Raw genomic sequence first — 243,511 nt, forward strand, 5'->3', positions numbered from 1 at the left:
CAAGGAGGAAAAAGAGCAGAGAGACAGGAGGAAAGCCAGAAAATGGTACCATCCAAGGAGGAAAAGTTCAAGAAAAAAGAACTGTTAACATACCTGAGGGAATTCCCTGGCAGTCCAGTGGTTAGGACTCTGCACTCTCACTGCCGAGGACTCGGGTTCAATTCCTGGTCCGGAAACTAAGATCCCACAAGTAAGACGGCACGGCCAAAATAACCCAAAAACCAAACAAACAAAAACATACGTGAACTGAAGAGAGGCCCAGGGTAAAAAAGATAAAGCAAGCCCACTGGGATTTTGCAGGAGAAAGAATATGAGCTGCTTGAGAGAAGTTTCCAGAGAGTTCTGTTGAAATAAGCTGGATCCCAGGGGATTAGGAGGGACTGACCAGTGAGGAAGAAGCGGTACTCTGAGAGGATGGCCGTTTCCACGTTGGCACTGAGCTGGCCCTTTGAGAATATTAATATATGATACACTGGTACCACTATGGACACTTCACCATGGTGGCATATAGACTCAGCACAAATGGGTGTAAAATACAACAGCTCAGAGGCAAGTGAACAAATAATCAGGATTAGACTGAGCTCCCTCCCAGGGCAGAAACCCCAGGGGAAAGCTCACTCTTCTCTCCCAGGTGGCTGGTCGGTGCCTTTTGTGAGTTGTGCTTTTGCACAATCAACCCCCAGGTGAGATCAGGAGACTTACATGTTATTTGAGGCAATGCCCCTTATCACCAAATATTTGTACAAACTTCTGTTTGTTAATAGTATTCCAGGGACAAGGCAGTCTGGGCTCCTGCCTAACCACATTTACGGGCCACAGAATGGTACCTTGTCACTGCACTGGGGGAGGGGCAAGGATAACAACCAGCGATGGTGGAACTCAGTGAACTCCGAGGTTATGTAGACAGCTGAGTTCTTTTTTTTTTTTTGACAGCTGAGTTCTAATCCAGGTTGTGCGGGAATTCCCTGGTGGTCCAGTGGTTAGGACTCAGCACTTTCACTGCTGTGGACCCAGGTTCAATCCCTGCTCGGGGAACTAAGATCCCATGTGATGTGAGGTACAGCCAAAAAAAAAAAAAAATCCATGTTGTGCTGCTTACTAGCTGTGTGTTACCCACATGGCCGTTAATCTTTTAAGATTCCAATGTATCATCTGTAAAATGGGGCTGAGAACACTATCTCATAGAACTGCTGTGCAGATGGCATGAGCTGGTCCCATAAAACACGTGTTTGCGCATTTCCAAACAATAGCCCACGGCCAACCAATGTTAACTGTGATAAGAATCATCTTTGCGGTAGCAAAAAAGTGTACAGTAGATTGGATTCTGTGGTAAAGAGAAGTTCTCCGGAGTGAGTGGCACAATCTCTTCAAATCCAGTCTCCTGGAACAGGAAGAACCAAGGTTCTATTTACCTAAGAACCAAACTGCTCACAGTGACAGTGGCTTTTAAAGAATTTCCCTTAAAAAATTAGGACATGAAGGAGATAAACATTTAGCTTGCTACCAGAAACTCTTGCTTCATCGTTTTATTTATCCCTTAACTACCCCTCAACATGTGCTGTAAGTTCAGGTCTGTTTGGGAGCAGCGGCAGCGCGGAGATCACTCAAAATAGTCAAAGTGGATTTAGCCTGGTAAAGACACTGTTCCTTTGAGATGGTACTGAAGCTTTCAACCATGACCTCCCTTTCTGGTTTTACCAGCTTTTCCTTTCAAGTCTCCTTCAAAGGAAACTACTCTCTCGCTAAATAGCTATCTGCAAACCAACTTCATAATCATTTTTAAGTGAAATTTTGAAGGGTTTTCAAACAGAATTGAGACAGGCACAAACATTTGAAGGCTGGATCATAACTTCCACTAGAGGGCGACATTTGCTAAAATAAAGAAAAGGGATTAATGGCCCCAGGGATTAACACTGGACATTATGAGTGAGCCGGATTCCAGGACCTTGGCTGCCCCTATCACCTGCGGGAACTGGAAAACACACAGTCTCCACCCCCAGGAGATTCAGAATCAGTAGGGGGAAGAGGGCAGAAAAAGGTGTTGGGAATCTATTTAAAAAAAAAAAAACTCTTCAAGTTTGGGAGCCACTGATTTAGAGAGAAGTGAAAATAAGATTTTAGCTCATTTTCTCCCACCACTCCTTCCCCTCTACTGACATAGTCAGGTCCTGCCTGCTCCAGTCTTTGCTGAACATATATTTTAACCTTGGTGGAAAAAGAGGGCTTATCTTTACACTAAAACCATGGCCTTTGCCTTGTTTAGTGGATGTTATTTAAAACAACTTCCAGAAAGGTCATTTTCAGGCCTTTTCTATGGGCAGGTCCTCTTCAAAGGCACCCGGCAAAAATATTTCCATTTCTGTCTGTATTTATCAGCAATGCCAGCTTTTGCTTTATCAAAAGCAAAAAGCTGTCTAAAACAATACTTGACTATGGAACAAGATTGTGGGCAATGCTGCCGTAAATAAAACCAGAACTTATCAGTGTGAGTTGCCAATCAAATGGAGACAGGCACAAGACATGTGCCTGTCTGATTAAGCATAAGAGTAACCTAACTGGTGCATAAGAAATTCTGAGAACCTATAACAGTGCAGTTATGGCCTGGAGATTTGGTCCAGATGAGTACAAGATAAATATACCTACCTGGTCCAGTCCCCTTGGAACGGATTTTTTTTTCTTTATTGGATCTTTAAAACTGATTTATGAGTCAGATTGAGGTAAGCATTCCCCTTTGTGTTTTATCTGCTGTGCTTACAGGGTCACAGTGACATTTTGAATTGTAAAAGGGCCGCCAGAGTTCCAGCACAGAAAGTTCCCCTCCTAGAGTCACTCTGTCGGAGAAAAAGCACCAGAGAAGGCATGTGAAAGCATTTTCTGATCAGGCTTCTCTTTTAACTCAACCCTGTGGTCTTACAGATCCTGTTGTCAGCTTGCATGCTGGACAGATAATCATTAAAGAGCTCCTCCCACTTTCTGTGGGCGCCTCCCTGGACACCTGGCCACACTGGTCAGGAGTGATGGAGCTTGTGTTTCTGCACATCCCTCGCCAATCTCAAACCTCTCCGTTTGCATTTATACATGCAGATAACACTTTTCAAAATGTGTCTACTGCTTTCACAGTTACCAAGATTTGTCCTACTCTTAAACTGGTGTGTTGGATTCTCCAGCAAGGGTTTAGTCCCTTGACTGTGATTCAGGCATATGAAGTTGGGAATGGGGAACTTTGTTGATGGGATTTGGTTTACCATGAGCATTTCTGTCTGCTCTAGTGGGATAGGATTGACTCACATGCACCCAGGTCAGACATCTGGTCAGTCCCCCACTACTTTTTTTTTTTATTATATTATTTTTTTATTGAAGTATAGTTGATTTTACAATGTTGTGTTAGTTTCAGGTGTACAGAAAATTATTCATATATATATATATATATTCTTTTTCAGATTCTTTTCCCTTATAGGTGATTACAAGATATTGAATACAGTCCCTACTTCTTTATTTCTCTAGCATTGCTTACTCCTTTCCCCCAAACCCTGAAAAATCTTAGGCTGTCATACGAGCAAGTCAAGAAAAATTAGAGGGCTTCCCTGGTGGTGCAGTGGTTAAGAATCCGCCTGTCAATGCAGGGCACCCGGGTTGGAGCCCTGGGCCAGGAAGATCCTACATGCCGCGGAGCAACTAAGCCCGTGGGCCACAACCACTGAGCCTGTGCTCTAGAGCCTGCGAGCCACAACTACTAAAGCCCATGCGCCTAGAGTCCGTGCTCCCGCAGCAAGAGAAGCCACTGCAATGAGAAGCCTGCGCACTGCAACGAAGAGTAGCCCCTGCTCGCCACAACTAGAGAAAGCAGGCGGGCAGTGACAAAGACCCAAGGCAGCCAAAAATAAAATTAATTAATTTTAAAAAAATTAGAGAAGCTGCCATCCTTTTTTTCCTTTTCTCCTAGAATATGGAAATGTTGTGCTCTGAACCTTAGTTTATTCTGTCTTGTTACAAATGTCCTCTGGAGAGAGGCTTCCATCAAAGTGGAGGGCAGCATGGGACAGTGACCAAACAGCTGCGGGGCTCTTTACATCAGGTTAATAGCCCACAACCTTCAAAAGGACCTTGTTTGAGTCCTCAACAAACCCACTCCCTCCGGTGAGTTGGGACACATGTCAAGCTTCACGAGGTCACATCTACAAATGCCACATAAACACACATGACACCAGCAGCTGAAATGGTTTCCTTCTTTGCTTGTAATTTTTGGCGAATGATTTGGCCGTGGTTATTCCAAAGGGAACTGTTGGCTGTGGACATGATTTGAGGGGAATTCCTGAGGACAAAGAAAGGGACGTTTGGACTAACTGAGGCGCAGCTGGAGGACCCCAGGGCTGCGAACTCGGCAATAGCCGCGCGCAGGGCAGAAGCGCCGGGTTGCAGGAATCCCCTGCCAGCTGCCGACCCTCACTCCAGAGGTCGCTGACGATCCCACTACGGCGGGAAGATGGAGCGGGGACTCTGGACACTCGGCACCGGCTGTCTCCTGGCCTTTCCTGATCAAGTCTGACGCTGCGGATCTCTCAGCGGGATCACTGGGACCGCCTGGGGCAGGGAATGCGCCCGTGTGGCGGGGTTGCCGGTCTCCCCTTGCCCTCAGGCAAGCTCTTTGCCTCGATCACTCAGCGTCCCTAGATGCCCGACGCAGAAGCCTGGTGCTCTTCTCCTGCCGCCGCGGCCGGGGCACTCAAGGCCAGCCGGAGGCCCAAGCTGCCTTTGGCACCGCCTACAACCCCGCCCCTCCAGCGACAGCCCCGCCCAGGCCAACCCCAGCCCGCCCCCAAGCCTGAGCCCCGCCCAATCCCAGACCCGCCCCTAGGCCGGCCCCGCCTCCTGCCCCGCCCCGACCGGAAGAAGCGCCGGCGCCCGGCACTTATAGGGCCGGGAATGGGGGTGCCACCACCGCCTAGATAGCTCTGCGTCTGCGGAGTCCCGGCCGTCGCCGCACTGTTGTCGCGGCGCCCACGCCCCGTCCTCTGCACGCCCGCACCGCCCCCCTGGAGCCGGCCGGACCGGTCAGGAGTCAGGGCCGAGTCCTCGCCATGCCTGCCCGACTGCAGCTGCTGCTGCTGGCGTTGCTGCTGGCCAGCCTCCGGGTGAGTGACCGGGAAGGTTGGAGTGGGGAACGGCGCGGGACGGGCCGGGGTCTGAGCCGGGAGCGCGGCGGCGGCGGCCCCAGGCTCCGTGCGCCCGGGCGGAGACGGCGCCTGGCGGGGAGTGGCGGCTTCCTGACCGGCCGGAGTGGCGGCCGCGGCCGGCCCCGCCGAGGCGTCCGCCACCCAGGGGCCTCGCGGGCCAGCGCGGCTGTCACGAGCAGCGCCTACCCGGCCGTGTGCTCTCCGGCGCAACTTTGTGTCGTCCTAGCGGCACCTTGGGGTCTCCAGAAGGCCCCGGGCCCTTGGGAGGCCGCCCCACCTGCCGGACCCTTCCCGCCGGTGGGCGCCAACTCGGCCTGGCGGTGGCCGCGGAGGAAGGGCAGAAAGGGCCCTGTAACCAAGGAGAAGGGAATGTCTTGCGTTTGTAATCTTAGCTTGAACTTTTCAAAATGCGAGAACTTTGGGAAACGAATGCCACTGGAAGTGGGTAAGCGTTCTTACCCTAGAGCTTGATTCCGCTTACCTGCCTTGCAGGTCTCTTGGCATTGGAGACAGCGGGCTTCCTTTCGGGCAACAAGACATCGTTAAGCAGGTTAAGCGGTGGGAATGGTACTCTTGTTTTCAAGACCCCATATGGGACAGCAGTGAAGCCGCTTCGAAACTTTAAACGAAAGACTGTCTCCTCACGGGAGAGCACCGTGGGGCTGTCCAAAAAGTCTTTTCATCTTTTTCTGGAGAGAAGAGCCTGGTTTACATTTATTTAACTTTCAGGCCTTCACTCAGGCTGTGGATTCGGGCACCGTGGCTGGGAGGACATTTTGTGGACAGACATGGCTTTTTTTCCCCTTCTGGTTGGAAGAACCTAAATTAGTGAGTGTTGTTTTTAAAAAAAAAAAAAAAGAAAGAAAACGTATTGTTCAGGATGTGGGTATGGTGCATTGGAGCAGGTTCTGTTTAATGACCTCCACTGTGTACTTTTTAATACGGTGTATCAGGTACCAGGTGTCCAGGTGGAGAATTGACATGTGTATACCTGAGTGCCACAGCATGAACTCTTTGGAGGTTATGCATTTTAGGTAAATAATAGTCCGTGCTCTTGGGGTAACAAGAATTTGGAAACAGCTGAAGTAATACGAGGCCACCTTTTTCAAATTCAGAGTTATTTATTTAAATTAATTTATTAATTTATTTTTGGCTGCTTTGGGTCTTTGCTCCTGCACCCAGGCTCTCTCTAGTTGCAGCGAGCGGGGGCTACTCCTTGTTGCAGTGCACAGGCTTCTCATTGGGGTGGCTTCTCTTTATTGCAGAGCACGGGCTCTAGGCGCCTGGGCTTCAGTAGTTGTGGCACGTGGGCTCAGTGGTTTTGGCTCGTGGGCTCTAGAGTGCAAGCTCAGTAGTTGTGGCGCATGGGCTTAGTTACTCCGCGGCATGTGGGATTTTCCTGGACCAGGGCTCGAACCCGTGTCCCCTCCATTGGCAGGCGGATTCTTAACCACTGTGCCACCAGGGAAATCCTGGGGTTTTTTTTAAAGGAAAATTTGTGCACACTTCACAATAAAACTCATGTCAGTTAAGTTTTCCTTCTGATTGAATTTTTTAAAAATACACTTTCAAAACTGGGGTCAGGTTTTGAACTTGAACATTTCATCTTGGATTGGTTAACTGCTGCCTGGCATCTGTCCACAAATAAGAGTGTAAAGAGAGTGACCAAAATGTATGAAATGGAAATCAGTCATTTCATATCATCAGAGCCTTGTGCATATTGTTTTCTTTGCCACATCTTTTCGTGTGCTATTCTGTCACTGGAGTCTAGTGTTTTAGTTATTGAACAACTTTGGCTAAAGAACCAAAAATAACTATTTAGCCTTAGTTGGGACTATAGTTTCGCTTCATGTAAATATTTCCAAATTGTATTTAGAAATCCAAACTTTTCAGAGTTCATGGTAAAAGAGTCCAACCCTTATCAAAAGGTTATGTTTTAGTGTAACTGCTTTTAAGGGCAAAGGTCAGAATTTCATTCCCAGAATTACCTACCAGTAGAAACTTCGATCCCCAAACATAGTGGGAAGTATTATTTTAAAATTCTAAATGAAATGCATTGCCGAGTTTGCAGTTAAATTAGGCAGCAGTGATGTTGTGCAGAATGTACTGGCTGTAAAATCAGACAAACCTGAGTTCTTTCTGGTCCCTTGGTAGCTGTGTCCTCAGAGTCTTAGAGACTCTGTTTCCTGATCTGTGAAATGGGGACAGCTAACACACTAAGAGGTGTGAAGGGATCTGGCTCATCATAGGTAATGTAAATTCTCCTTGCCACCCCCCAAAGGTGTTTTTTACTCTAAGTCATCATTTTTCAATGTTATACTATGCCTGAGCAAGGAATATTTTTTGATGCTGTTTCTTTTTGATTGATGAAGTAACTAGTGCAGAGGAGGCAGTATTGTGATTTTCCTTCAGTGTGTGTCTGAGCCAGACCTTGACTCACCTGCAAGCTGAGACTCCAGGCTACCGGATCCAAAATGCAGTTATATCGGTGTTACTAAGCACTCAGGGCTGTGTCTTTTTTTAATCCAGAAGGTGCTTATTCAGTCAGTGAGTTTTTCGCCTCCTTCCTGGACCTGGATCTTGTGCCTAATGTTGGTTTGTGTTGCATCATTGCTGCCCTGTGGTCCTCATTGTACAGTGTTTGGGTGTCACTTCTCTCAAGTACCAAAGAGATCTGTGGCACGTGAGGCAGGGTACTTTCTTCAGGGAGAGGATATGCAATTTCTTTTATTCAGCCGATGTTTTGGTTTTAGAGGGGGATAAACAACTTCACGGAGAATTGCAGATCACGTGTGCACAAAAACACACGGAGACATGAGTCTTAACTAGAAATGGCCTTGCTTATCATTTATTCTGATAGTTATCACCTGCATGAATTATCCTCATAGGAGGCATCGAGTATTAATACTGCTGCCACGAGGAGAGTGAGGAGGGTGTTTCATGAAGCTCATGTTCTCAGGACTGCTGATCCTGAAATTAGACTGTAGTTGTGCACGTGCGTTTGTTTTGTTTCATTAACTTGCCTGTCCAGGAGGCTCTCCGCAGTCATGTGGCTTCTAAGAGCACAAGAGAAAATGTGTATGAGAGTGATTCTTGAGAACGTTCGACGGTAGACCATATTCCCGAATATAAAACCAGTGAGCTATGTAAAGGTTTCTTCATGTCTGAGCAGAACAGTGCCATCTGCATGGGCCTGGGGGTTATAGTTATTTGCATGCCTCCGATGGCGTCTCCATTCTTCAGGTTGAAGAATCATTGGATAACTATTTCATTTTCATTGGAAACCTCTTTGGTTTGGGGAATCCACAGTAATCCTTAGGCTTAATATTGTGGATGTTTTATAATGATCAGATGTTCTCCCTAAAGAGATGATATAGGGGAGAAAAGCCTAATGTATCATTTTGATGGATTCTGTTTTTATTATGCACGCATAACTCGGGGCCTGTAACCTAGCAATATGATTAGAGTATGAGGCTGGCTTAAAAAATAGGGACAGTGAATCATAGTCTGTGAATAATAAACATGCTGGTTGGCTATATTTCCCAGGGGCTGGGGATTTTTTTTTTCCTATCTTTACCTATATCCCATGTTTGGTTTCAGACTTTGCTGCCTCAGAGCAACACATGCTCAGAGATATTTAAATGAGTGAGTGCACCAGACCACATACAGACTGGGAAAAGTAGAACTTAAAGTGTGCCCCCCCCCCGCTACTAGATACCATACAAAAACAAACAAAAAATCCCAAGGTCCTTGCTTACTTGACTTTTAAAAATTTTAAGTTCCTTTTACACAGTCTCTGCATCACTTCTGATTATCTTATGATCTTCATGTACAAAGACACAGCAAGTCGAACAGTGTAAAAATGTGTTCTGTATATATTTTATTTATTTAATTATTTATTTAAAAAAATTTTTTGTCTGTGTTGGGTCTTCGTTGCTGTGTGCGGGCTTTCTCTAGTTGCGGGGAGTGGGGGCTACTCTTTGTTGCTGCACGCAGGCTTCTCACTGCGGTGGCTTCTCTTATTGTGGAGCACAGGCTCTAGGCGCGGTGGGCTTCAGTAGTTGTGGCACGTGGGCTCAGTAGCTGTGGCTCGCGGGCTCAGTAGCTGTGGCTCACGGGCTCTAGAGCACAGGCTCAGTAGTTGTGGCGCACGGGGGCTTAGTTGCTGCGCGGCACATGGGATCTTCCCGGACAAGGGCTCGAACCCATGTCCCCTGCATTGGCAGGCGGATTCTTAACCACTGCGCCACTAGGGAAGTCCCTGTGTTCTGTATTTTTGTTCAGTTTTTTTTTTTTTCCACAGAATGTCTCCTGTGACCTGTTAGGAAATGTTCTGAGTGCACCATTGCATTTGTCACTTTCAGTAGCACCTTAGTAAACCGTCATCCACTCAGAAAGCATTTGAGCCTTCTGTGCCCAGAACCAGGTTAGGGACTGGGGTCCTAGCTGAGCAGGGTTGATGTGGTAATAAGCCATGCTTTGCCTGGTGATCACCCTACTGGGGTCATATGGGTTCTTTCCAATTTTTCCACTATTATAAGAAAGGTGATTTCCTTTTCTTCAAATCTTTTGTGTGTTTGGTGTTTTCTGTATGATAACATGGGAAGATTTGAAAATAAATCTCTCAGAGTATTATCATATTTGTCGTAATAAAGAAAAAAGAAAGCATAGATAGTCTAAATTTTTTTAAAACGCACAACATATCTATAATTCTATTACCCAAACATTACCTCTATTAACATTTTAACAGCTTTATTGAGCTATAATTCACATAGCATACAATTCACCCATTTAAAATATACAGTTCAATGACTTTTAGTATATTCACAGAATTGTGCAACCACCACCACTATCAATTTTATGATATTTTCGTCATCCCCAAAAGAAGCTCCATACCCATTAGCTGTCACTCCCCATTTCCCACAAACCTCCCAGCCCCTGGTAACCACTGATCTACATTTGTCTCTGTAGATTTGCCTGTTCTGGACATTACATATAAATGGAATCATGCTACATGTGGTCTTTCGTGTCTGGCTTCTTTCACTTAGCGTAATGTTTTCAAGGTTCATCCATGTTGTAGCCTGTATCGGTGCTTTGTTCCTTTTTATTGATGAATAAATATTCCATCATGTGGATATACCACATTTTGTTCATCCGTTCTTCATTTGATGGACATTAGAGTTTCCCCTTTTTGGCTGTTATGAATAATGCTGCTGTGAACATTTGGGTACAGATTTTTGAATGGCCATGGATTTTCATTTTTCTTGGGTATATACCCAAGAGTGGGATTTCTGGGTCATGCGGTAACCCTCTGTCTAACCTTTTGAGGAACTAGCAAACTGTTTTCCAAAGCAGCTGCACTATTTTACATTCCCACCCGCAGTGTAGGAGGGTTCCAATTTCTCTACATCCTCCCCAACACTTGATATATATATATTTTTAAAGTCAAGTTAGTTTTATTGTCTTGTAACAGTCTAACATATAAATCTTAGCTCTGACATAAAGATGCCCAACACTTGATATTATCTGTCTTTTTTATTATAGTTATCCTAGTGGTGGTGAAGTTGTAACTCCTTAGTTTTGGTTTGCATTTCTCTGATGACTAGTCTACTCATATCTTTTTTTTTTTTTAATTCTTGGCTGCGTTGGGTCTTCGTTGCTGCGCGCGGGCTTTCTCTAGTTGTGGCGAGGGGGGGCTACTCTTCATTGCGGTGAGCGGGCTTCTTATTGCGGTGGCTTCTCTTGTTGCAGAACACGGGCGCTAGAGCACAGGCTCAGTAGTTGTGGCACAAGGGCTTAGTTGCTCCGCAGCATGTGGGATCTTCCTCGACCAGGGCTCGAACCCATGTCCCCTGCATTGGCAGGCGGATTCTTAACCGCTGAGCCACCAGGGAAGCCCTCATATCTTGATATATGTCCTTCTAGACAATTTTTATGTGCACATATTTGCAGAGATAATGTTTTTCTTCCCCAAACTGGAATATAACATGGATCTTTCTGTGTCAGTAAATTTAATTCTACAACATTATTCTCACTGGCTGTGTGATACTTCTGTGAAAGAGTATACTGTAATTTGACCATTCAACCATTTAAATATTGAGGCTGTTTTTAATTTTCATTACTATAAACAATTGTGATAAACCTTACTGCTAAACTCTTGAGCCCTTCTTAACTGCTTAATTATTTCCTTGGGATAAATTCCTAGAACTGGAATTTGCTTGTCATATGTACTCTTTTACAGTCCCCTCCTCCAGCCCCCAAGCAATATTAGATGTTTTAAAAAGCACAGAACTAACCTTAAATTGGTTTCATGATAGCCACTTTAAAGTAAGCTGTTTTCTTTTAGCAGGGTGGATTTTAAGTCTGAAAATGGAATGTTTAGGTTTTATTTTGCTTATATTTTGAAGACCTGAATAACCACAACAGTTTCTTTATGACACCCTATGTACCTAAAAGCTATTGAGAAAATGTTTTATTCTGATTTGTTAATAGCTTGTTTGCATGCAGGGTCCTTTGGTCTGCAGTGGTTTCAGATCAGCTTTCTAGCAGATGTGGCTCCCATGAGCACTCTGAAATACCTTGGGATAATTCTGTGTTTGGTTTTGAGGGTAGCCCACCCCCTGCAGAAAAGATTATTATTATTTTGGCCGTGCCACGCAGGTTGCAGGATCTTAGTTCCCTGACCAGGGGCTGAACCTGGACCACGGCAGTGAAAGCACTGAGTCCTGACCACTGGACTGCCAGGGAATTCCCAAGATTCTTTTGATAGTTGGTTATGAGGCCATTTAAAATTTTGACTCAAGACTGTTCATAAATCAAAAGTTGATGCATTGTTTGTCTCTTTCGGAAGCCATAGTTCTTAAAACATATAGCTTGTCCATACAGCTGATTTTCCTAGCAAAATGAACATACCACTTGACAATAAAGTAAAATATTTGTTGGCGTCTTGTTTTGTTTTTCCCACAAACGTACCTGGACTTACTCATCCAAAAGAATGTTGTCTCTTTCAAAATAATAACCCCTTCAGGGTCAATGTTCATGTCAAACAAATTAGTCTTTTTTTTTTAACTTTTTTTTAAACTTCATTTAATAATTCAACGTTAAAATGAATAAAAGAGCCCTAAAAAGGCAAATATTTATTATTAAGCCTATTATCCTTACACAATTCCTTCTGGTCTCTGCTTGAATATAACTTTGACGTGGTCCACACTGAAGTTTTGACCAACACTGTTATTACCCAGCTTGACTGCACAATTTATCGAGGCCACTTGGATTCTTGGTTGTTTCTAAAAACCAGTGAGAGACTTTCTACCACTTAGCGGATTCAAAAGTATGTTCTTTGAAGGTAATTTCCAAAACATTCCAGATGTATTGTGAGCAGTGGGAACATGTATGGATAAATGTTTAGCTTCCCGTCAGAGTACGTTAGACTCCTAGAAGGGATCTTGCTGGTTTAGACCAATAAGTCTTAATATTTTCCCCACCCCACCCCCACATAAGGAATGGGATGCATGACCACAGTGCGAGCAGGTTAGAACCTTCAAAGGTGGTATTTTGGGGCACGTACCACCCTCACTCAGGCATCACCCTGCCCTCGCAAGTTGAACAGTCACTGCTCTGCTGTGTTCCCAGAGCACAGAGATGAGGAAGCTGAGACCAGACAGTGCCGGTGACCTGTCCATGGTCATGCACCAGTGGCAGAACTGAGCCCTGAATCTGATCCTTCCGCTTCCCTTTGAAGAGCAGCCCCTGCAGTGCTTATGTCCTGGTACATCTGTTAGAACAAATAAGTCCAGATACCCCAGTCACACCTGAGGAGGTGGCCAAGCCATGTTACAGGGAGAGATGGGATCTAGGGAAGGACCAGAAGAGAAGAAAGTAGGCGTTCCTGTAAGCTTGGGGAAATGCTCAGACGAGCATTGTTCCTTCCAGGAGAGTCGCAGCCTCTTACCCTTTGTTTCAGTCAGAGAAAGATGCAGATTTGGGATGGAAATACTGCTTTACCCTGAGCATCTCCATCAGGGATATCAACCGAATCCGGCAGTCACGGGGAGAATGCAGGTTAAGAGGCCCTTACACCAAGTTCTCAGTTTAAGCTCTTTTCTTTGCTTGAGGTCTAATAATATCCAAGCAGGTGCATGTTTTTCAGTAAGATCTTGCTCCGAAATGTTTCTGGAATAGTAAAACCGAAAGTTCATGTCTTCGAAGCCTTTAACCAAAGTTTCTTTTCCATACTGCAGTCACAGCCTTCGACAAGGGATCCTGAAAAGAGAACTCTTTAATGATCAGGCCGGGTCTGGGGTGTTCGCCTTTGCAGAGGCCCCACCTCCCACCAAGTGCTGGCACCAGGAAGTGGGTATATGATGACAGGAGAGAGAGTAGCCTTGGCCCTTGGGCCACAATAGAGGGACCTCAGTTAGCTCAGGTGGGTCTCAGGAGAGGGTAGTGAGGGAGAGAGAAGGAGGCCAGGAAAGTGCCCTGCATGGGGATGGTGCACTTCTCTTGCTGGTTTGTCCTAGAGGGCAGGGACTGTGTTTTGCTTACCTTTGCATCCTCTCTGGCATTTAGCACGGTGAGTCGGTCCTCGTACCCCCTGTAGTACTCAGCAAGTATTGATTGAATTTCTCTTTGAGGCTCTTGAAGACCAATAAGACAAGGAGCTCTTTTATCATCAGGCGACGTGGGCTGTGGATTTGCCGGGGGATAAGGAAAATGTTGCTTTAGCTGTAATCTGTATTCTTTAGTGAGATCTTATCAACAGCGTTTCTTTCTACACAATGAGAGGGTTTCCAGGATACTTGCTTGGGTGGACATGACCCCCAGTGTGTGGTGCTCTCTTGATAGGCTCCTCATATCAGTCATGAGATTAATTTTCCCACCGCCAGACCCCAGGAGATAAATGGTCTGTGATTATTCCAAGGCAGCTTCATTTTTTACTCAGCATGATGTTTCACTATTAAAAAATGAACCTTGATCCAGGGTTGTCCTCTTCTGTATTAAACATGATTTCCCTAGTTAGTAGGCTAATTTATAATTATCATTCAAAACCACCCCTTCCCTCAGTGGATTATTTTCCCTGTCTATTTCAGATGAGGGAATCATTGTTTGTCCAGGCTGCGGGAATGTGTGTCATGGAAACCGGATTTTTTTTGTACATTATCTGAACAAATAGTGCCGTCAGATCCCTCGAACCTGACATTGTCATTGATCTCCGGTTGGGTCAGAGGACTTTGTTGACCAAACTAAGTCAGATCTCCTTCCTCTTAAAGCAAATGACCCGTGATTCCTGAGGGGCCTCCAGGAGAGAGAGAAACACCTGTCTGGGAGGCCACAGCTGCAACCGGGAATGTGTTACTTGAGGCGGTGCTTCTCCACCCCGGCTGACTGAGTCACCTGGGGACCTTTTAAAATACCCTATGCCAAGGTCCCACCTCAGCTGAATGAAATCAGAATCTCTAGGAGTGGAGGTCGGCATCCTTTCTTTAAAAAAGAAAAAAAATTTTTTAAACCCCAGATGATTCTAACATGCAGCCAGGTTGAAGCCATCAAGTAAGTCCTATTCCTTTGTCCTGGACACAGCCATTGTGTCCACCTGTGCCCTGTGATGTCACAGAGCCCTGGACGAAACCAGAGCCAGCCTTTGGCTTTTTTTCCGGAGAAGTTAGGACGGATACATTCTTCTAGTTAGTGGCAGAACTAGAAATAGAGAACCTAGCATTATGTGTCTTCTAGTATACTATGTTGCCCAACTTTTAAAGAACAAGTAATTCCAGACAGATGGATATGTATGTGTTTTTGAGTACTAACTACTGAATTTGCTTTTTTAAAAAATCAGCTTTAACTGATAACTGACCTTAAACTCAAATACGCTTAGTTACTGAATTATAAGATGTTTGGAATTATTTAAAGTTCCACTTATGCTTATTTATTATTTTTGCCTTCTCCATGCATTAGGAGGCCTAAGGAATCCAAACAATACTTTTCCAGGTTCCTTCACATACCCTGGTGGGTCAAATCATCCTTCAAGTTTGAAAAGAGCCTTCTCTAGCCAGAGTGAAGTAGCTAAGGGGAGTGGGTATGGGAGAAATTTGTGGAAGGAGTAAGTTGGACAGTTAAAGTACAAGAACGAAGCATATAAACAAAAAGGGGATTTCTTATCAGGATGAGAATATGTACGTTGGAAGCAGGTCGCCGGAGGGTCCAGCTTGTGATGCTCTCCTTCCCCTTTCTGTGTGAGACCTGGGTATCTGGACGGTCACCGGCCTCGCAGCCTGCAGGGTTTTTACTGCAGGTGCACCGTTGGAAGGCCGCACTGCAGAAGGCCCTGCAGGAGACGGCCGGTCCCCGTTTCAGCCGCTGCACCTCGGTTATGACTCAAAGAATCCTAAGAGCTGGTTTAGAAAAAAGAGGAAACTCACTTCTAAAACTCACATGGACTGGGCTGGACCAGATCTAAACTCTGCTGGAACCATGTTGACAAAGGTTCGTAGAACTGGAAGGTCACCCTTTGAAGTCAGCCTCTTTCCTTGGCCGCCCCACACGGCTTGTGGGATCTTAATTCCCCGACCAGGGATCAAACCCGCATCCCCTGTATTGCAAGGCAGATTCTTAACCACTGGACTACCAGGGAAGTACATATATATATATATATATATATATATATATATATATATATATATAACTTTTACAAACAAAATTAAATAGTTTTTTTCTATTGTGGAAGTATTTATAAGATCTCCAGATAAATTCAAGTACTGCAAGAAAGGCATAAAGCCAGGTTTAGGGCATCTGCCCTCGAAGGCACCGCCTCCCTCTGAACAATCCAGTGACCTCATCCAGTCATTCTGTTAGAGTTCATTTTCCACTTGCTGTGGTCTGGTTTTGCAAAGAAGAAAACGGTTTTCTTTACACAGAGAGATTAAGAACAAGTTTATCTGTAGTTTTGGTACTCGAACAGGGGACCAAACCACAGCTGCTTCTAAAACCAACCCTATGTCATCCTTATCTGATGGTTCAGTATTTGGAAGTCTCTGGGGCTTTTGGTGAGGGGGGCGGGGTGGGGGGAGTTTAATCACTTACCCGATTTGTGGTTTGGAGAAGAACAGAGATCTCCCTTTTGGTTTAGGAGGTGGTTGGCTTTAGAGTCTATGGCAAGTACATGTACTTGAGAGTCACCCACGTCCTCCTGAATAACATTAGTCGATTTCTATGGTGTTTCTTTTCCCCCACCCTGAACCTTAAAGTGAATCAGATTATGACTAATTTCCAGTGTTGCAATAGTTAAAGATGAGTGGGGACACTGGGATGTTGAAAGACCAGGATCAGGCATGACTGTGTTCAAAGGCATCAAGACTTCTAAACTCTCATTCTCATGTGGGTTTTGAGCACGTTTTGATTGGTTGGAGGCCAGAAGAATCTACAGTAAAGCGTGAGGAGAGGTGAGGGCCTGCTAAGCCATGGATCGTCATGCTTCTGAGCTACAGGGCACATCCAACCCAGTCTTCTTTTTTTTTTTTAATAAATTTATTTATTTATTTATTTTTGGCTGCATTGGGTCTTCGTTGCTACGCGCCAGCGTTCTCTAGTTGCGGCGAGCATGGGCTACTCTTCGTTGCGGTGTGCAGGCTTCTCATCGCAGTGGCTTCTCTTGTTGTAGAGCACGGGCTTCTAGGCGCACGGGCTTCAGTAGTTGTGGCACATGGGCTCAGTAGTTGTGGCTCACGGGCTCTAGAGCGCAGGCTCAGTAGTTGTGGCGCACAGGCTTAGTTGCTCTGCGGCATGTGGGATCTTCCCGGACCAGGGCTCAAACCCGTGTCCCCTGCATTGGCAGGCGGATTCTTAACCACTGTGCCACCAGGGAAGTCCCTAACCCAGTCTTCTTACTTTATAGAATCAGAAACTGATGCCCAGAGAAGTTTAATGACTTGCTCAGAGCCCAAACCAGGACACATATTCCTGTGGCCTGTCTCATTGTCTTTCAGCTTCCCTGGTCCAAAAAACATCTGTTGAGCATGTGCCAGGCTTGTGGGGATACCTTGGGGTTTTTTTACTTGGAGTTTAAGTTTTTTTGTTTTTTTTTTTGGCTGTGCCACGCAGCATGTGGGATTTTTAGTTCACCAACCAGGGAACAAACCCGCGCCCTCAACGGTGAAAGCGCAGAGTCCTAACCACTGGACCTCCAGAGAATTCCCTTAACTTGGAGTTTAAAGGATGATTAGCAGGTTTTGGGGTTGCATGAGCATAGGATAGGCCAAGGAGTGAGCAAAAGGCCTGAGCAGGGAAGTGTGGGCTCAGAATCTTAAGGAACTGCTCTGGGCACGGCCCGGGCTTGCTGCCAGGTCAGCTTCTGGAAGGCAGAGTCATGGAACCTGCCGTCTTTCCCCCGGTATTACACTGTTTCTCTGCTAGATGGTAAACTCCTTGAAGGCAGGAGTCTTATAGGCCTTGAGGCTCCAGCACCTCATGCAAAACAGGACCCTTCTTTCTGTGTATCTGTAGGAGAAAAGAGTCCAGTGTGGGGTGGGGTTGAAATAGGTGAACCAGCAAGTTAGTTGGATGTAGAAGAGTCAGTCAACAGGAAGAAGTGTGAACCAGGGAGTGCCTGGAAGAGACTGATGAATACTGCACGTGCTTGCCAAGCTGCCTGAGGAACGTGAGCCTGTGATCCGGGACTAAACGTTGATCCCTGAGGTTAGTGCCCACTGGATTTCTGCCGCCTGCAGCAAAACTAGCCCTGGAAGTGACTGCAGGTACTGCAGAGAGGGAGCCCCCCGGAAAGGAAAAAGAGAGGAGGGGGCCTGCTTCACTCCTTCCGAGGGGACTTTGTGATCCCGTGCGTGGTGTCTGGACCGAGAAGTCGCTCAGAGGAGGGGTCTCGAAAGCAAGAGACCTTGCGTTGGAGGTTGTTCTATAGGCCACATTTCACCACAAAACCAGCATTGTTGGGCCTCCCTGGTGGCACAGTGGTTGAGATGCAGGGGACACGGGTTCGTGCCCCGGTCCGGGAAGATCCCACATGCCGTGGAGCGGTTAGGCCCGTGAGCCATGGCCGCTGAGCCTGCGCGTCCAGAGCCTGTGCTCCGCAACGGGACAGACCACAACAGTGAGAGGCCTGCGTATCGCAAAAAAAAAAAAAAAAAAGAAGCCAGCATTGTTAAACTCCCCCACGAAGTTTCAGCGTGTTATGCTCCTGTTCAGCTGTAAACCGGCTAAGCAACACTAGTCTGACGTTAGTATCAATGAAAACACCAGAAAAGACTCACCTGGGGTGTGAACACAGGCTGGTATATCTAACGCTTCGGCTTCGAGGAGCGTTTTTCCCTCCGATCTGCTTTCACACCTGTGTGAACAGCGTGCCCTCCTGCTTTCTGTGAGCTGCATAGGAAACAAATAAAACATGGATTTTGTGGCTCACTCCGTACAAGTACACACTCGGCCTTCTTTTATTTTTTGCCACATAGCACGGCTTTCAGTATCTTAGATCCCTGACCGGGGAGCGAACCTGTGTCCCCTGTAGTGGAAGCGCGAAGTCCTAACCACTGGACCGCCAGGGAATTCCACACACACTCGGCCTTCTGTCTGCTTCCCCAGCCCCTCCTTGTCCCATTCCCCGCTCTGCTTTCTCTCTCCAGCAGCACTGGTCTGATAGGTCCTCGAACACAGCAAATTATTTTTAGTCTCAGGGCTTTCACATAGGCTGTTTCCTCTGCCCAGGAAATTCTTCCCTTCCTTCTCCCGTTCCTGTAGATCTTAACTCAGATGTTACTCCTTCAGAAAAACCATTGACGCTGTGATCCACACCCCCTCACATGAGACCAGATTGGCTTCTCCTTTTATTCTCTTATGGTCTCTTTCATAGCACTTACTGCAATTTGCTATTCTGTTTGTGTGACATTTTTACTGCTGTGATCCCTTATTAGAGTATAAGCTCCATGAGGGCAAGAATCAGATCACTGTTGTGATTAGATCCTAGGGTCTTACACAACTCTTGATTAATCAGCATCACAAGAACTGACACTTATGTGATGCTCACTGTACACTAAGAGCTTTACATATATTAACTCATTACGCATATTAACTCAACACTCCTTTGAAGTCGGTATTATTGTTGTCCCCCATTTTACAGGTGAGAAAACCAAGGCACAGGGAGGTAAGTGACTGCCCTTCTAGCAGCCACATTATATTGCCCAGGCACTAAAAATGAAACTTAACAAATATATGTTGAATTGTTCAGCATCTTCAGAAAATGAGGGCGACTACGTAAGTGAGTTTCCAGATAATTCAAATACAGTCCTAGAACTTGTAACGTAGTACCATTTGGTGAAAACCTTTTCAGCAGTTATACTCTTCTTCCTTCTTAAACACCACAAGCCAAACCTATTTTAACCTTGTCTTAATTATTCTAGATTGTCAGCACCAGCTCTTACACTATCGCTGTCTGCCCACCAGAGTAAGAGATGGGGAACAATTGAGGTCTGGGGCAGAGTGGATAATCAGGTTTTGAGTTTTGTTTACTTTCTGATGGTATCTTTGGCCAGCACCAATTTTTTTTAATAAAATGATCTTCCCTAATATTTACATGACTCTTGTCTTTGACATTCTTAATATTTATTTTTCTTTGCAAGCATTCAAAGGGATATTGCTGTTCCTTAGTTTTCAAAAAAAAAAAAAAGATTTGGAAGCTTAGCCACCTTGCCCCACAGTTCAGATACCCACGGAAGCCAGTCTTCTGACCTGGAGAAGTTGGCATTGAGATTGGGTGACCTCCAGATGAGGCAGAAGACTGACAGGGACGGCAACTTTACGAAGAGAGGTCCCTGGGAGAATGGAGCCTGTTGGTGGTAGGGCATGTCCTGTTGAAGCCTGTCCCCTCCCCTCTCTTGGCCCTGGACAGCCGTTTTTCCTTTCTCCAGAGGGAGTTCTGTCCTTCTTGGTGTCTGGAAGGGATTCCTCCTTGAACCCAAAGGCGTGGTATCTCCTTGCTGGTAATTCTTTCCTGCTCCTGTTTCCCTCCTACCCTTGATGAGCTGAAGGAAGCAGCATCCTTCCATCTCAGCCAGTTTCTCAGTCCTCAGTTTTCACACCACAACTCCATAGGTTTGGTTGTGCCAACAGTCTTCCAACCAGTTTCTGACGCTTTCCTGTCTCTGTCCAAGTGTGTGAAAGTTGCATTGAGATGTTTACATTTGTCTCTCAGAGGAGCCTGGAAAATAGAAACCTATGCTGAGGGACTTCCCTGGTGGTGCAGTGGTTAAGAATCCGCCTGCCAATGCGGGGGACACGGGTTCGAGCCCTGGTCCGGGAAGATCCCACATGCCGCAGAGCAACTAAGCACGTGCATCACAACTGCTGAAGCCCGCGTGGCTAGAGCCCGTGCTCTGCAACGAGAGAAGCCACCGCAATGAGAAGACCGCGCACCGCAGCAAAGAGTAGACCCCGCTCGCTGCAACTAGAGAAAGCCTGTGCGCAGCAGTGAAGACCCAATGCAGCCAAAAATAAATAAATTTATTTAAAAAAATAAGGAAACCTATGCTGAGATTATGGAAATCCTGTGGCATGAGATTTTATTTTTTCTTATTTATTTATTCAAAATTTGTTTTATTGAAGTATAGTTGATTTACGATGTTATGTTAGTTTCTACTGTACAGAAGAGTGATTCAGTTATATATATACTTTTTTCATATTCTTTTCCATTATGGTTTATCACAGGATATTGAATATAGTTCCCTGTGCTATACAGTAGGATCTTGTTGTTTATAAGATTTTCTTTCCCATGAAAAAGTCAATATTCAGACCCATATTTCCTTCTTTTTTTTGAGCATCTTATTCCTGCTAAGTGAAGCAGTCACAGCTCACTGCGTGAGGCTCATTGGTGTATGTATGTCATTAAAATGGTCCTTGCTGTTCAAAGCTAGACCTTGTTGTCCCTTGCTAATCAGTAATGTGCGTTTCCTTGGCACTGGCATGAAAAGAATGACTCGCTTCATCAAAGGAATGGGCAGTGGCCACTGTATCATCATCATCATCAAAGAGCACTGTTTTTAAGCCTTTAGAACTGGGCTGGATAAATGTATTGCAGGAATTTTTTTTTATGGTGGCTAAGTCTGTGACCTTTGACTTTCTGTGATGTTATCCCCGCCCACTTAGATCTACAGTGAGATCTCAGGAATTTTTATCCAGAGCATTTTTTTAAAGACCCCACCCTGTATAATTCGCAGTGCCTTTTGGCATATTGGGTGTCTGTGTAGAATCTACAAATTACCAATTTGGTGTCTCATCCAAAAGATCCTACCCCCATATCAGAGGAGAGTGCAGATCTCCATCTGCCCCAGCAGGACAGCTCAGCAGGGTTGAGCCCCAGGCCCCAAGTAATTGAAGCTTATGTTTCTCAGAGAGCCATGATTTAAAGCAGTGAAATTACAGTGTGGTGTAGTGGGCAGAGGTCCAGAAGGGGAAGCAGAGACCGTGGCTCCAGTCCTGTGTCTACAGTTAAGTGTCCGTGGCGCCTTGGGATAGTCACTTCACCTCTCTGGACCTTGACTTCCTTCTCTGTGAACTGAGAGGTTTGGGTAAGGTGATCTTCAGTTATTTTCATCTCTGAAGTTACGTATCCCAGAAGCTGTAAACAGCCCTTCCTGTTTGCTCTGGGGCAGGTGGCGTGGTGGACTGGGCCAGCAGGGCAGTGGGTAATCTTCAGATGTACTTCAGACAGTGGGGATTCTGGCTAGGGCGAGTCAGTCTGGCCAGGTAGCTCAACTTCAGCCATATTTCATAGTGTTTGACTCCCATTATAAAGCTCGGCAACATCTGGCAAGCATAGGTGGCAATTATGTCACAAATGCAGTTGTTTGTAGATAATTTTTATTTAACTAGAGCATTTATCCACTTTCTACTCAACCCCTTCCATTCCCCATCCCCCCAAAAGAAATCTCTCACCAAGTGTAAAGAGCAAAATTGACAGTTTCAGATTAGTTGCTATTATCAGGACTGAAAAATTTGGTATCTAATTGAGTCTTTTCTTCTTCCCCTTGGGGTTTTTGTATGAAGACTTCCTAATAATAGGTTTAACTGCAGTTGAATAAACATGCTCAAATGGATCAAATCTGGCTTTTTGTAAGGCAGGTAGTCCCTTTATGAATTTACGGTCTAAGTTAGACCTTTACTAGTGTAGTTTGTTTACGATGCTACTCCATTAAGGTAAGTGAGCCTAATAGGTTTCTCAGTTTTTACAAGGCCTGAATTGCTGCTGTTTCCCTGCAATGAAGACAACAAAATAATAGTGGCAAGACGCGCATTCTAAATTGCAACCTCAGGGCTTCCCTGGTGGTCCAGTGGTTAAGACTCCATGCCTCCACTGCAGGGGTCACAGGTTCAATCCCTGGTCAGGGAACTAAGATCCCACTTGCTTCATGGTATGGCCAAAAAAAAAAAAAAAACTCAACCACTAAATGATGGTGAAACCTTGGGTTTTAGTTTTTTTTAATTATTATTAATTAATTTATTTATTTATTTTATTTTTGGCTGTGTTGGATCTTCATTGCTGCACACAGGCTTTCTCTAGTTGTGGTGAGCAGGGGCTACCCCTCGTTGCTGTGCACAGGCTTCTTATTGTGGTGGCTTCTCTTGTTGTGGAGCACGGGCTCTAGACCCGTGGGCTTCAGTAGTTGTGACATACAGGCTCAGTAGTTGTGGCTCATGGGTTCTAGAGTGCAGGCTCAGTAGTTGTGACTCATGGGCTTAGCTGCTCCGCAGCATGTGGGATCTTCCCGGACCAGGGCTCGAACCCGTGTCCCATGCATTGGCAGGCGGAGTCTTAACCACTGTGCCACCAGGGAAGTCCCTGGGTTTTAGTTTTAATATTATAAAATGCTTGAGGGGGCTTCCCTGGTGGCGCAGTGGTTGAGAGTCTGCCTCCAATGCAGGGGACACGGGTTCGAGCCCTGGTCCGGGAAGATCCCACATGCCACGGAGCAACTAGGCCCGTGAGCCATGATTACTGAGCCTGCACGTCTGGAGCCTGTGCTCCGCGACAAGAGAGGCCGCGATAGTGAGAGGCCCGCGCACCGCAATGAAGAGTGGCCCCCACTTGCCGCAAATGGAGAAAGCCCTCGCGCAGAAACGAAGACCCAACACAGCCATAAATAAATAAATAAATAATTTTAAAAATTAAAAAAATAATAATAATAAATAAAATAAAATGCTTGAGGACCTTAGGGATGTGATGCCACCCTAAGAACGAGGGCTTGGTTCCTTGTGGTGAAAGGTCTCCTGTAGCGCCTTTCATGCCCAAGTGTATTTCCTCCTCCCTTGGTGTCGATATAAGTTGATGGCAGAGAGACCGTGAAGACAAATGGAACTGCCAGCTGCTTGAACTTAGACTCTTAGCCTGGGGCCCCAGAACCAGTTGGGGAAGTATCTTCACCTGTTGTGAAATTAGCATACCTTTGCTCTCAGGAATAAAGTGGACTGTTTGAGGAACCTTTTATCAGACCCATTAAAGGAGTAGCCTGAACCACTGAAGAATTGTTAGCTGTCTTGGGTGGTGGTGGATTACACCACATGCAAGAATTGCCACAAATACTAGTTTAACTCTCTCAGTTGCTTAGTTTGGAAACCACACAGTGCTGTTCAGTTAGGCTCTGACCTTTACTGCATCCCAACCAGATACCTGACTCCCATCCAAAGCAAATGTCATGGTTACCTTTATTGACCTAGTATCAGGAAACACAGCAGCCGATGGGCTGATTAAAAGGAACTATATGGTTGATAGATTATTGCTGACCTACACACAGGTAAACAAAGTGTAACAGGGTTTGGAATGATTTTGTAATAGATTGAAATCGTTAAGACGTAGACACAATTAAGTCTCTTAGTATCAGCAGTGTTTTAATTCCGTTCTTAATCTTTAGTCTACTGAACTAGGATAAACCCAATGAGGTTTCTGTGTCACTCTGTACAGATGACTGTACAGAAGTCTCCACGTTTGGAGCGGAGTGCTTTACTCTTGGGTCAGGTGTGTAAATGAGACGGGGAGTGGGGAGCAGGGTTTGATTAGAATAAAAATCTTCGTCGTATCTGTCTAATCAGGCCTTTACCTAAGATACCTTCAAAGGAAGGCCTTTGGGAGCTGCTAGTTTAGCCTGCTGTCCTGGTCATTATGAGGCGTACACTCATGTAGGCTGTATTTCTCAACAAGGGACCATTATGTAATGGGTGTGTGCTAGCATTTACTGGGTACGGATTTCAATCTTATGCTGCTTTGGTGAATTCTTGGTAGTTTTTTGGCCATCATTGAGCACAGTCTTCTGCCATGTGGCCAGATGGCATTAGAATGCTTGGTAGTTGTGTGATGCAACCAGAATTGCAAATGGCCAGGTTTTGCTGGAGTTTATAGGCTGAAGTAGATGATATGGCTGCAAACAGAATTGTAGATACAGATGTCCTTTTTCTGAATGTCGTTTAGTGCCTACCGAGGGACTGTGTTACATAATACTATTTTGAGGAACTTCGTGCTGAATTGCACAGGTTTCCTTTTTTTTATTTTTGGAGAGAAGCCCTTTAGGACTGGCATCCGTTATGGCACGCCAGGAAGTGTCTTACCCATACCTCTCAAAATCAGCTCACCCATCCTGCAGCTTTCAGCTGATTATAGCCAGCAGAAGGATCCAGTCTATTTGCCATTAGCCCTCACCTCTGCTTTTGTATCCATCAGAAACCTCCCTCACCACGTGCACACACGCACACGTGCAGTCTTACTTTCTCTCCCCTTTAAGGTCCTTTGCCATTGGTACGTCCCCCGGCAGAGAATGCCCTTCTCACCTCTGAGCATTATTGCTAAGGTTAATAATTATAAGCTCTGATTCCCTAGCACATTCTAATCCATTTGCAATTTATTACTCTACATTTCGTGACATGCAATTTTAATTGTTTTCAAGATTTTGCGTGTCCTAAGTAGCAAAACAAAATAGCTTGGAAATCTCTCTTATGTAATCCTTCCCTCACTTGCGTACCTGTTTTAAGTCTTACCTGTGATACCATCATGTGTATTCATCAACCAACCAGAAGTCCCCTTACTTTCGCTTTACCTCTGTAGCCTGCTGTCCAGTGGCTTTGAGCTGTGGCAGGGAGCCCCGCACTGTACGAGGCAGCCTGGTTGTTGGTGGCAGGTTGTAGGTTCCAGGGGTTTAGGTGCACACTACGTTGTGTAAGGATATTCTATTGGAAACATGCTAATATCCATGCTAGACTTAACACAAGTATGGTATTTATAGTTTGGAGGAATGGTTTTCTTAACCTTAAGTAAATAAAACTAAAGTGAGGCTTATACAATATAACATTGCATAATCCAATGAACACTGAAGAAAGATTAGTTAAAAAAAATAAAACAAAACACCAACAACCCCCAAAACCCCAGCCTCTCAGCTAATTCTGGAAATCAGTGTGGTACTCCTAAAAGAAAAAATATATATGTCATTTTGTTATTAGCCGGATTATTGTATTCTAATATTATTATAAATGTTTTGGTCTGTTGGAATGGAGGTGAGAAGAGGAGAAGTTTCTCAGGAAAGATTTTTATTCTAATCATTTTTACTGTTTTTACTTCTACTATGCTAATGCTGCCATATAAATTCAGCTTTTGGAGATGGACACTTGGGTTAGACCCGATCAGTTTGCACACCACCTGAGAAGTGCATGGCTCTCTTGTTCACAGTGTGGGTCTTCTCTGTGTGTGCACAACTTTTGTGTGGGGGTAGAACACACTAGTTTGGGAAATAGAAACGATACTGCGGTACTCTTCAAGTGTAGATCACTTTGGAAAGCTGGATATGAGACATGTGTGTGCGTGGCCCACTTTTTCCCCTGACTTTGAGATGAAAGGTCTGTGCAAAGTTTATTAATCTTATTTCTGACCCTTGTTGTTAGGTAGTCAGTTAACCTGTGGGCTGGTTCTTGAAATACCTATCTGAAATTTAAGAATTCCAATGTTTCTTTGGAAAATGCAGCCTTTTGGGAAACCTTGATGGGGAGGACAGGGCTGCCCTGTGTTCTGACTCAGAGCAGCATGCAGCCTGCTTCCTGCTGTTCTTCCTCAGGTGCCAGAGGGTGGGTGCAAGGGAGCAGCCACTCCAGTGATAGCCTGGCAGCTGGAACCGAGCCCCGGCCTTGCTGACTCTTCTCCTCCAGCTGCTGGTGGTGAGCCACCTCTGGCCTAACCCACCCCAAGTACTAGTTCAGAAATTGGTGGGTTTGTGTTAGAGGCTTGTTTCATTTGTTTTTGTGCTACCTAAACACATATCTCTCCCTTGTGTCCATAGTGCTCTTTACTGAAGACTTTTTTCTAAACAAAGTTATCTCAGAACTTGTTTTAGAAGACTTTTTTTCTTACCTGAAGTACAAGCAGTTGAGGTCATTAATGCAGGAGCAACTGACAATTAGCTGAGTTTAGAATATTAGAGAATGAAATCGTCGGCGACTACTACCTTTTAATCATCTCTGTATGAGCAGTTGGTAGCTGCTTTCATGTCTTTGTGGGAAATGCAAAGCAAGTGGTGCATTTTATGCCGTGGTGTATCTGCTGGAGTTTGGGAAATCTTGCTTTATAATCAGAACATTGAACATGAGGATCCAGCCCCGGAATTATGTTTTCACGGGAGGGAGTTCTGGCTGAGCAGGGCGGCAGTGAGGACTGTTTTTACCACGGAATCAACATAAGTGAAATAAGCTGGTTTTACAGACACCCACTTCCCTAGCATCATCTGGTCCGAATTGCCAGGCTCCATGGTCCTCAGACGGGGCATTTCCAGAATTGTTATGTCAGGGTCACCTCGTGTGAGAGGACGTATGTGGCCAGACTTCCATGAGGACCAATTGGCTAATGGATGTCTCATTTTAGGCTGGACTAGATTCCCTGCCACTTACCTCTACAATGTCACTGCAATTACTTTTTTAGAAGTCACTGCCGAAGCCAGGAGTGTATAACCCACTTGTTTGAAAAATGAGTCAGATTCCAGGTAATCAACTTGAAACAGATCTGCAGGATCAGCCTTTTCTCTCTGCTTTCAGGCTCTCTGGAAACTAGTTTGCATAACTCTAGGGCCTGCTGCTAATTCATCCATTGCAGGGAAAAGGGAGCACCGACAGGGTGAAGGTGATATGCAAGGTCATTATTGTGAAGCAGTGTTTTTAGATGTTTGGGTACAAATAGTTCTCAGCTGTGCTCCATATCGCACATTGCATCTAGAAGCTTATTTAAGTCACGTGAGTTATAGCAACTATATCTGAAAGCAAACATTTTCATGCTTTAAAAAACGCTGGGGGAAAAGGCAGAAATCTTGTAATATTAATTTGCCTGGTGAGAGAATAACGCTGTTCAGAATGGCTCGTTCTAATTTGAAAATGTCAAGACCTTCAAAGAAGAGAAAAATCTGTCGGGTTGATAGGGGTTTGTGACGTGACTGCGGACATTGTGATTCATTCAGCGCTCTCAGTTGCTAAATTCAACTCCTAGCCAACCTGGTCTTTTTGAGATTTTTTAGAAGACTGTATTAGTTATGTGATTAGTGTTTTATTTCGAGTCACCAACCAACCATAGACAATTGCTCTTCCTGTGGTTTCCAAGGTGCTCAAACAAGGCAGGTGGCTTCTGTTTCCACGCTGGTCGTGGAGCAGCACTGATATGTTTTAGTAACTATTGGCCCCTTTTAATAATATCAGTACTGTGATAAGATGTATTGGAGGCATTTAGTTAATTATAGTTGTACTGTAGGCTTTAATAACAGCAAAACTTTTCTATTCTGGACACACACTCTCTGACTGGGAGACCTCTGTGTTTCTAAACTTTTGTCCCTTGTTTGGTGGATATCAGTGATCAAAGGTGATCAGGTTGCCTAATATCCTGAGGCGGAAAGTGCTTCTGGAACTTAGGGGCTCGCTGAAGCTCCTTTAAATCCCAGCTTGTCTTCCACCTGCTAACTTGTCCATCTCCTTTATATTTTATGGAAACTTCATTGCATATTACGTGATCATATTATAGAAAATTTAGAAAATAGAGGAGAAAAACTATGGCTTTAATTTTACAATATTTTCTTCATCTTTTTTTTTCTATAGATATATTAAAAAATAGCTGTGTGTGTGTGTGGTGGTGGGGGTGGTTAGGACTGTTTCAGTCTCAAGGGACAGAAACCTAGTTCCAATGAGTTTAAGAGGGGAATTGACTGCAAGGATTAGGTGTCCATGGGCCCAAGGACAGGAGCTTGGCCAGGCCTGAGGAGCAGTGGAGGCCAGGGCCCCTCTCCCAGCCTTTCAGCCATGTTTCTTCTCAGGCCTCTTCCTTTCTTCCTCCCTCCCTCCCTCTCTCTCTCTCTTTCGTTCTTCCTTCCTTCCTTTCTTTCTCTCTCTTTCTTCCCGCCCTCCCCCCCTTTCTTTCTTTCCCTTCCTTCCTCCCTTCCTCCCTCTCATCCAGCTTTTTCCACATGGCGGAAAACGTAGCCGCAGAAATCTCCCAAGTTTAATTGCTTAGTACTTCAGCCACCCAGATTGTTCAACCCAATTCTGGTGTGATTCCCAAGACCTTACAAATGGTTGTTCCTAGGGTAACTACGTGACAGGTGGAGGGGATTTCCGCCTGTTGGCACCCAGATATGCATCCGTCTTCCCTTTTCATGTACTCAGTCTTCCACTGCCCCCGCCTGACTTCATGTGGCACCCCACATCAAGCTGCAGACCATTCCGCTTTCTCCGTGAGAGGCAGCCTGCCCACCCCTCCAAGTCCTAATGGCTCCAGTCCTCAGTGATCGTCAGAGGGTCACTGTTCTCCAGGCCTGGTGCTCCGGGTGATGTGTGTTCCTCTGGTTCAGGTATGAGCAGGTCCAGATGAGGCTTGTCACCATCAGTACCCTGTGAACTAAAATAATTTTAAAACCCCCGAAATAGTTGGTGTACAAGACCTTTGGATTCTGCCTAGGGCAGATGCTACCCTTGGGGCTTCTGTTTTCCTAGCCAGGCTGTACTGAGACTGATTTCCTCGTTGCAAAGGTGGTGTTAAAAGCAGACTCTTCTTCTTCATCCTTAAGTCTTTACATGGAGAGTAGACTCAGCGGGTAGGGGTAAGGCTTGCTGTTGTTTCCCTCATTCCAGGTGAGGAGCCCTGGTCCTGGGCAAAGTGGAGGGCGGAACTTCTTCCCCTCTAGGCCAGACACATGCAAGAGGTGAGAGGAAGTTCTGGCAGCCGCTTCGCCCCCTTGTCAGGGGGTTTCCACCTTGGAAAAGGAATGCAAGGACTGGAGTGTTTGTCCTGCCACCTCAGGCTGCCCTGGAGAGAGCCATTAATTGAACTTTCCCTTTTGAAGGATTAACTAGTGTCATCCTGGCTTTTACCAAGAGTGACCAGGTATTCTGGGATCAGGCTTCCATGCACAAGTAACCCTCCAGTCTCTATGTTCTGTGCTAAAAGCCAGCCATACTCCTATATTTTAAAAATAGCATTTGTACCAAAATACAAACTGTCGCAGTGTAAGCAAGTTGCATTGACCTATTATTATTATTATTATTTTTTGCAATATGTGGGCCTCTCACTGTTGTGGCCTCTCCCGTTGCAGAGCACGGGCTCCGGACGCTCAGGCTCAGCGGCCATGGCTCACGGGCCCAGCCGCTCCGCGGCATGTGGGATCTTCCCGGACCGGGGCACGAACCTGTGTCCCTTGCATGGGCAGGCGGACTCTCAACCACTGCGCCACCAGGGAAGCCCCACCTTGACCTATTTTTAATTCAAGACCTACAGGAACCAGCTGATTGGTGGGACAGTACAGTGACAAAGAAAGAGAAAATCTCATTACAAGGTGGCATTGCTGAGTGGGCCCAGACCTCAAAAGGGTGTTGTCCTAGGAAACCGTACCAGCTATCACCTGCTCATGTGTGTGTACACGCACACACACACACACACACACAGCTGCTCCCATGGAAACCATGTGGATGAGTGTACTGTTCCTAGCAAAGCTAGAGGACGGGCAGGCCAAAAAAAAAAAGATCTGTCCAGTATAATTATAACCACAGTGCACATTAAATTTTGGATTCTATATTTTTCACATGATAACATATGCAAGCATTTTTCTATATTGTAGATTCTTTCAAGTGCTATTTTAATAATTACATAATATTCCATTGACTTTGTCATAATTTGTTTCAACTATTTAGAAGTTAAGGTCTTAAAAAAAAAAAATTGAGGTCTTTCCTGTTTTTTGTGTTTGTAAATGGGCTGTAATGAGTAACGTTGTGCAAAGAGCTTTTTCCATATCCAGAGTTATTTCTTTAGGATGTAGAAGTGGAACTACAGGATCAGAAATATGAGTACTTTTATGCTTTCCAGAAAGGTTGCGCTAACTTATCATTTTCATTGCCAGTCAACGATGGATGAGAAAGTGAATCTCACTACCTTTGGCTATTTTCTGTAAAATATTTTTTTTAATTCATTAAGCATAAGAAGTACATTTTGATTTAAATTATATTTTGCTTATAAGTAAAGAATCATTTGGATCATGTTTTTTATACATTTTCTTTTATAACATGTCTCTCTCAAAATCTTGGTGTTTTATTATTATATAAACTCTTTATGAGTTTATGAGAACTGTTTTTCCTATTTTGCTTTAAATATTTCCCCCCAATTCCCTGCCTTTTAAAATTTTGTTAAGTGCGTGTGGGTGTGTGTAGGTGTGCTGGCGTTCTTGCAAGATGGAGTCTTGCAAGATAACCAGGTTTTAGAAGGTAAGATATAACCAAGAGAAGGAAGTCAGTTTGAAAGCTGAGCATACTTTCTCTGTTTCAGTGGAGGCTGGCCTTGGATTATTTCAGAATCCCCATCCCTGGCGTGTTAGGTCATAAGCCCGTGTGCAGGAAGGATTGCTGCTCAGATAGAATAAGGCAACCTGGTTCTAGTCCTGACCCAGCTGTTGTCCAAGATGTTGTCCGTCTTGTCAGTTCAGCAGCAAACCTTGATGGGAACTTAGGCTCGGCAGCCTCGGTTTCTTCATCTGTAAGGTGGTGGATTTTAGAAGGATACCTTTTGGGGTGAGGGAGGGGCCTGTCTGTGATTGTACATGCCCAAGGTGAGGACTCATATTGACCACGTAGATTCTTCTGCCTCTCATTGCAGATTTTTGGAAGTCCCAGCACTGTGACACTTCCTGAAACCTTGTTGTTTGTATCAACCCTGGACGGAAGTTTGCATGCCGTCAGCAAGAGGACAGGCTCAATCAAATGGACTTTGAAAGAAGGTAATTTAGATTTAGTCCTTGGGTAACATGGACATTTGCTCAGCTGCTTCCAAGGAAACATTCCAGAAAAAGAGAAAAACAGTTATACATTATTTAATAAAATTAAAAAGGATAATGGAGTCAAGGAGAAGAGAGGGGTTGCACTCAAAGGATATGTTTACAGCTTGAGTTGTGATTATCCGCTAAGTGTATCAGTTGAGACAAGCTATATCTTTCTTCTTCTTATTATTATTTTGCTTCTGTCTGGATTTCATGTCTAAATGGCTCTAGGCTTTTCTGTTACTAGTTCTGGCTGGTTGGTCTTTAGGAAGACATGCTGCTTTAAATTTTTTTTTGAGTTCTAATGATTAGAATCTTGTAATCATAATTACAAGAAGGTATCTTCTCTAACCTCAAATTACTGATTTGTTTTTATAGAGGCTGAAATAACTGAGGGCTGTAAGATTTGACATTCATCCAAGTTAGTCACTTTATTGGCTCTTTACATCAAGGGAAGTAGAGGACTAAGCTTGTCTCTCATTTAATCTACTGTGCTTCCATTTTATGATCTTGTCTTCCTGGTGATGGTTGGCAGCCTGGAGTCCCAAGAGCTGGGAAATTGTATTCAATTCCCAAACTACTCTTCCCTGATAAAAGCCAGGCAAATCCCAGGATTGGGGGCTTCAGAGTCATCTCTATTATTCAGTCCTGTCATAATTCTCCTTTGTCCCTAAATTCAGGTCTGACCGGTATGTTCTCTTTCGTCACTAATCTGTGACTCATTATTCTCATGAGCACAACAAGTGTTTTCCCTTCATTAATAAAATGTTCCAAAACAGTATTTTACATGGAAAAATATTGGTGTATATCAGAAGGTCACACATCATCTTGTCAATTCAGCAGCAAACGTTACCATCCATAGATGCTGGCAGCTGGGGTACCACAGACTGCCCTCCCTCACCTGCTGGGCCTGCTTGGATCAGCAAGGACTTTAAGTGACGAAAAGGACCAGGTCTCTCAGAAGTGAGGGGCCACAAGAAGATGGGAGAGCCCAGTTTGGGCAGTGCCTTACAGTCTCCCAGAATATTATCTGTGCTCTTTCTCCTCATGTTTATGCAGAGTTCTTTATATTTCAGAATTTCTGATGTTGTCCAGAGATGAAAATCAACAAGTCACAAAAGGATTGAGATAAACATTTTCACTGTTAAATGGTAGGGCTGTTCCCTCAGTTTCAGTATTCCCAGGCAGGGCATTTTTGCCCCCAAGCCACTTCATTCTTCTGCTTTGCTTTCCCCTACATGTATTGTTTTGAATTGATCTCCAAGTCTTAATTTCTGCAAGTAGCCTCGGCTCTATCCAACAAAACTGTGTCCTGCCTCGTTTGTTACTTAGCCAAACATAAGAATTAATCTGGGGACTTCCCTGGTGGCGCAGTGGTTAAGACTCCTCGCTCCCAATGCAGGGAGCCCGGGTTCGATTCCTGGTCTGGGAACTAGATCCCACATGCATGCTGCAACTAAGAGTTCGCCTGCCACAACTAAGGAGCCCTCCTGCCTCAGCTAAGACCTAATGCAACCAAATAAATTAAAAAAATTGTTTTTAAAAATCAATCTGTTCTGTTCTGTAACTTAGAGCTTAAAGAATTTTCCTCCTTTTAAATTTAACACATGTTTAGAGAACTTAGTCTGTGAAAGATACTGTATGGGGCACAAAAAAGAAAAAGACAGCCCCTGCCCTCAGGGAGCCCACAGTCGGGAGGGAGAAATGACAAGTACATAGAACTTCAACTGGGAGCAGTCTTGTAACCGCCAAAGAGAGTGCTAGGAACTGCTGTGAGCCCGTGTCCAGCTGCGGGGGCAGGAAAGCCTCCATGCATTGGAGCTGAGCCTTGGTGGATACACTGACTTTCAGTCGGGAGTGAGGCCTGGCAAGGAGCAAAGGAGGCACCAGGTCTGGGGTGTGGGCACTGGTCCGGTTTGGGAGGAGCTGGGGGATGGAGGTGGAGGGAGGGAGGCAGGGGGTTATTGAGCCCTGTGGTAGCTCTGAGCCATTTGTACTTGAGTGAACAGGAAGTTGGGAGCCATTGACGCGGCTGAGCAGGTGAGTGACTCAGCAGGTGCTCAGCTTCCAGGTTAATCCAGCAGCAGTGCATGGGGTGACTAGAGACATGAGACAGACCTGAGAAAGAGGGGCAGCGGGAAGGGAAGAGGTGGGGAGGATGAGAGGCGTGCCAGCAATAGGATCAGGAGAATCCAGCAACTGGTTAGGTAGGCAGAGCAAGGAGGAGATAAAGGACACTTAAAGGCAGAATTAGAGAAAGCCGATTAAGGCCTAGTAATTTCAAGTAATGAAATTCAATTCAGTGAAATTTCAATATGTTCTAAGTCTCATTGTTTTTCTGAGAATAAATTGGCTTATTTTAGCTAAATTCAGCCCCGGGTAGCCTCTCTGTCTCTATTTCTATACAAAGATTAAAGATGGTAACATATATAGAGACCCTGAGTTTTCAATTTAATTTTAATCTTGCAGTTATCACTGAAGATTTCAAAATTGGTATTTCTAAACCATTAATACGTAAGTAGATTATAAAGGTATCCAGATACTGTTCTAGACCCTGAGGATACAGCAAAATACTTGCCCTCATAGAGCCTTCATTCTATGGGGCGAACAGATACAGAGATAAAGTACATAGTGGTAACTGACAAAGGATTAATCTCCAAAATATACAAGAAGCTCATGCAGCTCAACATAAAGAAAACAAACGACCCAATCCAAAAATGGGCAGAAGACCTAAATAGACATTTCTCCAAAGAAGATATACAGACTGCCAACAAACACATGAAAGGATGCTCAACATCACTAATTATTAGAGAAATGCAAATCAAAACTACAATGAGGTATATCTCCTCACACCAGTCAGAATGGCCACCATCAAAAAATCTACAAACAATAAATGCTGGAGAGGGTGTGGAAAAAAGGGAACCCTCTTGCACTGTTGGTGGGAATGTAAATTGATGCAGCCACTATGGAGAAGAGTATGGAGGTTCCTTACAAAACTAAATATAGAACTACCATATGACCCAGCAATCCCACTACTGGGCATATACCCCGAGAAAATCATAATTCAAAAAGAGTCATGTACCACAATGTTCATTGCAGCACTATTTACAATAGCCAGGACATGGAAGCAACCTAAGTGTCCATGGACAGATGAATGGATAAAGAAGATGTGGCCCATATATACAATGGAATATTACTCAGCTGTAAGAAGGAACGAAATTGAGTTATTTGTAGTGTGGTGGTTGGACCTAGAGTCTGTCATACAGAGTGAATTAAGTCAGAAAGAGAAAAATAAATACTGTACGCTAACACATATATATGGAATCTTAAAAAAAAGGTTCTGAAGAACCTAGGGGCAGGACAGGAATAAAGACGCAGAGAATGGACTTGAGGACAAGGGGAGGGGGAAGGGTAAGCTGGGACGAAGTGAGAGAGTGGCATGGACATCTATACACTACCAAATGTCAGATAGCTAGTGGGAAGCAGCCGCATAGCATAGGGAGATCAGCTCGGTGCTTTGTGACCACCTAGAGGGGTGGGATAGGGAGGGTGGGAGGGAGACGCAAGAGGGAGGGGATATGGGGATATATGTATATGTATAGCTGATTCACTTTGTTATGCAGCAGAAGCTAACACACCATTGTAAAGCAATTATACTCCAATAAAGATGTTTTAAAACAAAAGTACATAGTGGTGATAAGAGCTGTGGAGGAAAGGAAAACAGGGAAGTGGAACAGGGAGTGCCAGGTAGCTGGGCTGAGGTGGGGTGGGCAGGGATGCAGTTTAAAACTGGGACCCCCACTGAGAAGGTGCCATTGAGCAAGAACCCTAGGGGGCAGGGGAGTCTTTAGGCAGAAGGCATGGGTTTCGGGGGGCAAAGGTGGGTGCGGTTGGCAGGGAGAAGGGCAGAGAAGTAGGAGTGGCTGGGGTACAGTGAGGAGAGGAAGGAGAGAAGTAAGAGAGGAACTGGGAGGCCAGTCATGTTAGGGGTGCAGTGCTCCCTTAATGTGTGTGTGTGTGTGTGTGTGTGTGTATGAAGTACAGTTGACTTACAGTGTTGTGTTAGTTTCAGGTGTACAACATAGTGATTCAGTTTTTTTTGCAGATTATATTCCACTATAGGTTATTATAAGATACTGGGTAAAATTCCCTGTGCTATACAGTATATCCTTGTTGCTTATCTATTTTATGTATAGTAGTTTGTATCTATTAATCCCATACTCCTAATTTGTCCCTCCCCCAGCCTACCTGTCCCCTCAGAATATTTATTGTCCCCACCACTGCCTGGAACACAATTTATAGACAATAACCTACATATGCACATAGTTTTAAAAAGAAATATATTATCCAACTGGTAATCTGAAATAATAAGAAAGTTTTTAATTACATGTATGTAATTTAACATGTAAAGGCTCAGACACATACTGATACATACCAACACTCCACCTGTGATTGAATGCTGTGCCTGTTAACACCGACTAAGAAAAATGCAGACTAGGATGGTGGCAGGATTTCCAAGATGGTGTACAATTCTCATAATATTCCAAACAAAAGAAGTACATCCCTACTTGATTTATACAGTAGTCACATTTTGAGAAGATTCATTGTGTAAACTTGTGCAAAAAGTGCTTTTGTGCTCCTATATAAAGCAGTGTAGGTTGTACACCCAGATAATTAAAGGTTTTTGGCCCACGTGAGTGTCTGGCAGGACGTAAGAACAGCCTGCAGATATGGGGCAGTTTTCAGCTCTGCAGGGCTACCTAGGATTCCTGGTCCCCACCAGGAGGGCCCAGTCTCTGAGACCACCAAGAAATGCCCTCACAGATTTCCTGAGCACTGCCTGTCGAGCAGTGCCCTCCCCAAGGAGACCACAGGTATAGGGCCTGGTAGCTGGTGTTAAGGATGTTGTTTTTTTCAAAGCCATCGGAGGAATCTGAGCAGAAGAGTGATATACCCTGGTGTTATGGACTGAATGTTTGTGTCCTCCCCACATTCATATGTTGAAGCCTTAACCCCCCTCAATGTGATGGTATTTGGAGGTGGAGCCTTTGGGAGGTGACTGGGTTTAGATGAGGTCATGAGGGTGGTGCCCCCATAATGAGATCACTGCCCTTATAAGAAGAAGAAGAGACCAGAGCTCACTCTCCCTCCACCACATGAGGACACAGTGAGAAGACAGCTGTCTGCAAGCCAGGAAGAGGGCTCTCACCATAACTCAGCCATGCCGACACCCTGGTCTTGGACTTGTAGCCTCCAGAGCTGTGAGAAATAAATGTCTGTTGTTGAAGCCACCCAGGCCATGGTATTTTGTTATGGCAGCCTGGGCTAAGACACCTGGCCTCTACTTTACAGGATCAGCAGGTGCTGTGTTGAGGCTGAACTGACAGGGCCAGGTGGAGGCTACTGCACTGGTCCAGGCAAGGGAGGACGTGGGCTTGGCCCTGAGTGGCAGTGGGGAGTCAAACTCAAATGGAAGAAACTTGCCGATGCTAACAGACCCCTTTAAGTCATCAAACTGGGGTTCTGTAGAATATATACCTGTTATTCCACTTCATGGTTTCCTAACTGTTTACTTTTTTCAGGGGTCAACAGACTGGGAGTGTTTTTTTTTCTTTCTACAGAGTGGTTTTGGCAGGTGCTTTTGTTCCTCAACCAAACATGTGTCGCTGTTCCCAGAAATGGAGATTTCTCACACCACAGCAGCAGACTACACTTAGTACAGAAAACGAGTTTTATTTGTTTTCAGAAACTAATTTGAGTCCTGGCATTTTACCTTAGGTGTGATCTTTCTAAGCTGTGACTTTGTAACTGTAGCAGCACCACTGTCTGTCTCTGAAATGTCACCAGTGAACATGGCTGAGTGTGTTTCATTGCTGCACTCCCAGCCCAAATACAAACTGAGAATGTTGCTGTCATGTTTTGTGTTAGATTCATTTTACAAAGCTTGCCTTGGCTTGGTGGAGTTAAAGGACTTTTTTCGGTATTGCCACGGCCGGTTTAGGGCTTCTTACACGCCCCTTGGAATACTAGTTAATGCTAAGTTTGACTCTCAAATCTTCATCAAATTGCGGCTTATTCTGTAGCAACCCCACTCCCATTTCCTTCAATCTCCTTTCCAGTAATAGTAGGTATGGAGGACTGGGCCTACTTTATTTAGTTAGTTATTTACTTACTTATTTTTTTGGCTGCGTCCCGTGGCATGTGGGATCTTAGTTCCCCGACCAGGGATCAAACCTGCGACCCCTGCATTGGAAATGCGGAATCTTAACCACTGGACGACCAGGGAAGTTCTGGACTGGATCTAATTTAGAACCATTCTTTACTAACTATAAAAATATGCTGCTCTCCCAGCCAGACAGGTCTAGACTCCTGAGATGTCCCCTGAATGGTTAATATTGGAGATTTCTTATGAGGGAAGGATTAAAACAAAATTAGTTATTTGAAACTTGAAGAAAATCTTCCCACATGACTTTCTAAAACCATGTGCCTCTTTTCACAATTCCTACTTGTGCTGACAGTCATGGTGCACCCAGGCTAGAAAAGAGTGACGCTCTGCCCCTTGGTCACCGCGTCCTGTCCCCTGGACTCGTGAAGGGTCTCCCAGATCTGACTACTTCTCCCTGTCCCCCTTGCCAGTGTCTCAGCCCCGCTCTCGACATCCACCTCCTGGATCCACGTAACAGTTTCCTGACCGCCATCCCTGCTGCCTGCCTTATGCTCCCACTCACCCAGCATGCAGCCCTTGGACATACCCTCTAGAAAGATTACCTGGACCGTGCTGCACCCCCTGCTGAAATGCACTTGGTGTTGTCTGGAGCGGTGCTACTCCGTGTGTGGTCTTCCCACCCCTGTTCCTTGTCCACGAGAAGTACAAAAAGGGAGCGTTAGCCTCGTCCATGGTGGGTTGGAATTTTCAACAGCTGGCCCTTCACCACAGTTAGTTTGCGAAGCACTGGACCCCGGGGTGGAGTCTGAGCTCCTTAGCACACATGCAAGGCCCTTCCCAGTCGGGCTCTCACCCCCCTCTCCAGCCTCAGCTGCTTGTTGCCGCCACGATATCCTCTCCAGGTCTTGGAGACATCGGGCCTTTGCTTATGTCCCTTCCCTGCCAGCAGCCTGCAGTGTTGGGCAGGCCCCTGTTTATCCATTAAGACCCCCTTCACATCTTACCTCCTGGACTCCTGCGGGGTGAGAGCCTCCCTCATCGAGCTCCGGGGGCATTTCATTGAAGCCTCTCTTACGACACTTCCTGTTTGCTGTGAATTTTTTTTACATTTGTCTTCCTACTGGACTTCTAATTCCTTGAGGGTGGGGTCTCTGGACAGCGAGGGATGCTCTAGTAAACTTCTGAGACACCCAGCACTGACTCAGGCCCCAGGTAACCCGGAGAAACAGGTGAAGCTGGGCTTTGCCTCCTCAGGATGTACTGTCATGGAAGGTTCCAGTTCCTGATCTTGAGTTGCACATGGCTTGTTGTGACTTTCTGCAGTTGGTTTTCCGTCCTGTCCTTCAGGCGGTGCGCACGTTCCCCTGAAGAGTCCAAGATTTGCCCTCAGAGGTGTGAGGGAAACATGAGAAGGGGAGGTTGTGAAAGGGATGACTTTTCATTAGTAGTTCTAATCTGTTTTCTCTTAAGGAATTTTCTAGGCTTAAGATATGCATCACTACCTTTCTCCCTCATTGCTTAAGCACAAAAAAGGCGTTTATTTGTTCTCCATTGTTTCAGAGGACTGAAAATTAAGTTTTTGAGAGGGGCTGTGAGGGAGGCCTGTTTCTGCGTTTGAGTCTCTTGAAAAAGTATTTTCTCTCTTTCTCTTTTTTGTGTTTCATGTTTTATCACGAACGATTCTAAACATATACAAACATCGAGATAATTATATAATGAAGCCTCTTGTACCCATTACTCAGCTTCAGTAAGCACCAGCTGGTACCCAGTCTCGTTTCTCTGTACCCCCATTCACGTCCCTCCCACACACCTGGGATTTGCTTCAGAATAATACGTCTCACCGTCCGGAGGACCTTATGAATAGCAGTCATCACACGCAGTAGCATAGGTTTCAGCTCCAGCGGGGGTTCTCTGCAGCATTGCTTGCAATGTATCGGAAGACAGTTGTGAACGTTGAAGCACACAGTAAAAGGCCAGTTTGGGCTGTGACTTAGTTACTGTTCTCTTGCTCATCCTCATGGCTCAATTCATGGCTCAAGAATGAATTCTGTGAAGTCAGTGACATCCTGAGAGGCACTGGGGCCTAGTCCCAAGCATTAAGTTGTCTTATCCTCCTTCACGCTTGGTTATAGTTTTAATTCCTTCACAGCTGGTTATAGCACGCCGTGTGCTTTTTCAGGTCTGAGTTACTTCTGCTGAGGTGAGGATGAGTAAGACCATAGAGTTCGACAGCCTTTGGTATGGGTGGTTTTTCAGATGACGTTGGTATTTCTACAGGATCGTCTTTATCACACATGACATTTGGGGACTTACAGAGATTACCCTGCAAGAAAACTCATAGCATCTTCCCCCAGTTCTGATGAGATTTGGAATTTCACTGTGGATTTTAGGAGCTTCTGATTAGATGTCCATTTTATTTTATTTATTTTTGTTACATAAATTAACCTATGCATCATAGGCTAGCAACATTTCAAATGGTGGTGCTTCTACTGGTCCTTCAATTCCTTCGGTCTTCTGATGACAGACCTTACTGTGATGGCAGGTGGTATTGTAGGTCCAGGCACCGCCAGCTACCGTTTTCATGCAGGAACCACAGTGCCAAATGCCCACAGCTCGTCTCTTCATCTTGGTTTTGCCACGGAAGGAACAAGTGTACTTGGCGTGCTGGCTGATTTCAATTTTCTTCACCGTTTTCCTGGGGGAGGCACCGTAAGGGGTCCCATATTTACCCACGATTCCGACCTTCTTGGTGCATTTAACTATGTCGCCGTAACCTAGGTCCAAGCCCAGAGAGCTAGATGTCTATTTTAAAATGCTGTCCTCAAGAAAGCTGAACTTCGAGGAACATTTGAGACTTGCCACCTTACAACTTGGACCTAACAACTTTACGGGGAGTTCAAGGCGCAGGTAACCAAAGTTCCTTCCCTCTGGAGGGAGGAAATGAGGATTCCCTGATTGGTTCACTTGAGTGCATGAACCATATTGGGGAGAGTTAAGTTTTGAGTTAATGTGTGTGTGTGTGTGTGTGTGTGTGTGTGTGTGTGTGTGTGTGTGTGTGTGTGTGTGTGTGTGTGTGTGTGTGTGTGTGTGTGTGTGTGTGTGTGTGTGTGTGTGTGTGTGTGTGTGTGTGTGAATGGCCTTGTTTCTACCAATAAATTTTATAAGAAAACAGTATTCGACCCTTAAGCATTTTCTTGAGGAAGTGGCAGCTTTTGCCTTCAGACTAACCGATCTAGTTTCACCATCAGCTAGGGTCAAAATCTCCATGTCCTCTTTAACTCATTCCTTTCCTGCACTTCATTTTTCTGATCAGGACAAAGTCCTGTTGACGTTCTTCTTCCCCTCCTGTGTGGTTCCTGCCCACCACTCTCCCTGCCCACCCCCCCTGCCCCCACTGGCTCAGACCTTCTTACTGGGGTTATGGCATTGCTTTCCTCAGTACCCTTTTGATTGCTGCTTCTCCTCTGTCTCATCTACTGTGTCCCCTGGTGCCTGCCTGTCTCACCTTCCTTCAGAGACTTGTACCACGTTTCTCTTCTTCTCAGAAGCCTCCAGCTGCTCCCTCCTTAGTGCCCACCACACCACCTCCCAAAGTTTCCACCCCTTTCTTCTCCAAGGTCTCACCCCTACCACGCAACCACCTTTCTTGTTTTGCTCGCAGAAGGAACGAGGCTCTGAAATATTTGGCGTACGGGGATGCTTAAAGGGAGCATAAAAGCAGTTGGGACTTCATTTGTGGTCTTTTGGTCCTTAAATACCTTTCAGGAGGGCCAACCCAAAACATTTCTGGTCGCTGCTGGAGGTGCACTTAGAAGGGTCTGGTTTGCAGAGTTTCTAGCTGTGTCACGACATCTTACTCGTACCTGGAGAGGCCTCCCAGTCAGAGAGGGAGCTGGTTTTAAATGCCAGGTGTGTCGGGGCCAGCTGGGCGGTTGTGCTTTAGAAAGAAGAGGTTAGGAGGAGCAGGGCAGTAAAGCCAGTGCCCATCTAGATTCCTCCGGAGAAGCAGTGTGTTCCAGAAATATCGATGCTCATCTAGGGAAGGGAAGAGAATGATCTCGTAGGGCTCCTTGAGCTCCAGTCAGATGGGCAGCCTGTTCTGGCAGCTTCTGTAATCAAAACGATCTTATCCCTTCCTACGTGAAAGTAAGTCTGCCCAGAGTCTCCTCCAGAGAGGGGCTGTCGGTCCCAAACTGCTCTTTGAGACAATTATTTAAATTGTGGTTGACTTCATCAGAGGCATTTTTCTGTGTTTAGGGAAGCCTGAAATAGTGCTGACCGGGTCCATCTTGCTCGTCCCCTGGGTTTCTCTTCTCTCTTCCAGCCCTGTGACATTGTAGGATCAGGCTGTCAAGATTTATACTACAGCTGAGGGTGGGCAGGAAGAACAGGCCTTTCTTTTCAACCCCCTGGAAAGGTATTCCTTAAATAGCTTCTTTTTTTTTTTTAGCTTCTCTTCTTAAAATTTTTTTTTCATTTTAGAAAAACTTCAACACACAAAAGTAAAGAGAATAGTAAGAAAGCCACATGCACCCAGCCACCCAGCTTCAGTGGTGGTCCACACATGACGTCCCCCTCCCCCTCCTCCATCATTTTGAAGCAAATGCCGTATCATTTTTTCCCATAAATTTAAGTAATTTTTAAATGTGAGTGAACAAGCAGAGCTACACCTGGGCAGTTCTTTTTGGCTTTTATCATGTAGATTTCTGTGTGGAAAAGTCCTTCTCCTTAGGATAAACTTATCAGAATGATTATATCCCACATGCAGTATTGGATATCTTAAGTTATCGACTTCCTTTCATTCTGCAGACAGGATTACCTGCTAAGTATGAGGGGAGCAAAGACCCGGGCAGCACTTACACAGGAGTTCACGCTCTGATTATTCATTGAACCGTCATAAGCCCCAGGCACTTGCCTGTGTGTATTTCACAAGAAACAAAATAGATAGTCCCTGCCCTACACAGTGCTTAAAATTCAATCCAGCCCCCAGATTTTTGAGAACCAGAGAGGCCACATGCAATTAAGTGCCTGTCACCTGAGAAATGTGGTAAGTGCATCATAAGAACTTACCAAGGGAATTAATTCCCTGGCGGTCCAGTAGTTAGGACTCCACACTTCCCCTGCAGGAGGCCCAGGTTTGATCCCTGGTCGGGGAACTGAGATCCCACAAAGCGGCGTGGCAGCCGAAAGAAAAAAAGAACATACCAAGTGCAGTAGGCGTTCAGTTTCTGATTTCCTGGAGAGAGGGGCATTTGAAGGACAAGCAGAGGTGGATGGACGGAGTTGCGGCAGGTCATGGTGAGCGCAGAGACTGACATGACAGCATGGGCTGAGTCTGGGGAGGAGATGTGACGAAGAAGAATTGGGCCCAGGTGTTACAGAGCCTTGAATGCTTAAGGCCTGTGGTTCCTTTGTGTGCGGAGGGGCCCTGGGAGCCCCGGCAAGCTCTCGAGGCACTGCAGGTAGTTTTAAACTTTGAAGAGAAATGCAGCAGCGCTGCACAGTGTCAAACACCACGCCTGAGGCAGTCAGTGCTTTCCAGCATTATATCGCGCTACTTGCCTTTCAAGGATGTGTCTTTGCACAGCTGAGTTTTGGGCTGTGATACAATTCAAATACCCCCTGGAAATCAACATGGCATGGTAATGAGAGTGGCTGTGTCTAACAAGAGTCTAAGATTTGGAATATGTGCAGCGCCCGACAGGTACACACATCCCACTAGTGAGTAATTATGGTTAAGAATGAAATAAACGTTTCTCTTTCAGTTGACGTGTAGTATTATTTTTTTCCACGTGGCCTCTAAGTTGCGAGGCCCTAAATACTCAAGTCGTTTGGACCTAACCACTGAATAAATGGAACCATTAGGTATTTCTTTTGGCCTCGGGCCTTGTGAAGAAATTACCAAGACACTAAGGGTGCTGTGAACCCAGAAAGTTTGGGAACCTCTGACCTGAGCCATAGAGATGGAAGGTATTCAGTCGGCAGAGGGGAGCCGTTGTAGGATTTTACGTGGAGGAAAGACAAGAACAGATTTGCCTTTGTCGGCCCTCGGGCGGTGGGTGGAGTGCACGTCTGAAGGGCAGAGATCCGAGACAGGGAGCTTGGTTAGGAGGCTGCCTAGAGCCCGTGGGAAGTGGTGACTGCCACATTTTGGTGAAGGAGAGGAAAAGGAGGACATAGATTTTTGAGAAACGTTTAGTAGGTCTAATCTGATAAAACTCAGGATCTAATTGAATGGGAGGGGGTTAGAATTAAGAGAAGGTGGGGGGAGTCAGGAGAACTCGGAGGTTCCAGATTGTGTGACCGGGTGGAAGTGGGGTCAATGAACCGATCTGGGGGATGCAAAAGGAGGAGCAGGTTCAGGATGGATGACGGGTTCTGGGGCTGAGAGACTCCATAAGCAGTTGGAAGTGGGACTGGGTCAGGGGCTCTCCTGGAGAACGTTGCCAGATGTCACGTGGGAGAAGGATTTGTCAGTGTTTATTAGACTCGGCCACTGGAACTTGACACTGGCAGTTGTGACCTTATCCTGAGGGTAGGGGCCAGAGAGCAGCGCCTTGAGAAAGGTATGGAAAGTGAGAGGGTGAAACAGAGGATCTGAGCGTTGGTTTCCCAGTATGGCTCAGCGTCAGAATCACCTCACATGTGTTAAAAATTCAAATTCCCTGGCTCTACCTACAGAATCAACTTCCTGGGGGAAAGACCTAGGAATCAACATTTTAAAAACTATAGGCAAAAAAAAAAAGTGCTTTTGAAGAACCTAGGGGCAGGGCGGAAATAAAGACGCAGATGTAGAGAATGGACTTGAGGACACGGGGACTGGAAAGGGTAAGCTGGGATGGACGAAGAGAGTGTCATGGACATATACACGACCAAATGTAAAACAGATAGCTAGTGGGAAGCAGCGCACAGCACAGGGAGATCAGCTCGGTGCTTTGTGACCACCTAGAGGGGTGGGTTAGGGAGGGTAAGAGGGAGGAGATACGGGGATATATGTATATGTATAGCTGATTCACTTCGTTATACAGCAGAAACTAATACACCATTGTAAAGCAATCATACTCCAATAAAGATGTTTTAAAAAAAATCTTTCTGGAATTTTGGTAGGAATTGCATTATACTTGTATATCAGTTTGGAAAGAATTGGTATCTTTTCTATGTTGAATCTTCTATACTATGAACATGGTATGTCTCTGCATTTTAGATCTTTTATTTCTCTTATCAGCATTTTGAAGTTTTCAACATATAAGTCTTGTCTCTCTTTTGTTTGATTTACATCTAAGTATTTTTTTAAGAACTGTATATGATATTGTGTTTTTAATTTTGATATCAACGTGTTTATCAATTGATTTTTGTGTGTTAAAAAAATTTTTTTAAAGATAAAAAACTCTAGACAACGTACACATTGCTGGCGGGAAGGCACGGCCCCTTTGGAGGACTGTGGCAGTTTCTTGTCAAGTCAGACGTAAACAGTATGGCTCAGTCATTCTACTCCCAGGTATTTTCCCAAGAGAGATGAAAATATAGGTCCAAAGACGTGTACGCAAATGTTCCTAGCAGCTTTATTCATGTTTTTCCAGCCCAAAATTGGAAATAACCCAAACATCCATCCACAGATGAACAATTGATGGTATGCCCATACAGTGGAGCACTATTCAGCACCAAAAAAGAACGGATACACTTAACATTATGGGTGAATTTCAGAAACATGATGCAGAGAGAAAGAAGCCAGACAGAAAAGAGAACCTCCTGTATGAATTCCATTTGTGAAATTTTAGAACAAACATAACAGATCTGTCAGTGGTGTCTGGGGTGGGGGTTAGGTTATTGAATCTAAGGGGATATGGGAAGATGTTTCAGGGTGATGGAAATATCCTGTATCTTGATCGTGAGGGTAGCTACGTGGATATGCATGTTTTTCAAGACTCATCGAGGGAATTCCCTGGTGGTCCAGTAGTTAGGACTCTGTGCCCTCACTGCCGAGAGCCCAGGTTCGATTACTGGTCGGGGAACTAAAATCCCACAAGCCATGCAGCATGACTCATCAAACTGTACACTTAAAGTGGATGCATTTAGGAGAGAACGGGGAGCATGTACAAAGGAGGCAAGGGGACCCCAGAGGTTTGGCGTGTTTATAGGCAGAGGGGAAGGAGTTAGCCAGAAGGATTTGAAGATCCTTGGAGACAGGATACCGTCTGGGGGCTTTAGATGTGTGAGTGTGAAATATCTGTGAACATGAAGGTGAAAATGTCCTTTTATAGAGATGTGAAGGGAAGGGTGGGGTTGGGCAAACCTGGAGGGTGAGGGGTAGGAAGTTTCTGAGAGCCCGGTCTGCCCCCCTCACTTCCCCTGTGCCACAGAGGGGAGTCATGTGCGGAGAGGAAAGAGCCTTGAGGCAAGGGGTGAAGGTCTGAAACACCAGCTGTGAGGAACGGGGAACAGAGGCCAACCAGTAGGTAGATAAACATATCTCCTATGACATGGGGCCCAGCTGGCCATACATGTATTTTGGTATCACACACGTGATTATAGTGTTTTCTTCGGCAGTGCTCAGAAGCCTGGGCAGAGGAAAGGGGATTGCCAGGTGGATTCTGGTTGAGGGTTGATAGAGCAGAGCTGCTGGATTGTAGAAGTGATCAGCAATGGATATCCAGGCAGGGCAGGAGTGGAAGTGGGAAGGAAACTAACATTTATCGATTGCCCCATTCAGTAAATATACTGAGCAGCTCCTGTGCGCCAGGCACTGTTTTAGATGTTGGGGGTATAGCAGGCAGCGAAAGATAAATCCCAGCCCCCTTGGATCTTCCAGTGGCCCAAGTCAGACGTTTAAAAACATAAGCAAAATACACAGTACTTTGGAGGTGGTCAGTGTCATGGAGAAAAATTAAGCAGGGAAGAGGGGTAGGGAATCCTGGGGGGTAGGGGATGGTCGTGGAAGACCCCTCTGAGATGGTGACATCTGATCGAAGACCTCGGCACAGGGAACAGTAAATGCAAAGGCCCCGAGGCAGGGGCAGGCTTGGCAGTACTCAGGAATACCCTGTATTCCAGCATGGCATTCCAGCATTCCTCGTCACCAGAATAGAGTGAGGAGGAGATAATCGGAGAGTGCCAGGGTGGGTGTGGGAGGGTGGGGTTGTGTGGGATTTGTGTGAACATCGGCCTCCACTGAGTGAGATGGGACCCATCAGAGGATTGTGAGTGGCAGGGAAGCATAATCTGATTGACGTCTTTAGAAGGATCACTCTTCTCTATCAAGGCACTGACTTACAGTCTTAACACACATTTAACCTTCTTTAATCCACACGGAGATGCTGCATGAGTTTGGTGTTATTATCTCTATTTCTTTTTTTCTCTTCACTGATGAGGAAGTTGAGGCTCAGAGAGATTTGGCGGAGTAGGATTTAAGCATAGGTCTTTCTGATCCCAAAGGGCACACAGACTAGGAGAAAAGGGAGCACCCGAAAGACAAGGGGTTCCAATGATGTTGAAGGGATGCTGTGAGTAGGAAACAGGATGATGCATCAACAGAACGGTTTGAGGCTTGCCCGCCTTCTAGGAGAATGGCATTAACAAAATCGGGTAGTCAGACCAGTCTGGAGAGAAAGATGGAGGGTGTGATTTGGACAAGTGGCGGTCAAGGTGCTGGCAGGAGATAGTGGAAATGTCCAGTCAGTCCAGAAAGAAGAGCTCGAGAGATGGGGACCTAGAATTTCCCCACTGTGATTATGGTTGAAGCTACAGAGGTGGATGTGCTCTCGGAGAGAACTGAGGGGAGAACCTGGAAAAGTTCCTCCCTGTTGGAGTAGGGAGTGGGGAGGAGAGGGGAGAGGAGTGGGTGGGAGAGAGAGAGAGGGAGAGGTGAGTGAAAAATCAGTGCAGTGCAAGGGCCACAGAGGCCGGGAGGTGGAGAGTCTCAAGGAGGGGAGGGATGAAGCCCGTGGGCTGGGGCAGCAGGCACGTGGGATAGCCCGCGGGGTGAAGGGTAGAGCTGTTGTTGCTGATGGACTGAGAGCTCAAGAAGGGAGCAGAGTGAAGAGTGCGGTTGGGGTCCAGCGCAGAGGGAGAAGGTGTGAGGTTTGAGAGAGGATGGGATCGAGGATGAAGGCGAGAAAGGTATTCTTGGAAAGACGAAAACTCACTTCTTTTGTAGATACAGGATGTTTACATTTATTTTAAGTCATTTCTGCCTCAGATTGAAAAGGAGGATTCGATCCGCACAAAACAGGAGCCCTGAGTGTCACCTGACCTCACCCAGGTTTCTCCAAGAGTAAAGGTTGTGCCGTTTCAGGTCTGAGCTGGATGGACCCTGGAGGGGAACCGAGTACAGTGGCTGCTCCCAGGGGAGCAGTGGGCAGATCTGTTTCTGTCTTAATCTTGGAGACCAAACACTGATTTCAGCTTTATTTTCCTCTTCTGATATCTTTACCTTTACCTTGAATAACACCCATTTTTATACTTGTAAAGTAACCCTTTTTTTTTTTTTTTTTCCTTCTGAAAGTAAAGCAGCTTTGTGAGATGGCTTTTATCCTTATCAGTCCCCTATAGGTAGAGAGGCTTATTTTGTACCAGTGTTTGTTTATAGCCTTAGGGTTAGGCCACTGTTCCTTTTCACATGGGTGATTTTTTTTTTTTTTTTTTTTTAAGAGCAAGAATCTTGCCTGATACCAGTTCTCATTATTAAATCCAAAACAACTCTTTTTTCGTGTTAGGCTTTCAGTGCACGTTTTCAGATGGTGCCTTTTGCTGGCTTTTCAAATATTTTTATCTTTTAACCTTCTCTGAATGGAAAATTTCAAGCATATGTAGAGAGAAGAGTAAAATGACAGGCCAGTGTTGTCAATTCTATCTTTGAACATTTGTCAACAGGCTGCCGTTCTTTGTCTTATCTGCCCCCTTCCCATATGATTTTTTTTTTTTCCCTGTAGTATTTTAAAGCAAAGCGCAGGTTCAGATGATTCTTTAAGGGAAAAACATGAGTGGAATAGGTCACGGTTACGCATTTGCTTGCCTGTATCGGAGCTGTGTTAACAGTCATGCTGTGACGTGGCCTGCAGCTCTGCAGATGTTTATTCCAGGGGCCCTATATTATGAATGGATGAGAAGGTACCCCTGCTGGAGTTCATGTCCCCTTAAGCCTAGGAGGAAGCATGGCTCTTCAACACCCATGTAGGTGTCTACCCATCCTTCTCTGGCTTCTGCTGGTGGCCTGTGTCTTAACTGGAACCTTTCTGGTGCAGGGCACACTTTGGGACCTGAGGCCTCCGTGTCAGGTGAGCAGTGAATAAGCTCTAGAAAACCAGGAAAGTCTGCGCCAGAGGACGAGACCCTGAGCGTGAGCAAACACTGTCCAGCAAAGATAAGCTCAGGAACAGGAGTCGAGATCCCGTTGGTCTCCACGGCTTGTTTCTGGCGAATGGCTGGGATTCGGTAGTGTCCTCCTCATCTGGGTTGATCTGCGATACCTTTAAGTGGCTGAAGTGAGCAAAACCGACGCCCTCTTGCCTGCTGTGTTTGCTCTGGAATATGCCTTCTTGCTGTCCCTGGCGTGCACGGCTTCTGGGCTGCGCTGGAGGAGCGGGATTATAATTGCTCCCTGACTGTTTCAGTAGGGTGAGTGCTGTGTGCCCTCGTTTCCTGTCTCTTGCATCAGTCTGTTTGTGAGAGTATACCGAGAGGCGATTAGTGGGAACAATAAACATGTGCTTTCTGACTGAAAGTTCCTCCTGTTTCCTGAAATGCTTTTGGTTTTAATGAATTGTTTGTTCGCTGCCCACAGACCACACGTGGTGCCTGCGCTTCTGTTGTTGTGAACACCCATATGCCTTTGTGTCAGAGCCGGACTTGTAAAGCAAAATCAACAGCTGATAAGGCTTGAAAGAGTTTTCCTTCCTCTGAGAATCCAGGCTGACCCAGGGAATTAGACAGCTGCCTGTCACCATCAGCAGAGCCGGTGTCCAAAATCATATCACAGTATTTGCCGTCCTCGCCCCAGCTTTGAACTTGTGGGCAGCGTGGCCTGTAGTCTGTGGGGTCTTGACGGCTGGAAATGCCTCATCACTGTGTGGTCTTGTGCCTGGGGATTTAGCTCTGTTACAGCAGTGTCGGTGGCCTCTCTCTCCCACCTCCGTCCACCCCATGGAGTCGGGAGCACCCTCTTGATCTGTGCCCAGGAGAATCTAGGGAGGGAGAAATTCTGCCACTTAGACTGTTGCAAATATTAAAACTGACTTGGAGAAAAAAACTTTTTTTCTGATTTCAAAAGTAATGCCTACTTGAGTAGAAATTTGGGGCCATATAGAAAAGGTGGGGGAGTCATTTCTATTTCCAACAAAGATAACTTACAGTTCCCACTCTTTTTTTTGGCCTTTCCATGTAGTTTTTTTTTTTTTAATCCATATTGAAGGTTTTTCTCCTCAGCTGCATTAATACTCTAGGTACAATGTTATCTTTTCTCCTGAACATAACAGTATAAAGATTGATACAGGTTTTTAAACTTTATAAGCCCTTTCAGAAGCCTTCATTTTCTACCAAGTGGACAGTGCATAATTTAACCATATCACTAAATAGTTAGGTCATTTGTGACGCTGCTGTGAGGATCTTTGTACTGAAAGCATTTTCCACATTTTGTGTTGTTTTAAAACTAGATTTTCTAGAAATGGAATTAGTGGATCGAAGGGAATCAAGAAGAATGAACACTCAAGGCTCTAAAATTGTCATATTCCTGCCCCAAAGGCGTGTACTTACCATTTACCATCCAGTCAAATTCTCATCAACAGCCACATTGCTTCTTAAGTCACAGTTTTGCTTTTCCCAGTGGGAGTATCTAGCAGCAGGACAGGCATCTGACCAAGGGATGATTTAGGTTTTAGAAGTCCTTGACGTGTCAGGTAGTGACATTGTGACCCACTGTCCACTGCGGGTTGTCACCAGTGTTTCCTTCTATGCCCATCCCCCAAGTTAGAGGCACGTTTCCTGACAGCAGTTCCCTTCTGCTCTCAGGCCTCTCTCCAATCTCGGCGACAGCTGTAAGAGCTTACATTTGTGTTTCTGTGTGTGAGTTTTCTAAAGTGCCTTCACATACGTTATGTAGATAAATTTATCGGTCCATCTTGTGTTCCTGGGAACTCTAGGAATTTTGATATTTTAGAGTCTGTCTGACGATGCCTTTGTTGTTGTTCTTTTGCACAGATCCAGTCCTGCAGGTTCCAACACACGTGGAAGAGTAAGTTTTCTGATTTGCTGCAGCACTTCCCTTTAATTCATTTTCTATTTTATTCAATCAGTGTTTACGAAGCTAGTTGCTGGGAGTACACGTATGCATAAATTTAAGGTAGAATGAGAGTGACTGAGACATAGGAAGTCTTACAGGTGCTTTGAAAGAAAGAAGCCTGTGTTGGGGAGAGGATGGTCAGTTCCCTGGGAGGCGGGGTGGGAAGGCAATGGTATTAAAAAGGCTTATTTGAGATGTAACTTAAGTCGAGTTTTGATCTTAAGCTTCTCAAGTCCTCAGGAGGGCCCAGGGGTCTTTAGATCTCTCCCTCTTCACTGTGCTTAACCGTGGAGAGGAGACAGGAACGTGACCTGCTACTAGAGTGTGTGTTTTGGAGTAAAAGTTGGATAGCACCTCCAAGAGCCTCAAATGATGCTATAAACACATTAGAGGAAAGACTCAGCAAGGGGTTTCTGAGTGACTGCGTCGTAGTTCAGTCGTTAGCAGGTTAACTTTACAAAAGAGCACCTTGAACCTGCTTCCTGGGAAGCTACTGATGAGACCTTGACCCATCCCCTTGGCAGGTTCTTTCTCATGTCAAACTTTCAGAGTCTGCTTTTACTGCCTCCTAAAAATGAATGTTTGTGGAACACCAAAGGCAGATTTGTTCTCCCTGTTTACGTACCATGCCATGCTATTAAATATTAATTGTTGAAGTTCTATATGCAGCTGACTGGGAAACTGAAAAGCAGACTTGCTGGGTCCTTTTCACTTATTTTACCTTCATCCAGGACGCCTTGACGGAATGATGATTTAGTCTTCTGTGGTTTTGTACTGGTTTTCCTTTGTAGGTTGCTTTTTTTTCACCCTAGTATAGTATAGAGCACCAGAAGGATATTTTATTATCTGTGGGTAAAATGAAAGAGCAGTGGATGGAATTGTTTTACACACACACACACACACACACACACACACACACACACACACACACACACACCCCACTCCCCCCCCACCTCACCAATCATGGCTTTGCATGGCTTTGGTATTTTACTCTGTGCCCTGGGCTATAATCTTTCACTGATACTTATTGCTTAACTTCTAGGCCTGCATTCCTCCCAGATCCCAACGATGGCAGCCTGTATACGCTTGGGGGCAAGAATAATGAAGGCCTGACGGTGAGTATATTTAGCTGCTTTCTACTCCGGAGGCTCTAGACCACTGACCTTCAATTTAGCTGTGCGTTGAGATCACCTGAGAGCTTAAAAAAAAAATTTCTGGGGATTCTGAATCAGGTGGTCTGGATTGGGGCCTGGGCATCAGTATCTTTTCACAGCTTCCTCAGTGAGCTTTTCAACGTACAGCTCAGAGTTCAGAAACGTTGATCTGAACCAGCAGGTTCTCATGGCTCAGCCAGCACTCAGGAGGCGCTCAGCAGACACCGCCAGGCTCCAGACTGGAAACCTTGCAATGACTTTCTGATCCTCAGAAACATCTGGGGGAAACCCAGTCGTTACTGCCTCTCCGTGGCATTTTTCCTTTGCTAAGGCTTAGTTTAAACACCGGGATGATGGGGAAATCCACATTGTTGGTTATTTAAAGTTCTGTTTACTAAAGCTCGAGAGAAATCTTTGCTTTCTTGGAGAGAAAGGTGACAGCATCGTAGAAGCAGGTATCTGTGGAACGGTTTCAAGAACACAGAATGTTCCAAAAATAAAGTATTCTGAAACAAACGTTAACCAAAAGGACTTGTCAGATGTCAGCTGTAGACTCAGAAGAATCGGTTTTATGATGAAATGCAGTTGAAACATGTGGATTGCTCTGAGTTTCTTTTCCTGGCACCTACCATAACTTCCTTTTAGTACCAAAAGACCCAATTCTCTTCTGTTTTTCAGTAGAGAATTATTTGCTAGAGAAAACACCAAAACTTCTTTTCCTGCCTCAAACTCCTGTGTTGCCCATGAGTGATGACTTCTCCTTTCCCTCGAGGCTTCAGCTGGGCACCGAGGCTGCTTCTCTTCAGAATAGTCTCATGGCTCACTCCCTCTCTGAGGAGCATTTTCTATTCAGTCAAGCCGGCTCTGGGACAATTTTCCAAGACAGGACAATTCTTCCTGCCCGCCCCCCTTAGAATTTCAAAGATTGTATAACCCTCCATATTTGTATGTCTTTTCGGAGAAGGTTTGTGTCATCCCCAGGAGCGCTCTGGACAAGAGACTTTGAGGGGCTTGTCAAGTAACAGAATTCTTGTTTCTAATGCCCAGAACCTGGGAGCTGAGGGCTTGTCCAAAGTGGATAGGGGAGCCTGGGGTGCCCCTTCTCCCTGGTTTCCAGTTAGGAAAACTCCCATCTACCATCAACAGTGCTCCTCCCTTTTAGCAGAATTGGGTAACAGAAACTGTGCAGTGAAATTGTAATAATTGCACAAGACTTGGTTAACTTTTTTTTTCTCTTTTCCTTTTTTTTTTTTTAAAGAAACTTCCCTTTACGATCCCAGAGTTGGTGCAGGCATCCCCGTGCCGAAGTTCAGATGGAATTCTCTACATGGGTAAGGGTTCCTGAAACTTTGATCCCTTTTGGAAATGAACCCCAGAATCTGGGAAAGTGGCGTGTCTGAGAGAGAGGTGTAGAGTCACTCCCCCACTGGCCCTTCTGGGAAAGGTCTTTCTTGCCTCGGTTGTGCTGGTTCACGCCAGGATCAGCTGACCTATTAAGAAAGGGTTCCCCCCACTTGGGAGCAGACTTGACACCATTAGGTTACTCATTTAACAAGCTTTTAGCTGCTGTGTTGACCTACCCTTGCGATTTACAGATTGCAACTTGCAACGTACTCAGAAGCAACTGGATGAAATTTAAAGTGAATACCATCGTCTGAGCCAAGAAAGGGAAGCCAGGCTCTGCCTATTAATTATAGGGCTTTCTTAGTATTTCCTGCTATCAGAATATTGGATTAAAAACAGCACATAACAGCTTGCGTAGATAAGCTGCCTTCATACCTACAGGGGTCACATCTTCAAAGCATCAGATCAGCTGCTTTTCTTTTACCATGTTGCTGCCAAAATGTCAATAAAAATGCATTTGTAACCCAAATGAGAGCTGTGTTTGTCTTGAAAGCGTAGTAGTAATAATATCCCGTATTTATAAAGCAGCTTGCTTTCTGAGGAACTTAAAGTGCTTATTGCCTATTCATGCCTCGGGAGCTTTATGTGTGTTTGTGGGCCTCGAGCGCAGGCCCAAGCTGGATTTTAAGTTTTTGTCTAAGGAGACCGGGGCTCTTGCTTCCTTGCACACCTTCAGAATGAGGAAGCCCCCAGCCTGGGGATGCAGAGGAAGTGATCGGCACAGGCTTCCTCTGTCTTCTGGGCCATGCCCCGGGCCCCTCTGAACATCTCCTCACCCTCCGTGTCACTGTTTTCTGCCTGGTCTTCCAGCTCTGACCAGCAGTTCATCACTTAGGGTGCATTTAGAGTTGTGGCCGTTGGCCGATCCATCCATTAAAGGGGTAGCTGAGTTATGCAGGCTGTGATGGTCCTGGAAGTAACCCGAAGGGTGCCAAGCCAGATGGAAAGGGGTCCTGGTCACAGCCGTTTGGTGATGTTTTCTCTCTGTCTTCAGATCTTTTTCATATTAAGATTGGTCTTTGAGAACGGGCAGTTGCGACCCACAGACAAGTTTCGGACGGGTGCTACCTCTGTTAGAACTAAGCGTAGCTTTAGCAAATTCTGATGCCCTGTGAGCTTCCTGGCGTCTTGGTACTGTGCTTCCAAGAGTCCCTTGAAATAGGAAACTTGGCTAATAAGGTAGGAAGACACAAGAGACAAGGCTTGTCTTACAAAGCAAGCCTTACGAGACAGAGACGTGCGCATCACGGTGAAGGCGTTGACCTTCAGGTGGGAGCTGTATTTATCTTGAAATCGCAGTGGTAATAATATCCTGTGTTGATAAAGCAGCTTTCTCAGGAACTTACTAGGATGGTCTGGTGTATATAACCATAGGTATTGATACATACGCTTTGAGCTTTCCTCATCGTGTTGTTTGGCTATGCTGTCCACCTGTTTATAACTTTTAATCAGCTGAATGAGGGGAGGAGTATAGCGTGTGGCTGGGGAGTCACTTACTGGCTGGGGTCACGGTCGAGATAACTTTGGCCTCATTAGCACCAGGTTGCCACCAACTCTACTGCCCAGTCACAGGTACCAGCTGATTAGAGTTAGAAACAGTAACCGTAGATCCTCTCTACATGAGGGCTCATTAGTAGGGACGCTGAGATATATGAATGATGGTTACCAGGGAGACAAACCCCTGGGTACATTTCTGGATTTATATAGATCCTAGTCTATGGGAAAAGGATTGCCTTTACAGGCCAGATTTTTCATATTTAAAGCCATTCATCAGAGCAATAAAATCTGTGAGTTATTACATTATTAGGCTTGGAGAAATTTTTATACCATGACTAGGTTATTAAGTTGTTATAAGACCCAGTGGTCCAAGAAGTTTTATTATCTCCACATTACCATTAACCTTGTCACCCTTGGAGCCACAGAGAAATGTGTTTGACATCGTAAGAATTTCAGGCCTGTCTGTCAGTGCAGAGAACATCTTGAGCTGCTAGTTTGGCAGGGATGTTTTTTTTCCATATTGGGCGAGTGTAAACCACAGCGTGTCCTTGTGACCTTGCAGGTAAAAAGCAGGACATCTGGTACGTCATTGACCTCCTGACCGGGGAGAAACAGCAGACTTTGTCATCGGCCTTTGCGGATAGTCTCTGCCCATCAACCTCTCTTCTGTATCTTGGGCGAACAGGTAAGAAGGAAGCTTTTATCATGTACAACCTGCCTGTATGCAAAAAAGGACCTGAAGTAGCCTCCCCGTGGGTCTCTGCCTCCGGGCTTCATTCTCTAGAAGCTGGCCAGAGCTGTCTAGTCCACACACAGATTTACCATGTCATTCCCCTTTATAAGAGCCGCCCCCCAGCCCGGTGGCTCCCCAGTGCCTGAGGGTTCCAGTCTAAACCGCACCGTAGCCCGCAAAGCCCCCTTGATGCCTCCGCTACCTCTTTTGCCTCTTCCCCCGCTGCATTTCCCTCACTTAAACATTTCCAATCAGGTCCCAGAATAAGCAGTGCTATTTTTTTAAACTTGGAGTAGTGGGGTTCGTCTCTACCAGGTACACACGTTCTTGCCTGTGCGGCCGGCGTCCATTCTTCCTTCCCAGCGCTGCTCAGAAGCCTCCCTCTCCGTGAAGCCTTTCCCCGCCTCGCAGCTCCCCCACTGCCTGGGGACCACAGCTCTCTGTGCTCGGCACGCACAGCGGTTCACACCGCCCATCGGCGGCCCTTCCCAGGCATCAGCAGCGCCCTCCTCCTCGGCACCATTTCCCACCTCCTCCCTCCAGAGCCCCTTCCTTCTCAACACTCATCACTACATGTTTCTAAATCATATGTGCGTGTTTTCTGCCTCCCCTGCTAGACTGTCGGCTTCCTGAGGGCAGGACTTGGTTTTATTCGCCTGCCGAGTCTCCACACCTGGCGTGTTGCTGGCACGCAGCAGGTGTTCAGAGGCTGCAGCGAGTGAATGGGTGGGGGCCTTTTCCTCCAGGGATCTGCCTTACTCATTTCACGTGTGCAGCCCCTGACCTATACCACTACTCCATAAAAACTGTGGCATGGACGGCTAAAATAGAGCTAAAAGGGGAAGCGAGCAAGAAAACATTTAGAATGGAAAGATTATACCCAAAACCTAAGATGCAGTCATTACAACTGAGCACTAAACTTAGGTCTAAGCATTCAGGTAGCCAAGGCCTTAAGAAAAAGAGAGACAGAACCTTCCTTCAGGTGCTGTGGAAAACAGTGCTTTTCTAAAAACGAGTGAGGCTGATAATCTTGGGCCCTAGAGGCTGGCTGAGCTCTCCTGTAATCACAGGGGAGGGTCTCTGTGAAACCGCAGGACTCTCCACTCACCCCCATCCCCCATAAATATCAAGTATTCCAACTGTAGTGACCACTTAGGGTTTGTTTGTTGGTTTACTGTGTCCATCAAGTAAAGCCTTACAGTGGTTCCATCTTCACCCAGGAATAAACATTGCTTGGTTATCAGGTAGAATTGCAGTGTCTGAGGGAATCAGGCTATGCTCTGGCGTCCGGTGGCGTGTGTGTGTGGTGTGTGTGTGTGTGTGTGTGTGTGGGCGTGTAATGCTATCTGTTGTTTCCATTATCTGTCTCTGCATAACAGACCACCCTAACTTAGCGGCTTCCAACACCAACATTTTACTGCTTACAAGTCCATGGGCTCAGCAGGGATGGATGGCCTCCACTCCACAGGCTATTGGCTGGGCTCACTCAGATGTCTGGGACCTTGGTTCAGCTCCATGCAGATAGCCTGGACTTCTTTACATGGCAGCTGGGTTCTCCTCTTGAGTAAAAGTGGACGTTGCGGGAATTCCCTGGTGGTCCAGTGGTTAGGACTCTGCGCTTTCACTGCTGAGGGCCTGGGTTCAATCCCTGGTCTGGGAACTAAGATTCCATAAGCGGTGAGGCACGGCCAAAAAAAAGGAAAAGTGGACGTTACAATGCCTCTAAGGTCTGGGCTCAGAAGTCCTGGAATTTCACTTCCGCTGCAGCCTGTTGGTCAAAGCAAGTCACGGGGCCAGCCCGGAACCAAGGGGTAGGGAAAGAGACTCAGCCTCATGGTGGGAAGACTGTCACGTGAGGTACAGGGATGGGGGAGCATTGATAGTGGTGATCTTTTCAGACCTTCCACCACAGGCTTCTCTCTGGTTGCAATAATTCACAACCCTCCTACATGCAGAATATACTCACCCCTTCCCAAGACTCCCCAAGTCCAGCCACAGCATGGGGCTCAAAATCCAGCAGCTTTTGATCTGTATCTGGTTTGGAAGTGGGCGAGGCTTCTGATCTGGAGACCTGTGAATCAAAGGAGACACATTATCTCCCCTCCAGCATAGACACAGATAGGAGAGTTGCACTGGATACTCCATTCAGAAAGGGAGGGAAGGATAGACGCACAGCAGTCACTGGTGCTTAGTGATTCTGGAATCCAGCCAGGCACATGTCTTCAGGTTCCCCTACTCTGAAGATTCCTTGATTAGGGCCCAGTCTTGCCCTCTGGAATTGGTTCCCCAATATATTGTTCTCAGCAGCCTGGTCCTTCCCTCTGAGAAGTCCTTTCTTTTCCTTAAGAAACAGTGAGGGTTTTGTAGCTTTCTCAATCTGTTCCTTGTCCATTGAAAGTTGGGGATAAAGAGGACTTTTTTTTTTCCCCCCATTTTTGACTGTCTCTGTTTTTTTTGGTCCATGCTGGTATCACTCCCTTAAAAATCTTCGTGGGCTTCCCATGTGTCAAATTATAGTCTACTCCATTAGATATAAAGCCATACCCACAAATCTCTCTACTTTGAGGTATGGGACAGCACTCTTACGGTTCTTAGAACCCTCTTACCTAGCAGAGGGTCTATGTAGGACCACCTTAAATCTTTCTGAGGCCTCAAAGGAGGGCCTTACAGCCTCATCTTTGATTTGATCTTGACCCCAGAGCCATTTTTTACTGGTAGCACCTGAACCTGATCTTTGCCCTAAGGCCATTTTTCACATTGAGAATCTTTTCCAGCTGGGGCATCAGTCCTGGACCCTCTGTAGTTCCTCTAGATTCAGCTTGAAAACTGAATGGTTTCCTCTTTAGCTTATCTGCCTTGCGTCGTACCATACGCCGTTAAGAGAAACCACTTGGCGTGTTCTGCATTCCGCCTGGAAATCTCCTTAGACAGATCCACGAGTTTATTAGGTACTTTCTTTCTGTTTTCCAAGTTACTGCAAGAAGTAGTTCTACTAATTGTGTTGCCACTACCTAACCTGGGTCATCGTTTTCAGCTTCCAGCAGCAGTTTCCTTACTGCTCTTCTAGCCTCCATCTGCCACCCGCTCCCAAGGTCAACGCCACACGTTACAGGTTTTTGTTACGGCACCATCCCACATCTGGGTGACGGTTTCTCATCTCAGCTGTCTATTGCTATACTGTATAATAAACCACCTGAAAACTCAAGTGGCTTAAAACAACACCAAGACATCGCTCATGATGCTGTGAGTCTCGAGTTGAAGGGCACAGCGTGGGCGGCCTGTCTGTGCTCCACCTGCTGTCGGCCAGGTTCGCTCCTGCGTCTGGGACTCCAGTCTTCCTCCACGTGGCCCGTCTCTCTCCACATGGATGGCCTGGGTTTTCTTACACACCATTTAGGGAGGATTCGTCTGTTATAATTTAGATGAGGTCAGCACCTCCGCAGGTGCCGTGGCCCCTCCAGGTAACGGGCTGGTGTGTGTTCCCCAGAGTACACCATCACCATGTACGACACCAAAACCCGCGAGCTCCGGTGGAACGCCACCTACTTCGACTACGCAGCTGCGCTGCCCGAGGACGACGTGGAGTATAGTAAGTTCCCCCAGCACCTCGGTGGCTTGGTGAGGTCAGGCGGGTATTTGTGACCTGTGGGGAAACGAGGGCTCCAGAAAGCTGCATTTCCTTTTTAGACACTCTTGGTCACCAGGTTCTGGACTTCCGTGGACTCGTAGTAAATACTTCAGTAGTCAGTGTTGAAGGCAGGGGCCTGGGCGAGAAGTGTGGAGGGAACCCAGGTAAAATGGTGGCAAGTTTAGCCCGAGAGGAGGGAGGGCACACTTTGTTGAGTCCCTCCGTGTCCCAGGAGGAAGTAACTACGAGCCCATGGGAAGCAGAAGCAGAATTAAACATCAGCCTGTGACATAAAAGCCAGTTTTCCCATCTTAGCACTGGTACCCGAAAGTCTGACAGACCTCCTCTGCGGTCACACGTGGGCAGTGGCAGTGGTCAGCCCGGACTCTCAGCTTGCTCGGTAGTTTGAAATGATTGCTATCAAATGCCAGATTCATAGGCCCTCCATTGCTTCCTTTCTTCTCAGCAGTTGAATCCCACTAATTGAATCGAATGCTATTACCAAGTGAAGAAAGAACATTACCACGTGAGAGAGTGACCCTGTCTTATATTTATAAACCCGGCAGCTCTCAGTGTCTTGCTATCGTAGGGCCTGAGAGAGTTCGCTGGAAGCCAGCGGAGTTGTCTGGAGGCGATCTGAGAACACTCCAGAAGGCTTGTTTCCTCTAGCTGAGTGGCTGCAGCTTGCCAGGGGAGTAGAGGATGTGGTCGCAAGCTGGGTGAGACTCGACACGCTATGTTTATCTGATCTGTACAGAAATGTCCCACTTTGTGTCCAATGGCGATGGGCTGGTGGTGACCGTGGACAGTGAATCTGGGGACGTCCTGTGGATCCAAAACTATGCTTCCCCCGTGGTGGCTTTTTACATCTGGCAGCGGGAGGGTCTGCGGAAGGTGATGCACATCAACGTCGCTGTGGAGACCCTGCGCTACCTGACCTTCATGTCGGGGGAGGTGGGGCGCATCACCAAGTGGAAGTACCCGTTCCCCAAGGAGACGGAGGCCAAGAGCAAGCTGATGTGAGTCGGGGACTCAGGGCAGAAGGGGGCGGCTGTGGCCCTGGTGTTCTGGTGCTGTAGCAGCAGTGAGCCGTACCATGACCTGAGGACCAGGGCTCGGGGCCGGCGTCCCTGAAGCCGTGAGGAACATAAAGAGGCAAGAACGGCTTGTTCTGAAACCTCAGAATCTAAGAACTGGACACCCCTGGACGCTTCAGATTCTCCAATAGTAAATACATTAAAATTATGGGTGGGACTAGGAGAGAGACTGCCTTGTCTAACTGTAGTACGATCTGGATCTATCTCAGGTGGTGGGAATATGAGAGACGTATTTATTTTTTAACTTTCTGTTATTCTCTGAAATTTTACTGTAAGTCGTATTTGCTTTAAAAATCAAGACCAAAGTGTTAGGGGGTGTCTAAGACTCGGCAGGCTCGTGTTCTCCATCCCCACCTGTGAATAGCCTGTAACTCGGTCACTCAGCCTTGCTGGGCCTCAGCTGCCCATTTTGCCGAGCCGTGGAGGAGATCGGGTGAGTGTGAAATGTTCTCTGAATTTACGGCACCGTTCAAATGTCAGGTGGTTTGCAGAGAGAGGTTTAGAGAATTCAGCAGGTGACCCAGCCCAGGCTGGCTACTGATAGTAACCAGCAGGGTCTGGACGTGCAGCCTCGCGTTGTCACGCTGATGACAACCACGGACAAAGCCAGATCCCATCCCCTCCTCGATGCCCCTAACAGGGACCCGCGGGAAGTCTCGCCGGGTTTGGGATTTCCCGTGCATCCCCTGGATAAGAGCAGTTGACTCTCTCAGGGCTTCTGTAAAACCTCTAGAATCTTTAGGACCCACAAGACACTGCAGTGGGGATTCTGGTGGCAGCTCAGTTGTCAGAGCACCCTGGTCGGGCCGTCTTGGAGGCTGTGCCATGGTTACAAGCCTCCAGTCTCTCCCAGGTGATCGTCGCTCGTGGTCCTTGCCTCAGGCTGTCGCGGGGGTGAGCTAGCGCAGCCCCGCCATTTGCAGATGAGGAAACCCCGGCTGGCAGGCAGGTGGCCTGTGCACGCTTCGAAGGCATCAGTGACAGCGGGCCCCGCAGTCCCGCTTTCCTGGTTCCCAGGGCAGTACCCTGTCTTGGTACTGAGAGCCTCGGGAGTTAATGTGCTTCCTCCTAGGAGTGGGATTCGGGGCTGTGATTCTTCTCTCCAAAGAGCCCCCTTTTGTGGGGTCCAGAAATTAAATGACAGTGGAATGCATGTATCTGTTTGTCTCCTAGGCCCACCCTGTATGTGGGGAAATACTCTACCAGCCTCTACGCTTCCCCCTCAATGGTACACGAGGGGGTCGCCGTTGTGGTGAGTCCACTGTGCGGGGCGGGGGGGCTCATAAATGCAGCCTCCGAAACACTCCTGTGCCATTTTAGCAACGAACGAATGAATTATATATGAACATCCTGTTAGTTGAGAATGCAGGACACAGATCTTAACATCCTCGGAAACAGTTCCTACGTGTACCACGTCTGTCAGTACCTCATGAGAAGAGATGCACATGACTAAAGCAGCTTCCTAAGCCTAGGAAGCCCCGGTTGCTCCCCTTGGCTTTCAGGTTCAAGTCTAGACTCTCCAGCTGGGGTTCACACTCCCCTCAGGCCAGCCCCGTGACACCCGTCCACTGCCACACGGCTAGTGTCTCTGTGGGGCTGCACTGTCCATCCTCTCCCTGAGTTCCAAGAGTTCCCTTGTTCAGGCTGCGCCTCACACCTCAGATGCTCTCCCGTGTTCCTTTTTTCCTCTTCAAATCCTGTCCATCCTTTCATGACCGGTCCAGCCTCCTGGGACCTCACCAGTTTGCCTCAGGCGCTCAGTCTCTGAGTGTCTGAGGCATCACAGTCCCAGCCGCCGTTTTGGTCCTTATGACGTTTGAACTGTTTGGTTGGCATCTCCTGTCTTCACAGTGAGCCAGTCCTCTGCTCCCGTGTCAGGGCAGTGCCTGCCTGGGTCCAGCAGTGCCCGAGGCAGCACCGGGCTCGTGGCTAGAGGTTTCCCACCCTGGTCACTTGTATCATGTGTAACTCCTTCACTTATATCTGCTTCTCACAGTAGCCTCTTGGAATTCCACACACACCCTTCCTGTTTCCCAGTTCCCACATTTAAAGAGATGTCCACGTTTAAAAAGACATCCGAGGGACTTCCCTGGCGGTCCAGTGGTTAGGACTCCGCACTTCCACTGCAAGGGGCACAGATTCAATCCCTGGTCGGGAAACTAAGATACTGCGTGCTGCGCGGTGTGGCCAAAATAAATACATAAATAAAAGACATCGGAATTTTATTTTATTTATGTATTTATTTTTTAAAATATTTATTTATTTATTTGGCTGTGCCAGGTCTTAGTTGCAGCATGCGAGATCTAGTTCCCTGACCAGGAATCGAACCTAAGCCCTCTGCATTGGGAGCTCGGAGTCTTAACCACTGGACCACCAGGGAAGTACCCCGAATTTTCAGTTCAGCGTTGTCACGTCCTGAGGGAGGGGCTGCTCCTGCCCAGTTTTGGGGCCTTGGAGTCCTGCTCTGCCTTCCTGACCAGCCCCACAATAGGACCACGTGCTTAGGACAGTTGCAGGCACACTGCTGTCCACATGGGCACCCCCAGCCTCACTCCAGTCTGTCTTCCCAGCCCCGAGGCAGCACCCTTCCTTTGCTGGAAGGACCCCAGACCGACGGTGTCACCATCGGGGACAAAGGGGAGTGTGTGATCACACCCAGCACGGACCTGAAGTTCGACCCTGGGCTCAAAGGCAAGAGCAAGCTCAACTACCTGCACAACTACTGGCTGCTCATCGGTAAGAGCTGGCTCCTCGTGGCCGTGGTGACGCCATGCTGCCTCCTGGTGGCCAAGAGCCGACATTGCTAGTTAACAGTCCTCAGCTCTGTGCTCAGTTCATGTCCAAGTTGGTCTTTCAGACCTTGGAATATTTCACCCCCAAGGAAAATAAACAGGCTAGCTGTGTTACCAAGTCAGTTCTCAAAAATCATTTGTCTAATGTTCCAAAACTCCAGTACTAAATAGTGTAAACTTTGTGCAGTGATCTGACACATGTTGGATGTCTGGGGCGTGCCGGGCACTGGCAGTCAGCATTCTAGGATATTTCCTTATTTCTCACAGTGACCCTGTGCAAGGTCAGCACCCTTGGTATATCCACGTAGAGTTAAGAAAACAGGCAGTTTCTGTGGAAGGAGTCACTTGGGAGTTGGTGTGGGCGTGGGCAGGAGGGGCTGGGGAAGGAAAGGGTGGAAGACCCAGGAGGGATTGAGGGTGGTGAAGGGTCGGAGGCTGGACTTGGGTGCAGAAGTCCCGGGTGTGTGGGGAGGTCCCTTTTTTTTTTTTTTAATATTTATTTATTTATTTGGCTGTGCTGGGTCTTAGTTTCGGCACGTGGGATCTTAGTTGTGGCATGTGAACTCTTAGTTGCGGCATGCATGTGGGATCTGGTTCCCTGACCAGGGATTGAACCTGTGCCCCCTGCGTTGCGTGTGTGGCGTCTTATCCACTGGACCAGCAGGGAAGTCCCCTGGAGTGGTCCCTTTTTCCTTCTCTTCCGTTTCTGCCACCATCAGTGATAAGAAGTTGAGATGACACCAGAAGGCAGCGAGTGTGACCGATGCAGGCAGAGGTGACAGGAGCTATGTGTCTGGCAAGTGTCCCAAGTAATCAGAGCAGGACGGAGTTTTCTTGACCGGACTTGCCTTTCCAGTGCGGCAGCCCCCTCCCCAATTCTGCCGTCTCCCAGCGCCAGAGGCGGGGAGAGGTGGGGATGCAGCCCCGAGGAGGTGCTGGAGCACGCAGGCGCTAAAGAGCTTTGTCCTCCCCATTCTCTCCTGGTGCGGTGGTGCTCCGTGGTGCTTGGTGGTTGCTCAGTGCTCGTGTCGACTGGGACCAGGACAGAGAGAGGTTGGGCCTGGGGGCGCCGGAAAAGGGGTGTGGAGCCGCCTGGGACACTGCAGGGCTAGGAGGTAGCCAGCCGGTGGCATCTGGATGGGGGGGTGTAACTGGGCATCACAGGGAGGAAGGAAACTGGATGTCCTGGAGCCCCGATCAGTTGCTTTGTAGTCATCCAGGCCTTGTTGTCCTTTGTTCATCCTGACTCCTTACAGCTGTTTTCCTTCTGGTTATTATTTTTACCAAATAATGGGCAGAGGAGGTAACAAAATACTTCTACCCTTTTTTGAACAGAATTAGTTCGGAAAGTGTGGGTGAATGGGCCCAAAGTGGAGGGAAAAAAGCACTGATGGGCAGAGGCCATTGAAATCACAGGGCCACTTAGTTTTATGAAGCAGTTAAGGGATACATTGTCTACCAGTGGTTAAGAAGTGAAAAAATTTTGGAAACTAAGGAAATGTGTGAGACCAAAAAAAATCCAGAAAAAGTCTTCATGGCTCAGTTGCAAAATGATATCCTTTTATTTTATTTATTTATTTTGGCCGCACCCTGCAGCATGCAGGATCTTTCGTTCCCCAACCAGGAATTGAACCTGTGCCCCCTGCAGTGGAAGCGCAGAGTCTTAACCACTGGTTCGCCAGGGAAGTCCCGAAATGATACCCTTTTAAAAAGGAAAGGTTTTCCAAGTAAGAAAACTGAGAAACCCAACAAGGTATAAAGAAGTAATTAGGGATGTGCCCCACAGTTCGGAAAGTCCTTTTGAGAAACTTCAAAGCTGGTCTTTTCTAAATAAGGTAGTGGGACTGAGTGATAATTTTGTGTAGACTGAGGGCCACGGGTAAAAGGATATGCTCGTTTATGTCCAAATATGTCCTCTGATTTGGTGATTGTGGACGACATTAAGGATATCCTCAATTCACCTTAATCTTGAAAATAAGACGAGTTCTCCAGGCTTGAGTGGTGTGGTCTGTGGGTTACCCCAGAGCAGTGGCCCTAACCTGGGGTGCTCTCGGCTTCACCTGGGACCTACGTCAGATAGACACGCATGACCCCTGGAGCTCCTGATCCAGGAGGTTCAGGGCAGGTCCTGTGCTTTCAGCTCTGGAGCCTGGACATTATTGGATGGTGATAGATACATCACTAAGACCAGGTTCTGTTTGTACAGAAGTGTTTCAGGAGCTCATGATTACATTTATAGCACAGCCGGTTCAGGGTGCGCTCCAAGGTATTGCTAAAGGCCCCACTACAGGGGAGGCCTGCTTACAAAGACTACAGGACGAAGAGGGGATTCGGGCTAACCCCTTCTGGCGCAGTGTGTTGGGAGGTGCCCTGCCGAGGGGTGGGACTTGGAGCTCTTAGAGCAGCGGGCGCTGCAGTGCAAGGTGGTGTGTGGAGGGGACCCCTCATTGCTCTTAGCGAGACGGTCTCCTGTTAGTGAGCCTCAGAGGTACCTGGAGAGCCTCCTGGTCAGATCCCTGGGCCCCACCAGCAAGTGCGAATCAGAGGTCTGAAGCGGGCAACCAGTTCAGGATATCCCGCCGTCTCAGCATTCCTTGGAAGACAAGGGGAACTTGGTGGTGGCTCAAAACAAGTTTAGGCTTCCGTTAGCAAACAGTGTTGTGGTACAGATAGAGAACTGACCCAAAGAGAGAGAGTTCAAGGGGCTTTCTCCAGATGAGAAATGTATGTAGCTCGGACTAGTTCTTGTTTGTTTTTGTCTTGGAAATACATACCATACAATCTTTGATAGGTTTGGGAGAACAGAGGACAGAATATAGGGTGAGACTGGAATTAAGGTGAGATCTGATTGCTGTGAGAGAACAGAGAAGAAAGCAGTCAGGGTGCTGAGAGCCCAGCTTGAGAGAGTGACTGGCTCTTCTGGGCGGTGTGTGGAGTCGTTTAACTTCAGAACTAAAGAGATCGTCCAGCCATATCAAATATTGTTGCTTTTATTTTATTTAGCTCTGTCCCTCACACACAGTAGATGCTCAATAAACGTGTAATGAATGACTGCTAGGCAGCCTTGAAATAGTTGTGTGGGGAACAGTGAAGGAACAAACAGGGATCCGGGATCCCCAATCCATCCAGCAAACGTGCTGTCTTCTGAATAATTCACCACTTCCCAGGAGGGAAGCTCGTGTTTAGGTAGTGGGAATAGAACTCCACCTGTGCGATTTAAACACCAAGATGGGGATTTGGTACCCTTAGTGGAGTGATGTGACAGGGGTCAGCGTTGAAGGGAGAACTTCTTGAGCTTTTCTTTTTTTTTTTTTGGACAATATCTTTTTTGATAAATTTATTTTATTTATTTATTTATTTTTGGCTGCGTTGGGTCTTTGTTGCTGCATGCAGGCTTTCTCTAGTTGCAGCGAGTGCGGGCTACTCTTTGTTGCGGTGCACGGGTTTCTCACTGCGGTGGCTTCTCTTGTGGAGCACGGGCTCTAGGCACATGGACTTCAGTAGCTGTGGCATGTGGACTCAGTAGTTGTGGCACACAGGCTTAGTTTACCCGCGGCGTGTGGGATCTTCCCGGACCAGGGCTTGAACCCGTGTCCCCTGCATTGGCAGGCAGATTCTTAACCACTGTGCCACCAGGGAAGCCCCTCCCTGAGCTTTTGATGAAGCTTCATAGTGCCTCACAGTGTACGGCCTTGATTAGGGATTATCCACACGAGCCTTGCTCTGAACGTGCCCTGGACATCCCGATCCCTCTCGTGACAAGGACACTTCTTTGCTCCTTGTTGTGAGATTCAGAATACTGCACTAATGCCATTGAGGAATAAAAGTTCTGTCTTGATGGAATTTCTCTTGTCACTGCCTCCCGCTTTCTCTCACTTTACAAATGTGAGCGTCTGCATCGTGGGCCCCTCACTGGGGAGTGACAGTTGCTTAAGCTTAGTGGGTCAAGCGCAACCACTGTGTGGAGAAACTGTTCTCATGAGAGGTTGTGCTTCCTCTCACAGGACACCACGAGACCCCACTGTCTGCATCTACCAAGATGCTGGAGCGATTCCCCAACAATCTGCCCAAACACCGGGAAAATGTGATTCCTGCTGACTCAGAGAAAAAGAGCTTTGAGGAGGTGAGTGGGGAAGTGGACAGTCAATTGGTGGCCCCTCGTGTCAGGTGCTGGGGGATAAGGCATTTGTCCTGCCTTTATAAATTTATTTATTTATTTATTTTTGGCTGCGTTGGGTCTTAGTTGCGCGCGCGGGCTTTCTCTAGTTGCGGCGAGTAGGGGCTACTCTTCGTTGCGGTGTGCAGGCTTCTCATTGCGGTGGCTTCTCTTGTTGTGGAGCACGGGCTGTAGGCACGCAGGCTTCAGTAGTTGTGGCTCGAGGGCTCTAGAGCGCAGGCTCAGTAGTTGTGGCGCACAGGCTTCGTTGCTCCGTGGCATGTGGGATCTTCCCAGACCAGGGCTCGAACCTGTGTCCCCTGCATTGGCAAGCGGATTCTTAACCACTGACCACCAGGGAAGCCCTGTCCTGCCTTTAGAGCCTGCAGTCCACTCAGGAGGGGAGAGTGGTACACGGGAATCCACAGCAAACAAAGTGCTAAGGACTGACAGGGAGGAAGGGGGCTTCCGGGAGGCTGTGGGAGAGGCAGGGGGCGCTGGAGGGGAGCATGCAGAGGTAAAGGCCTGGAGGGGGATTCGAGGGGAGTTTTCATTCACACTGTGGGCAGTTCTGGGGTTCTCTGAGCATACTTGGGCCTGAAGCGTGTGGGGAGGGAGTGGATCGGGCCCCAAACCAGGAGCCTGGAGCTTCAGATGAGACGCTTGGCAGCCCCACAGAGCTCCAGCTCTGTCTCATCTGCTGGTGTCCTTGCCGGAAACTGGGGGTAGGGAGCCCATCACTTTGCCCAGGTGGGCAGCCTTCTGGGGCATGGAGCAGTGGGGAGGCTGGAGGGTGGCTGTGGGAGCCGGGCTGGGGGTCCAACCATTCGGGCTTGGCGGCTCCTGCAGCCCTGCTGTGCGGTCCTGGCCTGAGAAGGGGCCGTGGGCAGGGTCAGAGGAGCAGGGGAGCGGCTGGCTGATGTGAGGGCTGTGATGGCGTCAGATTCGCATTAGAGATTTAGATTTTATCCAGAGAGAAAGGAGAAGAAAATCACATGGATGTTTAAGATTCCAGGGTGCGCTGAGTTGTCCCGCATCTCTGGAGGGAGCCAGGTTGGAGATAGCACTGGCGCCCTAAAATCTTGATCTGATTTTGATCTGATTAAAGCCAAGTGTATTTGTTATTGAACACTTAGAAAATAATAAAAGTTTAAAGAAGAAAATTAAACAATACCCGTAACCGAACACTCAGAGATGGCTGTAGTTGAGATTTTCCTGTTTCATCGTTTAATTTTGAACAGAGTCCTTTAAAAGTCCATGAACATACTCTGAGGTGCATTTATCTGGTAATAAGACTAACTTTTTAAAACAAACACACGTGAGCAAATATAACTAAATGAGTGTTGTCTCTGGTCACGTGTTCAGCAAACATTGCTCAGCTGCCACCAGCCACAGGCCCCTGCGCCCTGCGGGAGGGGCTGCAGGAGAGGGAGGCAGGGCACTGCGTTAGTCTGGGCGGTGAACATTGTGAACGTGTGGGACGCCAAGGAGGCTGCGTGTGCATTTCACCAACAAGTGATAATGGCACACCTGGAACAGCAGATGTTTGAGAACAAATCAGTGCATTTTTCTTGAAGTCCTAGAGATTCTGAGGTGCTTCGGCAGAAGCTCCACTTTATCTGAGTTAATTCGGGGCTCTAACAGAGGGTTCTGATGCTTTCTAAAAACTTTGAAAAATAGTGGACTGTTTGAATACGTGATTTTGTGTTTGGAGTTGCACTGAAAGTTTACAAACCACATAAGAAAGCTGCTTTATTACTTTGTAGCTGTGTGTGCACGCATGTGCGTGTGTGTGTGTGTGTGTGTGTGTGCGGTTTTCCTTTTTAATGTGAAATGCTGTTACCAAATTGACTACCAAACTTCCGCCAGACTTGTTACCTATGAGTTCAGAGTTCCCCCAAACATCAGATCTACCATGAAAGGATGTTTTTGCCTTTAATAAGGATTTTCAAAAGAATGTAGTATCTGAAGGCACTTTCAAAAGTATTTCTCTAAAAACCGTTTTTGAGTAATGATGCTATCACTGCAAGAGGGCATAGCCTCCCAAGGCAGTTGCTTTGAAAAAGGCAGCAATTATCTGGTTTGTGGTCTTGGGGTGAGCTTTAAACAATCCAGCATGTTCCACAGCGTAGTCGTTCCTCGTACATAGTCATTGCCTCTCTTCGTTGTTTGGCTCATTTATATCTGACTAGAAATTGTGCAGTGATGTCGCCACTCTCTCCCATGCAAGGTTATCGACCTGGTTGACCAGACTTCAGAAAACGCACCTACCACAGTTTCTCCAGATGTGGAAGAGAAGTTCGCTCATGCCCCGCCCAGGCCCGAGGCCCCCGTGGACTCCATGCTCAAGGACATGGCCACCATCATCCTGAGCACCTTCCTGCTCATTGGCTGGGTGGCCTTCATCATCACCTACCCCCTGGTAAAGCTCCACGCCTTCCCTTTCCCCTCCCACGTGTTTCTGAACCTTTGCCCATCACCCGATGTTAGTGAGGTCCAGACAAAGGTGGCAAGGAAGCAAATACATTTCTTTTCCCACTTAAAAGTCAATATTGGCTTATCTTCAAACACATTGTAATTAAAGAGACACTCACTTCTCAGGAAAGGACAATTTTGTACCTACATCTTATAGTTTGACTGTAAAAACTGATTTGGAAACCTTGCTTGCAAATCATTTTAAAAACTGTATTTTCTTTTTTTAAGACTACACATAATACATGAAAATCTGTTATTAAACTTTCCTCCCTTAAAAACTGTCTGTTTAGGGACTTCCCTGGCGGTCCAGTGGTTAAGACTTCGCCTTCCAGTGCAGGGGGTGAGGGTTTGATCCATGGTCAGGGAGCTAAGATCCCACGTGCCTCACAGCCAAAAAAACTGAAGCATAAAACAAAAGCAATAAAGTAACAAATTCAATAAAGGCTTTAAAAATGGTCCACATTAAAAATTTTTAAAATCTTAAAAAAAAAAAAGAAACCTGCCTGTTAGAGATATCAGATAGAGTGAGAAAGGCAGCACGGTTATTCCTTCGACTTTCTAGTTGGAAATAAGTGGCTAAAATTACATAGTTGAGTAGGTTGTGGGTTGGATAAAATATTCTGGAGGAATATTCTTTCTTTCTTTTTTTTTTTGCCTCACCACACAGCTAAAGCTAACAGTATCTTAGTTCCCCGACCAGGGATTGAACCTGGGTCCTCGGCAGTGAGAGCACAGAGTCCTAGCCACCGCACCGCCAGGGAATTCCCTGGAGAAATATTCTTTCATCAAGATGCTTGGAGCATTGAAACCTTACCACCTCAGCACACAAGTGCTCCAAAAGCTCACATCCCCGTGGAGGAATGAGGATGACAGGCCCTTCGTGGTACTCAAAATGTGTCCACCTGCATTGTTTTTTTTTTAGCCTCACCCAGTTCTTATTCTTATCTATCCCCTACCCACAAATAAAGAAACTTGACTCTGGGAAGTTAAATAACTTTCCCGAGGTAACTCAGCTAGTAGATGGAATTTCCAGGATTACAACCCAAGTTGAAAGAAAGAGAGCGAGATCGCTAGAAAACTCCCAGGCGGGTGTCGGCTACACACCCATCCCTGCAGCCACCTTCCCACGCATGGGGTAGTAATTAATAATCACAGGTCGCTGCCACTTCAAAGTATGATGGAATGAATTGTACAGACTAAATGAGAAGAGTGTGGGGTGTGGGGAAGGCAGCATGATGAAATGGGAGTGGGATCTCGGCCAGGCTCCCTGTGTTTCAGCCCCACTCTGCCACATCCTGGCTGTGCAGCTGTGGGCAGATGGCCAGGTGGCCCCGAGCCCCAGTGGCGTCCCCGCCTCTGCACTGCTGGTGATCTGTGCACCAACCTCTGTCATGTGTACGGCCATGGTAGACAGCAAGCCTGGGTCTTCCCTGTGTCCACCACACTCTCAGCCACCTGGTACCCATTCTTCCTGTTTGGTTTCACTCTTGCAACAATTCCCAGACTTTTGTGGATTTTTTTTTTTTTTTTTTTTTTTGGCCGCACCGTGGGGCATGCAGGGTCTTAGCTCCCCGACCAGGGGTTGAACCTGCACCCTCGGCAGTGAAAGTGTGGAGTCCTAACCACTTGACCGCCAGGGAAGTCCCCCAGACTTTCATAAAAGTCCCAGAATTGTAGAGTTGACTGGAACCCCCTCCATCTGGCCCAGCCCTCCACCTCCAGTGGAATCCCTCCTCTGCTGCCCCTGACGGGCCCCTCCAGTTGGGGGATGGGCTGTACTGGGAAGTCTAACTGGCAGGAAGAGCTCCAATCGCTGACCACGTTCTGCCCCCCGCGGCCTTCTCACTGGCCTCGTCCTGCCCCGTGGGGTCACCTCAAGTGTCCCCTCTTCCTCCACCGCAGGAGCCTGCCCCGTCCCGCCCGCTTGTGCGCTGGGCGCCGGGCTGCACTGGCCGGGTTGTGGGTTTCTCTTCCCAGAGCCGACGTCAGCAGCGGCAGCTCCAGCACCAGCAGTTTCAGAAGGAACTAGAGAAGATCCAGCTCCTGCAACAGCAGCAACTGCCCTTCCACCCACCTGGAGATGTCGCAGCTCAGGACACCGACCTCCTGGACTCGTGCGGACAGTACTCGGAGAGCTCGGCCACCAGCAGCCCCAGCACGTCCCCCAGAGCCTCCAACCACTCGCTCCACTCCAGCGGCTCCACCTCCAGGGCTGCCAGCAGCCCCTTCCCGGAGCAGGATGACGAGGGTAAAGCGAGTTGCCATTTTGGTGCCGCCTTCTCTTTCGCTGGAGCACGACCTGAGAACCGTAAAGCCCCATGCCCTTCCTGGGGGTCTCCACGGGATTATGAAGTGCTGTTCCCAAGGGTTCACCGAGGTCTCCCCCCCTCCCCCCCCACTCCGGGGGCGGGGCTTCTGCCCCATCCCGAGGCCTCTGCCCCGCAGAGGGAGCCACTGTGGCCCTCCCTCCATCTTGCTGTACAGAGGGCTGAGAGTCGCTGCTGACCAGAGGTGCACTGGCCCTCTGGTTCGAGAGCGCCCCTGAGGCCGGCCGGTGGCCACGTGCAAAGGTGCAGCTGTTGGTCTGCTTTCGTGCGGGAGGGGGGCTCAGGCCGGCGGTCAGGGCCGATCATCTGAGGGGATTGGTGTGGAACCAGTGCAGGAGACCTCAGAGTCCTGAGTCTCAGGCTGGACACTCTGCTACTGGTCTCTCCATCTCACGCGTCCCCCGGCACTACCTGCATGTTTCCGGTACAGACCTTTGGGTGGATCTGTAGAGAAGCCCTGTCTTCAGGCTTCTGTCCTCACAGTAGTGAAAGTAAAAGCTGGAACAGAGGGCAGGGGCAGGCGAGGAGGTGGCCCTGGGCGTGACTGGGGAGGGGGCCCAGCAGCTCCTGCTCTCCAGGGCCCCTCAGTCTGAGCTCAGGAAGCTTGTAGCCATTCTAGCCTCAAGGTTGTTAGGTTATGTTTGTCCTTTTTTCTGTTCTGTCCCAGATGAGGAAACCAGCATGGTGATAGTTGGGAAAATCTCATTCTGTCCGAAGGACGTCCTGGGCCACGGAGCCGAGGGCACAATTGTGTACCGGTGAGTGGCCTGGAGAGCCCTGAGCCTTCACCACCTCACGTGCAAGCTCCCATCGGCTCCAGGGGCACAGTGGGGTTATCGCAGTGACCAGATGGAAGAGTTCCCCACAGGGGGAAGTGATGGCCGCGGGGCCGCTGGGCGGTTGGTCAGGGCCCCCCAGGCTGTGAGGCCTTCGAGGCAGACGCTGCATCAGGTGGAAGGAGTCCCGCAGGCCCAGGGTTCTCCTGGCGTTTCCACAGCCAACCCCGCTCCTCGTCCTGCAGTGGCATGTTTGACAACCGCGACGTGGCCGTCAAGAGGATCCTCCCCGAGTGTTTTAGTTTCGCAGACCGTGAGGTCCAGCTGCTGCGAGAGTCGGACGAGCACCCAAACGTGATCCGTTACTTCTGCACCGAGAGGGACCGGCAGTTCCAGTACATCGCCATCGAGCTGTGCGCGGCCACCCTGCAGGAGGTGGGTGGCCCCAGGTCACCGACGGCTCTGCCAGCGCCACCGTCGGCTCCCTTCTCCCGGCAGCTCGGGTGCAGTTTTAGGGACTGCCAGTTTCCTTATTTTTTAAATTTCTTTTTAGTAACTTTATTGAGGTTACAATACAACGTATTCGTTTTCAGTGTACGGTTTGATGCATGCTGACAAGGGTATGTACCCATTTTAACCACCAACAGTGGAAATGTAGCGCACTTCCCTCTCCCCAGATTTAGTTGTGTGGTCCCCTCGGCTGCCCGGGGCAGTCTGTGGTTGCAGTTGGTACCTCTCTCCCTCTTGGCCTCCAGGAAACCTGGTCGATCCTTCCTCCCATCGCCGGTCAGGGCTGGTGTGGGCTAGGGGGATGCTAGTTGATGACTTGAGTCATTAAGATAATCCATTGAACCCCTTTTGCGCAGTTTCCAGGCTGTGCAACTGTGATATTTCAGTATCATTTGGCTTCATTGCAGGCTTACCTGTAGGAGGCAGTGAACTTGGGTTCCTTCCCCTCTCGTCACCTCATTATAAACTAGTAAGCTGGAGCTTTGTTTGCTTGTTTAAGTCAGTCTTTCAGGGGAAAAGAAAGTCTGCTGGAAAATACGGATTTGAACGGAGAATATTGTCAGTAAAACTTCCCATTTGTTTGTTAAAATATGATCAAAGAAAACGAGCTGACCCGATACCAAATGTTTATTAAAGCAAAAACCTTCAGGCCGAATTTTTCTAAATAAAATTGAATCACTTAAAAAAAGAGAGAGAGGGCTTCCCTGCTGGTGCAGTGGTTGAGAGTCCGCCTGCCGATGCAGGGGACACAGGTTCGTGCCCCGGTCCGGGAGGATCCCACATGCCGCGCAGCGGCTGGGCCCGTGGGCCTTCGCCGCTGGGCCTGCGCGTCCGGAGCCTGTGCTCCGCAACGGGAAAGGCCACAACAGTGAGAGGCCCGCGTACCGCAAAAAAAAAAAAAAGAGAGAGAGAGAAGGTATGCTGAGGAGCGAAGTCCTGAGGGCCCTGTGCCGTGACCCAGCCTTCGTGTCTCTTGCAGTACGTGGAGCAGAAAGACTTTGCCCACCTCGGCCTGGAACCCATCACCTTGTTGCAGCAGACCACCTCGGGCCTGGCCCACCTGCACTCCCTCAACATCGGTGAGAAGCCTCACCTTATCAGGCGGGGGGACAACTTGCTCAGGTGGTCCTTGCCTCTGTCGAAGCTCTTTGCTGCCTCACGGGGTCCCTGTTGTTGAAGAAAGAGAGGACTTAACACATTTGAGAGCCAGAACCTTTACAGGCAGCAGCGGGTCTGTTGAGAATCTGAGGAGGGCCCATCCCCATCGCAGAAGGAGTCCAAGCACGGGACTAACCTGGAGTTCTGTGTTAGTTCACAGAGACCTGAAGCCACACAACATCCTCCTCTCCATGCCCAGCGCACACGGCAGGATCAAGGCCATGATCTCCGACTTCGGCCTCTGTAAGAAGCTGGCAGTGGGCAGACACAGCTTCAGCCGCCGCTCAGGGGTACCCGGCACAGAAGGCTGGATCGCCCCGGAGATGCTGAGCGAAGACTGCAAGGAGAACCCCGTGAGTGTAGGCGTGGCTCCGTGAAAACTGCGGAAGCAGCCTCTTGTTCCCAGGGGATTCAGAGCCTCCAGGCCCAGGGGGGCGGGCTGGAGCACTCACTGCCGGAGAGGGACGTTTCTGTAGCGGAGAGCTTCTCCCCCAGCAGCACTCTGCCAGCACTCTAACACTGTCTCCTGTCCAGAGGAATGAAAGGGGTGAATGTAGGCAGTTGTCTGTTTTTTTCCCCCGTACTCTTCCAATCCTTTCCCCCCCTATTTTGGGCAACTGGAAAATCAGGACTTGCGTAAGGTGAGCAAGCTTCCAGTTTTCATTCTGTTTTTGATTTGTTTTTGTTTTTCCAGCTTTCTATTTTGAGAATTTTTAGACATACAGAAAATTGAGAGCAGTGAATGCCTCTGTACCTCTACCTAGATTCAACATTCGTCCGTATTTTTCACTCTCTGTCTGTTCCTGCAACCATTCGAATATGAGTGGCAGGACTCCCAGCCCTTTACCTTAAACACCTCAGCACACGCCTCCCAAGGACAGGTACCTTCTACCTCCTGACCACCTACCCATGCTCACACCTCAGCCATTAATACTGTTTCCATTGATACCTAGTGTTCAATGCATATTCAAGTTTCCCCAGTTGTTCACCAAATGTCTCTTGTAGAGCTGGTTTCTGTAAAGCAGGACCCAATTAGGTGTGTTTGTTACATGGCGCTTGATTCGGTCTCCTTTCATCAACACAGTTCTCCCAGCTTTCTTGTCCCACGACGGTGGCTCTTTGCAGAGTCGGGGCACTTCTCTGTAGAATGCCTCGCTCGGGATTCGCTCACTCATTTCCTCTTGGTGGTATTTAACTTGCCTGTTCCTTGTATTCCTGTGAACTAGACATAGGTCTAAGGGCTTGACTAGATTCAAGTTAAGTGTTTTTGGTAAGAACAGTCCCAGTTGGGTTGTACCATTACTGCATCCCTAATGGTGATGCTGAGTTGAAGCAGCTGGTGCAGGCGGTGACACTGGCATCTCCCCTTTGTTAGGACTGTGTGGGGCGATGCTCTGGCAGAGTGTGAATATCCCATCACCAGCAGTCACCCACCTGATGGTTCAGCGTCCATTGGCAATCCTTGCCTGAATCACTGCATTCGTAGAAAGTCTACATTTATTAGCTGACATTTTTCTGTAAAGAAGAACTTTATTTATATTCCTTTTCTCTCTCTCTCTCTGTGGACTCACGGATTTAAAAAAAATAGCAGTATAATCCATTGTAGTCCTTACTCATTTTTGTTTGTTTTTGGTTTTGTTCCTATTCCTTTTGGTACTCAGATTGTTCCAGTTTGGCCAGCAGGAGCCCCTTCACGCTGGCTTCTGCATCCTTTTGCTGAGAGCCCAGTCATGTTTGAGCACCTTGCTTTCTAGCCCAGTAAGACATTGGAGGATTATGTGGCGTTCCCTGATCAGACCTGGATGGGATCAGCCATCCTAAAATAGATTAGATTCAGTGGAGCCTCTTATCCTACTCACGGGGGACCGCAGCTGGTCAGTTAATCAAAAAGGTCAGTTACGATGAAAAATCATAAGGAAATACATACACACCTTAAACATTTTATTTTGACTTAAAGTAAGTCATGTGACTCTTTAAGGAAGTCTTTGATGTAAGACAAGATCTTTTTTTTGACTTGGGTCCAACTGAATGGAGTTGTTCGTTTCCTCTCTTGTATGCAGCCCACTCACATGCCTTCTGTGACTTCTAGATCGAGACTCAGACATTTCAGACACCTCCTAAGTGATTTGAAAGCAGAATCCTAGCTTTCAGCTATTTATGTCCTGTCGCTTACAGTTGAGTCTCCCACATCTAATTCCACAGCAGTTTTTGTAGCAACTCCCTCGCATTGAGTCTTTCCAAAGATTCAGCTTACCTCAGACTTGGCGGCCCGTGTATTCTATCAGCTTATGGAGTATTTAAACTACAAGGACAAGTGGCAGAAATGAGTTTGGGAAAGAACATAACTGAGCCTAGAGATGAGCCCATAGGGTTGGGGGCAGAGGGGCCCAGCATGTGGGACGCAAGCCCCCAGGGGGCAGCATGAGTGGTAAGGATGCTGGGGAGTCAGGCAGCCTGGGCTGCAGGAAACGGAAAACGGAGAGCATTAACGACACAGTCAGTAGGTGAGAAGTGGCCACCAGGTGAGCGCTTCAGTGGTGGTGGACTTGTTCCTCCTGTCCTGAATCTGTCACCCACCTAAGGAACATTCTGATGAAGTAGAACAAAGATGACTGGGCTCGGGAATAAGACCTGCATCTTGTCCTGGTTTGTCGCTATCCAGCAGTGACCCTGGGCTTGTCATTGAGCCTTTCTGTCCGTGTCTTCATCTGGGGATGGTGACATTTGCTCTGCTCACCTCACAGGGCTCTTGTGAAGGGTGTGTTTTCTCCAGTGAGGAAGGCGACGAGCTCCTGGCTTTCTCTCGCTAGAGCCTCACGTTGTCTGGTGGAGAATCCGAGTGGCGGGGCCTGACGTGAGGGACCCACGCCGTGCTCGGGAACCATCCCAGTGTAACACCCCATGTAGACATGCTAGGCGTCATACACACACATTTCATCTGTAGGCATGGAATGGTTTCACGGGATAAGTGAGACGTGGTATTAGATAACATCAAAGTGAGCTCACTGGAAATTTGTTAACTAATCTTCTTCTGGGACTGTTTTTGGGTTTTTTTGGTCTATTTTATTTATTTTTTTAACATCTTTATTGGGGTATAATTGCTTTACAATGGTGTGTTAGTTTCTGCTTTATAACAAAGTGAATCAGTTATACATATACATATGTTCTCTGGGACTGTTTTTGAACTAAAAACTTTTTTTTTTTTTTTTGGCCACGCCACGTGGCTTGTGGGATCTTAGTTCCCTGACCAGGGATCAAACCCGCGCCCTCGGCAGTGAAAGTGCAAAGTCCTAACCACTGGACCACCAAGGTATTCCCACCAAAAACTGGTTTTATTTCGTTTATTAACCCAGTGTTAAGACCTGTCATATGTGGGCACCTTGGAAGTCCCTGGGGGGACAACAGGGAAGCAAACGCACAGAAATTCCTGCCCACGAGGAGTTGCATGCTGGTTGGGTGAAGAATAACTAGCAGCAAGGAGAGAGCGTCCTGTGGGCCGAGCACTGGTTTGAGCCACCGTTTTCACACTTAACGTGTGCATCTAATCTTCACAACAGCCCCATGGGGTCATCCTCGTTTCGTGGTCATGGACGCTGAGGCGCAGAGTGACCAGGGGGCTTCCGAGGGCCAGTGGCAGAGCCAGCAGGCATCGCAGGCATTGGGTCCAGAGCCCAGTTCTCCACTGGGACCTCCAGCACTCGGGTGGGACCTGCAGGGCACCCAGCACTGCTCTGAGGCCATCAGAACTTTCAGCCGGCTCTCCTAAGGCACCTTCTAGGTGGAAGAATCAGCAGCAACAACCCCCTCCTCTGCTGCTGAGTTAGAATGAGAATTCTCCCCTGAAGCCCTCTGATGCCCCGAGTTTCTTTTCAGACCTACACGGTGGACATCTTCTCTGCGGGCTGCGTCTTTTACTACGTGATATCTGAGGGCAGCCACCCTTTTGGCAAGTCCCTGCAGCGGCAGGCCAACATCCTCCTGGGCGCCTGCAGCCTGGACTGCCTGCACCCTGAGAAGCACGGTGAGCGGGCAGCAGGGCTCGGGGGCCTCGGGAGCGGCCCCTGCGGGCGGGGGTGGGGCCGGCTCTGACTCCCCAGAGGCCCTTCTTTCCAGCTGCTCGCCCTGTGGTCCTCAGTGAACTGACGACTGGGTCCAGAGCTGGTGGAGGGCTGGGTAGGGTGTCCTCGAAGCGCCGCCTTCTAAAGCCAAGCAGTTCCCGGGTTCCTTCAGGTCACACGATGACCTGTGTGACCTGGGTAAGGCCCCCTTGGGGGACCTCTGTTTTCCAGCTTGTGACTCGTGAGGGTTAAATAATCTGAGGTCCCTTCCTGCCCTGACGTTTGGGGAGACGGAAAGGCCATGCTGCATACACTGGGCTCTCGTGTGTGGGCCAGTGGTCAGCGCGTGCGGCCTGGGCTGAGGACAGACGGGCTGGGTCCTCGCTCTCCAGGCACGCAGCTGACAAGTCTTTCTGCCTGACTTCAGGGTTTCCCGCATTATAATTGGCCCGTGACACCCCACTGTTGCCTTTTGAAAAACTTTAAACCATCTTACTGTTTTGCCCATGGATTAATTTTCCTTATTCCCTGGAGACAAAACAGATTAGCATAAAGGCTAGAATCCCATTATACAGTGATGAATGACTGCTCCTAATACCTTTGTATCTATTATTCTGATCATCTATCTAGACATGTATGCATATTTTTATAAAAATGGGGTTAAATAGTGCATAGTATTTTGCAGCGTGCCCGTTTTTAAACTTCATCTTGACTCTCTCTGCGTCCGTCCGCATTCAGCCAGCACGTCATCCTGGTGGCCCACAGTCCAGCGTGTGGAGGCACAATGGTGTCACCCGAGCCTCTGATATCGAGTATTTCCAATCACTCTTTTTCACTAACCGCGCAGTGAGGACTCTCCTTGGCTGAAGTCTTGTGCAAGCTCTTATGTTATTGGATTGAGTTCCTGTCCGTAGAACCTTGAGTCACAGGGCATGCAGACTGTCAGGGTTGTGGGTATTTGCTTGTGGCTTTAGACTGGTAATAACGAGTCGCATGTTTATTTTCCTCCTTTGTAGAAGACGTTATTGCCCGGGAGTTAATAGAGAAGATGATTGCAATGGATCCTCAGAAGCGCCCGTCAGCGAAGCATGTGCTGAAACACCCGTTCTTCTGGAGCCTAGAAAAGCAGCTCCAGTTCTTCCAGGTGGAGACATTTGTTGTCTTTATCAAAAATTTTCATGTAACCTTTCCAGTTTTTTTTCCAGAAACTACAGCAAAGGACAAAGAATAAAACAAATGACCCCGTAATTCCATAACCGAGAGATAACCACAGTTGACATTTTAATATATTTTCTCCATACGGGCAGACCGGGTTTGGCTCCAGACCACCCTGATAAAGCAGATGTCGCAATAACGGGAGCCACATGAACGTTTAGGTTTCCCGGTGCATATAAGAGTCCATGTTTACACTATACTGTACTCTAAGTGTGCGATAACATTACGTCTGAGTGCAGGTGTCTTCCAGGGACCCTCACACTAGCCAGGTCACTTTGTTGTGTGTGTGTGTTTTTTTTAATATTATTAACATTTTTTGATTAATGTCCTTTTTATTTATTTATTTATTTATTTGGCTGCACCAGGTCTTAGTTTGGCATGCGGGTTCCCTAGTCTTAGCATGTGGGTTCTTTAGTTGCGGCATGTGAACTCTTAGTTCCGGCATGCATGTGGGATCTAGTTCCCCGACCAGGGATCGAACCCGGGCCTCCTGCATTGGGAGCACAGAGTCTTAGCCACTGGACCACCAGGGAAGTCCCTATCCAGGTCACTTTGATGATCACAAGACATAGAGCAGGAATGAAGCTCACACAAAGGGACCTTCACCCCACCAGGGTTAGGATGTAAACTCTCAGTATCTCCAAGTCACGTGCCTTGCAAACACCCCCAGCTTCCGTCCGCGTCACTAGCTGTACCGACGTTGCGGCTCAGCACCATGTGCCCCCCGTGTACCCGAGTTGACCATCAATCCCCCCCACCAAGGCTTTCTTCCCGCAACTGCAAGTTAGACGGCCAGCCAGTCTGACTTCATCTTCATCAAAGAAAGAAAAGCCAGGGCTTCCCTGGTGGCGCAGTGGTTGAGAGTCCGCCTGCCGATGCGGGGGATGCGGGTTCGTGCCCTGGTCCGGGAAGATCCCACGTGCTGCAGAGTGGCTGGGCCCGTGAGCCCCATGAGGCTGCTTGGTGGACCTGTCTCACTGGCCGGGGCTCAGAGAGGCCCGTGCTCAGGTGCATACCTCGGACCCCGAGCAGGATTTAGATCCAGGGCCGGGGCCTCCAGAGCCCACACTCTTGTCACCAGCTTTTCTCCTCTGAAAGAAGTCTTGGCTTCATCTGTCTTTCCTAATTGTTTGAATGAGGAGTGACAACCCTGCATCAGTCATGGCTCTGAGCATGTCCTGTTCCAGTGGGTACACAAAAGTCACAGGATGCGAATCAAAATGGACCATTTTTTTTTTTTTTGGTTCATCGATGAATACGGTTTGCACACGTGGCCCTGTGTGGCATGTATGTGTGAAACACGGGCGAGGCACTGCAGGTCTGAGGTGGAGATGGTCCGTGTGGGCCTCTCCTCAGCGAGTGGCAGACGGGGCTGCTCCCAGGGAAGAGGTGATGGACAGGGGAGAAGGCAGGACGCTTGCTGCCCGGCTCTGGGCTCAGGCTCAGGCAGGGGTGGCCGTCCCGGCACTCAGAGTGTCCGTCCTCTGGCTCTCAGAGCCTCTGCACACTGACTGTTACCTGTTGCCCTGTCTCCCTCCCAGGACGTGAGTGACCGGATAGAGAAGGAGTCCCTAGACGGCCCGATAGTGAAGCAGCTGGAGCGCGGCGGGCGGGCTGTGGTGAAGATGGACTGGAGGGAGAACATCACTGTCCCCCTCCAGACAGGTGACCTCGCGGTGCCCCTGGGGTCAGTGTTGGTGGAAGCGGTGCAAAAGCAGCAGCTGTTTCTGAGAAGCAGACGTGGAAACGGCAACTCCAGGCCGTTTGGGGCTCCAAATACCGCTTCTGGGATTGAGGCTTCCTGTGGTTTGGATACAGGTCACACCATTGCTCTGACGTGTGTCCCAGTTGTCTGAGTGACAGGTCAGTGACAGGTGTCTTGCCCTCGGCGGTCATTTCTGATCGCAGGTGAGAAAGGGAGGTGGAATTCAGACTAACACTGCCGCCCTGGGGTTCAGTCTGGGGAAGTGCGCCTGTCAGTGACAAGAATGGAGTTAGGTCATGATTTGGTCCGATTGCTTGATCCCCAGGAGCCCCAGGAATTGTTTTCTTTCGAAATCTGTTTTGTCTTTTACATTGCCTTCCTTGTTTTTTTCGTAGATCTGCGTAAATTCAGAACCTATAAAGGCGGCTCTGTCCGAGATCTCCTCCGGGCCATGAGAAATAAGGTGAGGGCTATGAGCACACGGCGGTCCGGGCGGGGCCGCAGCGCAGCCCCCCCTGCTCATATCCCTTCTCTGGGGGTCCTCCAGCCCCTCTGGATGAGGACCTCACAGAGGCTGGGAGGCCTCGGCTGCACAGGAAACACTAGAGGCTGCTTCTTCCCCTGAATGAACTTTCCCTCCAGGGATGTTGAGGCGGGGATACAGGTCACAGTGCAGCCTCTGCTAGAAGCGGGCTCCCGGGTGCTACATCCTTTGCTGACTTGTTCGGTGCCTGGATGTGCACAGATAAACTCCTTCTGACGGGGTGGGGGTGGGGGGGCCTTCCCGCCCGGGACTGGCCCCGCCCTCCCCGCGCAGGCCTCGCCCCGCCCTCCCCGCGCAGGCCTCGCCCCGCCCTCCCCGCGCAGGCCTCGCCCCGCCCTCCCCGCGCAGGCCTCGCTCGGCTCCGAGGCCTCCCGGGAAGGAGGGGAAGCGGCGCCCAGTGCTGGTGGGTGGTTCCTTTACGCGGCCTAACGGTCGGTGTTTCTTGAGCGAGGGTCTTGCCGGGTCCCGCGGGCTCCTCTCTGCTGACCGTGGGTCTGTGTCGCCCCCCTCCCGTCTACAGAAGCACCACTACCGGGAGCTGCCCGAGGAGGTGCGGGAGACGCTAGGCCCCCTTCCCGACGGCTTCGTGCGCTACTTCACGTCGCGCTTCCCCCACCTCCTCTCCCACACCTACCGTGCCATGGAGCTGTGCCGCCGCGAGAGGCCCTTCCAGCCCTACTACCACGAGCCCCCCGAGCCCCGGCCCCCAGTGACTCCAGACGCCCTCTGAGCCAGGCGGCCTCCGTGCCGGCGGCCCCGCTGGGACCAAGGGCCTGGTCTCTACAAGCCACAGCCTGGCGTCTCCTGCCGAGCAGGGAGACCAGGCTGCAAAGCCAAGTGCCTCGAGCTGCCTGCTCTGCAGCCAGCAGGGGAGGATGCTGACCCCGGAAAGTGGGAGGCGTGACCGCGCCCCCCCTCCCGACCCACGAGGGAGCTGGGAAGACATTGGCCGTGAAAGCTTGACTATCGGGGGACGGCTGCGAAGGAGGGCCATTCCCAGAGGCAGAGGGGAGCACCCTCTGCCTTCTCCTGGATAAACTCGCTTCAGACTTCCGTTTCTTTTAAAACTCCCTGTGAGATGCCACTGTGTGGGCCCTTAAGGAAGAGAGCTGAGGGAGCCTTCAGTGGTGCCTACGTGCTGGGACCGGGAGCGTCTCTCTCTTGGACCAGCCGGGCCGAGGTGCACTAAGTGCAGCCTCCGCTAGAAGCAAGGCTCCGGAGGAGAGGGTGCCCAGGAGGAGGAGGACCTTCAGAGGGCGTCATCCCCAGGGATCGGAGATGCCTCACTGATCACAGACGCGCCCACAGGTTCCCAGGTCACTGTAACCAGTGTTTCCTCGGGGGTGGCGAGAGCCTTGAGGGTGGGGACGCGGTGTGGGGAGAGGCCAGCCTGGAACTCTGGAAGGTGAGTGTGTGTCTGCGGGTCTCTCAGAAACAAAGAGGATGCTGCGTTCTGAGACAGCTGTGGCCCAGGGCACCGGTGGCCTGAATGGTGGCCTTTGGTGGAGTCGTGCCCTGGGGTGCTTGGGGATGTTGAGGAGCATTTGGGGGCAGGAGGTGATAAGTCCCCTGGCTATGAAGGAAAGCAGCTCCGATCCCGGCAGGGACAGGCCTTTGGGACCAGAGGGGAGCAGGCCAAACGGGACACTCGTGGTCCCCCGGGGAGAGCCCTGGCCAGCAGGTGGGCGATGAGGCTGCTCTGTCCCTGGAGCTGGCAGGACGGGCCAGGGGTTAGAGGGCCAAGGCCAGGGTCACCACACACTTTCGGGCAGGCTTTTCTGTTTCTCTTGGCAGATTTTAATAACTTTATATTTTGATCATACTGTAGAATGCTACATTAGCGTGAGCTGAACTTAACTTGAAGCTTGTGAGGAAGTAATGCAAGATATAGAATACATCTTCTATTTTGTAAGGTACCCAAAGTCCCATCCCCTCCAGAAAGAGTGTTCGTATGTTGAACATTCTCTAATGCTGAAGAGTAAAACGTTATAGCAACACTATATACATGTATGAAAGTAATATTCTCTAAATTATGTGAATACCATGGGGTTTTTTCCCCCTAAAATTAATATAATTTTTAACTTTAGTTTTAGTCAAAAACTCCTCTGTCTTTTCTCTACCGAGAGGCTTAGAGGTTAAATGCAGTCAGGGTACCACGTAAGGAAGCGTTTTGCGTGTGCTTTCTCCAGCCAGGGGAATGGATCGTTGCAGTTCGGTCCTAGTGAACCCAGAGACTCCTCTCAGGAGGAAGAATGTTACTGTCTGGTTTTACTAACTAACAGAGAAATCGCTGTTTCTTCTCCTTGTAAGACGTTTTCTGGTGGTGGATTTGAATGAGGGCCACTCATCAAAAGCGCTCATTCTGCCTTCAGAGAATTCAGTTCCCTTCCTTTCCTAATGCCTAATGTCACTTTTTTTTCTTTTCTCCTTTTAATGTTATCCTACATCTTTAAACCTCATCAGTTACCTCATTTAGACCTGGGAACCCCGGCATCCTTGGTCAGCATCGTGGTGTCTTGTACCACGCTGTCCGTTTTTCAGGAACACAGCCGGACGGTTTTCTTCTCCCCGCTCTGATGCTCCTGAGCCAGCGCCCTCCCGCGCTGTTCTGTGGCGGCTCTGCAGGTCGCTTTGCCGCCGGGCCTGACCGGTGAGACAGTACGAAGTGGAGAAGGTGCCGTGAGCGATTTAAAGGACCGTCAGCTTCCTGTGCTGGGGGCAGTGGGGGGCGGGGCTGTTGGCGAGGCAGCTGCCTTGCCTCGTGGTCGCTGCTGAATGTTCTCTCTGGGGAGTAGCCAGGTCATTCTCAGCAGCCCAGGGTTTATGTCATCTCTCTGTTTTGGACCAGCCTGCCTCCAGGACAGCTTTTTTTAAAATTCCTTTTCTGCTTGCAATACTAGTTTTTAACTACCCAACTTTCTCAAACTCATTTATTCAATGTATTTTATTTGAGCACTTACTGTATGAGCTGGGCAGGATATCGCATGCTAGGGACACAGGTGAACAAAATAGGCAAAACCTTGGCTTTCATATGAGCCAGTGATAGACGGCAGTGAGTAGATATCAGTGCTGCAAAGAAGATGCGGGCGTGGGGAAGGGCGTGCGTTTGGGGTTTTCACCCATCAGATCCGGGGTCAGATTGCCTTCTGTCCATCTTCTCTCCGTCACCTTTGGGAACCCAGTCACCCGTCAGTCCTCCAGGCCACTTGAAAAGGTCTCTTGTGGGCACCATCTGGTTTATCCCATCCTGGTCTCTAGAATTCTGGTTTCCTGTTGTGCTCGGCGCAGCGGGAAGGTGTCTTCCTTTCTCGAAAAGAGGGTTCTGCACCTGCCGCGTGTCCTGTCACTGCTGAGCTGTTTGATCTTTAGTACGATTCTTTGAAGGCTGTTTGACTTTTTACAAGTACACCATCTTCATCTTTAAGACAGAATTTATTCGCATCTGTTAGGGATCCCAAGGACACCATAATCTATTTAAATCTTGTGTTGACCCTTGTATCGAATCTGTCTTTGGCACACCTGCCAGAATTCTCATGTTGCTTATTGAGTCCTTTTAACTTTAATTTTTAGAGAGCTCCACCTGTCACTGGGCACCAGAGTGTCTGCACTCTTGGGAATCATTGGTGTTACATGATAAGTCACTAAACCACCTGGTGGCTGATGTATAAAATCCCAGATGCAAAGGTCCCCTCCCATCTCCCCCTCACTCAGTGCAAGAGTCATCATAGGCTCTTCCCAGGGAGACGTTATTCCGACCCATTACACGTATTTCAGTGGAAGAGCCACAGGTTAGTGGGTCCAGCAAAGTGCTTCCTTTCCACCAACTGGAGAAGAAGGGCCCTTATCAGAGCTCGCCCTGATGCTTTGGGGGAGGTTTTGTGTGAACGCGATTCATTTATCACCGCAGTGAAAGAGATGAACTGGTGGTTGATCTGACCTCGAAGGTGTGGGGGGCCTTTGGGTTGCAGGGCTTTGTCCTCTTGGCCACTTTCTTCTCTGAAGGTAGACTGTGGCCAGGCTTGGATTTCCCGGGACTGTTCTCATTGTGCATCTCTGGTCATCGGATCCTCAGCCTTGAAGTCCTCCAGGAAGGTGGGCTGGTTCCGTTTTCACAGCCTTCTGTGCTGGAAGACAGAGCACAGCACGCCTGTAAGGAGCCTCTTTAAATTCTCTTTAGCTTTCTCTCTGCTCATTTAGCTTCTGAAATCCCTCTTCCTCGTATTTTCCAGTGTTTCTTTTCCTTGGCCACCCTTCACCATCCCGGAGTAGTTGTTTCAGTTAACTGTGCTCTAGCGCATTGGCCTTGCCTGGAAGAAAGTTGCCAGGTGTCCTGTACAGATGAGCCAGAATTCCGCCTTCCAGTGTTGGACCCGTTATCCTTTAAACCAAAGTGTCTACTCGTCCTTGTACTTGGTTTTCTTTATGAAACAGTGATTTCCACGTGTAACAGGTCCTGATTTTTTTATCGGCACTTAAATCCTCTCTGTATTCATTGGAAAACCACAAAGACAGCATCTGCGATGAGCCTCCCCTCAGAGCAGCCTTAACCAACACTTCCAGCCAAAGTCCCCACCCCACCCGCCTCACCCCGTGCTCTTGAGTTTCTGGCGGGTACAGTATTCCTTTTCAGTGTCCCAGAAGCTGTGACGGGGGAGTCCCCGCTTACCTAGAAAGCATTACCGGTCAACTCTGCAGCATTCTCAGATGCAAACCTTAGGTAGCGTTCTTTTTGCAGTGACCTATTTATTTAACCTATTTATATTTATTTAATTTTTACTCTGAAGTGTATCCAGTGACAATTGCACTTGCTTAAAGCACATCAGATTTGCTTTGGACAACACCCCTGACCATTTAAAAACTGGAAACAGAAAAGTTATACTGTATCCTTCCACAAGATGGACGCCTTATAGTAGTTTTGTCATTAAAGGATAAATAATTTGGTTGGGGTAAAAATGTTAATTTTTAAGTGATTTTTTTTTTTTTTTTTAATTCTGTGCCATTGTGTCTTCTCTGTGGACAGTTAATTGTTGGATGGGTCTGTGTTAATTGTGTGATACAATCCTCTGTGGAACCTGAAATCCTCTTTTTAGCTTTGTATTTTATAAACTGCCAGGTTGTACAGTTTTTATGTGTATTTTTAAAGCTTGATGGCGTGAGGGTATCTAAGTTAAACGGCCTATTTTTGTACCTCCTGTACAGTTTTATAATTCTGCTGATTGATAATGGCACCTGATGCTGAACCGACCACAAATAAAAGTAGTTTTAGATTTGGAAGCCAGCTCCATCTTCTTAGAGGCTTGACCACCACTGTCAGACCAGGGGTCGTTCTTGGCTGTCTTCCTGGGTGGGAGTCTGGCTAGTGGAGCCGGAGCAGTGGGCTTAGCGGGTGGGAGGATGGACGGGAGAGGTGTGTGTGTTTACTTGCTGGTGTTCATGGCAGGGTCCGGGGGCTGGAGAGTCCTCCTTAGTTTCTGTGGGCAAAGCTTCCTTGAAACACTGCAGGAAGTCCCCCAAAGTATTGATTTGGGCTGAATTCCAGGAAGGTGGCCATGTTGGGACAGACATGCCTCCTGATGAGGCAGGGTTTGGGGCAGGTGTAAATAGGTTATAGGACCAGGAAATCCACAAGGGGAAAAACACCAGGGAGGTAACTCAGCCAGCACAGCTACGGGAAAGCCGTGACCTGTGCGTGTCAGAAGCACAAAAGACACCTGCCCAGACGCCAAGGAATGAGCTCAGCAGCCGGTCTGTTGGATTTTAGGATCCTGGCAACATGCTCTCACCTTCTCTTACCCCATCCGCTCTGGTGAAATCAGAGGAGGCTCTGCTTTCTCTTGCACCACCAGGAGGGAGCTGCTCACAGGAGGACGCCGAGGGCCCACCGGCCCCAGGACAGCGTAGCAGAGGCTCTGCGTGGAGGCTGGCCCCCTCTGGCCTGCCAACCAGCGTCCCATCCCCCCATTCCCCACCCCCACCCAGTGGGCCCCAGGAGTGCACCTGAGAGCCATGGACACACCCTCTGTCCGAAGCATGGTCCTTGGACGCACGCGGGGCTTCAAGACCCTGTTGGCACCTGCTGGCCAGGTCCCAACACCTGCTTGGGTTCCCCGCAGAGCTGTTAAGCCAGGGTTGGGATGGTGTCCTGGACTGGCTGGTAGCACCCTCAGCTGCTGCTGAGGACAGGGAGAGGTGCGGGCCCTCAGGAGGGAGGCCAGCAGGTGGTCAGGCCGGGGCCACAGTCTCAGGGCACTGAGGTAGGGTGTGTCGCTTTCATGCTGAGTCAGGGTAGGGCTGGGAAGAGGATTTTTTTTCTGAGTGTTTTGGTTATTAAATATATGTGCAGATGTACCCAACTGTATTCCATCAGTGAATGCACCTATCTGACTGTCTTTCTATGTTTGTCCCATCTCTCTTCTGTGTGCTAGACCCATGCCTTAGCTTCACGAGACCGTAACAGCCAACGTCACAGCCCAGCCTGCTTGCCCTTCCCACAGGGCTGGGCACTGCACTGGGGCGTCTGTGCCCCAGTGGCTGGTGGGCCGCATTCCCTTCTCCCTGCAGACCAGTATTTCCCCAAGATCAAGAACATTGAAATGAAATTAGAGCATTCTTTAACACCATACACAAAAAACAAGCTCAAAATGGATTGAAGACCTAAATGTAAGGCCAGATACTGTAAAACTCACAGAGGAAAACATGGGCAGAACACTCCCTGACATAAATCACAGCAAGATCTTTTTCAGTCCATTACTCTGGGAGATACTAGATAAAAACAAAAATAAACAGATGGGACCTAATGAAACTGAAAAGCTTTTGCACAGCAAAGGAAACCATAAACAAAACGAAAAGACAACCCTCAGAATGGGAGAAAATAGTTGCAAATGATGCGACCGACAAGGGATTAGTCTCCAAAATTTACAAACAGCTCATGCGGCTTAATATCATCAAAACAAAGAACATTTAACATCCTTCACTTTGGTGAGAGGCTGCCTAGACCCTTCGCCAAGGCCATAAATCAGGTCATGAACCCGTGTCTGGGCCAATGAACTGTGGACAAAGGAGCAGGGCTGGTGAGACCATGGCAACCCTTGGGAAACCATGTTGGAAGACAGCAGGGGTTCCCGGGGGAAGTTTCCTGAAACAGGAGGGGCAGGGTGGGCAAGAGAGCAACTGTGTAAATAAACTTGGCCTCTGAGAGGGCTGGCAGGTGAGCCCAATAAGTACTCTTCCCTGCCCCCTCCTCCCTGAGCCTCTCCAAATCCACCTTCCCCTGCCCAGCCCGCCTCAGAGCCACAGAAGTACGCTCAGCAAGTTTGCTAGCAGGCAATGCAAAGCTAGAAAGAGTAGCTAATCACCAAGACGATACATGACCCAATTAGGAGTCCAGAAGATATCGGGAAACCGGAATGCTGAGCCCAAAGAAAGGTGATGGGAGATGCGTCAGACCTTGCCATTGACGATGGGGCTGGGGGTGGAGGGCAGGCGGTGAGGGGCCTGGAAACTGTTGCAGACTTTTTTTTTTTAAAGATTTTTTTTGACGTGGACCATTTTTCGAGTCTTTATTGAATTTGTTAAGAGTATTGCTTCTGGGTTTTTTTTTGTTTTGTTTTTTTAATGTTTTCGTTTTTTGGCCCCGAGGCATGTGGGATCTTAGTTCCCCTACCAGGAATTGAACCCGCACCCCCTGCATTGGAAGGCAAAGTCTTAACCTCTGGACCGAGAGGGAAGTCCCTGTCACAGACATTTGAAGACACAGGAGTTTGGCCGAGTGAGACGTGGGGGCAGCTGGTGGGCGCTCGGATGTCTGTCGTGTGATGAGCAGGCTTTGCTGTCTTGCTCCAGGGAGTCTGAGCTGGAAGAGGGGCAGCAGGGTCCCCAACAGCAGATCCCGGCTCCCGGAGAGAGGGCTGCCTAACAGCTTGAGCCGCCCAGCAGGGCCAAAGGAGGATTGCAAGTGAGCGAGTGGAGGAATCCAACAGAGGGGAAGGGCCTCACCCTGAACAGACGAGGGGAATTCTTCTTTGGGTCAGAGGTTGAACTTGGGTCCCTTCCAAATAAGCATCTGTGCCTGAGGCCCACCCCTCCCTCTTATGAGTTCCTGGAAAAGGGCTGCACAGTGGATGTGAATCACAGGAAGTGGGGAGGGGAGGCGCCCAGAAAGAACTGTTCACGATGGGGTGGGGTGGGGTAGCCATGCTCCAGGATTCTCCAGGGGCGTCCCCTGCTCCAGACGAGGTGCACTGAGAGGTGGCTGGTACCAGGTGAGAGAACCAAGGGCCACAGCTGACACATCGAGGACAATTTCCCAAAGTTTGTAGCTTAGAATGTTAGTTCCAACGGAGATTAAACTTAGAAAAAAAGGGCTCAATGACCAAATAAGTTCAGGAAATGCTGAATTAAATAGATTCCCTCTTCACTGTAATACCATTCAGAGGCCTTTTACATGCTAACGGGATATTCTCCTAGAGGGAATATACCCTTATCTCCAATTTTTGCCTTTAATTAAAAAAAAAAGAGAGAAAAGAAAAGAAGGAGGGGTGTTTGGAGTGACAGAAATAATGCTATATTTTCATCAGATCTTATTTTCCTCTTTCCGGATACCCAGGAAGACAGCAGTCCCAGACTCCCTTGAAGTTAGCTTAGGACATGTGACTAATTCCGGCCACTGGTCCATTTAAGAGCCAGCACGACATTCCAGTGCTCTCCGTTCGACTCAGTGATGGGCCATCGTGGAGGCACAAAACGGAAGCCACGTGAATCAGAGTCACCTGACTCAGAACAGACTTCTCATCAGCGAAACAAGAAACCCTTGCACTCGGCCACAGAAATGTCTGGGTTCATCACCGCGGCTGAGCTGAGCCCTCCTGACTCAGACAGTAGGTACAGGTCCAGGGAAAAGGCCACTACATATGCCCAGGAAATGTGAGGCCGATGCTGGACTGTCTGCCTTTAGCAGGATCGAAAGCTGGTGCTCTCAGATGATGCGAGGGCGCGGAGAAGAGGGATTCTCTACCTGCTGCTCTGACTTTCCCCACCAACAAATAACATGTTTGGCCCTGATGGTTACCTGGACTGGCTTACCTGGATGGTTACCGTGCTGGGGCAACACCTGATGCGATGTAGGCTGAACGCAACTAGGGGAGGTGGGTGGGGCAGGGAATAGCGCATCCCCCACTGCCCTTCCTTGGCACAAGGCTGCAGGGTTTGTTGTGGTATCTTTTCCCAGGGACTGGGATGGCCAGGTTGGAAGGGAGGGGGTGGAGGGTGAAGATGGAGAGGAGATGCCTTCTCCTCAGCACCCAGAACAATTTTAGGGGGAGCGAAGGGGGGACAAAGGGTCAGAAGGTGGATAACTTACCCTCGGCCCCGCGAAGTGTGGAGTTGAGGTCTGACTTCCGTTCTGGGAGGCTCAGAAGCCCACCTTCTTTCTCTCGTGCTGCAGAAGGAAGAAACAGGAAAAGCACAATAAAACCGCAATGCTGAAAAACACAATAAAACCACAGCTGTTGCTTAGCAAAGCTGCTCTTCCCCTTGCAGCCTGTGAGCCGTGGTGTGTCACTCCAGGTGGCTGGTGGCTGTCACAGGGGCTGGGAGGGCAGGCAGAGAGTGGAGAAAGTGTTGGCTGAAAAGGAAGCCCTCTTATGTCGGATTTGCTGTAACCAGATCTTGACAAAGCCCAGTGCCGTTTTTCAATTGTTCAAACGTTTTTAGCGAAGCCGGTGGTTTTCAAACTTTGACGGTATCAGAGCCATGGTCTGAGGGACTTGGTAAACATACACATGCCCAGGCCCTATCCTGCTTCAGCAAGCCAGGGCCTCCGCATTCTTTAACCTCCCGGTGATGCTTATTATAGAAAGAAGTTTCACAAGATGATCATCGTTAATGCTGTGGTGTGACTTTCACCTGTTAAAAATGAATATCTATCAGTTTTAAAATTCCAATTTGAATGATATTGGATATACTTTTTTAAAAAATCCTGGTTTCCACAAGCCAGTGCCGGGGACTGAGAGGTAGCTGGTCATCCAGTTCCACGGCGGGGTGAGTTGTCTTACTGCAGCAGGGGCGGAGTGCCGGCTCATCTGGTTTGAAAGAATGAGGCCGAGGCCTCGGTCAGGGACCCCCCAGGACCCACCCCCCGCCCCCTGCCGAGTCAGCAGAGTGTGATCCATGGAAACCTTTGCGATGGTCTCCTGATGCTTGTTTGCACTGAAGTCTGGGTGCGGGGCACGGGGGGGGAGCCCTTTTAACCTAAAGGCTTGCGTGCTTCCCCTAAGAAAAACGTGCTTCTGTATTTTTTAAACAGTCATCTCCCCTCCGTTTTCTCTTTTTATTTTCTGGAACTTTTAACAGTAGAATGTTGGGACTCTGGGTTTAACCCTCCATGTCACTTATCTTTTATTTCTTATATTCCATTTGTTGTTTTTTGTGCCTCTTGGAAATTTTCCAAGTTTTCTGTGATGCTTTTGTTAGTTTCAACAATCCTTTTTTTTTTTTTTTTTTAACGATCCCCCCAGATTGCGGGATCTTCGTTCCCCGACCAGGGATTGAACCCAGGGCCACGGCAGTGACAGCACCGAGTCCTAACCACTGGACCACCAGGGAAATCCCTCAGCCATCTTTTTTTTTTAATAAGAGTTTTAATCTATTTATTTATTTATTTATTTATTTTTGGCTGCGTTGGGTCTTTGTTGCTGCATGTGGGCTTTCTCTAGTTGCGGCAAGCGGGGGCTACTCTGTTGCAGTGCAAGGGCTTCTCATTGCGGTGGCTTCTCGTTACAGAGCACGGGATCTAGGCACACGGGCTTCAGTAGTTGTGGCACGCAGGCTCAGTAGTTGTGGCTCGTGGGCTGTAGAGCACGGGCTCAGTAGTTGTGGCATGTGGGCTCAGTAGTTGTGGCGTGCGGGCTTAGGTGCTCTGCGGCATGTGGGATCTTCCCCGACCAGGGCTCGAACCCGTGTCCCCTGCATTGGCAGGTGGATTCTTAACCACCAGGGAAGTCCCTCAGCAATCATTTTTTTAATCTCCAAGGGTTCTTGATCCCTGTCCCTTTCTTACGGGGAAATTAGTATTTGAGTAAAACAAGTAGACTTTTTTTGTGTGTTTTTCAGTTCCCTGTATTATCTCTGTATCCTTTGAGATCATTTTTGTTTATCTTGATCTTTCCCAAGTTGCAGATTTTCTTAAATGTCTGGTGATCCTTGATAGGTTATACACACTTAAAAATGAGGCCATGAAAAAGTGATTGAGGCCCCATGTTGGTGGGTAGACCTTGTCAACTGATGAGCTCTGTTTTTAGGAAACCGTATGGGAACCCTTAAATGCCAGCTTGCAGAGGTCTTTGCTCTGGGGTTCTTAAGTGTCTTTGGAGAAGAATCTTCTGATCGTTGGCCTCGGGATTGGCTATTGCTGTCTGCCCCTCTACATCAGGGGTAGGGAGGAAGGGTCAAATGTTCTATGAACCAACTTCTAGTTAAATCCAGTTCCCACATGTCACTCCCAACCTCCACCCTCCTTCCCTGAGTCTCCAAGTTGAAGCCTCTCTCTGGTTCCATTGGGTAAATCTGCCCTCCTTAGCTACATCTCACTCATGCATAACTGTAGGTGGAGGCAACCTTGGCTAGAGCTGCAGCCTGCGGAGGAAACCTTGTCTGTTTGGGGATGGGGGATACCATAGGGGCACAGCAGGAGCAAAGAGGGGACACTGGGGGCGTGGATGGGAGAGTGGTTGGCCTTGGGGTCCAGACTGATGGAGGAAGACAGGGATGCGGTCGGAGAAGATTCTGGAGATGAAGAATATGGAGGGAAGCAGTATTGCATGGTGACAAAGTAAGATGTGACTGAAGGGGTGGGTGGTAGGATGGAGGTAAAGACTTGTAGTTGAGGAATGGAGCAGATGTTGGCGCTCAGGTGGGCCTTCTGGTAGACACAGTGGTTGCCCAGGGTGACAGCAGGAGTCAGGGGTGGGGGAGGTAGGGGGAAACAGGAAGAGCCAATGTCCTCCATGAACCCCAGGTAGGAGGAACGGCTATGAACTCCAGGTAGGGGAAATGGCCTTGAGATGCAGAACTGGCACATGAGGGAGGGCTTGCTTCCAGAACGCTGAAGCCATGTGGGGCCAGCCAGTACCCAATGCCCGCCCAGCCCCGAGATACGAGGAATGGGGGAAGAGGCATCCTCACAGGGGGCCCAGCTCCAGTCAGGGCAAGAAAACAAAGGGAGGGTCTGTGCAGGGGTGAGGGATGTGGGCAAATTTCTCTCCAGTAAAACACGTTTCAGGGTGCTAACGGGGAGACTTTGAGGGAAGGGGAGCACTGATCTGAAAATGGGTGAAAGTTCAGGAGCTGGTGGGAACCCAGCAGCTTATACCTGAGGAGGCCCAGGACTCTGCACGTGGGTGGATTAACTCACCCTCCGGTTCTGATTGGATCATTATGGGAAGTGGCTCAGAAGCCCCAGGAGGTTGCTGGGCCCTTGACCTCACCAATGCCTGAAGCCCTTTTATTTACAAGAGGAACTGAGGTGGTTCTCTGTTGTGACAGCACCTGACTCTGGCTGGGTGGCCTCATTACAGCTGCAGAGCTTACCCAGAGCTGGGGGAAAGGGAGGCCAGGTTCAAGCCCCTGAACTAGCCCAACAAGGTCCCATTGCTGCCACTGGGCCCAGACCCCATGGCTGTCACCCCTGACCCTGGACACATACTCTAATGGTTAAAAACCATAAACACCTGGTAATATCTAATTGATTTTTTTAACTAAAAAATTTTTAATTGAAGTATAGTTGAATTACAATATCTTTTTTGTTTCAGGTGTACAATCACAGTGATTCAGTTTTATATATATATATGTATATATTTGTATATATACATATTTATGTATATATACATATATATATTCTTTATCAGATTGTTTTCCCTAATAGGTTATTACAAAATATTGAATATAGTTCCCTGTGCTCTAATTGATTTTTCTTTCTTTTTTTTTTTTTTTTTGCGGTACGCGGGCCTCTCACTGCTGTGGCCTCTCCCGCCGCGGAGCACAGGCTCCGGACGTGCAGGCCCAGCGGCCATGGCTCATGGGCGCAGCCGCTCCGCGGCATGTGGGATCCTCCCGGACCGGGGCACGAACCCGTGTCCCCTGCATCGATAGGCGGACTCCCAACCACTGCGCCACCAGGGAAGCCCTCTAATTGATTTTTTAAAAGTGATCTTTGACTATACTCAAATATTTCTTAAGCTAATACTCAGTCCCCAAAAGAAAACAGCCTCACAGTAAAAAAACAAGAGTATGTCTCTTGGATTTTTGCCTTTGCTCTCTCTAACAAGCCAAGGAGCCGTCTTTGGTATATTTCCTAAGGAAAGTGTCCAGTTTCCCATCTGAGTTCCTAGTAAAGCATCTCAGTTTATTCTCCCCCTTGTAGTTACGGTTAAAGGAAGAAAAGGGCAGCTGGCTACCCTGACATCCATGCTTTCCAGAGAGAAGTTTCTCTCCCTTCTATGAGAGACCCTCTCAGGCTTGCCCTCCCTCAGCTCTTTGGCTGTTTGATGTTTATGGGTAAACTTGCTGCATCTACATAGATCACCCCCTTTAAAAATATTCTCTCAGGATCCCCGCTCATTTCAGACCTCCCTGTGATTGTGGAGGAATATCACCTACAGCTGACCTAATGGTCAGACATTTTAGACTGGGTGGCAGGACACTTGCTCACTGTGGGCACTAGATGGCGTCATGCGCAGTCACTGTTCCTCCTGGCACCCCAGCATCTTGGTTCAGCAGGTCACCTGCCACGGCTACTGGCTCCTCCTTCCCACTCTGCAGGGTGGCTCCCCATGAGAGGGGGCTGGGCTCCAAAAAGAAGACCAGAGGGCCTGGCTTTATAAACAACTCAAGTCCTTCATGAGCCAGTAGGTTTCTAAGTAATACATATTCACAAACTTTTCTCACTCGAGGACTAAACGTAACCTGTATAACATAACATCATATGTCGGGCCCCTCCCTGTATGGGGGTGATCTTGGGATCTGACACTCTGTAGACCCATGCAGTAGTCAAGCCACGTACTAGGCTGTCCTTGAGCATAGCCTATAAGGACAGAGAAAAGTACGTGTCCAGGCACCAGCTGTAACAACCACCACAATCTTGGTTGAGTGCTCACTGTGCCAGGCTCTGACCCAATGTTTTGTGAATCATTATAAAAGCCTTTGAAGGGGGCTGTGAGGTGGGCGAGAGGGCCTTAGAGCTTGGTTGTGAGATCCCAAAGGCCTGGACTTGAATCTCTTGCTGCTGAATGCCTACTCAATTACCATGCATAGTATGCATACATAAGAAGCACGACCCCATTTTACAGGTGAGCAAACTGAAGCTCAGAGAAGTTAAGCAACTTGCCCAAGGTCACACAGCCAGCATGGGCTGAGCAGAGATTCATGCACGGTTCCTTGTAACTCCACTCTGCTAGACTGACCCCGCAATCTCCGTCATTCAGTCTACAGGCCAGTGAGCCTACTGCCTGCTCTAGGAAGCACTGGCCTTCCATGGCCCTGGCCAGCATTTCTCCTCCAAATCTCTAGTTTCTACTTGTAGTTGTGATTACCTTGACTTTATTTAAATTGAGATCACCTTTCCATTCTTACAAAAACAGTGTGGTCCCAGGACCAGAACCAGCAGCATCACCTGGGAACTTGTCAGGACTGCAAATTCTCAAGCCTCATCCCGGAGAAAAGCTCTGGGGTTGGGGCCCTCCAGGGATGCTGATATAAGCTAAAGTTTGAGAACATTTGCTGTGAAACATGTCTCTCATAAAACCGAGCCACTGGCTTAAGTCTAATTAACATTTATTGTACCTGTTCTTGGTGGTTCAAAGGGGAAGGCACCAGAAACTTAGCAGAGAAGGGAAGGATATAAACAGACGTGAAAAGTGATTTGCTCAGAAGCCACAAAATGGGTAGAGGAGGAGAGGGGAGTTGAGGAGGGGGTACTGGCCCAAATGATGCAACAGAACTGTCTGTAGCCTTTTTTTTTTTTGCTATACCACACAGCATGTGGGATCTCAGTTTCCCGACCAGGGATCGAACCCACACCCCCTGCATTGGAAGCGCCGCGTCTTAACCACTGGACCACCAGGGAAGTCCCTGTATAGCTTTTTTTTTTCCCTCTTATTTATTTATTTATTTTAATATCTTTATTGGGGTATAATTGCTTTACCATGGTGTATTAGTTTCTGCTTTATAACAAAGTGAATATATATATGTATATGTATATCAGTATATATATCAGTTATACATATACATATGTTCCCATATCTCTTCCCTCTTGCGTCTCCCTCCCTCCTGTATAGCTTTTAAAGCGGGCACACGGGGTTACAGTTGGACGGTTCTGGGGTGGACCCAGAAGCTGCACTGCGAAAAGCTGCATAGGTGGTTCTGCTCTGCTGTCCAGAATGGGAACCTGCCCTAGTGGAAAGAGGTTCGGGGGCTTCACAGCCCGGCTTCAATCAGGCTTCGGCGTCCAGGGGGAGTATAACACTGTTTGTAACATGGAAGACAACACCCTCCCTTCTGAAGATGGACCCCCCCCCCCAGTGTTTCCCTCCCGCACACTGAGTGTCGGGGGTTTGCAGGTATCTACTGCCCCTCGTGTGCCCTCTGTGCCCTCTGCCCTCTAACCCCTGTCATCCCCAACACCAAAGCGGTCCACACCTCCGTGCCGGCCCCCAGGTTCCTGTGAGTTCTCACCCAGCTGTCTGCTCTTCCACCCTAACTGCTGGTTCTCAGCACTGTGCACATTGGAATCACCCGGAGAGCTTAAAAAACCAACATATACACATACATACGTATACATATGTATGTCTATACACACGCAGTATGTAACTCTGGCAATGCACAGTATTTGAGACATACTAAAAATTATTTATCTGACATTTTTAATTTAACTGGGTGCCCTGTATTTTAGGAGAGTCAGAAATAGTGATGGTGACTACTGGGTCTAGAGCCCTCGGACAGGGGACTGGTCAGTGAGATCCACAGGGAGTCCAGGCTCAAGCCCACTTCCTGGGCCCTTTCGCTCTTTGTGCCCCCATCTCCAAAGGCAGGATGTGCTTAGCCAGCAGGGAGGTCTCACAGGCCTCCCCCCCACCCCCCGCTCCAGGTTATTACAGACCCAGCTCTGATTAGTGGTTATGGGACCTGATGCCAAGTGAGCTGCTGGGGGGCTCTGTCGGGGCTCCTGCCACGTGGCCTCAAGCACCCACAATCTCTTTCCGGGCGGTTCTCTCTTTACTCCCCTGGACCGAGGAGTGCCCAAGTGCAGCAAGATGCTATCTCTGACGAAACAAAGTCTGAGATTGGGATTGACATATATATATACACTAATATGTATAGAATAGATAACTAATTAAAAAATGGAGATAAAATTTAAATGATGGCTTAGCATTTCAGCTCTGAGAATAAAAAATATTTATAACAAGTTCTAATAAAATGTATTCATTTCTTTATTAAAAAAAACCAAAGTCTGAATTGTGAAGGAGCAGTGCGTCAGGCGCGGCAGTCTGCGGTGAACCGCGGACACATTTGTATTCACATTTTCCTCATTGCGCTGCAGTTTGGCTTTCAACAACTAAGAATTAAAATGCTGTTGTCGGGGCTTCCCTGGTGGCGCAGTGGTTGAGAGTCCGCCTGCCGATGCAGGGGATGTGGGTTCATGCCCCAGTCCGGGAAGATCTCACATGCCGCGGAGAGGCTGGGCCCGTGAGCCATGGCCGCTGAGCCTGCGCATCCGGAGCCTGTGCTCCGCAACGGGAGAGGCCACAACAGTGAGAGGCCCGTGTACCACAAAAAAACAAAACAAAATCAAGGGAAGACCTGAAGGTTGGGTACCATTATGCCAACCTTGGAAATCATTTGACCAGGAAGGTGGGATAAAGTGGGAAGACAGAAGTGCCCCAGAAAACCTGTCAAAAATAGAGAAAGGAGGGCTTCCCCTTAAAAAAAGATAAGTCCAGACATAACTCCTGGGGAAAAGATGAATGAGACACGCACCCTAATTTGTGTCTACGACAGATGCTATCCAAACCGTAAAGTCACAAGGGCCCCTCAAAGCCTTGCCGTGACGTCCCCACCCAGCGTTCTACGTTGGCTTTGTCTGACCAGCAGTATGACAGGAATATTTCAAAAGAACTTCTATGAAGAAATCAAGGCACAAACGTACCAAGAGGGGTCGCTTCAAAGCCAGCAGACCTTCAGCTTTCGTGGCCTTGACTGTCCTGTTGGTCCCTGACGTGATCTAATTTGTGTTTTTGCTGAGCCGGAAGTTTCAGTGGTAGTTATGAGGGGTGGAGCTGTGGGAGCAAAACCTCTGCTTGTGGGTGAGCCCAGCACCCACCTCTGCTCCCAGCTTTGATACTTTTTGCCTATTGGTACAAAGCTACTCTGCCAGGGTAGGTTTTTTAAATTGCTAGGCGAGGTGGCCGATGTGAAAAGATCTGAGAACACGATAGTTCTTAGTTGTTAAGAAGATGTTTTTGGTGGCAGGGCACGTCAAATACAAGGAAGACCCAGCTCTGTGATGTTGACAAGCTTCCTGCAGGGGTTCAGAGGGCAACTCATCCTGGAACTGCCTCATTCATCAAAGGCTCCCAGGAGTGCAGAAACCACACATCAGAAGAGAGACTGGAGAGGGACTTCCCTGGTGGTCCAGTGGTTAGGACTTGGCACTTTCACTGCCATGGCCCAGGTTCAATTCCTGGTCGGGGAAATAAGATCCTGCAAGCCAAAAGAAAAAAAAAAAAAAAATTCAACGTAGAACTACCATATGATCCAGCAATTCCAATTCTGGATATTTGCCTCAGACAGTTTGAGTCGCCTCAAAGCAGGGACTCAAAGGCATGTTTGTACACCCATGATCACAGCAGAATTTTTCACAAGAGCTAAAAGGAGGAAGCATCCCACGTGTCTGTTGACTGATAAATGGATAAACAAAATGGAGTGTATTCGTACAAGGTGGTGTTATTCAGCCTTAAAAAGGAAGGAAATTTTTTTTTCATAAATTTATTTATTTTTGGCTGCGTTGGGTCTTCGTTGCTGCACGCGGGCTTTCTCTAGTTGCGATGAGCGGGGGCTACTGTTCGTTGCGGTGTGCGGGCTTCTCATTGCAGTGGCTTCTCTTGTTGCAGAGCACGGGCTCTAGGCACACAGGCGTCAGTAGTTGTGGCTCGCGGGCTCTAGAGCGCAAGCTCAGTAGTTGTGGCGCATGGGCTTAGCTGCTCCGCGGCATGTGGGATCTTCCCGGACCAGGGCTCGAACCCGTGTCCCCCGCACTGGCAGGCAGATTCTTAACCACTGCGCCACCAGGGAAGCCCCCAGGAAGGAAATTCTAACACATGCTATGACATGGATGAGCCTTGAGGACATCATGCCCAGTGAAATAAGCCAGTCACAAAAAGACAAATACAGTGTGATTCCACTCGTGTGAGGTCCCTAGAGCAGTCCAGCTGAGAAACAGAAAGTAGAACAGTGGCTGCCAGGGGCTGGAGGGAGGGGGAGTCAGTGCTGAAAAGAGAGGGGTTTCAGTTCGGGATGAAGGTGAGGGACGGCGGTTCTGGAGAGGGGTGGTGGTGGTGATAGCTGCACAGCAGTGTGGGTGGACTTAATGCCACAGAGCTGGACACTAAAGATGGTTAAAATGGTCAATTTTACAGGGTGTATATTTTAACAGAGTTTAAAACAAGAGGTAACGGACTGAAAGTGAGGTTAGTCTGGAGTCACAGCTGGGACAGGAAGCACGTGACTCCTGAGAGGGGAGTTTGGGCCAAAGCCTCATTATACTTGCTGAACGGGTGGCAGCCCTGCCACAAGCGGCATCTGGAAGCTGGACCCCTGGCCACCCTCCTTCCCCATCGCAGCCACGCCCTTTAGCAGATGACAGGTAAGTTTGCATTCCTTGCTCCTCCTCGTTTCCCTCGTGGCAGAGTGGAAAGGGCTTGGGATGGACTGTCAATCAAGACTTGAGTTCTTGTCCTTTCCCCTCCCTGGGCCTCCCCACCCCTCCCCGGCCTCCCTCAAGCCCAGGGGCTGGAGACGCACAGAGCTCCCTGCGGCCAGACGGTCCCTGCTGGAGCTCACGTCTGCGTCTCTCTCAGTCCATTGTCGGCCTATGGTTTTCGCGGTTGTTTCCTGTTTTTGTCCTTTCTCTTCCCTCCCCTGCTCTGTCAACCACACAACCAACTTAGAGGTATGGGGCTGCCTCCCTGCCATGGGCCACATGGGCCCAGGCCATCCAGGAAGCTTCCTTCTAGTTTGCTAAGAGCTTTTATCATGAAAGATGTTGAATATCATCATTTTTTTTTCTAGATCTACTAAGATGATCATAGTTTTTTTTCTTCTTAAATCTATTAATGTAAGTTTTTAGTTTGGGCTCCTTCAAAAATAGAGCCTGGAACAAGGACTTCAGTTCCGGTAGATTATTTGAGAGGTGATGCCAGGAAGCAGGGAGCGAAGGAGAAAAAGCCAATTAACGATGCATAATTGCTGTTGCAGCTGTAGGCAAAGGAAGTTCAAATCTGTGGGGACCTCTGATAAGTCTACAGGATGCTGCCCAGAATTGCCTTCCCCAAAAGAAGGAGACTGGAGCATGTATCCACCAGCTCCTGTTTCATCTTAGGGATGAAAGGATTTCATCTTAGAGAACTTAACTCTCCTATGCTTCTGGGAAACACTAGCAGGCAGATAAGTGACTCCTAAAGCCGTTGAAGAAGACCCTGAGGCAAAACGCAAAAAGCAACGTGATATAAGCTTGAGGTGAGACACTGGAGCATAAGGTGAGTCTAAGCTTGCAGGAAATTATGTGCTGTAAACACAGTGGATGTCAGAGGAGGGCAGAAGTAATGTGACATAGAGCACCGAAGTTTACTGTTACCAACAATAATAAATGACATATGTAGATTTCTCTTCTGTTGTTAGACTACCTTTGCATAGCTGAGATAAGCCCAACTTGGACATGATGTCTAGTATTTTTAATATACTGCTAGATTTGGTTTGTTTGTATTTTTCTTACTGTTGCATTTATATTCATGAGTGAGACTGGCTTCTAATTTTCCTTTTTCATCCTATTCTTGTCTCATTTTGGTATTAAGGTTACACTGGCCTCATAGAAAGAGTTAAGAGTGTGTTCCTGCGATTTGCATTCTCAGAAAGAGTTTTTATAAAATTAGAATTATCTCTACTTAAACTTCTGGAACACTATCTAGACTTGGTATTTCCTTTGTGGGAAGATTTCAAATTATGGATTTAATTTTGTTTTTAGTTTGTTTTTAATATTCTACATATGAATTAAATCATATGGTATTTGTCTTTTTCCATCTGACTTATTTCACTTAGCGTAATGCCCCCAAGGTCCATCCGTGTTGTCACAAATGGCAAGATTTCATCTTTTTTTAAAAAAATACTTATTTATTTATTTATTTGGCTGCATCCGGGCTTAGTTGCGGCATGCGTTGCGGCACGTGGGATCTTTCGTTGTGGCTCGCGGGCTCTACTTTGTGGTGTGCGGGCTTCCTCTAGCTGTGGCGTGGATTTAATTTCTTTAATAGCTGGAGAACCATTCAGGCTTCTTATTTCTTCTTAAATCAAGTTAGGTAAGTTCTGTTTTTTCTAAGATTTGGTCTACTTTGTTTCATATTTCTTGACATAAATGATTTATAGTCTTTTTAATTTTAACTTTATTGAAGTATAGTTGATTTATAATGTTGTATTAATAAAATTTTCAATTATGGTAAAATACACATAACATAAAATTCACCATTTAACTGGTTTTAAATGTACTGTTTTAAAGATGGTTGTGTTACATTTACACTGTTTTGCAACAAATCTCGAAAACTTTTTATCTTGCAAAACTGAAACTCTATACCCATTAAACAAACAACTCACCATTTCCCCCTGGCCCCAGGCCCTGGCAACCACAGTTCTACTTTGTTTCTATGAATTTTTTTTTTTTTTTTTTTTTTTTTTTTTTTTTTTTTTTTGTGGTACGGGGGGCCTCTCCCGTTGCGGAGCACAGGCTCCGGACGTGCAGGCTCAGCGGCCATGGCTCACGGGCCCAGCCGCTCCACGGCATGTGGGATCTTCCCGGACCAGGGCACGAACCCGTGTCCCCTGCATCGGCAGGCGGACTCTCAACCACTGCGCCACCAGGGAAGCCCTGTTTCTATGAATTTGTATAGGCTTCTTCTTTTTTGAATTATAACATTATTTTAATTTTTTAAATTGAAGTATAATGTACAATATTATGTAAGCTTCAGGTGTTCTACGTAGTGGTTTGGCATTTGCATACATTATGAAATAATCACGATAAGTCTGTTAATCATCTGTCCCCATATGGAGTTATTACAATATTATTGGCCATATTCCTTATAGTGTGTGTTACATCCCTGTGGCTCATTTTGTAACTGGAGTTTTGTACCTCTTAATCCCATTCGCCTATTTTGTACCCCTCTCCACCCCTTTCTCTCTGGTAACCACCCATTTGTTCTCTGTATCTATGAGCCTGTTTTTTGTTTGGTTTTATTTGTTTTGTTTTTTATTTTATTTTTTAATAGACCTTTATTGGAGTATAATTGCTTCACAATACCGTGTTAGTTTCTGTTGCACAACGAAGTGAATCAGCCATATGCATACACATGTCCCCATATCCCCTCCCTCTTGAGCCTCCCTCCCATCCTCCCTATCCCACCCCTCCAGATGGTCGCAGAGCACCGAGCTGATCTCCTTGTGCTATGCTGCTGCTTCCCACCAGCCAACTATTTTATATTCGGTAGCGTATATATGTCGATGCTACTCTCACTTCACCCCAGCTTCGCCCTCCCACCCCATGTCATCAAGTCCATTCTCTATGTCTACCTCTTTATTCCTGCCCTGCAACTAGGTTCATCAGTACCATTTTTTTAGATTCCATATATATGTACTACCATACGGTATTTGTTTTTCTCCTTCTGACTTACTTCACTCTGTATGACAGACTCTAGGTCCATCCACCTCACTACAAATAACTCAATTTCGTTTCTTTGTATGGCTGAGTAATATTCCATTGTATATATGTGCCACGTCTTCTTCATCCATTCATCTGTTGATGGACATCTAGGTTGGTTCCATGTTCTGGCTATTGTAAATAATGCTGCAATGAACACTGTGGTGCATGTCTCTTTCCGAATTATGGTTTTCTTAGGTTATATACCCAGCAGTGGGATTGCTGGGTCATATGATAGTTCTATTTTAAGTTTTTTAAGGAACCTCCATACTGTTTTGCATAGTGGTTGTATCAATTTACATTCCCACCAACAGTGTAGGAGGGTTCCCTTTTCACCCCACCCTTTCCAGTATTTATTGTTTCTAGCTTTTTTGATAATGGCCATTCTGATCGGCGTGAGGTGATACCTCATTGTAGTTTTGATTTGCATTGCTCTAATAATTAGTGATGTAGAGCATCTTTTCCTGTGCCTCTTGGCCATCTGTATGTCTTCCTTAGTGAAATGTCTATTTAGGTCTTCTGCCCATTTTTTAACTGGATTGTTTGTGCTTTTTATATTGAGCTCTATGAGCTGTTTATATATTTTGGAGATTAATCCTTTGTCTGTTGTTTCATTTGCAAATATTTTCTCCCATTCTGAGGGTTGTCTTTTTGTCTTGTTTACGGTTTCCTTTGCTTTTTGCTTAAAAGCAAAACTTTTTAAGTTTAATTAAGTCCCATTTGTTTATTTTTGTTTTTATTTCTGTTCCTCTAGGAGGTGGGTCAAAAAAGATCTAGTGGTTTATATCAAAGAGTGTCTTTCCTATGTTTTCCTTTAAAAGTTTTACAGTGTCTGGTCTTACATTTAAGTCTTTAATCCATTTGGAGTTTATTTTTGTGTAGAGTGTTAAGTAGTGTTCTAATTTCATTCTTTTACCTGTAGCTGTCCAGTTTTCCCAGCACCACTTATTGAAGAGGCTGTCTTTTCTCCATTGTATGTTTTTGCCTCCTTTGTTGTAAATTAGGTGCCCATAGGTGTGTGGGTTTATCTCTGGGCATTCTATCCTGTACCATTGATCTATATTTCTGTTTTTGTGCCAGTACCATACTGTCTTGATTACTGTAGCTTTGTGGTATAGTTTGGAGCCAGGGAGTCTGATTCCTCCAACTCCGTTTTTCTTTCCCAAGATTGTTTTGGCTATTGAGGGTCTTTTGTGTTTCCATACAAATTTTAAGATCTTTTATTCTAATTCTGTGAAGAATGCCATTGGTAGTTTGAAAGGGATTGCATTGAATCTGTAGATTGCTTTGTGTAGTATAGTCATTTTCACAATATTGCTTCTTCCAATCCAAGAACATGGTATATTTCTTCATCTGTTTATGTCATCTTTGATTTCTTTCATCAGTGTTTTATAGTTTTCTGAGTATAAGTGTTTCGCCTCCTTAGGCAAGTTTATTCCTAGGTATTTTATTCTTTTTGTTGCAATGGTAAATTGGAGTGTTTCCTTAATTTCTCTTTCTGATATTTCGTTGTTGGTGTATAGGAATGCCAGAGATTTCTGTTCATTAATTTTGTATCCTGCAACCTTACCAAACTCATTGATTAGTTCTAGTAGTTTTCTGATGGCATCTTTAGGATTTTCTATATATAGTATCATGTCATCAGCAAAGAGTGACAGTTTTACTTCTTCTTTTCCAATTTGTATTCCTTTTATTTCTTTTCTTCTCTGATTGCTGTGGCTAGGACTTCCAAAACTATGTTGAATAAGAGTTGCAAGAGTGGACATCCTTGTCTTGTTCCTGATCCTAGTGGAAATGCTTTCAGTTTTTCACCATTGAGTATGATGCTTGCTGTGGGTTTGTCATATATGGCCTTTATTATGTTGGTGTAATTTTTGTTTTTTATTTGCCATGCCACGCAGCTTGCAGGATCTTAGTTCCCCGACCAGGGACTGAACCCACACCCTTGGCAGTGAAAGCTCAGAACCCTAACCGCTGGACTGCCAGGGAATTCCCATTTGGTTTTTTTTCAGATTCCACATATAAGTGAGATCATACAGTATTTGTCTTTCTCTGTCTGACTCACTTCATTTAGCATAATACCCTCTAGATCCATCCATGTTTCGCTAATGGCAAGATTTCATTTTTTATGGCTGAATAATACTCCATTGTATAGATATACCAACCACATCTTTATCCATGCATCTATCAGTGAACACCACCAACAGTACACAAGAGTTCCCTTTTCTCCACATCCTTGCCAATGCTTTTTATTTGTTTTCTTTTTGATGACAGCCATTCTGACAGGTGTGAGGTGATATCTCATTGTGTTTTTGATTTGCATTTCCCTGATGATTAGTGATGTTGAGCATCTTTTCATGTCTGTTGGCCATCTGTATATCTTCTTTGGAAAAATGTCTCTTCAGGTTCTCTGCCCGTTTTTTTTTTTAATTAATTAATTAATTTGGTTGCGCCAGGTCATAGTTGCGGTATGCAGGATCTTTAGTTGTGGCATGTGGGATCTAGTTCTCTGATCAGGGATTGAACCTGGGCCCCCTGCATTGGGAGTGTGGAGTCTCAACAACTGGACCACCAGGAAAGTCCCCTCTGCCCATTTTTTAATAGGGTTTTTTTTTTTTATGTTGAGTTGTATGATTCTTTGTATATTTTGGCTATTAACCCCTAATTGGATATAACATCTGCAAATATCTTCTCCCATTTAGCAGGCTGCCTTTTTGTTTTGTTGATAGTTTCCTTCATTGTGCAAAAGCTTTTTAATTTGACGTATTTGTTTATTTTTGCTTCCCTTGCCTGAGGAGACATATCCAAAAATTATTGCTAAGACCGATGCCAAAGAGCATGCCGCCTATGTTTTCTTCTAGGAATTTTATGGTTTTGTTTATTGGGATTTTAAAAATTATTATTACTGGTTCAGTTACATTACTGGTAATAAGTCTGTTCATATTTTCTATTTCTTCCTGATTCAGTCTTGGGAGATTGAACGTTTCTAGGAATTTATCCATTTCTTCTAGGTTGTCCATTGTATTGGTTTATAATTGTTCACAGTAATCTTTTAAGACTCTTTTTATGTCTGAGGTGTTTTTGTAACTTCTCTTTTGGTTCTGATGAGTTTGGCTAAAGGTTTATCAATTTTGTTTATCTTTTTGAAGAACCAGCTCTTAGTTTCACTGATCTTTCCTATTGTTTTTTGTTTGTTTGTTTGCTTTTAGTCTCTATTTCATTTATTTCTACTCTGATCTTTATTATTTCTTACCTTCTACTAACTTTGGGTTTTGTTCTTCTTTTTCTAGTTCCTTTAGGAGTAAGGTTAGATTGTTCATTTGTATAGTCTTCTTTTTAATCTTGTAGTTATGTAGTTATTTTTATTCCTAATAATGTTTATTTGTGCTTTCCTTTGTTTATAAGTAAATTCCAGCAGAGATTTGCCTGTTCTACTGGTTTTTTCAAGGAACTAACTTTTGGTTTTATTGATCCTGTCTACCATATCTTTGTTTTCTATTTTATTGATTTCTGTTCTTTATTATTCTCTTCTGAGTTTACTTTTGGGTTTACTTTGTTGTTCTTTTTATAACTTCTTGACTTCTTACTTAAATTGGATACTTATTTCATATACTTTTCTAATACAAGCATTCAAGATTATAAATTTCCCTTTAAGTACCACTTTTGATGCATCCAACTAATTATAATCTATGATATTTTCATTATCACTCAAATCTAAGAATTTTAAAATGTGTCATTTATGATTTTTTCTTTGACCCATGGATGAGTATGTTTTTAAATTACCAAATATACAGGGGTCTTAAAACTTATCTTTTTGATGAATTTGTATTCTCTATAGGTGCAGATCAAGCTTTTACATTGTATGTTTCAGCTCTTCCATTCATTTACTGATTTTTTTGTCCGCTTCATTATTCATAATTGAGAGACATTGTATTAAAATTTCTTGCTGTGATGATGGTTTTATCTCTTTGTAGTTCCTTCAAACTAAGTGCTTACAAGTTTAGAACTATTATAATTTCCTGATGAACTGACCCTTTGATCTAGGTACTCACTCTATCCCTAATAAATATCAATATTTTTGTCTTAAAAGTCCTCTTTGTCTGATACGAATAGACCTTTTCTGGCTTTCTTTTGGTTAGCTTTTGCCTGGTATATCTTTTTCCATTCTTTGACTTTCAACCATTCCATACTCTTAATCATTACATGTGTCTTGTAAACAATGTGGAACTGGGTTTTCTGTTTAAATATTTTAAAAACCGAATCTGAGATGAGAATTTAGGCATGACTGAGTACATGACTTCCACTAAACCCTGCTAAGAACTGAGTTTAAGAGCCTGCATTTTCAACAGCAATCCATAGTCGGTAAGAACTCTAACCCAGAAGGTTGCCTTCAAGGCAGTGTGTTTGAGCTGCTTTTTTTTTTTTTTTGGTAGACTTTTTCTTCCTAAGAGCAGTTTTAGGTTCACAGCAAAACTTAGGGGAAGGTAGAGATTTCCCACAAACCTCCTGTCCCCACGCGCGCACAGCCTCCCCCATTACCAACACCCCCCACCCCCCCCACCAGAGTGGGACATTTGTTATGACTGATGAACCTGCATGGACACATCATCATCGCCCACAGTCCATAGTTTACATTAGGGTTCACTCTTGGTGTTGTACATTCTATGGGTTTGGACAAATGTATAATGACACACATGCACCACTGTAGTATCATACAGAGTAGTTTCCCTGTCCTAAAAATCCTCTGTGCTCTGCCTGTTCATCCCTCCCTCCCTTTAATCCCTGACAACCACTGATCATCCAACCAACTCCTCATCATTCCTAAATTCTCACCTCAGTTCTGTCACCTAATTCACCTGAGCCCCAGGTTCCTCAGATGCACAATCAAAATGTGTAGATTTGGTGTGACAGTTAAATGAGATAATGTATTAAAACCTTAACTTAGTCCCTAGAAAAGAATACGTGTCAATTAAATGCTAGCTTCCTTTTCCTTCCTCCTTCTCTTAGTAATCTGAAATCACGTTTAGCTGAGGAAAAAAAGAGAAGAAAGTGCCCAGGGACAGTGTGTATCACCAGAAATCTAAGAGCAGGGGAGGGTAGGGGGCAGAGGAAGGAGGTAAACATCCAGCTATTGCCTCCTAAACCCTATTTCCAACTTGGAAAATCCCTACGCAGAGGGGACTCCCACAGTGTGTCCTGTGGGATTTGGGGCTCCCCAGATCTGAGGCTTGTAGGCAGCGCTGTCCTGTGTGTACACACAGCGCACGGGAATCCCGTGTGCACACACATCACTCACACACACGTGTGCCCCCGGCGCTCCCCCCATCTGCCTGGCTTATCAGCTGCTTCCCAGCTTCCTCTGCTTGGCTTCTTAGAGACCTGGGACCCTGGGAGCCAGCCTTCCACGTGGCCTCCCCAAGACCACTCAGATAACGAGAGGAAATGTGGTCATCAGCTCACAGAAGGCTGGGGGTTCCGGCTGCGGCTCCAGGCCACCACTCCCTGACCTGCGCCCTCCATCTCTCTCCAGGCGGTTCTCGGCTGTTCCCTGGGAGCCCGTGGACGCCACTCGAGATGTCCCCTTTTGGTGGCTGGGGACTGCTCTCGGCCTTCCTCGCCCTGCTCTGCTGCACAGGTGAGCCTGGGGTTCCTGACGGGGCGCGTGCCAGCCAGGACCCCCTCCCCTTCAGGCAGGGAAGGGGGTCCCGGTCCTGAAGTCGCTGAGGCTTTGAACACAGAGGCCGTCCGCCATGGGTACAGGATGCTGTGCCAGCCTGGCTTCCCCATGACCCTGGGCAGCGGGTAGGGGTCCTGGCCTTTTGGGAACCAGACCCCATAACTTCATGGTGTGTGGATGTGGCAGGCTGTGGAGACTAAATGGAGAGGTGAAGGGAGGCTGGGGTTCAAGGGCAGGTGAGGGCACGCCCCAGCTAGTCTTCAGTGGTGGCCCAGGGGTCAGCAGAGGGCAGCAGAGGGCATCACCTTGTGGCGACCATGAAAGCGAAAACGAAGCCCCTTCCAGGAGGTCCAGGGGACCGTGAAGGAAAATGCCTCTGTGGGCTGAGCACTCTGTTTTGGACAACCTGCCAGGTGCTTTCACGACAACCCTGCAGGAAAGGGATTACTAGCCCATTTGACAGATGGAGAAACTGGGGCTCAGAGAAAGCACTTTGCCCAAGGCCACACAGCTGGTACCTGGCAAACTCAGGTTTCAAATCCAGCTCTCTCTCCCTGCAAAGCCCCTCTTTTGCCCCTTCATTATATGCCACTAGCTGAGGGCTAAGTGGGGGGTCTATGGGTGTGGCAGGAGCACAGGACACAGGACGGGCCCAGCTGGCTGGGATCAAGGACCTTCTGGTCTTCACCGAGTGGGAGGCGAGCTCCGAAGGCCTGAAATGCTTCGTGCCTGAAACATTTCTTGGCTCTGTGCCACACACAGGGTATTGTGCTGAGCACAAAGGGAAATATGCGAAATCTGGGCCTTGCCTTCTAGAAGCTCCAGAATGTCCAAGGGAGAGCCAGCATGAATATGAGTCATTTGCAAGGTGGTCCCATTACCTTCCTGACCTCGCCTCCCCCTCCTTCCTCCTCGCTGAGCTCCAGCCATCTGGTCTCCTCCCCACCCAGGGTCTCTGCGCTGGCGGTTCCCTCCCCCTACAGATACCTGCCTGCTGGGCTCCCCACCACCACCACCCCGACCTCCTTCATTCTTTGCTCAAATGTCGGTGTTTCCGTGAGGCCTGTGCTGACTACACGATTTAACACGGCAACCCCACCCCACTCCCTATTTCCTTTCCTAGGCATTTACCACCAACTGACAAGCTGGCTAGTTCACTTGTTTATTATTGTCTGTCTCCTTCACTGCAATGCGACCGCCGCAAGGGCAGGGTTTGGTCTGCTTTGGTCCCTGCTGGATCCCCAGAGCCTAGAACAGTGCCTGGCACACAGCCGGTGTTCAAAAAGGATTTGCAAAGAAGAGAGGAAAGGAGGGAGGGAAGAGTCGAACCCATGGCCATGGGGGCTCAGAGGACACAGTCCACCTCCATTTCAGAGAGGCCTTCGTGAAGGAGGGGACATTTGGGCTGGGCCTCGTAGGTCGAATAAGATCCCTCTCCATGGAGATAGAAGACGTGCATGAGAAAGACTAATCTGGAGGCGACGAGCTGGAGGAACAGCAACTAGAGGCAGGGAGACAGCTGCAGGGGGGTCACAGTCTCTGTGGTCTAGACCCAAGGCGATAAGGTCTGAACAAGGGGAGAGGAGCAGAGGGGACCTCTACCCCTCATCAGACTGCCCGCTGCGGGCAGCTCCACTGGGCAGGGCAGCAGGGACTTCTCCTGCCTAGTGTTTCTGGTCTTCCAGGGTCTGGCGAGGAGGCATTCGAGGTACGCATGTGGCCAGAGCAGCTGATGGTGGAGTCCGGGGAGTCTCAGGTGATTAACTGTAGTACCACCTGTACCCAGCCCAACACCGGTGGTCTGGAGACCACCCTACACAAGACTCTCCTGGAGGAACAGGATCAGTGGAAGCTGTTTGAGGTCTTCAACATCTCCCAGGACACAGATGTCATTTGCCATTTCACTTGCTCCGGGAAGCAGGAGTCCAAGAGCCTGAACATCAGTGTGTTCCGTGAGTGCAGCACCGCGGGGCCCTGCTCCCCTAGGCCAGAGCCTGTGTCTACCGAACGCACGCAGAGCTGCTCTGTTACTGCTGCTGGGTGCTCTCGTTATGGCCCCCACTTCCCTGGGCTCCTGGACCCAGTCCATGGGCTCAGAATCTTCTCACACCCTCCTCTGGCCTCCTTGAGCCTGTTGGCAACCCTCGTTTTGAGGTTTGCTCAGAGGAGGACAATTCAAGCAAGGTTTAGACAAATCTAAAAGTTGTTTCCCATGCCGTGCTACAGTCTCCTCCTAGCTTGGTAGCACCCCATCACCAGAACACCCTGCGCCCCATGACAAGCAGTGGGGGCCCCATCAGGAGGGCTGGGACACTCTGCAGTAGCCCACTGGCCTCCCGGAGAGAAGGCTGAGGCGTGGTTTTATCTCCCCCTGAGGGCCCTTGGCGAATGTGTGACCATCACACACACACCTGCCCAGAGGCCATGGAGACCCTGGAGAGACTGGGGTTCTCTCAACAGCTTGGCACCGAGGGTATCGCTCGAAACTGTCATCAGTGGATCAGATGAATAGAAAGATGTCCTATACCTAACATATTATCCTGGGGTAATGGGGGCAAGGCATTCTAGTTCAAAAAGGAACCCAGGGTACCACCGAGTTTAATAGCTAAGGGCTAGAGGTAGCTCAGAGCCCGATCCTGAAGAGCCAAGGCAGGTCTGACTCTGGCCTCCGCCTCTGAAGTGAAGAATCTCACAGCTCATGATCCAGTTCCAATGAGTACTCCCTTCTAAGTCTCTCTCAGCATAATTGCCCAACCATTTAATTTTTGAAATTTGTATTTAATTTTTGGAGAGGACGGAGACAGGTCCAAAACTTTTATATCTTTCTAGTTGACTGTACAGATTCTGGACCTTTTCTTTGTAGACACCAGGCTACCTCCATTCTTGTCCATTCCAGAATTCATGTCCATAAAACAACCACCCAGTACATGCTTCACCCTGAACTGCTTCCTCCTTCCTCTTTTTACACTTTAGAGCAGCCAGGCCCCAGCCCACTTCCTGAGAACACTGTGGTGACGGGGATGGTCCTGGCTGGGTGGAGCCTGCTGGAACTGCACCCCCATCCTGACCAAACCTTGCTTCCTTCTTTCCTTCAGACCCTCCAAAGCAAGTGCTGCTGAAGTTATGGCCCACTTTAGTGGCTGTAGGGAGGTCATTCACCATCCAGTGCAGGGTGCCCTCTGTGGCACCCCTCGAAGGTCTCACTGTCACCCTGCTCCATGGCAGTGAGATCGTATACAGCCAGACCTTTGTGGGGACAACACTTTCCCCCCAAGAGGCCATGGTCACCCACAACACCACGGCTCACCGGGAAGACGACCGCCACAACTTCTCCTGCCGGGCCGAGATGGACCTGCGCTCTCGCGGCGGGGACCTCATTCACAGCGTCTCAGATCCCCAGGCGCTCGACGTCTATGGTGAGGGGGAGCCCCCGGAGGAGGAGGGAAGGAGAGGGCGTTCACTTTCAGCCCCTCGTGGGAGGAAAACACCTCTGCCCCACTCTCTGCCAGCTCAGGGGGAGGCACCCAGGAACTTGATCCCAGGAGTTCCCTGGAGCTCTCTCCAAGTTGCCAGCTTGGACCCCAGCTAGCTGCTTGGCCATTAACAAGCTGGGTGACCTTAACCAAGTCAAGCTTCTCTCTCTGGCCTTGGCCCCTCTCTGCAATGACAAGTGTAGCCTGACTGACCCTTAAGATCCCCTGGAGCCCTGCTGTTCTGTGACTCTAGATGACCTAGATGTTCTCTGTCTTCTGAGAGTTTGGTAGAAGCTCCCTCAGCTCTGCCCAAGGAGGGGCTCGGCCTGGACCACGCCACTGTCCAGGCTGTGGTGTCCAGCAACCACGTGCTGGTGGCAGGAGCTGGCGGCAGGGGGACATCCGCCCTCACGGTCTCACAGAGGCCCAGCTGGTGGCCTGGACCCCGGCCCCCCTTTCCTCTAGTTGATATACCAGTTGCCACTCACCTCTGCAACACAGGGTGACTGCAGAAGGACGAGGGGTGGGGGGGTGATGGATGGACCTCTACTCCCCCTCTGGCCCTGGTACCTGGGGCCAGAGGACTTCTAAGACCACTGCCCTCTCCCTCCCCAGAGCCCGCACAAGACAACCAGGTGGTGGCCATCATCACGGTCGTGTCAGTGCTGCTCTTCTTGTTTGTGACATCTGTCCTGCTGTGCTTTGTCTTTGGGCAGCAGTGGCACCAGAGACGGACAGGTACCTACGGGGTGCAAGCTGCCTGGAGGAGGCTGAGGTGGGCCTACCGGGCATAGCCTACGTGAGCGGCATGGCCACCAGCACGGCGGCCACTGGGACTCAGCATGGCTCCTTAGGGCTGTGGTTCAGCCCTGGCTGAAGGACCACGACCAGCAGCAGAGGACGTCAGGGACCCTCCCTTTCCTAGTCTGAATACAAACACCTGGACTTAACCCTGTGCCTCAGTGTCTCCTCCTGGGAATGGTCAGGAAGGGAGCCACCAGGCCCAGCCGGACTTCGGTCTCCAAATGTCCCCTCAGCCTCCCTCCACCCTCTCCTTCACGGGGGACTTCCAGAGCCCCGGGGAGCCCAGGCCCTGGGGCACCCCCATGCTGACCAGCCCAGGCACCAGACGCCCACCCTCATCGGACACTGAGCGACTCATTCCTACTGAGGGTGGGTGGGGAGATGCACCATGGCCCAGAGGGGCAGAGAGACACTCTGTTCCCACGTGGCCCTCTGGGACCGCAGGCCCTCTGTGTCAGAGCAGGGCATGGCTCTGACCTTTCCTTTCTGTCAACAGAGCCAGCTTCCAGGGGTAAGCATGGGGGCCCCAAGGGCTCAGCTTCAGGATCTCCTCAGCCAGGCCTCCCCCATCACTCTGGGCCTGCAGAGAGCCACGGACAACAAACGCTGTCCTCGCCTCTTACCTCCTGCTCGGTTATTGGGCCAACCCGAGACGCCGCAGCGCTGGCCATCCCCGGGATGGGGGGTGAGGGAGTGGAGGTCGAGGGAGGGCTCTGGTTCCCAGGCCTCTGCCAGCCCAGGCAGCAATCACTGTGACAGGGTTGGGCTGTTATGTGACCGCCAGGGCATGGACACTGCTCTAAGGGGCTCTCACCCTGAAGCAGAGATCAGGCTGGTTCAAGGTCTCCGTGGGGTAGAGAGGGGACTGACTGACCTCGGGGAGAGGGCCTAGTTGGGGCTGAGGGTGTAAGAAGGGCTGCCAGACATAGGTTCAGGGTTAGAAAAGCACTAGCGGGGCACACAGGGGCTCCAGGGCTATTTCCAGCTCTGCGATGCAGCTGGCATGGGTCCTGGGGCTGACGTCTGTCCTCACGGTAGGCTCTCGGCATCATAGTAGTCTGGGGGGAGACAGCACCCTCATCGTGACTCCCTCCTGCCTCAGTGGAGCCCAAGGAGGAAACTGGAACGGGATAGGCCGGTTGTCTGCGGCCATGACAGTAGGGGCCCTCAGCCCCACAGGGCGCATGGCCTTCCTGGCCTTCTGATCCACCGCCAGGCCTGGGCCCCACTGCCCACCCACCTGGCCCCTACCTGAAGCTGGGGGTACATCCACACCCACAGTCCCTGTGGCGCTGGGGGGTGGAGGCGGGGGCACGGCTCTCCTGGGACGGGGAGAGAAAAGAAAGAGCCCCGTCAGAGGCCCCAGGCTAGCCTCTGGAATTTCACCCACAAGTTTCCCCACTCCAGCCTGACCCCTGGCCAGCTCTTCCAGCCCAGCCCCAGAGCAGGGCCCGGGCAGCACCCAGACCCTGGCCTCACTTACGTCCCCCTTTTCCCAGAGGTAGAAGGGTAGTGCTGAACCCTGGCCAAGTGCTGCAAGCAGGGTTGAGGTAGGGGAGGGGAAAGGAGAGGGGCCGGCCAGGAGAGCAGGGGGCCCAGAGCAGGCATCAGGCAGGGCAGGTAGTGGTGGTGGAACACCAAAGGCCCCTCCTCCTGGGCTTCGGTCTCCTCCTCCTTTTCATACACCGCCTCCTGTTGACCCTCCAGGTAGACCTGGGGATTGTACAAGAGGGGAGGGGAGATGATACAGGATCATGCTCTCCCAGCCGCCACTCCTCCATTCCTCTAAATTATTTCTCCAGATACCCAGCACAAAACAGCTACTGTTTATTGGGCATTTACTACACACAAGCAAGGCTCTTTGGAGACATTTATTCCTTATTTTGCGGATGGGAAAAACTGAGGCTTGGAGGTTAAGTAACTTTTCTAAGGTCACCCAGCTAATAAGGCCAAGCAGGGACTGGAGGAATCCAGGTATGACTCCAGAGCTGGGGCCAGGAGTCCAGCAAGCTGCCCCTGGCCTCAGGATACAGGGTTATGGACAGGGTTCTTGGACTCTTTAATCAATAGAAATTGATAAGAAGCCAGCCAAGGAATTCAGGCTGGGAATTCACTGGGACTCATGCTGCACAAGGGAGTGAGAACAAGAGAGAGGTGCCCCCGCTCACTCCCCAAGGAGAGTGGGCTGGTTCCTTAAACGGGGAGAGGGGAGGGACTGATTGGCGGGTTGGGCTGGAGGGGAGGCTTAGGTGGTCCGCCCACCCTCTTGGTGGCGCTGTGTGCAGGAATCATGCTCAGTACCCTACTTTTGCACCTCAGAAGTGGCAGCTGATTGGTGGCCTTTTTGTATCTTATTGTTCATAATTGCCCCACCTGCGCATGCGTGCCATTATTTTTAGTCTCATTTCCTTTGTAGTCTGCGGCTCGAAGAGACGTTTGTCCAGGTGCAAGCACTGCAGCACTGCAGCAAAGGGTCCCAGGTCCCAGCCTGTCTCAAGCCCCAGTCCCTGGACCCACTTGTGCCCCACTTGTTGAGGTAGGGCGCTCCTCCCAAGGGCCCCCTGAGGGCCTGGGGGTGAAGGGGTGGCAGCAGCTCCTCAGGGTCTCCCTCTGCCTCGACTCCTCTGACCGGCCCCTCCATGAATCTCTGTCCGCTCCCTCCAAGCTGACAGGCATCCTCTCACCACCCGGCTGTCACCCCTCCAGACCTCTCAGGCTGCCCACTGCTGGCTGAATAAGGCTCAGCCTTAGAGCTCCTCCCCTCCCATGCACCCATCCCCTCCCCCCTCCACCACCCCCCCCCACATATACACAGGGTTTCCTCCATTCTGTCTCCTGATTCTGCCCCTGCCCACCTAGATGGTGGACACACCCCTCACCTCCTCCAAACATCAGAATCCTGCCTGGCTTTCAAGGGCTGGTTCTAAGGCCGCTTGCTCCTCCAAGGAGACGCTCCTCGTGCCCCAACCAGGTGGCCCTCACACTTTGTGGCCATCACAGCCAAAGTTGCCTTGTATTCATAGTCATTCATTTATTCATTCACTTGTTCAACAAACAGCAACTGAACCCCTAATAAGTATCAGGCACGCTGCAGGCCCAGGGTACGATGGTGCCTGCCCTCCTGGTCTGCAGTCCAATGGGGGATTCACTGCAGGGAAACCTTGAAAACAAGACCCGAGTGGTCTGGATTTGGGGACCCGCTACCTCCACTCCATGGAGGCTGACACGGGGGCCTGGCACATAACAGATGCCGAACAGACCTAGCCAGGTAGATGAGGGCTGGCTTCTGGCTCCCCTGCTGCCTGCTCCTTTTTCTCAAGGTGGGGGGAACCCTAAATGGATGCCCACCTCTGGCCCTGCAGGTGGGCAGCCCTGGTAGCCCACCCCCACTCCCCCACCTCCCGCCCACGCACCTGCGGGCGGGACCAGGCAAGCCCCGGGTTGAGCACCGCTGCCACCTGGCCACTCAGAAGCAGCTGGTGCATCTGCGCGTTCTGCAGCATCATCAGTTCCAGCAGGTCTAGGGGACGGGAGTTCAGCAGGCCCGCGCCAGAACCCCCCCTGCTCTTGCCCCGACCCCAGGGCCTTTTCCCCAACTCCAGCTTCGGGGGGAGGGCGGGGGAAGGAGGGGGTGCAGCAAGGACGCCCAGAGAATGTGCCGGGCAGAGTGGGGTACAAAGTGGGGAGATCCCGGAGTCTCACCTTCCTTCACGCGGCCCGGCCGTGGGGACGGAGGTGGGATGGCCCACAGGAGGGGCTGCGGAATGGTCACCCAGGGCTGGGGGGAGGGGGAGACTCAGTCAGACTAGGTGGGGAAGGGATGGGGACCCCCTCCTCGCTCCCCACGCCTTTGAGTCGCTTCCCTAACCTCGCAGGAGCTTCTCCCCTCCGCGGCCCCATGGCCTCCCTGTCAAGTCTCTTCCTCTCTGGCTGGGGTCGCTCTCCTCACCCACCCCCACTCCTCCAGGGTTCAGACCCTCCAGGGACAGCTCCCCAAGTCAGCCCACCCCTCCACCCCGCCCCCAAGGCCTTCCAGGTAAAGGCAGGCTCTGGTCCCCGACTCAGCCTTCACCGTCGAGGCTGCAGTCTGTGCTGGGGGATGACCCCAGCTCCCTCCAGTCCCCGAGGCCATGGCCAGCTGCTGCGGATCAGGGTTACCTTGACGACGCTGGGCGACGCCAAAGTCTCCTCCTACGCATGCGCAGGTCCCGCCAGCGTTCCGGTGCCTGGGGCGTTCGCCCTTTGTCGCCGCCTCCTGCTCTTCTCTCTCCACCTCTAGGGACGACGGGTCCCGAGGACCCTCACCCCCACCCCCGGAGGCCCAACTCTCTCCCAGATGTCCACATCCAAACCCCCGCGCCGTGGCTGCCTGGGCATCGCGGCTCATCCCTCGCTGTACCTCGCACCCTTGGGCATCCCCGGCACGGAGCCTGGGGGGGCCGAGTTTGTTGAGTGAATGCGTGAGTGGCTGGGGAGGCCCGCCCCAACTCGGACACTTGGTTTTTGGGGCCCAGTGCCCAACTGACTAGGGTGATGAGTTAGGAGTAGAGAATTCTGTTGGAGCAGGCTTGGGGGCAAGGGGCAGGTGAGTGAGGAGGGCAAAGGATTTGCTCCCTGTCGCTCTGAATCAGAGGGCTGTCCTGCGGGCCAAGAGTGGTTTCTGGAGGCCACCAAGGAAGGAAACACCAACCAGGTTCACGGAAAAGGCTGGCCCCTGTTTGCTCCCCGGTTCCTGGTCAAGGGGAGCCACTGCTCCAAAGAGGTGGCAAAGTCTGTGGAGTTTAACATCAGTGCCCTTCGTCCCGGAAAAATTACCAACGCTTGCGTTCTTTCAACAGGAAGTTATCGAGGTCTTCTTTGCTTAAGAACAGGTGAAGGGAGAGATCTATTTCGGCAGCTGTGACCATCCTAAGATAGGCCCTGAGCAGCCGTCGAAGAAAATCCAGACAGGAAGCTGGGATTAGCACCCCAGAGTTGCCTTCCCCCACCCTCCACTCCTGTTCAGCTCCCCTTCCCAGAAGTCCTGGTGTCTAGAGCCAGAAAGACCATTCCCACCTCCTCCTTTGTACCTTCACCCCTGTCTCCAGGAGGTGGGGACTGTGGGCATTAGCTGTCCCCGCGGGTCTTATGGCCTTGACAGCCGTCATCAAGCTGAGATCGGGCACTGTGGTCACAGGCCCGCAGTGAGTGGGAAGGACACAGAGGCGCGTCTTTCCATCTCCACCCTCATTCCAGGGAGAAAGATGAAACCAGCCCTTATGCTCACCATCAGCAAACTTTGACCCAGGAGGTGCCTGTGTGTGTGAGGTGCCCTTCTGAGCACTGTAGACACAATAGTGTATCCTCGCTGGTTCCAGCGTTGTTAGGAAGTGAAATACTCCCCTGAAAGGAGAGCAAAGATACAAGACTGTGCAAAGTGCCCTCCGAGTGAACCATACAAGAAGGGATCATGAAAAAGAGAAAACTCGGTCACTGAAGGGTGGAGTTCTGAAGGAGGTAGAGATCCTGGGGATGGGGCCAAGCAGTGTGAGAGGGAGAGGGCAGCCCAGGCTGGGGACACAGCCAGAGCAAAGGTGCAGATGCGGGAATGGACAGGGGCTGTAGAGATCCAATGGCTCAAACTGCCTGGCTAGGGTAGGGGATCTGGGCAGAGGGAAGTTCCAGGCAGACACAGAACAGACTCAAAGGCCAAGTTATAGAAGTGAGGCTTTGCCACGTGGGTAATGGGAAGCTCTTGGTGGGTTTTGAGCAGGAGAGAAATAAGGGGACGATGTGTGCACAACCACATTTTAGAAAGATTTATCTTGTTTGTCATATCTTTGTTTATGTCAACCAGAATTAGAAAGAACAAATGTCTGATGGGATGTGTCCTCCCAATGGAATACTATTCCGCCATTGACAATTTTGGTATAGAACAGATCTACTGATGTGGAATGATGTCCAAGAGAGTCAAGCAAAACAATCAGAAAGCATAGTAAGATCTTATTTTTGTTTTAAAAATTATATGTATTTATGTGCATCTGTGGGGGGTGGGGGAGAAAGAGAGGGAAGGAGGGAGGGAGGGAGGGAGAGAGAGGGGCAATTATAGAGAAGCTGTCAGGGCTGCCCATACCCGCCAGCCTCCCCAGTTCTCCACACCTTCACAGTGCTTCCTGGGATCTCCTGCCAAATAAACTTCTTGCTGCCAAATCCTTGTCTCAGGCTCTACTTTTGGGGGAATCCAAACTTAAGACACCAGTCTCCCACTTTCACCATTTCTGCTGCCCAGGCTGCTGCTAACTCCTGGGAAAAGCTATTCTAGCAGCTCTCTGATAAATTTGTGTTCAACGACGTGAAATACCGAAGTCGACATTGAAGTACATTCGCCTGGGAGTATAATGGTCCATGGATTAAACTGAGGCAAAGGCTGGAGGCAGGGAGGCCAGCAAAGAGGCCACCTTCCTTCCCTGTAAAGGAAGCTCAGAGCAGACTGGAGGTGGCTGTAGGAAAGAGGCAGGAAGAGGTGATCATTTCAATACCTCAGATATAAGATTGCATGTTAACCTTACATGAGACTTACTTGTATTTTGGAAGACAGGGTTGAGATAAAAACTACCTGGCTTCTGGTACCCAATTAGAGGTGTCAAAGGAAATTGAAGCATTTGTCCTTTGAATAATGGGAAAACCACACACTTATCTGGCAGCGCTATTTTGCTTACAGATCTAACTTCAGTCCAACAGTGGAGGAGGTGCCTTTCTGGCTACTTGTCCTGCCTACTATTATTTTCTTTGGGGTGTTGAACACTCCACCTAATCTCTTTCCATTCTTCTCAGTGGGGACTCATTTGCATCTTCAGTTTTTTGTTTTGGGTTTTTTGTTTGTTTGTTTTAGTGTCCCAAAACAATATGTACCGAAAATCCTCCCTGTTGCCTTGGTAAATCTATTCCTGGAAATAAACTAGACATGGGAAAAGATTTCTACTCGTATGTGTTCGTTGCAGTGTTACTTTTAAGAGTTGAAAGCTGAACGTTACCCAATGTCCCATAATAGGAAAATGGTTATGTAAATGAAAGTAATTCACTCCAAGGAAGAGTTTGCAGGCATTAAAAACCATGGAAGGGGAAAAAGGGCTCCCTCCTCTCCTCCTTAGATGGAAATGCAGAGAAAAGGGTCCTTCTAAGAATTCAAGGGGAGGGACTTCCCTGGTGGTCCAGCGGTTAAGACTCCACGCTCCCAGTGCAGGGAGCCTGGGTTCGATCCCTGGTCAGGGAACTAGAACCCGCATGCCACAACTAAGAGCCTGCATGCCACAACTAAAGATTCAACTAAAAGATCCCATATGCCACAACGAAGATCCTGCTTGCTGCAACTAAGAGCCAGCACAGCCAAATAAATAAGTAGTAAAAAAAAAAAAAAAAAAAAAGAATTCAAGGGGAAATGTCTGTGTGGTACAGATGAGGAAGTGCTGAGCAGAGAGAGACTGACCCAGTAGCAGTCTCTTTTTTTTGACCCATTTCCTAAAAAGGCACAAATTGGAAGGAGTTAGAATATGAGGGTTGAAAGAGAGGTGCTAAATACTGCTTTGCAGCATTTCATGACTAACTGGGTTTGTGGGGAGAATCCTTGAAATTATAACAATAAAGAGATTCCATTTTTCTGCTTGGAGGCTCTGACTATACTATTTCTACAAATCATGGTTATCCTTGTGAGATGTGTGTGTGGGGTTTTATCCAAAAGGCCCCTGGTAATACTTTGGGGACTTATAAACACATAGATCACACCAATGGGATGCCATGTGGTGGGGACCCAGTTTCAAGGTCCCACCCCATCAGAATGGAGCTATGGGATGGAGTCCAGAACCCTCCCCTCCTTGCTGAAGCTCCCAGAAAGTCACCCTGGACTGAATGACTCAGGGAAGAAACTGGCTGCTCAGGCCAGCGGGTGGGGCTGGGACAGGGTGTGACGAAGCCAATTCCTGTGGGTCAGGATGAGATTTTCTGAAATGTGATTTTATGTTGCAGGATTCTTTGGCTTGTGGATGACCAAAATTCAACCTAAACCAGCTTAAAGAAAAGGGACTTTTGGGGGAAGGGAGGACAGTGATGGAGTTCGTTTATAGTTTAACTGACTCAGGTGTCTTCAGGTCTTTCTCCATCCTTCTCTCCCTCTCCTTCATCTCCCCCTCTCTGCATGGTGTTCCCTCTTCCTACAGACAGACTTTTCCACTCATGAGAGACACACCGCAGGCACCTTCAGATGTACTTCAGTTACTCTAGACAAACTTAGAGAATCCCACAGAGGGAGAGATGATCTTTCTTTTGAATCAATACATAGAAATCCCCAGGAAGGACTATGATTGGCCCCACTTGAGTCACATATCCAGCTTTTGGACCAACCACTGTGGCCAAGAGGATTGGCCAGACCTAGGTGACAATGTCCATATCTGTGGCTGGGGCAAGGTGGCTGTCCTGTAATCAGGAGCCCCACCAGAATCACATATTTGGAGTAGGGAAGCAGTTCCCCAAAGCAAGGAGGAATATTGTTATCAAGAGAGAGATATTCATTCCACTCGGGTTGTGGTTAAAAGTCGTATTTAACACACAGCTTTTGTTTTCCCATCATCCCCATCCTTAATCCAAATGGCACCTTGTGCAAATTAGAAAGATTAGCCCCTTCCTCTAGATAATTTGCTACCATCTGCTAGAAAATTATCATCTTAAATATACTAATCTACAATGACTGCAAATGGAATCGGTGCCCAGAATTGTGCAGTGCACAACTCATACAACCAAATGCAGCAGCCCTGCCCCCTCATATACTGTAATTCCCTTCAATAACTTCAATTCCTCATTAAAGAAAGTCTTACTCCATAGAGCTTTGGGCAGGGGCAAAGCAGTGACTGAAAGGGCAGAGCCATAATTGGGAATGACAGCTGCATCCCACCGTCTCCCCTCCAGTGCCCACAGACAGGGAGCCGTGTGCTATCCAGGGAACACTGACCAGGAATTCCAGACAGTGGCCAGCAGCAAAGCAAACTGGAGCTGCAGCAGGGCTGGGAGTGATGAGGGGGACCCTGGGGAACAGCTTTAGGGAGACAACTTGGGAAGGACATGAGATAAAAGGTTTGCTTTTCTCTGAATGCCAGAAGAAGCAAAGAAGAGACAGGGGCCAGCAGACACTGGATTACATTAGCAATACAACTATGTGGAAAATGTCTGTCAGGTCAGTGAGCAAAGCAGGATAAAGAACCTTGCAGAGAAAACACCAAGGCTCCCTCTTTGGTCTAGAAGACATGCCTCCGAGGGTGTGAGTGATTCACTGGGTGGAGATGGGCGAAGTCCGGGCACAGCAGGAACTTCTCAGACCACAGCCAGGCCTGGCCCACAAGGAAGGGCTCGACAATGCTGAGGCTGGATCCACAGAGAGCTACTGGGAGGAGAGGCGCCATCGGGCCCACTCCCAGGATGGAGGGTGACCACTCCCCGGGGCTTCCCTGTGCCCCTCTCAGAGGTCACTCCGGGCTGGGCTCGGCTCAGACGGAGCTCTGGCTGCCAGAAAAGATGGTGGCAGAGATGGGTATGGGAGACTGGGGGAATCTCTGGGGGACAGTTACTCTGGATTCACCCAGGGAGTCTCTCGTCTGCCGGGGCAGGCGCTGGTGAGCGAGCAGAGATGGGTCATTTCTCAACACCTCCACTAGGGGTCACCCCAGTCCCAGAGTGGAAGGTGGGGGAGGGGGGCTAAATAACCTCATCCCTCCCCCTACCACACCCCCTTCCCCAGCCTCTGAGGGACAGATGTCTAACCAGAGGGGTGGGGGAGTGGTGGTGGAGAAATGACCCTCAAGACTGCTGTGTGGTACAGCTGAACAGCTGTGTGTGGCGGGGGATGGGCGTGTGTGTGTGAGATGTGGGTGTGGGTATATAGGTAGGCATCTACTTGATAAAAATCTAGTGACCATAGGTACATATAGGTGGCCCTGTGTACATGTGAATGGAAGCATGTTACATGGGCACAGACAACCGCATGGATGCAAGTAACATGCATGAAATGCAAGAATGCATGGGCGTGACTGTGGTGTGTGTACACACTTGATACAAGTATAATGTCTGTGATACGCGGCATCTGTGCTCATCTGGGCAGGAGAGCGCGTATGGCTATATGCGTGTAATTATACACATATGTGCACGAGCCTGACGTGAGCGTGGGAGCGAGTCTGTACGTGTGAGCCGCAGGCCTGTGTGTGAATGGGTGTGACACGCAGTGGAAGCGTTTGTGTGACTGTGTGAAGGGTGGTGGTTTACGTGTATGGCTGAGCGTGTGTGAGTGTGATGGGGGGAGCGCAGCCATGAGTGTGCACAGAGTGTGTGAGCGTGCTAGCCAGCCTGTCCCCGGGAGTGCTTCTGGGAACGAGCGTGAAAGGAGATTCACGTGTGAGAATGAGCCTGCGTTAGTACGTCAAGGGAGGGAGAGAACCGCGTGTGCGGGCTCAGACGCGTGCCCCAGCGAGCGTGCGCGTGCGTGTGCGTGTGGGTGGGCGAGCGTGCCGCGTGCGTCCCACTGCGGGTCAGCGGGGCCCCCGGCCCAGGCGGTCCCGGCCGGGCCCAGCACACCCCCGTGAGGGAAGCGCGGCCCAGGCTCCCACCTGAAGATTGGCCCAGTCCTCAGGTTTCACTCATGACCCTGTGACATCAGCGGCAGCAGCTGTCCCCGCCGGCCCGGCCCCCCGGCCAAGTCCCCCAGAGTCCCAGCCCCAGCCCGAGGTGGGCACGCCGCTCCGCGCTCGGCAGCGAGCACTCCGCTCCCGTCCAACAGTGAGTACTGCGCCCCTCCACGCCCCGCCCGGGCCGGGCGCCCCGAGGGCAGGCCACCCGGAGGGGCCGGGCACCCTGGCCCCCAGCCCGGCCTGGCTCCGAGAAAGTCACCACTTTGCTCCGGGCACCACTGTCCTCCTGCCCACACCGGGCCCTGCTCCGAGGCTGTCCCTGCCCAAGCTCCTCGGGCCGTGACCCTCAGTCCCCACGCTTGCCTCTCGCTGCCCCGTCACCTGCTCCCTGTGCCCCTGCCCGGCTGCCGTCCCTGCCCTCAGCAGGGGTCCTCACCCTGGTCACCAGTGGCCCAGGGGTTAAGGCTCGACTCCTTGGAGTGACCCGAGGGACAGAGACTGGGCTGGTGTCTTCAGGAGAGGAGGGTGAAAGAGCCAGAACAGCGACTCGCTGGGCCCGGGTGCGGTGGCCTAGAAGGCAGGGGTGCGGGGGGAGGGGAGCAGGAGGCCGGGGTGGGGTGGGGGGGGAGGTGGCGGGGGGGGGTGGCGGGGGGCGGGCGGCTCCTTTGCTCTGCTGAGACAGGAATTTGCGAGATGCCAGCAGAGGACACATCTCAGGCTGCGAGGCCAGCCGGGCTCTGCCCTCCGCCCCGGCCTCTCCCCGCCCAGGGCGCCCTCGGGCTCGTTTCCTGGAGAAGCCCCTCGTGGTGGAGGGGGTGTGGGAACAGGGAGACAGACAGTCTGGTGTGAGGGGGGCCACCGCGCCGAGGGGGCTCTGGGGGGCTCAGAAGGAGCCGCAGGGCCGGGGTGAGGGGGCAGGGGTGCGGGGCCAGGGCAGAGTGCAGCCCCCTGCCCGCTCCCTGCTGGCAGAGCAGGGTGCCCAGGACACTGGGAGGGAGGGTGGGCAGTGGCTAGCGGAGAAGGCCGAATGGGCCGAGCAGACAGGGAAGGTATTTTGGAGGTGTGTGGGGCTGGAGGGAGGTGTGCTTTCAGGGCTGGTGTGTGTGTGTGTGTGTGTGTGTGTGTGTGTGTGTGTGTGTGTGTGTGTGTGTGTGTGTGTGTGTGTGTGTGTGTGTGTGTGTGTGTGTGTGTGTGTGTGTGTGTGTGTGTGTGTGTCAGGGGAATTTGTTCAAAAGATTTGGGATGCCCCATCTAGAAGGCTCCGACGGGGGCCGGGGGGCTGCTCGAGGCTTTCCAAGAATGCACTGATGGGGGAGGGAGGGCCTGAGCCCCTTCCCACTCCACCCAGTTAAGTACTGTGTCCTGCTGCCCCTCACCCTGCTCAGTGCACGGGGTCAGGGCAGGGGGGCAGGTCATGATGAGAGCTCGTGGCACCCCACTGTGGGGAGGCAGCCCTCCAGGTAGAGACTAGACAGGTCCCCCTCCCATCCACACCGCCTGCTGCGGGGGCCTGCCCAGAAATCAGTCACCCCAGAGCCCCGAAGGTTAGAGCCCAAGGGATCCTTGAAGGCCATTTAGTTCAGCCCCTAAGCATGAGTCAGCTGGGGGAGAGTAGCTAGAGACAAGTTCTGGGTGTCTGGCTAGTCTGGAGAGGGGAGGGGGCTGACAGAGAGGTGGGGTGGAGCCACGGGTGAGCATTGTTGTCACTCATCTGTGACCCCACGGGTGGCATTGACTGAACCCAGGTGTGCAGGGCTGGGGTTGGGGGCACAGAGGGCTGGTTTTCTCAGGACCCTCCAGATTCTCCCGTGGTCATCCCCAGTGCCCTGCCCGTGGCCAGCGGTGTGGACAGCTGTGGCCATTGCACTAGTATTTGGAGGCTTGTCACCTGTGCAGGACGACGCAGGGGCCCAGACATAACCCAAGGGTCCACCCGCATCTCCATCCCAGGCATCTCTCAAGGGATTGGCTGGGATTTTCGCAGGGTTTGGGAAAGGTACTTAGGGGTCCTTCCTAGGTGGTCCCATCCCAGCCTGGCCTTCCTTGACATTTCTGGTTGGGCACCTGCACAGGGTGGGAGCTCAGGTCTCAAGGTCACCTCCAGCTCTAAGCTGGCCTGAGTGTCAAGGTCTGCCCAGCCGGCTTCCCTGCCCCGACCCCAGACCCAGACCAAGGGAAAGCCCTGAGGTTGAAGCCAAAGGCATTGAACTCCTGGCCAGATGTTGGGGGTAGTCCTGACAAAGTCCCTGCCTTTGGGGGCAACTCTGGCCACCAGAACAGAGAAAAGTGTAATGGCAGGGACGGGTGGGGTTTAGAGAAGGCTCCTGGGAGAGGCAGAGCCAGAGAGGAGAGAAGGGATTGGACCTTACAGAGAGGAGTGGGAAGGCTCTCTCTCTCCAGGTGACAGGAGAGAGATGCATGGAAGAGAAATAAAATATCTGAGCCCAGGGGCCTCAGAGAGCAGGGAAGGGGAAGGACGTCAACAGCCCCAGTCCAGGTTACACAAACCTTCTGTCCCTTGACTCCTTTTACAGGGAAGGCTCAGGCTCAGCGGGTTCTGTCACCCAGGTCACACGGCTGATGAGGGGCCAGGGCTCTGCCCACAGCAGCCAAGGCCCCCGCTCGCTGGGAAGGAGCTCACGCTGGTGCAGGACTGGGTCATGGGGCAGAGTTCGCTCCTGGGACACAAGGAGCAGTGGGTTCCCGCGGGCAGCCCTAGGGGTCTCCAGCTCTGCAGTGGCAGGAACAGGCCTGGGCTCCCCAGGGCTCCATCAGAAGGTGCTCATGGGGCTGGGGAATCGCAGGGTCCCTCCACCTCCACCGCCCCTACCCGGGCCTTCCATGTGCTCTGGCCCCCGTTCTGCCTCATCAGCAACGGCTATTTTTATTCCCTGCAGTTTTCAGTCAACAGCCCTTGTGTGGGGGGGGGATGGGGCAGCAGGAGGAACGGGAGGGGCTCAAGGAGCCCACAGGAAGCGGGGGTGGCAGGGGAGCCGCTGTGCCCCTCAAAGGACGGGCTGCCCCCCACCAAGGCCTCCCTGTCCTCTGCCAGGAGCCCTAGCATAAACGGACAGTGCAAAACCACAAGAGTTACCAGACCCCACTGCTTCTGAACTGGTTCGTGAAACCAGGTGCCTGTCTACCCCTCCCCTGCCCCACAGGCGCTACAAGGTCACCGTCCAGTTTAGACTGGGGTGATGATACCTTAGTGGTTAAGAGCCAAGGTCTCTTTCGAGAGCAGGGCTTCCAGCCTCAGTTTACTACATAAATAACACTTGGCAACTTCCTTACCTTCTCTGTGCCTCCGTTTCCTCATCTGTCAAATGGAGTGATAACAATAGGATCACGGTAAGGATTACATGAGCTCTTGACACGTGAGGTGCCCAGGACAGTGCTTGGCAAGTACTTAAGTGTTAACTAGTAATTCATTTTTATGCTTGTTAGCAGGCTGTGACTCTGAAATAAATGTCTCCTTGAGGGGGGAGGCGGTGACAGAAGGGGAGAAGGAGCTATAAGGTGGGGAAGCAGGACAGAAGGTAGGACAACCCTATCCAGCTCTGGGTACCCTGCATAGCTGGGAGGGGGTGGGTTTTTTCCTACCGGGAGATCCTTTTATCATATGGACAGCAGAGCCCATTTTATGAGGGTCTGTGGTTTGCAAATGTTGCCTTAAGGGCTCTGAAAGCGCTAAGCAGAGCCCCCCACCCCGGGCTCACATTTTAGTAAGAGCTGCAGGTGACTCGTCTTTTTGGAGGCTTTTTAAGCTCTTGATTGGCCTAATTTTGGAGAAGGATCTTCCACCAGGGTAGTTGGTGAGAAAACATCCCTGGAGCAGTTTCCGGGGTTGAACAAAGTTCTCGGAGCGAGTGGCAAAGCCAAGCTGGCTGCGGGACGGGAGAGTCCATCAGCCCCTCATCAACCCCCTTTGGGGGTTTCAGGTTATAGGCTTGGGTCCTGCAGCCTGCTCCTCCTACTGCCTTGTGCAACTCCCAGGGCCCGGCAGGGGCCTGAGGCCCGAGTGGGAAGGGCTCAAAACTCACCCTACCCACATGGTTAGGGATTGATGGAGGGAATGGGGACCGAGGTCGGCCTTGGAATTCTCCAGGCTCAGGATCAGTTTTGAACAGTCCTCTTCTTGCCCTCTGGGTGGACCTCAGGCAGGAAAAAGGCCTGTCAGCCATGGTCTGGGGGTGGGGAGGGTGCGTGGCAGAGAGAAGCCAACAGAGGCGGCGGCTCCAGCGGGAGATCGTATGTAGAAGCAGGCAGGGTGAGGGGAAGCAGCCCTGCGGGCAGGGGGTGGGTCTGCCTGAGGGTGGGTGAAGTGGGCCTAGAGGTGTGTGTATACGAGGGGGTGTGTACACAGGTTGGAGGGGGGCACCCACGGAGCCCTGGTCACCATGTTTGAGGTACCTTCGAAAGAGCCGAGCCAGCGGAGGGCAGGAAGCCCCAGGCCTGGGTGGAACTAATTAGCCTCCCCACCCCTTGGAGCAGCTGGGAAATGACTCATCGAAGCAAGAGTGAGGGGCGTGTGTGTGTGTGTGTGTGTGTGTGTGTGTGTGTGTGTGTAGGAGTGAGCTGCAGAGGGGTTGGGGGGTATATGAGGGTCGATCGGTGCAAGTGAAAAACCAAACCTCAGCAAAGGCTCTTTACCAAACTGCAGGTGGGGACCTCTAGTCCCCACCACTCCCAACCCCCAACACGAGGCCCCAGGAAGCCTGAGCCCTGGGCCTGCCAAGGCCCGCCAGACGCCCACCACAGCCCATGCCTTTCAGGGACTTGGCCCAAGGACTCTGGTCTGTCCTTTGAAGAGGACAGACAGGTGAGGATCAGGCCAGCCCAGGGGGCAACTGGATGGGACCTCAACCTGGGCGTGCCCCGTGCTGGGGGAGGGCAGCCATGCCCAGCCCTGTTCCCCACTGGGCGGGCGAGAGGGAGGCCATAGTAAGAGGCATGTGGGTTTGGCATCAGAGAGCTGCATTCGAATCCTGGCTCTGCCGCTTGTTAGCCAGGATGATGAATGCGAAGCGCTTGGAACGGTGCCTGGCACGCGGTAAACACCCAACGAACGTACAGACGACTGCTCGCCATCAAGAAATAATTCTTACGCCTCCACCTCTCGGGCCCACACACATCGGGATGACAGGCGAATGCACTGAGGTTTGGGGAACAGAGGAACCAACACCCCCGCCCCCCCACCCGCTCCAAATAGACTCTTTCCTGAGCTGACGCTGACCGAGGCCTGGAATTCTACATCTTGAGATGAGAGAAACTCCTTTGATTGAAGGCTCAGTCTTGGGAGGGGAAACCCACTCTCTGGCCTTTGCTTCTGGGGAGAAAAGGCTTCCAGGGCGGACTGATGAGCTGGGAGGGTTTAGCGGGAAGGGGCACGGTTCACAAAACCCAACACAGCCCATTTGTGGGTTTTTATTTCATCAGACCCCTAGTTGACCAGAAGCACTCTGGGTGGAGGAAAAGAGTCAGCTTCGGGAGGAGGAGGCAGGCTGGGGAAAAACTAGAGGATGTTCTTAGAGAGCCTTTGGGGATTGGCAGAGCCAGAGATGATTGAGGGGAGAGGGGCGGACAAAATACCCTGAACAGGAAGCCAACCTTGCCATACAGTAAGGACAAAATAAACGTGGCCTCTATGATCACGCATTCTTTCCCCATAGCGGGGACGGAGCATCAGGCTGGTTGAATCAGGTGCCTGAAAAAGGGAGGCTTGTTCTGACCCAGTGAACCCCACCTGGAAAATGCAGTCAGCCCCAGCCCAGCCCTTGCCCAGGGTACCCCACCCCCACCCCCGCCGTGTGACCCTGCTGGTCTCCGGAACTCTCAGAGTTCCTGAGTGTCCGGAGGTTTCTGCACTGGGCTCCAGGCTGCCCTCCAAGACCTCTTGGAGCACATTTCCTCTGCAGAGAGTGTTAGACCAGGAGGGGAGGGCCACCTGGGGTGACCTCCTCCAGGCCCCTGGGCTGCCAAGGCCGGGGTCCTCAGTGCTGGCAGAGAAACAACACAGCTGCCCCCTTCCCACGCCCGCCCCTCAGCCTGCCCCAGCTTAGAAGAGCTGTGACTTGAGATTGACAACTAGGGAGACACAGGGCTCCATTTTGCATTCTTGGAGCTGGGCCACAGTGGAAATGCAGGAAGTTGGGGAGTAGGCCACCAGGATGTACGGTGCTATCCTTGGCCAGGACAGGAAACGTTTGATCTGTTTCGGTCTCTCAGAAAGTTCTGAGTCTGAGCCCTCACTGCAGGTGAAGCTTGAGGAGGGGCCGCCACTGGCTGACCGCAGCTCTGGGTAATTTTGCTCCTAATCCACAGAGAAACAAAACAGCCTGAGCCTGGACTGCAGCTTTACCGGAGAGGAAGGGTATGCTTGGTTGGCAAGAGGGATGGTGACTGGAGCCTGAGCAAGGCCAGCAAGCTATCCACCATCTCTGCATCCTGGGGGATGTGCCCTAGAGTGAACGGGAAGGCTGTGAGGGGAAGGTCACCTCCATTCTCAATCTTCTGGGAGTTTCTCACAGCAGCTTTTATATCTCAGGCTGGCGGGGCATGGCTGAGGCTCCTGGGGGTGGGGGGTAGTGGGAGGGGAAGGCAGGGGAGGGTTTCAAGCCAATGAAGTGCAGCTAGGTGGGTTGAAGGACCTTCCCTGAAAGCTTGGTGTCCCAGGAAGAGAAGGTTCTAGAAGCATATAGTGGCAAGAGGTGGTGGTGGTGGGGTGTCTGTCCTGAGCCTTGTTTGGCCAATAATTAGGGACAATCTGGATCACAGACACTCAGCTGTGAGGGACTGGCCTTGAACGGAGAGGCAGAATCAAGATTCAACAAACCTTCACGAAAGACTGCAGGTGAAGAGGTGCAATGAATGAGGGGAATTTAAGTAGAAGTAGATGGAACATCCTACACCTGGATTTATATTAACCTTGCATCCTAGCTATGATCATTATTAGTTCCAGGAGGGGGTTTTTTGGTTGACCCTTTTGGACTTTGTACAAAGACAATCATGTCATCTGTGAACGAAGACAATTTTGTTTTTTCCTTCCCAATCTGTATACGTTTTCTTTTCTTTTATTGTCTTATTGCATTAGCTAGGACTTCCAGTATGATATTGAAAAGGAGTGGAGAGAGGCAACATCCTTGCCTTTTTTCTGAACTTAGTGGGAAAACGTCTAGTTTCTCACCATCAAGTACTATGTTAGCTATAGGATCTTTTTAAATGTTCTCTATCAGGTTGAGGAAGTTCCCCTCTGTTCCTAGTTTGCTGAGAGTTTTTATCATGAATGGGTTGGATTTTGTCAAATCCTTTTTCTGCATTCATTGATGTGATCAGATGATTTTTCTTCAGCCTGTTGATGTGACAGATTAACATTAAGTGATTTCTAATATTGAACCTGCCTTGCATACCTGGGATAAATCCCATTTGGTTGTATAGTTCTTTTCATATACTGTTGGGTTTGATTTGCTAATATTTTGTTGAGGTCCACCTGTATTTAAAAGAGAAAAATCAACTGCACAATTATAGGACAGGGAAGATCTAATATGGCCATAGCTCATGACGAAAAGCTCCAGGGGTGACTGTAAAGTCACCTTGTAAGTGGGCTGCTGAAAAAGTAAATGCCGTCTTGGGATCAATGAATTCAATGGGCGTCTAGGCCAAGGAAAAAAGGCCTCTCTCTGTGGTCAGACTATATCTGGAATTGGGTGTTCAATCTGGCAGCCTCACAGAGGGAGACAATGCAGGGCTGGACCTGCTCCAGAGAAGAGCCGCCTCACCCTCCAGTGTCCTCCCCCTCGGCTCCCTGCCTGTGGACAGCTGGCCCCAGCCTGGCTCCCTGACTCCAGACGCTTCCTTTCCCACCCCTTGCCTCTAGGCCCCCAAGACTTTACCCACCACTTCTGCCCAAACTTCCGTTTTGACGCAGTTTCCGATGGAGCTTCTCACTTACTAAATGGGCCCTGGCGCCCAGGGAGCAGTGTTTTAGTCCTGGCTCAACTTTTCATTTATCATTCTCTAAAATTATCTTATTTGCTTCCCTATTTATTATCTGCCTCCTCTCTTGGGAATGCAAGCTCAGTGAGGACAGGGACTTTGCCACTCCTGTATCCCTGGCTCCCAAAACAGAGCCCGGCATAGAACAGATGCTCAGGAGATGTTTGTTGAATGAATAAATGTGTGATCTGGGGGAGTCACTACTCTTCTCTGGGCCTTAGTTTCCTCATCTATAAAATGAGGGAGTTGGACTCGATCTCTTGGGTCCTTGCAACGCTAACATTCTTTTATTCTCTGTTGTTTTTTTTTTTTTTTTTGCTGTACGCGGGCCTCTCACTGTTGTGGCCTCTCCCGTTGCGGAGCACAGGCTCCGGACGCGCAGGCTCAGCGGCCACGGCTCACAAGCCCAGCCACTCTGCGGCACGCGGGATCCTCCCGGACCAGGACACGAGCCCGTATCCCCTGCATCGGCAGGCGGACTCTCAACCACCGCGCCACCAGGGAAGCCCTATTCTCTGTTTTTTTATTGAAGTGTAGTTGATTTACAGTGTTGTGGCAATCTCTGCTGTACAGCAAAGTGACTCAGTTATACACATATAGACATTCTTTTTTTATGTTCTTTTCCGGTTTATCCCAGGAGACTGGACATAGTTCCCTGTGCTATACAGTAGGACCTTGTTGTTTATCCATCCTAAATGTAATAGTTTGGGGACTTCCCTGGTGGTCCAGTGGGTAAGACTCCACGCTCCCAATGCAGGAGGCCCAGGTTCGATCCCTGGTCTGGGAACTAGATCCCACAAACGTGCTGCAACTAAGAAGCCCACATGCCGCAACTAAGAAGACTGCATGCCACAACTAAAGATCCCGCATGCAGCAACAAAGACCCGGTGCAGCCTAAATAAATAAAATAAAATAAAATAAAAATAAATGTAATAGTTTGCATCTACTAACCCCAGACTCCCAGTCCATCCCTCTCCCTCCTCCCCTCCCTCTTGGCAACCACAAGTCTGTTCTCTATGACTGTGAGTCTTTTTTTATTTTGTAGATAGGTTCATTTGTGCCATATTTTAGAGTCCACATATAAGTGATATCATATCATATTTGTCTTTCTCTTTCTGACTTACTTCAATTAGTGTGATAATCTCTAGTTGCATCCATGTTGCTGCAAATGACATCATTTCATTCTTTTTTATGGCTGAATAGTATTCCATTATATATATATACCACATCTTCTTTATCCATTCATCTGTCGATGGACATTTAAGTTGTTTCCATGTCTTGGCTATTGTGAATAGTGCTGCAATGAACGTAAGGGTGCATGTATCCATATCTTGTTGAATTATAGTTTTGTCTGGGTATATGCCCAGGAATGGGATTGCTGGATCATATGGTAGTTCTATTTTTAGTTTTCTGAGGAACCTCCATACTGTTTTCCACAGTGACTACACCAACTTACATTCCCACCAACATTGTAGGAGGGTTCCCTTTTCTCCACACCCTCTCCAGCATTTGTTATTTGTATCTAACCTTCTTAAATTCAGTGGGAAGAGGTGCCCTCAGGCCCTCAGCCACCACATCTCAGGAACAGGCTGGGGTGGAGGCCAGAGACTGATCTGTGGCTGGTGGAAGGAGGGGTCAAGCTGTCATGTGGCTCTCTTTACTCTGGGCTGTAACTTGAGGGGCCACGTGGAGATCTGCCAGCAAGTCGGCCAGCCAGTTACATGGGACATTATCAGTGCTTGTCTCTGCCAGAAAGTCACCACGCATGCACCCCAGATGTCCTTTCATTTTCCGCTGGTGCCACTGCAAACAACACAGTTTGTCCCTCTATTCTAGACACGTTGTGAGGGTGAGCAGGAAGCATATACATGCTGGCCAGTGTGGCCCCACCCAGGCCCGCCACCCCTGGAGGGGCTCTCCAAAGCTGCAGGATGAACTCCAGACCCCCAGACATGGTCTTCAAGGCTCTGGCCTAGCTGCCCAACCCGCCTCCCCCAAAACCCTAAACAGATCCCATGCCCCCCAAAGACTGACACGGTGTAGTTCCCTGTGTCCTGAAACTGCCTTTGTTCTGTCTGTTCCCTTTCCCTGGAGTGTCCTTCCTCTCCATTTCCCTGTGCTCACAACTTACTCATCCTTTGAGACCCAACTGAAAAGACACATCTTTCCTGCCCCCAGCCTGGAAGTCACCACTCATCCACCTGAACTCCCATAGCACAATCAACTCCCTTCTTTAGGGAGGGCAATTCTTTTTCCTTGTACCATAGCTTCGTGTGCCCATGTCCACCTTCTCCCCAGCTATCAGCTCTTGGAAGGCAGGATGCCCAGCAGATGCACCTTTGTTACCTACTCAGGGCTAGCTCAGGTTCTGACTTATGAACAGAATGAATGGATGGGTGGATGGATGGATGAATGAATGAATGAATGAATGGGTGAAATGTATCAGAATCCATTCTATTCCCAGAAAGATCTGTATCCAAGGCCTCATCCACTCACTGAGTGTCTGCTGTGTGCTCAGCACTGGGATTGGCCATGGTGACCTAGACAAGACATGGTTCCTGCTCTCTTGGCATTTCCGTCTGGTGGAGGAGACAGAAGAATGAATTAGGCCAATAGACAAGTGATTACAAACTATGATAAATGACGTCAAGGAAAATACAAGGGACTGTAATAGAGAGTTGAGGAGGAGAAATCCTCTTGGAGAAGGGACATTAGAGCCTAGACCGGGGAGTAATGTCTAGGACATTAGAGCCTAGACCATGTGAAGAGCGGGGAGACAAGAGCTCCAGGGAGAGCAAAGGCCCAAAGGCAGGCATGAGTCTGGTGGTCAAGGAGCTGGAAGGCGGCCAGGAGGACAGATCAGCAGACAAAGGCGAAGAGGCAGATCAGGGCTGGATCACCAGGGCCTTAGGTTTTATTCTAAGCGCAACAGGATGTGACTAGAGACATTTAAGCAGGAGAAACAACATGATTAGTTTCTTGTTTTTATTTTTATTTTATTTATTTATTTATGGCTGCATTGGGTCTTCGTTGCTGCGCGTGGGTTTTCTCTAGTTATGTCGAACGGGGGCTTTTCTTGCTGCGGAGCACAGGCTCTAAGCGCACAGGCTTCAGTAGTTGTGGCACACGGGCTTAGTTGCTCCACGGCATGTGGGATCTTCCCTGATCAGGGCTGGAACCCGTGTCCCTGCATTGGCAGGTGGATTCTTAACCCGTGTGCCACCAGGGAAGTCCCTAGTTTCTTGTTTTTAAAACAGCACCTGCTGCTTCCTCGGACTGGTTTGGAGAGGCCAGGGGCAAAAGCAGGTAGCTATTGTAAGAAATTGTTGTGAAATGGACCAGGGGAAAAAGGAGAGGTTAGGTATGTTTTGGAGATGGTATTAACAGAACTTTGGACAGGCTGAATGTAGAGGTGAGGGAAAAGGAGAATTCACAAAGACACCTGCTTTTTTAAAATAAATTTATTTTATTTTTCGCTGCGTTGGGTCTTCGTTGCTGCGAGCGGGCTTTCTCTAGTTGTGGCGAGCAGGGGCTACTCTTCATTGCGGTGCGCAGGCTTCTCATTATGGTGGCTTCTCTTGTTGTAGAGCACGGGCTCTAGGCATGCGGGCTTCAGTAGTTGTGGCACATGGGCTCAGTAGTTGTGGCTCGCGGCCTCTAGAGCGCAGACTCAGTAGTTGTGGCGCACTGGCGTAGTTGCTCCGTGGCCTGTGGGATCTTCCTGGATCAGGGCTCGAACACGTGTCCCCTGCACGGGCAGGCGGATTCTTAACCACTGGGCCACCAGGGAAGCCCGACACCTCCGTTTTTGACTTGAGCAAATTTGGACTTGGCTGGATGGTGGTACCATTTCCTGGATTGAGGAAGACGGTGGGTAAGACAGTGGTATTGAGGACCCCTGACCTTGCAACTGATATCAGAAATGAGAGCGGTCTTGGGTGGACTGTGTCCTCAAGCTTCATAGTTGGCTGTAACCCTTTATGGGAGCAGAGCCTGTTCTCCATAATAGTTGTACCAATTTACATTCCCACCAACAGTGTAGGAGGGTTCCTTTTTCTTCACACTCTCTCCAGCATTTATTATCTGTAGACTTTTTGATGATGGCCATTCTGACCAGAGTGAGGTGAGACTTCTTTGTCATCTTGATTTGCATTTCTCCAGTAATTAGCGATGTGGCGCACTTTTTCATGTACCTGTTGGCCATCTGTGTGTCTTCTTTGGAGAAATGTCTGTTTAGATCTTCTGCCCATTTTTTGATTGGGTTGTTTGCTTTTTGAGAATCTATTTCTTTTTTTTTAACTTTTTATTTTATATTGGAGTATAGTTGATTAACAATGTTGTGTTAGTTTCAGGTGTACAGCAAAGTGATTCAGTTATACATATACATGCATCTATTCTTTTTCAAATTCTTTTCCTATTTAGGTCGTTACATAATATTGAGCACAGTTTCCTGTGCCATATGATAGGTCCTTGACAAATGTTTCATTCCAGATGCTGTCGATTGGATGCCTGTTAGCTATCCACATGGTGGGGTCCAGTAGCCAGTTAAATATATCGGTCTGGAGTTCAGAGGAGGGCTTTAACATACTCCTAGAACACTACTTACAGTCATAGGAATGATGCCACCCAGACCCAGACAGAGCCCTGAGATTGAGAAGGAACAGCCGGAGAGGCAGGAGGTAAACTATGGGTGAGCTGTCGTGGAGGCTGAGAGGAGAGAGCCTGTCCAGAAGGGGACTGCAGCCAACTGGATTGAATGTTTCTATGAGGTTGAGGGAAGTGAAGACAGAAACGTGTTCAGCAGACTTGGCAGCAGGGAGGGTGCTAGTGACTTGACAAAAGCCACTTCTGTGGAGTGGGGGGAATGTACGCCAGGTTGGAAGGGGTTGGAGAGGGAGCAAAGGTAAGGAAAAACAGCTGGTGTAGACACTTTCCAAGAAGTGTGTCCATGAAGAGGAACAGAAAATTAGAGTAAGCGCGAAGGGAGGCATGGGGCCGGGAGGGCGGTTTTTGTCACCACTGCCATTATTCTGAAGATGGCAGCACCTGGTCCTAGAAGGGGAGGGGCTGGTGGTGGGAGAGAGAGAAGGTAAGTAGAGAAGGAGGTCCTCGGGAAGGCAGGCGGGGTCAGGGGCCTGGGACCAAGTGAAAGTCCTGGTCTTGAGTCTTCTTTTGTTATCAGGACAGAGGAGGAAGGGGCGGGCAGTGAGGATAGTTCTGTTGGTTTGTGTGTGACGGATCCTGTTTTCTCAGTGAAGACAGACAGAGTCACCAGCTGGGAGCATCATGGGGAAGACTATGGGGGTGTTGAGGAAAGAAGAGAAGGCACGAAATAGTTGTTCTCAAAAAGTGGAAAAGCGAGACTCACAGAGAAACCTACACTTAGAGGGCGGCACTGAGGGCAAACCCGGGGTTTATAACCACAGAGACAGCGTGAACCCAGCGAAGTCCTGCCTTGGCTGCGACAGCATCCAGCAGCTCAGGGCTGCCTCAGGAAGAGCACAGCCAGGCCGGGCAGGCTGAGGTTTCCCCAGGTGAGGCGGGTGGAAGGAGAGAGAAGGCTGCAGTTAAGCGTATTTTCGAGGGAGGGATTATGGTGATGGATCTTGTAACGAAGGCTGGAAGAGGAGGGAGGTGAAGTCTGAGGGGCTGACGGAGAGGGAGAAATCTCAGGGTCAAGGACTGAGTGTAAGAAGAAGCCCAAGGATTACACAACAGGGCCCTTGAGCTAAGCAGTAGGAGGTGGGGGAGGGGAATGTGTGAGTGGCGATATCAGAGATCCAGTTTCTGGTTACGATTTAAGTTCAGGGTGGGCTCAAAGGAGAAACGGGCTAAGGTGGAAGGGTCCTCTCATCCATTCATTCATTCGATAACCTTTTATCCAGTGTTAGGCACACTGGTGGTACAAAGGAGCAATCCGCTCAGCCAGGGTGCCCAGGGAGGGCTTCCTGGAGGTGGTGGTTCTTGTGTAGGTTGAGTCTGCAAGGACGAATTAAAGCTCTCCGGGATGCCAAAAAGAAGGAGTGCTCCAGGCGGCAAGCAGACCATAAGCAAAGGCATGGGCTTCGGTGGGAAACAGTTTGGCCCTTTTGTGAAAATGGAGGTAGCATGGCCTGAGGGTGGGTGTGTGTGGTGAAGTGATGGGCCACGAGGCAGGGATCGGATCGTGCAGGGCCTTGCGACCCACGTGGAGGAGCGTGGACACATTATTAAGCAGTGGGAAGCCACCGAAGGATTAAGCAGAAGGTGACATGATCAGATTCGTGATTTTAGAAATGGGGATGCTGGCTTGGAGGGGAGCCAGGCAGGAGGTAGGGATGCAGGTGGGAGGCTATTTGAATAGAGCAGGTGAGGGGTGACGAAGCAGCAGTAGCCTGGAGGATGGAGAGACATGTGGGTGCTGGGAAGGAGCCTCAGCATGGCTTGGGAACTGACCAGATGTGCCACCAGGGTGCTTTCAGCCACCAGCAACCAAAACCATTGCCTCCACTGGCCTAGCCAAGGAGGGCATTTACCCACTCACATAACAAGACATCCAGACGTGAAGCGCTTCAGGGCTGGTGAAGAGGGTAGGAGGAGAGGAAACTACAGTGAAGTGCAGGTTTCAAAGGGAGAGGTGAGGAGTCCATTGGAGGCCCGCTGGGGGCCAGCAGGAGGAGGTGCCAGGCTGGCTGTGCCACCCGTTGCTCCCATGCCAGTGTGCCAGGCACTGGTTCAGGGGTGACCCCAAGCCCAGGCCTGCGAGGAGTCTGGTGGGGGGAGACAGACCACAGATCATCGCACAAGGAGGGCGTGAATCACCATTGGCCTGAGAGCTGTCAATGTTGCGGCTGCACGTGAAGGGGAGCCGTGACTTGACGGGTCTGGGGCCGTCAGGGAAGTGGGAACAGAAACCACGGAAAGGAGGTGGATGGTGGTTATTCCCGTGGCAGAGAAGGGCACGGGAGACGTGCCTGCTGTGAAAGGCAAACAGGGCTTGCAGACCAGGCCCTGGAGAAGCAGCGTCTTCCAGGGACAGGAAGGAGGGGCTCACAGAGCAGATGTAGAGAGAGTGGCCAGACGGGGAGGCCACGCTCTCCTCCTGAGAAGAGAGGCCGTGACCGTGAGATGTGCGAGGGAGGGTCGGCTGCACAGAAACCACTGGGTCTGACTGATCGGGGCCTCTGGTGCCTCTGGTGAGCGCAGTTTCCATGGGTGCTGGGGCCAGAGCCAGACTGTTCATCTCTGGTTATCTGTGGTTCCACTTGGGCGCCTGCGAGGGAGAGAGGGGGCAGCATCAGGCCAGAGGATTGTTGCCAAGCGGGGCAAGTGAACTGGGAGGCCGCCGAGTGGCCGTGGTCCCGCCAGGGCCGCCTGACACGTCAGTGTCTTCTGTTTGGGCACGTACGTGAGGCCAGAGACGGGGAAGAAGGAGCAAAGGTATGTGGCAAGTGGTAGGTGCAACTGTGAGGTCAGCGTGAGGGGTGGTTTCAGGCTGGGCGTGCGCTCTCTTGTGTCTGCGCTCGTGTGTACACGTGTGTGTTCGTGCACACACACTCCCACGCACACGATGGGGCCAATGAGCAGCTGAGGGACGGGGTCAGCAGGAATAAGCAGAGTCATCCCCGTGGAAACACGACTCCCCGGGAGGGAGCAGCTGGGCAGCCAGGCCGGGGGCGTGGCCAGCTCTGCCCAATGGCTCCGGCCACTCCCTGGGCCGCCCTCCCCACCTGTTGACCAAGTCTGAGGAAACGCCTGCACTGGCCAGGGCAGGGGCACTGCTCAGGCTTCTGGGCCCGCTGTGACAGGGCTACCCTCCGGTGTAGCCCTGGGTGTCTCTGGGGGCTCTGTCTGAGGCCCTCTGGTGGAGGGGTGGTTCCGGGGCATCTGTCCGTGCGGGCCTAGTGATGGCTGTGTGTGTGACCAGGCTGCTGTGGTGTCCCTGTGCCCGCCTGCTGATGCGGGTCATTCCCCAGGGCCTTTGCAATAAGTGACCTACCACCTTGCTTCCACAGGGAACAGGCTCAGGAGGGCTGCGCAGCTCTCACAGGCCTCTGCAGCTCCTGGTGGGGACCCTTCTATCAGCCCAGTTCATACAGGGACCACCAGCCAAAAGCAGTCCCTGGGAGCTCTAGCCCTGCCCCCACCATTGAAACTGTCCGTCTCCTTGTCTCCAGGACCTTTCCTGTGTGTCCTTCTCTTCCACGTTAGCATCCTCAGGCTCTCCTGACATGACCCCACACACACACACCCTGCATTTTCCCACTCCAGCTCCCCCTGCCTGCCCATGGGTTAGGTCCCATGGGTCCTGGGGGAGGGAGCTGGTGGGATCCTTGGCAGTGCCCGGGAACCTTCCTTCTTCCCTCTCCCCGACCAACATCACACCTCCCCAAAGCTCAGGACAGGGCACTCCACATTCCCACATCTTCCTTTTCTCTTCCCTCCAGGCCAGATACGGTGAGTACAGGCAGGTGTACCACATTCTCCTTTCTCATGCCCCTGGCAGACATCACTAATCAATCACAGCAGTCTTTTTGCACTGAGTCTGGCTGCAATCTTGATAGTCTTTGCCCGCATCTCCAATGCAGCCAACAGCAGCAGATCCAAGTCAGCCCTCAAGGTGTAATCCGTTTGCCATTCCTGCGTTAGGCTGACCCCCTCAGGCCCCTCACCTCGGCCCATCCTCAATCCACCCTCACGTTTCACATCTGATTCCTTTCTGCCTCACTGCTGGATAGAGGTCACATGGGCGTAGCCAGCTGTGGTTTTTCTCTGTCCCCATAGGCTGAAGCCACACAGTCCCCAGAACTTGGGACCAGGAGGCGGTTGAAGGCGCTGGGGCATTGGCCCCAAGTCTCGAAGGCGGAAGAGGATCTGGTCGGTTTGCTGTCAGTGCAGAGTGCAGCCAAGCCCTTGCTGGGGAGAGTGCGGTGCGGGGCTTGGGGGTGATGCTCTTGTGTCCAGCACCTGTGCAGCAGCACCTGGGCCCGGCAGGCACATCTCCCAGCCCCAGAAGGGCCTGCACGCCGACCTCCCCGCCCTGGCCCCTGGTCAGGCAGGAGGTGAGTAGCGGACAGCAGGTCCAGGGCGGGGTGGCCGCCCAGCACCCCGGGGGCTGCACGCTGCAGCCGTCCCAGCTGCCTGCCGCCCTGCTGGCCCCTGAGCCCAGGATGCGAGGATGGCCACCTCATCTCTGCCCACGGTGGTGCCTCTGGGCCCTGAGAGCCTGCGCCCCTTCACCCGGGAGTCCCAGGCAGCCATAGAACGGCGGGTGATGGAGGAGGAGGCCCGGCAGCAGCGGAACAAGCAGATGGAGATCGAGGAGCCCGAACAGAAGCCGTGCAGTGACCTGGAGGCTGGCAAGAGCCTGCCCCTCATCTATGGGGACCCCCCGCCGGAGGTCATTGGCATCCCCCTGGAGGAACTGGATCCCTACTACAGTGACAAGAAGGTCCGGGCCTGGGAGGCTTCCCTCCACCCGTCTGTCCACTGTCAAGCTGTCTGCCTGTCCCAGGCCTCACAGCTCTCTCCCTGCCGCAGACCTTCATCGTGCTCAACAAGGGCAAGGCCATCTTCCGCTTCTCCGCCACCCCTGCTCTCTACGTGCTGAGCCCCTTCAGCACCCTCAGACGCTACGCCATCAAGGTGCTCATCCACTCATATCCTGCCCAAGTGGGGAGAGCGCAGGGGCGGGGAGAGGCAGGGAGGGCTCGGGGGTGGGCAGGAGGCCCTCCTTCCACCTCCCCTCCCACCTGCTCCCTCACTTTCCTTGACTCTCCCCCCAACGCTGTTCAGCATGTTCATCATGATCACCATCTTGACCAACTGCGTGTTCATGACCATGAGCGACCCGCCTTCCTGGTCTAAGCATGTGGAGTAAGTCTCCCCCTCCCCCGGTCCCCCGGTCCCAGGTGTCTGCCGGTCCCAGGTGTGCACTCTGAGGATGCCCAGAGTGAAACCGCTCTTGTCTTCCAGGGAGACAAACGCTGTCACTGCCACCCCCATCAACAAACACCTTAAGTCCCCGGAATGGCACACACTGTCACCCAATGTCCTCAGCCCCTGGGTGGCACATGTCACTTCTGTGCCCTCCTTCCCAGGAGGTCCATCACTGCCACCCACACCCCGGCCCCGGCGTGACATGGCTGGCCCTGGCCGCCCTCTCCCCGCCAGGTACACCTTCACGGGGATCTACACCTTCGAGTCCCTCATCAAGATCCTGGCCCGCGGCTTCTGCATCGAAGACTTCACATTCCTCCGGGACCCCTGGAACTGGCTGGACTTCAGCGTCATCATGATGGCGTGAGCAGGGCCCCGAGGGCGTCCTGAGGCTGGGGAGGGGAGGGGGCCAGGCCTCAGAGGGTGGACCGCAGGGCTGTGGGTCCAGCTTGCAGATAGCGGGCTGCACAGTTCTAGGAGCTGCCGTTCCCGGGGTCTGGCTGGGAGTCTGTCCCGGTGCCCCTACACATAGCACATATGACCACACACAGCAGCCCCGAGCCCTAGTCCCACAGGTCCCCACCCGGGAGAGCTGGGCTACCCTTGCTAACCCCACTCCTCAGCAAAGCTGCTGCACTGTCTTCCCCACCTCTCGGGCCCCGACAGGAAACTTGCTGTGCCTGACCTGTCGCCCCGCAACTCCACGGTAACCCCAACTACAAGGATTCCTTGGGAATCCTCCTTCTGGGCCTGGAGAACCTGTGACTTCTGCCCTACCGCCCACCCCCGGCTCTGACACAGCCCTCGCCCCAACCTCCCCACCCAGGTACCTGACGGAGTTTGTGGACTTGGGCAACATCTCAGCCCTGAGAACCTTCCGGGTGCTGCGGGCCCTGAAAACCATCACAGTCATCCCAGGTACTGGGGAGGAGCAGGGACCCTCTGCCCAGGCCATCAGGCCTCCCCCTTCACCCAGGCCTGGAACCAGGCACTCAAGTTCTGTGACTCAGGGTCACAACCCTCCCAGGTGGTGTAGGACCCACACCAAAGCCTGGACACAGAGGGGCCCAGGTGGGAGGATGAGTTTTAAGAGGCAGCATAGCAAGGTGGTTAGAGCACAAATTCTGGAGCCAGACTGCCTGGGTTCAATTCCCACCTCCACCACTTCCTAACTTTGACCTTGGGTAAGTGGCTTCCCTGTCTGCCTCAATTTCCGTATCTGTGAAATGTGGATAATAACAGTACCGCTCATCCGGTTGCGGATGAGAATTCAAAGCCTTGATAGCAATAAGGTGCTTAGAACAATGCCTGACACAGGGTATGCGTATTCAATAAAATAAACAGACTGGGCAGAGCAGAGACCTCCACCTGAGAGAGGCACAGAGAATCAGTGATGGAAAGCCCCAGCCCTGTGGGTTCAATAATGAACACGCCACATACCCACTAAGCAATCAGGCCAGGGCAATTCCAAAGTAAAGCAGCAAGAAGCATGAAATAACTAGCATCTGGATCATCCGGACCCTCAAAAAAGCATGTGGAGAAACTGGAGAAGGTTCATTAAAGGAGAGAAAGATGATCTGAAAAGGCATGGAGAACAGACTCTGGGAGGAGGGGAAATTGTGAAGTCATAGTGCTAGAAAATACGTTAGTTCTCCTCTAGTCCAAAGCCCTCGTGAATTGCGGTTGAGGAAGGAGGGACCCCGGGAGGGAAGAGCTTACTGAAGGCCACACGGCACGTTGGCCCCTGAGTCAAGGCCACAATGCCTTCCCTCGGTGCCAGGCTTCCAGCATCCTCAGAGCTCAGGGGGCTTTTATAAGGAGGCTGCTGAGCATCTGTTTTCATACCAGGATAAGAAAAAGAAATAAAGTCACACTGAAGCAAGAGACACACTGATTAGGCCCAAGGAAGAAGTTATGGTTCTTCTATAAACGATGGAATCTGAGCCTGGAATTCCATACGATTTGGCTATGCCTTTGACCGTCCAGAGGAGTGGAATGCAATATTGCAAAGTCAGCCTAGAGCTTCTCAGAGTGAACCCTGCTGTTCCTTGGGTGTTAACAGGCACTAAAAGAGAAAGGGGGCTTCCCTGGTGACGCAGTGGTTGAGAATCCACCTGCCAATGCAGGGGACACAGGTTTGAGCCCTGGTCTGGGAAGATCCCACATGCCGCGGAGCAACTAAGCCCGTGCGCCACAACTACTGAGCCTGCGCGCCTAGAGCCCATGCTCCGCAACAAGAGAAGCCGCCGCCGTGAGAAGCCCGCAAGCCCGCGCGTAGCAACGAAGACCCAATGGAGCCAAAAATAAATAAATTTATTAAAGAAAAAAAAAGAGAGAGAGAAAGGGTTCTGTGTCAAATAAGGTGAAACGTGGCATTAAAGTTTTTGTTTCTGTAGGACTTTTCCGAGCCTTTGATAGGCTAATCTACACAAGGACCCTCCAAGAGGGCGCTCCAGAGCTCAGCCTGCCCCCAGCGTGATTGAACCCCTTCTGTTAAGGGCACAGCTTGCGAGATGAGCGTTCTAAGGAACACCCTTCAGGAGTGCTGACTTACGACATGTATTCAGCTCCACTGTGTGGCTGGGTGTCGCTCTCCGAGTTGGGGCAACACACTGTGAAGTCTTCGTAGTCCCTTGTCTAGTGGCTGAGATTCGGTGGCCATGCAAGGCTCCAGATGGAGGTTGTAACCAGAGAAGGATGGGGCTAATTTGGGAAGGCTTCGGGCAAGCAGTGCCCCAAGTAAGTCAGGGCTTGAAGGAGGTGGAGTAGGCAGAGGCTCGCAGGGACTGAGTGGGTGAGTTACCCCCTGCCCTGCCCAGCCCCAACTCTCACCCTCCCTGTGATCAGGGCTGAAGACCATCGTGGGAGCCCTGATCCAGTCGGTGAAAAAGCTGTCAGACGTGATGATACTCACCGTCTTCTGCCTGAGTGTCTTTGCCCTGGTGGGGCTGCAGCTCTTCATGGGAAACCTGCGGCAGAAGTGTGTGCGCTGGCCCCCGCCCTTCAATGGCACCAACACCACGTGGTACGGCAATGACACCTGGGACGGCCAGGAGAGCTGGGCCGGCAACTCTACCTTTGACTGGGATGCCTACATCAATGACGAAGGTAAGGACGGAGGGTCGGGAGGCCAGTGGGGTCTTTCCCAGCCCCGACGGCAGCCCCTTGTGAGACAAAGAGCATGGAGAAGACCTGAGTGTAAATCCGTCACTTGCCAGCTGGGGTAACCGCTGACAAGTCGCTTCATCTCCCCCTCCCTCAGAATCCTTACCTATAAGATGGAGACAACAATACCTTTCTCAAAGGGTTTGTGCGACAACAAATGCCAAATTGCTTTGAAAATCCTAAAACTTTGGCTATAAAAAGCAGCAGTGCATAGTCCCTAACCTACGTACCCCTTGCTCTCCATCACACCACATGCTCGCACCCTGGCAGGGCCACCACCAGGCCCCCGCATCCTGTTCACATACCCAGACTTCATAGCCTCACACGCACGAGGCAACATTCTCACAAAGCCACTATTACTTCACACTGTGCCTCCTGGCAGCTGAGAAAATGGTACCCCTTCTTCAACCTGGCATCCTGGATTCTAGCCGCATCCCGCCCCCTTCAGTTGAGGGTCCTGCACAGGCACATGGTAGCCCCATCCACACACATGCATGTCCCCCACCCCGTATCCCTCTGTGCCCCTGCGGCACCCCACACTAGGCACTGAGCTGACAGCAAAATGTATCTACCCAGAGACCTTGGAACTTGGAGCTGCCCTTAATGGAGAGGGAAGGGGCACCCAGACAGCATCCGTTTGGTGCGTGTGGTCCACACAGATGTGTCCACAGGTGCACGGTGGGTACTGTGCCCACAGTGTCCATGTGGTGACATGTTTCCTTTGTGGCCTCTGACTCCCAAAGGGAACTTCTATTTCCTGGAAGGCTCCAATGACGCCCTGCTCTGTGGGAACAGCAGCGATGCTGGGTGAGTGACATTGGTGGGGGGGTGGGGGGGTGGAGGGCAGATGTCCCAGGGTTGTCAGAAGATGGGGGATGATTAGGGATGAGAACCTGGGGTGGATGGAAACGTAAAGAAAATTCATGGACATGGGGGAACACTTTCCATTTTGGGGGGTGCAGACAAGACGGAAGGATAGTTTTCTCTTGGGATCCCCCCATCTATCTCCCGGCTGGAGCTCTCCTTTCTCCCTAAAGCCAGCCCCCATCCTATCCCCAGGCGCTGCCCTGAGGGTTACGAGTGCATCAAGGCCGGGCGGAACCCCAACTATGGCTACACCAGCTATGACACCTTCAGCTGGGCCTTCCTGGCTCTCTTCCGCCTCATGACACAGGACTATTGGGAGAACCTCTTCCAGCTGGTACAGCGGCCCCCGGCCCTGCCCCTCAGCCCCATGGCTACCTCCCTCCATCTCCACAGCCTCCTCCGGGCTTGGTGGGGCCCCTAACAAGTCTGTCCCCTCCGTGGTACCCCCTAAATGCCCCTACATACGGGTTCTCAGAGCCCTCTGACACTAGGTACCTGCCCAGATCTGAGCCTCAGCCCTTTCTTCCTTTTTCTCATTTGCCTTAAGAGCTGAGATCTGAGCCGGGCACAGACTCCCAGGCCTCACAGTAACCGGTAGGGCAGCTTGGACTCCAACTCTGCCCAGACACAATTATTTGCCTTCCACTGTTTGCAGGTGGGCAGGTTGGGTCTGGAGCAACAGTGCCTGCTGGTTCCTGGTGATGTTTCTAACATGATGATGTTAATAATAATATTTAGTAGTAATAATAATAATAGCTACTATTTGCTGAGCTCTTACTAGATGCCAGGCGCTATGGGAAAGCTAGGATTCAAGCTGATCCCAAAGCCCATGTTCCCCAATTTTTATCCTGGTTCTCTGATCGCAAGATGTCTGGCTGAGGTCCTCTGGGCTTTCTGAGCCAGGAGACCAGGAAGGTCTGGGTCCTGAGTATATATTTTGAAGCACCCCAGAATGTGGCTTAGCCTGCCAAGGGTGGCTATACCTTGCCTCGAAAGCCCTCAAACTGCCGGGCTCTGTGAAGGACCCTCTCTGTTTACCTATCTGGGCGATGGATGTACGGAGATGGGTGTGGGTGAAAGCAGGGGAGTGCCATGTGACGCTCTCTCTCCCTCCCCCACTCCCAGACCCTTCGGGCAGCCGGCAAGACCTACATGATCTTCTTCGTGGTCATCATTTTCCTGGGCTCCTTCTACCTCATCAACCTGATCCTGGCGGTGGTGGCCATGGCATACGCTGAGCAGAACGAGGCCACCTTGGCCGAGAATCAGGAGAAAGAAGAAGAGTTTCAGCAGATGCTGGAGAAATTCAAAAAGCAGCAGGAAGAGGTGGGGAAGGTCTGGACTCAGGGAGAGGAGGCCGAGGACCCAGGGATCTCCCTGCCCCTCAGCCTGGGTGCTCCTGGGCAGGCTGAGGGGGGTCGGGGGAGGCGTGGGGTAGGGCCTGCGAGGCAGAGGACGGGGAACAGAAGGCCCAGGCTGGAGCTTTGGTGGGGTGGGAGGCATGCAAGCAGTAGAAAGAGTATTTCTCAGCTCAGCGCCTCAGTTTCCCCATATATAACAAGGAATCTGGAGTAGTTAAACCTGACGTAGCCTTCCAGCTCCAATTCCTATGGTTTTATGATTCCTTATGGGCAGCGTACGGGTCCAGGCTGAGGGAGAGGTGGGTCCTGATGAGGCCCCGGGGAGCAGCTGTACATTTACCCATTGTCTCATGAAGTGCAGGGTCAGTCAAGGCTTCAGAGAGTGAAGGGTCTTCAGGATGTGTGTCCTCAGTCACTTTGGTTCCTACCCTGTCACCCCACCACCACCGAGGTTGCCGCCCCTGCCCACAGTAAGCTGGGTGCAGGCCAAAAAGAGGGGCCCCCAGCCTGAAAGACTCAGGAAGAAGCTCTGAGCGTCCATTAGTCCATCCCTATGGCTCAGCAATGGACTTTATGTCCATCACCCTTGCTGGTCCACAGGCCAAGGCCGCTCAGGCGCTGGAAGGTAGGGAGGCAGACGAGGACCCAGCCCACGGCAAAGACTGCAACGGCAGCCTGGACACATCGGCGGGGGAGAAGGGGCCCCCAAGACCCAGCTGCAGCGCAGACAGCGGCATCTCAGATGCTATGGAAGGTGAGTGCCTGGCATCCCCATACCCACCCTGCTCTGCCTGTCCTGCCCATCAGGCCACTTGGGCTCCCGGGGTGGGGGCCGGGAGGGCCTGGCTGGGCCCAGCTTCAGGACAGTAACTTAATATTGGCATCGAAGAAATGGCTGTGATAAATATAGTCCTGGCTTACCCTGGCCCAATTCTGGCTGCAAGGCCAGGCTGTGGCGGGAACTGGGGGCTTCCGGGAGGCCTTGGGGGCTGCCAAGGCAATGGGGAAGGACAGGATAATAATACGAACCAGGAAGGCCCAATGTTCCGGAAACTGGAGATCCTGTTCCTCAAATATCTTCTCGGTAAAAGTTAAACATCAAAGGTCCCTCTGCCCAGATAGAGTCACAGACTCCCCCAAATCCCTGTGCTGCCCCCCAGGCCTCAGTGGGACACTAGGATTAGGCAACGAGGAGAGGGTGGATAGACATACAGATGGACGGAGGGATGGATGGATGGATGGTTGGGTGGGTGGGCTGAAAGATTAATGAATGGGAAGAGGCATGGGTGTGTGGATGGATGAGAGGGAGGGAGGAGGAGGAAAGGGGGAAGCAAGGGAGGGAGATGCAAGGAAATCTGACATAGAAGGGAGCGGGCCCCTCCCCAGGTGTCTCGCCTTGGGCCAGGAAGGACTTGGAGGACTTTGCAAACCTCTAGAGGGCCCCATCCCAGCTGACCTTGTGTGACGGGCATCCAGGTGTCTATGTGCCCTGCCAGAGGATGCCCCAGGGAACGCTGGGCAGGGCTGGCCGAGGAGGTCACTCAACGCCGTCCTTGCTGGGACTGTGGTGGGAAGTTTGGGGCCTCAGACACAGTTTGGGGCACCTGCAGTAGCACCCGGGTTGGGGGTAGGGGTGTAGAATCTGCAGCCTGGTTTACTAATTCTTGGGTGGGGGTGCGGCTCAGCCGCCCCCAAACTCTGGGGTGTCCCAATCACGCACTCAAACCCAGGTGTCTATGGGGCTGCCCTGGGAGTCCTCTTTCCTCATCTATGACGTGGGGGCACTAATATACTTACCTCATCCATTTCCGGTGGTAATTAAATGAGAGCACGCCCAGGCTGAGAACCCCCATGGGCAGCAGAGGCCTGGAAGACCAGGAGGAGAAGCAGCGTCACCCATGGGCCTTATGGAGCCCCAGGGGTTTAGAGCTGGAGTGGCAAGAACAGGGGATGTTTCCAGAAAGCTACCCTGGTGGGAAAGGAAGGACTGGCTGGGGACAGTCTGGAGGGGCCGGCATACTGGCAGTGAGAGGGAGAGCCCTCGGGGGGAACCATGGTTTGCTCCTGAGTGGTGCTGGCCAGCAGCAGGTGGAACTGGGACCCAACCCCCTGCAGTGGCCTCCCGCCTCTCCCTGGGGGCCCTTGGGCCCCTCCCCAGCCGAGATCGCAGCCCTGGGCCATAGGCAGAGGATGGGAGTCACCCCATCGCGTTGGGGGGCGGGGAGCTCCAGGAAGGCGGAGCTGAAGTAGAACACTGAGAGAGAGGAACTAGGGGTAAGGCTGCTGAGGGTGTGGCTTTTTGAGGGTCAGCTAAGGGACAGCGTGTTGGGGGGCGGGGACTGAGGGGTGGGGCCATGTGGGCAGCGTCTAGAGGGATGGATCTTGAGGCTGACCCACTGAGAGGCGGGGCTTGGAGTAGGCCTCCCTGAGGGGGCGGGGCTTGAGGTGTGATGCTCCAGGGGGCGGAGCTTGGAAGGTGGCACCAAAGACCTCGGTGGAGGAAGGAGCACGTGAGGGGGGATCCTCATCAGGTATCGGTTTCCACCCTATTCCCAGAGCTGGAAGAGGCCCACCAGAAGTGCCCACCATGGTGGTACAAGTGTTCCCAGAAAGTGCTCATATGGAACTGCTGCACCCCGTGGATGAAGTTCAAGAACATCGTCCACTTGATCGTCATGGACCCCTTCGTGGACCTGGGCATCACCATCTGCATTGTGCTCAACACCCTCTTCATGGCCATGGAGCATTACCCCATGACGGAGCAATTTGACAGAGTGCTCAACGTGGGCAACCTGGTAGGGAGCGGACGAGGGAGAGGCTGTCCTTCCTGTGCAGGACAGGAGAGGGGCCACAGGGCCCGACGGGCTGTGTGGAAATATGGGTCGCGATTAGGGGGCATAAGGGGACAGGCTGGGGTTATTTTCCCAGCATATGGGTATATGGGGGCATGAGTTGACGTACCAGGGATGTGCATGGGGTGACCCATGGGACGTGGAATTTGGGTTTTAGGGTACTTGGGGGCAGATAGAATAGGGATGAGGTGCTTGACCTCTTATGATCAGGATTTCAGGGGCTTTGGGGTCCAGGCCATGCCCTGGAGGCAGAGATGGGGGAGTGAGAGCATAGAGGTATGGGGGTGGCTGGATGGCAAGTCTCTCCACTTTCAGAGGTTGTTGTGGGCCTAAGAGGGACAAAGGGACCTGGAAGTGGGGGCATAGAGCCATGGGCACCCAGGCTCAAGAGGCCCCCGCTCACCCTGGAGGCCCCAGGGCATAGGCCCCCAGCCCCGAGCCCCCCTGCCCGCTGCCATTTCTCTGGCCTGGCCGGGCCAGCTCCCCCTCCAGCCCTTTCTGCTCTGCTATTGTTGACACACACTGATCCGCCTGCTTATCCCTGCCCATTAGAAGCATTATCACCTCGTTGCCAGCCCCTGTGGAGCCTGACAAAGGGAAAAAGCTGCCTCCTCCTCCAGTCCAGCCCCACCCTTCCCAATTGCCTTTGCAATCTTTCCAGGATGGCGAATGGGCGAGATGCTCCCCCTCTCCTGAGGCGTGGGGAGCCCAGGAAGAGTCAGATTTGGGGCCTGGGGCAGGACGAGGACTGGGTGGGCGGCACAGGAATCAGACCCTGGACTCCCCAGCCCGCGAGGCAGGCACGTCCACCCCACGGAGATACCCGAGGTGGCCATGGCCAGGCCGGGCTGGAGGAGCAAGGGTGTGCTCTGGACCCGCGGTGCAGCTGCTGGGGTGTGTGTGATGGGCCCGGCCCGCCGCCTGCCCACCCCCTGCCCACACTCTGCTGCTGTCTGGGCACCTGCTACGGGCAGGGACAGCTCCTGGGCGGGGCTCAGCATGTGCCCGGGCAGGCTGTGGGCCCGGGGCAGCTGGTGCCCGGCAGGAGGGGGACTGTGCCCAGGGAGCTTTTAGAGGTTCTGCAGCTCTCAGACAAGTCCAGGGCTCTGGGGGCTCAGCTCTGGCTTCTCACTGATCCTCTGCTTCATCCTCTTTGGGGCCCTGCCTTAGACTTCCAAAGCCACCAAGATTTTCTGGGTCCTGGGACCCCAGCCAACCAGGGTAGAGAGGCTGTAGGGTGTAGGGACAGGAGACTGGACTAAGCCCCCCAAGACCTGGCTTGAGGCATGCTTCTAGGTGGGCGGTGTGACCGACAGCTTGCTGCTGGCCTCTCTGAGCCTCAGTTTCTCATTTCTGGGATGAGCGCGAGCATTCCTCCCAACCTCACAGAGGCTGGGATACCCATAAGGTCACAATGTGAACGACAGCACGCTCTATGAGTGCTGAATATTATTATGATTGGGCTGAGGCCCCAGGAAGTCACGTGACAGGCCAACAGTCACAAGGCCAGGAATGGACGGGCCCCGGCGTCTGAGTGGTTCCCACTCTACCCTGTGGCATGGTCGTTCCGCTCCTCACTCACTCACATACGCACATCTGTGGGCCGTGGGTACCACTGCTTGCGCCCCCAGGGCTCTGTCACCCTCCCCTCGAGCCCTGGAGGCGGGAGTGGGGTTGGGGACTCCCGAGGTCCTGTGCCCCTGAGGCTCTATGACGGGGGCTGCACCCCACCCTGCAGGTCTTCACGGGCATCTTCACAGCAGAGATGGTGCTGAAGCTAATCGCCATGGACCCCTACGAGTACTTCCAGCAGGGCTGGAACGTCTTCGACAGCATCATCGTCACCCTCAGCCTGGTGGAACTGGGCCTGGCCAATGTGCAGGGGCTGTCGGTGCTCCGCTCCTTCCGTCTGGTGCGTGAGGCCCCCGGGCTGGGGAAGGGTGTGGTGAGGATGCCTGGGGGAAAGGAGGAGAAGCCTCCAAGAAGCCAGAGGGCTGGAAGTAAAGCCCCCTCTGCCCTTTGGTCACCACGCTGCCTCTTAGAACCGTTCTTACTGGAAAAAAGGAGAAAGGTGCCCTCCCCCTTATCGCACAGAGCTGCTGGGGGACCAAAATGACAGCCCAGGAGCTGACATTTGGGCTTGACTCCTAAGTGACGTTGGGTGGCAGTGGGGTGGGGACTTCGACCCATATTGCAGAGCTGGAAGCTGAGGCTCCGGAAGTGCATCAGTAGTGGAATTGGGACTCCGACTTAGCATCCTTTCCACTACCCCCTAGGGACCTCTCATGCATCCACAGAAGTATAGAGGAGGTGAGCTACACCTCTGTGTACCTTTCACCCGGCTCCAACAGCTGTCAACATTCTACAGTTCTTGTTTTATCTGTCCCCCCAATTTTTCTGTGGGGAACATCTTAAAGCAAATCCCGAGATTTCATTTCACTTGCAAATACTTCAGCCTGTATATTTAAGAGATAAGGACTCTTTCTTTTGATCACTCAAAGAGGATGAGGTGGTAGGATGTGAGCATTCCCATTTCATAGAGAGGTAAACTGAGGCCTTGCATCCCTCAGTGGGTGGGAGTTGAGCTGTTCATTCTGGGAATTCCCTGGTGGTCCAGTGGTTAGGACTCTACGCTCTCGCTGCGGAGGGCCTGGGTTCAATCCCTGGTCAGGGAACCGCTCTTTCTCCTCTAAGGATGAGGCTCTCTTGGGGCTGGGCCAGGGGTCCCCGGGCCTCACCGGCCCCTGCCCTCCCCCTGCCCGGCAGCTGCGGGTCTTCAAGCTGGCCAAGTCGTGGCCAACACTGAACATGCTCATCAAGATCATCGGCAACTCGGTGGGGGCGCTGGGCAACCTGACGCTGGTGCTGGCCATCATCGTGTTCATCTTCGCCGTGGTGGGCATGCAGCTGTTCGGCAAGAGCTACAAGGAGTGCGTGTGCAAGATCGCCGCGGACTGCAACCTGCCCCGCTGGCACATGCACGACTTCTTCCACTCCTTCCTCATCGTCTTCCGCATCCTGTGCGGGGAGTGGATCGAGACCATGTGGGACTGCATGGAGGTGGCCGGCCAGGCCATGTGCCTCACCGTCTTCCTCATGGTCATGGTCATCGGCAACCTGGTGGTGAGTAAGGTCGGCTGGGTGGCTCCCCCACCCTCGCCCAGGACATCCAAGTGTCCAACGTGTGTCCATGCCTTTACTTCCTTTAAATCAGGCTGTCGCTGAAGGGCCCTTTTCCCATGAGGTTACGCTGTGTGACACCGCCGATGCTTGTTTTCTACCTAACCCCAGCCCCCAAATGGCAGTTTTGTATGGTTTAACTCAGTGGCTCTCAAATTTTAACCTGCTTAGGAATCACCTGGGAGTTTCTCAAAACCTAGATTCCAGGCCCCATGCCCCAGAGTCAGGTGCAGCAGCTCTGAGCCGTGGCCCAGGAACCGGCATTTCTAATGAGCTCTGGGTGATGTCACTGCCTCTGGTACAGGGACCACACTGCGAGTAGTACTGTTGAGACCTAGTGTTTTGGGTAAAGTAACATGATAACTGGAGTCAGACTGACCCATGTTGCAGTCCCGGCTCCTCTGCTGTCTATGTGACCTTGAACGAACCACTGCTCTCTGGTTGGCTGAGTTCTCTAACTTCACGTGGAAGAAAAATGGTAGGCCCCTCAGGGGGTGGCCGGGAGGATTGACTGTGACCGCAGAAGGCACAGTGTGGGGTTGGTACCAGGAACTCCTGGCCCTTTTGTCCTCCTACCCTCTCACCCTCTGTCCCCAGGAACTAGGCCATGGGCACTGGGAGGATCTGGAGGTGGCATGGGCTGCACCCATCCTGCCACTTTCTGTATGCGGGGCTGGTGCAGGGAAGGAGGTGCAGGGGCCCATGAGAAACGGGGTGTGAGGCCATGGCCCAGCTAACCAGAATTTCTGTGGCTGGGGCCGGGGGAGACATCTCCCCTCACCCTGCCGACTCTGCTCCTCCCCTTCTTGGGGTGGGGTCACTCCTGCGAGGAGAGCTGTGCCCAGCTGCCCCCTGTGGTGGCCAACGCTGCCCCGGGCAACAGGGGGTGGGAAGACACACGTCCCCATGTTCCGCAAAGGCCTGTGGAATCCTTGAGCTGCTGGGTCAGCGCTTCTCAGATACGGCTCCGGCTGGGGGCAGGGACGGACTGGCGGTGGGGGATGTCACCTTGACTGAGGAGGGGACCGTGGGAGGGGGTCCCAAGCCCCCAGGGACAGCCAGACAGCAGAACCCAGGCTGGTGGCTCCTGGGAGGGGGGTCTTAGGGAGTGGGGAGAGTGAGGGAAGATGGAGAGTGAGGGCAGATGTCCCAGCAGAACTTTGGGGCAGGATTCGGGATGGGTGCGTGGGAGCAGGCTCTCAGTAGAAGTTTGTAAGGGCAAGTTTAAGGGCCTGGAGGTGACTAAAAGGGTCTGCAGGGGGTTTCTGTCTGTGTGTGTGTAAACTCAAAAACATTTCAGGCCCCTACTTTGCCACCTGATGACTGGGAAACCTTGAGCAAGTTATTTCTCTCTGGCCTCAGTTTTTCTCATCTGGAAAATGGGGATGATGGGAGTGGTGACCTACTCCACTGGGTGGTCGTAAGGATTACATGACACATTTCAAGTGCTTAGCAGCAAAGCACTTGGCCCAAGAGGCCAGGGGAGTCCGAATGTTACAGGCGTCGGGGGAGCAGTGGCGGACACAGTACCTATCACCAACCAGCATCACACTCCTGGTGTTGGGCTCTGCCACGTGCCGGTTCCTGTGCCAGGGGCTTTACGTGTATTATCCCTAATGCTCTTGACGACCCTGCACGGCAGGTAATGTTGGCTCTGTGCATCCAGGAGGCACAGCCCAGAACCACACAGCTAGTGCGAAACGGAGCCTGGACTAGAACCTGGGTCTGTGTAACTCCAATAGCAATAGCGTCAATACCAGCAGCAATGGTACCAATGATGAGGTTAGCATCAGCAGTGCCAGCGATGACAGCTTGACGTCTACTCATGGTTATTCAGCATTCTGAGCACTTTCCTGGTATTGATCTCTTAATGCTCACCACCCCCTATGAGGGCCGTGCTGTTTTATCGAGCAAAGTCTCAGGGAGGTTGATTAGTAACTTGTGCAGGATTTGAACCCAAGCAGTCTTGCCCCAGAGTCTGGAACCACTGCACTGCACTGCCTCTGTGTGTGTGCCACCCGCACCCTCCCGTCACACACACATGCACACGCGTGCACACACACACAGACACACACACCTACCCACCCTGATGCCCTTCTCCGGCCCAGCTCTGTGGCTCTCCCACTTTGCTCAGAGGAAGCGGAGTGACCAAGGGGGGCGGCACTGGCAGCTCCTTGGGCACTGTCCCTGCCCACCACCCTCCCAGGCCTCATGGAAACAAGTGTCTGCCACAGGGCACCGGAGCACCCCACCAGGGTGTGTGGGGACCCAGGTCCCCTGCGTCCATGGCACCTCAGGGCTACTGTGAAGAAGAGGAAATGACCAGGGCATGGGGAACCCACCCCTCAGAGCCCCCCAGGGGAACTTGCTGTCAGTCCCCCTTCCCTCCAACCCACCCCCCATGCCTGGCCCGAGGCAGCTATTTCTGTCCCAGGCTGGAGCCGTGTGCAAACCCTGCTGACCCAGAGAGCAGCTAATTCCCATCTCAGATGTGTTTCTGGCAACTGGACACCTCCCGCCAAAGAGGGAAAGAAAAACCAGTAAATTTTGGTGGGGGGCAAAGGCAGAAAAGTAGCTAGAAGGCACGGCAGTGGAGACAAATACCCCCAGCACATTCTCCCAGAGAGAAGATATACAATATACTATATATATATATATATATATATTTTTTTTAAGACCACATTTTAAAAAATTTTTTATTTATTTTTATTTTTGGCTGCGTTGGGTCTTGGTTGCTATGTGCAGGCTTTTTCTGGTTGCGGCGAGCGGGAGCTACTCTTCATTGCGGTGCATGGGCTTCTCACTGCAGTGACTTCTCTTGTTGTGGAGCACGGGCTCTAGGCGCGTGGGCTTTGGTAGTTGTGGCTCGTGGGCTCAGTAGTTGTGGCGCATGGGCTTAGTTGTTCCTCGGCATGTGGGATCTTCCCAGGCCAGGGCTCGAAACCGTGTCCCCTGCATTGACAGGCAGATTCTTAACCACTGTGCCACCAGGGATGTCTCTCTCCCTCTCTCTCTCTCTCTCTCTCTCTCTCTCTCTCTCTATATATATATATATATATATATATTTTTTTTTTTATTTATTTATTTATGTATTTATTTTTTTGTGGTACGCGGGCATCTCACAGCTGTGGCCTCTCCTGTTGCGGAGCACAGGCTCCAGACGCGCAGGCCCAGCAGCCACGGCCCACGGGCCCAGCCGCTCTGCGGCATGTGGGATGTTCCCGGACCGGGGCACGAACCCGCACCCCTGCATCGGCAGGTGGACTCCCAACCACTGCGCCACCAGGGAAGCCCCTATATTTTAAAGATATTATGTCAACATGACAGTTAAGACAATGACAAAAAGACTTTGGAGGACACTGGTGAAGGCCAGACAGTGAGATGCATGGAGAAGATGGCCAAGGGTGGGAGATTCACATTACAGTCCTCCCTTGGTATCTCAGGGGATCGGTTCCAGGACACCCTGCAGATTCCAAAGTCTGAGGATACTCAAGTTCTGTAGAAAATGGCGTAGTACAGTCGGCCCTACTTCCTCATGTCCACTCATACAGCCCCACCCTGAGACCCCCAGAGTAATACCTGCCTCTGGTTGACAGGAGACAGGACCCCCACCCCAGCCAGACTGTACCTTCCTCCTCACTGCCCTGGGGTGGGAGTAAGCTGGTGGAAGTCAGGGCCACTGCATTGTGTAGCCTCTGGGGTATCCATTCACACTGTAGTCCAAATAAATGATGTCCTCTAAAGTTGTACAAGGATTGGAAACCGGGGTTCTAGTTCTGACTGTGCTGTTTGTCCTCAGGCAAGTCACTCCACCTCTCTGGGACTCAGTTTCCTCAGTCATAAAGTGCTGAGCTGGCCTCAGAGTTAATCACACTCCTCCTTGTACCTTGTAGAGTCTTCTATTATCACACACATAACAGCCAACAAGTTCTGAGTGCCTACTGTGTGCTCTACTTGTATTGACCTTTTAATCCTCACAACAATGTGAGGAGGTAGGTATTGGAACCATCGCCATTGTACAGATGAGGAAACTGAGGCACAGAGCAGTGATAGGACTTGCCTCAGGACACACGGCTAGTAAACTGGGGTTCAAAGCCAAGCAGCGTGGTTTCAAAACCTGTGCACCCCAGTCTCTGCTTTGTGCATACCCACTGCATTGTATTTGTCTGATCAAATGTCTGTCTCTAGGCGGAGGGCAAACAGACCACTTGCTTCTACACACAGTGGGAGGGGCTCAGTAAATGTCTGTCCACTGGAAAATAAAGTTGACGCGGGTAGACCAGTAGCCTCTGAAGTCCCTTTCAGTGGGGCTAAGAGAAGAGAACCAGGTGGAGCAGGGAACCCCAAAGGAAGAAAAGGCAGTGAACAGTGGTAGGTGAGACGCCCCTTCTACAGCAACAGGGGACATGCATCTGGGTATCGGGAGCACAGGGTCTATTAAAAGTCCCATTTAGGGCTTCCCTGGTGGCGCAGTGGTTGAGAGTCTGCCTGCTGATGCAGGGGACACAGGTTCGTGCCCTGGTCCAGGAAGATCCCACATGCCGCGGAGTGGCTGGGCCCGTGAGCCATGGCCGCTGAGCCTGCGTGTCCGGAGCCTGTGCTCCGCAGCGGGAGAGGCCACAGCAGTGAGAGGCCCGCGTACCGCAAAAAAAAAAAAAAAAAAATAGTCCCACTTACCAGACAAGAGAAGAAGGCTCAAAAGATTCAGCCTACCAAGAAGTCCTGGAAGCTTGGAGACAGGAGTCCTGTTTTTTGTTCCACATCCCCTGGCAGTGGAGGTGGAGGACAGAGTCATAGAAAGAGTCCCTGTCACTCAGTGGGCCTCCCCGAACCCTGCCTCTGCCTTGGTCAGCAGAGTCCTATGATGTGCGTAAGACTCAGTTTCCCTATCTGTAAAGTGGGTGTGACAGTAGCACTCCTCACCTTCACAAGAAGTTGTGAGGGTTCCGTAAGGTGACGTCCTCTTAACAGCCCACCATGAGGTGGGTCTGATCAGGAGACCCGAGGCCCCTCGTGCTGGCTGAAGGTGGCACCCTCAGGGGCCTAGAGGCTGAGCTCAGGCTCCCCCCAACCCCTGCTTCCCAGGTCCTGAACCTCTTCTTGGCCCTGCTGCTCAGCTCCTTCAGCGCCGACAGCCTGGCGGCCTCGGACGAGGATGGCGAGATGAACAACCTGCAGATCGCCGTCACGCGCATCAAGTGGGGTGTCGGCTTCGCCAAAGCCTTCCTCGTGGGGCTGCTGCATGGCAAGATCCTGAGCCCCAAGGTTATCATGCTCAGCCTCGGGGGGACTGGGGAGGCTGGCGAGGCCGGCGAGGCTGGGGAAAGTGTCTCAGAAGACGAGAAGAAGGAGCTACCGCCCGAGGAGGATGAAAACAAGGACCTCAAGAAGGACAATCATATCCTGAACCACATGGGCCTGGCTGATGGCCCTCCCCCCAGCATTGAGCTGGACCACCTCAACTTCATCAACAACCCCTACCTGACCATCCACGTGCCCATCGCCTCCGAGGAGTCTGACCTGGAGATGCCCACAGAGGAGGAAACGGACACCTTCTCAGAGCCTGAGGATGGCAAGGTGAGCCTGTCGCAGAGCCTGGATCGAGGGATCGGGAGTCAGGCAGACATGACTCTACATTTTTGTGTGACCTTGAACATGGCACAAATCCTCTCCAAGCCTCAGTTTCTCCATCTATAAAATGGGGTAATGGTACCTACCCTGTGGCATTACTGTGAGCATTAGATGAGATGCTGTGTGCAAAGCACAGTCAGCTCTCTGTGAACGGTGGCTGTTATTACTATTAATACAATTATTATGGCATGCCCTGCCTGTCCTAATACCCTAGGCCATTCCCTTCACCCCTGCCCCACAACTCCACCTGGGTCCCCTCTCCCCAGCAGGTGGCGCTCTGAGACAGCATGTTCTCACCTGAGGCACCCTAGCTCCAGGGCCGGAATCCCAGAGGCCTCTCTTAAACCCCCTCTGGGTTTGAAGCTCCTGCCAAGTCCTTGCCATTATCATCTGTTTCTGTTTAGACCCCACCTGGAGGGCTGGTCCCAACCTCCGAGTGTGGGCCAAAGTGCCAGGTCTGGGCTGAGGAGAGGGGTCAGGGGCCCAGTAGGGTTGGGTTCAAGGGGAACAGAGAGCCGGGAGCTGGAGCCGCTACCCCCCTCCCCCATGCAGGGGGCCTGCTGCTGGGTTGAGGTTCCCCTCCCCTGCGAGGGTGGGGGAGGCCCTGGTGGTCGCCCCCAGAAGCTCAGGCTGAGCCTCCTCGCCCACCCTGCAGCTCGGGCGGGGCCCCCTGCCCGTCCCAACCCTATCGGCGAGGGCCCCGCTGGCACCAGAGCCTGAGTAAACTTTGCCCTGGAAGCTCTTGACTCCTTGTTTCCCCCGAATACGTGGCACACTGACTTACCAGGGGCCGAGCGCCTGCCAAGCTATAAATACCCGGGGAAACGTGGCAGTAACTTCGCTCTGAGGAGAGCGGGTGGAGGAGGGCTGGACAGCATCCGGGGCCAAGGCTCCGGGGACTCTCACGGGGAAACAAGTACGGCTCCCGGGGGGCTGTGGGAGTGGGGGTGCACGGGCAGGGCATGTGGCTCATCGGGTGCCGTGCCCAACCTAACGCCCGGTGCCTCGGTTTCCCTTTCTGTCGTCTGGGCACAAGGCCCTCCCTGGTTTTCTGGCCACTGTCCTGACAGCCGCCCCCTGCCCCTCCAGGCTACCCTGTTCAGGGGCCTCCCCCCCAGCCATGAAGGGGACCCCTTGAGGGGTGGAGACTGGGGGCAGGAGGCCGGCCTAGGTGCAGCACCGGGAGGAGGTGGGAGAGGCCTGGCCAGGCTGGAGCACCAGCCGTCCCACCCAACCCACTCCCAGTTAGGTTCCCTTGGCCCCAGGCTGGAGCTTCGGCTGCAGAAAAATTTCCATCCTTTTTGGATTTCTCAGCCAAACCGACCCTGAGGATAGGAAGGCTCGGACTTTGCTCCATGCTCATCCCCTTCCTTCCCCAGGCCTCATCCCTGTCCCACTCCAAGGGCAGGACCAAGGCCTGTGGTTCTTCTGCCTAGGCCCCAGGGCTGAATGAATGAAGGAATGAATGAGTCTGCTCCACCCTCTCGTTCCCTTCTCCCTTCTGGTCTCCCATCTTGACCTCCCCCGCCCCACCTTGTGGGAGGGCCCGGGGTCACGTGACCCTGTGGCCTCTGCAGAAGCCGCTGCAGCCCCTCGACGGGAACTCCTCCGTCTGCAGCACTGCCGACTACAAGCCCCCCGAGGAGGATCCCGAGGAACAGGCCGAGGAGAGCCCTGAGGGGGAGCAGCCTGAGGAGTGCTTCACCGAGGGTGAGGGCCAGCCCGCGTGTGTGACCCCACCTCTCCTGGGTGCCTCCCCCAGCCCGGCAGACCCCGTAAGGGGCCCGAGGCCGGCAGCAGCCCCAGCCCATTGCCCCCTTGGGGACATCTCGGGGACACACGCATCACCAAAAGCAGGCAGGGCCTTCTTCCTCTGATGCTCTCCTGCCCTGCCCTGTGGCACCCCAGGAGAATAGAATGCTGGGAAGGGGTGTCAGAGCTGGGGATGCCTCCCCGTCCCTGAACCTCTGACCCCTGCAGTGTCGGCGGTAGGTGACAGTAGCGTCAGCCCGAGGGCTGCCGTGCAGAATCCCCACAGAGCCCCGAGTGTGGCCGGCACCGCACGAAGCAGGCGCTCCGCTGTGGCTGCTCTAAGACTGTCCTCCTCAGCTTCGTCCGCCAGAGAGAGGCCTGCCTCGCCCCTCGGGAACATTTTTGCCCGGAGGGCCTGGGCTGTGGCAGAGTGAAGGCTGCCTGGGCGAGGTGGGGGAGGATGGGGACAGCCTGACGGCTATACACCCTGTGCTGGCTGCCTGCACCCCTGTGCTCTGGAATGTCTGCATGCGGTTGTGTGTGTGTAGGGGGTGGGGGCGGATCCTGGGAAGGTGGCGGGACTGTGCCTCCTAAGGTGGCCCCCAGGCCCGTGACCGGTGCCCCTGCCGCCGTGACCGGTGCCCCTGCCGCCGTCCCTCCCCAGCCTGTGTGCAGCGCTTTCCCTGCCTCTACGTGGACATCTCCCAGGGCCGAGGGAAGATGTGGTGGACCCTGCGCAGGGCCTGCTTCAAGATCGTTGAGCACAACTGGTTTGAGACCTTCATCGTCTTCATGATTCTACTCAGCAGTGGAGCCTTGGTAGGCGCTGCCCTGGGGACCGGGCACTGGGCAGAGGCAGGGGCCAGACCTGGGCAGCCCCGAACCCAGAGAATCCTAAAGAACTCACCAGTGCTTCCAGGATGTGTTGTAGACTGTGTTAATTTTCTTAAAGAGACAGATGGGCTCTGAATCCCTGTGCATCCTTAGCTGACAGGTCCCGGCCGGGGATCAGGTGGGGAAGGCCTTGGGAACTGGGGGTTGGGAGGGCAGGATGTGTCAAGGTGAACCCCCCTGACAGACCAGTGAGGGTTACTATTATTAGGCCTGGGGAAGGGGAGCTGAGGGGCTTCTCCCCACCGGGAACTCACTGGCTCACCTGCATGATGGGCACGGGGAGTCTGCCCCCGCCTGGCCCCGGTGCCAGAACCCTGGGAACCAGCAGCCCCTGGCAGGTAGGGACGTGGCTGCTGCCCCGGCCTCCTTTGGGCCCCGACCACCCCGCCCTGCTGGTGCCCCCAGGCCTTCGAGGACATCTACATCGAGCAGCGGCGGGTCATCCGGACCATCCTGGAATACGCCGACAAGGTCTTCACCTACATCTTCATCATGGAGATGCTGCTCAAGTGGGTGGCCTACGGCTTCAAGGTGTACTTCACCAACGCCTGGTGCTGGCTCGACTTCCTCATCGTGGATGTGAGGCTGCCCCACCCCCGGCCCCCACTCAGATCCCAGGCGGTCCTTGTGGCTGAGGCCCTGCTCTCCCTGACCACCCTCCCCTCCCATTACAGGTCTCCATCATCAGCCTGGTGGCCAACTGGCTGGGCTACTCGGAGCTGGGACCCATCAAATCCCTGCGGACACTCAGGGCTCTGCGTCCCCTGAGGGCACTGTCTAGATTCGAGGGCATGAGGGTGGGTGCCAACGGGGCTCTGAGTAGGGCTGAGGACTGGGGGAGCAGACACAGCTTGGAAGGGGGCTGGGGGTGTCTGTACTCCGGCCACCACCAGGGGTCCAGGTCTGGAGGTCCCCAGGCATCCTCCCACACCAGCCCAAGTGCCCATTCCCGCCCTCAGCCCCCTCCTTCGCTCATCTCTTCCACCACTGGGGGCAGCAGAGGCTGCAGCAGCTCCCAGGAGGGCCCTGAGGGCACCGAGGCAGGAGGAGAGAAAGGAAGGCAGGTCTGTGGGTTTATAGGTGTCCCTCCCCAGCCTCAGACTGGGGCCCCCCAGGACTCCAAGCCTGCCCACCCTTCCCTCAGGCCCTTGAGGGCGGAAGTGACAGGTAAATACGGGGTTTGGGCAAGACCAATGGGACTTCCCCAGGCAAGGGGCGGGGGTGGGGGGTTGGGGTGTCTGTTAGGAGCAAAACCCACGCTAGAGGGACGAACTTCCATGAAGCAGCTGGTTGCAGGTCAGCAGTGCACAGAGCCTGGGGGCTCCCTCCTGGTCATGCAAGAGGCCAGCCAGCACTGGGCCGTCCCACCCCTGGAGCCGGGACCCCTCTGCACCAGAGTGAAAGTGACCTAGCAGCTGGTTGGTGCCCCAGCCAGGAGTAGAGCTCCCCTGGGCATCACCGGGCTTGTGCCACCCACTTTGTCTGGAGGTCATGGAACGGTTTCTCCTTGAAAACAGACAATTCTCAGATTCAGTTCAGCCTGAAATAATGAGGTTGGCCTGGGTGGCCACCGCTGGCAGTGCACGGGAGTCCAGTCCCAAGGGTCCTGCTGCTTCAAAGATTCTGTTGGCTTCTTTTCTGGGTCTGTGTCTCTAATCCTGCGAGCAGATGAGCAGGGGAACAGGTCACGGGGACTGAGTTTCCTATGGGGGCCAAGGAAAGAGTGTTTGTCTCCTGCCCGGTGACCCGTGGCCGGGCTGCTTCCAGAGAAGCCCAGCCTCCACTCTGGGCTGATAGCTCCAGCCAAGCGGAGAGCCCTCTTCAGCCACCAGGCCGGCAACCCACTACCCCTACTCCTTGCTTACCATCCCCCCGCCCCCAAGTAAAGCCCAGCAGACTTCTCCCCCAGGCCTGGTTCAGATGGGCCCTCCTCCAGGAAGCCTTCCCTGCGCAACAAGGCCCAACTGTGCCTGGTCCCCTGGTTACTGTGGGTGGGAACCCTCTCCCAGAGGAGACTGGGTGTCCCTGCCTGCCTGGGAGAGGATCTGGAAGTGACCCCCTCCCTGGCCCCCAGGTGGTGGTGAATGCCCTCCTGGGAGCCATCCCCTCCATCATGAATGTGCTGCTCGTCTGCCTCATCTTCTGGCTCATCTTCAGCATCATGGGCGTCAACCTGTTTGCCGGCAAGTTCTACTACTGCATGAACACCACCACCTCCGAGAGGTTCGACATCTCCGAGGTCAACAACAAGTCCGAGTGCGAGAGCCTGATGCACACGGGCCAGGTCCGCTGGCTCAACGTCAAGGTCAACTACGACAACGTGGGTCTGGGCTACCTCTCCCTCCTGCAGGTGGTGAGTGTGACCCGCTGCCCCTGCCCAAAGCTGGGATGGAGGTGCCCCCGCATTCTCATTGTACCTGAGCGCCCTGCCGCTCCTTGTTAGGGGGCCGCCCACCCTACCTCTAGGGCTGTGGGACCCAGAGGTAGTGTCTATACCTCTCCGGTCTCTATTGGATGCCTCCCCAGGGGAGCTCAGGGCAGGCAGCCTCTGGGGAGGACCAGGCGGGGGCAGGGAGGGAAACTCAAGGATGGAAGCAGGGGGCAGCCCCCTCCCCTCACACCCAACCACACTCTCTCAGGCCACCTTCAAGGGCTGGATGGACATCATGTATGCAGCCGTGGACTCCCGGGAGGTGAGTGGGGGTCCTCGAGATGTGGCTGGTGAGTTAGCCAGGGGAGAGGACTCAGACCCATCCCCACCCCATGCTGCCTCCTCAGGAGCCCCCGAGACCCCACAGCCTGGGGGTGGATGGGCCCACAGTGCGACAGGGAACAGGGAGCAGGCAGCTTGTGCCCCCAGCCCACCCAGCCCACCCCATCCCATCCTGTGGCCCCTGCAGAAGGAGGAACAGCCCCAGTACGAGGTGAACATCTACATGTACCTCTATTTCGTCATCTTCATCATCTTCGGCTCCTTCTTCACCCTCAACCTCTTCATTGGCGTCATCATTGACAACTTCAACCAGCAGAAGAAGAAGATAAGTGTCCAGCCCTCCCCTCCCCGGACTCTGTCCTCCCTCCCTCCGTCCACTCCTTCCTTCCTATGTTCACAAATGCTGCCCCTGCACCTGCTGTGCTCTCGCTGGCTGGTGGCATGATTCAGCAAGGCTGGGTTCACATCCCACCAGACGACCTTGGACGAGTGAGATGTGGCCACCTCGAACCTCGGTTTCCTTATGTACAGAATGAGGTTCGTGCCGCCTGCCATGCCGGCTCATTCTGAGGACCCAACGAGACATTGATGGAAGGTGGCCCAAAGCGGGCAGTGAGGCTGCACTGACCCCTTGCCTCTGTCGGTCACCCAGTCCCCTCCCCTCCCTTCTCTGGGCCCCTGAGTCCCCCTTCCCCTGCCTCCATTGACCCCCATCTCTGGCTGCTCCAGGCAAGTCCCACTGGCCCCCCGGCTGGGGTGCGGGTGGCTTTAAGGGTGGTGCCTGAGAAGGTGAGAAGGGGGAGGTCCTGGAAAGTGAGAAGGAGGACACCCCCCACCGCAACCTTACGGGCCCCATCCCACTATACTTTGGAGGGAAAGACCTCTTCATGACGGAGGAACAGAAGAAATACTATAACGCCATGAAGAAGCTTGGCTCCAAGAAGCCTCAGAAGCCAATTCCCCGGCCCCAGGTACCAGCCTTCCGGGCCCCTCCCCCTGCAGCCTGTATGAGGCTCCTGCCTAAGGGGGCCACGGCGGGCAGGGGGCAAAACACAGCCTGCGCTCTGCCCACCAGGCTATGTCCCTGGCGTGAGGCTGGGTCCACCTGCCGGGAGGGGCGCCAGCAGCTGCCTGATAAACTCCAGTCATCAGTTTACCCTTTGCCTGGGCCTGCACAGCTCCCCAGTGTCCAGTCAGCTCTTCAGCTGGTGGCCTCTGGGGCAAGGGCCCCTGGAACGGGGAGGAAGAGGATGTCCAGACAGCCCCCCAGTGAGCAATGACTTCAGGAGAAGGATGAGGGGCTGCTGGGGGACCTTGAGGGGAGGAAAGGTCCCAGAGTGAGGAAGGATGCCCGCGGACCCCACAGATTGGCCTGTTCTGATGGGGGGTCTCGCCGCCCCTGCCCTGGCCGACTCTGCCACAAGACCTGACACCTCCTCTCTCTCTGTCTCTCTCCCTGTCATGCTGTCGTGTCCTCCTGCATCTTCTGCCGGTCCACGTCCTGCCCTGACCACTGCCCCCCACACCCCTCGGTGTGCATCCCCGCACTCGCATCCCTGCTGCAGAACAAGATCCAGGGCATGGTGTACGACCTGGTGACGCAGCAGGCGTTCGACATCACGATTATGATCCTCATCTGCCTCAACATGGTCACCATGATGGTGGAGACGGATGACCAGAGCCAGCTCAAAGTGGACATCCTCTACAACGTCAACATGGTCTTCATCATCATCTTCACGGGCGAGTGCATGCTCAAGATGTTGGCCCTGCGCCAATACTACTTCACCATCGGCTGGAACATCTTCGACTTTGTGGTCGTCATCCTGTCCATTGTGGGTGAGCAGGGCCGGGCTGGGCTGAGTCATTCAGGGAGGCCCGGCGCTCCCATCCTCATGTCCACACACAGACCTGCTCACGCATCTGCCGTGCTCACACTCACACATACGCACACGCGTGTGCACCTGGTGTCTACACTTAATGCGCAAGAGCACATACAGTGGGCTCCCAGGCAACCTGCCACCTTCACATGCATGACCACACCTGAGAAACATTTACTCGTCCAGTGGACGCACACTCAGGTGCCCGTGTGCTTCGAGAAAAACATAAGAAGATGGTTCCAGTATCCCTACACACAGGAGAGCTGTGTGTCATTGTGATAGTAACTAGCTATCATTTATCAATCATATACTATTTGCCTGACACTGTGCTATGCACTTCACAGGCATTAGCTCACTGAGCTAATGTCCTGAGGCTGGTACTGTTGTCACCTCCATTTTACAGGCGAGGAAACTGAGTCACAAACCAATTAGGTGACATGCCTGAAGTCACACACCCAGAGCTGTCCTCCCCCGCCCTCTCATCCATGGCATCTGCAAACAGCCTTAGCGATAGGCCTACCACCATTCGCTTTGACACGTCCCACCTCCATGCAGCTGTGTCAGGGCAAAGATGGAGCCCAGACCCCAAGACCCCTGGGAGAGCCTAACGGGTCAGGCCATTCGGGCTGCGCTCTGAGCGGTGAGCTTCTACTGCTCCTTTCTGGGGAAGAGCCCAGCGGGCTGGGCCCCCCTGAGCCGCGCATGCCCCCTGCTCCCTGACCCAGCCGCCCACCCTGAGGGCAGCAGTCCTTACCGCTTCCTCCCTGCAGGCCTCGCACTCTCTGACCTGATCCAGAAATACTTCGTGTCACCCACGCTGTTCCGTGTCATCCGCCTGGCGCGGATTGGGCGCGTCCTACGGCTGATCCGAGGGGCCAAGGGCATCAGGACGCTGCTCTTTGCTCTCATGATGTCACTGCCCGCCCTCTTCAACATCGGCCTTCTCCTCTTCCTGGTCATGTTCATCTACTCCATCTTCGGCATGTCCAACTTCGCTTACGTCAAGAAGGAGTCGGGCATCGACGACATGTTTAACTTTGAGACCTTCGGCAACAGTATCATCTGCCTCTTTGAGATCACCACGTCAGCCGGCTGGGACGGGCTTCTCAACCCCATCCTCAACAGCGGGCCCCCCGACTGTGACCCCGCGCTGGAGAACCCGGGCACCAGCGTCAGGGGCGACTGCGGCAACCCCTCCATCGGCATCTGCTTCTTCTGCAGCTACATCATCATCTCCTTCCTCATCGTGGTCAACATGTACATCGCCATCATCCTGGAGAACTTCAACGTGGCCACGGAGGAAAGCAGTGAGCCTCTCGGGGAGGATGACTTCGAGATGTTCTACGAGACGTGGGAGAAGTTTGACCCTGACGCCACGCAGTTCATCGACTACAGCCGCCTCTCCGACTTCGTGGACACCCTGCAGGAGCCGCTGAGGCTCGCCAGGCCCAACAAGATCAAGCTCATCACACTGGACCTGCCCATGGTGCCAGGGGACAAGATCCACTGCCTGGACATCCTCTTTGCCCTGACCAAAGAGGTCCTGGGAGACTCTGGGGAGATGGATGCCCTCAAGGAGACCATGGAGGAGAAGTTCATGGCTGCCAACCCATCCAAGGTCTCCTACGAGCCCATCACAACCACCCTCAAGAGGAAGCACGAGGAAGTGTGCGCCGTCAAGATCCAGAGGGCCTACCGCCGGCACCTGCTGCAGCGCTCCGTGAAGCAGGCTTCCTACATGTACCGCCACAGTCAGGACAGCAGCGGGGACGCAGCACCCGAGAAGGAGGGGCTGATTGCTGACACCATGAACAAGATGTATGGCCCTGAGAACGGGAACAGCGGTTTGCAGAGCAAGGGGGAGTGGAGGGGCTCGACATGGGACCCCAGACCTGCCCTGGGGCTCCTGTCCATCAGACCCACAGACACAGCCCTCCCTCCCGCCCCACCCCCGGGGCAGACGGTGCGCCCAGGGGTCAAAGAGTCTCTTGTCTAGCAGGTGGCGGTGAGGTGGCACAGCCCCAAAGCTCCCCCGTGGCGCCTGCCCCTGAGGGAGCTAGGGCTTTGCGTCTGGGACTGATCCAGCTCCCTGTCGGGGACAGGATTTGGCCGTGCTGGGCTGTCACCCAGGCCGTGGCAAACGGGAATTGTACCTGAAGTCTCCACTCTGAGCCCGAGGCTGCTGCCTCCGTGATTTCACCTTCAAGTTGCTCTCACCTCCTCCGGGGCCCTGCTGCCCTCCTCATGGCCCCGGGGGAGGTTGGAACATCAGAATCTCTGCTCCCCACTTGGGGAGGAGCCGGCCTGTGATGGAAGGATTGGCCGCCCTCCTGCCACCAGAGTCTTAAGGGCCACTGACCTCTCCCCAGGAAGTGGCTCAGGCCCCCCCAGCTCCCTCCAGGACAAGGAAGTCTTAACTTCAGTGAGAGCAGACGCCTGACCCCAGGGCCCGCCAGCCCTCCCCTGACTCTGGGTGCAGTGTCACCCTGCCAGCTTAGGAATTCTCTGGAAAAGGAAAGCATCACTGGTCCAGGAATGGCTCCACAAACCTGATGGGCCACTGGATCCTGACTCATTGGGCCGGTGTGACCCCTGACACCCTTTCCAGATTTGTCCATTGCCCAGGACCCTGGCTCCCTGGCTGGCCCCTGGGAGAAGAGCAGAAGGGAGGATTCCATTTGGGAATCGTCTTTTTCTAGAAAGCACGGATGGGTAGCACAGGTTGGATCCCACCAGCATATCGCTGCACTGGGGGCTTTCTTGGCCGGAGCACCCAGATCTTGGGTGGTGTCGGGGACCCTGGTGCTCAGGAAGAAGGTTCCCTTCCCTCCCTCCTTCCCTCCCTCCTGCATCAGCACCACTGGGGCTCCTGGCAGCCGCCCCAACCCCAGAGGTTTCCTCCCCATCCTCCACCACACCTCATCCTTTTCCCCGCCTCAAAGTGATCCTAAGAATGTTCTAGCTGAGCCCACGTTCGAGATTTCCACACTGGGGCAGGCACTGCTTACCTGGCTCAGACCCAACCTTGCAACTTCCTGCCACCCGGAGAGCCAGGCGGCACTTCTGCTGGCGCCGCTGGCCTGGGCATGGCGCTGCCGGTCCTCCGCCGGCTGCCCTGCCGAGAACAGGCAGAGGCTGAGCTCGGAGGAGGGGGTGAGACGCAGGCTTAGGGGTCACTGGATTTACTCATCGGTGTGTGTGTGCCTGTGTGCCAGCGTTATACCTCTGTGTATAGCTGTGTGTGTGTGTGTGTGTGTGTGAACCACCGTGCCCCTCAGAGCCTGCATATGCATGTGTGTATGGGTATATTTGTGTACATGTGTGTCAGTGTGCCCCGCAGTGTCTGGCTGGTGTGTGTGTGTGTATGTGTGTCTTCTCTGTAGGCCTGTCTGTGTGAGTGTCCCTGTGCTGTGTGTATGTGAGTGTGAACACAGGTGGTAAGGTTTGCACATCAAGTCCCCCGTTGCCCTTAGTTCCTCTTCTTTTTCTTGTTTCTCGTGAACAGTTTGATTAAAACTCAGGAAGCAGCAAAACCTCCAAAACAACCTCTGTGTGTGTGTGTGTGAGTGTGCGTGTGTGCGTGCGTGTGCGTACACGCGTGTGCGTGTGTCCGTGTGTGCGTGTGTGTTTACGTCTGTGCTCGCCCGGAGGCCGAGGCCTTCCCTTCCGTCTGCCGCGCTCGCCGGCCCCCTCACCACCCTGCCTGGGCATCCCTCTCTCTCAGCCCCGTGAATCTACTCTTCTGCCCTCCTCCACTTCTCTTCCTCACACCCACCGCCCAGCCCTGCTCCCCGGCCCCGCCTGGGTCCTCTCTGGAATGAGGCCCCCACTCCTTCCATCTCTTCCTGCAGCAGTTCTGGCTCTTTCTTCAGAAGTTCATCCTGTAGGGGTCAGCCTCCTCTCTGACCAGCACTCCGACCACTGCCTTTCCCTCCTCGTTGGGGCTCTGACTAGTGAGGCCCCAAGAGCCTCGGCCCCTGCTGGACTGAACTCTCCACGGGACCGTGTGCCGATTGCAGAGCCAGTGTGGCTGAGCGGGGTCCAGGCCTCCCCCTGCCTGCAGGCTCCTCCCCTGCAGACCCACACCCATTGCACCTTGTCCGGGTGGGAACAGGCCCAAGCCAGGCCAGTAGACAGGCCCCTTTGTACAGTTCTTATAATAAACCTCCCCGGTGCCTCTGACATGTGGGCTCTCTCCTTCTGTGCTTCTGCGTGCGGACATCGACGGGAGCTGAGGGCAGCAAGAAGGGCTGGTGGGGATTGAGCCAAGTGGGGAAGACTTGGGGAGCTGCCAGGGATTGGGGAAGCCCCAGCTCCCTCCTCTGGCTCCGTCTGGCCGTCTCCTGCCCCCTCCAGAAGGAGACTGGGACTCCAGCCTCACAGCTGGAGTCCCAGAGGCCAGATGAGGTCGAGTCGTGCCCCACTCCCTTCACTCCCCTAACAGGCAGCACCACACTGCGTCTCCCTGCCCACGACAGCACCCAGGAAACGGGTGTTGGGACCCGTGTCCCCAGCCCCTCCTCTCCAGAAGCCCCCATAACTTCTCTGCCCCTCAGAGGCCCTAAGGTGCCTATGGGTACACGGTGTGGCCCCTCCCTCTCCCCAGAGGTACAATTCCCCCAGGATGCTGCCTCTGACCCCTGACCCCAGAAAACCCAGGGTCCCATGGACCTACGACGAAGAGTAATGTTATGTAGTGAGCTCCGGCCACAATCCCAGTGGGTGAAATATAATTTTAGATTTAATTTTGTTTTCTGACAGCCAAGGTTGTATTCCTCCGAACTAGTGAGTATTAGTCCCTTTCAGGATTTCTGTATCCCCTTTTCCTGGGTCCTGAGGTTACATGGCACCCTTGGGGGCTGGGGAGGGGAACCACCAGGCCACCCCGACATCCCTCAGCCATGTCCTTGAGCCCCTTCCCACAGTGTGGTTGTCTTTGCCTGCAGGGGAGGGGTCTGACATCCCCGCAGGGCTCCCTGAGCCCCCCACCAGGGTGCTGACCTCCCTCCCAGAGGTGGGGGAGGAGCTCCTTCTCACATGAAAGTTCTCCAAACCTCGCCCGGGTCCCTCTCTGGCCCCAAGGACAGGAGAGCTTGAGGGTGCCCTGAGCCACCCTTCCCCTGAGCCTTGAATGGTAAAAGAAAAAAGACAAAATCCTGGGTGAGAAACGTAGAAACCAAAGTTCCTATTTCAGAATCAAGACCCTCCCCCAGTTATCAGTCCTACGCGCCACCTGCCTGAGGGTGAACCTGAGTCCCTTCAAGGCTCACGACCGCCCTATGAAGAAGGTATTATTACAATTATTTCTGTTTTACCCAAATGAGGAAACTTGGTCTCTGAAAGGTTAAGCATGGGTGTTGCTTAACAGGGGTGCCGTTGACATGTGAGACAAGGAAATTCTGCTGTGTGGGAGGCTGCCCCTCCCACGGCAGGGTCTTCCCTGCCCCCTGGCCCATGAATGCCAGAGGTGTCCGTTGGTCATTTGACCTTGGCAATGGCCCTGGAGCATTTGTGGGGCAGGACCACCCTGCATTGAGAAGCCCCAGGTGACTTGAGGCGGCTTCCCGGTCTCCTGCAGGGTCAGGATTCACACCCCAATCCTTCTGCGCCTGCAGGTCTCCCCTGGTAACAACAAAACAAGTAGCGTCAGTAGGCGAGGGCTGGGGGGAGGGGCAGAGGTCAGAGCCTTTCTTTCCAAACTGAGGTTCTGTCCTCTCCCACCACACCCCCAGGGTTACTGGGGGTCCCTGTCCTCTTGTTCCCCAAACCCCCAAGCTCCATGTCCCTTCTCCCTACACCCCCATCTCTTATTTTGATGCTGCCTTCCTGGAAAGGTGGGGTGAGGGCTGCCTGATGTCGGGGTGCACAGCCCAGGGCAGCCGGGGGCAGAGGCAGGAGTGGGCTTACGAGGCCTCCTGTTCCAGGAAAGAAAAAGGCGTCACAAGCCCCGAACAGAGCTCAGTACTGTTGTCCCTGGGGAGGGAACAGCATGGCCCCAACTGTGACAAATAACCCTGCAGGCGGTGGGGCCCCCATTGCCCCCACCCACTCCTGGCATGAATGGGAATGAAGTCCAAAGGACACATCTGCATCCCTGCCCACGGGAGACGCAGATGTGCATGTGCTTGGAGGACACCTACTGCGCCCCCAACCTCCGTGCCCCCTAGAGTCACCCTGGGCCGCAGGCCCAGCTCCTGAGCAGCCCCACACCACACAGCCCGGGAGCACACCCGTCTCAGCAGCTACATGCACGCACACACACACACACACGTGTGTATCCCAAGCCTTCTCCATCTCCCCCCCAACTTTGGGGGACGCTAGCCCCAAAGCTAACCAAGGCTTCCATCACCAGGGGGTACTTTGCTAAAGGAAGAGACCCCTGGATTTTCCCCCATTCCTCTGGGGGAGTCTCCAACCTCCCCCACCAGGGGCCCATGGTCCCCAAGCTGACCTCAGGTGATGTTTATATTCCTGGGCTGTTTGTTCTGTGAACTGAACATCTGACACCTTTTCAGAGAAATGTGTTTGTTTTTTTTTTTTCATTTGGAACATCTGGAAACAACAAGAACATCTGGGACTGCCAGGAACGAGCTGTTCCTTGGAGGGAAACTTAACCCTCCTGTCCCCGCTTTCCACAGCTCCAGTCCTGGCCCGTACTCCTCGGGGGTGGGGGTGGGGGGGTGGACCCCACCATCCCAGGTGAGGCTTATGCTCAGGACTGAGGGGGCAGCACCCAGACCTCTGTCTTCCTCACCACCAACCCTGGCCTAGGAGGTGGGTCCATGTCTCCCTGAACCCAAACAGACCTGCCAGCAGCACAGGCTGCTTGAAAACTGGCAGGTGGTAAGGAAAATATGTAGGCAGAGGACACAGGATTTGCATCTTCCTTCCCCTCCTGGCAGTTGGAAGAAGACAGAGAGTGAGGGGCCAAGAGAGAGTAAAGAAGCTTCCATAAAACATAAAATTCAAGAGTGGGCTCAGCTGTGGGGCTGAGGGATGCAAGCCTGCCATGTGCAGCTGTGCAGGTTGTGCACTGCACAAGGGCACCTCCCCCACCCCGAGCCCCCAAGGGATGAGGGTTGTGTCTGATCCAGGGGCAGGGGCACAAAGTTGAACTTAGACAAGCTCCTAGACTTATGGTTCCATCCACCACTCTGCTGACTGGCGAGACAAAGCCAGAGATCCTTTTTGTTTCAGAACCTGAAGACTCCCCCATACTAGCCTCCTGTCCTCTGCCCGAGACCCCTGGAGCTGTGGATAACACTTCAGTGCCCTGTGAGTCCCCTGATTGCTGAGTGGTGGGTTTTCTCTAAGCTGTCAACACCTAAGTCCACCTTCTCTGGCAGCTCCCAGAAAACCCTCCCACCAAGTGAGGGAGGGGCCCTCTCGCCAGGTCCTGGACCAGATCTCCCAAGCGGCTGCTACTCTTGGCCTGTTTTTGCTCAAGAACCGCTGTGGTTCCTTTCCTCCCCAGGGTCAAATCTCCATCAACCCCCAACATGGCCACCTGCACTCCAGCCAAGAGGCTGTGCTCTGGGCCCATAGCTGCCCGCCAGCACCCCTGCCTCAGCCTTCCTGGGTGCCCCTCTTCCCACAGGGTGTAGGCTGGTCCAGGGTGGAGAGGCCGCGCTCGCATTCATCCACAGGACCCATGTGTATTCAGCTAAGTGTGAGGTGGGAGGCTAGGGGGCCCCAGGGCACGGGGATGGGGTGGGGACGCAGAGGCCGCCGCCACCCGGGGCGTCCACCGCGGACCCTGCTGTAGTGCCCGAGCTGGGGTGACCCTTGAGCCTTAGCAGCACAGCTGACAAAAGAGCCTGCCCTCCCCCAGGGTCCCCGGAGAGCTGGTGCCTCCCCTGGGTCCCAATTTGCATGGCAGGAAGGGGCCTGGTGGGGAAGAGGCGGGGAGGAGACAGGCTGCAGCCTGGGCAGTTACACGTTTTCCCCCCAGGAGCCTCCGCTGTCACGGGCTTGGGGCAGGAGACGGAGGGGTGAGCATGGCGGGGCCGGCGCTGTGTCCCGGGCTCAGCAGCTGGTTGGTGCCTCTGCTGCTGCTCCTTTCAGGTACGGCCCGAGCCGAGAGGCCTGCTGGATCCGCTGTTTCCACTGGTTCTGTCTCCTGCTCTCTCGTCCTTCTCCTTCTGTCTCTCACACTTTTCTGCCTCCTGTCTCCCTCTGACAGCCCTGGGGACCGGGTCTGTGGGTATCAGCCATGCTGATGGCTCAGGGCTCCGCGGCCCCAGCCCCTCTCCCGCCCGGAGGGTGTCAGGCTGAGCTGGGCCTGAGGGGTTGGTGGCTCTGACCGCAGAAGAGCTAGGCCCAGGAGAGAGAAAGAAGAGTGTGGTTCACCCCCAGGCCGTGGAGGGCACTGCGTGGGGGGCGGGCAGTGGAGAGCTGCCCCCAAGCAGACCTGGGACAGGCATGTTCCAGAAGTGGTGCCCTGGTCTGGAAGGTGGTGGAGCCCTCCAGCTGTAACTTCCCTCCCGTCTCATCCAGGCACAGCTCAAGGTCAAGGGCAGAAGGGGGGCTGGGAGTCGGATCTTCTGGTGACCCCACCCCGCTCTAGTCTCTCCAGATCAGGGCTGGGGGAGAGCTGAGGGATCTTGATGCTGATGTCCTGGGCGGGGAGGAAGTGGGTCTGGGAACGCAGGGGTGGGACAACCAAGTCCCAGTGACCGGCCCGCCCACTTCCTCCCACCCAGCAGGTGAGACGGTGCTGGAGGCCAAAACAGAGGCGCTTTACCGGAATCCCAAAGGTCAGCAACTTCCCCCGCCCATTCTGGGGACAAGTATGTCTGTGTCCAAAGCCGGTCACTGTCCTGTGTGCTGTCTCATGGTTGCCCTTGTGCCCTTGTGCCCCCTGGGTCTCCCCACCCAGGACTCCCATCCCCAGGCCTCCTTAGGGTCGGCCTCCCTCTGTAAGACCTGGCTCTGAAGTACCTCCAGTCCCCCCTCCTCCGCTGTCATCCTCATTAAACATCAGTGCTCCAGTCCCAGCGATCTGGGGCAGCGCCAAGCCCAGGGCTGGAGTGGGGGCCAGTTGGAACCCCACTGAGGACTCAGGCCCATTCTCCCTGGCTGGGGAGTTGGGCTTAGCCCCGGCAGGAGACCGTAACCTCAGGGACCCCGATAGGTCGCAGGGGTTCCTAGGGGACCACTGACTGGGAACCAGGCAGGAGGGAGGCTTCTTGGAGCAGGTGGGCGGGGACATCATGGCAAACTGAAGAAAGAAGGCTTAGGAATAAAAAGAGGAGCAGGTCCGCACGGAAGCGGGGAGGGAGGTGATGGAGGAGAGACGGCCAGGGGATTGATGTGGGAGGCCTTGACTGCCAGGCTAAGGATTTGCGGGGTGCCCCTGAGGATTTCGGGCTGGTGTGGGTAGCCCAGGGCAGGGAGAGGTGAGAGCACCAGGCCAGGCTGGAGGCTGTGCTATGGGCCTTCTGGCCTCATGGGGTGAGGCTGGCATCGGGCTACTGTAATGGACATGGAAAGGAATCAGAAGGTTCCAGGCCCTTCTAAAGGAAAATCAGGCGGGAAGGGTGGGCCATCAGGAAGGGGCGGGGTCCGGCGGCTTGGCCTGTGGCTTCTCACGTGGCTCTGGCTCTCCCACACCTCTGCCTCATGTCTGACCCACATCCCGAGAAGCAAGGACAGACAAGGGGGCTGAGCCGGGGGTCAGTGCTGCCCAGGACGGGGGCCCACGGCCGAGGGCCTGAGTTCGGGCCGACGGTCAAGAGGAAGGAGCGGGATTTTAATCCCAGCCTTGGCGCCCACAGGAGGCTCGTGTTCCCAGATCTGGCAGCACCCACGTTTCGTGGCCAAGAAACGGGGCTCCATGGTGGAAATCAAGTGCCGCCTGGAGGACTCCGGCAGCGTGAGCTGGCTCCGGAAGCAGGAGGTGGACTCGGAGGCCAAGCTACTCCTCCCCGAAAAGGGCCGCATCCTCCAGACCCACAACAGCAGCGAGGCCACGCTCGTCATCCAGGACGTCCAGTTCCCGGACAACGGCATCTACTTCTGCGAGGTGGAGTGCTCGCAGATGCCCCCAAGGACAGAGCGCGGCTGTGGCACCGAGCTTCGGGTCATGGGTGCGTGCGGGGCCCGCCCCCCAGCCGGGGAGGAGAGCGGGTGTGCTCGTGGAGCCGTCCACACCCACCCCACCCCAGCCCGGACCAGTAGGGGGGCCGCAGTGTGGCGGTGACTGTGGCCCTCGAGCACCTGGGAGAGCCGCTGAGAAGCAGGTCCTGAGGGGCGCAGGCCTCACCGCCCCCGCCCCGCCTCCCCCCAGGGTTCAGCACCTTGGCGCAGCTGAAGCGGCGGAACACGCTGAAAGATGGCATCATCATGATCCAGACCCTGCTCATCATCCTCTTCATCATCGTGCCCATCTTCCTGCTGCTGGACAAGGTGACCCTGGGGGCCGGGGAAGCAGCCACGGGGCAGGCCGGACACGGGCAGGGTCTCCATCTCCCCAGCCCCAGAGCCTGCCCATCGATTGACCGATTCAATCACTCCTTTATTCATCAGCTGTTCTCGCAGAGTGCGCCTCACCCCTGACTCCTGACCCCTGACCCCTAGCCCCTGACCCTTCACCCCGGGCCAATCTCCCCGGCCCTCCCCAGCCTGGCCCAGCAGTGGATGGGGTGGGGGAAGCTAACACTCTGCTCTCCGTCCCTCACCCGCCAGGATGACAGCAAGGCCGGGATGGAGGAAGATCACACCTATGAGGTAAGGAGTGGGGTGGACCCCGCAGCTCCCGGGGCCGTGGGGGGCAGGGGGGGCGCTCAGAGGCCCCATCTGTGTGCGCTCAGCGAGTGGCCAAGGCCTGAGCTCCGCTCCGTGTCCCCAGGGCCTGGACATTGACCAGACAGCCACTTACGAGGATATAGTGACGCTGCGGACAGGAGAGGTGAAGTGGTCGGTGGGTGAACACCCAGGCCAGGAGTGAGAGGCCGGCCCTCCCCAAGCCCCTGGGCGTAGCCCGCTGGGCCCTCACTGACTGCTTCAGAGCCGCCCGGCTCCCAGCCCATCCCCTTTACCCTGAACCCCCTGTCCGCCTCCAAAGCTGGCCCACCAGGTCCGCCTGCCCCTCCAGCCCTTGGTCCCCATCTCTTGCCAAAGGGACTGGAGCGGAAGGGCCACAGGGCAGTGATTTGGAGCAGGGAGTTCTCTGGGGCTAGACTGGACCCAGCCTTCTGGGGGTGCTATGCGGGGATCCATCCCCTATTCAGGACGGGGAAGGCAGAGACTTGCCTGGAACCTGCAAATGGACTCAGAACGGCCCGGTTTCCTGTAGAGCCTGGGAAGGGCCCTGGCCCACCCGCATGTGGCTGCAGCTGGGCCACCGAGAGCTTCATCCCTCTCCCATCCTCTCCTGCTCTCTCCTGCCCTCCCCCACGCCAGGGGGCTGCTGGCCTTGAGCCCTTTCTCCCACGGAATAAACAATGTGTCTTGAGAAATGACACACAGGCTTGTGACATCTGTGGTTATGGGGTGGATGAGAGTACCTGTTTGGGCGCAAATCTTTGGGCACCCATGGACCCATGGGGTGTGAGGAGGGACGGCTGCCATGGGGCTCAGAGCCCTCTCCAGGGCTCACTCACTGCTTCTCTCTGACGGTCCAGTTGGGACCTGTGGCCATGTCTCCCGTTCTTCCCCTGCTCTCTGACCCTAGTGGGGCCCCGAGCAGTGGAGAAGGGCTGAATGGACTGGCCCTTCTTCTCGGCGGGGATACCCTCACCCTGCCTTCCCTTCAGCCGACAAGCAGCACTTGAGTCCTGCTCTGTAGGGCAGAGGTCTTAGCCCTAGAAGAGTTTGCCCTCCCCCACCCACCCCAATCCTCTTGTCCTTTAAGGCCCTCCACCTACAGGAAGCCCTCCCAGAGTGCCCAGTCCCTGCCTAATCCCTGTTTGGACCCTGGCCTCTCCAGCTCTGGCGTAGCTACTACCTTGTGCTGCCCATACCGGCCTTGTTCTCGTTAAATTAGAAGCTCCCTGAGGGCAGGGTTTCCCCTGACTCCATCACACACCCCCTTGTCCCCTACCAAGCCTGGATATTTTTTTAAATTTGACCCAGAGCTATGCAAGAGAGATTCCTAAAGTGGGAGGCTCTGTGGTGGTGAAATCTGGGCATCCTTAGGTAACCCCTTCAGGCTTTCCCAGCACAAAATCAGAGGCAAAATGGTCCCCAACCTGCCAGCTGCGGGAGCGACAGAGAGCAGCTCAGGGCTGGGAGCTGAAGTGAAATTAACCTCTGTGTGCAGAGCCAGGCTGAGCTCCACTTCCTGTTGACCTTGGGGGGACCCCAGAACACCTCTTTGCCATGCATGCTCTGGATTCAGATGGGAGAAATCCCTGCCCTCAGGGAGCTGCCAGTTTAACTGGAGAACCAAGGCCAGCATGGGGGGACCAGTGAGAGCAGCTCCCCCTGGCATTCCAGGTGGGGCAGGTGGCCAAGGCCCCCAAGCCTGGGGTTTCAGGTCCATCTCTGCGTTGCTCAGCGGTGCCCACTCAGAGCCAGGCAGGGCCAAGCCGGGGCGGGCCTCCTCCCTCCCTGGTGTCCGGGCTGCCAGAGGAAACTGGCTTGTTTTGGCATCTGTCTCCACTGAGCTGCAGCCCTTCCTCTCCTGCTGCTTTGCATAGTGGCGCTAATTCTGGCCTCGACCTCCACCAGGGACCCTGGGCAGCCGGCTGGGGGTGGGACAGAGCCTTCACTTCTCCCCCCCCACAGCAGGGTCTTCCCCCTGCTTGGGGCTGCCCTGAATCTGGGGAGGCCTTGGCTTTTTTGAAAGACAACTTAATATCTTTGAATAACTGAGTTTCTCTAATGCTTTGAAGTACTGTTGGCAGAGAATCATCTGAGCAGGGAGGCCTGCCTCGACCACCCGACACCCACCCCGCAAGGGCACTGCCTTCATGGTTACGATGTAGAAGCACTCCCTGGTCCGTTCTTCTGTCTTAGAGGCTTACACTACGGGTGTCCCCATGTCCAACTTATGGGTCCCTGGCCCCCAAAACTGACAGGCAGCGGAAACAAAGCTGGCTGATGCTGGTGGGGGGCGATGAACGTCTCAGATCTCGCTTGCTTTATCTACAAAACGGGAATCATAAATCTTATCCAAAGGAGCTGAACCAGATGCTGGTTTTTAGAAAATTACCCTACAGTAAAATTGACTTCGTTTTCTTTTCATGAATTTTAGATTTACAGCTTTGTATAACCACCACCACAACCAAGTTACAGAACGTGAGTCAGACTCTTTTGCTGGGTCCCCCAAATATTTATATATTGAGAATCTCTTAACTGCCAGTAAGATTTTCTTGAACACCTCCATATTCCTTTACATGAGCTTGTCCCACCGTGACCCTGGAAGCGGGACAGCTGCATCCCAACTTTAAAAATGTGGAAATCGAGGCCCAGGGCGATGATTACCATAATTGGCCAAAAGCCACACACAGATCTTCTGACTCCAAACTCAGCATTCTTTCTACTACATCACAGCTGCCTCCCTCGAAGGACCCTGAGCCAGAGCAGGAGGAGAGCCATAGGGAGAGAATCCTGGGGCAGCTCTGCCATCGCCCTTGTTCACAAGTCGCAAAGCCCTGAAGGCCCCACTCCTTCCTGATAGGCCAGGATATTGAGTCACTGGGCCATCCTTCCAGGAGTCCAGCTCTGGGCCCCTCTTCCTTTAGAATGCAGCCCCGAGGGCCCTCGGTGGGCACATGCCCTGCTGCCCACTGGGGGAATCCAGCCCTGTCCCCCGGGGCCTGGGGTAAGCACAGGCTGGTTCCTCCTCCGTTCTAGCTTGACTTCCGGCCCCCTGGCTGCAGGTGTTGCTAGGCCGGGGGTGCTCTGGCCCAAGGGTTTGGGTGTTTTTCCAGCAGAATTGGAGATTAGAGAAAAACAAAACAAAACTCGGAAAGCTGCTGCTGTTTGGGTGTCACTGGACCCCCAGCAGGTGGGCAGCCGGCTCTTCTGCAAAGGGCCTCAAAGGCCATCCAGCCGGGGGACCAGGGACTCTGGTCCGCGCATGCTCTGCTCTCTGCAGGCAACCTCAGCAGCTGGATTCAGAGCCCACATCTGTGAAGTTTCTGGATTTGTATCTGCTCTCCAGGCTGCGCCTAGTTACGGTGCCCTCGGGAACTGCTATTGACTCAGGAACACACAAAACCCAAAACCAACAAACCTGCCACTTGGGGACACCTCAGCGGCCATCTCCCACCCCAAAGCCTTTACCTGGAAACTTAGGTGACTCCACAGAAAACAAAAATTAACAAAACTGAAACCCTGAATTCAGAGTGTAGTTTGTTTAAACACATGTAGACAGATCCTAATGCACAGATCAAATTAATTAAAAAAAAAAAAAAAGACATCGTTCTCTCGGCCCTAAGAGCACTTTCTCACATGGCAGGAGTGGGCGGGCCAGATGCCTCGTGAGGTCCTGTTTGGGGCTCGGGTTCTGCAGGTTGTGGGTCTGTGTGAACATCTGTGTGTGCTCACCCTCAGCATGTGCGTGCTGCCCTGTCTCCTTTTTGCATTTAAATGTGTTCAGGTACGTATTGCTGTGCATGGCAAGATCCCGTAGGTTCATTTTTTCTGTACTTGTTAGGTTAAATTCATTCTACTATGAGGAGAACATCAAGACAAGTCATGGCCTGTCTTGCCATTTCTGGCCGGGGGGCGGGGAATATTTGAGTTCTTTCCTTGGCACTGTCCTTGCATCCATTCAACCCACTTAGCAGATGCTTGGTGAGCTGCTAGGCCCGGGATGGTGCCAGCTGCCAGGTCCCCCCACTCCCCAGAGCTATGCTCTCACCTCTGTATCTTAGCTATTTCTCTCATGGTGGTTTTCACAATGTGAAATTTCTGTATACATTCTATCGTTCTGTATTTATTTGTTTGCTGTTGTCTCTCCTGTAGACTGTAAACTCCAGCAGAGAAAAGATTGTGCCCTTTGTTCATGTACGTATAATGAACTGGTACAATACCTGGCACATGGAAGGTACAACAACTGCTTACTGAATCAGTTAATGCAGGAAAAAGAGAATGCGTGAATGAGTGAAGAGACGAAAGGCGTGAACCCAGCCTCCAAGGGCTTACCTTCCCTTAAGGGGAATAAGATGTTCACAAACAACCACAGAATAAGGTAGGAGGCAGAAGTTATTTCCAGCTGACAGTACCAATCAGGAAAGCACCTCAGACTTCCCGCAGCTGCTGGACACACCCCGGTATTATTATATTTCTTTTTCAATGGGCTTGTCTCCCTGGGGAATAAGCCCCCAAGTGGAAATTGCTTAGTAGGTCCCATGATGTAGATTGTTTTGCTCTTCTAGAGTGTTCAGAGATCCTCACCTACTGTAAACAACATCCCCATCAACCCACAGGAGTGCCTGCCCCCATCCTGCCCCCCCACCCCAGAGCCCTCCAAGGCCCTTCCTCCATGCTTGAGCCCTCTGGCAAACTCAAGGGTCCGATGAGATAAAGGAAGTGAAAACGTGATGTACACTGAAATGTGCAACACAAATGTGGAGGATGATGTGGCTTGGTTCATTAAATCGGGCTCCATCGAGTTGTTTTTTTACTGCCTCTTTTCTTGGTGTCTGTGGACCTCACTCTGGGCTGAAGCTCCTTGCATTCAATTTCCCCCAAGCTTCATTGAACATCTTCTGAGTGGGGACTTGATCCGGCCCTGCTAGCTTTGCACTGAGGATAGTGCTTCCGCGCCCAGCGGCGCCACTGTCTCTCCTAGATGAAGCTTCTAAAGAGCTCGTTGTGGCGGGAAGACTGGGGCCTTGGGCTGCCGTCTTTTAGGAGCTGAGAGACACCTGGCAAACTACTTATCTCTTCGAGCCTGAATGTCCTTGTATGCATGCACCTCCCCCTCTCCGCATCACTCAATACAGTGCCTGGCACATGGCAGGCACTCAGAAATGTTGGTCTCCTTTTCCACCTCCCCCTGGAGAAGCCCTTGGGAATCCCCACATAATAGTCTCTAAAAACATTGACCCAATGAGCTGTGATCAACGCGGTCATCAGACTCATGCTGGAATCAAAGACAAAGTGGAGCATATCCTGGGGGCAATCCCAACCTCTGGCCTCAAGGAAAGCAGGACAGAGCTAGAGGTGGGAAGCATGGACCTCAAGTGACCAGGGGAGAATGGAAAGAGCTGCCCCCAGTCCCTCTGTGGCTCTCCCTAAGGCAATCATGACTCTAAACAAGGAGATGGCCCCCAGCCGCGTGGACTTGAACCTCAGAAGTGCTCCTGAAGCCTGAAAGAGGCCCCTTTCGGATCAAGAGTAGATCTTTGAATTTCCACAATAGATACGGAGAACCCCAGAGATGGTCAAATCTGAAAATACAAAGGGCTTCCAAACACACTGAAATTCATGGATTCCAAGCTAATGGAGGATTCATCCCGAACCCTTCGAGGATGACCCCGGAGATGCTGATCACAGCCTGTCCTCACTGGCCACCGTGCAGAGGCCATTGTGGAGCAGCCTCTGAACCTGGAGAAGCCAAGGGTCTGGCCCCAGGTCGTGCCCCAAGAAGGGGTGAGTGACTCCCTAGCAAGAGCAGGAAAATCCCAAGTCTAATTCAAAGTTTATCTTTTACTAGCAATGAATTATGTATGTGTCTCCATCACTAAAGACCCTGGAAAAGACCTTTTCTAGACTAGAGAGAAGGGTCACCAGTATCCACCCCCCACCCTCCAGTTCTTCCCTCTTTGGGTCCGATGGCTGCCACCGTGGTCACCTTTAAAACGGTGTATCCCGGGGGTCCCCAGAATCCTGTGGGCCAACCGGAAGTGGGTTGGTGAGAGGGGACTCTCCCCTGCTCTGGCTGGTCCCACCTGTTCTTGGCAGTAACCTGCCTGGCAGGGAGCCTCAGCCACACCTCACCTGTGCCCACCTTGTGTGGCTCTCGAGTGGTCCCCAAGTCGGGCTCCTGCACCCTCAGTCCTAGGGGAGGCCTGAGCTTCTCCTGTGGTCCACAGTTCACATACTAGTCCCCCCAGTATTAGCTAGAAGTCTGTCACGAGAGGTTCCACTTCAGTGTCCCTTCCCCCAGGTGACCTAGAAGGAAGAAGTGGCGGAGGACACAGGAGGCTGTGTGGGGCTTAGAGACCCTCCTCCACTTCCTGCCCGGCTCCTCCCCTTTGGTGGCTCTGGAAGGAGAGGAAAGGGGTGTCCTCACCTTTCCTGTGGCCCCATCTTCCTCAGAGCCTGTTTCTTTAATGACACTCCCTTCTAGTCCTCCTATGGTCATGTCTGGGGACAATTCCCACAGGTCCCAGTGCCCTCCGTAGCAGATAAAGAATCAGGGGCACGGTCGGGCGATGGTTCAGGAGCGATGAGAGAAAAGAGAGCTCTATCTTCTGGTCTTAAAGGGGGAGATGGCAAGGCACAAGCACTCAGGTTCTGGACCATGGGTGTGTGACTTTTCAGCATTGGTTGGCAACACTATAACCAACCACCTCTAGAAAGTTTTGCTCATTCGTTCGTTTGTTTCCCCACAGGGTCAAGTGCTAAATGTTCTTAGACTCAAGGGATGGAAGGTTTAAACGGAGGGCAATATGTTCTTTCCTGCTCTTATCTTGGGGGACTATTTGACGCTGGTGACCTCCAGATGCTGAAATAGCCCCAACTCTGGGCACCAGGAGGTGGCAAGCCTGCAGCCCTAGCCTTCCTGACCCTGGCCTAGCCCTGCTATGTGGTCTCCGCCATGCACCCCATGTCTCTGGGCCAGTCTCACCTGGAAAATGACGGACAACAAGCTGACTCTTAAGGGAGGACAAAATGAGGCAAAGGGACTCTTGTGATTAGGGGCAGGACGCTTGTGATCAGAGGGATTTAAACGTTAAAAAACAGAGTGGCGCCCACCCAGTCCGCGTTGAAGAAAGGGCTTGGGGTGCTGCAACGTGGGAAGAGCAAGGATTTGGAGATCTGCTGCCTTGGCTGGGGTAGCTCATGTAAGTAAGCCTCTCTGAGCCTTGGTCTCCTCCTCTGTAAAATGGGGTGATAATACTTCCTTCACAAGATGGTCCTGAGGGTCTAATGTGAGGTTGCATGGGCTTGCTCTTCACAACCTGATAAGCTCTATACAAATATTAAAAGGAGGAGAAGAAAGACGGGGAGGAGACTGCAATGACTGGAGAGGGCATCTTTCTGGGTGCTGTGCCCAGAGCTCCAGTGCTGGGGGTGGGACTCAAGTCCTCAAGGGCTCTTCCAAATTTGAGATTCACTGACCGTGACAGGGCTATGGGAGGAAGCAGTTGTAAGCAGTGTCTGTTCCCGGGATCTCTGTGGCACATCCAAGGAGCAGGGACAATGCCTCAAGTTTTGGTCCTTTGCCCTATCCACCTGGGGGAGCCCCTATGCTCCGGCAAAGGGGAGGGCAATGTGTGGGGCTGGAGCCCTCTAGCGGTCAGGGTTAGCCCTGCATCCAGCTACCTCAGGCTGGATCAGGCGGCAGGAGGATGGTGATGGGGCAAAGGTGGAATCTGTGCCCAGGAACCCCAGAATCTATTGTTATCCTTGGCCCCCTTCTCCCAAACACACATTCTCTCTGGTGGATGGAGGGGAGCTGTTCAGGGAGGAGGAAAGAGGTAGAGAGTGAGGAAGCATCCACATAGCTCTCAGGGTACCTCCATCCTGACGTAGCCCCCCTTTAGGGGACCAGCTTGGGCCCTCCTCACCCTGGGGGACAACCCCGCAATGACACCCTGCCACAGTGTGCCTGGACTCGGGCTACTCCCTTCTGCTACCTCCCGCTTAAAAAGAGGACGGATTGGGTGGTCTCTCAAGCTGAGACTCTGTGCGTACAGCCCTCGGGACAGGTGACAGTGGAGAGGGGAAGATGACAAGTCTGGGGGACATGACCCCAGAGGAGGAGCGGTAACAGGATGAGTGGGTGGGGGTTCTAAATTATCCATTAGCCCAGGCCCGCCGGTGGCCCGTGCATAAATGTATAGAGAAAATAGGTGGGGGCAGAGGGAGAGAGAGAAGAGGCCAGGGTATAAAAACGGCCCACAAGGGACCAATTCCAGGACCCCAGGACCCAGCTCCCCAGACAGCTCAGGGTCCTGTGGACAGCTCACCAGCTGTAATGGCTGCAGGTAAGCACCCCTAAAATCCCCTCGGGCTCGGTGTGTACTGAAGGGTGATGGGAGGGCCCTGCAGAGGGACGGGGGCACTAACCTCGGGCTTTGGGGCTTCTGGATGTGAGCACAGATATCTACCCCCAGACACGTGACCAGGTTTGAAATGTTCTCATTCCCCGGGGGGAAGGGGCGGTGGAGGGCTGGCAGGGGAACCAGGCCTCTTGCTCTCTGGACCCCTCCCTCTCCGGCCCTCCTTGTCTCTCTCTAGGCCCTCGGACCTCCATGCTCCTGGCTTTCGCCCTGCTCTGCCTGCCCTGGACTCAGGAGGTGGGCGCCTTCCCAGCCATGCCTTTGTCCAGCCTGTTTGCCAACGCTGTGCTCCGGGCCCAGCACCTGCACCAATTGGCGGCTGACACCTACAAAGAGTTTGTAAGCTCCCCAGGGACGCGTACTAGTGGCGGGTGGCAGGAAGGCCTGAATCCGTGCCCCCTCCACGTAGTGGGAGGAAACTAAGGAGTTCAGAGGTATTTTATCCGAGTGAAGATGCTGTCATAAACGGAGGGGGGTTCCTAATAAAGCAGTGAGGAGAACCGCGCAGCAGCCTAGACCCGGGCGTGTGTTCCTTCTCCCAGGAGCGCGCGTACATCCCGGAGGGACAGAGATACTCCATCCAGAACACCCAGGCTGCCTTCTGCTTCTCGGAGACCATCCCAGCCCCCACAGGCAAGGACGAGGCGCAGCAGAGATCGGTGAGTGGCCACCGCGGACCGAGGAGCAGGGGCCTCCCTCATCCTAAGAAGGCTGCCCCATCTCTCAGCATCGGGCCTTGGGCTGTCTTTTCCCCGAGGAGGTGCAGGGTGGTGACTGGTGGCGGAAGGTGACGGATGGCGGAGGGAGGCCCGCGGCTGCCCCCCTCCCCCGCCACCGCCACCGACCTCGCGGCGCCCACCGCCCACCACCCACCCACCCATCTGCCCGCAGGACGTGGAGCTGCTCCGCTTCTCGCTGCTGCTCATCCAGTCGTGGCTCGGGCCCGTGCAGTTCCTCAGCAGGGTCTTCACCAACAGCCTGGTGTTTGGCACCTCGGACCGCGTCTATGAGAAGCTGAAGGACCTGGAGGAGGGCATCCAGGCCCTGATGCGGGTGGGGATGGCGTAGTGGGTCCCCCAGGCTGGGCCCACGCCCGCCCTCTCCTGGCTTAGCCGAGGGATGGGGGGCTCCCGTGGGCTGGGGGAGAGAGGTGCCTGCTCTCTCTGTGGCAGTCCAGCCTTGACCCAGGAGAAATCTTTTCCCCGTTTCCCCTTGTGAGTCCTCCCTCCACACCCTTCTCCAAGCCTGGAGGGGAGGGTGGCAAATGGAGGGGACAGGAGGCAGCCGCTCCCAAGGGCTCCCTGTCTGTCTCTCCCTCCCTTTTGCAGGAGCTGGAAGATGGCAGCCCCCGGGCTGGGCAGATCCTCAAGCAGACCTACGACAAATTTGACACAAACATGCGCAGTGATGACGCGCTGCTCAAGAACTACGGGCTGCTCTCCTGCTTCAAGAAGGACCTGCACAAGGCTGAGACGTACCTGCGGGTCATGAAGTGTCGCCGCTTCGTGGAGAGCAGCTGTGCCTTCTAGTTGCTGGGCATCTCTGTTACCCCTCCCCAGTGCCTCCCCGGACCCTGGAAAGTGCCACTCCAGTGCCCACCGTCCTTTCCTAATAAAACGAGGTTGCATCACATTGTCTGAGTAGGTGTCATTCTGTTATGGGGTGGAGCGGGGCAGTACAGCAAGGGGAGGGTTGGGAAGACAAACTGCAGGGATCCTCTGGGCCCTATGGGAACCCAGATGCTGAACGATAATTGACCCAGGTCTTCCTGGGCTAGAAAGAAGCAGACACATCCCCTTCTCTCTGTGACACACCCAGTCCATTCCCCAGGTCCGTAGTCCCAGTTTGCTGGGGACTCATAGGTCAGGACCACTCCCCTCACCCCACCCCCAAAGTACTTGGAGGCGTTTCTCTCTCCCCCACCAGAACCACAAGACCAAACCTAGCCCCCAAGGGTGGGAAGAAATAAAAGCAAGACAGGCTATTAAGTACGGAAGTCCAGAAAACGCCTCCAACATGTGAGGAAATCATAGAACTACCTTTGTGCAGAAATTTTAAGGTGAATACACGTTCAGCCCAACCACCCTTGGGAAATGGGAACAATGCAAAAATGGCTTTGGGACAAACAGAACCAGAACGTTTGGGATCTGAATTGGGGCAAGGGACGTGGAAGAGAGACTCTAAATTGAGGGTTGCAAATTCAGCGCCAACAGGTGCCAGGTAGGTATATACATAAGTAATAAGGGCTGCATGTGAAGGGGGAAATAGCAACTAGCTCTCAGCCTGCTTGTGAGGGATACAGCACAGAGGGGTGAGGGCCAGAGCAACCTAAAGAACTCAGGCCCCAGCTAAGGATGGGGCCCATCGGCCTTGCCAAGACTGCAGGAGCAGTGCTGCCAGACCTTCCGATTCTTCGAGACAGACAGGACATCCAGACTTTCATGTAAAATCTCATGTTTAAACATTGGCAACTAGTTCTTATTGAAAACACTTTAAGGGCAAAAGTTAACCCAAACACATGTGGTTTTCAAGCTGTCAGTGGACAATTTGTTCTTAGAGGAGTGGATTGGGATAACTTGGTATAAGGGAAAGAATCAGAAAGACGTGGACTTGAACTTATGTTCGGGAAGAAATTACTTAACCTCCCTGAGACCCAGTTTCCTCACCGATAAAATGGAGATAAAATAGTGTATTGTCTTACAAGGCGTATGTGAGGATTAAATGAAATCAGGTTTCTGAAGTGATTGACACAGTACAGCACTCAAGAAGTTGCAGCTGGTTTTCCAGTGAATTGTGGGGTGCTCTGTGTTTTCCAAGGGAATGTTTAAGTACTTGTTATTGAATCACATTCCGTTTTCCTAATGGCACCTCAGATGTTTCTTTCTTTTTTATTTCCAAATGAACTTAAAAGGGCAGCTTTAGAGTTAAGTTTTTAGTCACCCAAGCACCTTGGCTAAGTAACTAGTGATCTGTAAATTAATAGTTAGATGCTCAAAGTAACTCTATCATCCAAACATGATTTTACAAAGTCAATAATTCTTTCACAATGCAAATAATCAATAAATCTTCCTGAAAAGCCCAAAGTTTTACATGCCATAATGAATTTTCTTCAAAATGGGACTCACGTGTATTCATTTTGGATATTCTACGTCAAGTAACTAATGGAAATGTAAACTTGGGGAGTGGTTGAAAGTTGGAATAATCAGAACCCTGGAGCTCCATTTCTTAACTCAGAAACTATTCCTCTGCCTTAGGTCATTTTTTTTTTTTTTTTCCTTAGGTCATTTTTGTCTGACTTTTAAATCATGGAGTTTTGGAGTTAGAAGGGCCTCACAGGTCATCCTAATTCCTTCTAATTTAGGATTCTTACCCTATAGCCTCCCTCACAGATTGTACTCACTTGTGTAGCACTGGTGTCAAGGGAATTACTATTTCCCAAGGTAATTTATTCTATTAAACCCCTTTGATTTCAGCAAAGTATTTCTTACATTCAGCTGAAATCAATGTCCCTGTAATATCCCTCATTTGACCTTAGAATTATTTGCATATCTCATGGTCTTTTAGAAGTTGATGTATTAAGCACAAATACTATTATCTATTGGCTTGAATAAGTGTTTTAAAAGGAAAGTGAGGGGACTTCCCTGGCGGTCCAGCGGTTAAGACTCCATGCTTCAACTGCAGGGGACAAGGGGTCAATCCCTGGTCGGGGAACTAAGATTCCGCCTGCGTGTGGTGTAGCAAAAAAAAAAAAGAAAGAAAAGTGAGCCATCTTAAGAAGTATGTGTTGAATGAATGTGGCAGGAGAGGGGTGCCTGCAGAGAGGGGTGTTATAGCCACTAATAAGAGGGTTCTAAAGTGGGGTTGTCATGCCAGCAGTAGACGGCAGAGGGAGCCACACTCCAGAGAGCTTCCACTCAGCTCCTTCCGGGCGGGCGCAGCTGAATCAACTCAACCACTGCTGGTTGAGAATTACGAAGACGCTAGTGGATTTTGCAAAATTTTTGAATTTAAAAAGACCTTAAAGACCATCTACCCTAAACTCTTTGATTTGCCAACTGTTAATCTCCCTTTCAGCTCTCCAGTTAGGCGTTGGATGGCAAACTCGGCTGTAAATTAGAAATGCCGGGGGTGTGTGCCGTAGCCTTCACTCCCTGAGATTCTGACTTTAATGGATCTGGGATGGGATCCGGACAAGAGAATTTTAAAAACTCCCCAGGTGAGAAGGCTGAGAATCACTGAGTTGGGACCACAAAGATGAAATGCACGTGTCCACAGGTATTGTATTGGTTAAAGGGGGCAAAAGGAGATGAGAGACCTGGGCCAGTTTCGACACTTTCTGTTTCCAGTTCTAACCAGTCAATTTAAAAAATTCTAATAAGCCAGTAGCAAAAAGACAAATACTGGATGATTCCTCCCATGTGAAGTACTTTGAGTAATCAAATTCATAGAGACAGAAAGTAGAATGCTGGTTACCAGGGGCTGGGGGGAAGGGGAATGGGGAGTTGTTTAACGGGTAGACTTTTAGTTTTGCAAAATGAAAATGAGTTTCTGTTGTGAATTACACAATTGTTGTGTAATTCACAACAATGTGAATGTAGTTTTTTTTTTGTTTTTTGGTTTTTTTTGCTGTACGCGGGCCTCTCACTGTTGTGGCCTCTCCCGTTGCGGAGCACAGGCTCCGGACACGCAGGCCCAGCGGCCATGGCTCACAGGCCCAGCCGCTCCGCGGCATGTGGGATCTTTCCGGAACGGGGCACGAACCCGTGTCCCCTGCATCGGCAGGCAGACTCTCAACCACTGTGCCACCAGGGAAGCCCCACAACAATGTGAATGTAGTTATTATTGAACTGTGCGTTTAAAGTGGTAAATTTTGTTACGAATATTTTACTGCAATTTAAATTTTTAAATTGAGGTATAATTGGCATAAAACATTATTTTCAGGTATACAACATAATGATTTGATATTTGTATATATTGCGAAATGAGCATCACAGTAAGTCTAGTTAATATCCATCAGCATACATAGTTATAAAAAATTTTTTCTTGTGATGAGAACTTTTAAGATCTATTCTCTTAGCAACTTTCAAATATGCAGTACAGTGTTAACTATAGTCACCATGTTGTATATTACATCTGAATGCCTAATTTCAAATGTTTAAAAATTATTTTCTAGTGAAAAAATCTTCCCCAAGGTTAAGATTAGTGAGATTTGCAGAAGAAAGGGTTCAACAGGCAGAGCTCCAGTAATCCTAGACCCCTTGGAATAATGTTTTTCTGATGCCATGTAATCTTTTAAATTTAACCTGAAATGATCAATCTGAGTTCCTCCCATCATTATTGCTGAAACACATATGGTGAGTTTTGTCCTTTTATACACATTTGAGAGGACTTACACTTTGCCCTTGCTTCACAAGTCCTCAGAATTACAGGACCTGGGCTTCTGGGATAAGCAAAAATGATACGGCTTTGTGACTTCTTTAATTCAGGCCCCGGCAAAGCTGAGAAACATTTTGAGTGATACCAGTATTAGGGTGACCAGTTCGTGCCAGTTTGCATGAGACTTTCTCAATTTTAGTGCCAAAAGTCCCATGTTTTAGGAACCTCTCTGCTCAATGCAAACTGGGACAATTGGTCCTCCTACTAGTAGTCCCAAATCTTAGGGAACAACAACAACAACAAAAAAAAAAAAACGGGAAAGTAGAGGAAGGAAAAAGAAATGGAATAGAAAAAGAGGAAGAGAGAACACAATGGAAAAAGAGAAAGGAAGTATCAGTGGTGTATATGACTTTTGATGGCCCTCAGTCGTTGCCGTGGATTTCTGACTTTTTTTTTTTTTTTAGTATTAGGGGTTTTTAAAAATTAAATTTAATTAATTTTTTTATACAACAGGTTCTCATTAGTCATTAATTTTATACACATCAGTGTATACATGTCAATCCCAATCGCCCAATTCAGCACACCACCATACCCCGCCCCCCGCCCCTGCAGCTTTACCCCCTTGGTGTCCATATGTTTGTTCTCTACATCTGTGTCTCAACTTCTGCCCTGCAAACCAGTTCATCTGTACCATTTTTCTAGGTTCCACATACATGTGTTAATATATGATATTCGTTTTTCTCTTTCTGACTTACTTCACTCTGTATGACAGTCTCTAGATCCATCCACGTCTCAACAAATGACTCATTTTCGTTCCTTTTTATGGCTGAGTAATATTCCATTGTATATATGTACCACATCTTCTTTATCCATTCGTCTGTTGATGGGCATTTAGGTTGCTTCCATGACCTGGCTATTGTAAATAGTGCTGCAATGAACATTGGGGTGCATGTGTCTTTTTGAATTATGTTTTTCTCTGGGTATATGCCCAGTAGTGGGATTGCTGTATCATATGGTAATTCTATTTTTAGTTTTTTAAGGACCCTCCATACTGTTCTCCATAGTGGCTGTATCAACTTACATACCCACCAACAGTGCAAGAGGGTTCCCTTTTCTCCACACCCTCTCCAGCATTTGTTGTTTGTAGATTTTCTGATGATGCCCATTCTAACAGGTGTGAGGCGATACCTCACTGTAGTCTTGATTTGCATTTCTCTAGTAATTAGTGATGTTGAGCAGCTTTTCATGTGCTTCTTGGCCATCTGTATGTCTTCTTTGGAGAAATGTCTGTTTAGGTCTTCTGCCCATTTTTGGATTGGGTTGTTTGTTTCTTTAATATTGAGCTGCATGAGCTGTTTATATATTTTGGAGATTAATCCTTTGTCTGCTGATTCGTTTGCAAATATTTTCTCCCATTCTGAGGGTTGTCTTTTCGTCTTGTTTATGGTTTCCTTTGCTGTGCAAAAGCTTTGAAGTCTCATTAGGTCCCATTTGTTTATTTTTGTTTTTATTTCCATTCCTCTAGGAAGTGGATCAAAAAAGATCTTGCAGTGATTTATGTCAAAGAGTGTTCTTCGTATGTTTTCCTCTAAGAGTTTTATACTGTCTGGTCTTACATTTAGGTCTCGAATCCATTTTGAGTTTATTTTTGTGTATGGTGTTAGGGAATGTTCTAATTTCATTCTTTTACATGTAGCTGTCCAGTTTCCCCAGCACCACTTATTGAAGAGATTGTCTTTCCTCCATTGCATATCCTTGCCTCCTTTTCATAGATTAGTTGACCATAGGTGCATGGGTTTATCTCTGGGCTTTCTATCTTGTTCCATTGATCTATGTTTCTGTTTTTGTGCCAGTACCATATTGTCTTGATTACTGTAGATTTGTAGTATAGTCTGAAGTCAGGGAGTCTGATTCCTCCAACTCCGTTTTTTTCCCTCAAGACTGCTTTGGCTATTCGGGGTCTTTTGTGTCTCCACACAAATTTTAGATTTTTTGTTCTAGTTCCATAAAAAATGCCATTGGTAATTTGATAGGGATTGCATTGAATCTGTAGATTACTTTGGGTAGTATAGTCATTTTCACAATATTGAGTCTTCCAATCCAAGGACATGGTATATCTCTCCATCTGTTGGTATCATCTTTAATTTCTTTCATCAGTGTCTTATAGTTTTCTGCATACAGGTCTTTTGTCTCCCTAGGTAGGTTTATTCCTAGGTATTTTATTCGTTTTGTTGCAGTGGTAAATGGGAGTGTTTAATTAATTTCTCTTTCAGATTTTTCACCATTAGTGTATAGGAATGCAAGAGATTTCTGTGCATTAATTTTGTATCCTGCAACTTTACCAAATTCATTGATTAGCTCTAGTAGTTTTCTGGTGGCATCTTTAGGATTCTCTATGTATAGTATCATGTCATCTGCAAACAGTGACAGTTTTACTTCTTCTTTTCCAATTTGTATTCCTTTTATTTCTTTTTCTTCTCTGATTGCCATGGCTAGGACCTCCAAAACTATGTTGAATAATAGTGGTGAGAGTGGACATCCTTGTCTTGTTCTTGATCTTAGAGGAAGTGCATTCAGTTTTTTACCATTGAGGGTGATGTTTGCTGTGGGTTTGTCATATATGGCCTTTATTATGTTGAGGTAGTTTCCCTCTGTGCTCACTTTCTGGAGAGTTTTTATCATAAATCGGTGTTGAATTTTTTCAAAAGCTTTTTCTGCATCTATTGAGATGATCATATGGTTTTTATTCTTCAGTTTGTTAATATGGTGTATCACATTGATTGATTTGCGCATATTGAAGAATCCTTGCACCCCTGGGATAAAGCCCACTTGATCATGGTGTATGATCCTTTTAAAGTGTTGTTGGATTCTGTTTGCTAGTATTTTGTTGAGGATTTTTGCATCTATATTCATCAGTGATATTGGTCTGTAATTTTCTTTTTTTGTAGTATCTTTGTCTGGTTTTGGTATCAGTGATGGTGGCCTCGTAGAATGAGTTTGGGAGTGTTCCTCCCTCTGTTGTATTTTGGAAGAGTTTGAGAAGAATGGGTGTTAGCTCTTCTCTAAATGTTTGGTAGAATTCACCCGTGAAGCCATCTGGTCCTGGACTTTTGTTTGTTGGAAGATTTTTAATCACAGTTTCAATTTCATTACTTGTGATTGGTCTGTTCATATTTTCTATTTCTTCCTGGTTCAGTCTTGGAAGGTTATACCTTTCTAAGAATTTGTCCATTTCTTCCAGGTTATCCATTTTGTTGGCATAGAGTTGCTTGTAGTAGTCTCTTAGGATGCTTTGTATTTCTGCTGTGTCTGGTGTAACTTCTCCTTTTTCATTTCTAATTTTATTGATCTGAGTCCTCTCCCTCTTTTTCTTGATGAGTCTGGCTAATGGTTTATCAATTTTGTTTATCTTCTCAAAGAACCAACTTTTAGTTTTATTGATCTTTGCTATTGTTTTCTTTGTTTCTATTTCATGTATTTCTGCTCTGATCTTTATGATTTCTTTCCTTCTGCTAACTTTGGGTTTTGTTTGTTCTTCTCTCTCTAGTTCCTTTAGGTGTAAGGTTAGATTGTTTATTTGAGATTTTTCTTGTTTCTTGAGGTAGGCTTGTATAGCTATAAACTTCCCTCTTAGTACTGCTTTTGCTGCATGCCATAGGTTTTGGATCATCGTGTTTTTATTGTCATTTGTCTCTAGGTATTGTTTGATTTCCTCTTTGATTTCTTCAGTGATCTCTTGGTTATTTAGTAACGTATTGTTTAGCCTCCATGTGTTTGTGCTTTTTCTGTTTTTTCCCCTGTAGTTCATTTCTAATCTCATAGCATTGTAGTCAGAAAAGATGCTTGATGGGCTTCCCTGGTGATGCAGTGGTTAAGAATCCTCCTGCCAATGCAGGGGACACGGGTTTGAGCCCTGGTCCGGGAAGATCCCACATGCCGCGGAGCAACTAAGCCCTTGCACCACAACTACTGAGCCTGCGATCTAGAGCCTGAGAGCCACAACTACTGAGCCCTCGTGCCGCAACTACTGAAGCCCATGCGCCTAGAGCCCGTGCTCTGCAACAAGAGAAGCCACTGCAATGAGAAGCCCACACACCACAACAAAGAGTAGCCCCCGCTCGCCGCAACTAGAGAAGGGCTGTGTGCAGCAACAAAGACCCAAGGCAGCCAAAAGTAAATAAATAAAATAAATAAATTTATTTTAAAAAAAGAAAAGAAAAGATGCTTGATATGATTTCAATTTTCTTAAATTTACTGAGGCTTGATTTGTGATCTATCCTGGAGAATGTTCCGTGCGCACTTGAGAAGAAAGTGTAATCTGCTATTTTTGGATGGAATGTCCTATAAATATCAATTAAATCTATCTGGTCTATTGTGTCATTTAAAGCTTCTGTTTCCTTATTTATTTTCATTTTGGATGATCTGTCCATTGGTGTAAGTGAGGTGTTAAAGTCCCCCACTATTATTGTGTTACTGTCGATTTCCTCTTTTATAGCTGTTAGCAGTTGCCTTATGTATTGAGGTGCTCCTATGTTGGGTGCATATATATTTATAATTGTTATATCTTCTTCTTGGATTGATCCCTTGATCATTATGTAGTGTCCTTCCTTGTCTCTTGTAACATTCTTTATTTTAAAGTCCATTTTATCTGATATGAGTATTGCTACTCCATCTTTCTTTTGATTTCCATTTGCATGGAATATCTTTTTCCATCCCCTCACTTTCAGTCTGTATGTGTCCCTAGGTCTGAAGTGGGTCTCTTGTAGACAGCATATGGATGGGTCATGTTTTTGTATCCATTCAGCAAGCCTGTGTCTTTTGGTTGGAGCATTTAATCCATTCATGTTTAAGGTAATTATTGATATGTGTGTTCCTATGACCATTTTCTTAATTGCTTTGGGTTTGTTTTTTTTTTTTTTTTGGGGGGGTTTGTTTTTGTAGGCCCTTTTCTTCTCTTGTGTTTCCCACTTAGAGAAGTTCCTTTAGCATTTGTTGTAGAGCTGGTTTGGTGGTGCTGAATTCTCTTAGCTTTTGCTTGTCTGTTAAGCTTTTGATTTCTCCATCGAATCTGAATGAGATCCTTGCCGGGTAGAGTAATCTTGGTTGTAGGTTCTTTCTTCCCTTTCATGCCACTCCCTTCTGGCTTGTAGAGTTTCTGCTGAGAAATCAGCTGTTAACCTTATGGGAGTTCCCTTGTATGTTATTTGTCGTTTTTCCCTTGCTGCTTTCAATAATTTTTCTTTGTTTTTAATTTTTGCCAATTTGATTACTGTGTGTCTCGGTGTGTTTCTCCTTGGGTTTATACTGTATGGGACTCTCTGCGCTTCCTGGACTTGGGTGGCTATTTCCTTTCCCATGTTAGGGAAGTTTTCGACTATAATCTCTTCAAATGTTTTCTCTGGTTCTTTCTCTCTCTCTTCTCCTTCTGGGACCCCTATAATGCGAATGTTGTTGCGTTTAATGTTGTCCCAGAGGTCTCTTGGGCTGTCTTCATTTCTTTTCATTCTTTTTTCTTTATTCTGTTCCACAGCACTGAATTCCACCATTCCGTCTTCCAGGTCATTTATCCGTTCTTCTGCCTCAGTTATTCTGCTATTGACTCCTTCTAATGTAGTTTTCATTTCAGTTATTGTATTGTTCATCTCTGTTTCTTTCTAGGTCTTTGTTAAACATTTCTTGCATCTTCTCAATCTTTGCCTCCATTCTTTTTCTGAGGTCCTGGATCATCTTCACTATCATTATTCTGAATTCTTTTTCTGGAAGGTTGCCTATCTCCACTTTAGTTGTTTTTCTGGGGTTTTATCTTGTTCCTTCATCTGGTACATAGCCCTCTGCCTTTTCATCTTGTCTATCTTTCTGAGAATGTGGTTTTTGTTCCACAGGCTGCAGGATTGTAGTTCTTCTTGCTTCTGCTGTCTGCCCTCTCGTGGATGAGGCTATCTAAGAGGCTTATGTAAGTGTCCTGATGGGAGGGACTGGTGGTGGGTAGAGCTCAGATTTCTGTCTCTTGCTTTCAGTTTATTATGGGTGTGATTACCACCAGCATTATATAGTAAAAACTAATACTTGTAAATACATGTATATGACACTATGCTAGTGTTTTTACCAGTACTATGACATTTCTTTCCAAATATAATTATGTAATAGATAAATGCTGTTATTATCATCCCTATAGTAAGAAGCTTCACTGAAGATTTTTGTTTTCTCAGGTCTAAAAGAAAGTCACCTTGACTTTCCTAAAAGGTTAAATTTTGGAGTATTAAAGGTTGCTCTCTTCACCTGGAGATAATCAGGGTAGCTGCAGTTAAGTGTGAGCTGGTTACTCTATTTTCAGAAAAGGAGTATGATCAAAACCTTTTAGGGGGTGGGGCCCCCAGGAGACACTAAAGGCAGCTACCCTTAGAAGGGTGAGCAGTGGCCAGCTGTATTATTCTGGAAAAAAGATGTAACGAGATCCTTTGTGCTTTAAGAATTGACTAGGAGGGGCCACCTGACCCCTGGCTGTGTGGATCCCTGGGGAGAGAAAGGAAGCAGAGGTTCCAAATCTATGAGGGCAAGGGCCTACCCAAATCTGAGAAGCCTTGGAGGACAGCTAATCCAAAGTATCCAGCTCTAAGAACTGTAACCCTGGAAATCCATGCAAGGCATCACTGAAGCTGGACCAAGCCCTCGGAAGCCGATTGTCCTCCCTGGAAAATCCTCGGCAGCCCACCCGGGAACCTGGATTTGTAGTACTGCAAGGTTTGATGGACTGTGTAGGACGCTGTCAACAGTGACACCATGTGGCAGTGAGAAGCAAAGGCAGGAGCAGGCTAAGCCTCCAGGGTCTCCAAGGTGGACCAAGTCCGAATGACCCCCTTCCTCCCTCCTGTTTAGGACTCACTGTTCCACAGAGCACTGGGGCCATGAGGTGGGGTTTGCAGATATGAGACAGCTACAGACCTGATGGAGCTGATCCCAAGACACTGAAACGACTGAAGATTCCCAGATGAGGCAGCTCCATACTCTTCTTTCTAACTTATTTCCCCAAGTGCTCAATTCAGAAAAGTGAATAATTTCTATTACTCACATGATGAGAGAGCAGTGGCTAGTATATTTAGTAGGAAAATTGAAGCAGAGAAGGTCATTTTGGAGGGCTGCTGTTTTGCAAAATCAAACGGGGTATTTCCAAGCTCCCCCCGGGAAGCCTTCCTTGATCCTGAGTTAGGTGTTCTCCTAAGGGCCTGTACTTCCCCATTCATAGCATTTAAGGTGCAATTGTGCTTTCCTGTTGACGTGCTCTAGCTTGTAGCAGCAGGGACAGTATTTTGTTCACCATTGTATCCCTGCTGCTTTGTATGTGTTGAAACCGAAGGATTATATTATAGCTAATCCATAACCCAGACTCAGGAAAGGTCTGGCAAGAATGAGACAGTTTTTTCACTTTGATGCCTGATGCTGTGTTCTTTCTATCTGGTGTCTTCAATTTGGAAGGCTGTGGACCTGTATCTGGAAGTCTGGACTTTAGTTTTGAAGGCAAGTCAGAAAGGCTGCTTCCTGAACTAATGCACCACCTGCCCTGGGCTGTTTGGTTATGCTACCAACTTGACATTCTTTTCATAGAGATTGTTCTCAAAGTGCAACTATGTGACTTAATAAAAACTTTCAGCAGTGACACAGAAGAGAAATACTTTCAGAGGTCATAAAATCACTTTTACTTTTTATCATTTCCAACATTTCAGTAACCCATACATGACTGATTTTGGAGAAAAGACCTGGTTTTACAATCCTTCATGTCTTCTCTAGCGGGTGAATGTAATCTTTCCAAAGAACAGAGAAGGAAGCTCAATCATATAGTGAACATTGTCACAGGAGGAGTCCTCCTGAAGCTTAAAGGGAAGTTTGCAGACATATAAAAATATATACTTCTTTATGTAAAAGGAGAATAAACATTGGAACTCTAACCTAAGAGCTTGTACGGGTAAAAAAAAATTAATATGTTTAATGTGAACTCACAGATGATTTACTCTATAATGGATTATGAAAAGGAATTCAGAGATGTTTGGAGCTCAATTTCATGGAAGAACTCTACCTTCCATTTCAGGGACAGAACACTGGGCTAGGAAAGCTGCATGTCTGACCCAGTGTGGAATTTCTTATGATTTGTATACTCCTCTATGGCACACAATAGATGGTTAGTGAGTTGAAGCCTAACCAGACACTGAGCCTTAATGATGTCATCAAGCTCAGCTCTGGGAGCCAGCATTCCAGAACCCCAGGCTAGGGGAGCACAGGAATGTGTAGGCGGGAATCAGGTTCTGACTCCTCGCCCTTTGTTTGGTATTGACTCCCTTCAAACTCCAGTCCCCAGACTAAGAAATTGGTTCCCACTTAGTCATGAGGAAACCATGAGAAATGAGTTGTATTTCAGAGATATTTCTGGCTATCTCTTCAGTCTGATGTTTGGGAACAAAGGGCAGTGGGAATGGGGGTGACAAGGCACAGGCAGGATCTTCTTTTCTGAATCTGAGAGTGGACTGGTAAATCACACAGCAAGGAGCAAGAGGCCCTCTCACCAGTTAACACTGAGACTGAATTCCTACTCAGAGGAGCGGAGCTTGTGGGTGGATTGGATCCACAGGACATGAGGGCCTGTTTCAGGACACAAAGGATAATGTCTCTTCCTTTCTCTTCTACTCCCTCTTCCCTCTCTCAGGAAACCCCAGTAGTAGAGGGTGCCTTCAACCAAATAGCTCTTTCTAACTAACAGTTCTGTGCATTGTGCTTTTCTGCTTGTTGAACAGCAAACTGGCTTTCCTCCTCTTTGTTCTTCTCCTTCTGCCTATAGGGCAAGTTCCTCCCCTCTATCTTGCAGGGCCAATAGTTCAAACACAGTGCTATGATGATTACGCCCACTCCAAGGATGACAATAATAATGACGAAGATGGTGGAACTGACTCCTTCATCCAGTCCTGCCCAAGCACAGAAGACAGAGAATTGGGAGTGATCGAGGGCAGGAGAATCGCCCCACCCCAGCCCACAAGGCCCATTTGTCAGTCTCACCCTCCCCAGCCCACCGAAATCTTTCTTCTTTCCATGTTTGTTTAAGAATCCCAGCCCCTGGGGGATTTCCATCCTGGGCCTGGCAGCAGGGGAGCTGCAGTCACCTTGAACAATGACAGCAATGTCTTTGCTGACAGAGTCCAGCGGTTAGTGGCTGTGCAGCAGTAGGTTCTAGAGTGGCCCTGGGTTGCCTTCTGTGGCACTTCAAGGTCAAAGATCGTTCCATTCCAGGTACACGACAAGATTGGTGTCGGGTTTCCCTTTGGGACACAGGCAAGCATCTGCTCCATCCCTTCCAACCAGGTCTGATTGCCAGGGCAACCAGATTCCTCTAATCGTGGCTTGTCTGGAAAAACAGGTCCCCAGAGGGGCCAGCTCAGGGCGCCACATTCCCTTGTCTCCATCATGCTCGGCTCCCTGTCCCTCCCCTAATCCAGACGCTGTGTCTCCTCCACCCAATAGCTTTCTTTCCCAAGGGGAGGACCATCAGTTCCCTGCTTTGAGCTACTCTTTTCCCTCCTTGGACGAGACTGAGATGCAGCACAGGGCATTTTAATGGATTAAGACTAAATGAACTGAACTGCTTGGTCAATGATGGCCCTGGGGTCCCTGCTTCCCATCTTTGCTTCTCAGTGAGTGAGAACATGGGTAGGGGTGAACCCAGAGACAACGATTTTTCTACTTTTCAAAATACAAGTTTTTATGAGGAAATTTCCCTCCTCAGCATAGGCTCCAACTATCACTTCCTATGTTCTCAGCCTTTGGCCCTCAACTAATACTGCCTGATCACTTTAACCACTTTTTCTTTTCTCTTCCTGGTTTCCCCCTAGGGTTCTCCCTACTCACTTTCCTAGGGGTAAGGTAAGCTTGAAGAGCTTTAATTTTATTTTCTCCTTTTTTTTTTTAAATGAGAAAAATGTGGCAACTCTAATAATGAAGCTGCTGGCCAAGATCTCTGGAAATGGAACACTAATCATCCTTGTTTTGACAAGAAAGATCAGGCTTCTACTCACATAAGACATGGAGTTGGATCACAGTGGTTTTGCTCAACCGCTGACCCTGAACCTCCAAAGAGGCCTCACAGGAGAAATTTCGGCCATCATCTTCCTCCCTGGCGGTAAGTAAAAGCCAGGCAGGCTTCCCAGGGGCAGGGAGATCTGGGGCTCCCTGAAGCCGACAAGTAGGGCTGGGTGATGTTAATACATGCCCTGAGCAGGTCACGTTAATTTCTGTCCCTGCCAATGGGTGTAATTCTTCTATCTCCAGGATTGGCAGAGGGAAGCCTATAAAGAAAGGAAAAAGGGAATGAAACATATTTCTCAAAACTGACAGCCACTTCTGTGCTCTTGCTGCTGGTGGCACCCCTCGGGCAGGCGGAGAGCAGGGGAAAGGCTCTGGATACCGTTACTGCTTCTGTGCTGACTGGCGGGAGCGACGAGATGGTGTGGGAATTTGCGAGCTTCTCCTGTAACAAGTGCCGCATGCACATATCTGGCTATGCCTCTGCTGCAAGGATAGCGAGATGTCTTTTCATCTTACACATTTCCTCCTCACTTCAAATCATTGTTCCTAGGAATAAGTTCAAGCATTCAGAATCACTCTGTAAGTATGATGGCCTAAGGAAACAGGGTGAAGGCTAGATAGAACTACTGCCTCAGCGCATCCCTGCGCTTAGAGAAAGATGAAAACTAATGTTCACTTTGGAGTATACCTAGCAAAGATTAGTAGGGAAATTTGCAGTTGAATCACCAAGGCTTTACTGTGGACATTTTCAATGGCAGAGAACTGTCAAGGGAAGGGAAGAGGCAGGTCACTTACTATAGACTCTCTTGTTGGCTCTCTTGTTTTGTGTTCCATCGGACCCAGAGATACAAGGCAAGACAGCTCCTGATCACCAGTCTCCATGGCCCGAACACTGGCATTGGCCCATACTGTGTCTCCCTCCCAGGAGAGGAAGGGCCTAAGCTCCTGGTCTCCCAGGAACATGCGGATCATTACCTCTTCAGCTGGGAACACCCTAGCCACCTCACAGCTCATGGTCTCTGCCATCCCAGCTTCCAGAAGTGAAGAGACCCAGATTTGGGGGCTCTGAGAGAATTCTGCCAAGAAATGAGGAAAAGGAAAGAAAGGAGAAAAGCCATGATAAATCACATGTCATATAGGACCCCACAATGTAGGGAGTGGGGCTAGAAGCTCTCTGTCCCTCACAGTGAGTTTAAAACTCAAGTCAAGGTGGAGCTCAATTACCCTTACACCCTCATCCTAAACACTATGGGAAATGAGGGCCAAAGGCCAAGGTAAGCTGAGGAAACTGAGCCCCAGGATTCCTTCCACACCTGGGCTCTGACTCACCAAAGATTCGGAGCACCTTGAGGGCTGAGCTGCTGCAAAAGAGCCCTCCACCATGTGAACTCAGGTCCAGTTCTGCATGGCAGGAGAAATTGCACCTGTCATCCTCCCTTTGGGCTTTGACACTGATGGTGACCTCAGCTCTTTGGGAGGCCACAGCCAAGCTCCTAAAATTCTTTCTATGTAGTTCTTGGTTATCCTGGAGAAGGGTAAGGGTGAGGTTTTCCAGGGGTGTGACACTGGGCACGTGGCATGTCACTGTAAAGGCGTCATCCACAGCCACCCATTCAGGCTGCAGCTCCATGATCACTTGCGCTGGTGGCTCTTTAAGACAGAAAGGTGGGCTTGATGAGAGAAAGATACTCAACTCTCCAGAAAGAACTAGTATAGGACAGGAAGCCTGTGACAGAAGGTGACCACTACTCTTAAACCATCTGATGAACAGTGTCAGCTTTCTGCCCTAGATGAGATGAGTTAGCCTTCTTCGTCCCATCAAAGGTGGCTAAAGCCAAGAAATGTTAACTGGTGAGGGGCCCCCTGCTTTGATAGTTGCTGCCATTCTGGAGAGCTTTCCTCTCTTACCAGAGGTGCTTCAGAGGCACAAGCAACTTCTGAGGAGCTTCTTACCGTCACACGAAAACGACACCCTAGCTAACCAAGCTCTGACACCCCAGAGATCACACTTATTCTTATGGATACATCTTTGCCAATGCTATTTGCCTACCTGAGAGAGGCTCCTCGCCCATTCCCATCACTTCAAAACCTAACCATTTGCAGGAATGAAGCTCAAGGACCTCCTTTTCTGTGGAGACTTCTCCAGCTGCCCCAGCCTACAAAGACCCCGCTTTCCCTAATCCCTGTTTATTCTAAAAATTTGTGACAAATAATTCAACAATGATTTTATATTTTTTTGATAACTTATAAATTAGCATCATTAGCAAATGCCTCCTGTATTTGAACATATTCTCAAAAGCACAGATGTCTGGATGCGCTCTATGGTCTGCTCCTAATTTAAAGGCCTACACCAAAGGGAAAGAGAAATAATTGGCTCTAGAATCCCTACAGTAGGACAGAAATCTTTATTAAGGGCCACAATTCTCTCCCCTAAAATAAGTCTCTTTCTAATTATTCCCTAAAGAAGGCACAGTCATGTTCCCCCACTCTTCCCTTCCTCCCCAGCCCTCAGCCCCACTCACGGTACACAGTGACGCCAAGGCTTATGTCCTTTTGGATCCCTGCACAAGAGAAGAAGCACTGCAGGATGGAATTCTGTGTGACATCTTCCAGGAGAAACTCCTTCCACTGAGGCCCTTTGCCCACCTGGGTTTTCTTTAATAAAGTCTCAATTCCACTGGGTCCCAGGTCTGGACAGGTGGTGCTGCAGTTGACCATTAGGAACTGCCCATACTTTACAAGGGCCTGATGTGGCCAAACAGAAACCCCAAATAGGTCTTCTGCAGCCCCTGAAAAGGTCAACCACATATGCCAAAGACTCTGGTGAGGACCACAAGACCCAAGAAAGAAAATACAGAGCCTATTCTATCTAGTTACAGGTTAGAGAATAGGAAACCTACCCTGAATAAAAAGGTACAGGGGACAAACAAGAAAAAGACCCTTAAGGAACAAGTTAGAATCCTGACTCTACCACCATTCCCTCCTCTCAACATCTTTCTTGGGATCTCGATTTCTCTAATAGTGTCACCATGGAAACTATGGCGTTGCTAAAAATCATGCCCAGGAAACCATTCTCTTCCTTAACTTCCAGAAATCTTGGAAACTTCCAGAATTGGCTGCTGAGGGCCCTCATGGGGTAAGTAGACCCCTGAAAAAAAAGAGCTTTGTTACTTATACCTCAAAGCAGTGTTTCTCAAATTATGGTCTAAGAATTGCCTTCACCAGAATTATGCTGGAATGCTTGTAGATTGCAGATTCCAGCTCCACCTCAGACTGAATGATTAAGAATTTGTGAAGGCAGGACCTGGAAACACTCAAGGGAACAAAACAAGCACTCCTGGTGACCTTTGTGCACACCAAATTATGGGAACCACTGGTATAAACGTGACTCCCAGGGTCACTCATTTCCATGGAACTTTTCACCTCTTCTTCTCAAAGTGAGACTATTCCATTTTGCTTTGGTGCTAAGGCAACAGATGTTTTTGGATGCTTAAGAGTTTAGTCTGTTAGGGAACTCTTCTCAGGAACAGTGAGAGAGACATCAGGTAAGTTTTAAATGTCTGATATAGGTGAGGGGCACAGTGTCCCGAAAACGTCCCTTACCGGTCCCCTTTAGCTATTCCATGTCCACCATCTACTTCATCTCCCAAATACTAGTCCCTTCTGGGAATACACAGCTCTTGCAGCAATGTTACCCACTAAGGCTCCAGTTCCTTTCTTGCCATCTGGAGAACTCGCTCTTCACAACTGCACTATGGGCCCTGTCCTATCGAGATCCTATTGTAGCTCATCGTGACATAAAAGATGGCAACAAAGAAGTAAAAATATTCCCGAGAGCAGAATAGGACAGTCCAGGGGCAGCAGGGAGCCAAGCAGAGAAGGTATATTTCTTAGAGAGGGTTTTTTCTGATGGTCTATTATCCTGTCCCTTAATGTGGGTTTTCCCAGTTACAAGCCGGAAACACCTATGATTCTGTGTCCTAGATCCAAGAAATAGGACTCTCTCCCAAGGGTCCAGATGAGTGAATACTAAAGTGTCACCCCACTCAGGATTTCCTAACCTCTTTCTCATTGACCTGTGCCCTGGCACATACTAGCTAAAGAAACTTTCCCAAATAGCCTCACCTGGGCAAGGAATCAGGGCCAGCAGGGCCCAGACACCAAACAGTAGCATTTCCATCCTTATGAGAAGGGCCAAAAGTTGGAGAGAAAGAAAGGAGACAGCAATGCTGGAGAAAGTGACAAAAAAAGAGAAAAAGGATATAGGAAATTCTTTCTTTGATACTGTTCAAAGTTAGCTCCTTCCCTAAAAGCTTGCATGGTCTGGAGAAATTGTAGCAAGAGTATCAGTGGTATGGAGGTACGAAAAGAAATTCTTGCATCTATTTCAGTTTGGTTTATGTGCATAGCAAAAAGACATAGGAAAATATGAGAAATAATGAAGGAGATATGAAATTAAGTGAGATTCCTATATAAGCTTGTATTGCACTTACCTGTTTACATGTTTGCCTCTGTTTGAGTCAATAGAGGATGGCTGTTAGCATAGACATATGAAAAGTGAGGTTTAGAGAGATGAAATTTGGCAGTGTTTATCTGGCAGTCCAGTGGAAAGTGACCCTGAATCTAGAAAACATGTTCACTCAAGTCCTGTTCTCTTATGGGAGAAATGCTTCTTCAGGACTCTCTCTTCATGACCTCTATGAAATATCCCTCAAGATAATCCATCTCTTTCTGATCTACCTCCAGGTTCACCAAGCAACATTTGGATTACTACTTTGGCTTAGTTAAATCTTAAGTGTCCACTTCTTTTCTCTGCCAATCCATACCAAGTTTTTCTTTCAAAACCCCATTCAAGCAAATTTCTTCTAAGAAAGGACTTTCTTGACTAATCCTATCCCACTTCATAATCCCTCACTTATTACACATTATCTGTACCTCACTTTATGCCAAACACGATTTCTGAAGCTATGTATATTAAAATGTAATTCACCTCAGTGCATTATTTTAATGATGTAATCATTACTGTACTAGGAATTCTTTAAGAACAAGAGATAATACTTTCATCATCTTGCATCTCCAGCACCTGGCACAGTGCCTAGCATATTATGGATATTCCATAAATGAGTGACTATCCTCTAATTCTCCATTTTAATTTTCATACACTGGGTTGTGTACAAGTCTACCTTTACTTGTATGCTGGTCTGAAAGAGAGTTGTTTTTTTTTTTTTTGGTCTTTTTTATACACGCATAAAACAATAGGCATATCAAAATTTACACTCCCAAGTAAATGCTACCATTCAAAACAATCACTTTGCGAGGCTATAAATTTAATCCAGTGATGACACTATTATTCAAAACATTTTTGGGAAGTGATTTAGAACTGGCTTTTAAGCTACATAAGAAATATCAGTCTCTTTATTAAGCTATTCTGTTGGGTTGGCCAAAAAGTACCTTCGGTTTTTAAGTAAAAATAAAAGACACATTTTTCATTTTTACCAAGAACTTTGTTGAACAATGTATTCACCCTTTTGTTCCAATACCTTCTGCCATTTTTCAGGCAACTTCATAATTCCATCTCCCCAAAACTTTTTATCTTTTTGAGCAAAGAACTGTTCCAGGTGCCTTTTACAGTCTTCCAGGGAATTGAATTTTCTTCAATTAAGAGGATTTTGTAAAGACCAAAATAAATAGAAATCCGAAGGTGCAATGTCTGGTGAATATGGCAGATGAATCAGAACTTCCCAGCCAAGCTGTAACGGTTTTTGCCTGGTCATCAAGGAAACATGCAGTCTTGCCTTATCCTGATGGAAGATTATGCATTTTCTGTTGACTAATTCTGGACGCTTTTCGTCGAGTGCGGCTTTCAGTTGGTCTAACTGGGATGGAATTAATCATTTGGTTTTCCAGAAGGAGCTCATAATAGAGGACTCCCTCCCAATCCCACCGTATACACAACATCACCTTCTTTGGATGAAGACCGGACTTTGGTGTGGTTGGTAGTGGTTCATTTCGCCTGCCCCACGATCTCTTCTGTTCCACATTATTGTACAGTATCCACTTTTCATCTCCTCTCACAACTTGTTTTAAAAACAGAACATTTTCATTACGTTTAAGTAGAGAACTGCATGCATAAATATGGTCAAGAAGGTTTTTTTCACTTATGTGGAACCCAAACATCAAAGCAATTCACATAACCAAGCTGGTGCAAATGATTTTCAACCCTGATTTGGATATTTTGAGTATGTGGGCTATCTCCTGCATGGTTTAACGTTGATTGTTCTCAATTAATGTCTCGATTTGATCACTATCAACTTCATCTGGTCTACCTGACCATGGAGCAGCGTCCAGCGAGAAATCTCCAGCACGACACTTTGCAAACCACTTTTGATACTTTCAATCAGTCTCAGTACGTTCTCCATACACTGCACAAATCTTTTCTTGCATTTCGCTTGCGTTTTTACTTTTCTTGAAATAATAAAGCATAATATGCCAAAAATGTTGCTTTTTTCTTCCATCTTCAATACTAAAAGGCTACACAAAAATTCACCAACTTTGATAAGTCTTTTTTTAAATGCACGCTGATATTGACAGCTGTCACATACAATCTAACATAATTGTTTCCAATGAAGTTAAAGACAACTAAGTGCTACTAGAGCCATCTTACGGTTAAAAAAACCAACGAACCTTTTGGCCAACCCAATATTATTCTTTGGACAAAAGTGATATTACTCAGTCACCTTATTCCCCAAACTTAGCTCTGAGTAACTTACATCTCTTTCAAAGGAAGACCTCCTAACATGAAGAGATTCTAAATAAAGTAACCTCAGACTCTGAAGGGCATTTCAAAACAAGTGTTTTGAGTAACAACAGCTCTGCTGAAAAGAGTACAAAAGCCCCAGTTGGGACTACTTATATTCATACATTCTTTCAGCAAACAATTATCGAGCCAGGCTTGTAGTAAGGTGTTGAAGTTACCAAGATTTATCCTATGACATAGGAATTCCTGGTAGTTGGAGGGAAAGACAAATGTAAATACAATTAACAATATACTGTGCCGAATGTTATCATAAATATTGAGAGGGAGTAAAATGAGAATTAAATGAGTTAATTCAAGTGTTCAGTCCAACTATTGGCACCTAAGTCTTCAATAAATGTGATGATGGTGATTGTGCTGTTCTTTGATGCTGCTGATAATGACAAGCAAATTGATGAGGGAGCATTGAGGAGGGAATCATTACTTCTCTCTGAAGGAGTTGAGACGGTCTCTCAGAAAGGTCCCCTTTGAGCTGCATTTTCTATTATGTGCAGAAGTCTGTTAAAGCATGAAGTGATATGGAGAAGAGGTCAGGCCGGGCTTATTTGAGAAAATTAGAGAAGTTCATCCTCGTTTTCCCTGTGGCATGTTATGATCAGGTACTGAAACATGAAATTTTATATTCATTTTCTTAATGAAAAAGAAAGTGGCATCCCTAATGGGAAACAGTTTTTAAATCTTGAAATCCCTTTTGCTCACTCTGTAGACTATACCTAAATTAAAGGTTTAAACTGTCGGCTATTCTAGGCCTGTACTCCAGCCACTAAAGGGTTGCAGGGAGAGTGGTGGGCAATGAGGGGAGGGTGGCAAACATGCATGTGCTGTTGGATGGCTTTGGCTGTGTAGCCGAACTGGACTTCCTGTCAGAGTTTGGGATGCTCACCATCCATTTACATCCCAGGGGTTCTTGCAGTTTCTTACACACACCTGAGTCACATCTCACCCTTTGAACACTGTCTCTTCGCTATGCCTGGAATTTGCTTCCTCATTCCTGAACACTCTTTCACCCAGTTCAATGTGTCTTTTCAACGAAGCCCACTGTGACCAGCACTTTTCAACCCCGGATGCCCAGGCCGCATCCCAGCACACCCTCGGTCGATGCTGCTGCTTTCTTTTCCCCCAGCAGCACCACCTTCTACCACACTCCCCCTGATCCCTTAGGCCTGGGAGTCTGGTCTACTTCCGGCCTGGACTGTAAGCCCCATAAGGGCAGGGCCTTTTTCACTGATGGATCCCAAGCACCCAGAATGGCTGTAGGTGTTCAACGACTATAAACGAATGAATTAATGAACTAGATAAATTATTTACAAATCTTTGAGTGAGGGGCTGCGCCCACCCCTCGGATACAGAGCCCAGTCAGTTGTGGCTCGGCAGGAGTTTCCCGTGCAGTGTGTACACAACGTGGCTCTGAGCCCAACAGGCCATGAAGCCTTTTAAAGGTGGTTGGTATTTTACATTTTTTAACTATGTGGGGGAAATACTTCAATGAGTGATCCTCAAAAATTCCGGAGTGTGAGGAGGTGAAGCCCACCAGGAGGCCAGACCCCCACAGATTTGACAGGAAAGCTGGGAGAAGACCCCAGCATGAATCTAAGCAAAGAAAACAAGACCCAAGTTCTCACTGAGGGCCGCTCCTTGCTGCCCCACCCGCTCCTCGCCTCGCCCGCTTCGCTCTCAGGCGCCCGCCACGCGCTCCGACCGTTTGGTAGGCACAGCCGGGCGGGCGCGCACGAAGACGCTCCTGGCCGGAGGATTTGCCTGATCTGCCTAGAAACTCGTGACGTCTACGCAGAAGCTTAGCGAGAGTTGGCTGAGACAGGCGGGGCGGGCCGGAAGCTAGGACGACAGGAGGGGGTAACGGGGAAGATGAGAGTAGGGAAGCCTGTATCCTGCTTGGCAGAGAGCACATATTTGACTCAAGGTAATGGCTACTACGTAAAAAAAACCGTGAAAACAAAATGGAAATGGTGGTTGTAGCAAATAATGGCTCTGTAAGGAAAACAAGGGGTTGTCGGCACCCCCCTGCCTGTTCGTCTGGTGGTGCGTCCTGAACACGTGAGGCTCCCGCGCGGGAGTGGGCTGCGCGCGCAGCCTCCTTCTCGCCTTGGCCCTCCGAGCGGGCTCTTCTGTGGACTTCGGCTAGACCCTCGCACAAAATCCTGCTGGGACTCCACCAGGCTCTTCCTGGGTGGGCTGGGAAAGGGGTTCGGAGGCACGCCTTGCCACTGTCTGAAAAGTCTTTCCGGCGCCTCGCCCCCTGTTTCTATACCCCGCTCTCCACATAGAAGTAACACGCTTGAGGGAACTAGCGGTTCGGGCCTCACTTCCTACCAAAGGTGCTTGCGCCCTTGCTCCCGCCCAGGGCTTATCAATAAGCTATAAAAATTAAGGTGAGCTTGTAAATCCTCCTTTGTTGCCTCTTTTCACCCCGCGTCCCTTTTCCTTAGCTTCCACGTCTGACGTCTCCCGAGGGTCGTGTCTCAGAAACCTTCCCCTGAGCCCAGATAGGGCCGTTCACATCGGCACCTTTTTGCGGCTTTGGATCTCCCGTAGTCGTTGGTCTGACCGTAAGGCATGGGCTGAGTTTCTTGGTGAAGTGAAATTTGAAGATTTGGGAGGTTTTTTTAGGAGGGCAGTTATTAGGTGCATCCACTATCTCGTTTAATAGAACTCCTTTCCAGCGAGGAGGCAGTCCTTTTAACCCGATTTCGTGAGTGAGGAAACAGACTTGGAGAGGCCTCACTAATCCTTGTATGGGGGAGGCAGGCCGGGAAATTATTAATGTTGACAGTTTTGGTGACCAGTATAAGTCTTTTTTTTTTTTTTTTAATTTATTTTTGGCTGCGTTTGGTCTTAGTTGCTGCCTGTGGGCTTTCTCTAGTTGCGGCTACCGGGGGCCACTCTTCGTTTCGGTGCGTGGGCTTCTCATTGCGGTGGCTTCTCTTCTTGCGGAACATGGGCTCTAGGCACGCGGGCTGAGCAGTTATGGCGCAGGGGCTTAGTTGCTCTGCGGTATGTGGGATCTTCCCGGATCAGGGCTGAAACCCATGTCTCCTGCATTGGCAGGCAGCTTCCTAACCACTGCACCACCAGGGAAGTCCTGACCAGTATAAGTCTTAAGAACCTTTTTTTCTTTTTTTCAGCTGCCTGTCTTGTGTCCTAGTACCACTGCCTCCTCTCCTTCCATACTGACAGTTTGAGGGAGAGTGTTGGATAGAATAGAAGCTTGGGGGCTAAACAAGCCAATGAATCCCTCAAAAATGTCCTACTAGCTTTAAGACTATGGGAAATTTACGTAACTTACAGTTTCCTTATCTGTCAACGGGAATGGCATTTAGTTTATTTATATGAAAGTGCCTACCATTGTTTTCTGACACTAAAAATAAGTGTGCAGTAAATGGGCATCTGTATTTTCCTCTTCCAATCTCAGAAGGGCCTTTTCTGACTACTCTCTAAAACTGCCAGGCTTTGTTTTTCTTTATAGCACTTATCACTACCTGACTTTAAGGTAAATATCCAGTGGTGTTCTGGAGCAACTCGAATGGGCAAGCCGTTCTCTTCCCAGCTCTGCATTTAATGATGTAGGTTGGTTACCTGAAGACCATGGTAGAGGTTTTAAAAAAAATTTAGCTGAAGTGTAGTTGATTTACAATGTTGTGTTAGTTTCTGGTATACAGCAAAGTGATTCAGTCATATATATATATATATATATATATGTATATTCTTTTTCATGTTCTTTTCCATTATTGTTTACTACAGTGGTGGAAGTATTTATATCACTGAAATTGTCAGAGGTTACAAATCAGGGTTTGATTTTGTTTTTCTGAGAACTGGTTGGTAAATATTTACCGGTACACCACTGTATATTTCTGTTTGTTTATGTTTATTGTTTTCTCTCTAGAATCTAAGTGTCACGAGGGCATGATTTTCATGTGTCTTATTTACTGCTGTCACCTTAACACCTAGAACAATGGCTCATATAGTATGCACTCAATAAATATTTAGTAATTGAGTGAGCTGAGAGTCTGTGAAGAGTGGTGATTTCACACCTTAATTTTCTTTAGGGGAGGCATGGCATAACTCCCTCAGAGGACTCTTAGCTTTGTGACACCAACCTCTTTTGACTGCTTTTCATTTTCCTTCTGCTTCTCCATCCCTTGTCCCCAAAGGTAGTGGTGAGGATGAGAATTTGGATCTGTCTAGAGAAGACATTACCACCACCCTCTTCCAGGCAACAAGCTTCCAGGCAACAAGCTCAACCCCACCCCTGAAAACCTCTATCAGTGGGAGAGAGTGAAGGAACTGTGCTTGTCAGAGACATGCCCTCAACTTATCCCAGCCCCAGACAACTCAAAAGGCCAAAATGGAGATGACCCCTAATACCATTTTTCCAAAAAAATGTTTCTCATACCTCTTCATAAAGTTCCCAGCAATTACTATTTTATGGGCTAGTTTTAAAAGGTTTCAGAGATTTCTGGGAAGTTCTAATTGACAGGTTTTTATTTTATTTTATGGTAATATTTTCAGGAATATTTAATTTGTCTGAAGTCAGAGTAATTTAAAGACTTTATGGAAATAGCGTATATATCAAAATTTATCAAACATGTAGTTGATTGTCAGTCATATTTCAATAAAGCTGTTTTTTAAGTCTTTATAGAAATATTTAATCATAGAAATATTCATATTTAATAATATTAAACATTCATATTTAATATTCATAATTTTTTTCAGTATCAGTAACCAAATTTCAGTTTCATGATAGAATGTTACCATTTTCAGGAATTGTTTTGCCAATTTCTAACTTTGCATATCACTTTAGTATGTTACTTCTAGCAAAATGTATTTGTGATGTGGTTGCTTCTGTTGCTTTACCTGATTTTTAGCATGTTCTTTTTTTTTTTTTTTTTTTGGTCCTTTACAAATTCATGTTCCTGGTTAATGCATATCAAATCTGAGGCTAGTTCATAAGCTCTATCATAGTAACCCCTTTAAGCTGCCTTCCTTTCTCTTTTGTGGCTTTGAATGGTTTTGCTCATTTATGTTAACTCTTTCTGTAAAGTGCTACCAAATCAACATCCTAATCACTCCTTGTTAGAAATCAAAATTTCTGCACTTATACTTGGCAGGATTTTTTCAGCTGCTTATTTGTTTTTTCAGGTACCGTTGAATGTCATTTTCTATTTTGTCATATGCTTACATTTTTATTATCCTTTTTCCAGTTCCTCAATGGCATATCAACCTTAAATTTCATTTCTTCAATTAAAATTTTAACCTTCAAAATCTTTAAGGCTGTTAATATAATCCCATGTAATAAAAATAGCTATATCATGTAAAAATAGTTTTTTAAAAGTTCTGGTAATTTTATAAAATGGTCACTTAGTGAATGGAATTTTAGCAAATAAGCTTGCTCCAGCTGTCCCATTTCTTTATGTGAATGGTGCTTTCCTAGAGAAGTGGAGAAGGCATTCCTTCAAATGGATAATTGCTTTGGCCCAGGTGGTTCATGATTGTGGGACTGGCTTATAGAGGCAGCAGGTTTGAACCTGACAGAAGCCGGAAAAACCCCAGCTGGAGAGCTGTCCTCTTCTGAAGGTGCATCTCTCATTTGACTGCTTTTTTTACTTGGTTTCTTGGCTCCCCAAATCTGCTGCCTCTCTGATCCCTCAAGACTCTCTTTCTCCTTTACCTGCTCTTTATTCGTGGGGCTGGCAATGCCTAACTCAGGGCAACTTGTTTATAGAGGCTAAATGGCTAGTTAGGATCAGTATAGTCTTAACCAGAATCAGAAGGGCGTATAGATTATGGGTTAAACATCAGGAGTTAGTACTAAGGGAATCAACCTTGGCAGCCCATCAGAGTCAAGGTGAGGATAAGATCTGAGCTAGGGAGTAAACAAAGAAAAATCCAGGAATCCAGGTGGAAGGTCACAAGTCAGTATGTTCAAGAGAGTGAGAGTGTAAAGCTCAAGAAAGATTTGGGAGTCAAAGTTAACTACTATGATTAAACTGGTTTTAACCTTCTGCCCTGATGGGTTGACTCCTGATTGGGACCAACTTGGAACAGAGTTCTAGGGTGAGGAAGCAGAGGTAACTTTTATCAGAGTTATTTCCTGTGCAGGCATTTTTTTGTGCACTGTCCTGGAGTTCACACTGCAGGGGTGCGTGGTTGGAGAGCCCCAAACAAAAGCCACAGCACAATATGATGAGTACTCTTACACAGATTTAGATTGAGTGCTATGGAAAACAGAAAAGAGAACAACAAATTGACAATGGCAGTTGGAGGGTGGGGATAGGAAATCACGGAAAATTCCAGAGGCAGTGGCATTTGAGTTGGCCTTGAAGAATAAACAGACTTTTGCATAGCAGAGAACTGGGGAAGAACACTTACTCATTTAATAAATATGTATTGAGTACTTAACTTTGTGCCAGGTATAGTTCCAGGCAGTGGGGACACAGCAGCGAACAAAGTCCCAGCCTTAAAGGAGCTTACATTCTAGTAACATCATAGGCAGAAGAACCACAGCATGAAAGGTATGTTCAGGGAAGGGCAAGTTCAGTGTGGCTTGATAGTAGAATACATGGGATGGTGGTGGAAAATAAAGCTAGAGAGGTAGGAGGAGGACAGAGAATAAAGAGCCAATTATGCCATGTTTAGATATAGACTCTTCTGGAAGCCATTGGCTTTTAACATTTTAGAAACCCTTTAGGAACCCTTTCTGCCAAAGAAATCATGCAAGGTCACTCAACATAAAAAGCAAAAAACAGTAGAGCTCCTTGTCTGAAGCAGGGATATGGAAGGTGGGGTGCGGGGAGGTCAAGCAAGGGAGGAACTCCTAGTTCTGCCCTCTCACCTCATTCTCAGCTCTCCACAAGAGCTCTGAGAAACCCGAAGGACCACAGTGGGTTTAAAGCCCACTAGTGAAGATGATGGAGGGCACACGAATATGAGAAAATGGAGAGATGTGATCAGATTTGCTATCTTGAGATAAAATTGGCAGGGGGAATGGGGTAGAATGGCCTATTAGCAGAGAAACCATGGCAGAGGGAGGTTATGGAAGAGGTGCTGAGGTGCTGACCTAAGATGGGTAGGATGGATCCAAGAGAGATTTAGGAGGTAAAACCAATAGAACTTGGTGACTAAGACTGAGCAGGGGTAAGAGGGAAGAGGAGAAGATGATTTCAAGAACGAAGGTCCTTAAGGCTTCCTCTATTTGCTTTTGGTTGCAGGCACCCTGGGCATCTGTTTGGGTCACTCCACCTTCTTTGGCTCTCAGCTGCCTATAAGACCAGTTTGAATGTCTCAGCAAGGCAGCGTTGGCCCTTCGCCATGTTTTCATGCCCTTAATCAAGATAGATACAGGGGAGGAGACTGAGAGGGAGGACAATGAGATACTGATTTTGGACAGATGGGTTTAAAAGACCTAGGGAGCATCTAGCAGGGAGTTGGAAATAGGATCTGAAGGTCAGGAGAGAGGTGGGAGTTGGAGTTAGAGATTTAGGGTCATCAGAAAATAGACAGCAATTGAAGGGATGGGAGTAGATGAGTATGTCTGGGTAGGTCATGTATAAAAGAGCTAAAGATAGAATGTCAGAGGACAAGCACATTTAGGGACCAGAAGAAGAGTGAGGATAAGTCAGAGATCCCAGGGGAGACCCTTATCTTTCCTCTGTTTTAGTGGTCTGTTTTTCCATTCTACCAGCAGCTCTGGGGCCAAATTCCAGAGCTAGGAGGTCACCTCTGGGAGGGTCTGAGAAGTGACCAGGAAGAGGACTCTGAGACCACAATGCCACATAGGTCTCTGAATGCACCATAACCCTCTACCTTGCATGGGGAGAGAACAAATGGTAGAATCAAGCCCCAGACCTTGGCTCCAGAGAGTACAGGAGTGTCACCTGGGCTGTAGGCCTAAAGCCCACTTCTTGAATCCTGGTATCTGCTCCCACTATTGGAAGTCTGTGCTTCAGGAGTTTTACCTGCTAGACTGTGTTGACTGTGAAAATATGTGTATTGAGAACCATGACCTCAATTGGGCACACAGAAGAGGAGCTTTCTGACTTACACTTGATAATCCAGTAAAATTGATTCTGATTCTCTTCACCCTGTACTGCTTCATGCCCTTGAGTCTTACACTGTTTTCTTTACCTAACTCATTCATAACCTCTTTTGCATAACCTCCTCCAAGAAGTCTTTACTAATCCCTTTCCCCCACTAAAGGCCTCTTCTGTTTTCCCAGGGTACCTTATGAATACCTTTATCTTAGCAGTTGTCACATGGAGAAATGATCTATTTATGCATTTATTTTCTTTGCTAGAATATGTCAGGGACTGGCACATGGAAGGTGTTCAATATAAGGCTTCTCAAATGGCAAATACAGCATCTGCTGCTTTACTATGCAGCCCTTTTGCTGCTGTGACTGGGCAGTGCCCCAGGCCTGCCTTCCCACCACATCCACATGGGAGATGGATGCGTCAGCTGCCTGGACGCTCCAGCAGGGACAGACTCCTCGTACAGCCCCAGAATGCTGCCATCATGATAAATTTTTCCCGCCATGACCTGACTACCACATTGTTTCTCCTGTAATTCCAGCCTCCTGAGGGCCACCACACTGAGGAGTGATCCTTTGCCTGCTTGCTCTAGGGCCATCTTGCTCCAAGGGCCTTTCTCTTGTGAACTCTTCTGGGGCTATTTTGCCCACCAGACAGCTGGGCAAGGAACATTAGAGCGCATGCTGGGGATTATCCCTTTGGCTCTGGTTGTATTAAATACTTTACTATTAAACACTTTATTACATTAAATACTTCAGTTTCATTCAGTCTCTGGGCATCTGTAGATACAACAGGGTCCAGAGGTTATTGGAAAGTCCCTCTTCTGAGACCATAGAAGGTCTCAGAATGAAATTCTGAAAAGTGGTCACTGAGCAGAATAAGTATCAAGGGAAGAAGGGAGGAAGAGAAAAAGGCATTACAAGTTGAAATAACAAAGGCATGGGAATGCTGCCTCCATGACTGCAAGTCATGTAATTGGCTGTACCATTAGGTCCTACGAGGGTGGCAGTGGAAATGGCCTCCCCTCCCCACATCTCTATCGTTTCTTCAGTGTTAACTTAGTGCTCTCTTTTCACAAGGTTCTGAATTGTCTCAAAGTGAGAGATCCATTTGTCTACTGGGTGACCACCAATCGTATCTCCTTCTTCAAATCAGAGTGCTCCAGGAAACATTTTCTGATTAATCAGGCCCTACCAATCAACCTCCCTCTGAGTCCCTGTGGCACTTGCTTTTCAGTTTGAACAGTTTCTTTGCAAGTAATAACAGACCAGAGGTAAGAGAGAAATAACAGTTACCAACAAGAAGTCATATATAGTGGGTAAGTGCCTGGATTGTGGATTCTCAAGCCAGATCAGAACCAGGTTTGAATCCCAGCACCATCATAGTAAGAGCAGGCAAGTAACTGAATCTCTCTGCCTTGATTTCTAAAATAGAGGTAAAAGTAGTATTTACCTTATATGCATTGTGAGGATTAAATGAGATAATATGTGTAGTAAATGCTTAATAAATGTTAGCTCTTCTCTGCCTGCTGTCTAGGAAATCTTCTTTAACCTCTACCATGTCTTAGGTATCTGTTTTCCCCCTAACACCTTGAGGATATTATTTCATTGCAATTAGCTCATTGCTGACATTGTTTATCATTTTATCTCACTACACTTAAAGATCATTCATTTGTTTACACATACAAGGAAGGTTGTGTCAGAATTACCTGGGAGGTCTTTTTTTAAATGCAACACTGGGAGCCAATGGTGTGTGTGTGTGTGTGTGTGTGTGTGTGTGTGTGTGTGTGTGTGTGTGTGTAGGGGGGTGGTTTGGCAGGGATATTTTGGAATAGCTCCCCAGGAGATTCACACTTACTACTTCCTCTGGAACTACTGTTGCTCTAGCAGCTTGAAAGTCCTGAAATGGACATTAACTGCACTGTCAAGAATTCTTTACCCACTTTGCAGTGGTGGGGAGGGGCCTTGATTCAATGACTGGAACAATTCCAGTGGTCTGTTTTCAGACTGGCAGTTAACCCACTTTTAGGGAGAAAGAGGAGAGGGATCTCTGAGAAGACCAAGAGGCAGGAAAGCAGCAGCAGCAGCAATAGCAGGGTTTATCACTGGAGGATAAAGATACCAGGAAGTACAGATGAGCAGAACTAACTAAAAAGGGTTGCACTGTAAACAGGATCTGGGGTGCTATGGTGCAAGACTTGGTTGGGGATGAAAACATACAGCAGAGAATTTGTATAATGAAGAAGTCGATCTTGGATAGTCAAAAGTGTAGTCTGAGTAACAAGAGCATTGCTTGGGAGCTCGTTAGGAATGCAGAATCTTGATCCCTACCGCAGAACCCAGGCCTACTGGATCATAATCTGCATTTTAAACAAAAGCCCCAGGTGTTTCTTATGCTCCTTAGAGTTGAAGAAGCACTGGTCTGTATCATGGGGAGAAAAATCACAGAACACCTGGCACAGCTAAAGCACTTTATTCTGAGTACCTCTGACACAGGGCTGATTTCTGAAAAGGTACTGAATTTTTGAAAAGTGCTATAAATCCTGGAGAAGGATATTTAACTCAGGGAGGCTTCTCATAATGCAAAATTCCTTTGCCTAGAAACATTTCCTGTGGAGTAAAGTACTAGGCTTCCTTAAAGTGAGGCAGAGGCACATTCAAAATATGCGATAAGAACTCGGCGCTTGGCCAATTCAGCCCTTCACACAGCTGGATCCGGTCTGGGGCAGCCAAGTCCCTTGGCAGCTCTGCGCCACCAGGATGGGCTTTTTTTTTTTTTTGGCTGTGTTGGGTCTTCGTTGCTGCGCGCAGGCTTTCTCTAATTGCAGCGAGCAGGGGCTGTTCTTTGTTGCGGTGCACGGGCTTCTCATTGCAGTGGCTTCTCTTGTTGCGGAGCATGGGCTCTAGGTGCACAGGCTTCAGTAGTTGTGGCACACGGGCTCAGCAGTTGTGGCGCGAGGGCTCTACAGCGCAGGCTCAGTAGTTGTGGTGCACGGGCTTAGTTGCTCCGCGGCATTTGGGATCTTCCCGGACCAGGGCTCGAACCCGTGTCCCCTGCGTTGGCGGGCAGATTCTTAATCACTGCGCCCCCAGGGAAGTCCCCAGGATGGGCTTTTAAAGAAAGTCAAGTTGGCAGCTGTTCTGCTGGATAGGGCAGCTGTAAGTTGTCTTTAATGCTGAAAACGTAGAAAGGATGTCTGATAGAAGTATTTTCAGGGAGCGTGGCCGTGTACCCCAGTGAGTCGGCTGCACGAAGGAGAACGCAGCAACTACTCTTTCACTGTAGAAGCCCTCCTGACCTTTGACCTCTGACCCCGCCCCGCTTTTCCGTGCGCAGCTTCCGCCCCCGCCCCTCCGATGGAGGGCCGGCCCAAGGGGTGTGGGCGGGGCTCCTGGGGGGCCGGCGGTTAGGGGTGGTGCCTGTTGGGGGCGGGTCTCGCGAGGGGCGGGATTTGAGGAGGCATCCTCGCACTGGGCGGCTGGGTATAGGCGGGGCTTAGTGCTGGGCTGGATTAGGCGGGGCAGAGGGTTAGTTGCCGCCTCTGCGTAACTGGACACTGGCGGCCAAACCTCCGGAGGCCGGGGGAGGCAAGCGGGCCCGTAGCACATCCCGGATCCGGAATTTCCCGGGCAGGACCGGAATCAGGATCGGCCCTGCCCCAAACTGGGTTTGTGAGGAGCTCGCGAACTTGGATTAGGAAATCCCGGAATCCGGATCAACAAACCCTAGAACCCGGAATTTAGAGCGGAAAGTCCCGGAGCGCGGAGCGCGGAGCGAACTCAGCGCGAAGCCCGGAGTCCGGATCGAGACACCGCCGGACGGGACGGAGCGATGTCGGGCCGTGGCGCGGGCGGGTTCCCGCTGCCCCCGCTGAGCCCTGGCGGCGGCGCCGTTGCCGCGGCCCTGGGAGCTCCGCCTCCGCCAGCAGGACCCGGCATGCTGCCCGGACCGGCGCTCAGGGGGCCCGGGCCGGCTGGAGGCGTGGGGGGCCCTGGGGCCGCCGCCTTCCGCCCCATGGGCCCCGCGGGCCCTGCGGCGCAGTTCCAGGTGAGGAGGGCGGATGGGCGGGTGGCGCCGCTAGCACGCCCGGGGCAGGGGGCGAAGGGGCCCTCGAGTGAGGGCCCTGGGGCAGCCTCCTGGATAGATGGTACAGGGGCTCTGCATGCGGATTTCACGGGGCACGGTGGGGGGCAAGGCCAGGGACCCTCGGGCTCGGCTAGGTGGTGGTGGAGTTGGGGGAGAAGGTAAGAGCTACTCTGGGGTGTAGGGTTTGAAGCAGTTAGGAGGGTCGGGGTTCTTCCTTAGAACAGGGATTCTGAGCAACTGAGAGATGGAGGCGTTGTTGGAGCTAGTGAGTTGTGGGCGGGTGGGATGAGAAGTGTAGTGTAGATTATCGGGTAAGGGGTCCTGGGAAGTGATGAGAAAGTTTTGGAAAAGGACCCTCACTGAGAAAGCAGGTTATCCTGCATTGGTCTTGGTCCTACTCCAAGTCTGCTCTGTTTTTTTTTCTACTTGGGAACTGGCAGAGTTCTAGCGTGTCTGAGATGGCTCCCAGCTGCTAAGGAGGAGGAAGAAGGGCCTGGCTTCCCACGGCCACCGGAGGCAGAAGATAAGGGATTCCAGCCTGTGCAGGGGTAGTCTACTCCTGGGTCAGGCCAAGGGGCCTTCACACAGGGATGACTCTGGGTTAGACCAGAGAGGGTGGTGGACAAGCCTGAGGAAGGAGGAAAGCCCAGCCCATTCTGGACAGACTTTATTTATGGCTTTCTGCCTGGTGTCATAGTGTCCAGGAGTTGATCAGTCTGGAGGAGCAGAGAGTCTCCACTGAGCACCGCTGGTCTGCGGCTGGAGGAGCCTGCAGAGAGTTGCTTCAAAGGGTTCTGTCTTTTTTGGCTTTGCAGAGGGGCTTCTCGGGTTGCAGCTTCAAAGGCCATTGAGAGGCAGAGACTCTTTCTTAGGGTCAGTGTGTGAGGAACTCAGCCTGACACTGGGGGGGCGGGGCTTATCAGTCCCCAAGTTCATTGTTTCTGGTCGCCCCCAGAATGCTTGGGAATTGCGCCCATCCTTTTTCCCGCCACCCTCTCCACTTTTTTTTTTTTTTTTTTTGGCTGCGTTGCGTCTTCATTGCTGTTTGCAGGCTTTCTCTAGTTGTGGCGAGCGGGGTCTACTCTTCGTTGCGGTGCGCGGGCTTCTCACTGCGTTGGCTTCTCTTGTTGCGGAGCATGGGCTCTAGTGCAGGCTTCAGTAGTTGTGGCACGCGGGCTCAGTAGTTGTGGTGCACGGACTTAGTTGCTCCGCGGCATGTGGGATCCTCCCGGACCAGGGCTTGAACCCGTGTCCCTTGCATTGGCAGGCGGATTCCCAACCACTGCGCCACCAGGGAAGTCCCCCTCCATTTTTAATTAGTCTTTAGGTTCTAACAATGCCATATCCCAATCCATGTGCCCCAGCATTTGACACTGGCTTCTTGCTAATCTCTCAGGGCAGCTGGGAGATTTTCATGTCTCCTCTACCTCACTTGCCCAGGTAGAGGTCCCCCAAATGGATCCTCATAGAGTAGGGTACACATATCCCCCCAGGAGCCCTGGGCCCTCACTTTGTAAAGAGATGCTTCATTTGGGGGCAGTGATTTTTCCCTCTTACCCCTCATTCTCCGTCCTCCCTGTAAAGAAAACTAAGGTCTGAGTATTGACAGGGACAGATCTGGTCCCAAAGGCTCCAGCTGGGATTCATCTGTCCCATCTTGCCCTCCCCCTTGGGGATTCATGGGCCAGGGTGTCACTGAGGGATCCCTGCATCTGTCATTCTGGCTCTTGGGCGAGTTAGCTGAGGAGCCTCCCTGTGGGCCATTGGCCTGGGAAGGATCTAAGGATCTGATAGGAGCCTCTCTAGTTTCCTCAGCTTGCAGACCATGGGAAATGTGGCCTGGGGAAAGCCCCTGAGAGGATGGATTCCACAGTGATTTGTAGGGAGTGGCCTTGGGCCGGTGGCAAGGCTGAGCTGGCTGGCTGGGTAGCCCAGGCTTCTAGGAGTGGGGACCTTGGGGAAGGCACTGAGCCTCTGCTTGCCATCCAGCTGCTCAGGGTCTCCTCCTCCTCTCCCCAGGGCCGGGGTTGGGGGGGCCGGCAGTAGAGGTAGGTGCCGGGGGCGGGGGCGGTTCACTTTGGCTGAGTTTGAGGAGGATCCTGCTTGGCCTCTTTCCAAGTCCAGTTATGTGACTTCCAGGAGAAGGGATCTGAGACCTGAGGAGCGGGGGTGCCTCTCTATTGGGGTGCCTGCAGTGAGCTGGAGCTGGTGCCTGCAGTGAGCTCTCAGGCCCAAGTGGGGCGAATAGGGGAGCCTATTGATACAAGGGAAGTGACGACCCACCTTCTTACAGTGTCACAGTCTACCAAGGAGCTTAAAGAAAACAAAAAATGAAAAAAAAAAACCCCAAAAAACACAGAGTGCTGGGTTCACGCCGGAGAGTTCAGGATATTTTCCATGTATGCAGGGGTATACGCTCTTCTCCTCCGTCCTTAGGCCCAGCCACCAGGAGCCCCAGGGCCCCAGGCGCTGAGCCGGGCGAGCGTGCTCTCTGGAGGCGCAGCATCAGGCCTGGCCTCCCGCCCCTGCTGTCCCCGGTGGTGGAGCCAGAGTCCAGCTGAGGACGTGGGCTGCTGCCGGGCTGAGGGAGAGGAGGTTACTGCCCGCTCCTGAGGCTCAGGGCACTGAGCCAGGCCTCCCTAGCTAGCCCTGCTGCAGGAAGGGGCTCAGGGAGCCCAAGCGTTCGGGGCTCTGTTCTTTTCTTTAACTCTTGGGTTGTTTTTTTAGAAGAGAAGGAGTTACTGGTGCTTCAGAGCCCAGGTGTGGAGCTTGGCCAGGCCGAGCTGGGACTTCATGAACTGTAAGCAGCCTTTCCCTGGGCCCCTTCCCCCTCGGGAGAAGCCTGGGGCCCTGGGCGAGCTGGGGGCTCTCACCCGGGAAGAGTGTGGAGCAGCGTCTGGGAGGGGCCTCTTCCAGGCCCTGCCTGTGCCGCCTGGTCTGGGGACTTCCTGTTCCGGGAGCACCTGCCTCAGCGGGTTGGGTGTTGCTCAGGAGGTTTTGTGGGCGCCCTAGTGAAGAGGCCCCGGCTCCCACTCTGCAGGCCCCCGCCTCACTTCTTCCTCCCCTTCAGCTCGGGCACTGGTGGGAAAAACTCGAATCTAGGGTGCGTGGGGCTGGGCTCTCAGCTGTGGCCACCCTGAGTTTTTTCTGTCATCTCTAGCTGTGGCTCATTAAGGCAGAGAAGCAGGCTGACTGCCTCTCAACAGCTCCGATGACTCCCTTCCTGATGAGGAGAGACTTGTGGCAGGACTCCAGAGGTCCCAGACAGAGCCCCCCACATTGAACTCCATCCTCCCAAACGCTTCCTTCATGCCTCACTCCTTTCTCCTCCCCCCCCCCCACTCTGGGTCATGTTTCTGTCCGTCTCTGCATCTGGTCAAGAATCTGACCCTCCTTGGAGAGAACAGGGGTTGAGTGCTGGCTGAAGAGGTGGAGCAGGAATCTCCCAGTGCTGGGGGGGGGCGGGGGTCCTTTGATTTGGTGCGAGTCCCCACCCAGCCTGGCTTGGTTGGCTGGTCCTGGCGGTTGCATAATCTGGGCCTTGGGGCCAGCCCTGTGAAGCTGCCAGGGACAGTGTGTACGAGGCAGAGCTGCCAAACAGGCCTTGCAGGCAGCAGCCTCTGGGAAGGGGCGGGGGTTACTCCCCGAGGGGCTCCACAGAGATGCTGGGGAGCCTGACCTCGGTGGGAAATCCTTCTGCAGGCTTCTAAGGAAGCCACCTCTCATTCAGATTCCTCTGCTGATCCTAAGACTTCGATCCTTGCGTCCCCTGATAATCTTACCTCCCTTCTCCAGCTTGGGGTTGCCAAGCCAGCCCTAGCCTCCAGGCGGTGGGTGCGTGGACCACGCGCAGAGGCCAGGTGCCAGCTGCTCTCTCTCCCGCAGGAGCCACGGCTTCCCCTTCAGGGTCTTCTGGCGTAGGGGCTGGGGGCTGGGCAGTGGGGAGGTGAGAGAAGGGTCCAGTTGTGGGTGGTGAGTAGGGGTCATATGGCGGCCAGATGGTCTCTACTCCGCCTGAGGCCCCCCACTGGCTGGGACAGGCTCCACGCCATCCCGCTGCGGCTTGCTCACCTGGGCTTCCACTGCCTGATGGGCTCGCCAGCCTGTTGGACTGCCTTTCTCCTCTTAGTCACACCACCAGGCTGGCGACAGGATGGGTGTTGCGGCTGTGACCGTCAGCCTGCTCCCCTCACACTGCACCCAGCCACCTGGCCACGATACTGCCCCCAGGCTTCTCCCTCAAGTTGGGGGAAGGAGCGGATGGGAGTGCTTTGTGGGACCATCTGAGAGCCTCAGGAGTGCCTTGAAGCTGGCTGGTCCCAGGGAGCAGGGGCATAGTGTGCTAGGGCCGGAAGTTGGCTGGAAGTGGCGATGGGCCCTGAAGAACTCCCCCAGGCCCTTCTTCTCTCTGCAGGCAGGATTCTCCTCCCACCCCTGGGCTCTGCAGGCCTCATTCGCTGGCACGGCTGCCAGGGCGGTTGAAGGGGGCGGGGCAGGTGTGGTTTACACTTCTGCTCTCAGGCGCCTGCTCCCCTTTGTTCTTGGCACTCCTGCCCGGGCTCCGCGGGCTCTGCCATGTGCTGCTCAGGGCTGGACCTGGCTGAGCAGAGGGATGGAGGGAATGGGTTACGGGCCCCATAGGGCCCCACCGCTGACCTGTGCATCTCCGTTGGCTCACTTCCCCCAGAGGCCTGGCATGTCACCAGGGAGCCGGATGCCCATGGCTGGCTTGCAGGTGGGACCCCCTGCCGGCTCCCCATTTGGCTCAGCTGCTCCACTTCGACCTGGCATGCCACCCACCATGATGGACCCATTCCGAAAACGCCTGCTTGTGCCCCAGGCTCAGCCCCCAATGCCTGCCCAGCGCCGGGGGTAAGACCATCCTGTTTCTCCCACCCCATCTAGTGCAGCTCTAGTGGTAACAGATGGTTTCCTTCTGTCCTAAGAGCTTCGATGATTGAGGAAGACTCCCAGGTCTCCTGGGGGAAGGTCCTGGGGACTGGAGAGGTAGATGGCGAGTGGGGGAGGTACGTTGGACCATTGACCTCTTAAGTGGGTTTCTGTCCTCCCAGGTTAAAGAGGAGGAAGATGGCAGATAAAGTTCTACCTCAGCGAGTGAGTATGTTGGGAGGGGGCCTAGGAGGCTCACCCAAGGGCTGGTTGGCTGAGGGTGGAGTGAGTCTCCCCTAACCCTGGGGTGAGGGAGAAATGGAGGAAGGAACCAGAGCTGCAGCTGAAACAAGCTGATGAACCCCTTCTCCCTTCCTCCAGATTCGGGAGCTTGTCCCAGAGTCTCAGGCGTACATGGATCTCTTGGCTTTTGAGCGGAAGCTGGACCAGACCATTGCTCGAAAGCGGATGGAGATCCAGGAGGCCATCAAAAAGCCTCTGACGGTGTGTGCAGCCCCAGCTACTTCTGGGCCTTGCCAGGCTTCTCTGCCTCTCCCTGGCCTTGTTTTCCAGGGGCCAAGCGAGGGTCTGTGATGGGCTAGAGCAGGATTTTTCACATTGTAGGATACAGCCCATTGAGCATGGACTCAATTTAGTGTGGTGGGGCCAGCACGTTCTCAATGAAATATAACATAGTAGAAATTATAATAATTCTTCACCGTAGTAAAGGACTTAACGACATTTTTATTTCATGTATTTATGTGTGTAGATCCTGGATCATGATTTAAAATGTAAATATTGTAGATCGTGGTCAGAAGTTTGAAAGGCAAAACTACAGGGTAGATGAGGATAGTTCCTGTCTTCTTCCCCATCCCTAGAGAAGCTTTATCTAGAACAGCCTCTTGAACGGTGAAGACTTTCCAGGAGATGATATTCTGGGACCATCATGGGTGTTTGAGTTTCATTTAAAATAGGAGCCAGAGGCTTCTGGTTTGCCTGATAGCACCCCCTGTGTACCTCTGTCACACCACTGATCCCCCTGTGTTGGAACTGTTGGTAGTGCATCTGTCTCCCCTGTGAAATTGTGAGTCCTTTGAAGGCCAGGACTGAAATTTCCTCTCCTGATTCCCAGTGCCTAACCAGGGGCCTGGCCCACAGTCACTGCTCTGTATTGATGTTGAATGAGTTCAGACGGGAAGATTGGGTAGCAGTGTTTTCCAACACACTGGTCCCCCTCTAGCTAACCGGTCGTCTTTCTCTCTTTAGCAAAAACGAAAGCTGCGGATCTATATTTCTAATACGTTCAGTCCCAGCAAGGCAGAAGGTGATAGCGCAGGAACCGCAGGGACCCCTGGGGGAAACCCCGCAGGGGACAAGGTGGCTTCCTGGGAACTCCGAGTAGAAGGAAAACTGCTGGATGATGTGAGTTGGGGAAGGAGGTGTCTGGAAGGGAGGTGGCCTGTGTGGGCCAGACAGTTGGGCACTTCCGGGGACGTCCTGCATGAGGGAGAGGGCACTGCTCACAGTTCATGCTTTGCACAGCTCTGAGCCAGTACGAGGTGGGAGATTTGTATGGTTATTACAACAGTTTTCCTGCAGATGGCAGTAAAGTGTCCTGAGGAAGGGGTGCCCCTTTCTAATTGGCTGACAGTGGGGCTGCATAGAGCCCCTTCCCTGTCTCAAGTCTCTCACTTTTCCCGGCTTCCTTCAGGGCCCAAGAATCTTCAGTACCCTGAGCTTCAGGGCTGAAACAATATTCCTCTGTTTGGGGCTTAGTATAGCTTAGGCTTGAGCGCTCATCAGCACCCCTATCTCACACCCCTTTGCATCCCCAGCCTAGTAAACAGAAGAGGAAGTTTTCTTCATTCTTCAAGAGCCTCGTCATTGAGCTGGACAAGGAACTGTACGGGCCTGACAACCACCTGGTGGAGGTGAGAGTGGGCCTAGGGTTCAGGAACACAGGGTGACATGCCAGGTGGCCAGAGAAATGGCCTTAGTCCCCTTGCAGGGCCAGGTTGTGTATGTTCATGCCCACCCCCTTGGTGATGAGCTCTGCTCCCCTCCCCCCTGCCAGTGGCACCGGATGCCCACCACCCAGGAGACAGATGGCTTCCAGGTGAAACGGCCCGGAGACCTCAACGTCAAGTGCACCCTCCTGCTCATGCTGGATCATCAGGTGACAAGTGCCCTGGGGCCATGTTTGGGGTCACAGGGACTCTCCTCTGGGGCATTGGGGCAGGTCCCTATTGTAAAGCCTGTCCCTGTCCTATTCTTTTTTTTTCACAAGAACCCCTTCTCTGACTCCCCTCTGTCCATCCCAGCCTCCCCAGTACAAGTTGGACCCCCGACTGGCGAGGCTGCTGGGGGTGCACACACAGACGAGGGCTGCCATCATGCAGGCCCTGTGGCTCTACATCAAACACAACCAGCTGCAGGACGGCCACGAGCGGGAGTACATCAACTGCAACCGGTACTTCCGCCAGGTTAGCTGGACGCCGTCCCCCCTCTAGTCTCGCAGCCTCTGTCTTGCCTGCGGCTCCAGAGCCCCACTGGGCTAGTTCTCAACCACGTTCTTCACACTGCCCCTGGGATGGTCCACTTCGCCGTGTGCCCACAAAGGCATCACCAACCCTCTGGTGCTCTCTCTAGATCTTCAGTTGTGGCCGACTCCGTTTCTCTGAGATTCCCATGAAGCTAGCCGGGTTGCTGCAGCATCCAGACCCCATTGTCATCAACCATGTCATTAGGTAAATGGGAAGAGGAGGAGGAAGGCTCCTCTAAGAGCAGTTTACCTTTGGCTTGAATTAAAGCCAGAGAAAAGCAGCAGGTTTGGTTTCCTGCTCCCCGAGCGTGTGCAGTTTGGCCCAGGTGGGTGGGGTGGAGCTGTGTGCTCACGCTTTCCCTCCCCTGTGTTGTGTGTAGCGTGGACCCTAACGACCAGAAGAAGACAGCCTGTTACGACATTGATGTGGAGGTGGATGACCCGCTTAAGGCCCAGATGAGCAATTTTCTGGCCTCCACCACCAATCAGCAGGAGATCGCCTCTCTTGATGTCAAGGTGGGCCCCTACCCTCACAGCCTCCTCTGGGGCCCACAGTGAGGCCAGTTAGGCTCTCAGGCATTTCCATACATGTGGCACCTTGGGATGGGATCCGAGTCCTCTGGGGTTAGGGCTGGAAACAGCCAGTCTGACACATGTACCCCTTTTCCCAGATCCATGAGACCATTGAGTCCATCAACCAGCTGAAGACCCAGAGGGATTTCATGCTCAGTTTTAGCACTGACCCCCAGGACTTCATCCAGGAATGGCTCCGTTCCCAGCGCCGGGACCTCAAGGTGTGCTCCTCTTTCCTGAGGTTGATCCCATGTTAAGCTCTGGGTGGTTGTGCCCCCATCACTATTCTTCCGGTTCCAGGGGCAGATAGATCAGGGGTGGGAATCATGTTCAGCTTTCCTCCTGGCTCTTTGCAGATCATCACTGATGTGATTGGGAATCCTGAGGAGGAGAGACGAGCTGCTTTCTACCACCAGCCCTGGGCCCAGGAAGCAGTGGGGAGGCACATCTTTGCCAAGGTGAGGCGGCTGCGCCCCATCTGCCCGCCTGTGGTTGAGCGGGACTGCACACCAGAGGGGAGGGCGAGCCACTCACAAGCGCGGGCGGTCAGACAGGCCTGAGCCACCCGTCTCTCCCTCCTCCAGGTGCAGCAGCGAAGGCAGGAACTGGAACAGGTGCTGGGAATCCGCCTGACCTAACTGCTCAGGGATCCCTTCCTTTCTTCCCAGCCCTGGAGCCACCCCCTCCTCAGCCTGGAAGGGGACCGCCCTCTGGGGCACAGACATGTAGGATAAGGAGGGAGGAGGGGTGTCTCCTGTCACCCTCTGCTCCCCAGCTTTAGTTTCGTAAGTGTAGTGATAGGATTCCTTGTTGCTTGGTCCCAAAGCCTTATTACTTACACGTTGGCTTTAATTGGATTCACAGCAGAGGCCTCCTCTGCCCCCTGCAGGCAGGCCCAAGTAGGACCTGGAGGCTGTGCTTTGACATGGTAACCGAGACCTTTCAGAACCAAAGGCCCCTGGCTTTGCTTGTTTACAGACCCCGTTGGGGCGAGTGTCAGCGCTGGCTCTGGGGAGCTGGGCGAGGAAGAGGGGCACAGCTCACACTCTTCCTAGCCTTTCCAAACCAAAGTTCTTTGCCATTCCTACCAGCCCAGCCTTGCTGCTGGTTTTTTTTCCTTTCTTGGGTATTTGCACTATTCGTGGAGCAGGTTTTTCTATGCGGGAGCCACTTTTTTTTGTACAGGGGTAAGCTGGGGTTTTTCAGGGAGCCCTACTTGGTGTCTCCTTCCTTGTTTTCTTCTCTCAATCTATGCAAGCGGCTCTGGCCGCCATCATCTCCTGAGAGGCCAGAGGGCTGCCACCCCAGCTCTTGGGCCCGGGGGGTAACGCCTCCTAGAGGGAGGGCACACTAGTTCTCTGGCGTGGCCTGAGGCATGGGTGTATGTGGGCAGGGGTAGGTACAGGGGAGAGATGGCGAGGACTATTGTCCTTTGGAGCTTGTTAAGGAGGGTGGGCCTAGGGCTTGGCAAGTGCCACTTCTGGCAGGTTTGGAAATTTCCAAATAAATCTTTGTTTATTGGTGGTGCCCAGACCTGGTGACTGAACAGTGCGGCCACTCATTAACAGACTCAAGTCCTCAAGGTCTTGTCCTGCAGAGCTTTATTTGAGGGACCCACACAAAGGACATCCGCCTCACTTCCACAGCTTCTTGATGGACATGTTTTTCTCACTGTCCTTTTGCATGACCTGGAGAGACAGAGCGAACATTTAAGTTAGAGACTGGGTGAACACGTGCCCCATCCCCACTGCTCCAGAGCCACCATCAGCAAAGGCAGAAAGACGGAGGCCTGTACCTTGGCTACTGCCATCTCGAAGTCCTCCTGGGTGACGTGGACTCGCCGCTCCCGCAGTGCGTACATGCCGGCTTCAGTGCACACGCCCTGAGCAGGGAAAGGAAGACAGGCGCTGGGGCTGTGCCCTGGAACCTGGAGCTTCGTGCTGCTGCCCCCATTTCCTTGGGCCCTCCAATTACCTTCACTTCAGCCCCTGATGCTCCTGGCATGAGCTCAGCAATTTTTCTCAGGTTGATCCCCCGGGTCAGGTTCATTTTCCGAGAATGGATCTTCAAAATGTCCAGCCGGGCCTAGCGATGGGAGAGGAAAAGCCTGAGCCCGTGGCCTGCCCTCACAGCCGGAGCCACTGCCAGCGCTGCCCATCACAAACCTCCTCATTGGGGGGTGGGAATTCAATTTTTCTGTCAATGCGCCCTGGGCGGAGCAGCGCTGAGTCCAGGATGTCAATCCTGTTAGTGGCCATGATGACCTGAGTAGACAGAGCAGGTGGCGTCAGCTAAGCCCTTCCTGAGGCTGCAGCCTCACCCGGGGCCTTCCCGTGGCTCCTCCCACAGCCGACCCCACTGCACCTTGATGTTCTTGGTGGCCTCGAAGCCATCCAGCTGGTTGAGCAGCTCCAGCATCGTGCGCTGGACTTCACTGTCCCCTCCGGAGCCTCCCTCCAGCCGGGAGGAGCCGATGGAGTCGATTTCGTCCATGAAGATGATAGATGGAGCGTGTTCTCGGGCCATGACAAACAGTTCCCTCACCATTCTTGCCCCTGCACAGAGGCCAAGCTGGCGTTAAGCTGATGGGCCCCCCAGCCCCCGCCGCCTTATAGTTTTCTTGTTTCTGGCCACAGTTACCTTCCCCGATGAATTTCTGCACCAATTCAGACCCAGAGACACGAATGAAAGTACAGTCTGTATGATGAGCCACAGCCCTGGCCAACAGTGTCTTCCCAGTGCCTGGGGGTCCGTACAGCAGCACTCCCTAGAGAACAACAGGACTCAGGGCAAAAAGCTGGCCTCCATGTTTCATTCAATGAACATTTATCGAGTGTGTGCACTGTGCTAGATCCCATATTAGATGCTAGAGATAAAAAAATGAATGTCAAGGCCCCTTCTGGAGCTTATAACCAAACCACTTGGGTGGCCTGGCAGCATCTCTCCCCCAGCCCCTCGGCATGGGGAGAGCCAGCGTAAGCAGGCTCCAGTCTATCCAGCCTGGGGCAGGAGATATACAGTAGCAGCACGGTCCTCCCATAGAAGCCCTGCTCACCTTGGGCTGCGCGATGCCCAGCGCTTCAAAGAGCTCAGGATGCTTAACGGGCAGCTCAATCACTTCTTTGATCTCCTTGATCTGCTTGTCCAGGCCACCAATCATCTCGTAAGTTGAATCTGGCACCTTCTCCACCATCATCAGTGACACCAGTGGGTCTACCTTGTTGGGCAGGATCTTATGCAGAGTGTAGCTGTCATTTCTGAGGGCCACCCGGCAATTGGGTGTCACCTGGGTGAGGAGAGAGAGGTTCAGGAAGTGGTGTGGTGAGAGCTGACCCCCCACCTCCCACCTCCCCAGCTGCACTCACATCATTGATGTCGATGTTCTTATCTACGTCTACGACAAACTTGCCCTCAGGATGTACCTAGAGAAACAACGGCTCGTGACCTTCCTCCCCAACAGCCACCAAATCACCGACCTCGCCCAGGAAGACACATGAGTCTTACAGTAACGTGAAAACAGTGTCCTCACTACACACAAAGGTATGGGAATGCAGTGGGCAACGGGCTGGTCCCTGGGGTCATGTTGCCTTTACCTTAACCAACACTTTCTTCTTATCCATGGCCCGGACTACTTCCCCCACATAGGAGCCCTGTTCCTGCAGCAGCTGTAGCTCTTCCCGCAACAGGCGAACTAGATGCGAAACAGACACAATGGCCACCCAGATTCTTTGGTGTCCCCCACCTATGACTTGATTCAACATGCATGAACTAAGCACTGTTGTAAAGTTTTGAAGGGAAGGCCTCAAAAAAAAAAGTCAAAGTTCAGGTCTTTAAGGAGATTACGATGGGGCTGAGGAGAGAGATGTGCATGTAAACAGAGCATCATCTTGGACTGGGAAAAGCAATAGGCACCAATGTAAAGACTCACTTCAAACTGCCCACACACAGCCTTCCCATCCTTCCCCCTCACCTTTTGCATTAAGCTCATTCCTCTGTGCCTGCAGCCTCCGGAGATTTTGGCTCTTATCATTCACAATCAGCTGTGGAGGACAAGAAGCAAAGGGTGGAAAACAGTAGGCAATTAAGATCTTGGCCGAAACCCTCATAGGCTGATATGAGCTAAACGAGGAAGGAGCACAAGGCACCTGCATTCTCCATTCAGATTCTCCAATATGATTCTAACGACCCTATCCTGTCCTCCAAGAGTCCCTCTGGAGTGTAGGACAACCACAGGAAAAAAAGGCTGCTTGTCTAATACTGGTCCAGGAATAACAAACCATAGTGGAGAAGAATTAACAGCTGGCTCACATAGTCAGTTTCTTGCAGACTGGTAACATGGTAGAGTGGGAAGACCTCTGAGTCAGAAGCCTAAGTTCTAGCCCCATTGCTGGCAATTAACAGTTGGGTAAAGCCAATGAAAGCTATGTTAAAGATCTAGATCTGTTACCAAACTGCAAGCATCACCTATCCTGCCTCTTTTCAGGACTAACGTGAGAAGCAAATGAAAGCACATGTAATGCATTTCAAAAATGACAAACCAGACTTCCTTGGTGGCGCAGTGGTTAAGAATCCGCCTGCCAATGCAGGGGACACAGGTTCGAGCCCTGCTCTGGGAGGATCCCACATGCCGCGGAGCAGCTAATCCTGTGCGCTACAACTACTGAGCCTGCACTCTAGGGCCTGCGAGCCACAACTACTGAAGCCCGTGCTCCGCAACAAGAGAAGCCACCGCAATGAGAAGCCCGCGCACCGTAACGAAGAGTAGCCCCACTCGCCGCAAAGAGAGAGCCCGCGTGCAGCAACGAAGACCCAACACAGCCAAAAATAAAAATAAATTTTAAAAAATATATATATATCATAGTCTCTTCTAAAAAAAAAGTGACAAACCAAATATGATACCTACAAATGTACCTGGAGTTCAGAATTTTTCCTTGTGGCTCTCCTCCATCCAACTGACATTATTTTCCTTATTTCTGTGGTCCCTGCTCCCTGTTTAGGCTAGAGCACTGGGTTGTCCAGTTCCTTTTCATTCAGTCCTACGGAATCAGCATTGTCCAGACTCCTCAATTCTGTCTTCCCTCACTCTGCCCCAACCCTCCCTCTGATAAATCTCATCTTCTGATCCTATGTCTTCTCTTTTATAAGAAACCCTCTCATTCAGGCTTCTTCTAAGAAGAATGACTTTTGGCTAGGGGTACCTTTTACGTTAAAATTTGACTTATAAAGATGTTTAATGAACTGTGAATACTACCTTCAAAATGATGAGACTTGAGAGGAACAAGAGGCTGTTAACTTCATATACTTTATACCGTTGGCTTGTTACTTCTTCCACTGCGCCCCCAGTGGAATTATATGGATTTGCAGAAATCCGTTCCATCAATCCCTCATCCCCCTTCTAGCTCCCTCTGGACCTTTGGAGTCCGTTCTCACCTGGAGTTCTTCAATCTTGGACAGATAATACTGGCGGAGTCCACTGCCTGCCTTCCCCTCTTCCAGCTCCATCTGAAGACACAGTGTAATTAGTTACCAACAGGTTAAACATCCAAGGGATAAAGCTACTTCCAGCTTGGATTTCGGAGATTTAAGATTTGGGTTCTAAGCCCTCACTCCATCTCTTCGGAACCATTTCTCGTGACTAAACTAAAACAGAATGAGAACGGTGCCTACCTCTTAAGACTTCCAGAAGGATCAAGAGACGACACACCCGGGAACGCTACACAAACCCCAGGTGTTATTACTACAGGAGGAGCCAGCAGGAAGGACGTGTCCCCCGACTCCCTCGACTCGCGGAAGGATGGGTTCCCGCTCCCACCGCTCCTCTCACTTACTCGGCTTCCACCGGGTCTTCCACTCCCGGCCCTGCCTTGACCCGCCGGGGGAGGCGCTGACACAGCAGATCCGGTCCCAGGTAGGGCCCAGTCTAGACTGGCCCACCCACCCCCACTCCCCCCACCCTCTTGCCCCGACCGGCTGCCCACCTCGGATCACACCTGTTTCGCATCCAGCCCCAGTCCCCGCCCGACCACCGCCGCCATACCTGCTCTGGTCCGTCAAGCGCCATCTTCCCTCTTCCGCGGCCGGCATCAGAGCCGCCTTGGCGCGCAGGCGCAGAAGCAGGGGCTTGGGGACCGAAAAACCAAGGCAGAGAACAGTTCCGGGTCAATGGGCGGGGTGTGAGGACAGACGGTAACTTAAACAGGGGCCATGAGGGGAGGGGCGGCGGTACGCGAGATCAGGAGCTTTGAAAAGGGTTAGCAGAACTCCTAAATATTACTCTCCAGAAATTCGGTTTTGGTTAAAGTAACCATTTCTCCTGGTGCCAGCTTCCAACTTATAAAACCTGGGGACAGAAAATTTTTGTGGCCACGCTCAAAATGGCGGAAAACTTGGAGCCGGGGACGCGAGTGACGCAAGCGGAAGCGGAAATACGTTTGCTGCCCACACGTGCCGCTTCACGGGTGATAGAAATGGTGCTGGGTGGTGGTGAGTAGTGTGGACTGAGGCTCCGAGTGTGTGTGCGACGGCGAGTGGGAAACGAAGAGCGGAATCTAGTGCTCCGGGAAGAGACGTCCCAATTTCTGCTTTCTCTCCATATTGAGTGGCGCTCCCACCATGGGCAAAAAGGGCAAAGTCGGGAAGAGCCGGCGAGACAAGTTCTATCACTTGGCAAAGGAGACGGGTGAGTCAGGGTTCGCGCCGTCTGCGAGCGGGCGTGCCACCAGTCTTGGCCGGTTCGCCCCCTTTCCGAATATTGAGTTTTTCTTCCGTAGAAAGGGTGGTGGGTCGTAAGGCCGCAGAAATCCCGCTGGGAAAGCGCTTCACGGGCCTTACTTTGTCGCCGCCTCCAGGTTACCGTTCCCGCTCTGCTTTCAAGCTGATCCAGCTGAATCGCCGCTTTCAATTTCTGCAGAAAGCCCGAGCCTTGCTGGACCTGTGCGCTGCACCAGGTGGATGGTGTGTAACACCCGGCACCTGACGCTCCTTGTGGACGCGTTCTGGATTCCAGCCCTGGATGATTGAGAGTTGCATTTGGGGTGGGAGGGAAACAGTAATACCAACCTCAAATTTCTCTACTCCCCAGAACGTAAACTGCAGGGGGAAAGATTTGGACCGTGTACTTACGATATGATTGGCTGATACCGACCAGGGTTCTTGGTTTTCCCCAGTCAATATAAATGGACTAGAGGCCAGACAAGAAATTCAGGCAAGGTTTTCTTGGGGCCTCTGCTGCAGCAGGGAGGAGCGAAAACAAGTAGCAGGTTCCCTTGCTAGCCAGCTCCCCAAGGAGGGGGCTGGCTGGTTCCTTATATAGCGTGAAGGTGGGGGTGTGTCCGGGGGTCCGGCCTGAGGGGCGGCTTAGGTGGTTTGCCCACCCCTTTGGTGGAGCTGAGTGCTGGGGGGCATGTGCAGTGCCCTGCTGCCTACACCCTGTTTTTGCTCCCAACTCTTCAGAAGTGACAGTGGGGTGGTGTCTTTTTTGTGTGTGTCCATAATTTTTGTCTTCTTGTCCATAATTCACCCCAACTGGGTATGCATGCAATGTTTAGTCCCTTATAGTTTCTTTGTATTCTGTTGCTCGAGTTGTTTTGTCCAGGTGCAAGTATTGCAGCAAAGGGTCCGAGGTCCCAGCCTGTCTCGTTTCCACTGCACTTAGCAGGGACCCCTAACACCGGGGATGAGAGATCACATTGCTGAGGGAGGGGAAGGGACAGTCCAGGGTGTTTTAATCTTTACTTCTCTTTTATAGGCTGCAGGTAGCCACCAAGTTTATGCCTGTATCCAGCCTTATTGTGGGTGAGTGACAGGTGGTGCTCCTGGATGTTCCAGGGGGTGGGAGTGTGAGACCCTGTGTTCTGCATTTCCTTTCTCCCTGCTTGAGACAACCTTTTGGAATACTCTGCCCTAATACCTTCTAGGAGTGGATCTGGTTCCAATCAAGCCTCTTCCCAATGTGGTGACACTCCAGGAGGACATCACAACAGAACGCTGTAGGCAGGTAATAGGAATCTCTCTTTTCCTGTTCCCTTTATATGTAGACATCCACATTCATTCCTCTTCCCACCCTGATCCCCTGAAGGCACGTTTTTCCTGTTAACCATGCCTTGAGCAGTGCCTGCATGTTGTTTATATAACAAGGCCCATAATATTGCGTGTCCGCCCAGCCTTTATTTATTCAGGAAAGAGGTCTTTGGAGTTGGAGGAAGTGCAGAGATTTCAGTGACATCCTTTCCAGCGAATTCACTAGTAGACTGTAAGGTCCATGAAAACAAACGTGTTATTTTTGCTATTGTTGTATCCCCTGTCCATGGCACAGGATTTGGCCGTGGTGGGCACTCAACAGCTGGCTGAATGAAGGGCTCCATTCGTAGCCATTTCTGTATTTCTGTTGCTGTGGTTTCTCTCCTCTGTAGGCCCTGAGGAAGGAGCTGAAAACCTGGAAAGTTGATGTTGTGCTCAATGACGGGGCCCCCAATGTCGGGGCTGGCTGGGTCCATGATGCTTACTCACAAGGTGCCGGGATCGGGGGGCATGGAGCTGAGGGTGGAGGTGGGCATGCCCTCTCAGGCTGCAGAGGTCCTCAGCTAACTGTCTCCCCCCCACAGCCCATTTGACACTGATGGCTCTGCGTTTGGCTTGTGATTTTCTGAGCCGTGGTGGCTGCTTCATCACAAAGGTTTTCCGTTCCCGTGACTATCAGCCCTTACTATGGATTTTCCAGCAGCTCTTCCGCCGTGTGCAGGCCACCAAGCCCCAAGCCTCTCGTCATGAATCTGCAGAGATCTTTGTCGTCTGCCAGGGTGGGCATAACTTCCCTTGTTCTCTTGATTTAGTCTCCCACCTACCAAAGCACGCTTTCTTATATATCCTATTACCTTAGGATTCCTGGCTCCTGACAAGGTCGACAGTAAATTCTTTGACCCCAAATTTGCCTTCAAGGAGGTTGAAGTTCAGGCCAAGACTGTTACTGAATTGGTGACTAAGAAGAAGCCAAAGGTGTGTTTGGCGAGTGGGGGCCACCCTCAGGTCCTGGGACTCGGGAGGTTGGGCCTGGTCAATCCTACAGACACCCCAGAAGGGACTGCTCAACATTCATTATTTCCCTTCCTAAGGCTGAAGGCTATGCTGAGGGTGACCTCACACTCTATCACCGAACTTCAGTCACCGACTTCCTCCGAGCTGCCAACCCTGTTGACTTCCTTTCCAAAGCCAGTGAAGTGAGTCCCCAGACTCGAGGGGTACGAGGGAGCCCCAGAAACATGGCCTGAACACCTCCCCTGACTCTTTTCCCTCCTCCCGAACAGATCTCGCTAGACGATGAAGAGTTGGCACGGCATCCAACTACCACTGAGGACATCCAGGCGTGCTGTCAGGATATCAGGGTGCTGGGGCGTAAGGAGCTCAGGTTTGCACTGGGGGTGGGCATAGGTGCTGTGAGCCCCGAAGGCAGGGGACAGCCCTTGAAGGACGTGACGCTGGGTCTCTGGGAACAGGATGCTGCTGTGTTAGAGGTTTGGGGTGGGGGCCTGAACCTTAGGACTTCTGTGGCTCAAACGTGAAATTCGGGGTATGGGCCCAAAACGAGGAGGTGAGGACAAAAGGGAGACAGCAAGGTCAGGAAGGTATCTCTGGGGCAGGTCCCTACTGAACTGGAGAACGAAGCTTCGGCGGTATGTGGCCAAGAAACTGAAAGAACAAGCAAAGGCACTGGACATCAGGTGAGGAGGGAGCTAAACCAGGGCAATTGTTGACTGGGTGTTGAGGGGAAGCATCTGGGAAAATAACCGACTCCTGCAACTACTCTGTCAGCCTCAGCTCAGGGGAGGAAGAGGAAGGTGAAGAGGAGGAGTCCGCAGCTGGGATGGGGCCGCAGCCCTCGGAGGAGGAGGAGCTGGACCGGACCCTGGCAGAGATGAAGGCCCAGGAGGTGGCGGAGTTAAAGAGGTGAGGGGAGCTGGGGAGGAGCTTGGGGAACCGCAAGGCAGAGTCCCTCGGTGGGTGAAGATGGGGAGAGAGGGTGAAGGCACGGATGGGGATCTTCAGAGCTGGGCAGCTTTAATTCCTCAAACCATACCCTCAGGAAGAAAAAGAAGCTGCTGCGTGAGCAGAGGAAGCAGCGGGAACGTGTGGAGCTGAAGATGGATCTTCCCGGGGTTTCCATCGCAGACGAGGGGGAGACTGGCATGTTCTCCCTGCGCACCATCCGGGGTCACCAGGTGAGGCGGGGTTTGGGGCCCACTGAGGGGACAGGAGGATCTGTTTGGGTATTTGGAGTTGGGGCGTCGGATGTCTTTTTGGTAAGTGTGCTGAAAGATCATGGCTCATGGTTGCTGTCTTCACCCGTAAATGACGTGATATGGGGAGATTGGGAAAAAAACAAGAGCCTTGTGTCTCAAAGGCCGGGAAAGAACACACCCCTAAAATAATGAAAGTAGGAAGATTTGTGAGTGTGGCGTAGATTTATCCTTGTAGAACTAGAATATCAGAACCAAGAGGCCCTCGTTGCAGGAAGCTCAGGTTATAGGCGATGCAGCCAGGGTGCCTGGGTTACGAGCACGTGTGAGGGAGGGTCTCCCTCAAGAGGGGCACAGCGTTCTTCAGTTGACTGAGACCAAGTTAGCACCTTGCTGCACCCGGCTGCGGGATGGTGCTTTCTGCCGAATGCTGGAGTCTGCTTTTCCTGGTAAAAGCAGCATCACAAACAATGAGCTTTCGTGGCTCTCGTGTGGGAAGGTAGTGACCAGCTCGTATTGTTGAGGGGGCAGTAGAGCACAGTGGTCCTGGAGCAGACTACCACTTATGTGCTCTCTGCCTCAGTTTCCTCATCTGTAAAAGGAAATGATAGACCTACCTACTAGCGTTTTTGGAAGGAATAAAAAAAAGATGGTGTAATTCCTGGTATGTGATTCAAGAAATAGCTATAGTTGCCACGAGGAAAACAGATCTTGGAGTTGACATTATTAGTGAAACAGTGCTTCCTGTTAGATGTATACGGCATGGGCTTCTTTATTCAGTGGAAACAAGAGTTGTAGATGTTATTCGCTGGTGATAAGGTGCCTTCTGAAAGTAATTTTTTAAAAAGCAGTGTTTTAGAACATTTTAAAATCGGACGCTAATTAGACCGTGGGGTACTTTTCCATAAACCTGTTTCTGCTACCACTGAAGAAGACACAGCTGAATGATCTGGCCTAGAGTGGGATGTTTTAAATGGTTAATCCCATCACTTCCCTGTCTGTAAAAGAAGATATTATGTACTTGACACAGTGTGTTTTCCAGCGTTGCTGAGGATAAACTAAGGTGATGAATATGGAGGAAAAAAGCAGTATGTACCTTGTTAGTGCCCTTGATCTCTGTTTCTCTGTCAAACCTCAGTTGTTAGAGGAGGTAACACAGGGGGACATGAGTGCTGCAGACACGTTTTTGTCTGATCTGCCAAGAGATGACATCTACATATCAGATGTTGAGGAGGAGGATGATACATCTCTGGATAGTGACCTGGATCCAGAGGAGCTGGCAGGAGTCAGAGAACCTCAGAGTCTAAAGGACCAAAAGTGGTAAGGAGCGGGGAGGGGTGTGGGGAGGTGTCTGCAGGGCACCCTCAGCTCAAGTCCGAAGCAGAGCTGGTGGCAGGGCTTGCCAGTTGGAGTGTGGGCAGCAGCAAGCCCTCCAGGGCACTGACCCTCCACCCACTTTCCTTGGGTGTACAGTGTACGGTTTGCTGAAGTGCAAGATGGTAAAGAGGAGGAGGAAGAAGAGAATCCATTGCTGGTACCATTGGAGGAAAAGGCACTACTGCAGGAAGAACAGGCCAGCCTGTGGTTCTCAAAGGTGAGCAGAGGCTGGTGGCCAAGACAGACAGGGACTGGCATTCCCTGGGCAAAGGGTGCCTGACGATTTCCCCATCACAGGATGGCTTCAGCGGGATTGGGGATGATGCCGACGAGGCCCTGGAGATCCGTCAGGCCCAGCTGTTGTACGAGAGCCGTCACAAGGGGCAGCAGCTGCCACCACCGCCTTCCGGTGTGAAGATGGAGAACAAACCTCCCCCGTGCCAGGATGAGGCCCCTGAGAGGGCAGAGGCTCCTTCAGGGACAGAGGCTGCCACTGGCCCTGGCGGGGAAGAGAGAGATGACAGTTCTGACAGTGACAGCAGTAGCAGTGAGGGTGAAGAGAGGTGAGTGGTTGCAGCTGATGGGAGAAGAGCTGAAGAGGAAGCCGTGATTGTAACCAGTACTCTGTAATTGGGAGTTTGCAGCTCTGACTGCAGATGGAGAACTTTAAATGCTGATGATTCTAACTTGAGTGGTCTGCAGTACAGCCTGGGTGGCAAGATTTCTGGAAGTTCCCCAAGCATTTTTAACTAAGAACCAGGGGTGAGGTGAGTAGGAGTGGGCCCGAGTGGTGTGGCTAACGGTGAGACATGCGTGCACGGTCCTCCTCCCTCCCACAGCTGGAAACCACGCGGCAGGAAGAAGCGAAGCCGTGGGCCTAAGTCAGATGATGATGATGTCGGGTTTGAGGTCGTGCCTATCAAGGACCCAGGCGAGAGCTCTGCACCTACTAGAATGGGAGGCAACATGGAGGGGTCAGTGTTGGGGACTGAGCTTTGACTTCCTTCCTTCTTCCCTCTCTAGTGAAACATCGGATACTGGACCCTGAAGGCCTTGCTCTAGGTGCTATTATTGCTTCTTCCAAAAAAGCCAAGAGGGACCTCATAGATGACTCCTTCAGCCGGTAGGGGGCAGAAGGTCCCGAGAAGGGGTGGGGCGAGGAAGAGGGGAGGAATGATTTCTTTGAAAGCCTAGATTGGTGTCCTCTCCACCAAGGTACACATTTAATGAGGATGAGGGGGAGCTTCCAGACTGGTTTGTGCAGGAGGAAAAGCAGCACAGGATACGACAACTGCCTATTGATAAGAAAGAGGTGGAGCATTACCGGAAACGCTGGCGGGAAATCAATGCACGTCCCATCAAGAAAGTGGCTGAGGCCAAGGCCAGGAAGAAACGGAGGGTAAGCAGTGGGGCTGCCTGAGATTCTGGGTGGGTGGGGCAGGGGTAGGAAAAGAGGTCAACCTGACCGAGGTTCCCCCACCCCCCCCACAGATGCTGAAGAAGCTGGAGCAAACCAAGAAGAAGGCAGAAGCTGTGGTCAACACAGTGGACATCTCAGAACGGGAGAAAGCGGCACAGCTTCGAAGGTGAGGGGCAGGGGGGTCACCCACAAAGGTACACGGGGGTGAAGGAGTGGTGGAAAGTCTCTAACCTGTGTCTTCCATTTACAGTCTCTATAAGAAAGCTGGGCTTGGAAAGGAGAAACGCCAAGTCACCTATGTTGTAGCCAAAAAAGGTGTGGGCCGCAAAGTGGGCCGGCCAGCTGGGGTCAGAGGTCACTTCAAGGTGGTGGACTCGAGAATGAAGAAGGACCAAAGAGCACAGCAACGGAAGGAGCAGAAGAAAAAGCACAAGCGGAAGTGAGCGGAGCCACCAGAACCTCTGAGGGACTGACTGTAAGGACGAAGAGCGATTCGGTGCGGCTTCTGGCCTCCTTCGTACCAGCCCTACCCACCCTTGCCTGCACGGCAGTCATCTGAAGAGACAGATTTGAGGTACCTGAACTCGTGGTGGCCCTGGGCAGTGAGGGGGACATCTTCCTGGCTGGAAGAAAGGGCTCCCGTTAAAGCCCCGCTAAAATGTCTTGTCGGTGCTGTCAGAGCCCACAACCCTTCTGTGGTGCTGGGCGAGAAGTCACACCATTTTTAGATCCTAAGGCGAAGTTCAGTGGCATTCACTGTAGTCTATTCTTGGGCAAGTGGGCCTCTCAAGTCTTCCCCCATTATCATCTGAATAAAACCAGGATGATTGATTGATTGATAGATGTCTGACAACAGTTTAGTTCCTGGTAACTTGATAACTCAAAAAACATCTGGGTGTTCACACCATGTGCACTGTTCTAAATCATATTTAATATGTCCCGACTCATGGTGAAGTAGAAATGACAAGCAATCCACAGGTCCCAGTAGTAAAACATTTACTAGAGCAAGCAGAAAGGAATGCACATCTTAAAGAAACCTTCACAAAGTCACAAAATTTGATGTATGTGTATTTCTTTTCCTTTTATAAACAAGATAGAACAAAAATCGTCAAAATCATTTCAGCAAAAGATTTTCCTACCATTATGGCAAGTTAAAAAAAATACAATGAAATAGGAGAAGACAATTTAAAAGCTGTTGTCAGGTTTTTGTTTTTTAAATTTAGCAACACTTCAGACCCAGAGCAGTCCTGTTTCCAGGACCCTCTCTCCCCCCTCAGCTGTAGGGACTCTGGATCTGGCAGGCTGCTGCTTCATGTCTCAGGACTGGACACGAACCTGGCTGGGAAACCTGAGCATCAACTCTCACTTAGAATCAGACCCCTCCCCTAACCTGCAGATGTTTGGGAAGCGCTTTGCTGCACATCCCCCTACCACCATGGACTAGGCTGCAGAAGCCTGTCTCAAATGGGGCCTGACTAGCCACAGAAAAAGAATTTTATTTGTAGGTGTTTTTAAGGTGACATTTTAGTAAAAAATATGTACTACATATAAACCTAGAGTGAGTTTTGTGCCCTATAAGGCCCTTTCTTCCAAGATATCCTCAACTGACCTTCGTGACACTCACCCAGAGCCAAAAGAAGCTGCCCAACTCTGACTGCTTCTAAGGACCAAAGCAGCTTCCCAAGAAAACATCTGGAAAATTATCCAGATGACGGGGTAATGTCTCCAAGCTCCAGCTATCCACTAAGGGCAGGGGGTCCTTACACCTTGTGCCCCAACCCAGCCCTGAGACACCTAGTTACCAAAAGTCTTTCTAAAAATAAAATTAAAAGACAATTGATTTCACTCTTCAGCACATACCCTCTAACTGTCCCATCGACTTTTCTTGCGCTTGGGTGGCTCGGGGACAGCGAAGCCATCAGTAGTCTTATCTGTCTTGCTGTCC

The 243,511-nt window shown here is 50.6% G+C and overlaps 11 protein-coding genes and 1 pseudogene across 22 annotated transcripts in view; 7 read left to right on the forward strand and 5 right to left on the reverse strand.

Moving 5' to 3' along the window:
* Positions 1-4,976: 4,976 nt before the first annotated feature.
* On the forward strand, positions 4,977-82,878 carry ERN1 (endoplasmic reticulum to nucleus signaling 1; the record flags this gene model as incomplete). The annotated part of the gene is made up of 22 exons (XM_082678878.1): positions 4,977-5,132; positions 31,321-31,441; positions 50,838-50,871; positions 51,962-52,034; positions 53,332-53,404; positions 55,537-55,659; positions 59,195-59,296; positions 60,093-60,354; positions 61,606-61,684; positions 63,003-63,168; positions 67,229-67,347; positions 69,611-69,802; positions 71,833-72,103; positions 72,850-72,940; positions 73,204-73,393; positions 74,448-74,547; positions 74,780-74,979; positions 78,500-78,647; positions 79,701-79,828; positions 81,441-81,564; positions 82,000-82,067; positions 82,669-82,878. Exons 1-22 carry the CDS (start codon positions 5,079-5,081, stop codon positions 82,876-82,878), a joined length of 2,928 nt encoding a protein of 975 aa, XP_082535004.1. The 5' UTR covers positions 4,977-5,078.
* On the reverse strand, positions 40,133-40,913 carry LOC309837862 (large ribosomal subunit protein eL43-like; annotated as a pseudogene). Its single transcript has 2 exons — positions 40,889-40,913; positions 40,133-40,420 (listed from the first exon to the last, which is right to left on the reverse strand). The product of its transcript is annotated as a large ribosomal subunit protein eL43-like (transcript).
* Positions 82,879-100,962: 18,084 nt separating the features above from the next.
* On the forward strand, positions 100,963-114,239 carry ICAM2 (intercellular adhesion molecule 2). 6 transcript variants are annotated; one of them, XM_082679275.1, is made up of 6 exons: positions 100,970-101,061; positions 101,673-101,953; positions 109,688-109,792; positions 111,520-111,786; positions 112,930-113,250; positions 113,923-114,239. In XM_082679275.1, the coding sequence occupies exons 3-6, from the start codon at positions 109,732-109,734 to the stop codon at positions 114,099-114,101; spliced, it is 828 nt and encodes a 275-aa protein (XP_082535401.1). In that variant the 5' UTR covers positions 100,970-101,061; positions 101,673-101,953; positions 109,688-109,731; the 3' UTR covers positions 114,102-114,239. The 6 variants fall into 6 exon arrangements, with proteins under 6 accessions (XP_082535400.1, XP_082535401.1, XP_082535403.1 ...); XM_082679277.1 differs by having other exon boundaries at positions 101,673-101,933; XM_082679276.1 differs by having other exon boundaries at positions 100,983-101,061; positions 101,797-101,953.
* A 901-nt stretch (positions 114,240-115,140) lies between these two features.
* PRR29 (proline rich 29) lies at positions 115,141-120,164 on the reverse strand (the record flags this gene model as incomplete). The annotated part of the gene is made up of 6 exons (XM_082678794.1): positions 118,127-120,164; positions 117,814-117,889; positions 117,525-117,631; positions 115,595-115,824; positions 115,363-115,433; positions 115,141-115,169 (listed from the first exon to the last, which is right to left on the reverse strand). The coding sequence occupies exons 1-6, from the start codon at positions 118,496-118,498 to the stop codon at positions 115,141-115,143; spliced, it is 885 nt and encodes a 294-aa protein (XP_082534920.1). The 5' UTR covers positions 118,499-120,164.
* Positions 120,165-124,808: 4,644 nt separating this feature from the next.
* Positions 124,809-171,104, forward strand: SCN4A (sodium voltage-gated channel alpha subunit 4). 4 transcript variants are annotated; one of them, XM_082678181.1, is made up of 25 exons: positions 124,809-124,905; positions 141,513-142,179; positions 142,269-142,386; positions 142,514-142,604; positions 142,902-143,030; positions 143,494-143,585; positions 145,515-145,775; positions 146,576-146,639; positions 146,892-147,033; positions 147,825-148,025; positions 148,661-148,814; positions 150,617-150,855; positions 152,651-152,824; positions 153,679-154,035; positions 159,178-159,669; positions 161,301-161,433; positions 162,140-162,294; positions 162,775-162,948; positions 163,044-163,166; positions 164,444-164,722; positions 165,009-165,062; positions 165,270-165,407; positions 165,949-166,053; positions 166,648-166,918; positions 167,730-171,104. In XM_082678181.1, the coding sequence occupies exons 2-25, from the start codon at positions 141,907-141,909 to the stop codon at positions 168,953-168,955; spliced, it is 5,445 nt and encodes a 1,814-aa protein (XP_082534307.1). In that variant the 5' UTR covers positions 124,809-124,905; positions 141,513-141,906; the 3' UTR covers positions 168,956-171,104. The 4 variants fall into 4 exon arrangements, with proteins under 4 accessions (XP_082534307.1, XP_082534308.1, XP_082534309.1 ...); XM_082678182.1 differs by lacking the exon at positions 124,809-124,905 and adding an exon at positions 127,826-127,888; XM_082678183.1 differs by lacking the exons at positions 124,809-124,905; positions 141,513-142,179 and having other exon boundaries at positions 142,291-142,373; positions 142,524-142,604.
* A 3,852-nt stretch (positions 171,105-174,956) lies between these two features.
* CD79B (CD79b molecule) lies at positions 174,957-178,130 on the forward strand (the record flags this gene model as incomplete). Its single annotated transcript, XM_082679356.1, has 6 exons — positions 174,957-175,023; positions 175,662-175,715; positions 176,736-177,047; positions 177,248-177,366; positions 177,646-177,687; positions 177,809-178,130. The coding sequence occupies 6 exons, from the start codon at positions 174,957-174,959 to the stop codon at positions 177,905-177,907; spliced, it is 693 nt and encodes a 230-aa protein (XP_082535482.1). The 3' UTR covers positions 177,908-178,130.
* A 5,559-nt stretch (positions 178,131-183,689) lies between these two features.
* LOC309837915 (somatotropin) lies at positions 183,690-187,675 on the forward strand (the record flags this gene model as incomplete). Its single annotated transcript, XM_082678795.1, has 6 exons — positions 183,690-183,765; positions 185,928-186,071; positions 186,325-186,485; positions 186,689-186,805; positions 187,038-187,199; positions 187,475-187,675. The coding sequence occupies 6 exons, from the start codon at positions 183,690-183,692 to the stop codon at positions 187,673-187,675; spliced, it is 861 nt and encodes a 286-aa protein (XP_082534921.1).
* Positions 187,676-200,264: 12,589 nt separating this feature from the next.
* On the reverse strand, positions 200,265-205,767 carry LOC309837916 (intercellular adhesion molecule 1-like; the record flags this gene model as incomplete). The annotated part of the gene is given in 8 exon segments (XM_082678796.1): positions 200,265-200,473; positions 200,669-200,713; positions 200,716-200,910; positions 201,578-201,847; positions 202,379-202,663; positions 202,917-203,237; positions 204,110-204,376; positions 205,713-205,767. Coding segments are annotated over 8 exon segments (1,647 nt in total).
* Positions 205,768-220,273: 14,506 nt separating this feature from the next.
* SMARCD2 (SWI/SNF related BAF chromatin remodeling complex subunit D2) lies at positions 220,274-233,258 on the forward strand. 3 transcript variants are annotated; one of them, XM_082679826.1, is made up of 14 exons: positions 220,274-220,493; positions 225,220-225,404; positions 225,605-225,647; positions 225,804-225,926; positions 226,689-226,844; positions 227,258-227,353; positions 227,497-227,598; positions 227,744-227,905; positions 228,072-228,169; positions 228,345-228,480; positions 228,636-228,758; positions 228,894-228,995; positions 231,998-232,077; positions 233,021-233,258. In XM_082679826.1, the coding sequence occupies exons 1-13, from the start codon at positions 220,278-220,280 to the stop codon at positions 232,049-232,051; spliced, it is 1,596 nt and encodes a 531-aa protein (XP_082535952.1). In that variant the 5' UTR covers positions 220,274-220,277; the 3' UTR covers positions 232,052-232,077; positions 233,021-233,258. The 3 variants fall into 3 exon arrangements, with proteins under 3 accessions (XP_082535952.1, XP_082535951.1, XP_082535953.1); XM_082679827.1 differs by lacking the exons at positions 231,998-232,077; positions 233,021-233,258 and adding exons at positions 223,260-223,332; positions 229,122-230,004 and having other exon boundaries at positions 220,408-220,493; XM_082679825.1 differs by lacking the exons at positions 231,998-232,077; positions 233,021-233,258 and adding an exon at positions 229,122-230,004.
* On the reverse strand, positions 230,122-234,658 carry PSMC5 (proteasome 26S subunit, ATPase 5). The gene is made up of 12 exons (XM_082679828.1): positions 234,575-234,658; positions 233,968-234,039; positions 232,508-232,577; positions 232,131-232,228; positions 231,903-231,959; positions 231,593-231,823; positions 231,178-231,304; positions 230,902-231,092; positions 230,703-230,801; positions 230,512-230,622; positions 230,333-230,419; positions 230,122-230,225 (listed from the first exon to the last, which is right to left on the reverse strand). Exons 1-12 carry the CDS (start codon positions 234,596-234,598, stop codon positions 230,172-230,174), a joined length of 1,221 nt encoding a protein of 406 aa, XP_082535954.1. The 5' UTR covers positions 234,599-234,658; the 3' UTR covers positions 230,122-230,171.
* A 335-nt stretch (positions 234,659-234,993) lies between these two features.
* FTSJ3 (FtsJ RNA 2'-O-methyltransferase 3) lies at positions 234,994-243,505 on the forward strand. Its single transcript, XM_082678009.1, has 20 exons — positions 234,994-235,216; positions 235,386-235,491; positions 236,285-236,331; positions 236,454-236,533; positions 236,949-237,048; positions 237,141-237,335; positions 237,416-237,531; positions 237,648-237,752; positions 237,840-237,940; positions 238,173-238,253; positions 238,345-238,479; positions 238,616-238,751; positions 239,908-240,089; positions 240,243-240,363; positions 240,444-240,709; positions 240,986-241,077; positions 241,170-241,269; positions 241,362-241,545; positions 241,638-241,732; positions 241,817-243,505. Exons 1-20 carry the CDS (start codon positions 235,150-235,152, stop codon positions 242,007-242,009), a joined length of 2,502 nt encoding a protein of 833 aa, XP_082534135.1. The 5' UTR covers positions 234,994-235,149; the 3' UTR covers positions 242,010-243,505.
* DDX42 (DEAD-box helicase 42) overlaps positions 242,093-243,511 on the reverse strand; it is a gene marked incomplete at its 3' end in the record, with an annotated part of 51,870 nt that continues 50,451 nt past the window's right edge. The window contains exon 17 of the mRNA XM_082678797.1: positions 242,093-242,185. Coding sequence (XP_082534923.1) covers positions 242,093-242,185 — 93 coding nt within the window. The remainder of the gene's footprint in view (positions 242,186-243,511) is intronic.

Source organism: Grampus griseus (genome assembly GCF_964374135.1).
Source record: "Grampus griseus genome assembly, chromosome: 20".
NCBI lineage: Eukaryota > Metazoa > Chordata > Mammalia > Artiodactyla > Delphinidae > Grampus > Grampus griseus.

What these genes read in the sequence shown, in the direction of transcription:
- SCN4A (XM_082678181.1), top strand. Translation starts at nt 141,907, where the DNA reads ATGGCCACCTCATCTCTGCCCACGGTGGTGCCTCTGGGCCCTGAGAGC. An exon ending in ACCTCTCCCTCCTGCAGGTG is followed by an intron (nt 164,723 to 165,008) that starts GTGAGTGTGACC and finishes ACACTCTCTCAG; the next exon opens with GCCACCTTCAAGGGCTGGAT. An exon ending in CAGCCGTGGACTCCCGGGAG is followed by an intron (nt 165,063 to 165,269) that starts GTGAGTGGGGGT and finishes TGGCCCCTGCAG; the next exon opens with AAGGAGGAACAGCCCCAGTA.
- ICAM2 (XM_082679272.1), top strand. Translation starts at nt 109,600, where the DNA reads ATGTGGTCATCAGCTCACAGAAGGCTGGGGGTTCCGGCTGCGGCTCCA. An exon ending in CCTGAACATCAGTGTGTTCC is followed by an intron (nt 111,787 to 112,929) that starts GTGAGTGCAGCA and finishes TCTTTCCTTCAG; the next exon opens with ACCCTCCAAAGCAAGTGCTG. An exon ending in CCAGGCGCTCGACGTCTATG is followed by an intron (nt 113,251 to 114,023) that starts GTGAGGGGGAGC and finishes GTCTTTGGGCAG; the next exon opens with CAGTGGCACCAGAGACGGAC.
- SMARCD2 (XM_082679826.1), top strand. Translation starts at nt 220,278, where the DNA reads ATGTCGGGCCGTGGCGCGGGCGGGTTCCCGCTGCCCCCGCTGAGCCCT. An exon ending in TCGCCTCTCTTGATGTCAAG is followed by an intron (nt 228,481 to 228,635) that starts GTGGGCCCCTAC and finishes CCCTTTTCCCAG; the next exon opens with ATCCATGAGACCATTGAGTC. An exon ending in CCCAGCGCCGGGACCTCAAG is followed by an intron (nt 228,759 to 228,893) that starts GTGTGCTCCTCT and finishes GGCTCTTTGCAG; the next exon opens with ATCATCACTGATGTGATTGG.
- FTSJ3 (XM_082678009.1), top strand. Translation starts at nt 235,150, where the DNA reads ATGGGCAAAAAGGGCAAAGTCGGGAAGAGCCGGCGAGACAAGTTCTAT. An exon ending in AGCAGTGAGGGTGAAGAGAG is followed by an intron (nt 240,710 to 240,985) that starts GTGAGTGGTTGC and finishes TCCCTCCCACAG; the next exon opens with CTGGAAACCACGCGGCAGGA. An exon ending in AGGCCAGGAAGAAACGGAGG is followed by an intron (nt 241,546 to 241,637) that starts GTAAGCAGTGGG and finishes CCCCCCCCACAG; the next exon opens with ATGCTGAAGAAGCTGGAGCA.
- PSMC5 (XM_082679828.1), bottom strand. Translation starts at nt 234,598, where the DNA reads ATGGCGCTTGACGGACCAGAGCAG. An exon ending in TCCCACCCCCCAATGAGGAG is followed by an intron (nt 230,623 to 230,702) that starts GTTTGTGATGGG and finishes TCCCATCGCTAG; the next exon opens with GCCCGGCTGGACATTTTGAA. An exon ending in CATCAGGGGCTGAAGTGAAG is followed by an intron (nt 230,420 to 230,511) that starts GTAATTGGAGGG and finishes TTCCCTGCTCAG; the next exon opens with GGCGTGTGCACTGAAGCCGG.